The 279,340-nt window shown below is 47.8% G+C and overlaps 10 protein-coding genes, 2 long non-coding RNA genes and 5 other non-coding genes across 26 annotated transcripts; 6 read left to right on the top strand and 11 right to left on the bottom strand.

Moving 5' to 3' along the window:
- Positions 1 to 3,234: 3,234 nt before the first annotated feature.
- Positions 3,235 to 31,196, top strand: Mllt6 (MLLT6, PHD finger containing). 3 transcript variants are annotated; one of them, XM_070028185.1, is made up of 20 exons: positions 3,235 to 3,669; positions 4,977 to 5,056; positions 5,473 to 5,527; positions 5,743 to 5,852; positions 7,067 to 7,170; positions 7,358 to 7,451; positions 11,106 to 11,351; positions 11,904 to 12,002; positions 15,168 to 15,390; positions 15,944 to 16,558; positions 16,950 to 17,131; positions 17,348 to 17,456; positions 19,644 to 19,710; positions 19,865 to 20,010; positions 20,432 to 20,629; positions 20,708 to 20,796; positions 21,846 to 22,195; positions 22,619 to 22,709; positions 26,070 to 26,426; positions 27,428 to 31,196. In XM_070028185.1, the coding sequence occupies exons 1-20, from the start codon at positions 3,561 to 3,563 to the stop codon at positions 27,467 to 27,469; spliced, it is 3,366 nt and encodes a 1,121-aa protein (XP_069884286.1). In that variant the 5' UTR covers positions 3,235 to 3,560; the 3' UTR covers positions 27,470 to 31,196. The 3 variants fall into 3 exon arrangements, with proteins under 3 accessions (XP_069884286.1, XP_069884285.1, XP_069884287.1); XM_070028184.1 differs by having other exon boundaries at positions 3,237 to 3,669; positions 11,103 to 11,351; XM_070028186.1 differs by having other exon boundaries at positions 3,245 to 3,669; positions 11,103 to 11,351; positions 15,168 to 15,306.
- A 384-nt stretch (positions 31,197 to 31,580) lies between these two features.
- Cisd3 (CDGSH iron sulfur domain 3) lies at positions 31,581 to 36,392 on the top strand. Its single transcript, XM_070028183.1, has 4 exons — positions 31,581 to 31,658; positions 32,228 to 32,263; positions 32,715 to 32,834; positions 36,021 to 36,392. Exons 1-4 carry the CDS (start codon positions 31,638 to 31,640, stop codon positions 36,198 to 36,200), a joined length of 357 nt encoding a protein of 118 aa, XP_069884284.1. The 5' UTR covers positions 31,581 to 31,637; the 3' UTR covers positions 36,201 to 36,392.
- Positions 36,393 to 36,608: 216 nt separating this feature from the next.
- Positions 36,609 to 49,219, bottom strand: Pcgf2 (polycomb group ring finger 2). Of its 4 annotated transcripts, none has more exons than XM_070028181.1 (10): positions 49,037 to 49,219; positions 41,433 to 41,581; positions 40,735 to 40,831; positions 40,414 to 40,469; positions 40,284 to 40,334; positions 39,995 to 40,103; positions 39,834 to 39,888; positions 39,637 to 39,732; positions 38,865 to 38,945; positions 36,609 to 38,213 (listed from the first exon to the last, which is right to left on the bottom strand). In XM_070028181.1, the coding sequence occupies exons 2-10, from the start codon at positions 41,542 to 41,544 to the stop codon at positions 37,836 to 37,838; spliced, it is 1,035 nt and encodes a 344-aa protein (XP_069884282.1). In that variant the 5' UTR covers positions 41,545 to 41,581; positions 49,037 to 49,219; the 3' UTR covers positions 36,609 to 37,835. The 4 variants fall into 4 exon arrangements, with proteins under 4 accessions (XP_069884282.1, XP_069884281.1, XP_069884283.1 ...); XM_070028180.1 differs by lacking the exon at positions 49,037 to 49,219 and adding an exon at positions 48,717 to 48,793; XM_070028182.1 differs by lacking the exon at positions 49,037 to 49,219 and adding an exon at positions 48,699 to 48,785.
- A 3,297-nt stretch (positions 49,220 to 52,516) lies between these two features.
- Trnan-guu (transfer RNA asparagine (anticodon GUU)) lies at positions 52,517 to 52,590 on the bottom strand. Its single transcript has one exon. It is a non-coding gene; the product is annotated as a tRNA-Asn (tRNA).
- Positions 52,591 to 53,376: 786 nt separating this feature from the next.
- Positions 53,377 to 62,546, top strand: Psmb3 (proteasome 20S subunit beta 3). Its single transcript, XM_070028177.1, has 6 exons — positions 53,377 to 53,516; positions 53,754 to 53,938; positions 58,035 to 58,142; positions 58,835 to 59,012; positions 61,429 to 61,523; positions 62,427 to 62,546. Exons 1-6 carry the CDS (start codon positions 53,514 to 53,516, stop codon positions 62,473 to 62,475), a joined length of 618 nt encoding a protein of 205 aa, XP_069884278.1. The 5' UTR covers positions 53,377 to 53,513; the 3' UTR covers positions 62,476 to 62,546.
- Positions 62,547 to 69,220: 6,674 nt separating this feature from the next.
- On the bottom strand, positions 69,221 to 101,991 carry Pip4k2b (phosphatidylinositol-5-phosphate 4-kinase type 2 beta). Of its 3 annotated transcripts, none has more exons than XM_070028174.1 (10): positions 101,730 to 101,991; positions 86,899 to 86,996; positions 84,765 to 84,861; positions 81,108 to 81,260; positions 78,929 to 79,075; positions 77,978 to 78,016; positions 77,420 to 77,533; positions 71,230 to 71,488; positions 70,314 to 70,417; positions 69,221 to 69,377 (listed from the first exon to the last, which is right to left on the bottom strand). In XM_070028174.1, the coding sequence occupies exons 1-10, from the start codon at positions 101,886 to 101,888 to the stop codon at positions 69,297 to 69,299; spliced, it is 1,251 nt and encodes a 416-aa protein (XP_069884275.1). In that variant the 5' UTR covers positions 101,889 to 101,991; the 3' UTR covers positions 69,221 to 69,296. The 3 variants fall into 3 exon arrangements, with proteins under 3 accessions (XP_069884275.1, XP_069884277.1, XP_069884276.1); XM_070028176.1 differs by lacking the exon at positions 101,730 to 101,991 and adding an exon at positions 98,108 to 98,162; XM_070028175.1 differs by lacking the exon at positions 77,420 to 77,533.
- Positions 101,992 to 103,013: 1,022 nt separating this feature from the next.
- On the bottom strand, positions 103,014 to 119,556 carry Cwc25 (CWC25 spliceosome associated protein homolog). Its single transcript, XM_070028173.1, has 10 exons — positions 119,401 to 119,556; positions 115,809 to 115,981; positions 113,549 to 113,785; positions 113,033 to 113,102; positions 110,479 to 110,606; positions 109,730 to 109,793; positions 108,366 to 108,568; positions 107,721 to 107,819; positions 105,061 to 105,222; positions 103,014 to 104,587 (listed from the first exon to the last, which is right to left on the bottom strand). The coding sequence occupies exons 1-10, from the start codon at positions 119,416 to 119,418 to the stop codon at positions 104,473 to 104,475; spliced, it is 1,269 nt and encodes a 422-aa protein (XP_069884274.1). The 5' UTR covers positions 119,419 to 119,556; the 3' UTR covers positions 103,014 to 104,472.
- A 6,618-nt stretch (positions 119,557 to 126,174) lies between these two features.
- Trnac-gca (transfer RNA cysteine (anticodon GCA)) lies at positions 126,175 to 126,246 on the bottom strand. Its single transcript has one exon. It is a non-coding gene; the product is annotated as a tRNA-Cys (tRNA).
- Positions 126,247 to 127,304: 1,058 nt separating this feature from the next.
- Positions 127,305 to 131,071, bottom strand: Spmap1 (sperm microtubule associated protein 1). Its single transcript, XM_070026863.1, has 3 exons — positions 130,793 to 131,071; positions 128,410 to 128,509; positions 127,305 to 127,555 (listed from the first exon to the last, which is right to left on the bottom strand). Exons 1-3 carry the CDS (start codon positions 130,997 to 130,999, stop codon positions 127,395 to 127,397), a joined length of 468 nt encoding a protein of 155 aa, XP_069882964.1. The 5' UTR covers positions 131,000 to 131,071; the 3' UTR covers positions 127,305 to 127,394.
- Positions 131,072 to 133,855: 2,784 nt separating this feature from the next.
- On the bottom strand, positions 133,856 to 138,958 carry Rpl23 (ribosomal protein L23). The gene is made up of 5 exons (XM_070028172.1): positions 138,863 to 138,958; positions 138,230 to 138,313; positions 137,800 to 137,928; positions 134,097 to 134,210; positions 133,856 to 133,993 (listed from the first exon to the last, which is right to left on the bottom strand). Exons 1-5 carry the CDS (start codon positions 138,873 to 138,875, stop codon positions 133,911 to 133,913), a joined length of 423 nt encoding a protein of 140 aa, XP_069884273.1. The 5' UTR covers positions 138,876 to 138,958; the 3' UTR covers positions 133,856 to 133,910.
- Positions 138,062 to 138,197, bottom strand: LOC138831188 (small nucleolar RNA SNORA21). The gene has a single exon (XR_011373139.1). It is a non-coding gene; the product is annotated as a small nucleolar RNA SNORA21 (small nucleolar RNA).
- Positions 138,959 to 144,701: 5,743 nt separating the features above from the next.
- LOC138831077 (uncharacterized) lies at positions 144,702 to 157,201 on the bottom strand. 2 transcript variants are annotated; one of them, XR_011373107.1, is made up of 3 exons: positions 157,070 to 157,201; positions 149,715 to 149,778; positions 144,702 to 144,843 (listed from the first exon to the last, which is right to left on the bottom strand). It is a non-coding gene; the product is annotated as an uncharacterized lncRNA (long non-coding RNA). The 2 variants fall into 2 exon arrangements; XR_011373106.1 differs by lacking the exon at positions 157,070 to 157,201 and adding an exon at positions 156,152 to 156,256.
- Trnac-gca (transfer RNA cysteine (anticodon GCA)) lies at positions 148,114 to 148,185 on the top strand. The gene has a single exon. It is a non-coding gene; the product is annotated as a tRNA-Cys (tRNA).
- Positions 150,008 to 150,079, bottom strand: Trnac-gca (transfer RNA cysteine (anticodon GCA)). Its single transcript has one exon. It is a non-coding gene; the product is annotated as a tRNA-Cys (tRNA).
- On the top strand, positions 150,736 to 190,785 carry Lasp1 (LIM and SH3 protein 1). The gene is made up of 7 exons (XM_070028171.1): positions 150,736 to 151,035; positions 157,613 to 157,707; positions 169,370 to 169,454; positions 176,764 to 176,871; positions 185,308 to 185,461; positions 185,861 to 185,964; positions 188,117 to 190,785. Exons 1-7 carry the CDS (start codon positions 150,967 to 150,969, stop codon positions 188,288 to 188,290), a joined length of 789 nt encoding a protein of 262 aa, XP_069884272.1. The 5' UTR covers positions 150,736 to 150,966; the 3' UTR covers positions 188,291 to 190,785.
- Positions 190,786 to 194,626: 3,841 nt separating this feature from the next.
- LOC138831075 (uncharacterized) lies at positions 194,627 to 197,213 on the top strand. Its single transcript, XR_011373105.1, has 3 exons — positions 194,627 to 194,913; positions 195,012 to 195,090; positions 195,510 to 197,213. It is a non-coding gene; the product is annotated as an uncharacterized lncRNA (long non-coding RNA).
- Positions 197,214 to 206,289: 9,076 nt separating this feature from the next.
- On the bottom strand, positions 206,290 to 238,778 carry Fbxo47 (F-box protein 47). Of its 2 annotated transcripts, XM_070026860.1 has the most exons (10): positions 238,598 to 238,778; positions 236,614 to 236,784; positions 231,871 to 231,947; positions 227,617 to 227,694; positions 221,169 to 221,277; positions 214,207 to 214,383; positions 212,501 to 212,647; positions 210,946 to 211,088; positions 207,257 to 207,416; positions 206,290 to 206,402 (listed from the first exon to the last, which is right to left on the bottom strand). In XM_070026860.1, the coding sequence occupies exons 1-10, from the start codon at positions 238,776 to 238,778 to the stop codon at positions 206,290 to 206,292; spliced, it is 1,356 nt and encodes a 451-aa protein (XP_069882961.1). The 2 variants fall into 2 exon arrangements, with proteins under 2 accessions (XP_069882961.1, XP_069882963.1); XM_070026862.1 differs by lacking the exon at positions 236,614 to 236,784.
- Positions 238,779 to 279,340: the final 40,562 nt, after the last annotated feature.

Here is a 279,340-nt window from a genome sequence, read left to right as displayed (position 1 = left end):
GCCTACGGGCACTACCAACCGGGTCCCCTGGGGCACAGCACTGCACCTCTCCCAGCGCCCCCCAAGGTCAGACGCTTGGCTCTGGGGGAAGGAGGCGCGCAGGTTCGCGCCTCCCGCGGGCGCAGCGTTCTCTTCCAGCCCCCGGTGGTGTGCACCGCCGAGGCGGGGAGGAGAGAGGTGGCACCCCCGAGACCCGCGGCGCCCAACGCGGGGACGGGGAGCAGAAACGGAACCGCAGCTGCTTCCAGCGCCCCCCGCGGCTCGCTTCCCGGAATCTGCGAGCCAGACTTCGCGGAAACCTGCCCGGCCGCGGGCGGGCGCCTGCATCGGAGGCTGGGCCCGGCCCGATCGCAGCCCCGCAGCCCGGCCCGGAGGTGCGGGGACGGAGCACCGCGCCACGCGCGCTTCCGCCCCGCTCGACTCCGGCGGCGGCCGCGGCGGCCCCACAATCCCCTTCTGGCTCCGGGGACGGGCGGGGCGGGGCGGAGCGGGGCGGGCCGAGCGGGCGGAAATAATTTTCTGTTTGGTCGTCGCTGCCCCAGTCCCTTTGGATGCGCGGGGCGGGAAGCGGGCGCGCGGGAGGAGCGAGGAGAGGGGCTGTGCAGGGCCGGAGCGCCTGCTGCACGCGTCCCTGGAGCGTGCCAGCGAGGGGACCCTCGCCGCGGGGTAAACGTCCCGCGTACGGAGGGGCCTGGCTGGGCGTGGGAGACCCGGAGTCGTTCGTGGAAAGTCGCCCGGCCAGGAACTGCGTGCGCAGCGCCTCAAATCAGACTGCTTGGGGAACTTGGACCACTTGTTGCTCAGGACCTGATCTTGCACCTTTTTTTTTTTTTTTAATGTATGTTTTGGATCGGTTCGCGCTGGGCGCTCCGAAAAACAAATTTTAGCAAGCTGGGGAATGGGCTTGACAGCTCGGCCTCGGGGTCCCACCGCGAAATCAGAGCCGCCCTCTCGGAGCCCGGTTCTTTGGACGCCTGCGGAGTAAAAAGGAGAGGTGGACGTCCCAACTCCGCCCCGACACCACACAGGGTGGGGAGCTCCAAGCCCTCCCTACCGAGAGACACAACGGGTTCAAATCCTGGTTCTTCCATTTCCGGGCTGGGTGCTTTTGGAGCGCGTCATTGAATCCGGGTGTGTGTGTGCGGGGGGGGGGGGGGGTGGGAATCTCAGTTGTTCCATCCACAAGATGTGGTGTGTCAACATCCATCCTAAACGGTGGTGGGAAGTGTTACTCAAAATGATGCTCATCCGACAGCAAATACACGCGTGTCACCCGTCCAGGCCACGAGCGTCGGGGGGGGCACGCTGGGCACCGGCCTGACCGAGACAAAGGTTTCCCGGCCCGTCTCCAGGTCGCCCCACACGTGCACAGGGGACCCCCCCGCTTCAAGTGCGCCTCCCCCTTCCCTCGGGCGAAACCCGACACGGCAGGACTTTCGCAGTGGCGGGTTCCAGAAGCAAATACTCAGACAATTCTGAAGCTGGCGCTTGGTCAGGACTGACATTGTTGAGCTTGTCCAGCGGTTGTATTCCTTCCTGGTAGTAAAGGGAATTCGTTAGCAACTCCAAGGGAGGGGTGTTTTGGTTTTTTTTATCTGGTAAAACCATGAAAAGAGCGGGCCTTGCCAGGACCTGGGATCTCGGACCCGAGCTCGACCCCTTCCTCCAACACGAAAAGCCACCTCCGCTCACACTGTCCAGCCCTCAGACGGAGCCTCTGCATCCCGGCCGCCCTCCTGGATTGCTGTAGTGTTCAAGCTTGGCAGTTGTGGGCTGCGGCCAAGAACACAGCTTACCCAACCTCCCCAAACCCCCGCCACGCCAGGATTAAGGAGTAAATCCCCGACGCCACAGCCCAGGTCAAGGACAAGTTCTCCCCCGCCCTACTCCCCCCCTACTTGGGCGGAGATTTACTCCCCCCCCCTTTCCGGGATGAAAGGTACTAAAGAGACGCAGAGGGGGGGCGGCGGGCCCGGCCCCTTGATGTTCCGGTTGAACAGGTGCTGGTGAAAAGGAGGCGGACCGGGCGGAAGAGTCTGCGGGAGGAGGGGGGGTGCGCTGGAGGGGGAGCAGCCCCCCCTTTACCCCTGCCCCTCCCCCCCGGAAGCGCTCCCGGCGCGTGAGGTCTTTGAAGTGTGGCTGAAGCCCCCCTAGTCGGCCTTCTCCCCCACCGCCACCGCACCTCCCCGCCGAGGGGGGGTTGACCTTTGGTCTCCCCCCCACCCCCGTTAGTGTGTGAAGGTCAGATCTAGTCCCTCCTGGCCCACACGGCAGCCCCGGGGCTGCCACTCACGGCCACGTCCCGCTTCTAACCCCAGGCTCAATTTCGGGGGACTTTCTTTGGTTGTGCGCTCCATTGTGTTCCCGTGCGGGCGGGCCTGCGGGTCAAGTGTGGCCCCGCGGTGGGCCTCCGCGGAGGCCGTCCCCACCCCACGCCCTGGGGCGGCGGGAGTTAGTCCCCCGCAGCGAGGGAGGGAGGGCGGGCGGATCGGGTGGCCGGGCCGTGGGTGTGTCGGATTCCTACGGGAGTTCCACGGGCCCGGTGCTCACGCCTTCGACGGCGTGCTCCCCGCGGGCTGGAGTACGTCTCCCGGCCGCTGGCACCGGCTACGCGCTCAATAAACAGCTGTTGAATGAATAAACGTCCGCGTGTGAGACAGAGTCTGCCCCCGAGTGGGCGCGCGAGCTGCCATCCCGGGGGACCCCACGCGCCCCGCACCCCCCGGTGACACGCAGGGGCAGGGGTGAGCGGCTGCCGTCGCTCCGCTTCGTCCCGGCGCCCCCGGCAGCACTCCCACATCTCCCCCAGGTTGGAGAAGCACCCCTGGAGACCGGAGACCCGGACGGGGGCGGGGAAGGGGGGGTGTCGGTGGACATCGGGGTCCCAGAGCGCGAGAGCGAAGGCAGGTGGAGGGAGGGCTGGGCAGCGACCCTCCCGAGTCCCAAAGCGCGAAAGGACCAAAGACGGAAAAGCTCCGAGCGGCGGAGCGAAAAGCTCCCTACCAAGCCGGGCTTTGTTCCCTGAACCTAAGACTTTACCCGGCGGCGGGCGGGCGGGCGGCGGGCGGGCCGGGAGCGAGCGAGCGAGCGGAGGCGCGCGGCCATGGCTGCCGCGGCCGGGCAGGGGGGCCGGGGGGGCGGCGCGTGAGCGGGCGGCGCGGGGAGGGAGGGAGGCGGGGAGGGCGGGCGTCCGCGATGTGCCATTCGGCGCCTCCCCCGCCGGGCCCGGGCTGCTCGGCGACCGGGCGGCCCTGGTAAGCGGGCGAGCGAGCGGCGCGGAAGGGGGGAGCCCGGCGCGCGAGTCTCATTGTTTGGGGGGGGGCCGTCGGGGCATGAGGGCGAGAGCACGGCGGGGGGGGCGGCCAGACAGAGCGAGCGAGGAGGAGGAGGAGGACGCCGAGGAGGAGGAAGGAGGAGGCAAAGAAAAGAAGCGGCGGCGGCCGCGGCGGCGGAGGAGGGGGCGAGGAGGCTCGCGGCCCCCCGCTCCCTCCCTCCCCCCCTGACCCCCGACCCCCGCCGGCCGGCCCCCCGCCCCAGCCCCGGAGGGAGCTCATGGGAGTATGAAGGAGATGGTAGGAGGCTGCTGCGTATGTTCGGACGAGAGGGGCTGGGCCGAGAACCCGCTGGTCTACTGCGATGGGCACGCGTGCAGCGTAGCCGTCCATCAAGGTACGGGGGTGGGAGGGGGAGAGGGGGAGGGGGAGGCGGCGGGGGGGCGCGCGCGCCGGGGACCCCGGGGGCGGTGCGCGCGCGGGGCGCCCCCGACCGCGCCCTCCCGAGCCCTTTGGGGTTCGCGCGCCCTTCCCCCACCCACCTGAAGGGAAGGGAGGCGTGGGGCTCCCCCGCGCCCGGGTCCGGGAGGACCGGGTCAAGCATTGTTTTCTTGCCTATTGTTCCAGTCCCGCGTCGTGCCCCCCCCCTCCGCCACCCCAAGTTGAGGGGAGTTTTTGGGGAGAGTCCAAGGAGCTTTGGAGCGAACTCCCCGCGCCCCGCACTGCCAAGTGTCGGGGCTCGCCGGGGAGAATGTTTACCTGCGCGGTGTCCCCTCCCGCCCGGTTATTTTGGTCCCGGCTCTCTGGGAGGAAGAGGTCAAGGCGAGGGAGGGGGGGGCGGGAGTTCATCTCCCCCCCACCTCCTGGCTTCCGGATACTGGGAGGAGCGGGGTTGGGAAGGGAAGGAGAAGGGTCCCAGGGGAGAGGGGCCTCCTAAAAATCTCCTCCGAGCTCCCCCCCTCCTCCTCCCCCGGGGAAGAGCTGAGGGTTTGGGGAGCGGTTGTGCACGCAGGCGGCCGGAATGGAGGGGAGGTTTTGGAGTTTCCCCCAGCAGCACATGGCTCGGGAGTTTAACTCCTTGAGGAATCTTGCTGAGGGCACAGGCTGGCATCTCCCCGCCTGTGTGGCACAGCTAGTTTTCCCTCCAACCCCCACCCTCTCCCGGGACAACCCTTCAGGCTGAGGATTCTTCCCGCCACCTCTTCTCGCGGTTACCTACACTGGCACCTGCCCTCCTCGGCTTTAACTTTTGACCTGTGATAGTCAGAGGCAGAAGATGAGATCCTTGGAGGCTCCCCCCCCCCCCGTCGTCCCTTACTGCCCCTTTAAGAAGCCCCCCCCCATAACAACAAAACTGTATTTGACTATCATGACTCCTGTTTCTGGTTCCTGATGTCTTGGGACTGGTTGGGGACCGGAGCTGGGAAGCAGGTCCAGAAAGGGTGTGGAGATTGAGGATCTTCTCGAAGTTTAAGGTCAAGGACTCAGAGTTCCCGCCCTTGTTTGGAGTGCTCATCTGGGTGGCTTAAAAGCTGTCCTTGTGTTGTTGGGCATTCCTCGTCTCTTTAGAGAGTGACCCCTCCAGACCCAAGAGCAGCCCTCCCTCCCCCTGCTGGAATTGGCTCCAGTCCTTCCCCCACTTACTCTGGGAAAAAGCCAGTGGCTGACAGCTTTGCTTAATGACTCTCCTTCCCCTCCCCTTAGCTTGCTATGGCATCGTCCAGGTGCCAACAGGACCCTGGTTCTGCCGGAAATGTGAATCTCAGGAACGTGCAGCCAGGGTGGTGAGTCCCAGAACCCTCCCCTCCACTACTCCCTCCTACACACCTACACTCCATCAACGCGAAACTCTGAGGCTGAGGCTGGGTGGGACTTAGTTCTGTCACATAGCACTTCCTGCTTCCTGCATACCTATCACCAGCCCTGTCTCCCCCTCTGCTTAATCCTCACTCTGGTACAGAGTGGAAGAGTACCACTTTTTTGTTTGAACTTTTTAATCATGGGACCTTTACCAGGGTACAAAAATACAGTGATTTTATTAACGAATCTCCATGGACACTCCATCTTCAACAATCATCTTTCCATTACACAGTTACATTCCCTCCCCCTTATCATCATCTCATCTGGGGCCCTTTTGAGTGTATTCAGACAGGGCCCAGCTCAGCAGATCCCCTAAACTATTTGCCCCTTGCATTGGCAGAGGTGTGAGCTGTGCCCACACAAAGACGGGGCATTGAAGAGGACTGACAATGGAGGTGAGGGGAGTCCCCTGAGCCCTTAGTGAGTTCAACAAGGCCCCCTAAGCAGATCTGCGAGGTCAGGCTTGGTGTGGGGTAGAGGCTGGATTCCTTAGACAGACTGGCACTGGAATCTGATGGGAAGGTTGAAGGAGGGGACAGTGTAACTTGAAATGGGCAGGGGTGGGAACTTGGGCTTGTCTTTCCTGAGTCCGACCCCCACACTGCCCTAGGCTGGGCCCACGTGGTGTGTGCCCTCTACATCCCGGAGGTGCAGTTTGCCAACGTGCTTACTATGGAGCCCATTGTGCTGCAATACGTGCCTCATGATCGCTTCAACAAGGTCAGTGTCCCTGACTGTGTCCATGTAGTCCAGTCCCTGGATGACCAGCCTTGAGTCCCTCCAATACTTTCTTATTCCAGTGTCGTTTGATTCTGTCGAGCCAGTACTTTCAGGAATCTTGGGATACAGGCAGGTGCCTGCCCTCAAACAACTTACTCTAGATACAGTGACACATACTCAGGCTCTGGAGCCCAAGTGAAATGAACCGCCTTAGCTAGTGTTAATTCTTTTACACATAGGGCACATTGCATTGAATGGCAGACCTGGTGCCAGTACCAGACACATAGTACAGAAATATCAGTCAAGGTAGAAATTCTGCCTGTCCAGAGGAACTCATGTTCTTGTGTGGAAGAATTCAAAGCAGCACAAGCAAATAAACTCAGTGCAATTTTGTAATAAGTACTGTGAAAAAAATAAACAAGTCCCTGTTAGAAAGAACACCAGCTAGCAGTTTACTATAGACAAGATGGTCAAGGAAGGAAACATTTTGGCTGAGACTTGGGGCATGAAAAGGAAGTAGCTTTAAGGACAGAAGGATCCCTGGTTTCAGGCAGAAGATATGGCATAGGCAGGGGCCCAGAGGGAAAATAGCCTCATCAGGGAACATGGTGAACACAATCATTGGCCTTTCAAACCTCACCAAAGACTACACTGCCTAACATAGTAACTGTGGGCCACACATGGATATGGAAATGAATTATAGTTACCACGTAAATTTTAGTTTCTCAGCCACCCTAGCCACATTTTGAGAGCTTAGCCCAAGGAAGTATTGCTTTTGACAGTGCAGGTTAGAAAACATTTCCTTCCCTGGAGGAAGTATGTTGGGGGGTGTGTGTTGATACTGGGCTTGAACTCAGGATCCTCCTCACCTTCTTGCTTGTCCAATTTACTCACAGCTAGAACTCTACCATTTGATCCATTCCTCCAGTTCCAGCTTTTTTGGTGGTTAATTGGAGATAAGCATCTCTAGGATTTATGTGCCCAGGCTAGCTCCAAACTGAGATCCTCACAATCTCAGCCTCCTGAGTAGCTAGGATTACAGGTGTGAGCCACTAGCCCTTGGCTCTGCTGGGAGTTTTATTGGATAGCACTGATCTGGGGTGATGGGGCAAGGCTAGAATTGAAGGGAGGCCATAGGACTGATCCACTATCAGGAGGAGCTCCCTGGAAGAATGAGCTCCCTGAAGGAGAGCCGATTGCACTATGTCCTGCAGACTTGTTACATCTGTGAGGAGCAGGGTCGGGAGAGCAAGGCAGCCTCAGGAGCCTGTATGACCTGTAACCGGCATGGATGTCGACAAGCTTTCCATGTCACCTGGTAAGAGTCCTTTTGGGCCCTCTAAGGGAGGTTTGTCACAGATGGCTGCTTTGAGCTCATCCTAGCTGCAATCTCTTGGGTAGTGATGACAGTATCTTTGCTCTACTCTAGCCTGGTCCAGGAGGGAGGAAAGGGTGGCTGCTCCAGTCTGTGACCACCACCTTTTCACCTGACATCTCTTGGTTAGTGCCCAGATGGCTGGCCTGCTGTGTGAGGAAGAAGTGCTGGAGGTAGACAACGTCAAATACTGCGGCTACTGCAAATACCACTTCAGCAAGATGGTGAGTCCCATCTGTCAGCACACGCGTGGGTCAGTCATCCAGGGTTTAGAGCAGGGCCTCCAGACCACATCTGTGGCCCATTCGGGAGGTGGCAGACACCTGTCTCTGCCCTTGAAGAGCACCCCATTTGTGAAGAACAACTTAAAATTTGGAGAGAGTGATCAGAGTTGAACTAAGCAGTGTAACCCAGAAGAGAGCTCAGACCCTGTTTATCTGGGTGGTTTCAGGAGGACAAACAGTGCTTTACACTCCACTAAATGGAATTGGAAATAAAAAGAGCCAATATTGCCTTGCATACATGAGGCCCTGGGTTCGATTCCTTAGCACCACATAAGCAGAACAAGCTGGAAGTGGCGCTGTGGCTCAAGTGGTAGAGCACTAACCTTGAGCTGAAGAGCTGAGGGACAGCGCCTAGGCCTAGAGTTCAGACTTCACAACCAACAACAACAACAACAAAAAAGAGCCAATAACTGTGTGGGAAGTGATGTCTTCTCTACTTCAACCTCTGTACTAAGTTCTCAAAATGTTATTTTTTGGCAGTACTCAGGTTTGAACTCAGAGCCTTGTGCTTCCTAGGTAAGCACTGCTACTGCTGAGCCATGCCTCTAGTCCTTGTTTTTGTTGTTTACTTTTTTTGTTTTTGGTCGGCCACGGGGCTTGAACTCTGGGCCTGGATATTGTCCATAAGCTCTTCAGCTCAAGGCTAACGCTCTACCACTTGAGCCACAGCTCCACTTCCAGTTTTCTGGTGGTTTTTATTGGAGATAAGAGTTTCATGGACTTTATTGCCTCGTCTGGCTTTGAACCAGGATCCTCAGATCTCAGCTTCCTGAGTAGCTAGGATTACAGGTGTGAGCCACCAGCGCCCACCTTTGTTGGTTACTTTTGAGATAGTGTCTTTCTTCCTGCCAGGGCTCATCTGGGCACTATGCCCCTGTTAAGACTTCCTGACATAGCTGGGACACATGAAGCTAGGATAACAGACATTGGTGTGTGCGGCTCTTTGGTTTTTTTTTTGTTGTTGTTTTGTTTTTTGTTTTTTGTTTTTTTTTGTTGGTCGTGGGGCTTGAACTCTGGGCCTGGGCGCTGTCCCTCAGCTCTTCAGCTCAAGGCGAGCACTCTACCACTTGAGCTACAGCGCCACTTCCGGTTTTCTGGTGGTTTATTGGAGATAGGAGTCTCACGGTCTCTCCTGCCCGGGCTGGCTTTGAACCTCGATCCTCAGATCTCAGCCTCCTGAGTAGCTAGGATTACAGGCGTGAGCCACCAGCGCCCGGCCAGCTCTTTGTTGAGAAGGAGTCTCATGAACTTTTCTGCCCAGCTGGCATGGAGTGAGTGATGAATGTTATCTCATGTGGTCCTCCCACCAAGCCTGAGAAGGAGTTATACGATATTTTCCCTATTACATAGATGCATGACCTAAGACTCCCCAAGGTCATCAGCATATCTTACAGCTTGTAGATACGATTCAGAATAGGCAGTTTGAGCCGGGCGCTGGTGGCTCACGCCTGTAATCCTAGCTACTCAGGAGGCTGAGATCTGAGGATCGCGGTTCAAAGCCAGCCCGGGCAGGAGAAACCGTGAGACTCCTATCTCCAATAAACCACCAGAAAACCGGAAGTGGCGCTGTAGCTCAAGTGGTAGAGTGCTCGCCTTGAGCTGAAGAGCTGAGGGATAGCGCCCAGGCCCAGAGTTCAAGCCCCATGACCGACAAAGAAAAAAAAAACCAGAATAGGCAGTTTGATGGGTAAGGTCCTCAGGAGTCTGTGAGAGAGAAAAGAGGCCTCAAGTGAAGGGTGGGCTTATATAAGGTCCTGAAATGACAGTACAATGAAAGGCAGGGTGTTTGGTGTGGCCAAGCAGGAAGTCAGAGCTGAGCCTGCAGACTGGAAGGGTCCTGTCCCACATCCAGAGAGACCTTGCATGTCCCAAAAGTTGTGAGGTGTCTGCAGAGCTAGACTTGGCTTGGACACCTCCCCTCCCTTCTCCCATCAGGGCCATAGGCTTGGAAAGCTGGTGGGGAGAGTAACATGATGAGATTTGTTTTAGGAAGATTATGCTGGCAGCCACCATGAGACAGGATCGGAAGGGCCGAGGCTGGCAGCAGGGAGACAGCTGTGAGAAGGGGGATGGAAGGATGATGGGGATTCTAGGTAGACTTAACCTAAAAGTGGGGGCAGGAAGTTGTGCTGTGGTTCAAAATGGTAGAGCACTAGCCTTGAGAGGAAGAGCTCAGGGACAGCACCTAAGCCCTGAGTTCAAGCACCATGACTGACAAAAAATAAATAAATAAAGATTTATGGAAGTAGCACTGTGGCTAAGTGGGAGAGCACTCGCCTTGAGCTGAAGAGCTCAGGGACAGCATCCAGGCCCAGAGTTCAAGCCCCATGACTAATAAACAAACAAAAATCTAAAATTCGGGGCAGCTGAGAGGCAAGATCTAGGATCTAGACACAGGGTAGAATTTAGACCATTGAGGGTACCATGAGGAGGAGTGCAGCCAGCTTCAGGAGGATGAGCATGTGTCCTGGTCTGCTGCCTCAGATGATCATGCTTTTGTGCCTGTTGTGCAAGGGTTAGTATTTCCCTCTCTCATTTTCAGAAGCAACCTGGTTTCAGTTATAAATTACGTGGTCACCTTGGTTTCAGGGTTCTGTGATGACCTAGGACAAAGTAGGGAGTTTGGTTGGGTTTGCAGGAGGTTTCAAGTGGACTTTGTCGGATTTGGTGTATGTCAGACACCCAGGTAGGGTAGTAGAGGCTACCCTAGTCTTGTAAGGCTGAGGCTGGCTGCAAACCCCTCGGTCTACAGAATAGCATGGGCCAAGGTGTAAAGGAGCCATAGAAGAGAGGGGCTGGAGTTTGGCAGGGTAAGAATTGTGCCTAATGCCAGGGGTGGCTGGGCCTGAAATTAGCTCTAGGCTTTGGCAGTTGGGAGGTAGTTGGTGACCTTAGAGGGAGCAGCTGCCAGCCTGGAATGGGGGAGGCAGCCTCCACTGGAAGGAGGTAGCATAAACTTGCTTGGGGTTTTAGTGGTTATGGCATTCATACACACACACACATACACACACGCACACACACATGAATACATGGCCTGCGCCCAGGTGCAGGGCAGTCGATCCCACACACAGACGCAGCCCTGAGTTTGGTGGAGAACCAGGGCTGGGACCAAAGGAAGGGAGAGTGATGTGATGGCTGGAGAGAAAAGGAGACTGATGTGGTAGGGGCTGGGGAGTACAAGGGAGCAGAGGCTCTCCATGAGACTCCCTGCACTCCCTCTGCCCAGGGGAAGGAGGGTTGTGGCTTAGTCTATGTGATGTGGCCCAAGAAGGCACTGTTAATGGAGAGAATAATAAATGAATAAAGAGACCCAAGCCCCGGGCCTACTCCCCCTTTACTGTACCTTGCTGGGGGCCAGGATATATCCCTGCCTGTCCTGTGTCTCCATTGTGCATTGTGGATTTATGCTGCATAAGCTGGGGAGGGAGGTCCTAGGATTTCCAGGCTGAGCATCCTGGAGGATGTGAGGCCCTTCTTAGTGACGGACAGGGTAAATAGGACAGCCCCACGATCATGCAATTCTCAGGAACCTTTCTCTAATAAGCTTAGTGAGAGGAGGGTTTAGCAACTCTTCCCAATTCTTTCCCCCAGAAGACATCCCGGCACAGCAGCGGGGGAGGTGGAGGAGGAGGAGGAGGAGGAACAGGCACGGGAGCTGGAGGAGGAGGTGGAGGCGGTGGCAGCGGCACCAGCGGTGGCAGTGGTGGTGGTGGCACAGGGGGAGGCGGTGGCAGCAGCAGCAGCAGCAGCAGCTTCCTTACTGGCAGGAGAAGCCGGTCAGCCTCGCCAACCACTCAGCAGGACAAGCACCCTACCCACCATGAGAGGGGCCAGAAGAAGGTGAAGGCACCCCTCCACCCTTACCCTCACAAGCCTCTTTCTAGACCCCACCTCCAGGTGCCCCAGCTTTTGGATCCTACTCCGTTTCTTCCTGTGAGGCCACCAAGGGCTCTGGGGATCAGGGAGCGTGGGGTGGGATATGGCTTCCTTAAGCTCTGTGACCCCACCCCCCCAACCTTCACAGCACGTGTGTGCACACACTGTAACATCTGCTGAGTACCAGCCAGTGAAGAGGTATACACGTCTGTGTCCCTTTGTGCCACAGCACAGCATGTGTCCCAGATGGGCACCCTTGGAGGTGTGCGTTCCTGTGTGTGGTACTCTGGGTCACTGGTGGGATAATGGAACAGGCTATTTTTAGCAGGCAGGGAGGGAGGAGGAGGACTCTAGGCTTTCCTAGGATCTCGTCTGAGCCATGAGTCCCTCATGCTCTGTAGGAGAGTGACTCTCACTAAACCTCATTCTTGAGAGGGGTTCAGCTCCCCACATGTCCTATTTATCTTGTCCAAAACAGCTCCCAGCATTACTGTGTGGTCATCTTTCCCTCCCCAGAGTCGAAAGGACAAAGAACGCCTTAAACAGAAGCACAAGAAGCGGCCTGAGTCTCCCCCCAGCATCCTCACCCCGCCTGTGGTCCCCACTGCTGACAAGGTACTACTGGCTACATTCAGGAGGAGTGGTGTGCTGGTCCAGGGATGGTAGTGGAGGGGCACGAGGGCTGAGGGTGAGCCCGGGTCCTCCCACAGTTCCAGGGTCGTATCCCTACATATGCATTCCTAGCCTACGCAGAGCTGTGCTCCTCAGCCCCACGGAGAACTGATCAGCCCTGGGGATGGGATGGGGGTACCACCCTGCTTGCTGGGCTCATATCTGCTCTGTCCAGACAGAGGGCCTCAGCACTGGGCTCCTGTCTGCAGAGAAGTGGTGCAGCACTCAGGCCGGCTTTTGAAGTTCCTGGGGTTCACCCTCCCAGAAATAAGCAGAGGAGCCTCCTTTGCCACTAGGAGGATACCCAAAGCCTGTTTCTTTTCTTTTCTTTTTTTTTGTGTATGTGCTGACCCTGGGGCTTTAACTCAGGGCCTGGGTGCTGTCCTTAAGCTTTTTTGCTCAAGGCTAATAGTTCTACCACTTGAGCCATGGCTTTTTTGGTGTTTAATTGGAAATAAGAGTCTCACAGACTTTCCCGTCCCTGGCTGGCTTGAAACCATGATCCTCAGATCTCAGCTTCCTGAGTAGTTAGGAATACAAGTGTGAGCCACCAGTGCCAGGCTCAAAGCCTGCTTCTCAACTCATCTCCCTTTAGATTTGAAGGACTGAAAATGTGGGCTACAGTACAAGGGGGGCAAGGCCCCTGGACAATACCCCAAACCCTAGTCATCCCACCCTGCAGGATGTGCTATGTCTCCAGAAATGGGCAACATCTGGATGAGCAACAGGCAGCCCCTACTCACTAGACCAGGGAGTCACTAATCCAAGCCAGAACAGCCCTATCCAGTTCCTTCAATCTGCCCTCACCATGGAAGGAGACCCCTGGGGGCCTGCAGAAACTGCTTACTCCTGTCCCTCTCATCATTGCCAGCCACCTCCACCCACCTCAGATGGTTGGCAGAGCTCTGGGCATCTTAGCAGGAGGTTCAGGCATCAGGTTTCCAAAATGATGTTGCTGTGGCAACTGCCCCAGTAACCCTCTCCCCTCCACGTTTCCCAGGGCTCACCTGAGAAAGCTAGTCTCTCATGCCTTCTGGCCTTGCCACAGGGTAGGGACCTACCGGTAGGTAGAAAGACCTGCGAGTCACCCAGTTGTCCAGAGCAAGTGTTCTCCCCTCCCCCTTCACTGTCCCAGCATCTCAGCCACCCTCCCCACCCCCAGCCCCTCTCTTCCCTTGCTCTGAGAACCACATCTGGCTCCCTTCAGAACTCCAGCTGCTGTAAAGAACAAAGAGGAAGACAGAGACCAGGACTCCGCCTAGGGAGGGACAATGCAGGGTGGCTCTCATTTTCCCCCATCCATCCTCCCTCTCACATAATGTGTTCATTCAGCACAATTTGCTGAATACCTGGTCTCCACCAAGAGGAAAAATGCCTTCCAAGCAGTAATTGGAGGCACAAATGTAGACAAGGCCAGGCAATCTTGTAGAACCAGGGAATGGAAATGGAACACAGAGAAGACTTCATTTTAATCCTCAAAATAATCACAGGATCTAGGTACTGTGGCTAGTGCCTGTAATCGTACTTTATTCCGGAAGCTGACATCTAGAAGATCATGGTTTGAGGTCAGCCCAAGCAGAGTTTGCTAGACTCCATCTGCAAAATAATCACCAAAAGGCAGGGAGGAAGATATAGCTCACATGGTAGGGTGGCATCCTAGCAGTTGCTGAGTTCAAACCCCAAATACTACCCCCCCCCAAAAAATAAAAAGAAATGGGTATTAATCAAAGCACAGGAAAGTTAAGTCATTTGCCTAACTGGCACATAGCTAGTTAGTGGCTTCTGGCTTGAAGTTCTGTGTACTTAACCAGTGTCTAGCTGCCCCCATTAGTCTATTTATTTACTTATTCATTTATTTATTTATTTTTTGTTGGTTGTGGGGCCTGAACTCAGGGCCTGGGCACCGTCCCTGAGCTCCTCAGCTCAAGGCTAGCACTCTCCCACTTGAGCCACAGCGCCACTTCCAGCCTTTTCTGCTTAAGAGCCTCATGCATGCAAGGCAAGCACTCTACCACTGAGCCACCTTCCCAGCCCTAGTCTTGTCATCTTTTAATTCCTACCAAATCACTAGCATGAAGTTCCTTGTAACTCTCAGGGCATAGTTAGCCTCAGAAGGACACGAGCTAAATGAGCTTGAGAGACTCCACTACTTAACATGGTAGAAAGGACAGAGCTCACCATGCTTCCCTCTTCCTTCCCCCCACCCCCACCTGCCTGATTCCTGCCCCTGCTCCCTCAGCCACTGTTTTACCACTCTCCAAGGACACTTGGCCTCAGACCTGGGACAGAACATTTCAGGACATCAGGGTAACTGCTCACCTGTGGGTGTGTATATATACTGCCCTATAAATAAGAAGGCAGAAGCCAGGTTCTGGTAGCTCATACCTGTAATCCTAGATACTCAGTAGGCTGAGTTCTAGGATTGTGATTCAAAGCTAGCCCTGGCAGGAAAGTCTGTGAGACCCTTCAATTAACTACTAGTAAACTGGAAGTGGTGCTGTGGCTCAAAGTGGCTCAGGGTACTAGTCTTGAACACAAGAGCTTAGGGACAGTGCCCAGACCCTACCCTGTGACGGACCAAAAGAAAAAAAAAAAGCCAGCAAGGCTTTCTAAAAGAAGGCACTGAGCTGGATCTTGAGGGAAGCCCAGTTTCCCAGGAAGAGCAAGGATAGGCTGTCCTGGTATGTTCAGGTTATCCAGCAAGAGCATGGATGGTCAGGAGAAGTAAGGGTCATGGCTTTAGGAGAGCAAGGAGGGAGTGGTAGCAACTGTAGGGGCCTAAGGCCATGCCCATGGTAGCTCATTCTCCTTGAGTAACTCTCTGTATGGGCTTAGACCTCAAAATATGGATAGGAGAGCATCACCAGGTTCATCAGTCCATGTAGTCTCCCTGGGTCCAGGGGCTATGTCCTGCTGTCTCATAGCTGCATCCCCATTTCTTGGGTCTAGGGGCTCCTGTGGGCTTCTTAGCTGGAAGAGGTTCCTGAAGCTTACCCTGAGCTCTCCTAGTGAAATCCAGGTCCTGTGTCCTCCTGTCCCACTCCCAAGTCAGTGTGAGCCAGGCCAGGCAGCCTGGCTAAAAGCCTCCTCTGTGCTCCCCTCCCTCAGGTCTCCTCCTCAGCTTCCTCTTCCTCCCACCATGAAGCCAGCACTCAGGAGACCTCTGAGAGCAGCAGGGATTCGAAGGGGAAAAAGTCTTCCAGCCATAGCCTGAGTCATAAAGGGAAGAAACTGAGCAGTGGGAAAGGTGTGAGCAGTTTTACCTCCGCCTCCTCCTCTTCTTCCTCCTCCTCCTCTTCCTCCTCCTCTGGGGGGCCCTTCCAACCTGCAGGTGAGTGTGGGCATTCTGGTGGAGGCTGGGAGTGGGGACAGCCTCTTGCCTTGCTTTTTTTTTTTTTTTTTTTTTTAAAGCAAGGTGTTTTGCCTGTTGATTTGCATCTCATGTACTGTAACCAAATTGGTGCCGGGTAAAGATGAGTGATCCTGTGCAGTGGCTCCTCTCCCTTTACCCTCCTTTTTGGAACTAAACGTCTCCTCTCCCTGATGGGGCCCACTCCTGCAACCCCACAATAATTTTTGTCCTCACACTTGGGCTGCAAGGGTCATTTTCAACAGCCTTAATGTTAGGACCTACAATCTAGTCACCCAGTGTGCTCTCTAGGGGTGAGAGTTCCTTTGATCCCATTTTGTTACCAGTGGGAAAGCTGGAGGATGAAGATGTTTATCTCAGGATATAGACAGGCAGAGCTAGGTCAGGCTTCTCCATTCCCCAGCTAGCATCTGCTCCCCCCTTCCCCCCATTTTCCCTCTCCCCTGCAGTGCATGTGAGAGTTGGGGGAAGGAAAGGGGTTGAGGCCCTGATTCCCTTTTTGTTCTCTGAACAGGCTCATCCCTGCAGAGCTCCCCTGACTTCTCTGCATTTCCCAAACTGGAGCAGCCAGAGGATGACAAGTACTCCAAGCCCATAGCCCCCACCCCGTCAGCCCCTCCCTCACCCTCAGCCCCAGAGCCTCCCAAGGCCGACCTCTTTGAGCAGAAAGTGGTCTTCTCTGGGTTTGGGCCCATCATGCGCTTCTCTACCACCACCTCCAGCTCTGGCCGGGCCCGGGCCCCCTCCCCTGGGGATTATAAGTCTCCCCATGTCTCTGGGCCTGGGGCCTCAGCTAGTAGCCACAAGCGGATGCCTTCCCTGAGTGCCACCTCTGCACCCACTGAGGTGACCCCTGAGACAGTCCTGAAGGAGAAGAAGCACAAAGCCAGCAAGAGGAGCCGACATGGGCCCGGCCGTCCCAAGGGCAGCCGGAACAAGGAGGGCGCTGTGATCTCAGCTGCCCCCTCCCTGCCCGGGGCCCAGCTGGCTGGCTTCACCGCCACTGCTGCCTCACCTTTCTCTGGAGGTTCCCTAGTCAGCTCTGGCCTAGGAGGTCTGGCCTCCCGCACGTTTGGGCCTTCTGGGAGCTTGCCTAGCCTGAGCCTGGAATCCCCTCTACTGGGTACAGGTGAGTGACCTCTGGAGAGCATCTCAGGGGCCAGCCAGTCTGCGAGATGACAGAGGCATACACATACAATTGGAAGGAATTGCTCCAAAGGATAGAAATAAAGGATAGAGATGAGAGTCACTTCTGAAACATTCCCTTACATGTCTTCTGCAGGATTGTGGGAAAGGTTGGCATAGATGTTGCCAGCAGGGTTTTTCAAGCTCTGGGAAGAGAATGGGAAAAGCTAAGAGTTTCCCAGGCCAGGCCAGTCATATGGCAGATGTCAGGATGGTTAGATTGGTATGTGGCCAGACTCTGCATGGTTTGTCAGGAGAGTAGCTGTCCCAGCCACCTGACTGAGGAAGAGTCAGTTGGAGGGTGACTGCATACCTCTTTGTCCTTTTGCCTATAGGCATCTACACCAGTAATAAGGACCCCATCTCTCATGGTGGTGGGATGCTTCGGGCTGTCTGCAGCACGCCCCTCTCCTCCAGCTTGCTGGGACCCCCCGGGACCTCGGCCCTGCCTCGCCTCAGCCGCTCCCCGTTCACCAGCACCCTCCCCTCCTCCTCTGCTTCCATCTCCACCACTCAGGTGAGTCTTTCTCCTGGTTCCTTGTTCCCTGGGGAGATGGGGAAGCTGCACAGCCCTCCATAGGGCATCAGAGGTTCGGCTGGATTGCCACCAGAACTTCTCCCTCTCACCGGTCCTCTCTCCTCCCAGCACACCTTGTTCCTCACCATCCCAGTACAGTTGTGCCCTAGATCTGAGAATAATCACCAGGCTGGATTCTGCCTCCTTCTCTCTCAGGTGTTTTCTCTGGCTGGCTCTACCTTCAGCCTCCCTTCCACCCACATCTTTGGAACCCCCATGGGCACTGTTAACCCTCTCCTCACCCAAGCCGAGAGCAGCCATACAGGTATGTGTGTCTGGCCCCGTCCCCATTTCTTCCCCAAAGGCCCTAGGAGTTTGACCCTAGAAAGGATGGGAGGGCTTGCTGGCTTTCTTCTCCCTTTGGCCATTGCCCACTAGGCTGAAAATAAGATCTAACACAACAGACCTGAGATACTCATTAAAGTCCAGTGAAGGGCCAGGGCAAGCTGGAATTATTGCCCTGTCTCACAGAAGAAAAAGGCATTGTCAGAGACAAATTCCCCCCCCCCCTTTCTTTTTTTTCTTTCTTGCCAGTCTTGGGGCTTGAACTCAGGGCCTGGGTACTATCCCTGAGCTTCCTTTGCTCAAGGCTAGTACTTTACCACTTGAGCCACAGTGCCACTTCCTGCTTTTTCTGTTTATGTGGTTCTGAGGAATTAAACCCAGGGCTTCATGCATCCTAGGGCAGGCACTCTACCACTAGGCCACATTCCCAGTTCCAAATTCCCATCTTTTGACTCTTAAGCCCAATACTCCTAACTGCTTCCATATTGTTCTCTCTGGTATCTTGGGATCAGCCATTATAAGTTCCACTAGCTGGGCTTGTAGCTCTGGACTATTTAGTAATTGAAGGGGTGGGCAGCAAGCTCCTTGCCCTCTTCCTGAAAAGCCAACCCAACACCTGGGAGCTGATTGGTGGAGAAAACCATCTGTCAATCTAGGGGGTGGAGCTCTTCAGGCAACTAGTTCAGGTGTTCTGTTCTGGAGACAAATCCAAAACCAGGTTTTTGTTTATTTATTTTGATGCCATCCTGGGGCTTGAACTCAGGGCCTGGGTTCTGTCCTTGAGCTCTTTTAGCTAAGGACTAGCATTTGAGACACAGCTTTATTTCTGGCTTTCTGATGGTTAATTGGAGGTAAGTCTCATGGACTTGCCCCTAGTCTGGCTTCAAATCTCGATCCTCAGATCTCAGCCTCTTAAGTAGCTAGGATTACAGGAATGAGCCAACAGCACCCAGCCCAATACCATTTTTAAGATCCACAGTGTAGAGTAATTGTATTTTCTGTAACCTAAAGCTGGACTCTGTGGCACAACAAAAAGTATAGCCTGCCAGGTGCTGATGGCTCAGATTTGTAATCCTAGCTACTCAGGAGGCTGAGCTCTGAAGGGTTGCTGCTCCACATTAGCCTGGGCCCAGGCAGAAAAGTGTAAGACTTCATCTTCAATTAACCGTAAAATGCCAGACTGGAGGTGTGGCTCAAGTGGTAGAGCACCAGGCAAGAGAAGGAAAGCTGAGCCCCACACACAGTATTGCTTTGTTTTTTCTGTTTTGTTTTGTTTTCATGAATTTTAAAATTATCCTGTAGTAGTTGTACGGAGGAGTTGCCATTTACCAAAGCAGTTTATGAATACAGTATGTCTGCCTTACTGTCACCCCTTTCAACATTTCCACCCATCCCTCCCCTACCACCCCTTCCTTAACTCTTCTAAAGTATTTACTGCCTTCTAACTTTGGATTTTAAGAACATGAAAAGTCATACAGCCAGGTTCCGGTGGCTCATGCCTATAATCCTAGTTAGCAAGCTTATATCTGAGGATCGAGGTTTGAAGCCAGCCTGGGCAGGAAAGTCCTTGAGACTCTTGTCTCCAACTAACCACCAAAAAGCTGAAGTGGAGCTGTGACTCAAGTGCTAAAGTGCTGTTCTTGAGCAAAATAGCCCAGGGACAGTGCCCAGGCCTAGTCCAAGATCCAGAACTGGCATACAAAAATAAAGCCATACAAAGCTAATTATGATAATAACACAATTACAAAGGTTTTACTGCATGCCAACTATGCCCTCCAGCTAAACACTTAATGTTTATTGCCTCAGTTTAATCCTAGTTATTATCACTGCATGAAGGTTAGTTTACCAGCCCAAGGTCACAAAGCAAGTCAATGTCAGGTTCAAATTCAATTCACATTGTTGACCTGAAGCTTTCAGGAAAGAAAGTGGACTGTGGATCTGGAAGGAGGCAGGCAGCAAGAGCTCTAGGAAAACAGCAAGAGCCTTAAAAAGGATGGGGTTTCCGGGTCAGGGCTCTCAGCGCTTACCAGCCTTCCTGCCAGTCTGGAGTTGGGAATCTGGGGAAAGGCATCTGTTCTAAGACCCCAGATCCTGCACCACCTCCAGGGTGGGGACCCTGAGGCCGTGGTCCTCCACCCTCGCTGACCCCTGCCCTTCTCCATCCAAGAGCCAGACCTGGAGGACTGCAGCTTCCGTTGTCGGGGGACCTCCCCTCAGGAGAGTCTGTCTTCCATGTGAGGGAGGGGCTGGGGGGAGGGGCTGGGGGCCGGGTGCAAGGAGGGGGGGTGGAAGGGCAAGGGAGAGGGTGAGGACCCCTGGGGCGGGGGTAGGAAAGTTAGTGATGGCCCAGTGAGGTGAGCCTGAGCCAGATTTCCTTTCTGATCCTAGGTCCCCCATCAGCAGCCTTCCAGCCCTCTTCGATCAGACAGCATCCGCACCCTGTGGGGGCGTCCAGCTAGACCCAGCGGCCCCAGGAACTACTAATATGGAACAGCTGCTGGAGAAGCAGGGCGATGGGGAGGCTGGAGTCAACAGTGAGGAGGAGGGTGGTGCCAGACTGGGAAATCTACCCTAGCAACTTTCCCCTCAGTCGCTTAACCTCTTTGAAGGCCTCTAGCCCCTCCCTCTCCTCCCCCCATCCTTGACTATGGCCATCCCCAGGGCTTACCTTTGGGCTATGCTCCTTGGGCATCCTGCCTTAGGTCTCTCCCACCGTCCCCCTCCAACTAGTGTGTTCCTTCCTCCCAGTCCCAGTAGAGCATCTGGGACTATCTGACCCTCATACTTTGGTCTGGTCCTGCCTCCCCACCTTCCAAGCTCACCTATGTTGCTTGCTAGGCTGGCTGGCACAGCCTCACAGGGCTGAGTCTTCTTTCCTCTCCAGGCCCTGCCCCATCCCTCTGGCCCCGCCCCACCTCCCCCAAACTCCAGCATCAGTCTTGCTCTTTTCTGCAGTTGTAGAGATGCTGAAGGCTTTGCACGCGCTGCAGAAAGAAAACCAGCGACTGCAGGAACAGATCCTGAGCCTGACGGCCAAGAAGGAACGCCTGCAGATTCTCAACGTGCAGCTCTCCGTGCCCTTCCCTGCCCTGCCTGCCGCCCTGCCTGCCACCAATGGCCCAGTCCCTGGGCCCTATGGCTTGCCACCCCAAGGTGAGGAGATTTTGCCTAGCCTAGGAATAGGAGGGGGACTTCCTGGCCACTCTCCAGCCCCTGATCTCCCTCTCTCAGCCGGCAGCAGTGACTCCTTGAGTACCAGCAAGAGCCCTCCAGGGAAGAATAGCCTTGGCCTGGACAACTCGCTGTCCACATCCTCTGAGGTGAGCTCTGAGAGGAGGGAAGGCAGTAGGTCCTCTTGGTCCCCTTTCCCCTGTAGTTATTAGAGGCTGGGCAGTAAAGTGATTGATTGGGCAGTTGATTGAACCATTCATTTATTCCTTTTAGCAAGTAATATTTGTGAGATGCCAACTTATCCCCACTGGCTAAAACAGCCAGTGAGCCAAAATCCTACTGTCCTCCTGAAGATAGGCTGCATGCAAGAACAAAAAAGAATTGCAAAGTAGAAGTGCTAAGTTGAACTAAATTGAGGACTGTGTGAGGAGGAGGAGGGATTCCTCTTTGGGGAGGCCTGTCTGAGAAGTGTTGGTGAAGGGCTTATTATAGTGCCTCACACAAAATAATTCCCATGTAATTGGTGGTGGTTGGGATAGCAGTTGCTATTGTTATATTGTGGTTATTATTGGAATGAGACGAATTGGTTTCTTGGTTTTGCCATTTATTAACTGTGTGACTTGGAAAGTCATAGTCATAAAAATAACAACATTAATTGCAAACTTACCCTGGAACTTTTTAAAGCCATAGTTGATTTATTCTTCACAGTAGCCTTGTGGAGTGTCTACTACTGTGACCCCCAGGTTATGAATGACTGAACTAAGACCAAGAGTTTGAACCCACGGCCACTCAAACCATTCAGTTGTGGAATTGGGGGTTTGAATCTGAGTGTCTCACTCCAGCTGTATTGTTCTTGCCTACAGTTACTTTAACCTGAGTCAGTGGCTTCACTCATAAACAAAATGGGAACAAGGAAGCACAGTCTGGTTCCCCGAAAGTCATGGCTATGACCATTGGTTGTTATTAAGCAAGGACGACAGGGGTGTTGAGTCCCAGAAAGTGGTCAGTAATCCTGATTTGGGAAAAATAGATTCTTAGCTTTCATCCCTGGTCCTTGCTGCTTCCCTCAGGATGCCTGGGTATGAGAGGAGGGGAGGGCGGATCTCCGTTAAGAGTGTCAATGTGTGCGGGGCTGGGGGCCAGAAAGGTCACACTGGCCCTCCGCCCTCTGACCCCTCCCTTCCCCCTCCCTCCCCAGGACCCACACTCAGGCTGCCCAAGCCGCAGCAGCTCGTCGCTGTCCTTCCACAGCACGCCCCCACCGCTGCCCCTGCTCCAGCAGAGCCCTGCTACTCTGCCCTTGGCCCTGCCTGGGGCCCCAGCCCCGCACCCACCCCAGCCTCAGAATGGATTGGGCAGGGCACCTGGGGCAGCAGGGCTGGGGGCCATGCCCATGGCTGAGGGGCTGTTGGGGGGACTGGCGGGCAGTGGGGGCCTGCCCCTCAATGGGCTCCTGGGGGGGTTGAATGGGGCTGCTGCCCCCAACCCTGCAGGCTTGACCCAGGCTGGTGGGGCCCCCACGCTGCAGCTGCCAGGTTGTCTTAACAGGTGAGGGAAAGCTCAGCCCTGGGGAAGGGAATGGGGAGGCTGGCTTGGGGGGGGGGAGGTGGCGGGCATTCCCCAAAATGTCCCTAATCCCCCAAAAGGAAAAAATGTCCTTTGGCCCTATAGGGTACATAATCCTAGTCATGTATTGGCTGCTAGGGACTCTCTAGACTGCTAGCCTTGAATGTGTCTAGGATAGGAGCAATCAGGGACAGTCTGTTTGTACCATCCCGACCTTAGGTCTTCCTACTAGGCAGTCCGCTCCATCTCACTTGTTCCTCCCACCTGCCCTTGGAGCTCGGTCCTCTAATACTTCATTCACCTCCCTATCTCTCCTGGCTGGGTCTGAGGGAGTCTGGAAGCTCATGGAAATGGGGTACACGTCCTCGTTCCTCCCTTATGGTCCATGTCTGTCCCCTGCTGCAGCCTGACAGAGCAGCAGAGACACCTCTTCCAGCAGCAAGAGCAGCAACTCCAGCAGCTCCAGCAGCTCCTGGCCTCTCCGCAGCTGACCCCGGTAAAGTTCTTTCCCTGCCAACTTGGGCCAGTGTTTCTGTTCTGTCATTCTGCAGAAAAGGGCCCATCATTGAGGATCTGGGCCAGCCAGGGAGGGTAGTAGGGTGTGGAGGTGGGAGGGGAGTTCCAGACTAGGTGGATATTGGGCCTGTAGAGACTGGTCAGAGGCAAAGAGGGAACAGTGATGGTGCAGCAGAGTGGTCCTGGTCCTGTGTTTCGGTCCTTGCCCCAAGGATTTTCAGGGGAAACTCTAGGGATATAGTAGAGAGATACCTGACAGCCCTTCAACCATACCAACTTCTGGGTGTGTCTCCTATTTGGCCTCTTCTGAGATTCCCTTTGGATAAAAGGGATTTCAAGGCTGGGAATGTGGCTTACTGGTAGAGTGCTTGCCTAGTATGCATGAAGCCCTGGGTTCGATTCCTCAGTACCACTAAACAGAAAAAAAGCCAGAAGTTATGCTGTGGCGCTAGCCTTGAGCACAAAGAGGCTCAGGGGCAGAGCCCAGGCTCTGAGTTCAAGCCACAGGACTGGCAAAAAAAAAAAAAAGGATTTCATCTTTACATCTTTTTTGGTGGCTCATGCCTGTAAACCTAGCTACTTAAGAGGCTGAGATCTGAGGATCACAATTTGAAGCCAGCCCAGACAGGACTAATCTCCAATATACTACTTAGAAAAAGCTAGAAGTGGCCCTGTGAATCAAGTGATAGAACCTTGAACATAAAGAGGCTCAGGGACAGTGCCCAGTACCGAGTTCAAGCCCCAGGACCAGGAAAAAAAAAAAAATGAGGGCGCTAAGTAGGGCAGTCATAGCTAGTGCCTATAATCCTAGCTATTCAAGAGGCTGAGATCTGGATGATTGGCAGGGTCAACCTGTGCAGAAAATCTGTGACACTCCATGTCCAAAATAACCATTAAAATGCAGGCCTGGACACATGGCTCAAGTTGTAGAGAGCAAGCAAAAGACTCTTAAGTTCAAACTCCAATACTGCCAAAAAAAAGGAGGAGTTGCATTAGGAACCTGGCATTATATACAAGGCCCTGAGATTCTCTCCAGCATGGGGGTGGGGGTGTAAGGAGAGGAAGGAGGAGAGGGAAAGCCAGGCACCGGTGGCTTACACCTATAATCCTAGCTACCCAGGAGGCTGAGATCTGAGGATCGTGGTTCAAAGCCAGCCTGGGCAGGAAAGTCCATGAAACTCTTATCTCCAATTAACCACCACAAAGCCAGAAGTGGCGCTGTGGCTCAAGTGGTACAGCTCTAGTCTTAAGCTGAAGAGCGCAGGGGCAGTGCCCAAGCCCAGAGTTCAAGCCCCACAACCAACAAAAAAAAAAAAAAAAGGAAAGGGAGAAAGGGAATTAACACAATAAGACAAAGAGCCAACTCATGTAGTGATTTCCTATTTTTTGGTGCCAATCTTGGGGCTCAACTCAGGCCTGGGCACTGTCTGAGCTTTTTTTTTTTTGGTTGGTTGGTTGTAAGGCTTGAACTCTGAGCCTGGACCCTGACCCTCAGCTCTTCAGCTCAAGACTAGTGCGCTACTACTTGAGCCATAGCGCCACTTCTGGTTTTCTGGTAGTTTATTGGAGATAAGAGTCTCATGGATTTTTCTTCCCGGGCTGGCTTTGAACCACGATCGTCAGATTTCAGCCTCCTGAGTAGCTAGGTTTAGAGGTGTGAGCCACCGGGGCCTCGCCTACTTTCCATTTTCTAATGGTTAATTGGAGATAAGAGTCTCTTGGACTTTCTTGCTCAGGCTGGCTTTGAACTGCAATCCTCAGATCTCAGCTTCCTGACTATAGGATTACAAGTGTGAGCCATCAGCACCTGGCCAGGAACAAAGTTTCTTTCTTTTTCTTTTTTCTTTTTTTGCTAGTCCTGGGGCTTGAACTCAGGGCCTGGGTGGGTACTGTCTCTGAGCTTCTTTTGCTCAAGGCTAGCACTCTACCACTTGAGCACCATTTCTTCCAGTTTTTTCTGTATATGTGGTACTGAGTAATCAAACCCAGGGCCTCTTGCATTCGAGGCAAGTACTCTACCACATTCTAAGCCACATTCCCAGCCTGGAACAAAGATTCTTAAGATAAATTTGTGGCGTAGTTTGGCTTTTTTTTTTTTTTTTTTTTGTCAGTTGTGGGGCTTGAACTCTGGGCCTGGGCACTGTCCCTGTGCTCTTCAGCTGAAGGCGAGCGCTCTACCGCTTGAGCCACAGTGCCATTTCCAGTTTTCTAGTGGTTTATTGGAGATAAGATTCTCACAGATGTTCCTGGCCAGGCTGGTTTTGAACCGCAATCCTCAGATCTCAGCCTCCTGAGTAGCTAGGATTACAGGCGTGAGCCACTGGCACCTGGCTGTTTTTTGGCTTTTGAAACATTGAACTGAGAATGCTCTTGCCTATTCAAAGCAAAAATAAATTACTTTACTTAACAAACCTGCTGCTGATGGCTCACATCTGTAATCCTGGCTACTTAGGAGCCTGTGATCTAAGGATCATACTTTGAAGCCAGGCTGGGCAGGAAAGTCCATGAGACTTTTTTTTTTTTTTTTTGCCAGTCATGGGGCCTGAACTCTGGGCCTGAGCACTATCCCTCAGCTCTTCAGCTCAAGGCTAGCGCTCTACCACTTGAGCCACAGTGCCAATTCTGGCTTTTTCTGCGTATGTGGTGCTGAGGAATCGAACCGGGGCCTCATGCATGCAAGGCAAGCGCTCTACCACTGAGCCACCTTCCCAGCCCAGACTTTTTTTTAAATATGTTTTTTATTGTAAAAATACTCTACAGAGGGGTTATAGTTACATGAGCAAGGTAATGAATACATTTCCAATCAAGTATTGTTACCTTCTCCTTTGTTTTTCTCCTACTTCCCCCAGGAGAGTTTTATCTCCATTTAACCACCAGAAAGCCATTGGAGCTATTGCTCAGACGTAGAGTGTTACACTGAACAAAAAAACTCAGAGACAGTGCCCAGGCCCTGAGTTTAAGCCCTAGTACAGGCACCAAAGGAAAAAAAAAATAGCAAAAAAGGGAGTGAGGTTGGAAACTACCAAGGTAGTGTAGCATTTTCCATCTTGGGTACACTTGTGATTTTCATAACCTAGTGAGCAAGGCCAGAGGTGTAAATAATCTGCACTTGGCCTTCCCTGCCCATTTGACAGACACTGGTGATGGGCAACCATTTTCTTGTCCTGAGAGGGAGTCTGAGATCCAGATTGAGAAGCAAGGGACAGAACCATGACCATCTTCCCCTGTCTCTTGCCTCCTGACTCTAGTGTGATAAGATGGGGCCCCTGGTCTGGAAGGGCAGGCAGACATTGGGGAAAGACAGCAGGAAATCTCAACAAGCAGTCTGGCCTCCTTGCAGGAGCACCAGACCGTTGTCTACCAGATGATCCAACAGATCCAGCAGAAGCGGGAGCTACAGCGGCTGCAGATGGCCGGGAGTTCCCAGCTGCCCATGGCCAGCCTGCTGGCAGGAAGCTCTACCCCACTGCTGTCCACAGGAACCCCTGGCCTGCTGCCCACAGCATCCGCTCCACCCCTGCTGCCCACCGGAGCCCTGGTGGCCCCTTCACTGGGCAACAACACAAGTCTCATGGCCGCAGCGGCAGCGGCTGCAGCAGTAGCAGCAGCAGGCGGACCTCCAGTCCTCACTGCGCAGACCAACCCCTTCCTCAGCCTGTCAGGGGTGGACGGCAGTGGCAGTGGCCCCAAAGCTGGGGTGAGTAAGGAGGGGAGGATGAGCTTCCTATCTTCCTTGTAAGGGTGGGTGACCAGAGGTAGATGACCAGAAGGTACACTGTCAGACACATTGGCAGCGGATAGCAGTAACACCTGATCAGCCAGGTTCCCTCCTCCAGCCCCCAGTCTCTGCTCACACTGTACCCTCTGCTGCTCTAAGAAAGTACTAGAAGGACCAATCAGGAAACAAACTTCCTCGGAGAAGACTGATTAGAAAAGGCCAATTCCAGGCCTGAGGCTTGTGGCTTACACCTGTAATTCAAACTACTCAGGAGGCTGAGATCTGAGATTTGAAGCCAGCCTGGACAGGAAAGTTTGAGATTCTTTTTTTTGTTTTTTTGTTTTTGTCGGTCGTGGGGCTTGAACTCTGGGCCTGGGCGCTGTTCCTCAGCTCTTCAGCTCAAGGCGAGCGCTCTACCACTTGAGCTACAGCGCCACTTCCGGTTTTCTGGTGGTTTATTGGAGATAGGAGTCTCACAGTCTCTCCTGCCCAGCTGGCTTTGAACCGCGATCCTCAGATCTCAGCCTCCTGAGTAGCTAGGATTACAGGCATGAGCCACCAGCGCCCGGCTAAAGTCTGAGATTCTTATCTCCCAATTAACCATCAAAAAGTTGGAATTGGAGGTGAAGCTCAAGTGGTAAAAAAGCTAAGGGACACATCCAACCTGCGTTCAAGCCCTAGACACACACATGCGCAGGCAGGCACGCACACGCCAATTCCTTTCAGAGCAGACCAGTTAGACAAAGATGACACTTGAGAGAAAAGCCGTCCCTCAGCTGAGGACACAGTCTGGCCCAAGCAGCTGATCTTAACTGAAACATGCTCACAGCTGACTTTGGTGTGTACCTGTCTGTCAGCCAGGGGTTTCAGCTACCTTCTCTTCTGCATCTACAGCAGTTTCCTTATCCCAGAATGCTGTTTTTAACTGGTGTTGGGGTCAAATACCTTCAGAACCCTAGCCTCCTGTCCTCTCTTTCCAGACCGCTGACAAAGGAGCCTCAGCCAACCAGGAAAAAGGCTAAATCCACTCCTGTTCCTACGTGGAGGGGGCAGATCCTGGCTTGAGGGGTCCTAGCCTGAAGCAGGCAGGTACCTGGGCCCAGAGCACAGAAGAGCCTGGCCCAGAGCCTGTGCTGAGACCCAGGGAGTGCAGGAGCTCCTGGTGCAGAGGATGGAGCTCTTCTACCTGGCCTTTCCCTCTGTACACTGGTTGCTTCAGAGAGGTGCAGAGGGAGACCAGGCTCTAAGCCTGGCTAGGAGCCCATAGGCTCAGCAAATCAGGGGGGGGCTCCCTCCCCAAGAGTAAAGTGGGCCATGGCATGAGTGGGGAGGGGTTGGTTGGACCCACATAAAATGGATCAGCACTTGAATGGAGAGAAATGGAGGGGGCCCATGGGCCTGTCCCTGTGTGGAAATCCCTATGGAAGAAGGGCTGGCCCATCTGACCTTCAGTTTCTTCCCAAGCTGGGCAGAGGACAGGAGGAGTCTTTTTGACTATTTCTCTCTGTCCCTTCTGGCACCAAGAGTCCTAAGCTGAGCTTGTAAAAACCTACAGACAGGAGGACTGAGGAAGGGCAGGATAGCTTAAGACTCAGCCCAGGCTAGCCCTCTTGGGGCCCCCAGTGATGGGGACATGAGGGAGGCCCTTGATGTCCTGCCCCTTGTTTGCACTATTGGCTGGAGGAGTGCGGAGGGTGGGGAGATGGAGCTGCCTGACTCCACAGTGAGAGAGAGAGAGAGAGTGTATGAGAAAGAGAGAGAGAGAGAGAGAGAGAGTGTATGAGAAAGAGAGAGAGAGAGAGAGAGAGAGAGAGAGAGAGAGTGTGTGTGTGTGTGTGTGTGTGTGTCCATCTGTCTGTCTCTTTCCCTGGACCTAGAGCCACGTAGGGCAGGGATAAGGAGTGATGGTCCAGAGGGGGTAGTTCCCAACTTTTGTTCATACCCTCCCCATCTCACCAACTCTGGTCCCTTTTCAGGGCATGAATGGTTAACAGAAACCAGAATAGTACTCCAGTATTGGAGAGTAACTGGGGGCTGGGGGTTTTGAATCAGGGTAATATCCTGCCTTCCTTCCCTCAGGCCCCATTGGGTCTTAGGGCCCCCTCAGGGCCCCCTTCCCCCATGAATAGTTTGGTCCTTTTTTGGCATAAGGGATTGGGGGAGGGGACAAGGGGAGTAAAGGGCCACCTTTAGCAAAAGTCTCTCCCACAATGAATGAATGGCCTGCCTCCCAACCAACCCAACCCCCATCAATGAAGGGAGATACATACGTTGATTTAACAACTGTCCTTTCACCCACCAGCTATTTCCCTGGGTGTAGTGGGTGGTTCTCTCCAGAGCAGTGTCCCCATCTGCCCAGGGCCTTTAGTGAGAAGGCTGAGTGGGACACTGAGAGAGGCGGCAGAGGCCTGTGTCCCTTTCAGATGCACTGGGTGGAGCTGAGGGTCAGCTTCCAGCTTTCCCTGATGCTCATGTCTGTCAGTCTGTGCATGTGTGCAGTTTTGTGTGTATCTGTTCGGGTTTTTGTTGTCATTGGGTTTTTTTTGGTTTTTTTTTTTTTGTTTCGTTTTTAATAAAGAAAAGAAGATGTGTATATTTTTGGCAACGACAAAAACGTAGTGCAGATATATTTTTGCCTGTGCTGCTCAACTTTTTTTTTCTGATAATGGAAAATAATATTAATATTCCTGGTGATAAGACTTTGTAAGATATTAGAGAGCTAATAATGGGCAGGGAGGGTGGGAACCTTCAGAGGCGATTTCTTAGGCATTTGTAAGGGCTTTTGGGTGGGGGGGGACAATTGTGATGACCTCAAAAATACTTTTTATTAATGCTAAGTATCAGAAAGACAGGATAGAAGTCAGCCTTGTATCCATCTTAATCTATTAAGCTCTTTAACTCCCTGCCCCCAAGCCACTGAAAAAAATAACCTTGAGAAACTCTTAGAAGAGTTGCACATTCACACCCACGCCCTTGCCCAAGGCTGGCCCTGCTGGGAGCTGCAGTCTGAAATCTGTTCTGATGTCAAGAGGGACATCCGCGCCAAGGCTAGGGGCTGTGTGGAATGAGTGGGAATACTTTGGTGCACTGGAACCAAGCCACCACCACCCCCCTTCCCTCCCTACCCTAATCACCTTGACCTCCAACTTCACTGAACCCTCTGAGTTACTCAGGCTGGGAGGAGGCCCTGGCAAATAGTCAAGTTTGATTTGATTAGGGCCTGCAGCTAGGCTTGGGTTGGTGTTGCTTCTGGTAGTGACTCTTCCTTCTGGCAGAGCTCAATCAGGAAAGCTGTGAAGAGCCTCAGGAGGAAGCGGAATACTAAGGATGGCCATGATGACCTCATCCCTTCTCAGCCTCAGTCCATCTTTTGAGAATGAACCTGGCTGGGGGTGGGAAGGATGCAGATTTGTGGAGCTCTGTCTGGGGTGGGGGTGGGGGCGTGGGGGAAGGATGTGGTTTGTAGAGCGGAAATGGGGTTTGAAAATGCGTGTGTGGTGTATGGTGTGCCACCACACCCTCAGCAAGGGGATGGGAGTGGTGTGCTTGCTGATTGCTGAGCAGGTGCCAGCCAGGGGGTCACAGCTGGTGGGTGAGTGTCAGAGCTGGAAGGGACTGTTCTACGGGTTGGAGCTGGCTCCTGCCTTCACAGATGACAGCTCCAAGCCTGGGAGGCAAATGCCCTGTGCAGAGCTGGGACCAGCCTCAGTAGCCAGTCTCCTGGTCTACAGCTTCCCCTTCCCAGTGCATGGCTTCTGGGCTTCTTCATGGCTGGCTGTCCATGTGCATCCCTGTGTGAGTGACTGCGTGGTATGAGTGGGGGGCTGTGCCCAGGGTGGGAGGGTGCCTGTGTCGCTGACTGTTGTAGCTCAGAGCTGATGGATCCTCTCCATAGACATGACACTTTAAGGGTTGCCTTTTTAAAGTTTTCTTTTTCTCTCTCTCCCCCCCCCCCCCCAGCCTTTGTGAGGTTTCACCTCCTGCTCCTGAGTTTATTGCCGCCTCTAGGTGCCCTGACCTTGAGGCTGCTGTAGACTCTTTTTGTATGCCCACCCCAGCTAGGAGGTCCCAGGCAGCTCTAAAGAAAGGAGTAATCTTCCCACTTCCCTTTCCAAAGCTGGAAATGCTGTCAGGTTTTCAAAGATAGGCTTCCCCCCTTTCCAGCTTCCAGTGTCTTCCTTGGTGTGCAGTGGGCCAGAATGAGGGGTAGGCAGCTTGCTCAGTTCTTTATCCCAGCTTACTTCCAGGGGAGACGTGCCTAGTAGGGTGGAGGTAACTCCAACAGGGAATCTGGAGAGAAGAGGGTGCCTTCCCACCATGTTAATCTGGGTTAAAGGTGTGTCTAGCTCCCACTAGGACACTGTGATCTACTGACTAATGGGGCACTTCGAGTGCCCTCAGTTCTCCTTGGTTCCCTTACCCCAGCCTAATTTAGAATTTAGGGTGGTGGGACTGGAGACCCAAACCCAGGGCCCTCTTCCATCCCAGCCTCTCTCTTAATGTGGTCAACCTTCCCTTGGGGAGATGAGAGGGGACTCCGCAGATTGCAAACCCTGGGGGCTCTTTTTCATTCTTTCTAAATCCTTTATATCCTCAGCCCAAAAGGCAATGCCCCTGCCACCTCCAAGCCTGGAATTGTGCATAATCCGGATCTTGTATCTTTGTATAACGGATGTTATTTGTACGAAGGGCGGTTCCTACATAGCACTTGTTCTTTTAATAAAAGAATGTTTTACAAAAAAGAAAAATTCCAGCGACCTGGCTTTGTCTGGCTTTATTGAAGGGAAGGAGGTGGTGTGCCCACTGCGGTGGCCTGAGATACCTCATTCTTCACATAGAAGGTGAGGGTGCTTGTGCCTGCAACGGGGGAGGGGGGCTCGGGAACAAGGGGGGGAGAGATCTCAAGACGTCCCCACATGGCGCAGGGGTCGGAGTGGGGGGGGGGCAGCGGGTAGACCACGCGCTGCCTTAGACTGCGGGGAGGCACGGGCACACACCAGGCCAGCCCGGGGCTGCGGGCGGCACCTGCCCCGCCGGCCTTCTGGGCCCCCCTTGCGGCCCCCCCTGCCCCGCCCCGCCCTGCCCTGCTCCCCCCTCCTCGCGCGGAGCTGGGCGGAGTCTTCCGGGCGGGGCGGGGCGAGCGGAGAGACCCGGAGGGCGGACGCGGGGAGCCGCAGCGGCCTGCGGAGGATGGACTTGCGCGGCGCCGGGGTGAGCGCCGCTCCTCCGCGGGGACTCCCAGACCCCTCTCCATTCACTGTCCTCCCTCCCATCCAGGCCCGGCCCAGACCCCGTCCCCTGGCTGGCGTTCCCGGGCCCCGCCGCCGGGTGCCGGGCAGCCCGCTCTCGGCGTGCGGCTGCGGCGTGTCCCTCCGCAGCCCTCCGCGAGCAGGCGCCCGCTGGTGCCCGGAGCTGGCTCCCGGTTCCCCGAGCTGGCTCCTGGTGCCTCGAGCCCCTTTTTCTAACCCTCTCGTCTCCCTCCATTTCCTTTTCTTGTCGGTTAGCACTTGAACTCAGGGCCTGGGCGCTGCTATCTCAGCTTTATCCGCTCCAGGGCTAGCCCTGCGCCACTTCCGGCCTTCCCAGGAGTTCATTGGATAGAAGAGTCTCACGGACTTTCCTTTCCCGGGTTGGATTCGAACTGCGATCCTCAGAGCTCAGCCTCCTGAGTAGCCATGAGCTGTCCTCGCCTCACCCAGCTTCCCTTTTAACCTATTTAATCTTTCCTCACTGATTTCCTTTTTCTGTTTCCAAATCATGCTTCCTATGTACCCTTGCAGATGCTGTTCCAGAGGCGGCACATCTCCTCCTGGCTGGTAAGAACTCCAGGCATCCTCTTCCTTCCGGCACAAGTTCCTTGCTTCCACAGACCTGGCAGTGAAACCTGCCCGGGAGGGACCCCCAGCCCCTGCATCCAGCCTCCAGCACCGGGTTCTGCTACCCCACTGGCTGAAGGGGAGGTGGAGTGGGCCAAGGGCCAGTTGGGGCTGAGGACAGCTCTGCCCCTTAGCACCCAGGTGGGGTGAAGGGATTGAAGGAAAACAGCTGGATTCTGAAAGCTGGGTGCCTATCAGTCCTTGCAGTGTCTCTGTCTGGAGGTCAAGGTCCTTAGAATGTCCTTTGGGGTGATGGGGAAGGGGTCTTGGCTAGGTCGCCTCTGATCAGCATCCCATAAGTCTATCGATTGTACTAGGCAAGCAAGAAACTGGAGCAGGTCACAGGCAGGGTTTGGGCTGACCCTGAGCCCCTCATCTCCCCTTGCCACAGGCCCGATGGTTTCCTAAAACTCCAGCAAAACCTGTGGTGGCCCAGAAAATCCCCATCAAGGTGGAGTTGGTGGCTGGGAAAACCTACAGGTGGTGTGTGTGTGGCCGCAGCAAGAAGCAGGTGAGAGAGCCCTGCTATTCCTCCCATAGACACTGCTGGTTGGGGACAGCGTGGTGGCGTTTTCTGAGAACTCTCCCAATGTTCCTCTTCTTTCCACACATACCTGAGGGACAGCAGAGGCGGCATGGGGTCAAAAGGAGAGCTTGCAGGTCAGTGCCACTAAGCACTGGCCTTGAGCTAAAGTATATGGGAGCACCTTGAAATGAAGTAGGAGGCAGAGAGAATATCACTGTTGTAGTTTCAGCCACAGTGAGCTTCTTTTGTGCTGTCCTCAGCTGCCTTCCTCCTTCCAGGAAGCACCTGGTGGGGATTCCTAAGACTTGGACCCCATTCTGGGAAGATCCTACCCAGCTTTCCCATGCCCCTTTGCAGGACTCTTCTCCGGTGGATGTGACTTTCCTGTCTTCTCACCCCTGTGCAATGTGATGCTGGCTCTCCCTTCTCCCTGCTGTCCCAGAGCCCTTCATTCCAGCAGGAACCTGGCCCAGGTTCTGGGCCTCACCCTTTCCTTTCAGAGCAGAGTTCAGCACTGTTCTTTCAAGCCACATGGGTGTGGTTAGCAGCCCAGGTTCCCAGTCCCACTTGGACACCAATCTGCTGTGGGCTCTGAGCAGATCTTCCCAAGGTTGGCACAATGCCAGAGGCACACCAGCCAGAGGAATGTGGCCTGAAGGAGTGGGTAGCTGATTGTGCCTCTGCTTCATACTCTCTGGGTCAGGTTGCTGACTTTTACTCCTGACTCCTCTCCCTATCTTCTCTTGCCCCCCTAAGGTCAAGAGACCTTGGCTCCAGCTCTGATCCTTAGTTACAGGCCTCTCTCCTCCTTTGGCCTCAATTTCCTTCCGCTAGTCCACTTGAACCACTGGGATGGATGGGGCATACACTGCCAGTCAACTGGGTTATCTTAGGACATCCCCTCCTGCCTGTAATGGGCCCAGTTTGTGTGTGCATGTGCATATGCTAGGACTTAAACCCAGAGCCTTGTACTTTTCTATTTTTTCCAGTCCTGGGGCTTGAACTCAGGACCTGAGTACTGTCCCTGAGCTTCTTTGGCTCAAGCCTAGCACTCTACCATGTGAGCCATAGCTCCACTTCCAGCTTTTTTTTGCTTATGTAGTACTGAGGAATCAAACCCAGGGCTTCATGCATGCTAGGCAAGCATTCTACCACTAAGCCACATTCCCAGCCCACCTTGCATTCTTGCTTGGGCTTTTTCATTCAAGACTAACACTCTAGTAATTAAACCATTCCTCTGTTTCTGGTGTTTTGCTGGTTACTTGGAGATAAGGGTCTCACAGACTTTTCTGCCTGAGCTAGTTTTGAACCAGGATCCTCAGATCTCTTTCTCCTGAGTAACTAGTACGGGGCATGAGTCTCCAGAGCCTGACAATAAGCTTTGTTTCCCCAAGCTGGAAAGGACAGCCCCATGAGTGTGTAAGGTGATACCCACAGATGCCTTCCCTCTTGGAGAACTTTTTTGAGGGGAACACAGGGAAGGAAATTATTTTCATGAACCAATGGAGATTTGGCCAATTACAAAATAAAACCTGGCCCAGTGCTGTGGTTCACACCTGTAATCCCAGCTACAAGGGAGGTGGAGATTGAGAAAATCAAGGTTTTTATTCCATTCTAAACAAAAAAATTCCCAAGAGCCTATCTCAACAATAAACTGCCTTTGATCCAGCTGGGTGGGAGGCAAGTTTAAGATTATGGTCCAGGGCCAGCCTGGGAAAAAGTTAAGACTATATCTGAAAATACTAAAAACAAAACAAAAGGCTAGAGATGTGGCTCCAGTCATGGAAGCCTTGCCTAGATAAAAAATAAAAATTATACCTGGACCTGGATATGTAGTGCATGCTTATAATCTCAGCCCCAGAGGAAGCTAAGGCAGGTGGACTATCTAGCCTAGGCTATACAGTCTGAGTAGCGTAGTGAATGAGTCCTATCTCAAAAACTGCTAAACCAGGCTGGGCACTGGTGGCTCATGCCTGTAATCCTAGCTACTCAGGAGACTGAGATCTGAGGATCCTGGTTCAAAGCCAGCCCTGGGAAGGAAAGTCCATGAGACTCTTACCTCCAATTAGCTACCAGCAAACTGGAAGTGGTGGTGTGGCTCAAAAGTGGTAGAGCACTAACTTTGGGCAGAAGAGCTCAGGGACAGTGCCCAGGCCCTGAGTTCAAGCCCCACAACTGACCAAAAAAAAAAAAAAGGCAAAACCAAATGAGCACTGGTAGCAAACCCAGCTACTCAGGAGGCTGAGATCTGAGGATTAGATAGTTCGAAGCTAGTCTGGGCAGTAAAGTCTATGAGACTCTTATTTCCAATTAAGCCCTAATACAGGCAGAAGTGGAGTTATGGCCTTGAGCAAAAACGCTTAGGGAGCTAGGTACCAGTGACTTGCACCTATAATCCTAGCTACTCAGGAGGCTGAGATCTGAGAATTGTAGTTCAAAGCCAGCTGGGGGGTGGGGGGAAGGAGGGGAGAGAATCCCTAAGACCTTTTTTTTTTTTTTGCTGGTCATGGGGCCTGAACTCTAGGCCTGGGCACTGTCCCTCAGCTCTTCGCCTCAAGGCTAACACTCTACCACTTGAGTCACAGCACCACTTCCAGCCTTTTTTGCTTATGTGGTGCTGAAGAATCGAACCCAGGTACTCATGCATACAAGGCAAGCACTCTACCATTGAGCCACCTTCCCAGCCACCCATAAAACTCTTGTTTGTTTGTTTTTGGGGGGTCTTGCCACAGTGCCATTTCTGGCTTTTTTTCTTTTTGCTTATGTGATGCTGAGGAATCGAACCCAGGGCCTCATGCATGCAAGGCAAGCGCTCTACCACTGAGCCACCTTCCCAGCCCTCATAAATCTCTTTATCTCCAGTTAATCACCAAAAAAGCCTGAAGTGGAACTGTGGCTCAAATAGTGGAGCACTAGCTAGCTTTGAGCAAAAAAGCCTAGGCCCTGAGTTCAAGCCCCGACTGGAAAGCAAAGCCCAATACACACTATAGGGAAAATGCACAATGACCACTGTTTACCTCGTTCTCTCAGGTTCACTACCCTACTTTGCAGAGGCAGAGCAGTATGCCCAGGCCTTTTACCAGAGCCTGAGCCCAGACCACTTAGTGCCCAGACCTATCCCGCTTCAGCAAGTGGGGGCAGGTCTTTGACTCCTTTCCCTTCCTCCACCAGCCCTTCTGTGATGGCTCCCACTTCTTCCAGCGCACTGGCCTGTTCCCACTCAAGTTCAAGGCCCAGGAGACCCGCACAGTGGCCCTCTGTACCTGCAAAGCCACCAAGAAGCCGCCATACTGTGATGGCACCCACAGAAGTGAGCCGATACAGAAAGCAGAAGTGGGCTCCCCAGTCTGAGGGGGATTGTCCCCCAGGAGTCACACGCCCACCTCTGACAAGCAGGCCCTTGGTGGGGAAGCACATTAGAGTACAAGACCAAGGGATCCTCTGGGGTCCTCAGCTGGCTTGTCCAGACCTGTAGTCTCCAGTCAGGGGAGCCAAGAGTGGGCCCTTGGTGGAAAGATGGCAATAAAGGCCTGTCACATCAGAGCCATGTTCCTGTGGTTGCTGACAAAGTACACAAGCTGTCTCCTGCTCAAAACTGTGACCTGGGCTGAGAATCTGGAGGGCTACAGGGGTGACAGTTCAGATCCATTCTGTGGGGTACCCAAGACAGGCTGTGCCCAGAGACCATGGGCTTGGTGAGGTCAGGGGACCACCCACCCTATCCCCTTCCCTCTACCCCCAAAGAACTCGAGGCACCAGTGAGTATGCAGCATTTATTACAAAGCCAAGAGATACAAATGTCCTGGGGTAGGGTACAGTCACAGCACCTCAGACACAGAACGAGGTACAAGCACAGACCACGGGGGCTCCAGCCCCTGACACAGGTGGAGTCTGGCCTCCTCTGGTCCATGTACATTTGAGGAGAACCACGGCAGCAGGGATCTGACCTTAAGGGGTGGTCTGCTGACCCTTTGGGGGTAGTGAGGATCAGAGCTTGCACTTTGTTTTTTTGTGCTTCTAGATATCTCTGTCCTGGGCTCAGCTAGAGATGGGGAAGACTGGAGGGCTGTTGTCTTTTGGAAAACCTGGGGTCTGTGCTTGTCTGGAGGGAACCCCACCCTTCTACTTTAGGCCCCAAATGAGACTTCACCTCCATCCTGGACCAAAATGGGCAGGAAGGGTAAAGCACCCACAATGCCAAAGCCACATAGGGACTTTCAGGGGCTGGGGTCCCCGTGGCCTGAAACTTCTCTCCTACAAGATAAATGAGCAAAGGCCACACAGGAAAAGAAAAGAAAGAAAGAAAAGTACAGAACTATCTATTCTTTGCACAAAGCTTCCACTGCATGAAGAAGCAAGGGAGTTGTCTTTTCCCTTGCCACTTGCTCCTTAGAACCAGGGGACAAACTGCACTTGTAAAAGGCACTGTCTTAGCAATTCTCTGGACATTCAACAATGGGAGGGACTAAGCAGGACAGCAGCCAAGATGGGTAGATAAACAGAAGGGGTCCTAGACCCAGCTGACGAGAGCTATGCTAAAGCTTTGGGGGCTGTGGAGCCCCAGCACCCCATCTGCCTTGAGAAGCAGAGGGAGAACAGGGCAGGGATTTACTGAGCCTCTAGTGGCTCCTGGAGACCACTCTAGGCACCCCCAAAAAGAGCAGAGCAAAGTATACAAGACCTCCTAAAAAATGAACACCCCTCCCCAATGCGCGCACATGCGCACACACACATACATACATACACACACATACACGCACAGTTTGATTCCTGTGGCATTTAAATTAATCTGGTTTGTCCATAGAAAATAAGTATGTATATTTTGTTTTTCCTATGTACATATATATATAGATTTATTTATAAAACCCGCCTCCCATCCCTAAGATGGAAGGAGCTGGGGAAAGTAGAAGAGGTGGAAAAAAAGGGCCCAGAAAAAGTGGAGGAAGTGGAAGAGGAGGTGGCTGCAAAAAGAAGGGGTCCCTTTCCTCAAGTTAAGGGGGCCACCGGAGCTCCATTGACAGTCATCTTGCGCCCCCTGCTGGTGGATGATGGTGTCTGCAGGCAGTTTGAGGTGCCCCCATTGGCAGCTGTGGTGCCCCCACTGGCTGCTGAAGCGGGAGTAGGGGAGGTAGGGTGGGTGGCTGGGGGGCAGTGGGAGCTGGGAGATCCGTGGGAGGGGGTGGCAGGGCTGGGCAGGGAAGAGGAAGTGGCCGGCAGGGTGGCAGGGCTGGGAGCCTTGTCGCTGGCTGACTCACACTCTGATGCCCCACTGGTGTTGGTACCCTCAGAAGGAGTGGGCACAGTGGGCAGGGTGAGCCGCTTGCAGGCTGGTTGCACACGGTACTTGAGAGGGAGAGGACCATTCTGAGAGGAGAGAGGCAAGACGAGGGAGCTTGTCAGGAGAAAGGCAAAGGCACCCAACCCTTCCCCACAGCACTGAGAGCTGGTGGAGCCAGGAGACAAAAACGAAGCCAGAAGCCTGGCGCCGGTGGCTCAAGCATGTAATTCTAGCTACTCAGGAGGCTGAGATCTGAGGATCACAGTTCATAGCCAGCCCGGGCAGCAAAGTCTATAAGACTCTTATCTCTAGTTAACCACCAAAATATCGGAAGTGGTGCTGTGGCTCAAGTGGTAGAGCACTCGCCTTGAGCTGAAGAGCTCAAGGACAGCGCTCAGACTGAGTTCAAGCCCCATAACCAACAAAAAGTAAAAATAAAAAGTCAGACACCTGGACACAGTCTCAGAGAAGGAAGGAGACAAAATGAGGAGAGCAGCCACCCCTATCTGATCCCACATCTGGGCAAGTGACAGGCCAGGGGAGCCCTTTCTCCTCAAAGTCAGCGAGACATGGCTCAGAAGCTGACCTGCTGTCAGGCTACCCTGGGCATGCCCAGGGGCGGACTGGGAGGGCACAAGGTGCCACGTGATCGCATGGCCACAGACCAATACGAGGCCCTGTGGGGGTCTCCTTCCTGCCTGTCCTCACCCTTACAGCGCCCCACCCCGCCAGCTCACCCGCCGCCAGGGGTAGATGTAAGCGATGTCCATGAGTGTGTAGTATTCCTTCAGGGGCTCATCCTCATACAGGACTTCCACCTAGAGGAAGGGGGAGGACACTGTGAACCTGGTCAGGTGCAGAGGCCACCAGGCTGGCAACTCAGATGAGGCAATATAAACAGTGGACTACAGGAGGCCCCTCATTACTCTGGGCTTACACAATGGAAGGCTAGTGTTGTCCTGATCTCTACCAAGTAGGAAGGGGTGCCAGCCCTCTTCTCTCTGCAGATTGCCTAGAGGAAGATGAGAGGACCCCCTAGACCCTAGCTGTCACCTCTGCTGCATGAAGGGCCTCCCCACCAAAGTCCAGAGACCCTGACTTCATGTATAACAGACTTTCCAATGGACCTTCAGCCTCAGCAGCTCCGGGAGCCGGGTAGAAATGCAGAATGGACTGCAGTAGAATCTGTTCTGACAAGCTCTGCAGGGACTATATCACAGTCGTCCTCCAGCTCCTCTGGCCTTCCCACAGCCAGGTGGCCTGTATTTCTGCACACACATGCCTCTTTCACAGTTCTTGGTGAACAAGTACAAGTATCAACACACATCCCCTTGTCCCAAGCTCTGACTTCAACGAATGGTCCTGCCCTGGTGTGGGTTCAGCCATGCTCAGTTATGCAACCATGCCAGCCCTTGGGGACACCCAGCCAGCCCACACAGTGGTTGGGGTGCTGATCACCACACACCTCCCACAGCACATCCACACCACTGAGAAGGCCCCAGCACCCACCTTGTACTTGCTGGGCACATCCATCTTGTTGCGGAGGAACTTGGCGAGATGCATGACGGTCATGGCTGCGGGGCATCGCAGGAAGCGCACCCCTGTCTGGGGGGTGGGGTGGAAGGCGTTTGTGAGGGGTCCTGCCCCAAGCCACTCTCTCCCAGCCCACAGCCACAGCCCATTCCCAGGCAGGTCCCAGCACTCACTTTTTCCTTGTCGCCATCTCCATTCTCCAGCAGACCCTTCTTCTCCTCCCGGTCCCTGAAGGAGAGAAGGAAGCTTAAGATACCTTGGACCAGGCAGGATCCCCAAATACACAGGTTCTGAGGGCTCCCAGGGGATGGAGGCATGTCTGGGCCAGACTTGCCTGACTCCTTCATAGAACTCGATGGAGAGGCTGACAATCTCATCATCACTCAGAGCCCCCTTCTCCTGCTCTAGGACCTCCCCGCGATCCTCATTGGAGCCATTGGGGACTGCAAAAGGACACAGCTCAGATGCGTTGGCCGAAGATGAGGAGCCCCACCAAAGACCTAGGGTGTCATGTGACCATCAGGGTGAGCCCAGCCACCCTGTGAGCTGCAGTTTCCAGCGGGGGAGTGGCCGGGTAGGGGGTGGGAGGGGGAGAGGAGCGCTCCTGGCTAGAGAACACTCACCCTCTGTCAGGGGGTATGCTGCGTAGAAATCCCGCCGCCGTTTCATCTCATCTGGAAGGAGGAAGTGGTGAGACGGGAACAGGCTGGAAATGAGGGCAGTGGGGGGGGGGGAGGTGGGGTATACAGATACCTTTAAAAAGCCCAGGGACCAATTTGTACACAATATCTTGAAGGGTTTTGTCAGACCTAGGAAAGAATGCACAAGGGTGTGTCAGCAACCCTATCCCATTCAGGAACCCTCTTCCCACTCCTTCCACACACCCAGCGCCCAGGCATAGGTCCAGTCAACGCTCCTCTAGTGTTGCTCTGTGAGATGCTATTGAGCTGTGAGATGCTAGATGTCACCAGAAGGAGAGGAAGGGTCTGGTTCCCACCCTGCTGTTCTGGCTGAGAAGGCGAGGGGGGGAGGGGAAGGAGGAGAGGCAGAGGCAGGGGCTGGTGAGGGACCCACCTGATACTCAGCAGAGGCCGGGTTTTATGGACCTGCACGTCACACATGGGGCAGTATTTGTTGGTCTCCAGGTAGCGCACGATGCAAGTTTTGCAGACTTGGGGTGTGGAGAGAGGAGAGTTAGACCCCCTTCCTAGCTCAGGCCCAGTCCCCATATCTCTACTCAAGAGTCAGGGATTCCTCTGCCAGGTCCTGGCAGCTCAGGCCTATTCAAAGGACCAATAGGGTAATGTGCTTTTTGCATACTGCGCACAGCCATCTGTGGGGGAGGATGGGCCCTGTTAGGATACCTCCTTGGGTCATTGACCTCTTGCAACCAGACCCCAAAAAAGAGTGGTCACAAGTGAACCCCAAATCTTGAGAGGGTGGAATCTCAGACACAGACATTCAAGAGAGAACAGATTTCAGATGCAGCCCCAGGGACAAATTTCTAAGCACGCACACATACACACACACACACACACACACACACGTGCTCGTGCACATGCGCACGCATGCGCGCGCGCACACACACACGCATGTGCTCGTGCACACACACACCTTACTGTTCTTCCGAGGCTGCCTCTTTGTGACCAACCATGTAGACATAGCAATGTCTGCGCTCTAGGACTGGGGCTATGTGTTGGACCTTCCTGGGGCAGTGCCTGGCCACAGAAGCTGTCCACCTGAGTACCTGCCCACCCCTGTACCCAGCTCACAGGAATGCAGGCACTCCACGATGGTGGTGGCATCAATGAAGTACCCTCCACACAGGGCACACATGAGGTGAGGGTTCAGCTCCGTAATTTTGATCCGTGTGGTCCGATGCATGATGCCGGGGCTGGGGGTGGGAACTGGAAAGCTCCCCCTGGGAAATGGGAAGTGGAATCAGAAACCTAGCAATCCCATGACTCCTTTTTTTTTGGTCGGTAGTGGGGCCTGAACTCTGGGCCTGGGCGCTATCCCTCAGCTCTTCAGCTCAAAGCTAGTGCCCTACCATTTGAGCTACAGTGCCACTTCTGGTTTTTTAGTGGTTAATTGGAGATAAGAGTCTCACAGGGAATTTCCTGCTCAGGCTGGCTTTGAACCACAATCCTCAGATCTCAGCCTCCTGAGTAGCTAGGATTACAGACGTGAGCCCCCGGTGCCCAGCTAACTTTCTTTTTTAAAAAACCAGTATGGGGGGGGGGGGAGGATGGGAAGGGATGGGAAGGGGAAACAAAGGAGGAGGCTACAATGCTTGATAAGAAATGTACTCATTGGGGCTGAGAAGGTGGCTCAGTGGGAGAGCGCTTGCCTTGCATGCATGAGGCCCTGGGTTCGATTCCTCAGCACTAGATAAGCAGAAAAAAAAAAAGCTGGAAGTGGTGCTATAGCTCAAGTGGTAGCGTGCTAGCCTTGAGCTGAAGAGCTAAGGGACAGCGCCCAAGCCCAGAGTTCAGGCCCCACGACCGGACCCCCCAAGAAATGTACTCATTATCTTGCCCATGTAATTGTAACCCCTCTGTACAGTATTTTCACAATTAAAAAAAAAAAAAAAACAGTATCAGTCTGGGAATGTGGCTTAGTGGTAGAGTGCTTGTTAGACAAGCATGCATGAAGCCCTGGGTTCGATTCCTTAGCACCACATAAGCAGAAAAGACCAGAAATGGTGCTGTGCTTAAGTGTCAGTGCTAGTCTTAGTGCTAGTCTTGAGCAAAAGAAGCTCAGGGACAGTGCCCAGACCCTGAAGTCAAGCCTCAAAACTGGCAAAAATAAAATAAATAAAAAAACCATTATCAAGGCTTAAATTAAAAAACCAATACCAAGGCTTGAATTCCATGTAACCTTTGAGAAACAAGGTCAGGAAAGACAGAAGTCAGACCAGAAGAAGGATTAGTATGTGTGTGCCTGTACTATGGCATGAAATCAGGGTCTTGTGTCTTGCTCAGCTTTTTCTTCTCACAGCTGATTCTCTATCATTTGAGCTATACGTCCAGTTCTGGATTTTTGTTGGTTAACTAGAGCTAATAGTCTCATGGGTTTTTCTGCCTGGCTGACTTTGAACCATGATCCTCAAATCTCAGCCTCCTAAGTGGCTAAAATCAGAGGAGTGAACCACCTACCCTGGGCTTGAAAATCCTTCTGTTCCCACCCTAGATCCACTCATATGGTCAAACATTCATAAAGTACTAGGAATTATAGAAAACTCAGAGAAGCCACTGCCCTGAACTTCAAAGTAAAAAAAGGGAAGAACAAATCACACCTGCTCCCTCAACCTTCTACCCAGTGGCAAAGGCCTTTCATTTCTCAAGCAGCCTTCCCCAGAAACCTTAGGGTACAGGCTTCCTGCCCTAAGTTTGGAAGGGGTGTGTCCTCTGGCTGTGTGTCCTGGCAGTTCCTTGAAGTCCATCAGAAGCTGCCATTTGGCTTTTGGGCCTAGTACTTGGGCAGGGAATATTAAAGATGGTCTTAATGTGCTTCCAACTGGGGACACAAAGTTCCTTCCTGTTCCCAGGCCCAACCCTGGACTCTGTAGGTAACTGCAGTAAGTGGCCTGGGCAAAAAGACTGCTCTTGCCTGGTCTCAGGAATTGCACACACACTGTGCTGACACACAGCCCGGCGTGCAGTGCCTACAAGCACATATTCCAGAACCTCCCCTTCCATGCCTAACACTGGGCTTTTCTTCATGTGGGCACTGCCAAATTCCCACCATCTCCTGCCCTACTGACATCTCTGTTACCTGGCCACAGGCTGTCTAGCACCAAACCACAAGCTCTCTTACATGCCTGCCAAAGTTGGGCAGAAAGTATTCTGTTTCTAGTTCCTCAGGCACCTGCTAGATGCTGGCAAGGCCCAGAAGTCAGTCCCAGGCTTGCGCTGGGCCTAGCAGGGCCTCCCTTATCCCATTCCCAGAGTAGAAGCCCAGAGGAGGGGCTAGGGAAGATGGCCAAGCCCCAATAGCTCCTTTACAGCACACTCATACTATGCTCTCTTCCAGAAAGATTTCTAAAGCCGCTACACTGGGTTTTCTAGGATAAGAAATTCACAGCCGGGATCAGCAGTTTCTATAGAGACCCTAAGATGAGGCTGGCCAGGACCCAAGCAACAATGGAGGCCCAGGGCACCTGGCCAGAGACACACACACATACACACATAAAGGCCAGACAAGGGACAGACACCAACTCTCAGGACAGACAGAGGAAAACAAGCCTGCCACAGAGCCAGCCCAAAGGGGCAGCTGTCCTCAAAGCTTGCAGCCCCACTGGAGGAAAGAAAGGGGTTCCACCCGACAAACGTGGCCTCATCCAGTCTCCCTGCGTGGGTTCCCCTTCACAATTACGCAGAAGGCTGCTGGCTACTCCACTGTTTGGTTGTTTCCATAGCAACACTGTCCCTGGCAAGATTCCCAAATATTATTACAACCATCCAAAGGAGAGAACAAACTCCAAGTGGCTGTCTCTTTTGAGTATGTGGGATATCCACTGTATGCGTTCGTGAGGTGTGTCACATGATTGCTTGTCCTGTGCGTGGTCTATGTCTAGATGTACCCACATATGTGTGCATGCGCATGCAGACCCAGGAATAAAACATGTTATGTTCAGATCCCCTATGGGGTCCAGGCTGTTAGTGGTCCATCCCGTACATGTACACGTGCACCACACACACACAAAACAGTTCATCATTCCTCAACACACACCTGTGCATGCATACATGTGCACACACAATGCCTCAATCTCTTTTCCACACACGTGTGCACACATTCACACTGCTCATCTCTCCTATATGTGTGCACAATATCCTATTTCTTTCACACATATACATGTACAATATCCCACTTCTCTTCTATGCACACACATGCCCACACAACACTTATCTCCCTACCGTACACAGGCATAGGTGCATGTGCGCACGCACGCACGCGCAAACACACACACAAACACAAACTGCAGGCGCTTCACACCGCCTTAGCCACTTCATTCACACCCTCTGTGTTTGAAAAACAGACACTAGCTTTTTAAGAAACACAGGATCTCACTGGCCCCACCCTCGCTTTTCTCCTTCCCTGCATTGATGAGAATTCAGACCAAGATCAGCCCCCAAGCCCCTTTCTGGGTGCAGGGCAAAGGAAGGCAAAGGGCTGCTTACTGAATGAAATGCTCCTGTGTCCTCTTTGAGGAAGGAACCTCTCTGCTCCCCCTCCCAATCCCCAAGGGCCTCAGAGAGCCACCTCTGGGGTTGAGGGTGGAGAGGAGCACTGATTGGCTCCTTACCTGATTGCCATGGTTACCTGCAGGCCTTGCCAGCAGGTTCCAAGAGCAACTATAAACAGGAGCTGGATTCTGCCAGAGCATCCCCTCCCCAGGCTCAGGCCTGGGGCCCCACATCAGATACCCAGCTCTCCCTCAGATGAAATGGCTGTGATGTCCAGCTGCCACTGCTGAAGGGGAGAGCTGAGGAAGAAAAGAGTGGGAAACACAGGGCTCAAAAAGCAGAAATAGCTCCATGCTGATGGCTCATGCCTGGAATCCTAACCACTCAGGAGGCTGAGATCTGAGGATTGTGGTTCGAAGCCAGCTCTGGCAAGAAAATCTGTGAGACTCTTTATCTCTAGTTAACCACTAGAAAATGGGAAGTGGTGCTGTGGCTCAAAGTAGTAGAGTGCTAGACTTGAGCAAAAGAGCTCAGGGACAGTGCCAGGCTGTGAGTTCAAGCCCTATCTCTCTCTCTCTCTCTCTCACACACACACACATACATACACACACACACACACACACACACACACACACACACACACACGCAGAAATGGGGGAATTGACAAGTGGCTTGAATGGAGATAGGGAGGGAGCCTGAAAGACCAATCTCAACTATGACCTCCCAGTGGAGTACAAAGTCTCCCCTAGCCAAGGCCAGGTCTTTTCCATCTTCTGTCCCAGCCCCCAGCCCCCAGCCCCCAGGTAGGAAAAGAGATTGTTGATCAGTATCTAGCACCAAGTCCTGGCAAGCTGACTCACTATGTAGGCCTCTCACTCTTCATTTTCCCCTATGGAGGAGCTGGCCTTTGGTAACCTAGAAGTCCCTGGGCCACTCCCTGGGCTGCCAGCTACAGTACTCTGCCCTGCCTTTCTTCCAAATGAAACCAGGGAGGCCTGCTCACTAGGTAATATCCAGGACTCAGGGAGAGCCACTTAAGGTCACATCTCGATGCTTAGACTAGCAGAGGTAGATAGAATAGGATAGGATAGGGTATTAAAAGCATCTTAAGCCAGCTACCGGTGGCTCACATCTGTAATCTCCACAAAATTCTTATCTCTAACCACCAAAAAGCTGGAAGTAGAGCTGTGGCTCAAGTGGTAGAGCTCTAGCCTTGAGCACAGAGAGGCTCAGGGTCAGTGCCCAGCCCCAGGACTGGCAAAAAAAAAAAAAAAAAAAGCAAACAAGCATGTGTCCTACCTTCTAATTTTACAAATGAAGACCTTCAAGTGAAGCTGTGGCTCAAGCAGTAGAGCGCTAGCCTTGAGCTGAAGAGCGCAGAGACAGTGCCCAGGCCCAGAGTTCAAGCCCCATGACTGACCAAAAAAAAAAAAAAGATATTGCTGGGGCTGGGAAGGTGGCTCAGTGGTAGAGCACTTGTCTTGCATGGCTGGGGCCCTGGGTTCGATTCCTCAGCACCACATAAGCAAAAAGAAAAAAGCCGGAAGTGGCGCTGTGGCTCAAGTGGTAGAGTGCTAGCTTTGAGCTGAAGAGCTGAGGGACAGCGCCCAGGCCCAGAGTTTAAGCCCCATGACCAGACCCCCCCCCCAAAAAAAAAGAAATTCAGAAGTAAACTAAAGGTCACAATAGCAAAGCAGTGGCCGTCCTAGGACAAGAATCTGCCTGCATCCTGTTCCTTGGGCATCCAGGGCATGAGGCAGGACTCTCATTCACCTAAGGAACTAAGAAGCCTAGAGGAAATGACTTCATGGAGACCTACTGGGAGAAAGGTAGAAGGGCAGCTGCCTGGACTGGCAATAACCACTTTGTGGGCTTTCTTAAGGAAGTCACAGTCTGGCTGAAACATGACTATGGTGAAGAAGGAAGAATAGCCAGAGCTTAATCACCTATTACCATTTCCATGGTACAGAATGGGGAATGGAGGCTGCATGGAAGCAAAGCCAGCCGGAGAGCACAGTGGTAAAACTTAGCTCTGGGGTCTGCAGACTGCTTCAGGGACCCAACTTCATGCAAGCCTGTGTATTGCACATTTGTGTTTAGGACCATGGGGTTCTGCTCTGGGATACTGTGAACCTCTCAGCTTTCCCTGTTCCTTGGTGTTGGCACAGGTCCCCAGCATGGAAAAAGCCTTCAGCCTCCTATAGCTCGGCTTCCCCCATCTCTCAGCTTCCTAAGGTCAAAACAAAGACAAAAACCCCAAGTATACACACTGAACAACGCACTGCACAGAGCCAGACACGCCCCCTTCATCTTTCACACAACACACCAGGCCAGATAAATGTGATAACAAGCACGCCAGACAGACACTTGGCCAGACACACCCTACCACATACTCAGCCAGATTCAAGCCAGGCCCACACTTGACAGATGCACAAACCATTTCCACCCACCCCATCACTTCCCCGCCTGAAACCAGAGCTGCCAACACACTAGCCTTTTGTGCACCCCTGGTTGCTCCCAGAGTAAATTATAACTCTTCCAGCAACAAAGCAGTTCAGCTCCCAACCCCACTGTAGAGCCAGAGGCTGGAGGACCTGTGGTGGGCATCTGACCTGCACAAAGATATAACCTCTTCCTGTTCGGGCTCTCTCCATTCCCATGGCAACAGCTCTACCAACCAAGATCTTAGGGAGGCCAGGGGCAGCAGAGAGGCCCCTTCCTGCTTACCTCCCAAGACTTCAACTTGAGCCCTACTTGGCTAAGCATGGTCTGGACCCTGGAGTCTGTTTCCTGCCTCATTCCAAACACATTTCAGAGTCGTCAAACCAGGGGAACCCCTGGGAACCTCTCCACCAAAAAGCTACAAGAGAAGTGGCTTTCTGTTCCTCCAGATCATACCACCTCGCAGCAGACAGAAGAAGGGGAAAAATGAGCTTCAGGAATACCACAAACTGCAAGAGGCCCAGAGCAGGAAGCTCGGGACAGTGAAAGACAACCTAGAGACGCCCTCCCCCAGAGGGAGGGTCCCCCGGAGAGACTGAGGCAGCCTGAAGGGTGGCGCTGATGTTTGGGGGGGGGGAACTTGGAGAGACAAAGACCCCGAGAAAACTCCGGGTAACACCTCTACATTTTTAAACTTCAAACCCTACCTCCTCCTCCCTCACGACATCGGGAGCAATTCCTGGCAGATGGAAGGGGGGTGTTGGGGGAAGGAAAGGAAGGGTTTAGGGGGCGTCCCGCGGAGAGAGGCGGGGCAGGGGATGTCTGCAAGCCTCCAAACCCAGCCTCCCCCCGGCTAGCAGCAGGAGGGCCTAGCTGTGGGGAAGGAAAGGGAGGCTGGGGTCCCCAGGGGTAAAGACCTCCCCCCCTCCCCACCCCGGCCTGGCTGGTGGAGGGAAAATAGCGGATAAATGCACCTCCTCAGCCTCGGCTGAACCCGGGTCAAACGATCAGGCACCCGAGTGACCCGGTGGCCACTCCCTCCTTCCCGAGAGCCAAACTTTCGGCGGGGCCCCAAGAGGGGTGTCGGGAAAGAGCTGCGCCGAGGTGGCTCGGGGAGGGGGCGGGGCGCCCCGCGGGGGGGACCTGAGCCGGGGGCCGCTGGGGGAGGTGCCGGGAGGACCGGGACCCCCGGGCCGGGGGGGCGTCCCCTGCCCGGACCCCCGCGCGCCCGCGTCGCCCTTACCCCCACGGGAGAGGTGACCCCTGCCCAGCCCGAAAGGGGCAGAACGGCTGGAGCCAGGGGGCAGCCCCGGCACGGGGGGAAGGGGGGAGACGCGGGCCGAGACCCCCCACCCCGCGCGAGCCTCCAAAGCCCTCATGGCCACCGGGACCCTCCTCCCTCGCTACCTCGGGAGCAAGGTCTACCAGGGGGGTTGCTGCACAAAGAGGCGGTGGTCGCGGGAGACGCCAAATCGTTCAGAGGGGGAATCCACTTCGGCCATCTTGGAAGGGAGGAAAGAGAAAAAGGGACAGAAAAAAAAGGAGGGGGGAGAAAGGCGGACCGCGCGAGCCTGGACAGGGGCCGGCGGGGCGGGCCGGGGGCGGACGGCAGGCCCCGCTCGGGCGCCCCCCTCCCACAGGGGATTGCGGGGAGAAGGATGGAGAGGACCCCCCCTTACCGAACCCATCCTCAGATGGTTCCAGGGTAGGGGAAGGGAAGGACGCGCGAGTCCGCGGCCGCTTACCTGGGTCCGGGGTCCGGCGGGTCTCGGGGAGGGGGGGTGGGAGGGAGGGAGGGAAGGAAGGGAGGGGGGGGCCGCAGCCGCGTCGCTCGCTCGGGCGGCGGGAGGGGAGCACCCTACGGTAAGAAAGGAGTTTGTGAGAGCGGCTTGGGGTGGGAGGGAGAAGAGGGGAGGGGAGGGGACGCGGGGGGCGGGGAGGGACCGGAGGGGGGGGGACAAAATGGCTTTTTTTCCTCCAGACGAGAGTAGGTCCCGCCCACTACTCACCCACGTGACCTCATTCCTTCAGGGTGTTTGCAGAGAGGGGAAGGGGAGGGGAAGAGACTGGCGCGGCAGCTCCCCCCCCCGCAGACACCGGTGTCCGGGGGCTCCCCCAAACCAAGACGAGACTCCCCTTCCTCTCCCCACCAATCAGCACCCCTCGACCTGCAGGATAAATCCACTTCTGTTACCTTCTGCCATTATCCCCTTTTCCCCCTAATATGTGTGCACCCCACCACCACCCACCCCCTCAATGACCCTGCGATCCCCACCCTAGCTGGGGCGCCCGGAAAAGGGTGAAATGAGGAGTGGGCGGAAACAGGGCTCGCGGCCTCTCCACACCTGGGCCTGCCCCGAGGCGCGCCCGGGCGGGGGGACAGGGCGCCGCCAGCCACGCGCCCCGGTGACTCTCATTCACTCCGACTGACACTCCCTGAAAATCACTAACTGCAGCGGGGACACCGCGCGAGTCCTGCCCACTCCCTGCCCGCAAGCCGGGCCGAGGCGCGGAGACCCAGAGCCCCAGGACCCAGGCGCCGCGGCGTCCGGCCCCTGGGGTCGAGGGGCAGGCGGTGGGGAGGGGGGGTGACCTGGGTGGAGGAGGAGGAGGTCTACCCCGGGGTGGGGGGAGCCCGGTTTGCTGGGGCGCAGGCCCGTGCACCCCGCAAGCTCGGGCGGGGAAGAATGGAACACAAGCCGAGGTGGGAGGTGGAGGGGGATGAGCTAAAGACCAGAATACCGGCGCCGGGCCAGGGACACAATAACCGGCTGAATGGGGAGAGGCCGGAGCGGAGTAGGAAATTCAGCACCGGGACTCGAAAGCGGCCCGCGCTCCGGGCCCAGCCGTGCGCCGGTTCCCGCACTTTTCGCTCGGACTCTGGAGCCGTTCGTGCGTCCTGGTCGGCCCCGCGGCGAGAGGCGCCAGGGGAGCGCCAAGGTGGCCGGTGCCAGCCGAGTCCTCCGATCATCGCCCTCGGCTCCACCTAGCGCTGGCGCTCAGGTCCCCCAGGCGGCTCCGGCCGGGGAGAGAGAACTAAGAAATGGGGGGTTGGGGGGCGGGGAGCTTGGAAACGCAGGCGCCGAAGAAGCTAATGGTTCTGCTTTACGGAGACCACCGTGGGGCCTCATTAGGACGGTCGATGCGCTTATTCGTTATTCACGATTGATTAGGGATGGCCCCCATGATTGTCTCTCCCGAGGATCTGACCAGAAGCGCCATTAAGCGCCCAGACGGTGGGTTAGGAAACCAATCTTCGCTGAGCCCCGGCCTCCCTATTCACCTCTCGCTCCCAGCTGGGGCAGGGAGGTGGGAAATGGAGGGACGGGGGGGGGGGCGACTGAGGGTTTTCACCCTCCTGCCACAGATCGTGGGGGCCCTGAGGGCACTGGCCGCCAACTGACCCCAGCTTCAGCTCACGCTGGGGCCGGGGAGGAAGGGCGGGAGAGATTTCCGCCCAGAGGGGTTGGTACGAGGACGGGCGGGAGAGGCCTGGCAGGGTCCGGTCACCTGCTTGCTCGGTCCCTGCATGGTGAGTCCTTGCACGAGTTCGCCGGGTCTCCAGGGCATCCTGGGCTCTGCCAGCGAAGATTTGTGCATCCACCGTGCTCTGCCTCATGAAGGAGCGGACAGCAGGGACTCCCACTTGGCCATTTCTCTCGCTAGAACACCCAGAACAAGAGAAACCCCTAAGGGTTTCGCGGAGATCTAAGTCCCACCGGCGATCCACATAGGACCCAGTTGCTGCCCTTCTGGGGAGCAGCAGCTAACACTAAGTGTGTGTGTGTGTGGGGGGGTTATCCCCTCCGTGGCCCCAATCCGAAGGGCGACCCCAGGGGGCCACTGTGCTAAGCAGGGAGTGGATATCCATTTACTTCTTTCTCAGTCCTTAAGCGCCACTCATGGGGAGAGCTTGCTAAAGACCATGCTACCTATAAAACTTTAACTTAATCTTTTCCAACCCAGATGACCAGCCTCACATTTCTGCCCTTTCTGGCTTTTCACAAAAAGTCTGAGCCAGCCTATACTACAGCTGAAATTCTCTGGTCTCCCTGTCTTTATGAAGCCACTTAGAGTCATGTGCCAATGTCAAATGCTTCACTGGACATGGGTGGGTCAGTAGGACACTCACAGGCCAAAGAGGACAAACTTGGAGAGACACACAACCCATCCCCTTGGCTTCCACAGGACCAGATGTCCCTCCATGTTCATCCCCATGGGCATGTGAGCACTTACACGGTGGGTGAACATGGGTGTCCAGAAGAGGCCTCCTTAGAATCAGTTACCTCAGAGGACTGTTTTGAATCCAGGCTTCCACCCAGCATTCTAGAATGCAATCTCTGGACAGATCAGAACCTTTTCCCCTAGATTTTGAATTTTACCCGGGGTCTCCCAGTGACAATTTTGGAATCATAAAGTCAATGTATGGGTCACAGATTAGAGACTTTGAGAGGGCAGGGAGCTGGGAAATCTAGGTGGTGATTCCCAGCACCTACCAAGAGCTAGTGTGAGATGAGACCCTTTTAAAAATGGTGTCAAAGGCAGGAGAGGGAGCCTCTACCAGTGCTTTCCAGAGTAGCTTTACCTCTGTGTCTCTTAAGATCAAAGCCAGTCCTTTGTTAGTATCAGTTCCTACCTTCCTATCCTCTTCCCCACTGCTTGCATGTATTTCTATTTTGTTGTTGTTTTTCTTTTTGGGGGTGAACCTGTTAACTACTTCTCTTTTCTTTCCTTTTCGTCATTTTGTTGGGGTTTGCCAATTTATGTCTTCACTTTCTGTCTCTTTAAATTACATCTGTGGTCTCCCTCTCCCCCTCCTTTCTTTTTATCCCTCACTTTGTCCCTGCCATTCTCTCTCTTTGCTTTCCCTCCTTTCCAGAAGTAATATTTCTAGTTTGTAAAATCCATTGAGGTAGACAATGGAAAAAGTCCAACCTACACTGCAAATTAATTGTTAATGATTTAAAAAAAAAAAAAAAAAGCAAAATATATTGCCTGGTGAGACAAAAACTTGGCATTCTTGTAATCTGACTTGGGGACAGAGGAGTGGTAGGCAGGCAGTGGAGAATCGGGGAGAATTCATGCTATCACGAATAACACATTTTCAACCACAGTGATTCTGTGTTGTAGAAAAAGCATCGCCTCTGCCATTTCATTACAAAATCTGGCTTTTCGACAACTGATCAAACCCAGGGGGAAAATGAAAATAACAAAACGTAACCACGCGTCCCTGGGTGGGCTCGAACCACCAACCTTTCGGTTAACAGCCGAACGCGCTAACCGATTGCGCCACAGAGACGGTGATGGCTACTGGTGCTGCAGAAAGCCGAGTCAATGGGAGCGAGGCTGACGTGGCGCCGAAGCTGAAACCACAGCTCCGAATAAGCGGAGCAGAGACATGGAACCTGGATAGGATGCAGGATCCAGACCCGAGGGGGGCAGCCGGGCACGGGGGCGGAAGGTGAGCAACCTAAGGATTATTAAGCTATGTACAAGGAGCTTCTCGCCGGCTCTCTGAGCGGCTCCTCCGCTCGAAATGTTCATTTTCGGGAGCTGACCTGAAGTCAACCTGCAGGGGATCCCAAAGACCAGAACAATCTCCAGCCTCCAAGGCTGCCCGCGGCAGCTAAAGCCTTGCAGGCGCGGAATACCCGCGGCGCCCTCTCCCCCTCGCCCCATTTCCCGTCATTCAACCCGCACTGCATGGGGGTCTCCCACACACCCGGCCCGGGCCGGAGCTAGTGCTTATCCCCAGCCTCGCGAAGTGCCCCGTGAGTAGGTAATAGCGGTCAGGGTTTGTAGGATGAATAAACGAAATCGGCTAGCCTGAAGCCACAGCAGGTAGCACCGCGGCTCCCCAAGCTGGAGGCGCGACCCACACGCAACCCGCCGCCCCAGCCCACGTGCGCGCAGACCCCGCCCCCAGCCGGGACAGCCAAGATTAGGTCCGCCGAGATCCCGGCATGCACCGCAACGCGACGCTCTTCCGCACTCACAGTGACTTTTCACTTTCCGCTTTCCCCGCCTCCGTTTTGGCTTTCTCAACCAAACTACCCGGAATGGTGATTGACGGGAAATAGAACCAATAGAAAGCTCAATTGGTCAGGCCGACTCGGCCTGTCGGCCAATAGGAATAATAGCAGCGAGAGCGTTGGTACAGGGGAACCAGAACCGGTTCACTGTAATTGCAGCGGCGAACCCGATTCCTATTACACCGCAATCATGGTGAGACGGGGGGCAAGGGAAAGAATACGGGGTGTGGGTTGAGAAACGGGGATGAGGCGAGGCCAGAATTGGAGGCAGAAAGGGCTTGGTGGTCGGTGGAAAGGAGCTCTTGGCTCCCCGACCGGCCTCTAAAGTGAAGACAAGGGGTACGGGCGGAGCGGGGTTCCTGGGCTAGGCTGGGGGCTATGGCAGCATTGGGCTCCTCGCGCTAAATCCCCCCCGCTTTTCTACCCTCAGTCTATTATGTCCTATAACGGAGGGGCCGTCATGGCCATGAAGGGGAAAAACTGTGTGGCCATCGCAGCAGACAGGCGCTTCGGGATCCAGGCCCAGATGGTGACTACAGACTTCCAGAAGATCTTTCCCATGGGTGACCGGCTGTACATCGGCCTGGCCGGGCTGGCCACCGACGTTCAGACAGTGTAAGTGTCAGGAGTCCCTGCCCACATCCAGGCCTCTTCTTGGACCAGCCTTTGACAGGTGTCTTGAGTGGCTTGGATACCAACCATCTACCAAATATCACCAGTGAGTCTGGGACAGCTGAATATCAGAGTGACCCAGAGATGTGCCCTAACCAACGTTTACCAGCTCTGTGGAAACATCTATGCGAATAGATTCCCTCTTTCTTGTATTGCCAGACTGCTGTCTTATTTCACAGTTGAAGAAAGTTCATGAATACCAGGACCCCCAGCGCTCATCTCTTTAAACCAAAGGCTGGAGAGAACTTAAGGTCAGCTGGAAGAGAAAGCAGTTATAGCCCATGATGCACACATTAACTTGATGCACATATTAACTGCCAGGTTGTTTACCTAGTTGACAGTGGTTCTGTGACTTGAGAGAAAGGAGAGTCTGAGAGGCTAAGGAGTGTGACTGGTAGCAGTAAGGCAAAGGATGTGGCTTCTGTTAGTTTTGCTGATTGAGCTCAGTGGCCACTTGGATATTGTAGAAGAGGTGGGATTTGAAGTTTCACTGAGATCATGACCTATGTCGTTTTTTGTGGTGGAGGGATAGGGCTGGGTTTTTTTTTTTTGGGGGGGGGGTCGTGGGGCCTGAACTCGGCCTTGGTACTGTCCCTCAGCTCTTCAGCTCAAGGCTAGCACTCTACCACTTGAGCCACAGCTCCACTTCCAGCTTTTTTTCTTTTTGTTTATATGGTGCTGGGGAATCGAACCCAGGGCCTCATGCATGCAAGGCAAGCGCTCTACCACTGAGCCACCTTCCCAGCCCCTAGGGCTGGGTTTTGAAGCCAGGATGAGCGCCTGTTCCTACACTAAGCCTTGATACCTTTTTGAATTTTTTTTTAGTTACTAAGGATTAAACTCAGCCTGGCACATCTTAGCATACTTTACCACTTGAGCCACACTTCCCATCTCTTTTGTTTTCAGTTATTTTTCATGTACGGTCTTGTATTTTCTCTTTTTTCTTTTCCTTCCTTCCTTTTTTTTTTTTGGTGCCACTATTGGAGCTTGAACTCAGAGCCTTGTGTTCTTGCTTAGCTTTTTTTTTTTGTCAGTGGTGGGGCTTGAACTCTGGGCCTAGGCACTGTCCCTCAGCTCTTCAGCTCAAGGCTAGCACTCTACCACTTGAGCCACAGCACCACTTTCAGTTTTCTGGTGGTTAATTGGAGATAAGAGTCTCATGGACTTTTGTGCCTAGCCTGGCTTTGAACTATGATCCTCAGATCTCAGCCTCCTGAGTAGCTAGGATTACAGGCGTGAGCCACCAATGCTCGGCTTCTTGCTTAGCTTTTTTGCTCAAGGCTGGTCCTCTACAACTGGAGCCATGCTTCCACTTCTGGCTTTTTGCTGGCGAATTGAAGATAGGGGTCTCTTGGATTTGTCTGCACAGGCTGGTTTCTAAGTGGGATCTCAGCCTCCTGAGTAGCTAGGTTGAGGACCCTGTGTTTTTTTGCCCATGCAAGCCTTAGATCAAACTAGTCTACCTATATCTCATTCCTTTGAAGCTGAAATTACAGTTGTGCACTACCATACCCAGCTTTACTTGTCGAGATAACTTTTGCTAAACTTTTCCCAGACTGGCCTGGAACTCTTGATCCCCCTGCATCTACTGAGTAATTAGGAAGTTATGGTTTATCATATCTGGCTTCCTGTATCTTTTTTTTTTGTCAGTCATGGGGCTTGAACTCTAGGCCTGGGCATTGTCCCTGAGCTCTTCAGCTCAAGGCTAGTGCTCTATCACTTGAGCCACAGAGTCACTTCTGGCCACTTCTGTTTATGTGGTGCTGAGGAATTGAACCCAGGGCCTCAAGCATGCGAGGCAAGCACTGTACAACTGAGCCACCTTCCCAGTCCCCTCCCCGCTTTTTTAATGTTGGTCCTAGGATTTGAACTCAGGGCCCGGGTGCTGTTCCTGAGCCCCTTTGTACTCAAGGTTAGTGCTCTACCACTTGAGCCATAGTGCCACTTCTGGCTTTTTTTTTTTTAGTAGTTTATTGGAGATAAGAGTCTCATGGAGGGGCTGGGAAGGTGGCTCAGTGGTAGAGCGCTTGCCTTGCATGCATGAGGCCTGGGTTCAATTCCTTAGCACCACATAAGCAAAAAGAAAAAAAGCCAGAAGTGGCACTGTGGCTCAAGTGGTAGATCACTAGCCTTGAGCTGAAGAGCTGAGGGACAGCACCCAGGCCCACAGTTAAGGCCCCAAGACTAGACCCAAAAAAAAAAAAAAAAAGAGTCTCATGGGGATTTTTCTGTCCAGGCTGGCTTCGAACCACAATCTTTAATCTCAGCCTCCTGCGTAGTTAGAATAGGTGTGAGCCATCTGTACCCATCCCTATTTCTTTTTCTTTTTTTTTTTTTTTGGTCGGCCATGGGGCTTGAACTCTAGGCCTGGGCACTGTCCCTCAGCTCTTCAGCTCAAGGCGAGTGCTCTACCACTTGAGCCACAGCGCCACTTCCGGTTTTCTGGTGGTTTATTGGAGATAGGAGTCTCACGGTCTCTCCTGCCCAGGCTGGCTTTGAACTGTGATCCTCAGATCTCAGCCTCCTGAGTAGCTAGGATTACAGGCGTGAGCCACCAGCGCCTGGCTCCCTATATCTTTTTTATCTAGTAAAGTCCTCTGTTCAAAAAATCTAGCATCCTCAGATTGAATCATCCTTGCATGGAATATTCAGATGGACTTTGTGGCTCAGTGGTAAAATGTGTGCTTGGCAGGTATGGAATTGATCAGTTCTATGTTAGCCCATCCAGGGGCACTGAGGTGGCTACAGGGAAGGCGTAGCCTTCTTTCTTAGGTACCTTCTAATCTGGGAGCATAGCATTGGAAGACTTCAATCCCTAGCAACAAAAAGAGGGAACATATTTCAGAAAAAAATTGTCTGTATGGATAATTTTCTTGCCATTACTTCCTAAACAGTATAGAATGACAATTTACCTGGCGTTTACATTGCTTTAGATATTATAAGTAATCTAGAAATGATTAAATCTCAGGAGAGGAATATGTACAAATCATATGTGAATACAACCTTTAAATACAGCTTTGGATTTTTATATCCTTTGGTGGTCCTGGAACCAATCCCCTAGAAATACTAAGACACAATGGTATGTTTAGACATGTACCTGGCTTGTAGGCAGTCCAGTGATGTTAACCAGATGATTCCTGCTTTTGAGTATGTACACTGAAGTACAGGACTTGAGAGGCCTATTTAAGAGGGGAAAATGATGACTTTGATTTGGACAACAACTCGGAGGGGACAGGGTATGCCAATTAGAAGCATCTTGCAAGCAGATGGGGGCGGGGGTTGTTTGCTTGTGATTTCTTGCTCTTGCTGGTAGGGTTTGAAGTTTCCTCTCAGGGAGATGCTGGAGAGCCACTGAGGAACAGATTCTGGAGAGATGATGTATGAGGGGGGTTTTAATACTAAGCTGTGTAGTTGGAGAGCTGAAGCTTATTTTTAGCTAAGTAGGAGGAAGAGAACTCAGAGAAGAAGAAAGCTGAAAAGAATCAGGATGGGATTTCAAGAGGGATCATGTGGACTACAGGCAGCTGGTGGCCTAAGGAGAAGTAGCTTCTGCACTTTGTAAAAGGTTGAGAGGCGCTCACTAAGGGGAGGAAGCTTGTCAGACATTTCCTTTAAGGCTGGTTAAGGGCCAAGAACATAGAACTTCTTGGGGTCAAATCCAGTCTGCTCTTCTCCTGTGCTGCTGGAGAGCCAACTGTGTAGACTGACCCTGTCAGGAGGCCCCACCAGCCTTCCCCTCCTTCCCGTCAAGAGCTTCTTCTCAATGAGTTTACTAGGTTTCAATGTCCTCACCTAGAAGGTGAAGCTAAAGTCATCCTGGGAGTCACTGCTGTGGCCCCAGCAGGTGTGTGGCACTGGCCTCTATGCCAGGGCCCAATCTGGGGCTCTGAGGTGGCCCTGGGGGAAGGTACCTTTCAGCTGTGTGCAAGCAGCTCTTGGTTTTTAGAGATTGGATGTTTCCTGTGTTCCTTCTGACCCACATGGGTGAACACTAGAGGATATTCAGCATCACTTACCTGCTTTTCTCTTCCAATCACAGTGCCCAGCGCCTAAAGTTCCGGCTAAACCTATATGAGTTAAAGGAAGGTCGGCAGATCAAGCCTTACACCCTTATGAGCATGGTGGCCAACCTTTTGTATGAGAAGCGGTAAGTGGGTTCAGGGAGCTCAGCCTAGGATGGCACAGCAGGCCTGTAACATGCAGGGTTGCCAGCAGGGGGCTCTTTGTCCTCACTTCTTAGACAGTATCCTTATTTTGTGGCTCTGTTTTTTTCTCTCTCTCTTTTTTTTTTTTTTTTGCTTTCTTTCCTTCCCTTCCTTCCTTCCTTCTTTCTTTCCTTTTTGTGCCAGTCCTGGGGCTTGAACTCAAGGCCTGAGCACTGTTACGCTATACCACTTTGAGCCCCAGTGCCATTTCTGAAATTCTGGTCATTAATTGGAGATGAGAGTCTCATGAACTTTCCTGCCTGGGCTGGCTTTGAACTGCAATCCTCAGATCTCAGCCTCCTGAGTTGCTAGGATTCCAGGCGTAAGCCCAGCTCAAATCCTTTTTCTAAAGGAGTACAGATATAAATGTACAAATAGAGAATTCAGTAGTGGTAGGAGATTGGATTAAGTAGAGAAGATTAGGAAGAGGCAGGATTCCCAAAGAAAGGAAGAGGAAAGGAGGCTAGGAATAAGAGGCATATGAAGGTAAATGTCAGAGGAAAGAGGAGGAACAAGACTTAAGACCTGCCAGATGCTAGGAGAGGGGAAAGAGTTGAGCGAGGTGGCCTCCCTTGTTTCTACAGGCCTGGGTGTAAAAATGAGCATTTTTGAGCTCTACTTTCTCTGCTCACAGGTTTGGCCCCTACTACACGGAACCTGTCATTGCTGGGTTGGATCCGAAGACCTTCAAGCCCTTCATTTGCTCTCTGGACCTCATTGGCTGCCCCATGGTGACTGACGACTTTGTAGTCAGTGGTACCTGTTCCGAGCAAATGTATGGGATGTGTGAGTCCCTCTGGGAACCCAACATGGTAAGTTGGCAGCATGGAGCAGGGCTGGCCTCAGGGGCAGCCCTGGCCTCCATGCTGTCCTGGACCTTCCGGAACAAAATGTGTTTGGGGTGAGGGATGGTAAGTTCCTTGAAGGGTTTCTAGAAGTTTCATCTGCCTGGAGGACCTTCTCTTTGGAGATGCTGGTCAGATGTTGATTTTAGCTTCCCATTGGGTCTCCAGAGACACTGAGCACACGCACACATCTAACAACATTAGAGGCATCAGACAGAATGGCCTGGAGCGAGGGGTTTCTGAGCTATAAGCCTCAATCTACCTGCCACTTCGGGTTTTTTTTTTGTTTGTTTGTTTTTGGTTTTTTTTTTGGTCCGGTTGTGGGCCTGAATTCTGGGTCTGGGCGCTGTCCCTCAGCTCTTAAGCTCAAGGCTAGCGCTCTACCATTTGAGCCACAGCACCACTCCCGGCTTTTTTTTCCTGCTTATGTGGTGCTGAGGAATCGAACCCAGGGCCTCATGCATGCAAGGCAAGTACTCTACCACTGAGCCACCTTCCCAGCCCGCCACTTCGGTTTTTTTGTTTTGTTTTGTTTTGTTTGGCTGGTCATGGGGCTTGTACTCAGGGCCTGGATGCTGTCCTTGAGCTCTTTTGCTCAATGCTAATGTGTAGTGCCACTTCTAGGAGATAAGAGTCTCATGGACTTTCCTTTCCTGCATGGACTGGCCTTGAACCATGATCTCAGCCTCCTGAGTAGGATTACAGGTGTGAGCCGCCAGTGCCTGGTTTTTGTTCGTGGGTAAATCACTACCCAGCCCTGCCTCCCTTACCTGTGAAAGAGGACACTAACAGCTACTTCAGACAGTGTTGAAGCATGAGAAGAGACTGGCATAATGCCTCACCAGGAGAGCCTTGCTTTCCTCTGCCACCTCTGCCCGGCTTGGGGGAAGGTCAGGATCTTGCACCCACACTAAATAAGTACTGGCTAAAGTGGAATATGCCGGGAAGAGGAACTGTGAGGGCTGAGGTGCGAGCTGGGCTCAGATGCTCCGAAGAGAGCTGGGAGTAGCTAGGGTGGGCAGGGTGCAGGGAGGTGAGGCTGGGATGAGACTTCAGAGGGCCTTGAACACATGCCAATAAGTTGCCAAGCTTTTCTTTGCTGAAAGAACCCGAAGAACTGGGCTGGGAAGGGGACTCAGTGGTAGAGTGCTTGTCTTGCATACATGAGGCCCTGGGTTCCATTCCTCAGTACCAGATAAGCAGAAAAACCTAGAAGTGGTGCTGTGGCTCAAGTGGTAGAGCCGCTAGCCTTGAGCTGAAGAGCTGAGGGACAGCGCCCAGGCCCAGAGTTCAGGCCTGACGACCTACCCAGAAAAACCAAGAGGCCAACAGCTGGATGTAACAAGTTGTTACCTGCAGGAGGCGCTGAAGTCCTGAGCAAAGAGAATGTTGGGCCAGGAAGGCAGCCAAAGCCAAGAGGCCTCAAAGCCAAGAGGACTTGGCCTTAAAGACATGAAGAGTGGCGGTGCTAACTAAGCAGCTTGGGGGCCAGCAGGCTCACAGTTGGACAGGTTGAGTTTTCAGGTGTTGGGAAGTCTGTAGAGCAGCTGAAAAGCATGTCAGAGCCAAATGGAAATTCTCTCTAGGTGTTGGTGGCTCAAGCCTGTAATCCTAGGTACTCAGGAAACTGAGATCTGAGGATCATGTTTCAAAGCCAACGTGGGCAGGAAAGTCTGTGAGTGAGACTCTTATCTCCAATTAACCACCTGAAAACTTGAAGTAGAGCTGTGGCTCAAAGTGGTAGAGTGCTAGCCTTGAGTGCAAAAGCTCAGAGACAGTGCCTAGGCCTTGAGTTCAAGCACAGGACCAGGAGAAAAAGTAAAATTCTTCTCATTTTACAGAAGAGGAATTGAGGCTCAATGAAGAGATTTATTGTTTATCCAGGGTTAATGGAAAAGATTCCCGATTTGAAAAGCCAGGTGCCAGTGGCTCATGCCTGTAATCCTAGCTACTTGGGAGACTGAGATTTGAGGATTGTGGTTCAAAGCCAGCTGGGCAGAAACCAATTAACAACCAAAAAGGTAGAAAGTGGTGCTATGACTCAGATAGCACCAGCCTTGAGAGAAAAAGCTAAGGGATAGTACCCAGACCCTGAGTATAAGCCCCAGCACACAAACAGACAGACAGACAGACACACACACACACACACACACACACACACACACACACACACACACACACACACACACACACACACACACACGATTCAGGATGTGGCATGTTTCTGTAGTCAGTTTCCTTCAAGAAAAGAGCTCAGAGGTCTTCCCACCTGGAGCAAACCCTCCCTCCCCTGCACTGCAGGGCCTGGAGCTGGGGAGCAGAAAAAAAGCCTTAAGCAGCTCAGAACAAGTCTTGAAACTAAACTGGTCCTCTCTGTTGGCAGGACCCAGAACATCTGTTTGAAACCATCTCCCAAGCCATGCTCAATGCTGTGGACCGGGATGCAGTATCTGGCATGGGTGTCATAGTCCACATCATGTGAGTATGAGTTGGGCAAACCGGCTGCTTCGCAGACACCTGCCTTTCTTCCCCCCCCCCCCCCCCGCGTCCCCCCCTCCCACCCTGAGCAAGTATATGGCAAGCAAGGGGCTTCTGCAGACTTCCTACAGATGGCAGTCTCAGGCTCTACAGACTCTCTAAGTCTCCTGTCAGATGAAGCCTCCTTCCCTTGCTCACAGTGGACATTTCCTTCTTTCTCTAACAGTGTCCCCAAAGTCCCAGGGGACCTGTGTGGGGCTAACCACAGGGAAGCTCCTCACTGCAGATGGAATGCTCCCCCCAACTGTTAGATGTTGGGCTCTAGCAATCATCTTCCAGCCCCTAGCCAGCTCCCTAGCTGCCATTCCCTGGCGCCCCTACCTCCCCCCCAGTTTGTTTGGAGCTATCACCAGAAACTTGAATAGATGGAGCGAAGAGCATCCCCCAGCTGCTTAGCGACACTGAGGAATAAGCTTGTAGACACGCGCCTTCATAGCATAGCCTCCCTGCTTACCACAGAAAACCGCACTCCACATCCTCAGGCTCTTTTGTGTCACTGAGGTGAGGCCACCCCGCTTTGCAAAGCCACTTGTTCTGTAAGCCTGAGGGGGAGGCCACGGGGGCGGGGCCTCCGCTTCCTCTTGGGAGGGCCCTTCAGTCCAACCCAAAGCATTTTCTGGAAAAGGCTACCCTAGGTGGGTCTCCCTGTGAAAATTTTCCTGGTCTAGTTGTCTATCCCTGTCCTTCCCTTCCTTGTGGACTTGGTGACTAGAGCAGAACCATCCCAGGGAGAGCAGCGGTGGCGGCGGCAGCCTCCCTTCTCCCCTCTCCTCTGGAGGCTGGGTCCTAGGGCTAGAGAGGCAGAAGTGTACATGGGCCGACATCTTTTCTTTCTCTCTGCAGTGAGAAGGACAAGATCACCACCAGGACACTGAAGGCCCGAATGGATTAGCCCCATCGCAGAACCCACGCTTGTTTGTTGACTTTTGGTTTTGTTTTTTAAATAAAATTGCCTTTCTTTCATTCCTTCTGTTTTGTTGTTCTCCTACAGCTTTCTGTCCCCAATGAAGCTGCCACAAAGAGCTACTCAGGCTTTATCTCAGCTCTCTGGTTTTATTTACTTATTTTTGTTGGTCGTGGGAGGCTTGAACTCAGGGCCTGGGTTCGGTCCCTGAGCTCTTTTGCTCAGGGAGCACTCTACCACTTTGAGCCACAGCATCACTTCCAGTTTTGGGGTGGTTTATTGGAGATAAGAGTCTCATGGATTTTCCTTCCTGGGATGGCTTGGAACCATGGTCCTCAGATCTCAGCCTTCTGATTACAGGTGTGAGCCACCGGTGCCCGGTGGTTTTTACTTTCCAGTGTTGGGGACGGAACCCAGGGCCTTGTGCTTGCTGAGTCATGTTGTATCATCCAGCTACACCTCCAGCCCTGGGTTTGCTTTTTGACTTGGGCTCTGCTCCACTGGCACACCCAAGGGATAATCTCCCTGTCACAGTTGGATGCCTGCTCTGTGCTGGACCCTGAACAAAGTGCCTTGTGCATTCTTCAATCTAATCATCACAGTCAACCAGTGCAAAGATTAACCTTTGTTTCGGGAAGGACTAAGTGGTACAGGCACTGTATTAAGTGGTGGAGTCTGTATTCTACATAAGGAAATGTGGAAGCAGGAGAATGTGTTTGAAGCCAGCCTGCTCTACAAATTGGATCTTTATAAAAAAGAAAGAAACGGTGGCGGTAATCCTAGCTACTTCAGAGGCTGAGAGTAGGATCCAGGTTCGAGGCCAGTCATACATGCAAGACCCCATCTCAACCCATAGCTGGATGTAGTGGCATGTACCTGCCATGCACTATGTGGAAGGCTAAATCAGGGACATTTACGGTTCTAGGCTAACCTTTGCAAAGTCTTACAAGATTGCATTCTGTGGAAGAAGCTGAGCTGGGTGGTACATACCTGACAGCCCAGCTATGAGGGAAAGTGTAAGGCGGACACATCCAGGCAGGGGACAGGGCAAAAAGCAAGGCCCTATAAAAATATGCCAATAAGCTGGGTGCTGGTGGCTCATGCCTATAATCCTAATTACTCAGGAGGCTGAGCTCTGAGGATCATGGTTTGAAGCCAGCCCAGGCAAGAAATTGTGAGACTCTTACCTCTAGTAAATACTCAGAAAAAGCTGGAAGTAGAGCTGTGGCTCAAACTTGTAGAGTGTAGAGACTTGAGCAAAAAGAGGCTCGGGGACAACACCCAGGCATTGAGTTCAAGCCCCAGGATTGGCAAAATATGCAAATAAGGTCTGAAGGTATGGCCTAGTGGTAGAGTAGTAGAGTACACACTAAGCAAGCATGAAGCCTCCTATTCATTACTACCTCCTTCCCCCCACCCCCAAAAAGCCTATATTCCAAAATCTAGATTTCAAATTGTTAAACTGTCCTGGAAATCCCTCAGTGTTTTTGTTGTTTTCTAGTCCTAGTGCCTGGGCATTGTCCTTGAGCTTCTTTTGCTCAAGGCTAGCACTCTACCACTTAAGCCACAGTGCCACTTCCGGCTTTGTCTATTTATATGGTACTGAGGAATTGAACCCAGGGCTTCATATATGCTAGGCAAGCACTCTACCACTAAGCTCTATTTCCAGCCCCTTGATCGTATCTTTAAAGGTGTGTGTGTGTGTGTGTGTGTGTGTTTGTGTGTGTGTGTGTGTGTGTGTGTGTGTGTCAATTCTGGGGCTTGAACTTACTTTTGGTTTTGTTTTTTTGCCACACTTTTTTTGTCAGTTGTGGGGCTTGAACTCTGGGCCTGAGGGCTGTCCCTTAGCTCTTTAGCTCAAGGCTAGTGTTCTACCACTTGAGCTATAGTGCCACTTCCGGTTCTCTGATGGTTTATTTGGAGATAAGAGTCTCACGGAGGGCTGGGAAGGTGGCTCAGTGGTAGAGTGCTTGCCTTGCTAGGATGAGGCCCTGGGTTCAATTCCTCAGCACCACATAAGCAGAAAAAGCTGGAAGTGGTGCTGTGGCTTAAGTGGTAGAGCGCTCACCTTGAGCTGAAGAGCTGAGGGACAGCGCCCAGGCCCAGAGTTCAAGCCACACAACCAACAAAAAAAAAAAAGATTTTATTTTTGAAGTTTTTCACTCAGAAGATCTTGAGACCTGAGGGTTTACATTTCTGAATCCCAGGTGTTACTCTATTACTGGTCCAGGACCACACTTTGAGAATTACTTGATTTTATTACACAAAGGTACTATGTTCCAAGCCACTCACCTACCCAGTTGAGGTATGTAGGTCCTAGCCTGTCCATTCTCTATAGCGAGAGGAGAGAGGAAGGGGTGGTGGTACATGGTAGTGCCAGCTGGCAGGCAGCCCACTGTGTTTTGTTCCTAACATTGTTTATTAACTGCATCTGAAAGTGGGAGGTCGTTGACCACATTCCTTCTCCAAACTCAAGCTCTACGTTGACTTTGCCTAAACAGCCTCTAAAACAAAATACACAAAAACCAAAAAAATTTAAAAACTTAAAAACCAAAAAACCTGGAATCAAAACTTTGATTAGGGGGCTGGGAAGGTGGCTCAGTGGTAGAGCGCTTGCCTTGCATGTCTGAGGCCCTGGGTTCGATTCCTCAGCACCACATAAGCAAAAAGAAAAAAGCCGGAAGTGGCTCTGTGGCTTAAGCGGTAGCCTTGAGCTGAAGAGCTGAGGGACAGCGCCCAGGCCCAGAGTTCAGGCCCCACGACCACACCCCCCCAAAAAAATTTGATTAGCCAGGTGCTGGTGGCTCACACCTGTTATCCTAGCTACTCAGGAGGCTGAGATCTGAGGATGGAGGTTCAAAGCCAGCCCAGGCAGCAAAGTCTGTGAGACTCTTATCTCCAGCTAATCACCAGAAAACTAGCAGTGGTGCTGTGACTCAAAGTAGCCTTGAGCAGAAGAGTTCAGGGACCGAACCCAGGCCCTAAGCCTCAGGACTGCCAAAAACAATGAAAACCCTTTTGATTCTGAGAAAAGGGGGGGGGGGGCATTTCCAAAGGATTTACACATAACCAGATGTAACAAAGCTTTTTGAGTTTTATTTTTTCCTCAGGTTGGAGATTCATCTTAACATGCATGCATTTTAAAACAGTAACAGGGTCTTGAACTGTTTAGAGCAGACATTAGACAAGCACAGGGGTGGAAAATTCCTATTTTAAAAAATGGAACCTGCAGTGGGAAACTGAGAAGTCACACATGTGGTGGGGTGGTAGTTTATTCTGCTTCCCCCAAAAGGGGACTCCAAACTTGATTCACATTATTGTGTGTATAATGCTCTGCTCTGCTGTTGTGTACTGAGAAGACTGGCTTTCCCACTAAAGATGCTGGCCCCTGCCTCCTTGCAAAAATAGCTGTGAGCAATTCAAGGGCTTTTCTAGAAGTTTCCTCTCCAGCCTAACTTCCTGTCCACGTAAGTTGCTCAGGGAACAGCTGATTTCCTTTCCCCTTGGGGACACATCCTAAGTAGCACATTTGAGAGGAGGGCTAAGGCCATGTCACTGCCTCCCCACCTCAGATGGATGGCAGATTTGGGGTAGCTGTCCAAAAGCATTTCCCTTTGAGGACCTGCCCCCACTATACCTGCCATAAAAAGGTAAGGTCTCTAGACTTGAGGGAAGCCGTGATCTTAAAGGCTAGAACACTGAGGATTAATTAAGTACACGGTCCATTCTGGCCCTAACACTCAGTAGCACAAATGCTGAGGAAAGAGCACTAACCTTCTCATTTTCAATCTGAAATGACAAATGGATTAACTGGGGGGGGGGGAGGGGAACTGGCTTCTCAAAGTCCTGGGTCTTTGGTCCACCTCCCCAGGGGAGACTGTGAAGAGGGAACAGTATCCAGGGCAGGAGTCCAGTCTCCCACACTGCTGAGCACGACCAGGAGACCTGGTCAGGCCTGAAGCACAGGGCAGAGAGACAAGTGGAGGAAGAAGAGTAAAAGGGAGGAGCTGCCTGTAGTGGGAACTGGAGAACAGCCACAGACCAGTAACCCCTGAGCTAGATAAAGAGGCTGAGCCCTGCTTCTGGAACTGCTGGCTTCCTGCCTGTCCTGTAACCCCTGAGCCACAGAGACTCAGTGGTTAAATGATAAGGATATGGCCCAAGACCAACAATTAGTGATTGGCTGGCGGAGTTTTCAGAGCTCCCTCATTTCAGCCAGCTTGGTGTTTCTCAGCTACAGACTTCCCAGGAGAGAGAGGGACGAGAAATTGTGACCAGGTGCCACTCAGGAAGTGGCATTATGAGGGAATGGGGGTGGAACACTGCCCTTGTTCCCACCCACGGCAGCCAATCACCCACATCCTTATTCTTATACCTTGTTCCTGGAAGCCCCAAAAGAGGGGAAATGAGGATCCCCTTAGAGCCTACTCAGCCCAGAGAGGGAATGGTATGGGAGAAAAGGGAGCAGATAAACAGGATCAGTTCACTGTCAGACTGCAAGCCAAACAGCACATCTTTATCATTACAAAAAGAAAAAAATTCCTTAGAGACCAAGATAAATAGCTTTTAAACAGAATGAATGCCAAAGGAATTAGAGGGCCTAATCCAAGGTTTTAAAGAGAGCACACAGAATGACCTTTTAAAAAATTCCTAAAATCCATCAAGCCACAGCTCAACTGTTTTGACCCAATCAACAATACTGTCAGAAAAACAAAAAGAGCAGTTTAAACAGAATGCTACCTCTCAAAATGTAAACAATATTAAAAAAAAAACAACAACCACATAATTCAATGTTAAACAAGTTAGATACCTGGTACTCAGTAACTGGTAAGATTGTGTTACACTTTCATACACATGGCAACATGATTGTAGATCAAATGCAGAGGTGCCTGCCAGCCCCCAGGCTGGGGCTGCAGAGCCTTCAAAGCTCTACAGATGTCGGGGCCTGACTTGGGAGCACATCCAAATTCTCACTCTTGATTATGAGGTGGGGAAGTCAAGTCCAGACATTATTCCTACATAATCTCTTTCCTAAATCAAAACTGTCCAGGAGCCATGTAATTCCGAGTGGTCCTTAGTGGTCCTGCTACAGGTGTTCAGGGCTAACTCAGGCCCCTCTTGGTAAGGATAGGTACCTCCCCTGTGTCCTCCAGGATGACTCCCACTCAATCTAGAAGTCCAGGGAAGTCCAAGAAATCTGTCTCCACTCCTTCTTGATCTAAGTGTTCTGTTGGGAAGACAGAGGGTCTGTTGCTGTTCCCTAAGCTGAGCTTGGCCAGTTTTGGAGGGAGCCACAGAAAACCATCTGTTCATCCAAAATGATTCCACATACCAACTTCACAGCTTTGGGATGATCTATGATTTTTCTCCTCTCTCATCCCAATTTCCTGGTTCCTTTGGAGGAGGTGGGAAGATGGAGGGCTGTACCTCCCCCAGGGCACAGCTGGAGGGGCCCTTTTCTTTCCTAGCAGGCCAGCTGTGGCATCAGAACAACTCATGTGGCTCCCTTCAGAGGCTACCAACAGAAAGCTTGGATTTCATTCCTTCCGAGGAGGCCTGTGGGCCACAGATCTGCCACAAGTTTAGAGCAGAGCAAAGATGAATAGCCCTGAGGCTGGGATGGTTTGAACCACTCCTCAAGGCCTCCAAGTTCAATTTTCTGGGCTTCATCCTCAAATGACTCAGAAGCAACCGCAGGCTTGAATGCCACACTCCAAGGCAGGGCGCATGGTGGCTGTAGCTGTCTAGGCGAGAAACCATGGGCACAGAAAGCCAGGCACCTACATGGTAGGCTGGGACTTGGAGTAGTGTCTCAACAAAGTGCACACAGATCCCTGGAGGGCTCTGTGCCTGGCCATGCGCCAGTGCCAGATGACTGGGCCCAGAAGGAAGGAAAATGGATGGTGCACACAGTTCATTTGACATGTTCACTTCTGGGATTTTCCCAAAGGAAATAACCGCAGAAACACAAGGGTCCTGTTATAGCCAAAGGTGTTTTCTAGTTCATCTTGAGCCAGGGAGAGGCAGGTTTGACAGAACTGGAACTCCAGGGACCAGGAGCACCTGGGGCTCGGGTGATGACCACTGGGCTCTCAGAACCAGCTGTATCTCCTACGCACGTGGACCTGCTCCCTCTGAGGTCTCTTGACTCCCTTCCAAGGCGTCGGGGCCACCCTGCAGTGTTCCTCTGGGAGGAACAGCACTGGAGGATAAGGAGGAACATTTCCCTTGGATCCCAGATGGAAAAGTCGAGGCTAGTATGCACAACACGCCATAAAATTAACAAGTGACTCCAGATAAGATGAAAGGTGGCAGGGCTGAGGTGTCTGACCTCTGCTCCTTGCTGGTGTCAGAGCATTTGCTGTCTGAGGCCCCTGGTGCTGGGACCCAAAGGTGCCTCTTGAACTGAAAGGGAACTGAGTGCCGGGCAGGGATGCGAGGTGATGGCCTACTTCGTTACACACAGCAAACCAGGTGCAATGAAATTGCAGAAACAAAACCCAAGTCATTTCCCAAAGTCGCCGCTAGCCCCAAGGTATCTTAAAATGTTATCAAGATACCAAAAAGGGAACCCCTTTTTAACCTGGGTCAAATGGTGGGGGGAAGAAATCAAGGGTACGCAGACGGTAAGGTCACATCCTGTGAGCGTGGCGCACAGCACACCCCCCTCCCTGTTAGAGTTACTCAGTGTCACAGGCCCGCCCGACCCCCCACGCTGCTTCCCACCCTCCCATCTAGCCCAAATCCACCCTCTCCTGAACCCCAACCCCATTCCCAGCAATCTGGCTCTGGCTGAAGGTCGAAGAGAACTACGTCAGGATGTTGGACATGAACTCGTTGAAGCGTTTGGAGTACTGCTCAGGGTTCACAGTCGAAATCTCCGCTCCAGCCTGAGAGACAAGAGACATGGGTAGGTCAGCGCCTCAGCCCGAGGGAGGGAGGGGCCTGGGGCTTTGAAAGCCTTTTTTTGTCTTTCCTTTCTTTCTCTCTCTTTCAGGTTTTGTGTATGTGTGTGTGTGTGCGCGCGCGCGTGTGTGTGTGTGTGTGTGTGTGTGTATGCGTGCATGCACACAGAGGCGCTGTTCCTGGGGCTTTAACTCAGGGCATGGGCATGGTCCTTGAGCTCTTGTACTCAAGGCTAGTACTCTACCACTTGGAGCCACAGGGCCATTTCCAGCTTTTTGATGATCAATTGGAGATAAGAGTCTCACAGACTTTCCTGCCCAGGTTGGCTTTGAACCATAATCCTCAGGTCTCAACCTTCTGAGTAGCTAGGATTACAAATGTGAGCCACTGGCCCCTGACCCCTTTCTTTCTTTGAGACAGTGTCTTACTAGTAGCCCAGGTTGGCTTTGAAATCTTAATCCTGCCTTACCTCCCAAGGGCGTCTGGGAGCATCAGAGCCCCAGGTCCTTGGATGTGATTCATGCACTAAGTTGGAGGGAAGGTGGTGGGGAGGTGGCAAAGAGGCCCTAGCACTCTGTGGGGAATCTGTGTGGAGAACAGTAGCCTCAAGCCCTGAGGAGCCTGGTCTGTGGGGAGCAGTGAGCATGTAAACAAAGCTATTCCTGGCGGAACAACAAGAGGCACAGCTTGCCCAGCAGCCCCAGGGGGAATGTGCAGGGCTGAGCTCACCCAGAGAGGAAGGAGGAAGGGGAAAACAAGTTGCGCTTGTCACCTGTGGGGGGCGGGGGGGGGGGGGCGCGGCAGACAGCCAGGTAGGTTGCTCTTCCGGCTTTCTGTGGGAGAGAGGCAGGAGGCAAGGGTCCCCTTCCTGGGCTGTGAGGAAGAGCAGGTGCACCCCGTACCCCCAAGCCAGCACTCACCCCGTGTTTCACTGTTTTGGCAGCATGCGCGGCTTTCTTCTTAGCATCATATGGCGTGAGGATATCGATGATAGCCATGAAATAGACCTCCTTCTTGGGGGCACCTGTGGTGGGTGGCAAAACAGGAAAGGAATCCTTCAACATGAGGTACAGACTGCCCTCATTCTGGAGTGGAGATTAATTTCTTTTCTTTTTTTTTTTTTTTTGGGTCCCGTCATGGGGCCTGAACTCTGGGCCTGGGCGCTGTCCCTCAGCTCTTCAGCTCAAGGCTAGCGCTCTACCACTTGAGCCACAGCGCCACTTCCAGCTTTTTTCTTTTTGCTTATGTGGTGCTGAGGAATCGAACCCAGGGCTTCAGGCATGCAAGGCAAGCACTCTACCACTGAGCCACCTTCCCAGCCCATGAGATTAATTTCTTTTGTCAGTCGTGGGGCATGAACTCTGGGCCTGGGAGCTGTCCCTCAGCTCTTCAGCTCAAGGCTAGCGCTCTACCACTTGATCCACAGCGCCACTTCCAGCTTTTTCTGCTTATGTGGTGCTGAGGAATCAAAACCAGGGCCTCATGCATGCAAGGCAAGCACTCAACCACTGAGCCACCTTCCCAGCCCCTAAAGGATCATTCTCAGGAGCTCTTCTGTTCCTATCTCATGTGACTTCACAGATACCCGCGCGCGCGTGCGTGCGTGCGTGCGTGCGTGTGTGTGTGTTGTGGTGATACTGGCAATACACATGAAGTTTGTCCTTCCCCGAACCAGAGCAGAACCATGTTCCAGGCAGTGACCACAGGCTTTAGGAGCCTGGAGGCAGATGGTAGCCAGAGTCGGTAATGAATGAGGCAGAGGACTGAAGGCCCCAGGTATCCCAACAGCAAGGCTGCTGGGGGTCAGCGGGGCAGAGCAGCACAGGCCTTACTTACTTTCATGGCTTTTCATGGCATAGACATCAACAGAGGGGTCGAACTCGCCAGGACCAAAGAACCGGGGGAAGCTGAGGAGGTTGCCAGGACTGTCGGGTGGTGTGCCATAGGAGCAAAGCAGGCTGCCGCCCACCCCATCGTTCTCACACTCCTCATCCTCTGCCCGCTCCTCCACCTCCATCTCCTCCTGCTCAGCTCGGTCCACATCATGGATGCCCACCAGCAGGCTGTAGTCCATGATCTTCAGCTGGGCCAGGAACTGGGGAGAGAGACAGAAAGACGGGAATAAGAGTTACACAGGACAGTATCTAGAAAAGGGGTAAAACTTTCTTTTCTTTCTTTCATTATAAAAATTTTTATTTTATTATTTTTTGTGTGTGTGAGTCATGGGGCGTGACCTCTGGGCCTGGGCCCTGTCCCTCAGCTCTTCAGCTCAAGGCGAGTGCTCTACCACTGGAGCCACAGCGCCATTTCCGGCTTTTTTTTTCTTTTTGCTTATGTGGTGCTGAGGAATTGAACCCAGGGCCTCAGGCATGCAAGGCAAGCGCTCTACCACTGAGCCACCTTCCCAGCCCTAGGCTTTTCTTTTAACTCAACTCTATACAGTTTTGAAATGCAGCCAGACGCTGTGATACTACAATTTGCCCCCAGTGAGCTCAGTGTCTAAGAGGTCAATAGTCACTCAACAGGGACAGGAGTTGTGGATCCACAGGAGGGCTGTGTGAAGGCCTCAGGGAAAGGTGCTCAAACTGTGGCTTCAGTGTGAAGAGAAAGAGTCAGGACACAGATAAGGTGGAAAGGTATAGCAAGCAATGGAGAAGGAGCAGCCTAGACTAGTTTGAGACGAGCGGAAGCTGTGGCAAGTGTGAGGAGGGAGAAAGGACAGGCTGCACTATAGAGGCCAGAGGATGAGTATAACCCAGCGATGTCTCTCAAAGCCAACTTTTTTTTTTTTTTGGCCAATCCTGGGACTTGAACTCAGGGCCTGGGCACTGTCCCTGAGCTTCTTTTTGTTCAAGGCTAGTACCCTACCATTTGAGCTATAGAGCCAGTTCTGGCTTTTTCTGTTGATGTGGTAGGGAGGAATTGAACCCAGGGCTTCATGCATGTGAGGCAAGCACTCTACCACTGAGCCACTTTCCCAGCTCCCCATTATCATCATCATCATCATCATCATCATCATCATCATCATTATTATTTTTGGTGCCAGTCCTAGGGCTTGAACTCAGAGACTGGGCGTTGTCCCTGAGCTTCTTTTGCTCAAGGGTAGCACTCTACCACTTGAACCATAGTTCCATTTTTGGCTTTTTCAGTAATTTGGTGGAGATAAGAGTCTCACAGACTTTCCTGCCCAGGCTGGCTTTGAATCACAACCATCAGATCCCCTGAGTATTTAAGATTACATGCATGAGCCAACCAGTGGCCCAAACCCAACTTTTGTTGTTGTTGTTGGTGGTGGTCATGGGGCTTGAACTCAGGGCCTGAGCACTGTCCCTGAGCTCTTTTACTCAAGGCTAGTGCCCTATCACTTTGAGCCACAGCACTGCTTCAGGTTTTCTTTTTTCTTTTTTTTTCAGACTGCATAACCAGTTATATGGTCGTGGGGCCTGAACTCTGGGCCTGGGCGCTGTCCCTCAGCTCTTCAGCTCAAGGCTAGCACTCTACCACTTGAGCCACAGAGCCACTTCTGGCTTTTTTTCTTTTTGCTTATGTGGTGCTGAGGAATCGAACCCAGGGCCTCATGCATGCAAGGCAAGCGCTCTACCACTGAGCCACCTTCCCAGCCCCTGCTTCAGGTTTTCTAGTGGATAATTGGAGAAAAGAGTTTCATGGACTTTCCTGCCCAGGCTGGCTCTGAACCATGATCCTCAGATTTCAACCTCCTGAGTAGCTAGAATTATAGGCGTAAGCCACTAGTGGCTGGCTAAACCCAACTTTTTGATATCTAGCACTATACAAGAAAAGTCTTAATGCTGGCTGCCAAGGCTGTGGGGGACGGAGAAGTGGAATGAGTGCTAAAGGAAAATAGTTGTAGTCAGGGAAGATACAAAAGTTTGAAGATGGAAGATGATGATGATTACATAATAATGTGAATATAGTTTATGCCATTAAAATATGCTCTTTTTTTTTTGTCGGTCATGGGGCTTGAACTCTGGGCCTGGGCGCTGTCCCTCAACTCTTCAGCTCAAGGCGAGCGCTCTACCACTTGAGCTACAGCGCCACTTCCGGTTTTCTGGTGGTTTATTGGAGATAGGAGTCTCACGGTCTCTCCTGCCCGGGCTGGCTTTGAACTGCGATCCTCAGATCTCACTCAGCCTCCTGAGTAGCTAGGATTACAGGTGTGAGCCACCAGCGCCCGGCTTAAAATATACTCTTAAAAGTAATTAAGAGGCCGGGCACCAGTTGTGGGGCTTGGACTCTAGGCCTGGGAGCTGTCCCTCAACTCTTCAGCTCAAGGCGAGCGTTCTACCACTTGAGCCATAGTGCCACTTTCGGTTTTCTGGAGGGTTACTGGAGATAAGAGTCTCACAGACTTTCCTGCCCAGGCTAGCTTTGAACCTCGATCTTCAGATCTCAGCCTCCTGAGTAGCGAGGATTACAGGTGTGAGCCACCAGTGCGCCTGCTCCATGAGACTATTATTTCCAATTAACTACCAGAAAAGTTGCTGGGCGCCGGTGGCTCACGCCTGTAATCCTAACTACTCAGGAGGCTGAGATCTGAGGATTCCGGTTCAAAGCCAGCTCCAGCAGAAAAGTCCATGAAACTTTTATCTCCAATAAACCACCAGAAAACCGGAAGTGGCACCATAGCTCAAGTGGTAGAGCACTTTCCTTGAGCTGAAGAGCTGAGGGACAGTGCTCAGGCTGAGAGGTCAAGCCCCAGACCGACAAAAAAAAAAAAAAAAAAAAAAACTACCAGAAAACCAGAAGTGGCGCTGTGGCTCAAGTGGTAGAGTGCTAGCCTTGAGCTGAAGAGCTCAGGGACAAAGCTCAGGCCCAGAGTTCAAGCCCTATGACTGACAAAAAAAAAAAAAAAAGTAAGAGGGACTGAAAATGTGGCTTAGTGGTAGAATGCTTACCTAGCATTCATGAAGCCCTGGGTTCAATTCCTTAGTACCACATAAACAGAAAAAGCTGGAAGTAAAAGCCGGGCGCTGGTGGCTCACGCCTGTAATCCTAGCTACTCAGGAGGCTGAGATCTGAGGATCTCAGTTCAAAGCCAGCCCGGGCAGGAGAGACCATGAGACTCCTATCTCCAATAAACCACCAGAAAACCGGAAGTGGCGTTGTAGCTCAAGTGGTAGAGCGCTAGCCTTGAGCTGAAGAGCTGAGGAACAGAGCCCAGGCCCAGAGTTCAAGCCCCAGCCCCATGACTGACCAAAAAAAAAAAAAAAAGAAAGAAAAAGCTGGAAGTGGCACTGTGGCTCAAGTGGTAGAGTGCTAGCCTTGAGCAAAAGAAGCTCAGGGACAGTGCCCAGGCCCTGAGTTCAAGCCACAGGACTGACACCAAGAAAAAAAAAAGTGATGCTAGGCACTGGTGGCTCAAGACTATAATCCCAGATACTCAGGAGGATCACAGTTCAGAGCCAGCCGGGGCAGGAAAGTCCATGAGACTCTTATCTCCAATTAATCACCAGAAAACCAGAGTGGCACTATGGCTCCAAGTAGTAGAGTGGTAGCCTTGAGTTGAAGAGTTCAGAGACAGTACCCAGACCCATAGTTCAAGGCCCATGACCGACAAAAAAAAAAAAAAAAAAAGTGATTTAGATTACAAATACATGTTTAGTTAACTCATAGAACCTTGGGAAGTGTTGGGGCTGGGAAGGTGGCTCAGTGGTAGAGCACTTGCCTTGCATGCATGAGGCCCTGGACTCGATTCCTCAGCACCACATAAGCAAAAAGAAAAAAGCCGGAAGTGGTGCTGTGGCTCAAGTGGTAGAGCGCTAGCCTTGAGCTGAAGAGCTGAGGGACAGCGCCCAGGCCCAGCGTTCAGGCCCCACGACCGGACCCCCCCAAAAAAAAAGAAACTTGGGAAGTATTGATAAAGAGGACTGCAGTTCAAGGACAGCCTGAGCACAAAATTAGACTGATTCATTTCAACTAGCAAGTTGAGCGCGGTGGTTCATGGTTCATGCCTGTCAGCTACGTAGAAGGCATAGGTAGGAGGATCACAGTCCAGGTTGGCCCAGGCAAAATGTATAAGAGCTTATCTGAAAAGTAACTAAAGCAAACAAGAAGTGAGGTTCACACAGTAGAGAATGTGCCCGGCAAAGTATAAGGTCCTGAAATCAAATCCCAATCCAATCAAAAAGAAAAAGAAAAGAAGACGATAGATATTATGCAAACACCTCTTGACTTACAATGGGGTCATGTCCAATAAACCTATTGTAGGTTGAATACATCCTAAGACAAAAATGTACCTAAAGCTGGCGATGGTGCCGGGCGCTGGTGGCTCACGCCTGTAATCCTAGCTACTCAGGAGGCTGAGATCTGAGGATCGCGGTTCAAAGCCAGCCCGGGCAGGAGAGACCATGAGACTCCTATCTCCAATAAACCACCAGAAAACCGGAAGTGGCACTGTAGCTCAAGTGGTAGAGTGCTCGCTTTGAGCTGAAGAGCTGAGGGACAGCGCCCAGGCCCAGAGTTCAAGCCCCACGACCGACAAAAAAAAAAAAAAAAAAAAGCTGGGGATGGTGACACACACCTGTAATCCCAGCACTCAGCAACAGGAGGATTTGAAAGCTCAAGGCTAGCCTGGCCTACATAGTAAGACTCTGCCTCAAAACAAAAACAAAACCACAATAAAAACAAAAAAAAATTCATTTACTGTGCTACTCAACAGGTGAGCCTACATTAAACATGCTCAGAACACTTATACTAACCCACATCTATACAAAATTAGTTAATAACACTATTAGCTATTCCCTGGGGAATATGAGCTGGTTCTGCTCATAGATCACATGACTGATGAGGTGCTTGGCTCACTATGAGAGTTTCTTGCTGTTAGGCACTAGCTAAGTAAAGACCAAAATTCAAAATATGTTTTTTTCCTGGTATGTTTCACTTCTATACCACTATAAAGTTTAAATTACCATACAGAAATAATCTGTATTTTACCAAAATAAAACAAAACCAAAAAATAAAACAACCCCTACCAAAACAAAACAAAACCTTTGTTTTTCAGGATATGGGGCTCAAAATCAGGCCTCAAATGGTCATTTGGCATTTTTACTCACAACTGGCGCTGTACCCCTGGAGTCATGCCTCTAGATCTGGATTTTTGCTGGTTAACTGGAGATAGGAATACTGATGATTTGTCTGTGCAGGCTGGCCTTGAAGATCTGAAGTCCTCAGATCCTCAGATCTCAACATCCCAAGTGCTAGGTTCCGTTGTAAACCACCATGCCCAGCTCTGTGTTTACTAAAAGCACTGACTTAGGGGCTGGGAAGGTGGCTCAGTGGTAGAGCGCTTGCCTTGTATGCCTGAGGCCCTGCGTTTGATTCCTTAGCACCATATAAGCAGAAAAAAAAGCCGGAAGTGGCGCTGTGGCTCAAGTGGTAGAGCTCTAGCCTTGAGCTGAAGAGCTGAGGGACAGCGCCCAGGCCCAGAGTTCAGGCCCAAGACCGGACCCAAAAAAAAAAAAAAAAAAAGGAAAAGCACTGACTTAGCATGCACGAAGCCCTGGGCTGGTGAGCAAAAGAAAGTTGGTAGCTAAGCTATCAGGAGTCCAGAAGACAGCACCTGTCTCCTGCAGATGAACTGCTCCACAGGAAGTTCCATCATGACTGGAAATTTGCTGGGGGAGTGGAGATTCAGAGGCAGACTGAGCCTGCAGGACAATCTCAATGGCTGGTTGCCTACTACTCTGATGCTGGATGTCCTTCCACTCCCTTAGGGACACTGCCAGAAGGGGAGAGTGAAGAAGGTGTGGCACTGAACCAGCGTAGAGACTGAGCAAAGTGTTCCAAATAGGGTTACCAATGTTCCACTGACATAGCAGAAAGTCCACTTGCACAAGCTTTAGGGGCAGGTACTAACCTGTGTCCACCTGGCTCACACTACCACCCTTCTTTTGGCTGAGCTCTCAGAAAGGGGTCAGCTCCACTTGTCTGCAGGTTACAGAGGCACCTGCGGTGGGTTCAGGAGCAATCCCTTTGGGTCAGGGTCAAGACAGGGGTGAGTAAGTACCTCAACATCCCGCTTTAGTTTCTCCAGGAAGTTCTTTTTACTCTCCTCCCCCACGTGCAGCTTCTGCCCTTCATTGAGGAAGTCATTGTCTTTGAACGTTGGCAAATCCTTAGCCTGAGAGAGTGACAGCAGAGCTAGGTTAGGCCAGCCGATTCACTTGCGCCATGGGGAACAGCGCAGAAGGAAAGGGAAAGTCTTTGGCATCAGGTGCTCCTCCTGCTCAGTCCACAGCACAGGTGACCACAGGCCTGGGCTTGGGACAGGCAGGGACAGCAATGTGTGGCATATGCTAGACAAGGAGAACTAGCCAAAGGATCTTTTCCTGCTGGGCCTAGACTAGCTGCTTCAGTCTGAACGGTGCCATAGAAACCCTCACCATAAGAGTCCAGGGAATGGGGGCAGAAGTGAAGGGCAGAAGTGAAGGCTAGAGAGCTAGCCCATGCTGAGGATACAGTGCATGTCTAGGTGCTAGGCTCAGTAGGGGTGATGAAGCAGACAGGATGACTGACAGCAGGTGTTTGTGATTTCCAGTGACCCTTCCATACTTCCACAGCGTACCTTTTCCTTGTCACTCGCTTCTCTGGCAACAGTTGAACCCTGAAAAGATAAAAGCCATCAGAAGGCCCGCTGGGCAAACTCCTTGAATAAGCAAAGGTGTGCCAGTCTTTGGAGAAAGCTGGCAAGCAAGGAAGGAAGGGGCCAAGAGGCAGAACTGGTCCACTCTGGCATAGTGACTTCCAGAGCCCTCATTATGGACAAGATACATGGCAGGCACTCAGCAACAGGACTGTGCTGGAGACAGTCCTTGCCCTCTCAGAACTTTCCTGTTAGCAGTGGCTACACAATTCACTACAGTGGGGTAACTGTGCAGGCATAAATGGTGTTACCTATTCATCCAGTCAAGTGACATGAGACCCGTGTAGCGTGAGAAGGGGCAGAGGCCAGGCCTATTTCCTGAGCTCAGAAGGAAGCAGGAAGTGAGCAAGGGGAGGGAAAGAGAAGGGGGACAGACCTGTTAGGAGAGAATCTATGCAGGCCATGTCTATACAGTCCTGGGAGGGGAGGAGCACAGGCCCTGTAGGGACGCTAAGGAAGCCAGTGTGCTATAAGCAGTATGAGGTAACAGCAGTCCAGAAGCTGGGTTCACGAACAACACAGCCCCCTGGCTAAAGGCACCAGGGTGGCCTTCTCTGTGTCTAGAAATGCACTAGTACTGTCATTCCAAGCAGCCTGGACACATGCCAGAGTGTGTGTCAGCACAGCCTGTCCCCATCCTGCTGCCCTGGGTGTGCGCATCCCACAGACAGAAGCTAAGGAGCATCAACTGTTACATGCATATGGTGCCCCGTTAGCTGAACTTCAAACAGACTCTGGTTGACAAGAAGTAGGGAGAGCGACTCTAAAGTTGCCATGCACCCAGCTTTCCCAGTTCTGCAGAGGTGAAGTGGCAGCCCCCCCCCCTTCCGCCCCCTGCCCTGCAAGCCTCACACAGAGCACAAAGCTCTTTACCTTAAGGTCATACTTGCGGTGAACAGTGAGCCGATGGCTGAACACATTCCTGGTGACCACCATGTAAGTTTCCACGCCGTCCACAGTCAGGCGGTACATGCCCAGGAACTGTGGCAAAAGGGTGTTGCCATGACACTCCACGATGAACTAGAATGGAAAGCAGGGAGACAGGAAAGGCTAAGGGGTCTCCCTGGCTCCCCAGGATTCCACCTCGAGACGAATGGTTTTCCAAATTGGTGTGTGAAATAATAGGGGTTCCTCACACTGAACAACTGACAGCCACCCCCCAACTCCAGCTGCATGGCACAGTGAGAGGGGAGCTAAGTTGGCGGCGTAGAGCCCCTATGGGATTCCATCTAAGATGGTGTTCCAACAGCTTTCCACAGAAGGACAATCATGGAGCCAGACCTTGTTTCTCCTCTGCCAGCCTAATACCAAAAAAGTCAAAGGCGGGACTGAAGGTGTGACTCAAGTGGTAGAACACCAGCCTTTGACTGAAAAAGCTTCAAATAACAAGCAAGAGACAGGGAGGGCAGGAAGGAGGGAAGGAGAGAGGGGAAAGAGGAAGAGAGAGGGAGAGAGAGAGAGAGAGAGAGGGAGAGAGAGGGAGACGCAGAGGGAAAGGGGGGGAGAGAGAGAGAGAGAGAGAGAGAGAGAGAGAGAGTGTGTGTGTGTGTGTGTGTGTGTGTGTGTGTGTGTGTGTGTGCGCGCGCGCGTGCAGAGAGGGGATGCAGAGGCAGGATCTCACAGACAGATAAGAGGATAGTTCTACCACTAAGCACCAGTGGCTCACACCTGAAGTCTTAGCTTACTTAAGAGGCTGAGATCTGAGGACTGTTATTCAAAGCCAACTTTGACAGACAAACCTGTAAGATTCTTATCACCAATTAATAACAAGTGTGGCTCAAGTGGCAGAGTGCCAGCTGTGAGCAAAACAGCCAAGCAAGAGGGTTGGGGATGTAGCTCAGTGGTAGAGTGCTAGCTAGCCTAGCCCATAGGAGGCCCTGAGTTTGCACAGCCAAAAAAAAAAAAAAAAAAAGAGAGCCAAGTCAGAGCTTGAGGTCTTGAGTTCAAGCCCCAGTACTACAGTATTGGCACCCCCCAAAAAAACAAAAAACAAAAAACAAAGTTCCATGCTGGAAGTTCTTACTGGTAGTGTCCCCACAGTGGAAGGGCATCCAGTATCAGAGTGTCAGGGAAGCAGTCCCTGGAGCCAGTGCAATCTTCCAGATAGGCTGTCTGCCTCTGATTCTCCACTTGCTCCTGCTTCTGGGTTTGTGCTGTAATTCCCCAAGGAACAGAGGGTTCCCTTCATCACTTCTAGGTACCCCAAAGAGAGGACTCGGACAGCCTCTGTATGAACCTGGTATTCCTGCTCTTCCTCCTAGGCACGTTCCAGATGAGTAGAGACAGAACAGGAAAGGAAACAGCCATGCTGCTCACTAGGATCTCTCTCAGAAGAATGGCAGATGCCAGAGTGTTAAAAACTTGCCAACTAGCCGGGCGCTGGTGGCTCACGCCTGTAATCCTAGCTACTCAGGAGGCTGAGATCTGAGGATCGTGGTTCAAAGCCAGCCCGGGCAGGAGAGACCGTGAGACTCCTATCTCCAATAAACCACCAGAAAACCGGAAGTGGCGCTGTAGCTCAAGTGGTAGAGCGCTCGCCTTGAGCTGAAGAGCTGAGGGACAGCGCCCAAGCCCAGAGTTCAAGCCCCACGACCGACAAAAAAAAAAAAAAACTTGCCAACTGCCAGGCGCCGGAGGCTCACACCTGTAATCCTAGCTACTCAGGAGGCTGAGATCTGAGGATCACGGTTCAAAGCCAGCCCAGGCAGAAAAGTCCCCATGAGACTCTTATCTCCAATTAACCACTCAAAAACCAGAAGTGGAGCTGTGGCTCAGAGACAGCACCCAGGCCTTGAGTTCAAGCCCCATAACTGACAAATATAAAATAAGAATAAAATAAAATAACACCAACTTGCCAACTCAGACCACAAACAGCTGTGCAGCTAGGCCTGAGTGAGCAACCAGCCTCCTCTCCGGCACTGACTCACCATTTGGTTATCAGGAAGCATCTGCTATTTCCAGAGAAGACCTGGCTCTCCCTGAGAAGCCTCACTGGTGCCCATTTATCTCCTCCCGCCCATCCTCCATCACCCAGGCTTGGGACTCACCATACCTGGTGGTATTTCTTTAGGATGTTGTGCATCTCCGCCACATCCTCACTTGACACCGTCTTGATGACGAAACGCCTGTCGTAGGTAGTGAGGAAACGCGTGCCGCACCGGCCCTGGCTGTCACTGTTGATGGGAGCGCTGCGTGTCACTGAGTTCTGAGGAGCCAAGGCAGAAACAGCTGGTTTGGGTGGGGTGGGGGTCCCAGTATTTTTCTATTTAGTTTTGTTCCTTTTTGCAGTGCTGAGGATAGAACCCAGGGCCTCACACAGGGTAGGCAAGCACTGCACCACTGTACTGCCCCTTCAGTCCAAGGACTCTGGACTTTGATATTGTTTTTTCTTATGAATGGACTGCTCAAAACAACACACACACACCCACACACCACACACACACACGCACGCGCACACACACACGCACGCGCACACACACACACACACACACACACACACACACACACACACACACACACACACACACACACACACACACACACACACACACACACACACACACACACACACACACACACTGACAGAGGGTTCCCAGAGGGGTATTCACATTCCTCCCTAAAATCTCACTCTAGGATCATGAAAGTTGCTCTTTATCCATCTGCTTCTCATCTCCAACTAGGATGGCAAGGGGACTCCCTTCCATCCTGATCACATAAAGCTAATCTACCAACTAAAACCACCCCAGTGTGAAGGACTGGAACTTAATCGCTGAACCTCACAGCAGTATGACCTTCAGTGAATGGTTTACCTCCTCACCTGAAACACAAGGAAGCAAATTGTCCAGATTCTTGGATAACAAAAAACAAACTAAAGAAAAATGTAAAAGCTCTTGCACAAGGAGAGAATGGGCAGTCTTTTGTATGTGTATGTATGTTGGTATTGTTGCTTGAACTCAGGACCTGTGTTGTCCCTTAGTTTTTTCACTCAAAGCTGGTGCTCTAGCACTTAAGCCACACCTCTATTTCTGGTTTTTTGGTGTTTAACTGGAATAAGAGTCACACAGACTTCTCTGCCCAGGTTAGCTTCTATTATGATCCTCAGACCTCAGTCTCCTGAGTAGCTGGGATTACAGGCATGAGCTACTGATCCCTGATTGACAGTCACTTCTCCCTGTGTTGGCTCTGGTGCTAGAATCCCTTCCCAAAGTTAGAGGTCGGTCTCATCTCTGCCTGACACTTCCCTTCCCTTGGCCTTGCTCATGTGTGAGGGACTGACAGTTCTGGGATCCTTCTATCTTGGCCCCTGCATCTCCTGAAGATGCCCTCCCACTAGGGTCTGAGAGAGATGCTTCAGGAAGGGTGAAGGAAGGTATGAGTAGATCAAGGACAAACTGGATTCTCAGAGCAGACCATTAAGACGCACAGCTGAGAGGAGCTCCCAGCTGTCCCCCTGCCAGGACCATATTGATGGAGATCTGCTCACAGAAATGCCTCCTCTCCAAGCTCTTTTAGAGTTTCTTCCTGAGGACCCTACTCTTTCCTGTCACCTAAAACCTCCTCACAAAGCCTTGTGGGGGGATGGTACCATCTTCATGGGGAAACTAAGCCTGGAAGGGTGAGGGGCTCTAGATATTCCCCGGCAAAGGTACTAAATTAAAGGAGCATCCAAACTTAGAAATGCTGAGTAGGTACCCTCTCCCACTTGGCCCTCTACCAGTTAAAACTTGAAGGCTGCAGGCTGGTGGGGGGCGGGGCTGTGCCGTGCCTCACACCCAGCAGCATCTCCCGACTAAATTCACTAGCAGGAGCCGGGCACTGGTGGCTCACGCCTGTAATCCTAGCTACTCAGGAGGCTGAGATCTGAGGATCGCGGTTCAAAGCCAGCCCGGGCAAGAGAGACCGTGAGACTCCTATCTCCAATAAACCACCAGAAAACCGGAAGTGGCGCTGTAGCTCAAGTGGTAGAGCGCTCGCCTTGAGCTGAAGAGCTGAGGGACAGCGCCCAAGCCCAGAGTTCAAGCCCCGCGACCGATAAAAAATAAATAAATAAATAAATAAATTCACTAGCAGCCCACAAGTTAAGAGCCCAGTCCCTGAACACCAGCCTCACTGCCCTCATTTCAGCCTGGAGCACAGTCATGTGCCCACAAGACTATTAGAGGCAAAATGCAGATGCCGAGAGGATGTGGTGAGGCAGCCAAGAGGCGGCGAAGGAACCAAAGGGGAGGGAGGGCAGCCAAACAATGTGGGGTTGCAGAAGTGGCAAGAGGTTTTCAGAAAACCTCAGGCCCTTGTCAAGTTATAAGTTAACACAGAGCTGAAGGTGTGTGTGTGTGTGTGTGTGTGTGTGTGTGTGTGTGTGTGTGTGTGTGTGTGTGTGTGTGTGTGTGTGTGTGTGTGTGTGTGTGTGTGTGTGTGTGTGTGTGTGTGTGTGTGTGTGTGTGTGTGTGTGTGTGTGTGTCCTTGTCAAGTTATAAGTTAACACAGAGCTGAAGGGGTGTGTGTGTGTGTGTGTGTGTGTGTGTGTGTGTGTGTGTGTGTGTGTGTGTGTGTGTGTGTGTGTGTGTGTGTGTGTTTTGCTAGAACTACAACTCATTATCCCTTAGCTTTTTCACTCCAAAGCTAGCCCTCTACCACCTGAGTTACAGCACCCCTTCTGGCTTTTTGGTAGTTAAGTGGAGATTAGAATCACTCGGATTTGTCTGCTAGACTAGCTTCCAACCTCAATCCTTCGATCTCAACCTCCTGAATAGCTAGGATTACAGGCATGAGCCACAGGCATCTGGCTCCCTGAGTACTTCACAGACATGCTCAAGCCTCTTGCTTTTCCTTACCCTCCTCATCAGGACCCTCATCTCTACATGCAGGCTCACTAGAGTGGAGAGGGGAGAGGAGAGAGGGGGAGAAAGGCCCATTTACCAGGCTCATTCTACTCCTGTGAACTCTGAAAGGCATCCCAGGGAACTAGGCAGGAACTAGTGTTTTAAGGGATTTGGGCATCTGTTTTAGGTTGCATTGTGCTGTTCACAATCTTTTTCCCCAGATCACCGAAAGATTGTTTATATTCCCCACTTTCATTGGAGGGGGGGAGGGGGCGGGAACGGTGAATGGTGCCAGGGAAGCTGGTCTAAAGAAAACAAGCTGGGGAAGGGACAGAAACTTTGGACTTTGAGTCAAGACTCTAACATCCTCATGCTGGAACTGATTCCCCCAGAGGTCAGTGGCTTCTACCATGCCACCCCCTGAAAGGGCAGCTGCCCTACGGTGCCCACCCACCTCCCACCACCAGGAACGGGGACAAGCTTAGGTGGTGACACTCATACCTGGCAGGGGGTTACACTACACCAGAAGTATTCCTTTTCTAACCTATTTTATCTGCTTTAAGAGGCCTCATCTCTCCCTGGCAGCCATTCTCTCTCTTTGAAGTCAAACTATGAAGGAGAGGGTTCTTCAGCCTAGACTGAGAATGCCTAACTGAAAGAAGCCATTTCTGCACATCGCTCTCCTTCCCAGAGACAAAAGCACAGGAGATACCTCCAAAGATCCTCCAAGCCCATGCCCCTCCAAGAGTCCACCAGTCCTGGGGAGACTGCTGGGGCTGAGGAAGGCCGACAGGAAAGTGACACTTCTTCCCTTCTACTTGTCCTGTGGCTGGCTGATCCCCACCTTCACCCCTGAGCCCTCAGGTTTTGCCAAGACAAGCCTGTACCTGGTAATCCTGATCATCAATCCCAAACCTCTCCCGGAGGTTCCGGAACACCATGGGGCAGTACTCCTTGAACTTGAAGCGGCTGGGGAGGTTCTCCCTAGGGGAAAGCAGAGACATAACTTTGCCAGCTACTCCTTGCTCAGTTTAATTTTGACATCAGAATTCTTCAAGTGTTGATCTCGGATCACCAGGATCTGAAGAAACTGACAAGTTTAAAAAAATGTCAGTGCCAGGTACCCATGGCTCACAGATGTAATCCTAGCTTCTCAAGAGCCTGAGACAGCCCGGCACTAGTAGCTCACACCTGTAATCCTAGTTACTCAGGAGGCTGAGATCTGAGAATCACCATTCAAAGCCAGCCCTGGCAGGAAAGTCCATGAGACTCTTATCAATAAACCACCAGAAAACTGGAAGTGGCGCTGTGGCTCAAGTGGTAGAGCACTAGCCTTGAGCTGAAAAGCTGAGGAATAGTGCCCAGGACCAGCACCAATAAATAAATAAATATATATATAAATAAACAAAAAAAAACCCAAACCCAAACTTTATCCCTCTATTCTATTTGTAAAAATAAATCTAGCTGTATATGTAAGATTTGTTCATTTTTAAGTGCTTGCTGTCCTTTTTAATAAAACTTTTAAGGAAAAAGAACAACAAAAAACAACCCTTACCCACTAGGAAATGAGATCTAGTGCTGGCTCAACTTACAACTGCTACAATTGCTCCTGCCAGGGTGGGGGTGGGGCATTTTGTGGCAAGTAAAGACCAGCTGTGAGGGAGGACCAGTCGCTTAAGTATCTTTCTCATTAAAGAGCCTCTCTCCTCCTCCTAGGTGTTCCTATAGAAACATCCTTAAGATGGTTACATCCAGGACAGGAAGCCCTGCCCAGCTTTCACTGGGATGTAGCTATAGTGATTTATATTGAGAGGTGTGCAGTCAGCTGACTAGGATCCATCTTTTTTTTTTTTTTTTTTCCTCATTATTTTTTTGGGTCCGGTCATGGGGCCTGAACTCTGGGCCTGGGCACTGTCCCTCAGCTCTTCAGCTCAAGCTAGTGCTCTACCACTTGAGCCACAGCACCACTTCTGGCTTTTTGCTTATGTGGTGCTGAGGAATTGAACCCAGGACCTCATGCATGCAAGGCAAGCACTATACCACTGAGCCACCTTCCTAGCCCTAGGATCCATCTTTATAAAACCTTGTTTGCTAGCTGCTGGCACACATCCTCATCCATTCCACTACTTAGCTGATCTCCAGTCTCCCAAAATGGGAAAGAACCACTTGAAATAATGGCTCCTCCCATTAGTTTTTTTTTTTAAGTTTTTGTTTTGCTTTGTTTTTTGGCCAGTACTAGGGCTTGAACTCAGGGCCTGGGTGCTGTCCCTGAGCTTCTTTTTTTTTTTTTTTTTTTGTCGGTCGTGGGACTTGAACTCTGGGCCTGGGCACTGTCCCTCAGCTCTTCAGCTCAAGGAGAGCGCTCTACCACTTGAGCTACAGCGCCACTTCCGGTTTTCTGGTGGTTTATTGGAGATAGGAGTCTCACAGTCTCTCCTGCCCGGGCTGGCTTTGAACCGCGATCCTCAGATCTCAGCCTCCTGAGTAGCTAGGATTACAGGCGTGAGCCACCAGCGCCCGGCTATCCCTGAGCTTCTTTTGCTCAAGGCTAGCACTCTACCACTTGAGCCACAGCACCACTTCTGGCTTTTTCTGTTTATGTGGTACTGAGGAATCGAACCCAGGGCTTCATGGATGCTAGGCAAGCATTCTACCACTAAGCCACATTCCCAGCCCTATGTTAGTTTTTTTGACAATAGAACCTCCCACCTACTAGGCAAACACTCTACCACATAAACCAATCCACCAGTCTTTTTTATGATTTCACACATCCGGTGGGAGAGGAAGGACAGCGGGGAAAGGAGGCCAGCCACATGTGAGCCATAAGCCTCACGGGACACAAGAGGTAGAATGATAAAGCATTGGAGACGATTGGAAGGGAAAAGGCACACCATAAATGCATTTTCCCTGCCAGTCTGTTAGCATTGTTTCACTCTGCCAAGTACTAGTCTGGGCCCTCATGAGGCTTTAGAAGCTTGAAGGAAAGGGTTGCCCACCAAAACTCAACCCATGAGCACTTACTTATTGAAGAGATGATTGTCCACCTTGATCTTGCTATAGGCTTTGAAGTCATCTGGCATCAGCATGACAGGGACAGGGACATTGCTTAGTTCATTGATCTGCAAAGTAAAGGGAAAGAAGTTCTCACACAAGAAGCCACTTGATCATCATTCTCCAGTGTAGAATGCTATATCCATTCAGATTCCTTCCCTGTCTTTATTACTGGTCTTATTTTAACTTTTTTTGGTGCTGAACCAAAAAGCTGGGGCTTCAACTCGGTACCTAGGCACTGTTCCTTAGCGTTTTCACTTAAAGCTGGTACTCTAGGGTCTGGGAAGGTGGCTCAGTGGTAGAGTGCTTGCCTTGCATGCATGAGGCCCTGGGTTTAATTCCACCGCACCACATAAGCAGAAAAAGCCGGAAGTGGCGCTGTGGCTCAAGTGGTAGAGCGCTAGCCTTGAGCTAAAGAGCTGAGGGACAGCACCGGGGCCCAGAGTTCAGGCCCCATGACCCACAAAGAAAAAAAGAAAAAAGCGGTGCTCTACTGCTTGAGCCACAACTCTACTTCCAGCTTTTTGGTGGTTAATTGGAGATAAGTCTCATGGACTTATCTACCCAGGCTGGCTTTTAACAGGGACCCTCAGACACAGCCCCCTGAGTAGCTAGGACTACAGGCACAAGCCACCAGTGCCTGGCTCACATTACTGATTGTTCTATGCAAACATTAACAAAGCTGGGTGTCAGTGGTATTTGCCTATTAATTCCAGCACTTAGAAGACTGAAGCAGGAACACACGTTCAAGATCAGCCTGGGCTTTTTGTTTTTTAATTTAAATCATCTGGCTGGGAATGTGGCTTAATGGTAGAGTGTTTGCCTAGCATGCATGAAGCCCAGGGTTTGATTCCTCAATACATTTCACATAAAGAGAAAAAGCCAGAACTGGCACTGTGGCTCAAGTGGTAGAGTGCTAGCCTTGAGCAAAAGACCTCAGGGACAGCACCCAGGCCCTGAGTTCAAGCCCTAAGATGGGCAATAAATAAATAAATAGTCCAACTGATCTTTGGGGAACCCTGAGTGCCTGGCAACAACATAACAGATAATCAATAAGTATTTTTCCAGTGTAATAACAAATGGATCAGTGAATAAATGTTCTCTGAACAAGGTGCTTATTAATTAAAGCCTTTGAACATTTTCATATAAATTGTGAGTCATTCAAGTAATTGTCTTAAGGCCAAAAAATAAGCCTGGGTGGGTTTGTGTGGTGTAATTCAGCTCTTCAAAGTAAAAGATTAAATTTAGAATGAGTAGAAGGGATAGACCTCTGAGCCCTGGCTCACTCTAACCTGGCTGAAAGCAAGATCAGTTCCCTATGTGTGGCCTTCTGACGCTGGGGGGAAGGGAGATGTCTCACCCCCTACTTCAAACAAACCTTTTCAGTGTCTTTCATCCCCCTTCAGGGAGCTGCCTCCTGGATACGAAGCTGCCTTCTCATTGGTAGGGAGCTGAGGGTAGATCCTGCCTTTCCTATCCCGCTTAGCCAATTAGTGGTCTAATTAGCCACAGATGTCCTCTCCCATCACCGCAGCATATTTGACATTTGACCCTCAGCCCAGTTGCCTCTAATGCATTTGGGATTTACTGAGGAAACCTTAGTCCTGACTTAATGGATTGGGGGTGGGGGAGCACAGCCTTGTGTCTCCTACATACTTTCCTTCCAAATCCTATTATCTCAATGAGGTCCCATGTGGTAGGGAGGGAATACCCTACTGGTCATTAGGACTCATCCAGGGTCATAAATGGGGGAAATGGCATTTAATTTGCTGCCCCTTTTATGCTGCAAACCTTTTTTTTTTTTTTGAAATGTCAGAGGATGGAAGAAGTTCAAATTAATGTGGTAACTGGGCTGGGGAACCACGCCTTCCCAGAGGTGGTAAAAAAACCCAGTCTGCACACTTGGGGAAAGTGGAGGAAGGTGGTGTGGATGAGTATAGAAAAGGGGCAAAGGGATGGAAACCAAACACACTGCTTGTAAAAAAAAAAAAAAAAAAAAAACTGGCAAGAATGAAGGCGTACCCCCACATCAATCCATACATAGGAAACTCTAGAAGTGGGATCTATAGAGAAATCACAGGCTGCCAGTGTAAAGGGACATGAGAAGGGTGATGCCAAGATGAAAAAAAAATGATCTGAACGTTGTTTGGATGAAAGTTACACTTACACATTTGTCCAAACTCAGGAAAGTGCACACTCAAAATGTGTTTGTGGAAATGGCCCTGTGGCTCAGTGGTAGAGTGCTCGCCTTGAGCTGAAGAGCGGAGGGATAGTACCCAGGCCCAGAGTTCGGGCCCCATGACCACCAACAAAAAAATTCTAGCATAAACCAGGTGCCTAGCTACTGAAGAGTATTCAAAGAATCAAAAAGCCAGCCTGAGGAGGAAAGTTCCATGAAGCTCTTATCTCCAATTAAGCAACCAAAAAAGCCAGAAATGGCTCAATAAGTAGAGTGCTAGCCTTGAGCAAAAAAGCTCAGGACCAGCACGCACATGTGCACATGCACATGCACACATGCACACACACACACACACACACACACACACACACACACACACACAATATTTCCCAGCATCAGTTTGTGATGTCCTTCATTGGCTAAACTCTCCCAACAGTTAAAAAAAAAAAAGGCACCTCATTTAGGGGTGCTCACAAGAGAACTCAAATTGTCAAATCTGTGCCTGCACAGGAAAACATTCCACTTCCTTGCTTTTCTGCCAACAAAAACAATTCGTGATGGGTATCCCACTTCCTTTTTCCTGGCAATACTGAGCCTGGGAGTTAAAGCTCTGAGAGTTAAAGGGGAAGCAGACACTTGGGAGGCTGAGACAAGAGGATTGAAAGTTTGAGGCTAGCCTGGGTTACATCACAAAAACAGATAAAATGGAGATACAGAGCTTCAAAGCTCTTAGGAAATTTGGCCCTTTTCTTTTCTTTTCTTTTCTTTTTTTTAGTATTGTGGTTGCACTCCACCAGTTCTTTTTGCATCTTTTTTCCTTTTTTCTTTTTTTTTTTTTGGGGGGGGGATAAGATCTTTCTGCTCAGGCTAGTCTAGACTATAATACTGTGATGATGATGACAGGCGCGTGCCACCATACCTTAACATTGGTAAAGATGAAGTCTCATGCATTTTCTTTTTTTTTTTTTTGGTCGGCCGTGGGGCTTGAACTCTGGGCCTGGGCACTGTCCCTCAGCTCTTCAGCTCAAGGCGAGCGCTCTACCACTTGAGCTACAGCGCCACTTCCGGTTTTCTGGTGGTTTTATTGGAGATAGGAGTCTCACGGTCTCTCCTGCCCGGGCTGGCTTTGAACTGCGATCCTCAGATCTCAGCCTCCTGAGTAGCTAGGATTACAGGCGTGAGCCACCAGCGCCCGGCCTTCATGCATTTTCTTTTGTTTGGGCTGGCCTCAAACTGTGATCCCCTATCTCAACGCTAGGATTACAGGCTTGAGCCACTGCACCTGGCTCAACCCTGGTTTTTCTGTCTCATCCCTCCATGATAGAAAGAACCAACCATTGGCTCAAAGGGCATATGGCTTCACCCCAAAATGTTATGACACCTACTACAAATTGATTCTGGGTTAAAGACTGAAACATGGGGCCAAGCTCAGGTGGTATAATCCTAGCTATTCAGGAAGCTGAGATCTGAGAATGGAGGTTCAGAGCCCGGGTAAATGAATCCTAGAGACTCTTCTCTCCAAATAACCAGCAGGGGGAAAAAAAAAAAAGGAAGAAAAAAAAGTGGAGACTCAAGTGGTACATTGCCAATTGGGAATGAAAAAATTGAGCAAAAGCATGAGGCCCTGACACAGTATATGTGTGCACGCATGCACATGCACGTACACACACACACACACACACACACACACACACACACACACACACACACACACACACACACACACACACACACACACACACACACACACACACACATTCAAACTTGATGGCAAGGCCAGGACTTGATACTGGAGAAACTAGAAAAGGCTAAAATACTTTCCTGAGAGGGATGAACTGTCTCTTTGCCAGAAAGAATTATTCTAATACAAACATGGAGGAATGCTCTATGCGTCAGTTCTTGGTGTAATTTAATGTAGCATTGTTAAAATTGCTATATAATTATTACTACTGGTCAGCTCTTAGCTCCCAATTCATCTTTATTACTGATTATACAGCCCAATAACAGGACATTTTCAACTCCATAATATGTTGCTGAACATGATCTGTGTCTGAACTTGGTCCTGTTCCCCTTTCCAGCTGAGCCACAGTATACAATTCACTCTAGGGATTAGCTGTACTTGGTTTTTGTTGTTGTTGTTCAAAATTTTATATCCTAGAGAATTTTATTCCATTTTAATCAAACAGTACCTATTGGAATAGCTACTATATTTTTCATCCAATACTCAATATGTGTGAGAGGAGGGAGTTTGGGCTGGGGGTGTTTTGTTTTGTTTTGTCGATCGTGGGGCTTGAACTCTGTCTGGGCTTGGGCGCTGTCCCTGCGCTCTTCAGCTCAAGGCGAACGCTCTACTGCTTGAGCCACATTGCCACTTCCGTTTTTGAGTGTTTTTTTTTTTTGTTTTGTTTTTAAATTGGAGATAAGAGTCTCACGGACTTTCCTGCCCGGGCTGACTTTGAACCACAATCCTCAGATCTCAGCCTCCTGAGTAGCTAGGATTACAGGCGTGAGCCACTGGTGCCCGGCTGGGCTGGGGGTGTTGTTAATACAAAGAAGTCTTATCTTCTCAGGGAGATGAAAACAGGGAGAGTGACAGTATCACTTGAAATCAAAGCAATATATATTTAAAACTTGAGAGAACAGACACAGATATCAGGACTAGCAAGATTCAGAGGAAGATGAGTTTTGCAGGGTCAGAGAGGCAGACCCTAAGTAGCCCTCACCCACCAGGCTAGAAACAGGGCACTTAAGCCACGCCTGGTAATGCCAAGAGCACTTGACACTGGAGGAATCTACAAGATCGTGTTGCATAGAAATCTTCCATGGCTCCTCACCAATTGTGGGATAAAACTTTAAGCTCCCCAGCCTGGCATTCAGCGCCTTTCCTGATGTGGCTTAAGTCTCTGTCATATTTCTTTTCAATTTACTCCATGGCAGGGCTGTCAGAAGCTGGGGATACAAAAACCCAGTGATGTGGTCTCCATTCGGTTGGGAAGACAGATGAGCGACATATACAAGGGGGAGCAAGCTATAACTGCTGTGTACAAAAGAAGATGGAAAAACAAATTAACATATGGTTGATTCTGCCCAGGAATAGGAATGAGAGGGCTGACTGCCATAGGAAGTAGCAGAGAAAGACATTGGAAACATATGTGAAGCCAAGTGCTGGTGGCTCATGTCTATAATCCTAGCTACTCAGGAGGCTAAGATCTGAATATCATGGTTCAAACCAACTCAGGCTGGTGAACCACCACTATGGCTGAAGCTAGCTAGCCTTGAGAAGAAAAGTTCAGGGACAGCACCCAGGCCCTGAGTTCAAGCTCCAGGATTGGCAAAAAAAAAAAAAAAGGAAAAGAAAAGAAATATATTGCACCAGGCACTAGTGGCTCATGCCTGTAATCTTAGCTACTCAGGAGGCTGAAGTCTGAAGATCCCAGTTCAAAGCCAGCCTGGGCATGAAAGTGGGCAGAAAAGTCCATGAAACTCTTATCTCCAATTAACCACCAGAAAATCAGAAATGGCACTGTGGCTCAAGTGTTAGAGCACTAGCCTTGAGCTGAAGAGCTAAGGGACAGCACTCAGGCCCAGAATTCAAGCCCCCTGACCGGGGGAAAAAAAAAAAAGAAATATATTGCTCACTTTAGGAACAGTGAATGTGTGCACAGGGGCACAGGGGTAAACTGAGGGGAACAGCACAGGTCAAAGGTAGTAAAAAGCAAGTGGGAATGATACAGGGAAGGAAGCTAGGTATACATATTATAACTATAAATAAATAACAGTCACCTCTATTAATCAGCTAACAGTATGAGGCTAGTACTTTTGACCACTTTATATCAAGGAAGAAACGCTGTCTTAATATTATATCCTGGCTGGGAATGTAGATTAGTGGTAGAGTGCTTGCCTAGCATGCATGAAACCCTGGGTTTAATTCCTCCCTACCACATGAACAGAGAAGGCCCAAAATGGCACTGTGGCTCACTCAAGTGGTAGAGCAAAAGAAGCTTAGTGACAGTGTCCAGGCCTTGAGTTCAAGCCCCAGGGCTGGCAAAAAGAAAGGAAGAAAGGAAAGAAAGAAAGAAAGAAAGGAAAGAAAGAAAGAAAGAAAGAAAGAAAGAAAGAAAGAAAGAAAGAAAGAAAGAAAGAAAGAAAGAAAAGGAAAGGAAAGAAAAGAAGGCCTATAATCCCAGCACTGAGGAGGACAAGGTAAAAGAATATGAGTTCTAGACCAGCCAAATTACATAGGAATGTGCAAAGACAGAAAAGCAAAGAAAACAAACTGGTTGAAATTGGTTCCCTCACACCTATAATCCCAGCTACTTGGGAGGTTGAGGATCTAAGGATCACAGTTTGAAGCCAGCCTGGGCAGGAAAGACTGTGAGACTCTTATCTCCAATTAACCACAAAAAAAGCTGGAAGTAGAGGTGTGGCTCAAGTGATCAAAAAAGCTAAGGGACAGTAGTATACAGGCCTTGAGTTCAAACCCTATTACTGGCTAAAAAAGAAAAGAAGGAAAGAGGCTGGGAATGTAGCTTAGTGGCAGAGTGATTACCTAGCATCCAGGAAGCCCCTGGTTTGATTCCTCAGTACCACATAAACAGAAATAGCAGGAAGAATCACTGTGGCTCAAGTGGTAGAGTACTAGCCTTGACTATAGAGAGGCTCAGTGTTAGAACCCTTGTTCTGAGTTCAAGCCCTAGGATCGACAGAAAAAGAAAGAAAGAAAGAAAGAAAGAAAGAAAGACAGAAAGAAAGAAAGACAGAAAGACAGAAAGAAAGAAAGACAGAAAGAAAGAAAGACAGAAAGACAGAAAGAAAGAAAGAAAGACAGAAAGAAAGAAAGACAGAAAGAAAGAAAGAAAGAAAGAAAGAAAGAAAGAAAGAAAGAAAGAAAGAGAAAGAGAGAGAGAGAGGAAGGAAGGAAGGAAGGAAGGAAGGAAGGAAGGAAGGAAGGAAGGAAGGAAGGAGAACGTTGGAAACTGAAGGATGGCACTGAGACAAACAGCAGAGACAGGAAGGCTGGTATAACCATGCCAAAGTCCCATGGTCAGGAAGAAGGGTAAGGTTAAAGTTAGCTGTTGAGGCTATAAGCCAGACTGTGACTTTTCAAACTGGAGAAACAGAGTTTTGAAGCATGAACAGTCACACCTGATGCATGAAAGAAATGCCCTTTGTTTTTCTATCTCCACAAATTCCTGGCCAGTCTCTTTAACCTCACTACTAAAGAAGTACACTGCGCAATGTGAAGTCACTAGAATATCAAGCTTAGGACAACACACTGTAAAGGTAAGGGTGTGTGTGTGTGTGTGTGTGTGTGTGTGTGTGTGCGCGCGCACACGCAGGTTCTGGGGCTTGAATTTGGGGCCTGGGTGCTGTCCCTGAGTTTCTTTTGTTCAAGGCTAGCACTCTACCACTTGAGCCACAGTGCCACTTCCAGCTTTTTCTATTTATGTGGTACTGAGGAATTGAACAGGGCTTCATGCATGTTAGTTAGGCAAGCACTCTACCGAGTTTCTTTTGTTCAAGGCTAGCACTCTACCACTTGAGCCACAGTGCCACTTCCAGCTTTTTCTATTTATGTGGTACTGAGGAATTGAACCCAGGGCTTCATGCATGTTAGGCAAGCACTCTACCACCAAGCCACATTCCTAGCTCATCTCCAGTATTTTTTTTTTAAGGGGGGCAGGCATTCCTGGGGCTTGAACTCAAGGCCTGGGCACTGTACTTGAGCTTCTTTTGCTCAAGGCTAGCACTCTACTATTGAGCCACAGTGCCACTTCTGACTTCTGTTTATGTGGTACTGAGGAATTGAACCCAGGGCTTAATGCATGCTAGGCAAGTACTTTACCACTAAGCCATATTCCCAGCCTTCTGTATTTTCTTCTAACAGTTTTTAAAAAGTTTTACTGCCGGAGGCTAGGAAGGTGGCTCAGTGGTAGAGTGTTTGCCTTGCATGCATAAGGCCCTGGGTTCAATTCCTCAGTACCACATAAGCAGAAAAAGCCAGAAGTAGTGCTGTGGCTCAAGTGGTAGAGTGCTAGCCTTGAGCTGAAGAGCTCAGGGACAGTGCCCAGGCTGTGAGTTCAGACCCCATGACAGACAAAAGAAAAAAAGAAAAGTTTTACTGCTAGGTGCTGGTGGCTCATGACTCTAATCCTAGCTACTCAGGAGGCTGAGATCTGAGGATCCCAATTGGAAGACAGCCCAGAGAAGAAAAGTCCCTGTGAGACTCTTATCTCCAATTAACCACTAAAAAACCAGAAGTGGCCCTGTGGCTCAAGTGGTAGAGTGCTAGTCTTCTTTTTTTCTTTTTTTTTGGTTCCGGTCATGGGGCCTGAATTCTGGGTCTGGGTGCTGTCCCTCAGCTCTTCAGCTCAAGGCTAGCACTCTACCACTTGAGCTATAGCGCCACTTCCGGCTTTTTTTCTTATGTGGTGCTGGGGAATCGAACCCAGGGCCTCATACATGCAAGGCAAGCGCTCTACCACTGAGCCATCTTCCCAGCCCCCTAGAGTGCTAGTCTTGAGCACAAAGAGGCTCAAAGACAGCACCCAGGCCCTGAATTCAAGCCCCATAACTGACCAAAAAAAAAGTTTTACTTTTTTTGGTCAGAGCTCTTAACCTGAGAACTTATCCTTTTAGCAATTTTGTGTGTGTATGCCAGTCCTGGGACTTGAATTCAGGGCCTGGGTACTGTTCCTAAAGTTTTTTGTGCTCAAGGCTGGTACTCTACCATGGAGATAAGAGACTCATGGACTTTGTTTGCTCAGACTGTCTTTGAACTGTGATGCTCAGATCTCAGCCTCCTGAATAGCTAGGATTACAGGCATCAGCCACTGGTGCCCTGCAAAGTGAGCCTTTCCTATCTTACCTCACACAAGTGATTAACTCCATGAGCCATCAGCATAAATAATGAGGAGACTGAAAAGCTAAGAGACAATTTGGGCCAAGTGTGAGGACACATGCCTGTTAATCCTAGCACTAGGGGGGCGAGGCAGAAAGATGTCAAGTTTGAAGTTAGTCTGGGCTACATAGTCTGGATGACCACCACTGCCTCATTTGTTACCTGCCACCACAGAGAAAATCACGTGCTGGGAAACATGTCCCTAGGATTTAGGAATTGCTAAAAGGTTCAGGCACCAGTGGCTCCTGCCTGTAATCCTAACTATTCAGGAAGCTGAGATTTGAGGATTACAGTTCAAAGTCAGTCCAAGCCAAAAAAAAAAAAAAAAAGTCCAAGAGTCTCTTAGCTCTGTGGTAGAGTGCCAGCCTTGAGCACTGAATTCAAGCCCCAGGACTGGCATGACACACAAAATTGCTAAAAGGATAAGTCCTCAGCTTAAGAGCCCTGACCAAAAACCAGTAAAACCTTTTATCTTTTTTTCTTTTTGGTTGGTTGTGGGGCTTGAATTCAGGGTCTGGGCGCTGTCCCTGAGCCTCTCTGTGCTCAAGGCTAGCACTCTTGAGCCACAGGGCCACTCTGGTTTTTGAGTGGTTAATTGGAGTTAAGAGTCTCATTGTGGGGGTGGGGAGGGGGGAAGGCTGGGAAGGTGGCTCAGTTGTAAGAGTGCTTGTCTAGCATGCATAAAGCCCTGGGTTCAATTCCTCAGTACATATACACAGAAAAAAATGGAAGTGGTGCTATGGCTCAAGTGGTAGAGTGCTAGCCGTGAGCAAAGAAAAAAAAAAAAAAACTCAGAGACAGTGCTTAGGCCTGAGTTCAAGCCCAAGGACTGGCATCAAAAAAAAAAAAAAAGAGCCGGGCGCTGGTGGCTCACGCCTGTAATCCTAGCTACTCAGGAGGCTGAGATCTGAGGATCATGGTTCGAAGCCAGCCCGGGCAGGAGAGACCGTGAGACTCCTATCTCCAATAAACCACCAGAAAACCGGAAGTGGCGCTGTAGCTCAAGTGGTAGAGCACTCGCCTTGAGCTGAAGAGCTGAAGGACAGCGCCCAGGCCCAGAGTTCAAGCCCCACGACCAACAAAAAAAAAAAAAGAGTCTCATGGGGACTTTCCTGCCCTGAGCTGGCTTTGAACAGTGATGCTCAGATGGTTAGTATTACAGGCATGAGCCACCAGCACCTGGCAGTAAAACTTAAAAAAAAAAATAGAGAGAAAATAGAAAGAAAATAGAAGAGGCGGGCTACGGGCTGGGTAGGTGGCTCAGTGGTAGAGTGCTTGCCTTGCATGCATGAGGCCCTGGGTTCGATTCCTCAGCACCACATAAGCAAAAAGAAAAAAAAGCCAGAAGTGGCGCTGTGGCTCAAGTGGTAGAGCGCTAGCCTTGAGTTGAAGAGCTGAGGGACAGCGCCCAGGCCCAGAGTTCAGGCCCCATGACCAGACCCCCCCCCCAAAAAAAAAAAAAAAAAAAAAAAAAAGAAAATAGAGGAGGCCAGGTGCTGGTGGCTCACACCAGTAATCCTAGCCACTCAGGAAGCTGAGATCTGAGGATCACAGTTCAAAGCCAGCCCAGGCAGGAAAGTCTGTGAGACTCTTGTCTCCAGTTAGCCACCAGAAAACCAGAAGTAGCACTGTAGCTTAAGTGGTAGAGTACTTGCCTTAAGCTGAAGAGCTGAGGCTGCCCAGGCCCAGAGTTCAAGCCCTAGGATGGACAAAAAGAAAGAGAGGGAGAGGGAGAGGGAGAGAGAGAGGGAGAGGGAGAGGGAGAGGGAGAGGGAGGGAGAGGGAGGGAGGGAGGAAGGAAGGAGGGAAGGAAAATACAGGAGGCAGCTGGGCACCGATGGCTCACACCTATAATCCTAACTACTCAGGAGGCTGAGATTGGAGGATTGTGGTTCAAAGACAGCTTGGGCAGGAAAGTCAGTGAGACTCTTATTTCCAATTAGCCATCAGAAAACGGAAGTGGCCCTGTGGCTCAAGAGGTACAGTACTAGCCTGAGCTGAAAAGCTCAGGGAAAGTGCCCAGGCCGAGTTCAAGCCCCACCACTGACAAAAAAAAAAAAAAAAGATTATATAAATAGCCAGGCACTAGTAACTCATACCTGCAATCTTAGCTACTCAGGAGGCTGAGATCCAAGGATCGTGTTCAAATCCAGCCTGGGCAGAAAATTCTGTGAGTTTTTTTTGTTTTGTTTTGTTTTTGGTGACAGTCCTGGGGTTTTATGTGGTGGTGTACACACACACACATACACACACACACAAAATGGCCAATAAGCACATGAAGAGATGTTTAGTATAATTAGTAATCAGAGAAATGCAAGTCAAAGAAACAATGAGATACTGTTTCACACCAAAATACTTATACTCAAAGATAGTAGCAAATGTTGACAAGTACTTTGAGAAATTAGAACCCTCATGTACTGCTGATAGAAATGAATGGTGATGGGGTAAGTACAGTTACCATCCACTGCCCCATTTCTCTGACTACACTGGTAAGGTGGCAATCATACCTGGTTCCTAAAATGGCCAACAAGTATCAGCCCAGGTCAGCCTCTTTGGCCTTGGTGCTCCTTCCAAAAGATTCTATTCCTTAAATTCAGACCCTTTGAACTACATTTCACTCACTAAAATCACTTTTGTCACTTTTCTGACAAGTCCAAAGCCTTCTGATTGTTCTCCTTGTTTCTGACATGCTCTTCTTCCACCAAGAGCAGGGGCCACATGCCTCCTCCAGGAGAGGAGTTCCTGTGACAACACTGAGTTCAAGGCCTCTCTTGTCTACCCAGAAGCAAACCAACCGACTCAGGAGTGGATAACCAGCTCTTGCTATCAATAAAGACAGCCATCCTTCACATCTGATAAATTCTACCACAGACCAGTAAGTGAGTAGTGAGTGAGATTCCCAAATGAGTGAGAAACTAAAGAATCAAAGAAAAAGTGAATAACTGCAACCGCAGATGGTAAAAAAACGGTGATAACAGGCTTCTAAAGGAAGGGGGCTTTTCCAAGCAAGGCTAGCAATTCAAAAGCAATGTGGTCCCAATGCCCTGGGAAACCACAAGATTTTACACTCTACTTGTGGGCACATCTCCATTTCCCAGAGGATGACTGAACATTAGACCTTCCTGCAGGCTGGAATAAACCCATAAAACATGAGACTAGGTGGGCACCCGTGGCCCATGCCTGTAATCCTAACTATTCAGAAGGCTGAGATCTGATGACCAAGACTAGAAGCCAGCCTGGGCAGGAAATTCCATGAGACTCTTATCTCCAATTAACCACCAAAAAGCTGGAAGTGAAGCTATGGCTCAAGTAGTAGAACACTAGCCTTAAGCAGGAAAGCTCAGGAACAGCACCCAGGCCTTGAGTTCAAGCCCCATGACTGGCATAAAAAAATGAGAGAGAGGAGAGAGAGAGAGGGAGAGAGAGAGAGAGAGAAGGGGGAGACCAAATGACTCCAAAGCTTACCTGTCCAAAGCAATGGTGCTTTGGCACACCACCACTGCCACTGCCAGCTGCTTGGTCAGCATGCCCAAAGTCAATGCTTTTCCAGCTAGCCCCTCAAACTTTCTCAAAGTTAGCAAAGAAAGCAGGTGACCACCATCTGCCAGTCAGAGGATTCCATTTCATGTCTACATCTAGGCAGACTCACTGCCTACCCAGTAGAAAACCAAACATCATGCATACTCCCATAAAGTAGCAAGCACAGGTGTACATCTCAAAACACACTTAGGTTCTCCAGCAAGACCACAGTTCTCACGTCTGTTGATCCACAACTGACAAAGAAAGGAACAGGAGAGCTGCCACTGGTGCTCCTATGGTGCTCACCAGTGAGCTGCATCTCTGAATATGATCACTGGCAAGCTACTCCTCTACCCAAGGCCTCCGTGTGAAATTAAAGGACCCAAAGTTCCTTTCAACTAGCTGTCATTTCCTAACCTGCAGGCTTCTACTAGCTCTCTACACAGGATGCTTTCTAGTGAGAAGCGGGATGTGGAACAAATAAAGGATTGACTTCCAGAAAGGGACACGGGGTTCACATTTTGATGACCCAGTTTCCCTAGAAATGTCAGATACCCCTGGAGGCAGCAAGAAGCAGAAGGAACAACTTCTGCTGGACAATTGGCCCAAATCAGCCCCTAGAGGTCTGAGCATTACACCAGTGTATGTTCTACCTCCTGAGGACATACTAACCCCAGGGATGGTACTGAAAATGGTAACCTGCCCCAAACCAAAAAACCAACAAGGAACTTGTGCATTTCTAGATTGGAAAGAGAGATCTAGGGGCTGGGAAGGTGGCTCAGTGGTAGAGTGCTTGCCTTGCATGCATGAGGCCCTGGGTTCGATTCCTCAGCACCCCATAAGCAAAATGAAAAGCCAAAAGTGCCACTGTGGCTCAAGTGGTAGAGTGCTAGCCTTGAGCTGAAGAGCTGAGGGACAGCGCCCAGGCCCAGAGTTCAGGCCCCACGACCAGACCCCCCCCCAAAAAAAAAAAAAAGAGATCTAAAGCAATAGCTCAGACTGTGGCTACTCAGTCTCTAAATGGCTTAGCTCCTCTACCAAAGCAAAGCAAAGTCTTGCTGATCTTGGACCCCTTGATCTTTGTTCTTATGGGCAATTTCAAGAGCTCAGAAAAGCCAGGAGACTAAAGATTGTTGAGGTCCACAGGAAACCTAAAGCTTCATTTGTCCTCATTCCAAACTTAATTGGCAAAGCACTTAAGTGTTTCAGGTCCTTTTCCTTCCTCTGCTCATTCTCAATACACAGACTCAAACAATAAGAAAAGAAAAATGGTCTGAAGGCAAGGAACTAGTGGGTAGGAGACAGATCCTAAACAAACAGCGCCTAAGCAAAGATCTGTTCAAACACTGTCCAGATCCAACTTCCTGGCAGAAGCTACTGGACAATCTCACAGCACTTGGGGACCCAAGGGACCTCTCATTTAGGACCATAATCACCCTTATCACCTCCTAGAAATCGGTATAGTGTACAAAAAGTCAGCAGTCAATGCCTCTGAAACCAACACCACAGAAAAGGAAGACACATTACTTTGACTATGAATAATCCTTGTGATCATCAGGCCTTTCACTTGTCTCAGCTGGTTATATTCACTCTTCTCCCTCACTCAAGGGGACCATGGCAAAGTGTCTGTGGCTCAAGGAAGCCTGTGCTTCTCCAATTCATGCACGCCGTTTAAGCAGCAGCAAAAAAGAAACCCAGCAAGGATTTCCACAGTCAGGGGTGAAGAGGCCTGGAGGATGGGAAACTTTGAGCAGCCACACCAAGCAAACGACCACAAACAGGACTATTCTGGCAAGCCAGTGCCACTTGTCCTGTCAACGGGATAATGATATGGCCAGCCTGCTGTAAGGGACAAGGGGGAATCTACATGCAACCAACAGGATGGACTGAGAAAAGGCAGAGGGGACGACCAAGGCGATCTCACTGCACCCAGGCCTTCCCTCGGAGGTCCAGGAGCTGCCCGAAGCTAGCCCGCGACGCAGAGAACCAGAGGGGCTGTAGGGCAGGGGAGAAGGCGCCCACATACCACCGAGACACCAGGCCTCGCGTGGCGTGCGCGGAGTGCACGCCCGGCCCGACGGCATGCAAGGGTGGGCGGGCGGGCATGCAAGTGGTTCGGGGAGGGGTGGCAGGCGTCACCCACAGGACTCCGTGGGGCGAGGGCTGGGGGCGGGGGAGGGGCGCGCGTGGGGTGCTGGTTACCGTGTGGTTCACCCCCCACATCAGGACGCTGAGGATCGGCTCGCTGGCCCGGAATAGCTTCACTTTCTGGCACACGAAATGCTTCTTCTTGGTCTTGGTTTTGCTGGCGCTGAGCGGCGCCACCGCCACCGCCGTGGTGCTGGTGCAGTTGGACGACATGCCCGGGGCGGCGGCGGCGGCGGCGGCGGCGAAACGGGGGGCGGCGGAGACGGCACACAAGCCAGCGGCCCCAGGCCTCCCCCGGACCGATCCCCACCCCCGCTGCCTCACCGAGCCATGGTCGCGCCCGTCCCGTTACCTCCCCACCCCGCCCCGGTGGTTCCGTCCGCCCCACGCCCCGCCCTCCCCGCTCCGCACCCCGCCCCCGGGCGGTGCCGCGGCCCGCCGTCACCGCACGCTCCCCTCCCCGCCGGGGTGGTACCGCCCGTCCCGCGGAGGCCGCGGCCGCCCCACCCACCCGGCCTCCTCCCCGGGCCTCCGCACGCCCGAGCGGGGGCGGGAGCGAGGGGCTGGGAGGGCAGGGGGGCCGGGCGGACCTTACAGTAACCCTGCGGGAAGCACTCCCTGCCCGGGCCCCCAAGGTCCCGATTTGGCACTTTCCCTCAACCTGAGGTGCCAAGATGGCGGCGGCGCCACAGCACCGGGAGGGAAAAGGGGACGGGAATGCGGGGAGGGTGGGACGTACCATCCCCACCCCGGGGGAGAGAGGAGGAGCACAGCTAGGGGAAAGGGAAGTCCACCCTGGAAAACCAGGGAACGCCCCCTCGCTCCACCCCAGCGTGGATCTTCCCACTCCCCTGGGCCGAGGGGCGTGCCCCACCCGCGAGGCACGCCCCTCTCCCTCAGGGCCAATGAGAGGGGCAGGCCCGGAACCCTTAGGATTTATGAATGGGCCCCGCGCCCACCCACCTGCCGCTTAGCCAGGCCTCAGCTGGCCTAAGGGTCCAGAAATGAATAGTACCTGGCACACACCTATCCTAATAATCGTCTCGTTCTCTGGCTTGCTTCATAAAATCTAAACTGACCACGCTTTGTTACATAATTCCTCGGGGAATCTATACATTCGACACAAATCACGGGTCAATATATTGTGTAGGAGAATATGAACTCAGTACCATGCACATGGTTTGTTCTTTACACAGTTGCAAAAATAAATATAGCCTTTATTACCAAGTAATTAAGAAAATAAAAGCAGCCAGGTGCCGGTGGTGGCTCACACCTAGCTACTCAGGAGGCTAAGATCTGAACATCGAGGTTCAAATCCAGCCCAGGCAGTAAAGTCTGTGAGACTCTTATCTCCAATGAACCACTCAGAAAATAGGAAGTGGCACTGTGGCTCAAGTGGTAGAGCGCTAGCCTTGAGCTGAAGAGCTGAGGGATAGCACTCAAGCCGAGTTCAAGACCCACAATGGACAAAAAAAAAAAAAAATAACAATGGCATAGGGCAGCAGGATGAGATGATTAAATGAATGTTACATTCATTTTAAGCAGAACTAAGAATTAGTAGAACAAGAAAATAGCCCATGTATTGTGTGGACCAAGAGTGTTTAGGTGCTGGGCTAGATTTGAAGATCAAAGTTTATAGATTCCCAGGGCAGAGAAACCCAAAAGACTCTTCTTAGCTCCAGCAAATGCTGTGATTAGAGGTGTGGCTCAAGTGGGAGAATGCCAGTTGAGAGTAAAAAAAAGGGTGAGGGCTCAAGGCCCTTATTTCAAGTCTGGTACAAACGAGGGTCTCTGATGGAAAAGAAGTAGACACGAGTGGCCCCTTGAGTCTTCTTTATGTAACATTTGACAAATGTTAGCAAACAATGGCTAAAAATCTAGAGTTGTAGCAAAGTTATTACATGATTTGAAAAAGCCATGAAACATTTTGTTTTCTTTCAGAATACTTGCAATGTGGTTGTGACTCCTAAAACCATTTGGCTACCCCCACTGCACTAATCTCCTTGGAGACAAAGCACTAGAATACACAGATACATACTCTAGATACTATCAAAAAACCCAGGCTCTTCAAAAACCTGCCTGATTCAGAAAGAAAAATAAAGCTGATTTGCTTTACTGTTAATCATTCACTTTTCCATACTAGGTAAAATCACTAACAAGACTGTCTCACAAAACTTTTTTTAAAAAAAGCATGTAAAAAATTATACATTTGTACATATATACATTGTATTTTTACAGTTAAAAAGTCAACAATTCATTATTCGTTTAGGGTTTTTGTATTGTTTTTCTCTTCCAGGTTCTTTATCTCTCTCTTGGATCTGACTTAACCTTAATGCTCCAGCCACATTTACTAAATTAAGTAAATGTTCATTTATCCTCGTAGGCACAATCTGTCTGGGTAGCTCTGGAGAGAGTTCTATGGTCTACATGTAGTAAGGCAGTGGAATGGGACTATTGACACAGGTGGGAGTTAAGATGGGGTACAAACATCACACATCCAGGAAGTACTTCCAGAGCAGGATGAGTATTCACCCCAGGACTAACTATACAATGTCCACCCATAAAACATAGTCAAAACCCACGAAGCACCCAATCAAAGTTACCAAAGTTCCCCTAATCAAGTCACACTGGTTCTCAAAAGATGAAAGGTATTTCAGGAATCAATGGACAGAGGTCACTTTGAACAGTGGTGGGTTAACATCTATAGAAGTCATTCAAACTCTTATAAAGAGAATTTTTAAGGGGTCAGCAGCCTCCCTGGAAACATCAGGAAAGCCAGTAAGAGAGGAGATGATGTTCATCTTTTCATAAAGTTCTTCTCCAGAGCTACTGAGGTTCTCTGTAGTGAATGGATGTTCCTCTTCACCCGGTCCTCCAAGGAGGAAGTACTTGCACTCTCTAGCTTCAGGCGGCTAGAAGAGAAGACAGGCAAAAGACATTTTCAACATGGTCAACTCTCTAGCAGAATTAGGAGAGAAACAGGTTGGTAGCCATAAAGCAGCTGCGGAAACACAAGCTCTTTTCAGCCCACACAGATAATTTTCAAGTGACTCCATCTGGAACCAAATCTTTTTAATACCCATAAGGGAAAATTCATCTGTTTTGGAAGTCAAGAATCTCATTGGAAAAAGGTTTTCTGAGCCATAAATTCTTTATAAGAAAAAAGGCCAAGGAATTTCAGTAACTTAGGAAAAAAAAAAATTCACTTCTCCTTTAAACAAAAAACTTCCTATCATATGACCAGAAGCTAGGAGCAATAACAAAGATAGCCTGGAGGCTGAGCTCTGGGGTTTCCAGAGAAGATACTCAAACACATTGGGACACCAAGAATCCTACTAGAATGTCTTTGAGACAATGCCTCTGGGCAGAAAGAAGATGCACTTACTGGATGAACTTCCCTTCCCGGGAGTCCAGCTTCTCCAGCCTCTGTTCCCGTTCCTCTTCCTTCGCGTGCCTCTTGAGGATGTTCTGCCTCTCTTCCTCCCTCCACTTAGCATTTTCCATCATCTCCTGCCGTTTCCGCTCTAGTTCCTCTGCTGAGAGTTTTCTGTTGAGCACAAAAACCATCAGTTCTACTTCTCTTCCAGCAAGAAATCAAAAGCAGTATACACAGAAAGAGGTCAGGAAGGAACCCAGGCCCTTCAATTCATGGCTGGCTCCAAGGAAATGCCCTGCCCATTACTACACCAGCATGAGTTTTCTTCCTTTTAACCTCCCAGTCAGGGAGTTTCAATTTTTAGTGAAGGATTTCATAATCCCATTCAATAATCTCTTTGTTCTGAAACAAAAAAATATGAAATAAGATGAGAACTAGTCAGGTGCCTAAACTTAGGGTATTACTCAACAATTATTATTTTGTTGTTTTTATTGTTGCTGTTGTGGGTCTTGAACTCTGGGCCTGGGCGCTTTCCCTGAACTCTTCAGCTCACGGTGAGTGCTCTACCACTTGAGCCACAGCACCACTTCCAGTTTCCTGGTGGTTAATTGGAGATAAAGAATCTCAAGGACTTTTCTGCTCAGGCTGGCTTTGTCAATCCTCATATCTAAGCCTCCTGAGTAGCTAGGATTACAGGTGTGAGACATCGGGTCCAGCTTACTCCACAATTTATAGAAAAGATTGGGTTATTCCCATCTCCCCACAAGACATGGCTAAAATTCATGGATGTAGCCCTGGCATTCACTGTAAATGAAGTGAGAGCAAGAAAGGGAGATGATGAAAAAAAAAAAAAGGAAGGAACAAAGGGAAGGAGATGATGAACTGGCTTGTTCACTATTTAATAATCAGACATCCAACCCATTCCTTCTGAAATGGGCATGTGTTATAGTTTATATTTATCATCTAGTATGACAAACAGATTCCTCTTCAAAAGGAAAAAATAACTGAGTACCAGTGGCTCAGTTATTTTTAAGAGTCTCAGTCCATGAGACTCTCCAAATTAACCACCAAAATGCCAGAAGTGGAGTTGTGGCTCAAATGATAGAGCACTATCCTTGAGCACAGAAGCTCAGGGATAGTGCCCAGGCTCCAAGTTCAAGCCCTAGGACTAGCACAAAAACAAAAAACAAAAACAAAAAATAAAGCTGGGCACCAGTGTGGCTCATGCCTGTAATCCAAGCTACACAGGAAGCGGAGACCTGAGGATTGCAATTCAAAGCCAGCTAGGGCAAGCAAGTCAGTAAAACAAAAAAAATTTTTTTTGTCGGTTGTGGGATTGGAACTCGGGACCTGGGCACTGTCCCTGAGCTCTTTTGCTCAAGGCTAGCATTCTACCACTTTGAGCTACAGCTCTACTTCTGATTTTCTGATGGCTAATTGGGGGTAAGAATCTCATTGCCAGCGGGGCATTGGTGGCTCACGCCTGTAATCCTAGCTATTCAGGAGGCTGAGATCTGAGAATCACGGTTCAAAGCCAGCCCGGGCAGAAAAGTCCATGAGACTCTCATCTCCAATAAACCACTAGAAAACTGGAAGTGGTGCTGTGGCTCAAGCAGATAGCATCCAAGCCCAGAGTTCAAGCCCCATGACTGTAAAAAAAAAAAAAAAAAAAAAAAAGAATCTCATTGTCTTTCTCATCCAGACTAGCTTTAAACCTCCTCTCTCAGCCTCCTGAGTAGCTCTGATTACAGGCTTGAGCCATCAGCACCTGGCTCTTGCTTGGCTTTTCATTCAATATAGTGCTCTACCACTTGAGCCATACCTCTACTTCCAGCTTCTTCTGGCTGGTTAATTGGAGATAAGAGTCTTTTGGATATGTCTGCCTAGGCTGACTTCAAACCTTGATCCTAGCTTCTACTATCTTTAAAAGTACTTGGTAGGGCTGGGAATGTGGCTTAGTGCCTAGGCAAGCCCTGGGTTCCATTCCTCAGTACCACATAACAGAAAAAGCTGGAAGTGACACTGTGGCTCAAGTGACAGAGTGCTAGCCTTGAGCAAAAGAAGCTTAGGGGTAGTGCCCAGGCCCTGATGAGTTCAAGCCCCAGAATTGGCAAAAGAAAAAAAGTATTTGGTGCCTGCAGTCCTCAAGTCTTCCCTGAATCTGCTAGCTTTTCATCAGTATCAGGTACTTCACATTTACTTTTTTCTTTTTTTTTTTTCTTCCGGTTGTGGGGCCTGAACTCTGGGCCTGGGCGCTGTCCCTCAGCTCTTCAGCTCAAGGTTAGTGCCCTACCACTTGAGCCACAGAGCCACTTCCGGCTTTTTTCTTTTTGCTTATGTGGTGCTGAGGAATCGAACCCAGGGCCTCAGGCATGCAAGGCAAGCACTCTACCACTGAACCAACTTCCCAGCCCCACATTTACTTTTTTCTAATCTCCATCCTTTGCTTTCATTTTCCAAGGAATGATTTGTTAATATATCTTTTCTAGTGTTACCTCCTTTTCCATTGTTTTTATGGTTGTATGCATGTCCTGTTTGTTTGTTGATCCATTTATATAAAAGTTGGTTTGACAAAGGGTCAGATAAATTACCTACTTGCCCAGATGTGAGCTGCCTCTAGATTCAGTTCTATATAATCGATAGTTAAATCTACTGTACTCTTGGCTTACCTGGTGTATCCAGAAGCATGCCGCCTCTGGTAGACCTCCTTTTTAGGTGATGGGCTCTTACTCTGGGCTCTTTCTCTCCTCTTTCCCTTAGAGCTGTGCCTGTAATGGATAAGGAAGGGAAGAGTCTCTTCAATACAAAAGCATTTTACCCTTATAGTCTTTTTTTCTTTTTTTCTTTTTTTTGGCCGGGCCTGGACACTGTCCCTGAGCTCTTTTACTCAAGGCTAGCACTCTTACCACTTGAGCCACAGCCCCACTTCTGGCTTTTTTTTGTTTATGTGGTACTGAGGAATCAAACCCAGGGCTTCATGCATGCTAGGCAAGCACTCTACCACTAAGCCACATTCCCAACTACCCTTATAGTCTGAAAACTATAATCCAAATGTAAGAGAAAAAGGGGGAAAATCCACCAGCACAATATATTCCTACAAATATGTGGTGCTGGAGGCCTCAAGTTTACACTGAGATTGAGAAAGGAAATAACACAGCAATGATATTTAGGAAATACAATGATGTGTGTGGCTCAAGTAGTAAAAGATGTACCCAACATGCCCTGGGACTCAGGCAGAAAACAAAAACAAAAATAACTGCTATGACCAGTTTCCTGTGATCACAAGCTATTTCCTAATGAATCCCCTTACTCACAGTTTGCTGGGCCTTGGGGACCGTGATCTTCTGCCCAGTGATCGAGACCTCCTATCCCGGGACCCTGGTTCCCTGGTATTCTTCTTGCTGGCATGTCTGGGGGGCGAGTGGGAGGAGCTTCTGGACCTGGAATGGTTCTTCATCCCCTTTTGTTCAGCTATCAGAGAGCTATGCAATCCTTGGGTATGGTCACTGTCCCTGACCTGTATCATTAGGAAAGGAAGGGAAGAAAAATTTTCATAGAACAAGTTAGAGATTCAAGAGAAATTATAGTGAAACAAGGAAAGAATGAGCAATGAGGTTCTCAATGGGGCCAACAGTGATGACAGATAAGCATCCAAAAGCAGGAAGTTATCTTCAGAATCCCTTAAAAGAATGTGACAAGCTTCAGCTTGTCACTAAAGCCAAAGGAAGGCAAGAGCAAAAGCATAAGGGACAGGACAAACATACTGATGGAAGTGCTTGGCTGAGGCAGACGATAGAAAATTCAAGGCCAGTCCAAGCTACATGACAAGTCTTGAGGCTAGCCTGGGGTATTAAGCTAAACCCCATCTTAAAGGAAAGAAACAAAAAAATTCCAGCCATGGTAGTACACCATCTGTAATTTCAGGACTAGGGAGACAAGGCAGGAAGATTGTAAGTTCATTCACAGCCAGCCTGAACTACCCAGAAAGTTCCAAGACAGCATGCTCTATAGACCAAAATTCTACCCCATAAAAGTGAAGGGCTGGCCAGACAGTAAGGCTACTAAGGAAGCTGAGATCTGAGGATAATGGTTCAAAGCCAGTCTGGGCAGGAAAAGCCGTGAGACTCTTATCTCCAATTAACCACCAGAAAACAGAAGTGGTGCTGTTGCTCAAAGTGTTACAGCACTAGTGTTGAGTGAAAGAACTCAGGGTTGGCACCCAGGCCCTGAGTTCTCAAACCCCATGACCAACAAAAAACAAAAACAATGTGGCTCAAGTGTACCCTTGAGGACAGAGAGGCTCAGGGACAGTGCCCAGGCTAGTGACAGCTCAGAGGTAGAGTACTTTCCCCATATATTCAAAGTTCTGTCTTTGATTCTAGCAATAGAAAAAAAAGAAAAAAGAAAAAGAAAGAAAGAAAGAATGCTGCCAGATGTCCATTGGTCAAAAGTCATCAAACGGTTTATTTCATGTAAATTATCTGCAGAGGGATGGACAGAGTACCTAAATGCTTCTCTGCAGAAGAGCCCTGGTCATAGTAACAGACTCAGGGATAACGCTTGGGTCTGTTCCCCAATAGCCCAACCTTCGATGTCCAAACTCTACTATGTACAAGTTGTCAATGTGGCATACTGCACAGCTCTACAGCCACTCACTCTGAAGAGCCCAAATCCCTACCTGCAGTCCATATCCAGGGACTTTGGAAAAAACAGGAAAAGAATTTGCCATCTTCTTTTGAGACCTAAGAGATCAAAACACAGGTACTCATTAAAAAACAAAATTCAGACAGGTCCATTTTAAATCTCTCATGCTGAAACACATACCCTGCTTCCAACGTGACCTTTCCTACCTCCCAGCTATTACTTGGCAATGTGTTTCTCTATTTGGACTGTCTTTGCTGGAAGATATATCAGCACAGTCAAGTTTTTCCTGTGAAAAGCCGTGGGCCGAACTTCTCAGCCCCATTGCCTGAACACATTCTCCTCTCACCTCATGTTGCTATTCCAGGGACTAATGGTGAGTCAGCAGCAGCAGAGCTGACTGTTCCCATGGGGAAGACACAGAATGGGCCCACACGGCCCCATTAATCCATTAAAAAAAAAAAACAAATCCTACATGAAACCCAGTTCCATCTTGAGGACTCAAGTTGAGTTCAAAATAGTCACCTCAGGTTTGACCTAAGATCCACTGGGCTAATGCCAGTTCACTGAGGAGGTCTCTCTGCAGTAGCACACCAAGAGACCCAGCCACATTTAGCATCCCAGGGAATTCTAGTACTAGCCGACCAGCTCTGTGGCATGGGACTAAGTATTCAGCATTGAACTCCCTTCTGCCTGGCACTTGCTGGCACAGGGCAGGTGCTTAGTCCGCTCATGGAGTGAAAGAGTGAATGAATAAGAGAGGTATGCTGGCCTCTGCGTGCTTACCTTCCTCGACTATGTTCATCCTCACTGCTGGACCGACTACTGCTTGAACTTCTGTGCTTGTGTTTCTTGTGTTTCTTCTTCTTCTCCTTCTTTTTCTTCTTCTCCTTTTTCTCCAGACTCATTTGCAACTAGAAAATACCGAGAACATACCATACAATATTACTACAACTCCTGTGAGTCGCCCCCTGTGCAGGCATTGGGGGACTGATGTACAAATGTGACTTCCTGCTGTACACAGGTCCAGAACATTACCACAGGGTCCTTGACAACAAACCTGATTATGCAAAAATGTACCCTAGACTCACCAACAGAAGCTCTGATAGGTAAGCAAAGAACTCCATTGCCTAGGAGTTGCCATTCTTCCCATTCAAAAGACCTCCAACTCTACTAAAAGCAATCAGGGACTGTAAAGTCAACCTTTAATTTTCTTTTTTTTTTTTTTTTTTTTGTCGGCCGTGGGGCTTGAACTCTGGGCCTGGGCGCTGTCCCTCAGCTCTTCAGCTCAAGGTGAGTGCTCTACCACTTGAGCTACAGCGCCACTTCCGGTTTTCTGGTGGTTTATTGGAGATAGGAGTCTCACGGTCTCTCCTGCCCGGGTTGGCTTTGAACCGCGATCCTCAGATCTCAGCCTCCTGAGTAGCTAGGATTACAGGCGTGAGCCACCAGCGCCCGGCAACCTTTAATTTTCTTTAGCAACTGATTAAAAAAATCTAAAGCCAGGGGTAGTGGCTCATGCCTGTAAACATAGCTACTTAGGAGGCTGAGATCTGAGGATCGTGGTTCAAAAAGCCAGCCCGGGCAGAAAAGGCTGTGAGACTCTTATCTCCAATAAACTGCTCCAAAAACCAAAAATGGCACTGTGGCTCAAGATAGAGCACTAGCCTTGAGCTGAAGAGCTAAGGGACAGCACCCAGGCCCAGAGTTCAAACTCCACAACCAACCAAAAAAAGAAAAAAAAAAATCTATAACATGTGACTAATAAATGGTCCTTGGAGCTTTATAACAGAACCAAGGACATACTCTGGTCTCTTGAACAAGCCATGATCATACTTTCTACAGACCTATCATATACCTTCCTTTTCTCTCTCTCTCTGTCTCTCTCTCTCTCTGTCTCTGTCTGTCTGTCTGTCTCTGTCTCTCTCTGTCTCTCTCTCTCTCTCTCTCTCTCGCTGGTCCTAGGGCTTGAATTCAGGGCCTGGGCACTGCTCTAACCTTTTGTGCTCAAGGCTAGTGCTCTACTACTTGAGCCACAGCTCCACTTCTGGCTTTTTGATGGTTAATTGGAAATTAACCATTTTCCTGCCCAGGCTAACTTCAAAATGTGATTCTCAGATTTCAGCCTTCTGAGTAGCGAAGATTACAGGCATGAGCCACTAGTGCCTGGCCCATACCTTCTTCTCCTGGAAAAGGGTAACCATGGTGCTTTTTCCAACCAAAAGACAAAAGAGAGCTGGGTGACAGTGGTTTAATCCTAATTACTCAAGAGGCTGAGATCCATAGGATCAAAGTTTGAAGCCAGCCCAGGAAAAATGTCTAAAATAACCGGGAAAAAAACAGACTGGAAGTGTGACTCAAGTGGTAGAACAGTATACCAGTTGTAGCTGAATAAAAACAAGGCTTGAGTTTAACAATACTGGCACACACAAAGTTTTTAAGACTGACTGTATAAATTATAAGATAGGGAACCTGGGCTGGGAAGGTGGCTCAGTGGTAGAGGGCTTGCCTTGCATGCCTGAGGCCCTGAGTTCGATTCCTCAGCACCACATAAGCAAAAAGAAAAAAGCCAGAAGTGGGGCTGTGGCTCAAGTGGTAGAGCACTAGCCTTGAGCTGAAGAGCTGAGGGACAGTGCCCAGGCCCAGAGTTCAGGTCCCACGACCAGACCCCAAAAAAAAAAAAAAAAAGAAAAAGAAAAAGAAAGGGAACCTACTTAACAAGCACACAGACCTGAAATCAAATCTTAGTATCATCCCAATTTTCTTTTTTTGGGGAGGGGGTCAATTGTAGGGCTTAAACTCTAGGCCTAGGCACTATCCCTGAGCTCTTCAGTTCAAGGTAAGCACTCTATCACTTGAGCCACAGCGTCACTTCTGGTGTTCTGGTGGTTAAATGGAGATCAGAGTCTCACAGACATTCCTGCCCAGGCTGGCTTTGAACCTCGAGCCTCAGATCTCAGCCTCCTGAATAATGGGGATTACAGTCGTGAGCCACTAGCACCCGGCAGAAAGAAAATTTTGAAGGCCCTTGTTTACTTCCCTATGGTAAGAAGCAGAGAAAAGTTCTCATTCTTACATCAAATAGCTAAAAGACAGGCTGAGAGTATGGCTTAGTGGTAGAGTGCTTACCTGTCATGCATGAAGCCCTAGGTTCAATTCTTTAGTACCACATAAACAGAAAAAGCTGGAAGTGCCATAGTAGTGTGGTAGCCTTGAGCAAACGAAGCTCAGAGACAGTGCCTAGCTCTTGAGTTCAAGCCCCAGTACTAACAAAAATAAAAATAAAAATAAAATAATAGCTAAAAGGCACACTTTGTTACCGACTGGATACGCAACTTACCAATTCTTTGATTTTCTTCATTTTCACAGGATTGTTCAATACTTCTCTTTTTTTCTCCTCTTCTTTTTTCCTAAATGGAGAAAAATATAAAACTCATGACCTTTGTTTTTTTGAGTGTGTGCCAATAGTGGGCCTCCCATTTGCTTTGCTTTTTTGCTCAAGGCTGGCCCTCTACCTCTTAAGCCACACCTCTACTTTGAGTTTTTTGGTTGTTAACCAGAATTTAGAATTTGTCTGCCGGGACTGGCTTTCTAGCATGGGCAAGAAAGTTCTTGAGACTCTAATCTCTAATTAACCATTGAAAAGCCAGAAATGAAGCTGTGGCTTAAGCAGTATAACACCAGCCTTGATCAAAAGAAGAGCAGAGCCTCCCTGAGTTCAAGCCCAGGACAAGCACCAAAAACATAAACAAAAAACATCAAACATGGAGCCTATAATCCCACCCATGTGGAGGTAGAGATGGGGGAGTCTCTTAGCATCTCTGTAACAAGCCCTTTCCCAGTTCCTGAGGAGTACCTGATGATGAAGAGCGGGTCCTCCCGGATTTTGCTGGCCATGTCAAGAAGAGAATTGGCTCCAGACGGGGCAAAGATAGAGCCAGGGAGGAGTCCTGTCTCAGAAGAGCAGCCAGCCTCTTTTTCCTCCATCTTCTCAAAAACGTATTTGTCAATGGGACGTCCCAGCAGGTACTCATCACGGTTCACCATCCCACCAGGACCCTGATACATCCAGTCTAACTTTTCTTCTTTTTTCCTGGGTGAAGAAAACAAGTAAAAAAATACACATTCCCACAAAGGTGCAATACCTAAACACTTCTTCACACACACACACTGAAATGAACTCCAAAGATATGGAAACAAAGAACTTCCTTAATTTTTCTTTCTTTCTTTTTTTTTTCTGCCAGTCTTGGGGCTTGAACTCAGGGCCTGGGCACTGTCCCTGAGCTACTTTTGCTCCAGATTAGCACTCTACTGCTTGAGCCACAGTACCACTTCTGGCTTTTTCTGTTTGTGTGGTACTAAGGAACGGAACCCAGGGGCTATATGCATGCTAAGCAAGCACGCTACCATTAAGCCATATTCCCAGCCATTGTGTGTGTGTGTGTTGTGTGTGTGTTGTGTGTGTGTGTGTGTGTGTGTGTGTGTGTGTGTCTGTGTGTGTGTGTCTGTGTGTGTGTCCTGAACTCTGGGCCTGGGCACTGTCCCTCAGCTCAGCTCTTCAGCTCAAGGCTACCACTCTACCACTTGAGCCACAGCACCACTTCTGGCTTTTTCTGCTTATGCGGTGCTGAGGAATCGAACCCAGAGCCTCATGCAGGCAAGGCAAGCACTCCACCACTGAGCCACCTTCCCAGGCCCCCCCCCTTTTTTTTTTTTAAAAAAATACTGGTCCTTGGGCTGGGAAGGTGGCTCAGTGGTAGAGCGCTTGCCTTGCATGCCTGAGGCCCTGGGTTCGATTCCTCAGCACCACATAAGCAAAAAGAAAAATACCGGAAGTGGCGCTGTGGCTCAAGTGGTAGAGCACTAGCCTTGAGCTAAAGAGCTGAGGGATAGCGCCCAGGCCCAGAGTTCAGGTCCCACTACCGGACCAAAAAAAAAAAAAAAAAAATACTGGTCCGGGGGCTTGAACTCAGGGACTGAGCCCTGTTCCTAAGATGTTTTGCTCAAGGCTAGTGCTCTACCACTTGAGCTCCAGCTCCACTTCTGGCTTTTTTATGGTAATTGGAGATGAGAGTCTCCAGGCTGTCTCAAATTTGTAATCCTCCTGCCACTGCCACTGACTCCCACGTGCTTTACCAAGTCTTAAAAGGACTCAACATCTGGGTGCTGGTGGCTCACACCTGTAATCCCAGCTACTCAGGAGGCTGAGATCTGAGGATTGCAGTTCAAAGCCAACCTGAGCAGGAAAGTCTCTCATGATATTCATCTCCAACTAATCACCAGAAACAGGAAGTGGAGCTGTGGCTCAAAGTGGTACAGTGCTAGCCTTGAGTGAAAAAGCTCAGGGACAGCACCCAGGCCCCAAGCTCAAGCCCCACAACTGACAACAACAACAACCTTACACACATCAGCTTATTGTATCTTCTAGTAAGAGAATACGTTGCAAAGCTGGGATCTAGGGCCATAGTATTTAACTGCTGGTTCTACCAGATGTAACTGGGTCACTGAGCAACTTAGTTCTGTCACCTCTATCCTCATCCCTAAAATGCAACCTTAATTAATGTCTGTCACTGATACTCTCATTACTTTGTGGGGTTTTTTTTGCTGCTGTTGTGGGGCTTGAACTCAAGCCTGGGAGCTGTCCCTGAGCCTCTCTGTGCTCAAGGCTAGCACTCTACTACTTGAGCCATAGCACCATTTCTGGTTTGGGAGTGGCTAATTGGAGATAAGAGTCTTACAGGGGGCTGGGAAGGTTGCTTAGTGGTAAGAGTGCTTGCCTTCCATGCATGAGAATTCTTGGCCTAAAGGTATCCACCTGCCTCAGCTTATAAGTAGCTAGGACTATAGTTACACACCACTGTGCCTGGTAGCCAAGAGGGAGTAGGTACCCATGGCTCCTAGCTACTCAGGAGGTTGAGATCTGAGGACTGAGGTTGGAAGCCAGCCTGGGCAGACAAATCTGTGAGACTCATTTCCAATTAACCAGCAAAAAGACAGAACTGGAGGTGTTGATCAAGTGACAGAACACTGCTCAGCTAATACATGTCACATGGATGAGACACCCACAGTCAGTCCGACAATTCCCTGTAGGCCAGGCCACACAGCTCCTCACTTACTTGACAGCCCCGACATCCTCTGCATATCGCTGCATCTCTTCCCGAGCCCGCTCCTCCCGCAGCTCCCGCTGTAGCTCTTCAATCTTCTTCCGCTCAGCCTCATGCTTCTGCTCAGCCTTCCAGACTTTCTCCACATTTCGGAGGGTTTGTGGATGCCAGCTCTTCTTCAGGTTCTGTGGTGAACATTAGGAGGGAGAATTCAGCAAGTGGTGGTGATAAATATGACTAGTACTGCCTCATTCACTTCTTCTCTAACCCAGGCATGATAAGACACGCATGTAAGAAAAAGACTTCAAGCTTGGTGATATAGTAGTTACTTAGCATGCATAAGATCCTGGTCCAAGTGCCAGAACAGGAAAAAAAAAAAAAAGGGAAAGCAAGAGTTCTTGAACCATGACAAAGTTTGCATTTACTAATCATTCATCCAGGGGTTGGGAAGGTGGCTCAGTGGTAGAGTGCTTGCCTCGCATGCATGAGGCCCTGCATTCCATTCCTCAGCACCACATAAACAGAAAAAGCAGGAAGTGGCTCTATGGCTCAAATGGTAGAGCACTAACCTGGAGCTGAAGAACTCAGGGACAGCACCCAGGCCCAGAGTTCAGGCCCTATGACTGACCAAAAAATACATAAATAAACAAATTAATAATAATAATCATCATTCATCTAGGGCTGGGAATGTAGCTTAGTGGTAGAGTGCTTGCCTAGCATGCATGAGGCCCTGGGTTCGATTCCTCAGTACCACATAAACAGAAAAAGCTAGGAGGTGGCACTGTGGTTCAAGTGGTAGAGTACTAGCCTTGAGTATAGAGAGGCTCAGGGATAGAGCCTAGGCCCTGAGTTTAAGCCCTAGGACCTGCAAAAAAAAAAAAAAAAAAATCATTCATCCAGATGCCAGTAACTCCTAGCTACTCAGGAGGCTGATATCTGAGTTCTGCAGTTTGGAGCCAGCCCATGAAGGAAAGTCCATAAGACTCTTATCCAGAGTGAACCACCAAAAAGCCCAAAAGTGGAACTGTGACTCAAGTAGTAGTGTGTTAGACTCAAGCATAAAAGCTCAGAAACTGTGCCCAGGCCCTGAGTACAAACTCCAGGACTGGTACACACAAAACCTTTCATATGTGTCAGGGGTGGGGTAGTTGTTCAAGTACATAACAAGGCCTTTCCTAAGTTCCCTTCAGTTTTTACCTACTCCTACTGGTCATCATAAAATGGGAGTTGGTGGTGATAAGGCATAAGGTAGGGGACAAGGAGAGAGAATGGTATTTATTTTGAAAGGCAAAAGAACTCATTGACATTGGATATTCATTTTTTTTTCCTTTCTAGTTTTTCTTTCATTTTTGTTTTTTGTTTTTTTTTGTGCTGGTCCTGAGCTTGAACTCAGGACCTGGGTGCCGTCCCTGAGCTTAAGTGTTCTACTTGAGCCACAGCTGTACTTCTGGCTTTTTGGGTGGTAACTGGACATAAAAGTCTCATGGACTTTCCTGCCTGGGTGGCTCAAACCAAGATTCTCAGATCTTAGCCTCCTGAATAGGTAAGATTAAAAGCAGGAACCACTGGCAGTCAGCCACTTTTTCTTTCAATTCTTATTTTGTTATTATTTTTGGCAGTACTAGGGCTTTAGCTTAGTGTCTCTCACTCTTGCTTGGCTTTTTTGTTCATGGCAGATCCTCTACCATTTGAGCCACACCTCTGGTATGGCTTTTGGCTGGTTAACTGGAGATGGAGTCTCCTGGATTTTTCTGCTCAAACTGGCTGGCTTCAAAACTCAACTCTCTATATCTTGGCCTTCTGAGTGGTTAATTGTAGATAAGAGTTTTATGGACTTGCCCTCCTGGGCTGGTTTGAAACTATGATCCTCAGATCTCAGCTGCTGAGATCTCAGATCTCAGCTGCTGAGATCTCAGATCTCAGCAGTACCCGGCTGGAACCTACACTTTTTTTTGTTTGTTTGTTTCCCAGAGAAGAGGACCAAACTCAGGGTCTGACACTTGCCAAGCAAGTGGTCTTCTACTAATCTAAATTCCCAACTCTTGGACATCCACTCTTATGAATACAATCTTCTGGCTGGGAATGTGGCTTAGTGGTAGATTGCTTGCCTAGCATGCATAAAGCCCTGGGTTCGATTCCTCAGTACCACAAAAACAGAAAAAGCTGGAAATGGCGTTGTGACTCAAATGGTAAGAGTGTTAGCCTTGAGGAAAAAAAAGCTCAAGGACAGTGCCCAGGCCCTGAGTTCAAGCCCCAGGACTGGCCAAAAAAAAAATAATAATCCCTTTCCCAATGTCCACTTGGCTCTCAATTCCTAAGCTTACTTAATTCCTATTAGGACTATTTTCTCTCTCTCTCTCTCTCTCTCTCTCTCTCTCTCTCTCTCTCTCTCTCTCTCTCTCTCTCTCTCTCTCTCTCTCTCTCTCTCTCTCTGTTATGGGGCTTAAACTCTGGGCCTGGGCGCTTTCCCTCAGCTCTTCAGCTCAAGGCTAGCGCTCTACCACTTGAGCCACAGCACCACTTCTGGTTTTCTGAGTGGTTTATTGGAGATAAGAGTCTCACAGCCTTTACTGTCTGGCTGGCTTTGAACTGTGATCCTCACATCTCCACCTCCTGAATAGCTAGGACTACAGGCTTGAGCCATCAGTGCCAGGCTAGGACTTCTTTCAACTTTACTTTCCCTTGGTTCTGATCATCCCCTTCACCCTCAAAGATTATTTCTCTGTTCTCTTGTCTTTCTTTCCTTTCCCTTCCCTTCCTCTCTCCATCAACCACTACTTTGGTTCAGCAAGTTCCCCTGAGGCAGTAACATCTAAAGACAGTTAAAAATTAGCCTGGTGAAGTGGGAAAGGGGAGTAGAACGTAGATTTCCAGAGGAAACATTCTTACTGCAGTCCCAGCAGTGAGAAAGAACACAGCATGAATAATTTTGTGTGTCTAGAGGTGGAATGCAAGGTGGTAGAGAAGAGGCACAAGATGAAAACAACTACAAAAGGAACTATTAAGGGCCTTTCAAGCCATGTAAAGAGACTAGACATCTCCAATTAACTACCAACAAGCCGAAATGGAGCTGTGGCACAAAATAGTAGAGCACAATAGCTCAGGGACAGCACCCAGGCCCTGAATTCAAGCCCCAGGACTGTACACGTACACGTACACACGTACACACACCCCATACTAAAGGCAGCGTGTTATGGCCTCAATATCTCCTTCCTCTCCTAGCCATGGTTTCAACTCTCTATCTTCTCAGAATTTCCAACCCACCGGGGTTGAAGAACACAAATACCACCACCACCACACCGGCCAACCTCCCGGTTCCTCGGTCCAAACGATCTCCCCCTCCAAGACACCGCCCTCTCCTAGAAATTCAAGACTTCGTTCCCATGGTTACCCACCTCCCTACCTATCTCTCTGTCTCTCTCTCTGTCTGACTCTCTCTGTCTCTGTCTCTGTCTCTCTGTCTCTCTCTGTCTCTCTCTCTCTCTCTCACACACACACACACACACACACACACACACACTTCCACCCCACCCCCTTCCGATTCTCATCCTCAGAGACAATTCCCGACTTCATTTTCCCCTTACTCAGGCCTGCTCCCACTTACCAGGTCTCCACCCCCCATGGTGGTGGAGATGTTTCCTCACTCTTCGGCTAGAGACGAATTCAGGGAAGATCCAGGGCAAACGCAGGGAGACGGTTCCGAGACCACCTCACAGGTTGCGTTCCCAGAAGGAACTAGCAGTCACTTTCCGAGCCCGGTCTAGAGAGCACTTCCGGGAGTGACGTCATATTTCCGCGACGCGGTCGCGGAGAGATTACGTAAATCACTCAGTGGCCAGGCGAGCAGTTTCCGGACCCCTCCCTGTCGGGGCCCAGACAGTCCTCTTGTGCTCACAGCCTCGCTGGAGTTTCCCAGCTGTGAACTACAGCTCAGCTGGACGCCGGTGACTCACACCTGTCATTTTAGCTTCTCGGGAGACTGAGTTCTGAGGGTCTTGAGTGGAAGCCAGGGAAAGTCCAAGGGACTCGGCCTATTAACCAAAACAGCCAGAAGTGGTGCTGTGGCTCAAGTGACAGAGCTCTAGCCTTGAGCAAAAAAACTCAGGGACAGCGCCCAGGCCCTGAGTTCAAGCCCCAAGATCGAAGAAAAAACAAAAACAAGCAAAAAAAAAAAAAAATCTTGTGCTCTGGCCATTGCATTCGTAGTCCCGTTGCTATGGCAGCACACCAAGATTCTTCCCTCCCCACTACCGTGCCTCAGGCGGGTTTCCCTGGACACCCAAACTGATCATCTTACTCCACGCCTGTTTAAACTAGGTGGTCTAGAATCTGCCATTTTGCTCTGAACTCTTGTTTTGTTTGCCGGTCCCTGGGCTTGAACTTGGGGCCCAGGGGCTTTCCCTGAGCTCTTCTGTTCCAAACTAGCTCTCTACCACTTGAGCTACAGTGCCACTTCCGATTTTCTGGTTGTTAATTGGAGATAGTCTCACGGATTTTCCTGCTTTGGCTGGTTACAAATCCTCAGATCTCAACCTCCTAAGAAATTAGAATTATAGGAGTGAACCACCAGCACCCGACTCCAATTAGACTCTTTTTCTTTTCTTTTTTTTTTTTTTTGGTCCGGTTGTGGGGCCTGAGCTCTGGGCCTGGGTGCTGTCCCTCAGCTCTACAGCTCAAGACTAGCATTCTACCACTTGAGCCACAGGGCCACTTCTGGCTTTTTTTCTTTTTGCTTATGTGGTGCTGAGGAATCGAACCCAGGGCCTCATGCATGCAAGGCAAGCGCTCTACCACTGAGCCACCTTCCCAGCCCCATCCAATGAGACTCTTATCCTGGTACTAGCCTTGAATTTTGAAGCCTAATGGCTTGCTTAGCTTTTTGCTCTAGGCTGATTGCTATAGCACTTGACCTATAACTTCCACTTCCAACTTTTTGCTGGTTAACTGGGAATAAGAGTCTCATGGACTTCCCTGTCTGGGCTGGCTTTGACCGTAATCCTCAGATCTCACCCTCCTGAATAGGATTATAGGCATGAGTCACCAACATTGGGCATTGAATTCAAATACTGTATTTGTAAGTCAGGTGTTAGTGGCTCAGACCTGTAATTCTAGCTTCTCAGGATGCTGAATGGATGGAAGGTCGAAGTCAGCTTCACCAGACAATCCACAAGGCTCCATCCCCAAAATAAACAGAAAACGCAGGGTTGGAAGAGTGGCTCAAGTGGTAGAGCACCAGTCAACCAAGCGGACCAAGCATAAGGCCCTAAGTTTAATTACTGGTACTGATAATGGAGTTCTGTTTTGGAATGATAAAAATGTTCTGAAATTGTGTTAGTGGTTGCATGACTAAATATACTCAAGATCATTGAAGCCAGGAGCCAGTAGCTCATGCCTGTAACCGCAGGTACTCAGGAGGCTGAGATCTGAGATCTAAGTTCAAAGCCAGCCTGGATAGGATAGTCCATGAGACTCATCCCTAATGAATCACCAAAAAGGATGGAAGTAGAGCTGTGGCTCAAGTGATAGAGCACTAGCTTTGAGCATAAAAGCTCAGGCACAGTGCCCAGGCCTTGAGTTCAAGCCCCAGAATGGATACAAAAACAAAGAATAAAAAACACAGGTGTGGTACCAGTGGCTCAGGCCTATAATTCTACCTACTGAGGAGGCTGAGATCTGAGGGATCTCCATTCTAAGCCAGCACAGGCAGAAAAGTCTGTGAGACTCTTTATCTCCAATTAACCCCCAGAAAACCTAAGTGGATCTGTGACTCAATGTGATAGAGCACTAGCCTTGAGCAGAAAAGCTCAGGGACAGTGCCCAGGCCTTGAATTCAAGCCCCATGACAAAAAAAAAAAAAAAAGGAAAGAAAGGTTTTCTATGCTTTTTTTTTTTTTTTTTTTGGTGCTGAAGGTCAAACCCAGGGTCTTGCAGATGGCTAGGCAAGTGTTCTACACTGAATTGAATCTCCATCCCTGAATTTTACAATTTTTTTGTTGGGGGGACAGTTGTAGGGCTCAAACTCAAAGCCTAGACACTGTTACTAAGCTTTTTCACTCAAGGCTAGTGATCTACCACTTCAAGCCACAGCTCTACTTCCAGTTTCCTAGTAGTTTTTTTTTGTTTGTTTTTGTTTTTTTTTTTTTTTGGGTCCGGTTGTGGGGCCTGAACTCTGGGCCTGAGCGCTGTCCCTCAGCTCTTCAGCTCAAGGCTAGCGCTCTACCACTTGAGCCACAGCGCCACTTCCGGCTTTTTTGTTTTTGCTTATGTGGTGCTGAGGAATCGAACCCAGGGCCTTGAGCATGCAAGGCAAGCGCTCTACCACTGAGCCACCTTCCCAGCCCCTCCTAGTAGTTTTTTTTTGTTTTGTTTTGTTTTTTTGGTCGGTCGTGGGGCTTGAACTCTGGGCCTGGGCGCTGTCCTTCAGCTCTTCAGCTCAAGGCGAGCGCTCTACCACTTGAGCTACAGCGCCACTTCCGGTTTTCTGGTGGTTTATTGGAGATAGGAGTCTCACGGTCTCTCCTGCCCGGGCTGGCTTTGAACCGCGATCCTCAGATCTCAGCCTCCTGAGTAGCTAGGATTACAGGCGTGAGCCACCAGCGCCCGGCTCCTCCTAGTAGTTTTTAATTAGAGATAGGAGTCTCATTGATGGCTGGGCACTGATGGCTCACACTTGTAATCCTAGCTATTGAGGAGGCTGAGATCTGAGGATCTCAGTTCAAAGCCAGCTTGGACAGGAAAGTCCGTGAGACTTACTTCTGATAAGCCACTAGAAAACCAGAAGTGATGCTGTGGCTCAAGCGGTAGAGCACTTGCCTTGAGCTGAAGAGCTCAGGGACAGTGCCCAAGCCCAGAGTTCAAGCCCCATGACCCACAAAAAAAAAAAAAAAGGCTTATGGACTCTTATGGAATAGCTAGGATTACATGTGAGAGTCACCAGTAGCTGGCTGAATTATGCATTTTGGGGTAAAATGTCAAAGTATGCAAATAATATCAATAGTTATTAATGAAATCAGTATCATATTCCATAAATAAATACAATATTAAATGTTAAATTTAATATTAATGGCTAGGAATGTGGGCTAGTGGTAGAATGCTTGCCTAGCATGGATGAAGCCCTGGGTTCCATTCCTCAGTACCTCATAAACAGAAAAAGTCAGAAGTGGCGCTGTGGCTCAAATGGTAGAGCAAAAGCAGCTCAGAGAAAGCAGGGTACCAGTGGCTCGTGCCTCTAATCCTAGCTACTCTGGAGGTTGAGATATGAGGATCGTGCTTCAAAGCCAGCCCAGGCCGACTTATCACCAATAAACCACTAGAAAACCAGAAGTGATGCTGTGGCTCAATCGGTAGAGCGCTGGCCTTGTGCTAAAGAGCTGAAGACTGACAAAAAAAAAAAAAAAGAAGCAGCTCAGAGACAGTGCCTAGACCCAGGCCCAGTTCAAGCCCCAGGACTGTTAAATATTAAACCTACACATGTTCCCTTTGATTAAAAAGTGGAGATTCAGCCTTGGCCTGGTATGTTAACTAGTGGAAGGATGCCAGAGGTAGGGGGATCATGGTCTGAGGCCTGCCCAATGCAAAAATGAGAGGCCCTACTTTAAAAAAGAAAACAAGGGATTGGGAAGGTGGCTCAGTGGTAGAGCATTTGCCTTGCATGCATGAGGCCCTGGGTTTGATTCCTCAGCACCACATAAGCAAAAAAGAAAAAACCTGGAAGTGGCGCTGTGGCTCAAGTGGTAGAGCACTAGCCTTGGGCTGAAGAGCTGAGGGACAGCGCCCAGGCCGAGAGTTCAGGCCCCACAACTGGACCCAAAAAGAAAAAGAAAACAATACTTTTTTGAAGGCATGGAGGTGTGACTGAAGTAGTAGAGTGCCTAGCAAGTTGAAGGCCCTAAGTTTAAACCTCCAGTAGTACCAAGAAAGTAAAAAAAGACATTTAGGGCTGGGAAGGTGGCTCTGTGGTAGAGCGCTTGCCTTGTACGCATGAGGCCCTGGGTTTGATTCTTCAGCACCACATAAGCAGAAAAAACTGGAAGTGGCACTGTGGCTCAAGTGGTAGAGTGCTAGCCTTGAGCTGAAGAGCTGAGGGACAGCACCTAGGCCGAGTTCAGGCCCACGACCAGCAAAAAAAAAACAAAGACATTCAGACATGTTAGAAAGCTAGCACCAAATAAGACCTTTCCTAAAGTTCCTCAAGAAGAAAAAGGTTTGAAAAAGGGAATTTTTTTTAAGGGCGGGGGGAGTTGGTCATGGGGCTTGAACTCTGGGCCTGGGCACTGTCCCTCAGCTCTTCAGCTCAAAGTGAGCGCTCTACCGCTTGAGCCACAGCGCCACTTCTGGTTTTCTGAGTGGTTTATTAGAGATGAGAGTCTCACAGACTTTCCTGCCTGGGCTGGCTTTGAACAGTGATCCTCAGATCTCAGCCTCCAGAGTAGCTAGGATTACAGGTGTGAGCCACCAGAGACTGGCTTAAAAAAAAAAAGAATTTTTTTTCACTCTGCAAATACTTGCAGTGCCCATCATCCCACACTTGGGGCAAACTGATATGTGAGATGTAAAGCTACAGTGTGCTCCCAGTGTTCCATCCATGGAAGCAAGGCTTATTAAATGGCAAACAAGGGACATATATAGTGGTTATGAGTTTTTAATCAAGCTACTCATTAGTGCAAGACTTCTCTATAATTCCTGGCTGTTATTTCCTGTGCCTCATTTTTCCTGATATATCCTGCCTCAGAGCCAACATAATACCCATACCACAGTCCAGCAGTGGACTCTTCCTGGGACAAGACATTCAACTGTTCTTCATCCCCTTTAAAGGAAACGATCCAATTTTTGTGTTCTTCCACACAAATAGACCTTCTTTCTGGTGTGCTGTGATCAAACAAGGGCCACATACAGAAGACAAGGACTGACCATTGAGCTACATCCCCATTCTTTTTTCAGTACTGACACTTGGTAAGCAGGCATTCTGTGAATTCACCTCCAGCTCCTTTGTTGTTGTTTTGGTTTGGTTTGGTTAGTTGTGGGGCTTGAACTCTGGGCCTGGGCTCTGCCCCTGAGCTCTTCAGCTCAAAGCTAGTGCTCTTGGGGCTGGGAAGGTGGCTCAGTGGTACAGTGCTGTGGCTGAAGTGGTAGAGTGATAGCCTTGAGCATGCGTGTGTGTGTGTGTGTGTGTGTGTGTATTTTGTGTGTGTGCTAGTTCTAAGGTTTGAACTTGGGGCCTTTGCACTCTACTCTTCCTCAGTTTTTTTCTGCTCACAGCTGGCACTCTCACTTGCAACACACCTCCTAGCTGGCATTTTGCTGATTCCCTGGAGAGAGAGATTAGGATATTTATTTGCCCAGGCTGGCTTTGAACCATAATCTTCAGATTTCAGACTCCTAAGTGTCTAGGATTATAGGTATGAGCCACTGGTGCCTGGCTTAAAACCTGTCTTTCCATAGACACAAGCAAAAAAATGTCTTTATTCTGACAGCTAGACTTTGTATGTCTACACTATTCAAAAATAGGTACTGAAAGAAGTTTCACCTTGGCCGGGCGCCGGTGGCTCACACCTGTAATCCTAGCTACTCAGAATGCTGAGATCTGAGGATCGCGGTTCAAAGCCAGCCTGGGCAGGAGAGACCGTGAGACTCCTATCTCCAATAAGCCACTAGAAAACTGGAAGTGGTGCTGTAGCTCAAGTGGTAGAGCGCTCGCCTTGAGCTGAAGAGCTGAGGGACAGCACCCAGGCCCAGAGTTCAAGCCCCACAACCACCAAAAAAAAAAAATTAAAAAAAAAAAAAAAAAAGAGGTTTCACCTTTTCTTCCACATATCAGATTGTTTTACTCTTGTGTTTATAGGTCTCAGCTGTAACTGTAAACTTAGCATTTTCTCAGGGAATTTTTTTTTTTTTTTGTGGCAGTATTAGTGTTTGAATTCAGGGCTTTGTTATTTTGTTATTGGTACGTAGGCTCTCTACCACTTACGTCACACCTCCAGCCCAAGTTTATCCTAAGCACAGCAGGGGCTTTCTTGGAAGGGAGTCCCTTGGAACATAGGAGGAACAAGTACTTCAGCACAAGAATGAATTTAAAGTTGTATTTTCTAGTACCTGGCAGCATTTATTCCTACTCCCATTTATAAAAGTTAAGAAAGGGAGCCGGGCGCTGGTGGCTCACGCCTGTAATCCTAGCTACTCAGGAGGCTGAGATCTGAGGATCGCGGTTCAAAGCCAGCCCGGGCAGGAGAGACCGTGAGACTCCTATCACCAGAAAACCGGAAGTGGCGCTGTAGCTCAAGTGGTAGAGTGCTCGCCTTGAGCTGAAGAGCTGAGGGACAGCGCCCAGGCCCAGAGTTCAAGCCCCACGGCTGACAAAAAAAAAAAAAAAAGTTAGGGAAGGGGGCACCTGGATTTGAACCAGGGACCTCTTGATCTGCAGTCAAATGCTCTACCCCTGAGCTATACCCCCACACCTTGCTATGTTTCTCTTCCTTGTCCACTTATGGTGACTCAATGTGACACAGTTCCGCCCACACTAATGCTCTGGCAAGCTTTGTGTTCTGAAGCCTCACCTTTGGCTAATCTCCTGGCCACTGATAAACTGGGTGGAGATACTTAAAATGATATCCTGGAAACAGCTAATAAGCAGAGAATACTGTTAAATCTGTGTCACAATCCTTGGACTAAGAAACTCCTCTGTTATCATCTTGTTTATTCCCTTCCTTCGTGATGGAGGATAAAAAGAGAACATTCATTTTTTTTGGATGGGGTTTAATGTATGAGGAAAATCAGAAAATTCTTCTCAGGGCAAGGGAGGTCCAATATGTTGGCCTACTGCCTGTTCCTGCCCTGTTTTTTAGTTTTGCTACAGTTTCAATATGTAGCCTAGGCTTTCCTGGAACTTGCTAGGTAGCTAGACTGGCCTCAAATTTATGACCCTCTTGTCTTGGACTCCCAAGTGCTAGGATTACAGGCATGAACCAGCACACCATCCTTCCTGTATTTACTGTGTTTGTGTTCTAGGGCTTGAATTCAGATCACAGCCTCTAGTTCTCCCTCTACCATTTGAGTTGTGCCTCTAGTCCAGCTTCTTTGCCAGCTAGTTGGAAACTGTCTCTTAGAATTGTCTGCCCAAGCTGGCTTTAAGATCCTCAGATCTCATCCTCCTAGTGGCTAGGATTACAGGCATTAGCCACCAGTGCCCCACTTCCTTCTCTGTTCCTGATGGAAACAGTAGCCAGGCCCTTCTGATTCCTGCAGAAGTGCTTTACTGAGAGTAAAAGTGTGGTGCATTAGTGTTAAGGATAGAATGTTGGCCTAGAATGTGCAAGGCCCTGGATTTGATCTGTGATATTGCAAGGGAAAAGTGTGATTCCTTCTTATCACACCAGCCTAGGGGAAAAGAAAGGGCCCTTGTTGGCAAGGAATAGGCCACAGAACCTTTTGTCCCTCTCCCCTCCTTTTCAGAGGTAAAGAAACCAGCCTGCCCCCTCCACCTACCTTAGGAAAGAAATAGCACACTTTAAGCACAAATAAACGCTTTTTTTTAATATAAAATAACTGACTTCATCTAAACATGTTTTAGAAATTCAGGTCAAGGGCTGTGAAGTGATGCAATCAGAAGAGAGGAAACTGAGTGACCTCTCCAAACACCGATGTGCGCTGCCGGAGGGCTGGTGTGTTCCGGCGGTAGCCAAACCTACCATTCATCCCTGTAGTAATCACCTTCAGATCAGTATTGTAGTGATCATGGCCGGTCACTTGCTGGAGGGAATGCCCTTGGGGAGAAAAGACAGAGACTGAGCCTGTAGGCAGCCTTCTCTCCTATGATAGGCTGGTGTGGAATGCCACATACAACCCGCCATTGCAGCCCAAATCTATAGTTAAATACTCACTCCTCAAGTTCCCCAGCTTCTTAATCAAAACCAAGGGCTGGTAGGCTCAGGAGACACAAGTTTCCTAGATGTTAACCCCGCCACAGGAATAGTTGCAAGATTGTGAATGATAATGTGCGGAGGCAGGAGAGGCCAGAAGCTTCTAGGCTTGGCTGAATTTGCCTGGTACCCAGGAGAGGTGAGACATTTTTACCTTCACCTCTAACCCATTTGGAGAAAATGGATGGCCGCATGCTGCAAGGGATCATGTGACTATCATGTGGCCAGAGGGTGGTGGAGGTGAGCTAACAGGAGGGTTCACTCTGCCAGAAAATTCCTCACAACCTCCCCTTGCCTGTCAAACTGAGCTTGAAAAATGAGCAAGACACAGTGTGTTCAGGGTTGCAGTGACAGAATGGAATGTGGGATTTACAGAGAACAGATAGGAATTCCAATCTCAGTTCAACCCTCCCTAACAAATCACTATCATGCAACACAGCTGGTACCCCAGCTGCAACCTGGGAAGAGGGTGAAGGCAGGAAATTCTGGACACACATTCTTCAGGTGCTCAGGAATTGAGAGTTAGAAGCAGTGTGGCACACTTGTTCATATACAAGAAGAAAAGCTAGAAGGATGTATCCCTGGCCTCTTTCTCCTGCCAAACCAGACCTTTCTGGAGCCCAGTTTCTCTAAGCTGTGGGTAAACACTATTCTTCCTCAGAGTGCGACTGTGTGAGGCTGTAAGAGGTGGCACTTGCCTGCCCCTGCCCAATTTCTCCTGTTGAGGTATCTCTGTCCTTGCCCAAAAATGTGGAAATAATCTACTATCCAGCCGTCCCTTCCAGTGCCACCATGATCCTAAGAGAAAGAAAATATAAAAGACTATCAGTCACCTTGCTCAGAGGGGCAGGGTACAAAGTATAACCAGCTATAGTAAAAACAATACACGTTATATGATTGTTATTATTGTATTAGTAATGGGGCTTAGAATTTAGCACTTATCTCTGCTGCTTAAGGCTAGTACATTACTTTATGAGCCACAGCTCCACTTCTGGCTTTTGAATGGTTAATTGGAGATTTCTCATGGAATTTCCTACCCAGGCTGGCTTCAAAATGGGATCCTCATGGGCTGTGCAAGGTGGCTTAGTGGTAGAGTGCTTGCCTTGCATGCATGAGACCCTGGGTTCGATTCCTCAGCACCACATAAGCAGAAAAAGCTGGAATTGGCACTGGGGCTCTAGTGGTAGAGTGTTAACCTTGAGCTGAAGAGCTGAGGGACAGCACCCAGGCCCAGAGTTCAGGCCCCATGACAGAAGAAGGAGAAGAAGAAGAAATGGGATCCTTAGATCTTAGTCTCCTCCTAAGGAGCTAGGATTACAGGTGCAAGCCACCAGTGCCCAGTATTATTTTCCAACTTTTTTTTTTGTCAGTCCTGAGGCTTGAACTCAGGGCCTGGGCAAGCCACTGAGCTTCTTTTGTGTAAGGCTAGCATTCTACCACTTGAGCCACAGCACCACTTCTGGCTTTTTCAGTTTATGTGGTACTGAGGAATCAAACCCAGGACTTCATGCATGCTAGGCAAGCACCCTACCACTGAGCCACACTCCCAGCCCTATTTTCAAACTTTTAAATACAGCACAACAGGGGCTCGCACCTGTAATCTTAATTCCTTAAGAGGCTGAGATCTGAGGATCACTGTTCTAAGCCAGCCAGGGCAGAAAAGTCCGGGAGACTCATTTCCAACGAGCAAAATTCTGGAAGTGGAAGTGTGGCTCAAACACTAATGTGCCAGATGTGTGTGTGTGTGTGTGTGTGTGTTGAGACGGAGTCCTACACCTAGGGCCTAGGTGCTGTTAGGCTTTTAAAAAGAGGTAGCCGAGTAAGAACAGCACCTCGCACGTGGTATTCAGGTAAGGGGTAGGTTTATTCAGTAGACCTGCTGGGACCAGGCCAGGTTGGAACTCCATGCGGCTGGCAAAAGACCTGGGAAAAAGAGCTGGGAAAGAGAGCTGGGTAAGAGAGAGAGCTGGGAAAAAGAGTTAAGAGAACTGGGAAAGAGCTGAGAAGGAAAGAGCTGAGAAAGAGTGCTTGGGGGAGAGAGAAGAGAGAGCTGGGAGAGAGAAGAGAGAGCTGGGAAAGAGAGAGAGCTGGGAAAGAGAGCTAGGAGAGAGAAGAGAGAGCTGGGAAAGAGAGAAAAGAGCTAGAAAAGAGAGCATCTGGGCCTTATCTAGGATATGGGCAGAGAAAGGTGTGGCCACATCAAATTCAGATGTGACCTCTTTCAGGTGGGCCAGTTTTCTAGGTTATGCAGGTACTATGAGGAGGGTGGTGTCTGCTCGCCATCCAGGATCGGACCTTACAGGTGCTATTTACCCTTTCTCTACATTGCCAATAAAAACACAATTACTGCAAGTAAAAATGTGGGAAAGCTTGACTAGGTGACTGGTGACTGTAGTTATAGTTACTCAGGAGGCTGCGCCAGGCTACTTGAGCCCAGGAATTTTAGGCTAGCCTGGACAAAACATGGCAATCTCCAACTCTAAGTAAATAACAAATACTTGAAAATAGTCTTGGAGGAAAAATTGGGACTATCAGCCACATTAGCCAACAGCCTCAGAATCTCTGATTGGGGCATGCTCTACAGGGGAGGAGGAGCTTCAGGAGGAACTCGCAGAGCTGGGGCTAATGAGGAAAGTGGCTGTCCCTTGAGCAAAACCCACCCCTGCCCTGCAACTCCGATGTTACAGGCCAAGAGGTGCCTACAACTGTCACTAAGACAATTCCTTTTGTCTGGCTGGCTGTGGGTTTTTTTTTAGGATTTGTAGCGGAGAGGTCACTCCCCCGGGCGAGCCTGTGACATCACAGAGTCATGAAACCCGGGCCTGGCACGAAGCTGCTTTGAGCTCTACTCCTGGCCTGGCCCAAACCTGAGATGAAACAATCCTCAGGTCGGGCCTGAAGGGGTTTCTGTATTCAGCCCCTGCCAGAGCCCTCCTCCACTTTGTGGATTTCACCCACACAGCTGCGGAGAGGGTGGGAGTCGGGGGGAGCCCTTGGTGCTGAGGGTGCTGGACACTCAGATTTGGGGAGGGTTGATAGGGAAGGCTGGAAACCCGGGGATCCGGGGAGATGCTCGCCTACCTGCTCAGTTTTCCGCAGGACAGGCGGGACCACGTGGCTCTGGAAGTAGCGGCGGGCGTGATAGTCTTGCTGCGCGTTGTAGGGCGGAATGGCAGACCACAGCTTGGGCCTGGTGAGACTGTAGCCCCGGGCGACTGTGCTCACAGCCACCCCATCCAAAATAAAGCCCTTCTCCAGTCGCAGAGGGCACTCGTACAAATTCGCCATCGCAGCCCCTGCAGCGTCGGGAAGACCTTTCCAGTGGGAAGGAGATGAAGCTCTTTTGCTCTGCGCAAAGGTTACATGGCATCAAGGAACCCTACGACACAAACCCTATTGTTCTTCACCGTTCTTCGGCTGGGTGGGGTCCGGGGGGAGGGCAGTGGGGGCAGTTGCCCGCACACGCCCATACACTTTGCTTGGACCTGGAGGCTCCAATGTGGAGACTTGAATGTGGGCAGGTTGAGCATCCTCGGCCTGGCTTCCACTTTATCCTTGAAGAGCAGGGTGGGTGTCCATTGCTCTCATGGCTTCATTAGGATCTCTCCAGTGCTAGTATCCATAATTAAACAGAAGAGTTCAGAGGACATCTACTTACACTTCCTACCTTGAGTGAATAGTTTAAATGGGGCGCAGGGGGCTCCCACTTGTATTGTGACTCAGACTGAAATCTGGAGGATGCGGGTTCCAACCCAGGTCCAGTAAAAAAGTCAGGGGGCAATTTCCAAAATAATTGGCAAAAAGCTGGGCTCAAATGGCAGGATGCCACCAGACCAGCAAGCTAATCCACTCAAGTAGGGGAGTAATCAAACCGGCACCGGTGGCCCACACCTGTAATTTTAGATACTCAGAGGCTGAGCTCTGAGGATCAAGGTTTGAAGCCAGTCTGGGCTTTATTGATGACAAAAAACAAAACAAAACAATTTCACTTAAGCTAGATCCAGGACCAAACTTCAGGACTCCTAACCACTAGTCTGTACCCTTGCTCTCTCCACTCAAACTTCTGCTCATCCTTTATCATAATTTTGTCCTTAAGGTGTTATACAGAGGAGTTACCACAGGTAATCAGTATGTGTGTCTGTATATATTTCTTCCACCCAGGCTGGCTTTAAACAGTTATCCTCAGATTTCAGCATCCTGAGTAGCTAGGATTACAGGTGTAAGCCATTGTTGCCAAGCATGAACATACTTTTTTAGATGTCACCCCTTCCTTTGCTTTTCCTGATTTCCCTCATCCTTTTTTTTTTTGTGTGTGTCAGTTTTGAGGCTTGAACTCTGGGCCTGGGCGCTACCACTTGAGCCACAGTGCCACTTCCAGCTTTTTGTTTATGTTGTGCTGAGGAATTGAAGCCAGGGCCTCCAGTGAGCACTCTTACCACAGAGCCACCTTCCCAGTCCCCCTCATTCTTTTAAAAAGGAAGCAGCTCAGTGGCAAAGCACTTGCTTGGACGTGCAATGCCTTGGGTTCAACCACTAGTACCAAAAGAGACAAGAAAAACAAAACAGCTATACTGCTAAGCGCTGAGAATGTGACTGGCTTAGTGGTAGAGTGCTTGCCTAACATGCAAAGCTGTGGGTTCAATTCCTCAGTACCACATAAACAGAAAAGCCAAAAGTGGCACTGTGGCCCAAGTGGCAGAGTACTAGCCTTGAGCTTAAAAAGAAGCATTAGGGACAGTGCTCTGGCCCTGAACCTGAATCCATGCCCCAGGACTAGCAAACAAAACAAAAACAGCTTAAAAAAAAAAAAAAGTGGGGTGGGTGGCTCAGTGGTAGAGTGCTTTCCTTGAATGCATGAGGCCTTGGGTTCAATTCCTCAGCACCACATAAGCAAAAAGAAAAAAAAAGCTGGAAGTGGCGCTGTGGCTCAAGTGGTAGAGCGCTAGCCTTGAGCTGAAGAGCTGAGGGACAGTTCCCAGGCTGAGTTCAGTCCCCATGACCGGACCCAAAAAAAAGATACCTAATCTACAATTGAGGCATAAAACATTTTTTGTCACTTTTGGGGCCTGGGCATTGTCCCTCAGCTCTTCAGCTCAAGGTTAGCATTCTGCCACTTGAGCCACAGCGCCACTTCCAGCTTTTTCTGCTCATGTGGTACTGAGGAATGGAACCCAGGGCCTCATGCATGGAAGGAAAGCACTCTACCAGAGCTACCTTCCCAGCCCCCATAAAACCAATTTTTACAGCAGAAACTAGAAATATATAAAATGAAAGTATGTAAGTTCTGTAAGCTAAAGGACCTTTTTTACTTTTACCAAAAAAAAAAAAAAGGGCTCAGAAGGTGGCTCAGTGGTAAGAGTGCTTGTCTTGCATGCATGAGGCCCTGGGTTCCATTCCTCAGCACCACATAAGCAGAAGAAAAAAGCTGGGCCGGGTGCCGGTGGCTCTCGCCTATAATCCTAGCTACTCAGGAGGCTGAGATCTGAGGATTGAGGTTCAAAGCCAGCCCGGGCAGAAGACTGTGAGACTCCTATCTCCAATAAACCCCTAGAAAACCAGAAGTGGTGCTGTAGCTCAAGTGGTAGAGCGCTCACCTTGAGCTGAAGAGCTGAGGGACAGCGCCCAGGCCCACGACCGGATCCCCCCCCCCAAAAAAAATTACTAGTCGTAGGGCTTGAACTCTGGGCCTGGGTGCTGTCAGTGAGCTCAAGGTGAGTGTTCTAGCACTTGGAGCCACAGTGCCACTTCTGGTTTTCTGGTGGTTAATTGGAGATAAGTATCGTGAACTTTCCTGCTTGGGCTCACTTTGAACCCTTATCCTTAAATCTCAGGCTCCTGAGTAGCTAGGATTACAGGGGCGAGCCACCAGCGCCCAGCATTTTTACAATTTTTTTTTTGTTTGGTTGTGGGGCCTGAACTCTGGGCCTAGGTGCTGTCCATGAGCTCTTCAGCTCAAGATGAGCACTCTGCCATTTGAGCCACAGTGCCACTTCTGGCTTTTTTTGCTTATGTGATGCTGATGAATATAACCCAGGGCCTCCTGAAGGCAAGGGGAGCACTCTACCAGCCACCTTCCCAGCTCTTTTCACAAATTTTTTACAGAAGGCAATGATTATAAGGTATGCCAAGAAAGGAGGGCAAGCATTGAGAACAAATAATTTTTAATGGGTTATTAGATTTTTACAAATGCACTGAAGGATCATGCGATGCTGCCTGCATTAGACGCAATCCTGGGCCACAAGTCTGCACATTCCTTTGCAACAGGTCCTGTGATGGCAGAACCTGCATTAACAACAGGGGGGAAAAGACAGGTTAGACTGCAGGTTCTTTGCTAAGCATCTCCCAAGCCCAGACAACCCTGCAGACAACTAAGCAATGATTTTACCTTTCATCTCCCCTTTATTGTTCACTATGACACCTGCATTATCTTCAAAATAAAGGAACACACCATCTTTTCTCCTGTATGATTTTCGTTGTCGAATTACCACTGCCGGATGTACTAATGGGGCAAAAAAACAGCAGTCATTAAACCCAATTCCCAGCGTTCCACAAAAGGAAGCAATTTTTTTTTCTTTTGGGTCTGGTTGTGGGGCCTGAACTTGGGGCCTGGGCGCTGTCCCTCAGCTCTTCAGCTCAAGGCTAGTGCTCTACCACTTGAGACACAGCACCACTTCCGGATTTTTTTCTTTTTGCTCATGTGGTGCTGAGGAATTGAACCCATGGCCTCATGCATGCAAGGCAAGCGCTCTACCACTGAGCCACCTTCCCAGCCACACCATTCACTTTTATTTCCTAATAACGGAGGAGAGAAATAGCACAAACCCTGACAACCTTTAAAGTGCCACCTTTGGGGCTGGGAAGGTGGCTCAGTGGCAGAGTGCTTGCCTCACATGCATGAGGCCTGGGTTCAACTCCTTAGCACTGCATAAACAGAAAAAGCTGCAAGTGGCACTGTGGCTCAAGTGGTAGAGTGCTTGCTTTGAGCTAAAAAGCTGAGGAACAGCCCCCAAGCCCAGAGTTAAAGCCCCACGACTGATCCCCGCCCCAAAAAACACAAATAAAGCATCACCTTTTGGCTTGCATGGCCTTTTTTTTTCTCTTTTTGGTCAATTATGAAACTCTGGGCCTGGGCACTGTCCTATGCTCCTCAGCTCAAGACTAGCATTCTTCATCTTAAGCCATAGTGCCACTTCTGGTTTTCTGGTGGTTAACTGGAATCTTAGACTTTCCTGCTGGGGCTGGCTTTGAACTTTTGGGAAGACTACTCATTTGTTAAATACTTTTTACATTTCCCTCACTTCATCTAGTAAGAGATTGCTACTGAGTAAGGAGATGTCAAGTCATGTATAGGCCTTCAACTTCCCTTATCCAGGATCATTCATCCTCCATACCTTGGCATGCTTTTTTATTCAGTCTAAATCTTGTGTGTGGGTTTTTTTTTTTTGCCAGTCCTGGGGCTTGTAGGGCCTGGTCACTGTCCCTGAACTGCCGTTGCTCAAGGCTAGAATTCTACCACTTGAGTCGCAGCACCACTTGCTGCCTTCTCTGTTTATGTGGCGCTGAGGTTGAAACCAGGGACTCACACATGCTAAGCAAGCACTCTACCACCATGCCACATTCCCAGCCCCCTTTTTTTGGGGGTCCGGTCATGGGGCCTGAACTCTGTCCCTCAGCTCTTCAGTTCAAGGCTAGCGCTCTACCACTTGAACCATAGCACCACTTCCAGCTTTTTTTTGCTTATGGGGTGCTGAGGAATCGAACCCAGGGCCTCATGCATGCAAGGCAAGCACTCTACCACTGTGCCACCTTCCCAGCCCCTTGTGTTTACCTAGAACTGCAATCCTATTTATGTCTCCTGCAGAGTTTAGATGACAGAAACATGCCACCAATCCCAGTTACTGGCTGAGGCTGGGGTCTCTTTTGAGTGGGTTGGTCGTGAACCTCAATCTTGGTAATGTTTGCCTCCCGAAGTAACTGGGGTTACCAAAGTAAGACTGAGCATGGTCATGTTTTAGTAAAGGCAAAGCTTAGTACCCACAAGGAAATACCTTAACTGTAGGGACAAGGATTTTGGTTACTTCACCTTTGAGGCCAAGTATCAGACAAATGTAATACTGAACCTCTTTTTACAAATCCTGGTATAAGGCCATCAGCCTAGAGTTTCAGTATTCCCCCCTTCATGCATGAGTAAATTTAGCAAAAACAAGGATCAGCCTGGCGCCGGTGGCTCACACCTGTAATCCTAGCTACTCAGGAGGCTGAGATCTGAGGATCGTGGTTCACAGCCAGCTCAGACAGGAAAGTCTGTGAAACTCTTATCTCCAATAAATCACTGGAAAATGGTAAGTGGCACTGTGGCTCAAGTGGTAGAGCACTCGCCTTGAGCTGAAGAGCACAGGGACAGCGCCCAAGCCCAGAGTTCAAGCCCCATGACCTACCAGAAAAAGGAAAAAAAAATCAAAGACACAAGCAAAATTGGAAATTCACAGCTAAGATGAATACTTTGGTCTGTCCCATCACGGACAGAGATCAACAGTACATCCTACTGCCATCTCATCCAAATTAAGGGCCACATGTTCTGCTCTTCCCTGACAGCTCCCCAGGCTACTGACCAGATCCAAGGAGTGTTCTGAGAAGAGGAAAAAGCCCATACAGATTCATCCTTGACCCAACATATTGATAAATAACTAATCACAATTAGAGCTACTAAGTCCGAGGGTGACATTAAATGGGAAACAAAAGATGTATTTCTAACCAAAAGGTTGAGTCCACTAGTTGTGAAGAGATCAAGCTCACACACAAGGAGCAATCCATCACATCTATAATATCTATGACAACAAAGATGTCTAGGGCTTCTCTGGAAGAGCAAGGTATCCTAAAACAGACCTAAGGTAGCACAGTGACAATGTTGAGAAACTGAATGTCTTAAGTGCCTGTCAGGCAGCAGAGGAATTGCTGAGAACTGCCTAGTGGGAAAGAAATCCTTTGGGTCATATAGTCCATGATTAAGCCATGTGCAGTTAGTTCCCTCTTCTTTTTTTTTTTTTTTTTTTTGTCGGTCGTGGGGCTTGAACTCTGGGCTTGGGAACTGTCCCTCAGCTCTTCAGCTCAAGGCGAGCACTCTACCACTTGAGCCACAGCTCCACTTCCGGTTTTCTGGTGGTTTATTGGAGATAAAAGCCAGCCCTGCCCGGGCTGGCTTTGAACCGCGATCCTCAGATCTCAGCCTCCTGAGTAGCTAGGATTACAGGCGTGAGCCACCAGCGCCTGGCTCCCTCTTAACTTCTACTACCAAGACCTTGAACCAAACTTCTGACATCTAGTCTCATCTATAATATAGTGCTGGCTTCCAAGTGTATCTCTGAAGAACATTACTTGATTCTCACTGCTCACTCTCTCTCTTTCCAGACAGTCCTGGGGCTTGAACACAGGTTCTAGGCACCATCCTTTTGCCCAAAGCTAGCCCTCTATCACTTGAGCTACAGCCCACTTCTAGCCTTTTCTGTTTATGTGGTACTGAGAAATGGAACCCAGGGCTTCATGCATGCTAGGCAAGCACCCTACCACTAAGCCACATTTCCAGCCCACCTGATGTGCTTTCTGTGCTCACTGGTGGTGTCAGCACAGTTTATCACAGCTCCTACAGGAAGACCCAGCCAGAGGCTCCATAAACTCATCCTTATATCACTTGACAATGTAACACAGTTAATTCCAGAACAGGAAACTTGGCCAATAGTGGCAAACTAACTCTGATTTCACCTGTTTTTTATTGTGTCACCTATTAAAAGCATATATTCACTTAGTGCTACCTTATGTATTTAGACAGGCAATTAGTAATTAAGTAGAGAACTTCACACGGTGTGGTCCACAAGTGTCTCATGAACTGAGCTGTAAAGTGTCAGGTTAAATACTCAGCTTGCAGGAAAAAATGGAGGAAAGGGGCGATGAGCACTCAGAAATGATAGCAATATAAATTCAGGTCTAGTTTCTTAAAAGAAAAGCAAGCACTTGTAAACTGCAAAAAGAATATTTCCCATTTTCCAGTAAGTGGAGAACCTGAGACCCAAGAATTTCTCATGTCTACTCACCCTTCTTCCTTAGCTCTGGTTTGCCTTTCTTGACTGTAGCCATCACCATGTCACCCACACCAGCAGCAGGAAGTCTGTTCAGTCGTCCCTTGATCCCCTTCACAGAGATGATATACAGGTTTTTGGCTCCTATAAGATGTGAAAAAGCACCAGTTTTGCTGTATTGGATTCCAAGTCCTAGACCAACTTCAGCTTTGTTTTGCACGCATAAAGCTAAAACAAAAACCTTTTGTTTCCCAAGCAGCTAAGTCTCCACGGGGAAGTTTGTCACACCACCGATTGAAGCAAAACAACACAACACGCTGCCACTTCACCCAAAAGCGGTGTTTTTACTCTGCCCCTTCTTGACGGCTCAATAGGTCACTAGCAGAAGGCCCATTGAGTGCTTTTAAAAGGGGGAGGGAGGGTGGCAGGGATCTGCCAGACTCACCGGTGTTGTCGGCACAGTTTATCACAGCTCCTACGGGAAGACCCAGCGAAATCCGAAACTTCGCACCAGAAGAACCACCACGTCCTGCGGGTAGGAAAACGGGATGTGATCATTTGCCTACACTTATCTTGGTTCTCCCCCCACACTTTTAGGATACAAATCCATCGGACATGCTCAAAAAGACTAACACCCTCCTCGCGTATCATCCGGTTCTTTCAGAAGATAGTCGTTCCTGAACTACCGTCCCCATGTCGGGATTAAAGGGGGACTGGATAACCTCATCCCTCTTGCCAACAAGCAGTTAGCTTCTTGGCAAGGCGAAAGACCACACAGACTCCACAAACTGGATCCAAACCAGCCCAGCTGCCACCCCACTATTATAGTACTAAGAAAGAAGACAGCTCACCCGGTTCAGCTTAAAATCAGGCCCCGATCCTACCATCTTAACGTTCCTGCTCCACCCCTCCCCCCGCCACTTTCGGGACCCTTCCAGTGTTCTTGCTGTGCTCATGTCCTCCCTCTCAGGCCCAGAAGAGAGAAAGAAGCCCCTGGCGCCCAGAGCCGCAGCTCCCTAAGAGGCCCGAAGCCACAGCGCTTCAGATGGCGGAGGATTCTCTCGTGCAACAGTCTCACCTCGCTTGGACATCTTGGACGCCGGAAAAGGGGAGAAAGGAAGTAGGTACAAAGGATACTGGGATATGAAGGTAATGTCCCGCCCCCATTCGTCACGTGACCCAGAGCTAGTTAAACCCGCGTCTTTCCTCTAGCGCAGCCTTATTACGCAGTCAGTCCTGGACGTCGTCTAGAGCTGTCGCTGCTACGAGTATCGCGAGAGGTTGAGGTTTGCGGAAGCACACGAGGCTCTCGGCGTCTCCTTACGGACGTGGCGGGGCGTCCGGCTGTGGTAGTGCAACGTTTTCATTCCAGCTACTCTAGAGATAGAGGTTGGCATTCCGCGGCCAGCGGGGGCAGACAGCCAGACCTCCCGCCTCACCTAACAAGCCGTGTGTGCTACCGTGCAGAGGTAGGAAGGTCGCGTTCGCAGGCCGGCCTAGGCTAAATTTAACGCCAGACCTTCCCTGAAAAATAGCTAAAGCTGAGCCGGGCGCCGGTGGGTAAGATTACCCCTGTAATCCTGCCTGCTCGGAAATGGAGAGCTGAGGATGGCAGTTCGAAGCCAGCCCGGCAAAAAAAAAAAAAAAAACCGTGAGACTCTTTACCTCCAATTAAGCACCAAAAAACTCAGAAGTGGTTCAAGTGGTAGTCAGGCCTGCCCTGAGTTCAAGCCCAGAAACAGCGGCGAGAAACAACAACAAAAAGTTTTGTTAGCGAAATGAGTCCCTTTCCATAGCTTCGTCCACAGTTTAGCATGCTCCCTTCCTAGGCAGCATTAAGCCCATGGAGTAAAGGCAGTAAACAGTCAGCCTCCAACCCCCTTTACCTTGAGATGGCACTTCTCTGGGGCAGCTACCATGACATAAGGCAACAAGAGACCTTTAGAGTGACCTTCAGGTCTGGGCAGTTGCAGGACCCTTATCTACTATTTGAAGAGCAGCCATAAATCCTAGTCTGACATGGAGCCAGGGTTTCCACCTCCTAGCCCCTCCTAGCCCCTCCTAAACCTCCTGGATTATATAGGTCAACCTATATAGACAATAGCCGGTGCTTCTCACTTCTTTGTGAGAAGGGGTCTTGCCGGCCCCTTTTCCCTGCAATAAACCTTTCTTTGTTTTCTGAACCTAGATGTCTGTGTGGTTCTCTGGCAAAGTGTATTAATCTTAATTTGCTATCAAGTTTTATGTAGGGATTTCCTATAGAAAATAGGGTATAGGGTGGAGTTTTAAGTGGGTTCTAAATGGTCTCATTAGAATGAAGTACAATTGAGAAAGCACTACATTCAATGTGTGATTGGTACACACACACACACACCCACTTCCAACACACACACCCAATTTCATTCTTCCACTGAAGCCTGCATTCATGTACATATTCAACACTTCATATCAGAGTCTGTCCAGGGCACATATTAGATTGTGTTTGGGAGCAGAGTAAAATAGATAAACATTGTGCCCCTGGAGTTTATTTTCTGTCTAGAGGGAGGTATTCAAGGCAAGGGAGGTATTCAAGGCAAACAATAGGCACATTTTAAAACATTGTTAAGGAATGAGGAGACATTGCAGCTCAAAATCAAATAGGGGAGTCATGCTTCTCCATCAAGCATGGCAAGGGCAGCAGTTCCGTAAATAAACTTCTTTCTGAATAGCGCATGGTGGTCTCTTCATCGGCTACCTAATGAAACCTATTTAATATACCTTACATATGGTGCCGTGACTCAGATGGGGTTTTTGAGTCGGAAATGTTAGAATTTCCTAACCACCCCTTTTCTGTGAACTGAACTGCCTTGACACACCATGCGAGACTTTTCACCAATACCATTGCTGGCCTTCACATCCAAGTCTACACCACTTATCTACTCTGGTGAGTGGAACTACTCTCTATGGTTCTCTGTTGCTCAGTCTCTGTCCAGATGTGGCACCATGCCAGAAAGCTCCTACGGCCTTTAGCCAAAAGGCTAGTCACCTCCAAAGATGAGGATGCTTGGTTTTGGGGGCTTGACCATTTTTCTCTGGGGGAAGTCGGGACGCCGCTTCTCCCTGGTCATCTCTCCTTCACTCACCAGACTGACTCTCCTACACATTTAATGGGGTGCTGCGAGTCACGCCCAACCAAGGGGTTTCACCCTTTGAGATGGCTCCTGCGCTCCCTGGAAAGCCAGAACGCCTAATTTTTATGCCAGTCTCAGATGTAGATAGTTTTTGCCACTGCAATGGTAAATGGTCAGAAGTCTGTTTACTTTCAGGCTCTCTTTGCTCTCTCTCTGCCAATCATGTCTAACTTTCCCTATCTCTTCCTTTCTCTTTTCTACAACAGTTTGGCTTGTACCCTGAAGAGTGCAACGCAGGCTGGGTCCCAGGGACCCCCCTCTAGGTTCCCTCTCAAAGGCTAGCCATTCTAGGTTTGAAAATTGTGAGTTTCCATTTGTTTAGGTTTTCTTTGTGTTTTTTCAGAAATTCGCCATCTTGAGTTCGCCATCTGGCCACATGGTAGGTTAAGGATTAGGTCTCATCTGACTCTTAACCTTCTACCAAGCTTACTACTCCACCTATTTCTGCAGCCTCCCTCGTGAGGAAGTACCACTTGCAGCCTCCCTAGTGAGGTACACCCAGTCCTTTGTGGCCTCCCTGCGAGGGCCCCCCTCTAGGGCCTTTCCTGCACGGCCCCCCCCTCCTGCAGGACCCCTACTCTGCCTTTGTAGTGGGGGTGGAACCTGAAGCTTCATGTGTGATAGAACCCTCACTGTCAAAATCTTTACTCTTGGGGCTGGGAAGGTGGCTCAGTGGTAGAGTGCTTGCCTTGCATGCATGAGGCCCTGGGTTCGATTCCTCAGCACCACATAAGCAGAAAAAGCTGGAAGTGGTGCTTTGGCTCAAGTGGTAGGGTGCTAGCCTTGAGCTGAAGAGCTGAGGGACAGTGCCCAGGCCCAGAGTTCAGGCCCCATGACCAACAACAACAACAAAAAAAACTTTAATCTTTCTGGCATTGACCACGTGGCTAAAGCGCCATCTTGGCATCGTGGGAGTTCAGCTGCTATTTCGTGCCAACTCAATTTCATACGGACCTCAACTTGATTCTGTGTGTGCACGCCTATACATGTATGTCTGTATCTGTGTAAACTTGTTAGCTGGCATTGTAATCAAGTTATTTGGCTTAAATTATTTGATATTCCTGAAGTTTGTTCAGTTTGGGTATATAGTTCAGTGCTAGCCAGTCTACATGCAGTCCAGATCCAGTCCATCTCTTCCAACCTGGAAGACAGGCCTCACTCCTACCTAGACCATCCTGACTAACTCCACCATGGTAAAATAAACTGGAGTGTTGCTTGGCTCCATCACATGCAGCTGATTTCCTAGTGAAAAATTGCTTTGGATTTGTAAAAGCTAAGGCTCTTTCTGTAGCTTTGGTTAACTTAAGCACTATTAGGTTTACCAGAAAGAAATCAATACTATATCTGCTAAAATTCTCATCATATCTAACAAGTTTTGTCATTTCAGAATATTTGTTGGTCAAGTCTTTTTTTTTGGGGGGGGGAGGGACCAGTCGTGGGGCCTGAACTCTGGGCCTGGGCGCTGTCCCTCAGCTCTTCAGCTCAAGGCTAGCGCTCTACCACTTGAGCCACAGCGCCTCTTCCAGCTTTTTTCTTTTTGCTTATGTGGTACTGAGGAATCGAACCCAGGGCCTCATTCATGCATGCAAGGCAAGCGCTGTACCACTGAGCCACCTTCCCAGCCCCTCAATTTTTTTTTTTTTTTTTTTGGTTGGTCATGGGGTTGAACTCAGAGCCTGTGTGCTGTCTCTGAGCTCTTTAGCTCAAGGTGAGCACTCTACCACTTGAGCCATAGCGCCACTTGCAGCTTTCTGGTGGTTAATTGTAGATAAGAGTCTCAGGGACTTTATTTCTTGGGCTGGCTTTAACCTGTTATCCTCAGATCTCAGGCTCCAAGTAGGCAGGATTATAGGCATCAGGCTCAGCTAGTATGAGACTCTTATCTCCAATTAATGAGGAAACCAGAAGGGGCTGGGAATGTGGCTCAGTGGTAGTGTACTTGCCTAGCATGTGTGAAGCCCTGAGTTAGATTCCTCAGTACCACATAAACAGAAAAAGCCAGAAGTGGTGCTGTGCTCAGCCTTGAGTGAAAGAAGCTCAGGTATAGTACCCAGGCTCTGAGTTCAAGCCCAAGGACTGGCAAAAAACAAAACAAAACAAAAAAACCCCCAGCAATCTAGTGGTAAAGCACTTACCTCTCTGGCTTCAGTCCCCAGCCCTGGAAGAAAAAGAAGTTATGGCATGGGGCAGGCGGAGGAGATATGTAGTCATTGTAAAAAGACTTTCTGTGAGGGCTCCATACCATACTTGGCCAGATACAGACACAAAAGATGCTGCTGGGCTGGGAAAGTGGCTTAGTGGTACAGTGCTTCCTTCCCTTCTTCCTTCCCTCCCTCCCTCCTTCCTTCCTCCCTCCTTCTCTCAGTCTCTGTCTCCCTCCCTCCCTCCCTCCCTCCCTTCTTCCTTCCTTCCTGCCTTCCTGCCTTCCTTCTCTTTCTTTTCAATTATGGGACTTTTGAACTCAGGGTCTGGACACTGTCCCTTAGCACTTTCACTCAAGGCTAGCACTATACCACTTTGAGCCACAGCATCACTTTGGATTTTTGTTTTGGGTCCGGTTGTGGGGCCTGAACTCTGGGCCTGGGCACTGCCCTCAGCTCTTCACCTCAAGGCGAGTGCTCTACCACTTGAGCCACAGAGCCACTTCCGGCCTTTTTTTTTTTTCTGCTTATGTGGTGCTGAGGAATCGAACTCAGGGCCTCATGTAGGCAAGGCAAGCGCTCTACCACTGAGCCACCTTCCCAGCCCCACTTTGGATTTTTGAATGGTTAATTGGAGATAAGAGTCTCGCTGGCTAGCTACTCAGGAGGCTGAGCTCTGAGGATCACAGTTCAAAGCCAGCCCAGGCAGGAAGGACCGTGAGACTCTGATCTCCAATAAACCACTAGAAAACCAGAAATGGCGCACGCTGTGGCTGAAGAGTGCAGGGACAGCAGCACCCAAGCCCAGAGTTCAAGCCCCACAACCGACCAAAAAAAAAAAAAAAAAAAAGTCGCATGGGTATTTTTCTGCCCTGACTGGCTTTGAAGTGTGATCCTCAGATCTCAGCCCCCTGAGTAGCTAGAATTACAGGTATGAGCCACTGGAGCCTGGCAAGAATATCTCTTTTTGCTATGATTGCCTATACATTTCTTCTTCTTTTTTTTTTTCTTCTTTTTGCTTATGTGGTGCTTTTTGCTTATGTGGTGCTGAGGAATCGAACCCAAGGCCTCATGCATGCAAGGCAAGTGCTCTACCACTGAGCCACCTTCCCAGCCCCTACATTTCTTCTTTCTCGCAACTAAATTTTTTTTTACTGTTTTTAATTTTTTTAATTGAGATTAGTTGATTACACAAATTTTGCATATTTCACAGTATTATGGAATAGTGATACTTAGTTAAAGTCACAAACACATTTTAACCTTCACAAGGCAAATTGTCATTATCATGGTCTATAAAGTTTTTGAATTCTATGAGTTTTGACAATACGATTTCTTCTACATCAGATGATATTTACATTTCTTTCCTTTTGCTTAGTGTACACTGTTCCCTTTTTCCCTCTCATTCCCTCCCTCCCATCACTGCCTTTGAGTTGCTTAGTTCATTTTCACCTATGTCCAGTGCAGCTGATAGACCCCTCTGTTGTATGTTTTCCCATTTCCCTCTGATTCCATGTCCTCCTTCTAGCTTCCCTCAGATGCACTCATACATATACCACATATGTGGTCAAGAACACGGATTCATTTAGCAATGATAGGACAAAATGAGTGGAAGTCCTTTGTTTCTCGAGTCCTTTTTACTTTCCTGTTTACATATCTCCTCTTGTTATAATCATCATTATTATTTTGAAACAGAGTCTTCCAGGATGGCCTCAAAGTCTCTCTCCTCTTGCCTCAGCCTTTTTCACTACCTAGGGAAGAGAGACAAGGAGAGAGGGAGAAAAGAAGAAAGGAAGCCCATGACTTTAATTTCTCTCATTATCAGCCACCTGTCTCAGAAGTTCTGCTGTTCTCCTCATGTCCACTGTTTGTGGATTTTGGGGGGGAGGGGCTTGAAATATGTATCTTCAAGCACACCAAGTTACTTGAGGGCAGGGATCATGCTGCTTTTTTAAGAAAATTCTCCAAAGTACTGGTTGTAGTAAATTTAATTATGGGATTATACCTGCACCCAAGCACTGGAATGCTATTGAAGAAAAGCGCAACCAAATTCTGCCTTGTGTGTCTCTACACCATTGCCTACATAGATTTACTTTCTTATTCTCCAAAATGACCATCACAGGATTTCTCCTGCCTTAAACCTGTGTTCTCCCCTCTTCCCTCCCCCATTCAGCGAGCTAGAGAGCTTACCACTTACTTTTTGGAGAAAACAGAGTTAATCAGTTACATAGTTAGTACCTGACTCTGGGGGATCTGATTTGTAGCATCCAGGTGTTGCCTCCAGTGGTTGATAGTAACTTGGTATTATATGACAAACTGTGTCAGATTTCCTGGAATGACACTGAGTAACTAAGAGAATATTGCAGAAGGAGTAGGAGAAAGAAGTCAATTCTGACCTACACTTGAAGGTCCTGTTAGACTTGCCACTTTCCATGGCACAAATACTGTACTCCCACCTGCCAATTTCAAGCTAGAAACATGAAATTGACTGACTTTAAAAAATCCTAACATTCAGTTGGATGCTGGTGGCTCACCCCTGTAATCCTAGCTACTCAGGAGGCTGAGATCTGAGGATCATAGTTTGAAGCCAGCCCAGGCAGAAAAGTCCCCATGAGATTCTTATCTCCAATAAACTACTTAGAAAAAGCTGGAAGTGGCACTGTAGCTCAAGTGGTAAGGTGCTGGCCTTGAACACAGAGACTCAGTGACAGCACTCAGACCTTGAGTTCAAGTCCCAGGATCAACAAAAAATATAAAAAACATTCAGATTGGAGACCTGGCTCAGATAGTAGAGTGCCAGCCAATGGATGAAAGTGTCAGATACTGAGTTTGAGTCTAGGTCATGGACAAAAAAGAAAAATCATAATATTCATACAATAGTTCTCAAAACCACAAATGTAGTAAGCTTTTGAGATAACTAACCTCTTCCATCAGAATTCTTTCTAACCTAGATCTCTATCAAATGTGTCTGTCTGAGTAGAAGGTCTCTTGACTCTAATGAAGTTCAGGGGCTAAGTATCAGCTTTGCCAGTAGATAGGCTAGCATATAATTTAAATCTATGAGATCGAAGACATAAAGTTTACTCTTATGAAGTCTGCACAGTGTTTGTTTTGGTTGTACTAGGGCTTTGAACTCAGGGCCTACTACTTGAGCTATGTCCCCATCCCTTTTCTTTTTCAATTATCACCTCTTTGAATCCACCTACCTATCTACCTATGGTCTCCCTCCCCTCTGAATTACAGGTATGCACTGCTACACTCTGCTAAGAATCTTTTTTTTTTTTTTTTTTTTTTGGTGCCAGTCCTGGGGCTTGAACTCAGGGCCTGGGTTCTGTTCCTGAGTTCCTTTTGTTCAAGGCTAGTGCTCTACCACTATACAGCTCCACTTCTTCTTCTTTTTTTTTTTTTTTTTTTTTTGGTAGTTAGTAGAGATAACTCTCACAGTCTTTCCTGCTCAGGCTGGCTTTGAACTGGTATCCTCAGATTTCAGCCTCCTGAATAGCTAAGATTACAGGTGAGAGCCACTGGTGCTTGGCTCTAAGAATCTTTTTTTTTTTTTTTTTTGCTGGTTGTGGGGCTGGAACTCTAACTCTGGGCCTGGACACTGTCCCTCAGTCCTTTATCTCAAGGCTAGCATTTTACCACTTGAGCCACAGTGTCACTAACATTCTACCACTTGAGCCACAGTGCCACTTCTGGGTTTTTCTGCTTACGTGGTGCTAGGGAATGGAACCCAGAGCCTCATGCATGCAAGGCAAGCACTCTACCATTGAGCCATCTTCTCAGTGCTAAGTATCTTTTTTGATTCATCCTTTTTTTCTTATCATGTCAAGCCATCCAATCCACAGCAGGCTTTGTGGCTCCCTTGCCACAGGTGACCTGAGTGCCTGAAGTCCTCTCCAGCTTGGCTCTTATGGTAGGGCTTATGAACCCTCTTGTGAATGTTATTTTCCATAAAAGCAACTTTGCAGGTGTGATTAAGTTAGAGATCTTGAGAAGGGGTAATTATCTTTGATTACAGCTCACAGTAATTATACCAGTCCTTGTAAAAGGAAGACAGAAGGTTAGAGGAGAGGTTTAAGGGATGGCAGCAGAAGGAAAAAGGACGCTGTGAAAGGAAACTTCTCATGGACTTTGCTGCCTGGGCTGGCTTTGAACTTCGATCCTCAAATCTCAGCCTCCTGAGTAGCTAGGATTACAGGCATGAGCCACCAACACCTGGCTAGATTTTAGTATTTATGTTATTTATTGTGAGGCTTGGACTAGGGGCCTGGGTGTTGTCCATGAGCTCTTTTGCTCAAGGCTAGCCCTCTACCACTTCAAACCACAGTGCCACTTCCCTTAACAGATTTTTTAAAATGTACAATACAGTATTATTAACTACAAGCACAAAGTTATGTAGCAGGAATTTCCTTACCTTTGTGTAACAGATATCTCAGCATGCATCAGCAAGTCTCTGTTTCTAACTCCTCCCAGTTATTGGCATTCTATATTGTATTCTGTGAGTTTGAGTATTTTAGATACCTCATAGAATTGGAATCATGCTGTATTTGGCTTGCGTGGCTTATTTCAATTAGCATAATACTATCCTCAAGGTCCACTCATGATTGCAGATTGCAGGATTTCTTTCTTGAGGTAGTCTGAGTCCACACTTGACTCCCTGTAAATCTCCCCTATATAATTCTAGGTGATGATTTAGGCTTTCTACTTGCATATTCTGGAGGAAAGCTTCTTAGTGGGTGTATCTTTTCTCCAATATTTGTATCCAGAAGAGACTAGGGGTTAAGTTTTACAAGAGATTATTTGGGGACTTGGAGTAAAACGTATGGGGTTGTAGATAATGAAATGAGCCTAGAAAATACTGGGATTTACATGTTTTCAGTTTTTTTTAAACATGTGCGATTGTATTGAAAAATTTAGTATAATCTAGCAAAAAGGTAGTCATTTTGAACAAATTACCAAGGTTCAGTACAAAAATATGCAATCCATGTGTAAGAATTTATCAAGCCTTTGCCAGCAGAGGGGGTATAGCTCAGTGGTAGAGCATTTGACTGCAGATCAAGAGGTCCCCGGTTCAAATCCGGGTGCCCCCTCTCATGCTGTTACATTTTTCACAGGCCCTCAGATCTCAAGGTAATTTATCAGTGGTTTGTAAATACTTTGAAGATGTACTCCCTTCTTGAGTATTCCCACAACTCTGTGACCCGAAGCTCACTTGCTCTCCCAATTTGTACAGTGATTGTACTAAGTTCTTCTCACTGCTTTAATGTCAATTACAATTTTGTTTTGAGTGAAAAAAGAAGCCAGATGCTGGCGGTTCACTCCTGTAATCCTAGCTACTCAGGAGGCTGAGATTTGAGGATCTCAGTTCAAAGTCAATTGGGGCAGGAGAGTCCTTGAGACTCTTATGTCCAACAAACCATTCAGAATATGCTGGAAGTGGCACTGTGGCTCAAGTGGTAGAGTGGTAGCCTTGAGCAAAAAGAAGCTTAGGAGCAGTAAGGGTCCCAGTTTATTGTCTGACACAAAAGATTAAGAGGATGAATCCGGGTTCAGAAAACCTACATACTGCTGGGGATAGGAGGGTGGGGAGTAGGAGATGGGAAGGGATGGGAAGGAGAAACAAAGGAAGAGGCAACAAAGCTTGATAAGAAATGTCCTCATTATCTTGCCCCTGTAATTATAACCCCTCTGTACGGTATTTTCACAATAAAAAAAAAAAAGAAAAAACCTACAGACTTTCCAGGTTTAAGAGGACATGGGCAGACATAAAAGAGTTTAAAAGTGAATAATTTCCCTTCTTATATCAGCCCAAAGGTAGGGCTGTGGCCTGATAGCCTAGACCAAGATGGCAAAGTGAGGCTGGGCATCCAAGGAAGTGTATAAACATGGGATGGCATTTAGTCTGGGCTTTGCATTGCAGTTCCCTTCGCTCTCCTTGGACAGCCCAGTAACTCACAGTAATGGGAACTAGGGGAAAAAAATGCAGGCAAGTATTCCCCTGGGGTCCCCAGGGATGACACAATTAAATTCCAAGTTTAAAATATCTATCACAGCTGACCCCTGACACAGGCAGCATGCTTCTCTCCGTCTTTTATTTTTCCTTTTTTTGGGCAAAACTGAGTTGAAGGGGATGCCCTTGCTTCTCCCTTCACACATATCATTTTCCTCCAGTCTGACAGTGATACTTGTAAGTCCCCTGGCCAGCAGATATCTGTCCCCCATCTTAAGGATTTGAAACTCGATGGCTCTGTAGCACACCCCAAGGGTGGCACCTGGTCCCCAGCATCACTTGGAAAATTATTCAAAAAACAAAATTGCAGGGCCCCTCCCCTCCAGCCCTATAGGATCTGAAGCTGGAGGCAATTCTGGAGGTGGGGTTGTTATTCTGGTGTGTTTTCATTTGAAAGTCACTGCAGTAATTTAAATTACTTTGCATAGGGACATGATTTCATGTACATTCAAAGGATGGATGGATGTGCATTAGGTGGTGAAACGTTCTTGTACGTTCATTCAGCGGGTATCAGAAGCAACACACATTCATACCACAAAAAGGAAAATGAAAGTTGAAGTTGGTGAAGGGCTGTGTCTGTAAGTTTCCTTCTTTTGACCTGTGCCATACCTCCATGGGAAATGAGGGCAGACTTGGAGGGTCATCTTGTCCCGCGAACACACCTGAGTAGCACCTGTAAGAGGACAAGGCGTCTTTTGTACCTGGTTATGCATTGTACCCACACCCTCTTCCTCTGGGAACAAAGGAAAGTCGGAAGCTTTCTTCTAAACACTTTCTGAGCTTTCCTTATTTTTTATGAGGAATTTTCTCGTTTTCATTGTTTTAAACCTAGAATCGAATGTTGAAATATAAGAATTGAGCATAATCGCAGAAAGAAAGAAAAATAAAGCAAAACGCTACCGAGGGGGCACCCGGATTTGAACCAGGGACCTCTTGATCTGCAGTCAAATGCTCTACCACTGAGCTATACCCCCGCGCCGCTGCAGTGAGAGGAGGAAGCTCTTTTGGATAATAGGACTGTTCCAGCTCCTACTTGGAGTACGGATCAGGGGAAAGGAATGAAGGAGGAATAGGAGACCAAGCGCTAAGCAGACGGTGGCGGATACCCGGAGCCTGCGGAAAGCTTGTGCCGCTGAGGCGCTGGAGTGTGCTGGGAGAAGGGGGAGTAGTCTGGTCCCCAAGGGGCTGTGTCCCGCGGGGAGGCATCCTGCCCTACAAAAGTGGGAAAGGATGTGGGCGGGAAGGGAGCTAACGAGGGGTGTGTGTGTGAGAGAGGGGACGGGACCGAGGGGGCTCCCGTTCCGTCCCCAGATCCACGGCAGGCACCGACTGGAAGCAGGAAAAGTCCCCGAGTGCGGTGACTCTAACTCGGGCATTCCATAGGATTTCAACCACACCCTCGATGGGGTGCGAGAGGTCTGCCGGCCCCCGGAGCCCTCGGTGTCCCAGTTGTCCGGATAGGAGGGGGTAGGGGAGGGGGATCGCTGCCGCCCACCGCTCAACGACGGAACCGTACAGGACAAAGGGCACCAGGGGGCTGGGCGAGCCGCGGCACAAGCACTGGGGCCCTGCGGTCCTCCCCGGAACGCGCCTCGGCGCAGCCCCGCGTGGCCCGGGGAGCGCGCCGCGCCGCGCGCGCCCCTTGCCCGCGCCCGCGGCGCGTCTCCGCCCCGGTGCAGCCCCTCCTCCCCGCCGTGTTTATTAGGGGAAGGCGGGCGGAGGCCGAGGCCAGTTCCTCTGATCCAGTCGCGGTCGCCGCCGTCTGCACAGTCGCAGCCGCGGCCGCCTCCCGCCAGCTCGCCCCGGCAAAGCGGAACGCACGCGAGCTCGGGCGTCCCCGCCCCAGCCTCTACCTGGAACCATGAACCCCAACTGCGCCCGGTGCGGCAAGATCGTGTACCCCACGGAGAAGGTGAACTGTCTGGATAAGGTGAGCCCCGGGACCGGGAGACGCGTCTAGGCAGTCCCCGAGCCACACTCTCATTGGGGCGGGGGGGGGGGAGATAAAGAGAGGGGCTGCCTGGCCCCCGCGATCCCTTGACGAAAAGATGGAGAGCGGGTCGAGGGGATGTCCTGGATTGTGGGGACAGGACCCCCCCTCGTCCCCCATCTGGAAGCCTGGACATCCAGGGCGCGGCGGGGTGGGCAGCCTCTGCTGGAAGATGGGTGGGCTTCGTGCTCCCAAGGACTGGGAGGATCGGAGAGGACTGGCAAGCCTGGCGGGTGGCGTGTGTGTGGCGGGGGGAGTTTGGAGGTGCCTTCCCGCCTCCCCCAGCCCAGGACCCGGAGTGTGAGTGGAGACGGCCGCTCCCTCTCCCCGCGGCGGCGAGCGCCAAGTAGGCGGAAGCGCGGGGCGCTGGGGGAGGGGGCGGCGGGGGCGGGGCGGAGGCCGGGGGCCAGCGAAACCCGCCGGTCCGGCTGCGGGTGGCCGGGCTTCCGGGCCCGGAGGCTGGGGTGGGGGCCTGTCGGTCGCGGGGGGTCGAGTCTGGAAAAGGGAGGTTCAGGGCTCCACTGCATAACCCCCTCCTCATTTTTTCCCTCCCTGAACGACCTGCGGCCTCCTCAGTGGATCAGTGGTTTGGGGGGGACCCGTGGGCCCTCCTCCAGAGTCCCAACCCCCACCTCAAATAGCCAAGTCCTGGTGCTGGGCAGCCCAACCCAAGCCGGGTGGGGTCGGGGTGCTAGGGCCGAGCGGAGGGGGGGGAGGCTGGTGGGGGGGGTTCCTGCTTCATTGAGATCTGAAATTGTGCTCAGCCTATAAACCGTCTTATAGAACAAAGAGCTAACTTTTCAAAGCAGGTTTCTCCAATGGAGGGTGGGGTTGGCGGAGTTGTGGGGGAGCCGAGGAAAAGGGGAGTTGTTTGGGGGGTCAGGGGAGTGTAGCCTTCTGGAAATTCACTGTCCCCTGGAGGCCCTTATGCGTCCCCCACCCCCACCCCCCCAGCCCATGATAGACTTCTTCATCTGGTTGCCATTATACCGTTGGTGGGATGGGGGGAGTGTAGAGAGCTGGGTGTTTCCTGGGGGGGGGGAGGATCCTGTCCCGGTGGCTTCCCTTTAAGGCCCTAAGGCAATGTGCCCCTCCCCTAGGTCCCCTCTTCTTCCAGCAGGAGCCTAAGTCTTCCAGGGAGGCCTCGGTTTTATTTACCCCTCTCCTCATTTTGCTTTCTACCTATAACCCCAGATTGGCTCCAGGTCTAAATATTCCTTTCTTTCTGATGGAACTGCAGAGGGGGGAGGAGGGGTGTGTGTGGTGGTGTGAAGAGGCTTGGGGGCTCGGCTGGGCATGCATGAAAGAAGAGTGGGGGTTTTGTTTGAGCAAAGGTAGTTCATTGGATATTTTCTCTCTCCCTTCCTTCTAGTGTTTGGTGCTTCCTCAGTGATCTTTGGCCCTTGAATCCCAGTGAGGAGATGGGATTGAGGTTTTGAATCACTTTTGAACTTGCTCTTGTAGGACCATGCTGTTTCTCTGGGCTAGACTGGGTAGAAGGAGAGGACATCTTGTGGGCACACAAGAGGGTACTGACCCACCAGATTACTGTGCTTGCTCTGGGGGACAGTACTTAAAGCTTGGAGAAACAACATTTTGATGGAGAAACAACCTTTTGAATTTACTCATTCTTGCCCAGAGGGTCTTAGTCTATAAGGAGTGGCCCTGGAGAGACTTTATTCCCCTCATCCTTGTGCACTAAGTTAGGGGCCTGGAATATCCAAGTATCCTCCCTATTCTTCCCTAACTCCTCCAGGAAGTAAAAGCTGGCACCCAGATTCCTAAGCTTGTGCCTGGAAGGTGCCCAGGGGTTTCTCTTGGAGTGGGGAAGGTTCAGCCCCACAGGCACAGTTGCTAACCAGGCTCCAAAGGCTTCCCAGAGAGTCAGCTTAGACTGGCCTGATTCACTACAGTCCCTTGATGGTTTATAGCCTGTAATGTGACCACAGCACAAGCTGTGTCCTTGGAGTGAAATCTTTTCTCCTCTCTGACTCTTATCTCCTGAAGGTGTAGGTAGGGTGAGTAAAACCTTGCCACCACCGAAGGCCACCCAGCTCTTAACCCAACCCACAGGACCTGTGTGCTCTGCATGCTGGATAAATATGTATTATTGATGACAGTGTTTGAGGAATGAGGTTGAAATTGGAGCTGGGGGAGAAACAAGGTGACCTTAATCATTCAGCAAATATTTACTGAGCACCTACTCTGTGCACCCACTTTGTGTCTAGGGACCTGCATTGTCAATCTTGCCACATCCCTGTCTTTTGCTGACTTGTTTCTTCCAACTTGTGTGTGTTGTGTGTGTGTGTGTGTGTGTGTGCGCGCATGCATGCTGGTACTGGGGTTTGAACTCAGGACTGGAGCACTGTGTGTCAGCTTTTTGCCCACAAGGTTGATGTTCTTCCACCTGAATCATTTGGGTAGTTAAATGGAGATTAGAGTCTCAGAGCTGGCACTCACTTGCTAGTGGGTGGCTCATGCCAGTAATCCTAGCTACTCAGGAGGCTGTGATTTGAGGATTGCAGCTTGAGGCCAGCCCAAGCAGGAAAATCTGAGACTCTTATCTCTAATAACTACTCAGAAAAAGCAAGAAGAGGTAGAGTGCTAGCCTTGAGCAAAAAGAACCTTGGGGACAGAGCTCAGGTCCTGGGTTCAAGCCTCAGGACCAGCACCAAAAAAAAAAAAAAAAAAGTCTCTTAGACTTTCCTGCTTTGACTATCCTCAGAGCTCAACTTCCTCAGTAGCTAGGATTGTAGGCATAAGCCACTGACAACTGGCTTCTCCCAACTTCTGAAAACAGGAGACAATCTCTTCAGAGATTGGTCTGCAACTAGTCCCTCTGGAAATCTCCCGTTAGTGAAGCCTCTCTACTTCAGCTTCTTGGAGTACCCCCTCTTCTTTGGAAGGGACAAATCCTTGTAGTGTGGTACTGTTTTCCTAGTGGAGTTTGGAACACCCTATGATCCCCTTGTGACCCTACCCATTCATACATCATTACCCACAGCAGCCAGGGCTGCCCCTGGGAGTTATAAACACCATGAACAGGCGCATCCCCACTTGTAGCCAGAGCTGGAATCCACAGTTCTTTCATCTGGTGTGTTTGCAGTTACTCTTTATCAGGGCTGGAACTAGCTTCCACCCCTGCCTGATCCCATCTGACTTAGTGCTCTGGGTCTGGGGTCCTGAGTGTTGGAATTACAGGAGTTGGAACATTAGAAATAATAATGATCTCCTGTGTCTGCCAGCAGCTCAGGTGGCCAGCTGAACTAACTGGTGACCAGTCAGGTGACCTGGTCGGGGTGGGGCTGGTGTTGCCCTAGAGGAGGGAAAAACCATAACCCTGGGCAACAGGAAGAGAGGAGAAAGTCTCATACTTTACGCCTGAGTCACAGCCACCCCCAGAGAACCTTGGTACAGAGGGTAAGGTGCCAGGCTATAGGTATAGTGTCCCTCCCTTTGGAGCCCTGGCCCATGCCCAGCCCACACAAGAAGGATGCTTGCAGGACTTCTGCCTGAACCAGCCTGCTTACCTTTCCACAGAGTTGGCTTTTGAGGGGGTTTTCCAGAATGGTTGGTAAGGGATCTGGAATCTGGCTGAGTGCTCTCTCACTGGCACTATCGGCCAGGTCAGAGCTGTCTGATGTCTTTGAATAGTGACGCTTTGGACTTGGCAAGTGTTTTGTAGTATTAGAGCCTTGTGTCTCAAAGTGTACTTTGTTCCCTGTATCCCGAGTCCCAAGAATGCTTTCATGAATTCTTTCTTGGGATCTTTCAACCAGGGCTTTGGAACAAGGTTCCTGGGCCAGAGGAAGGAGGCAGTCAGGACCACTCTGGGACTGTACCATCTCCCCCCCTCCCTCCATCATGTCCTTCCCTCAGACAGGACAGTTTGTTTCTTCCCAGGATCCTAGTGCTCAGCCACTGAACCTGGGAACATTTTTCCTGACATGCAGCAGTTAGAGGCATCAAGCTGCAAAATTACTGCTTTCCACAGTGCTCTGGGAGACAGCAGTTCTAACTGCTTTGCAGGTGGAGATGAACTTCACTAGTTATCCTGCAGGTCCTTAGTCCATTCTTTGTTTTTTTGAAGTTGTTATTATAAAGGCAATGTACAGAGGGGTTACATACATAAGTCTCGTAGAGAGTGCATTTCGATTTGGACAATGCCACCCCTTCTCTCGCTCTCTCCCCTAGTGTAAGGGGACAGGTGACTAACCCTCCCTACCCCTAGCCTCTGCTTTATCTAGCTGAAGGCCAAGGATCTCTGGGAGGGAGTGTGGGGAGCTTCTTCTAGAAATAAACTCTAGTATAATGGCTCTCCTTCCTCTCATGGCAGCCTGGAGAGGCCTTGTGGAACCCGTGAATTGGGTATTGGCCTTGAACGCCCTGTTCAAGTGTATACTCTTCCCAACTTCTCCATGGGACTTGGCTCCAGGGTGGTGGTGGAGGGAGGCCTGTCCATCTGTGAGAGTGAGTAGGGGTGTGTCTCTGTCTCTTGTCCTTGTCTCCTCCGAAATCAATCAGGAGGTAGCCTTGGAGGTCCCCAGCCCGAGGACAGTGTGTTATCCCTGCCTATGTGTGTGTGAAAGTGGGTCATGGTCTGGATTCCGGAGAATGTTTTTGCTGGCAGGCCCCTGCGGGGGCAGGGGAGGCGGGGCCCAGCCAGGGGCATGTGCCGCTGAGCAGGCAGAGGCCAACAGTCTGGGTGGGTGGTGACAGTGCTGGGGCAGCCTGCCAATGCCTCCCAGTCGTTGAGGAGGGAGTGGACATGTCACTTGGGGGGCCTGTGAGGGGAGAGACCACCTTGTTTTGGTTTTATGCACTAGTGTTGGGATTAAACACCTCGTGGGGGTGAAGTGGGACTGTGGTTCTGGGGTAGGCCCAGGTTTGGGGTGGGCCGGCAAACAGCAGCTAGTATGCCCTTTACTTCCAGACTTCCAATTGGCCTTCTTCCCAAAGAATGGTTTAATATTTATACATTTGATTCTCCTTTGTGTCTCCTTGATAGGAAGGGAAAGTGCCCCGTTAGAGAGTGATTACCCCTGCTGTTACTTACCCTCATGGTCTCTTGTTGAATGGGGCTGGAATTGGAGAGGTTGAGTCTCAGCTTGTCACCTTCCTTTTGTTGGTTTTCTCCTGCAAATGTCTCAGTAGCACCTGTGGCTTGGGGAATACAAGCTGCTTTGGGGGGATTCCTAGGTTGATGGCCAGGGACCAGCTCTTTGAGAGAACACCTTTGAGTCTCTTTGGCTACTTTTCTGACTTCTGGCCACCTTCTTTTGGAGCCTGGAGTGTCTCTGACTGCTGGGATGTGGGACAGGGGCAGACTGCTCTGTCAGGCTGGTTTCTGGAATCCTGGCAGCTGAGCCTTGGTGGGTACTGATCTTAGAGTTTCATCCTCCTCCACCAGGGGTGGATGACATCTCCTCATGGACATTTCTCAGGGGTAGAGTCACCTGTATGATTCTATTTTTTGTTCCCTCGTTGCCTTCTCTGTCCTCTTCAGTCTCACCCTCGATTGGTCCTGGTGGTTCCATTCCAGCCAGACCTCTATGGGTTTACTGGCATCTTACCTGTTCCTCAGTGTCACACACATAGGCAGTGGAGATTAGAGCTGTGATTGGACACAGTGAAGGACTGGCTGCATCTCCACCCCCACCCCTGCCTGCCTCTAGTCTGAAGTTCACAGCACCTAACATTGGTGCTATGCCAGGTGCTATGTTGAATAAAGGCTTTGCAGGTGATTTCCCATGACTCCTCCACAGTACCAGGAAGGATAAGTATTATTGTATATAGTTCACAAAGAGCAGGTGCTCAAGGTCATGGAGCTAGCTGAGTAGAACTTTGATGTCCATGGGTGGAGTGAAGCTCTTCAGTATCTCTCCCCTGTCAACCAGCAGGATGGGGGAGGGGGGGAAGGGGAGAGCTAGGAGGGAGGGGTTATGGGTGTGGTGTGCAGAGCTGAGACACTCACCTTGCTCTTCTGGATGGGGAGGAGGGGGGTCCCATAGGATGTGGCAGGCATCAGGGCTGGAGCCTCAGAAGAAGGGATGCAGACTGTGTGGGAGCTTGGAGGACCTGGATCTGGGCCTGGGGGCCTGGTCTCCTCTCCTTCTCCAGGCCTTTGAGGTGGGTGGAGCTGCCCCTTCTGTTCCTTGCTGCTACTTAGCAACCAGAGTGCCTCTATGCATAAGCAATGAGGGCTCGGAGCTCTGAGCCAGCCAGTGGTTTGGGGAGGCAGAACTGACCTCTTGGGGGCTTCTGTCACCATTGTAACTGAGTTCCTTTCCACTCACCTTCAGGCCTGTCTTTCTCTCCCCCCTACCCCCCCATCAAGAGCTCAAGGGACTGCCTGGTGGGGAGTGGAGAAGGGAGTGTCATTGGCCATCACAGTCTGTGACCCGCGATGCCCCCTGCTCCCCAGGAGCGATTCTATGTTGGGGGTGTAGGAGGGTGTGCAGAGCCCCTGCCTGAAGTCCTGGTGTCTGATGGGTGTCCTCTTTCTGTCTCCACCCAGTTCTGGCATAAAGCATGCTTTCATTGCGAGACCTGCAAGATGACACTGAACATGAAGAACTACAAGGGCTATGAGAAGAAGCCCTACTGCAATGCGTGAGTCTAGCAGGGGCAGGTGCTTGGGTGGGCTCCCCCAGTCTTTACCTTGTAATAACCACAAGGTGAAATTGCTAGCTCAGCCCACCCCTCGATACATTGTAATCACATTGTACCCTCCCTAGGCAGCATAAGAGAGAAACAAAGGCTCTTATTATCCCCATTTTGTTATACTTTATTTTAATTTCACTGCCAGTACTTGGGGCTTGAATTCAGGGTCTGGGCACTGTCCTCAGCTTTCTTGCTCCAAGGGTAGCATTTGACTAGTTAAGCTACAACTCCACTTCTGTCTTTTTTTGCTAGTTAATTGGAGATAAGAGTCTGAGCTGGCTTTGAGCTACAATCCTCAGATCTCAACCTTCCGAGTAGCTAGGATTACAGGCATGAGTCACCAGTGCCCTTCTAGGCTCTGTTCTTTGTAGCCCAGTCGGCTAGAGGCATGGATTGGGGTAAAGAACCATTGTTTCCTGCTTCAGAGGGACACTGCCCTCCCACCTTCTGCAGTTTCAGTGTGACAGCCTTTCATCTTCAAGGTCACTTCATGAGGAACTAGTACAAAGACAATGTCAGGTATGTGGTCACAGGCCAGACCTCACAGCCACCTGCTGGACGGAGCTTCAGAGGGTCAAGTGACTTTTTGCAAGTAGATGGCAAGATCAGTATTCCAATATAAATTTAGGATCTGATTTGAGTCTATAGTATTTTTTTTCTTCAGGAAAAAGAATACATAATTTATTACATGCCTCAGGTATGGGAGTATTAGATACTAGTTTTTAATTTTCAGTCAGGAGCCTTTTAGATGAAGTTCACCCAGGAAGGGAAACTGAGGACTTGTCTAAAAGGGTTTTGTAGCCAGCTGTCCGTATCTGTATAGCCTATTGCCAGTCCCCTCCTAATACCACAGCCCCATCTCCTTGAGAGCTTGAATTTCATTAGACACTTATTGTCTGACTGCTACTCTGTGCCAACCTGTGCCAGGTGCTGGAAAACTGATGCCTGATAAAATCTCCAGCCCAAGAGGCAATGTGAAGCTTGTCCCTACTGAAGGACTGGACCACTGGGCAGGTTGCCTATGGGAGAGGAAGAACCACAGCTCTGCTGTCCCCCACCCTGCAGCTGGCCCTTTCTACCCCCCCCCCTCCCAGTCCCAAGGGAAATGGGACATTCTTGAAATTCTTCAGGGCTCACACAAGCCCTGATTCTTTGCTACTTCCTCCCTCTTTGGGGATGGGGGGTAAGTAGGGTGGGGTTCATAGAAGCTAGAGAATTTAACCCCTTGGCTGCTGGATCACTTCAGGCTAGACCCTCAGCTTCCTGTGTGGACAGCTTCTGGACATCCACTCCCCAGACTGAAGTTTAGCTGAGGTAGGAGCCAAGACTTTTTCTGAGTCTCTAACACAGCTCAGGCATGCCTCTCTCTCTCTCTCTCTCTCTCTCTCTCTCTCTCGCTCTCTTTCTTTTTTTCTTTCTTTCTTGTGAGCCCTCTACCATTTGAGCCACAGTGCCACTTCCGGTTTTCTGGTGGTGGTTTATTGGAGATAACAGTCTCATGGACTTTCCTGCCTGGGCTGGCTTTGAACCACGATCCTCAGATCTCAGCCTCCTGAGCCACTAGTGCCCGGCTCCTCTGTTTTCTGTGTATTTTCCCAGCCTAGTGCCAGCTTACTTTTTTTTTTTTTTTTGCCAGTCCTGGGGCTTGAACTCAGGGCCTTGGCACTGCCCCTGAGCTTCTTTTGCTTAAGCCTAGCACTCTATCACTTGAGCCACAGCACCACTTCTGCCTTTTTCTATTTATGTGGTACTAAGGAATTGAACCCAGGGCTTTATGCATGCTAGGCAAGTACTCTACCACTAAGCCACATTCTCAGTCCCAGCTTACTTTCCTCCCTGTCTTCTGGGAGACATCATGGTAGGAGCAGGGGGTAGGAGTTGGGGAGAGGCAGAAGATAAAGCTTCTTTCCTACATGCCACTTCTATCCAGCCTGTGAGGCAAGGCTTCCCAGGTTATGTAGGCAGAGAAGAAGAGGTTGGCTTTTTCCCTTTCCTCACACACCTGTGACCCAGCATGTTTGTTGAGAAAGGACTGTGGGCAAGGGGGAAGACTGGGAGACTGAAGCAGCTCAGGCAACACCTTATCCAAGGTCCATTTGCTACCTGCTAGTTCCCAATGCCCACAGCAGGTCTGTGCTGTCTGTTGGGCTAGCTGTCCATAGTGGCAAGCTGGGATATGGGCTGTCTGCTATTGTCTATCTGTTCCCCGAACCAGGACCCTAGACCAGAGCTCCTGCTGTATGCCAGGCACATACCCATTGTTTGCTGTCATTCCCTCCTGGTGTCATTTTTTTTTTTTTTTTTAGCAGTATTCAGGTTTCCAAATCCTGGGGTTTCTGGGGTATAGATTTTCCCCATTCCTGTCCTAGCCATGCTTTATGTCCAGCCACTGGCCTGGCTTCCTTTTTACCCAGCATCCCCTTCTTCCTTCCCCCACTAGGCTAAACCTGCGGCAGGGTTCTCAGGAGCTAGTGGTATCTGCCCTGCATTTTGCCAGGATTTGGCCCTCTGTGTCGTTCCCCCCTCCCCCGGCCCCTTGGGTGAGGGTTATGAGGTTGGTATGTTAGGTGCTCCATGCTCTGCCCGTTCCTGAGCCCAAGGGCAGCTAGGGAGAAGAGGATAAGAGAGAAGAAAGCTGTCTTTCCCTAGCATCTAACCACTGAGATGAAAGTTCTGGAAAGCAACTGTAAGCAGCAAAAAGGCGGCTTCTGTTTCCCTCCTTGCGTCAGACTTGTTTGGGAGTGAGGTAGGGGTGTGAACACAGTACAGAGCTCTCAGCCAGCCGCCTGCGTGATGGGCCCTGTACGTGCAGTTACACACTTGGCTGGTGCCTCCTAAAGATACACACTCACTTGGGTGCCAGCTCAATGTGCTGCTGTTGTTTCTCAGTCAGGCAGAAGCTATTTTGGCATGACTGGTGGCCAGGTAGAGGCTATACTACTGCTTAAGGCACATTAGCCCAAAAACTGATGATCAGTTCTTTCTGGAAGGATTTAGGTGGAGGGAGCCAGCCTGCTCTGGGGGCTAGAGAAATATTTATGTCCCCATTTATTTGTTTTGCAAACTAGATTTTCCCAGCCCTGGCCTGACTCTTACAAACCTATTTCTTTTTCTCCATGCAAATAGTCCCAGGGCCCTGGGAATTGGGGTGAGGTTGGAGGTGGGGATGGGGGCTTTTAAACAGGATCCTGGTGGAGAGGCCAGAGAAAAGGCAAGGCATGGGAAAGCAAAGGGAGAATTGACATTGCATCTCCCTATCATTGACTGTAGATATTGGGGTTCTTCAATTTGCTTGAGCTATATGTCCCTGCCCCTTCACTAGGTGTTAGGTGGAAGGGTGGTGGGGTCATTGCCACTGGATTCCAGCAAGGTACTTCAGCTTAAGTTCAGAGCCTTATTTTATTTTATTTTTTTTTTTGGCCAGTCGTGGGGCTGAACTCTGGGCCTGGGTGCTATCCCTCAGCTCTTCAGCTCAAGGCTGGTGCTCTACCACTTGAGCCACAGCACTACTTCCAGCTTTTTCTGCTTATGTGGTGCTGAGGAATCGAACCCAGGGCCTCATGCATGCAAGGCAAGCACTCTACCACTGAGCCACCTTCCCAGCCCCCAAGTTCAGAGCCTTTTACACAGTCTTTTTGTTTGTAACTGACATTCTACCACTTTTTTTTTTTGCCAGTCCTGGGGCTTGAACTCAGGGCTTAGGCACAGTCTCTGAGTTTCTTTTGCTCTACCACTTGAGCCACAGTGCCTCTTCCCATCTTTTTTGTTTATGTGGTGCTGAGGAATCCAACCCAAGGCTTCATGCATGCTAGGCAAGCACTCTACCGCTAGGACACATTGCCAGCCCACACTCTACCACTTGAGCCACACATCCAGTCGTATTTTTCTGGCTAATTGGAGATAAGAGTTCTGTGGATTTGGCTGGCTGAGCTGGCTTCCAACAGCGATCCTGAGATCTCAGCCTCTTGAGTAGCAAGTATTACAGGCATGAGCCACTGGTGCCTAGTGCAAATGAACACTTGTAAGGGTTGGGTCAGGCTGGGGCCTGGGGCTTTCCTGCCTCCCTGGAATTCTCTGCATCTTTCTGCATAGAAGTAGGGATGCGTGAGTGCATATGTGCAATATTTGGAGAGGAAGATACAAAATCTGGTAGCCAGTGGCCAATATAGCCTTCGGGTAGCTCCCATCACCTCTTTGTCCCTAAATCGCTATACTTAGATGTCAAGGCTGCAAGAAACCTTGGGGATCACTTTGCCTTCCTATCACACCCATTTTTCTTTTTCTTTTTCTTTTTTCTTTATTGTCGGTTGTGGGGCTTGAACTCTGGACCTGGGCCTTGTTCTTCAGCTCTTCAGCTCAAGGCTAGCACTCTTCCAGTTGAGCCACTGTGCCACTTCTGGTTTTCTGGTGGCTTATTGGAGATAAGAGTCTTACGGACTTTCCTGCTGGGGCTGGCTTTAACCCAGGATCCTCAGATCTCAGCCTCCTGAGTAGCTAGGATTACAGGTGTGAGCCACTGGCACCCAGCTTCACACCCATTTTTTTAAGGTGAAGAAAGCAAGGCCTAGACATTTTATATCCAACTCAGCTTATTTATCCTTAAAAAGCATTGTCAAGCTGGCGACCAGTGGCTCACATGTATAATTCTAGCTCCTCCAGAGGCTGAGATCTGAGGACTGGTTTGAAGCCAACCCTGGCAGTGAAGTCTGTGAGACTCTTCAATAAATTACCAAAAGCCAGGTGCTGGTGGCTCACACCTGTAATCCTAGCTACTCGGGAGGCTGAGATCTAAGGAGTGTGGTTCAAAGCCAGCCTAGGCAGGAAAGTCCATGAAACTCTTGTAAGGCAAGTGCTCTACCACTGAGCCACCTTCCCAGCCCCAGTCCATGAAACTCTTATCTCCAATAAACCACCAGAAAAACTGGAAGTGGCCCTGTGGCTTAAGTGGTAGAGCACTCACTTGAGCTGAAGAGCTGAGGGACAGCGCCCAGGCCCAGAGTTCAAGCCCCACAGCCAACCAAAAAAAAAAAATCACCAAAAATGTCAGAAGTGGAGCTGTAGCTCAAGTAGTGTAAGTGCTAGCCTTGGAGCAAAAAAAAAAAAAAAAAAATCTCAGACACAGGGCTGGGAATGTGGCTTAGTGGTAGAGTGCTTGTCTGGCATGAATGAGGCCCTGGGTTTAATTCCTCAGCACCACATACACAGAAAAAGCTGGAAATGGCTCCAGTGGTAGAGCACTAGGAGCAAAAGAAGCTCAGGGACAGCACCTAGGCCTGGCCTGGCCCTGAGTTCAAGCTCCACGACTGGCAAAAAGTAAAATAAAAAGCATCATGAACTCTTTTTTTCCTGCTTTTTCATTTTGTCTTCAGTCCTTGAAGACTAAGTTATTCCTCCAGTCTACCCTTGATCTTTTTGGCTGCCCTTTTTTTTCCAGAACTACTTAGACAATGCCTCCTTGTACCTTCTTATTCCCACTACTTCAGACCCTTAGGCGTGTATGTGTGTGTATGTGTGTGTGTGTGAGAGAGAGAGAGAGACACTGAGAGAGAGAGACAGACACTGAGAGAGAGAGACAGACACTGAGAGAGAGAGACACTGAGAGAGAGAGACACTGAGAGAGAGAGACACTGAGAGAGAGAGACACTGAGAGAGAGAGACTAAGAGAGAGAAAGAAACTGGGTTAGCAGAGCCCTCCCCGTGGGCTGTGTTGCAGCCCAGGCTTTGGGAGCCAGCAGTTCTGACCAGAAGCAGGATGTCAGGGCTGGGTGTTTTTGTTTTTTTTTTCCCCTTTTGGTCAAACCAAAAGCTCCTTGTTGCTCTTGTGGATGTATTTTTGTTCCTCCTTGAACACAAAGCTGCAGTTTTTGAGGAGGTCCCAGTCTAGAAGGGGTGAGGTCCCTTCTAGAAACGGGAGGCAGGGCTTTCAGGACCTCAATTCTATCTTTATTCGGCCTCTAGGTTGTAGTTAGTGGCAGGGCAGGGGTGTGAGGCTTTTGCCATGGAGGGGCTGGCCCTGTCACCCAGGACCCTGAACTCATAGCAGCTTCCCCCATCCTCCCCGCCCTCAAGTCTTCTTCCCAGCAGGAAGTGACTCAGAGGTCTTCAGGGATAGACTCTTTTCTGAGATAGAGACCACCTCTTCTGTCATCCCCCCCAGGTCATGGCTAGACCATGACCTCTTTGAGACCCCAGAGGGCTTTGGAAGGTATATTGCCTAGATATACCTTCCAATGGGCAATGGGCTGGGTTCCAAGGATGCCCCCGCCCTGTCAACAGCATATGTATGTCAGCCTGCCCTTAGCTGGCAAGGCAGCGATGGAGCAGGAGAGAGTACAAAGTCTATCCTTGACCTTGAGCCTCAGTTTCTCTATTTATAAGACAGGCACAATGATAATGCCTGTCCTTTCTAGAACAAAGCCTTGTGGTAGGCTTCAGAAGAGGTGATACATGTGCCTGTGGAGTCTTCCAAAAGCCAGGCTGCTACCCATAGCTGCCCAGCGCCATTCCTTCCTCTCTTCCTGGCTGACACAAGTCTTTTTCCTGGGTTTCCCCTCCAGGATGCCAGGTCTCTTGTGACCCCTCCTCCCCTCCCTTTCCCCAGGCTTCCTGTTCAAGCAGGCTGTCTCCATGCCTGCTTACCTGAGCTAGTGAAGGCAGGGACAGGAGAGTAGATGGGCACCTACAGGGCCTCCCTTCCGGTGGGCAGAGGAAGAGACATTCAGCTCTACGTCTCATTCTTTCCTACCACTCAGGCTGTTGTGGAGTTGGGGTTCTAGCAGGGATGGGTGGGCTCTTCATCTCAAGTCATATTGGTATGCACACATGCACACACATACACGCACCTTCTGTACCACCTAGGATCTGAAGGTAATGGAGGCTCAACCTGAGGAGAGAGAGGCAGGGAAAAAAAGATAGAATTCCCAGCAACTGGCTTTGGAAGGAGGTCAAGTCTATTGGAGCCCTCTTTAAAGACAGTCATATGGGGGTGGGGGAGAGAACGGCGTTGGCTATCTTCTGTTCTCCTTTCTAGAAACAGAGCCAGGGCTCCTGCCTTCACTTCCTTTGGATCCTGCACAGGCCCCATGGGCTTCTCCTTGGTTAAGGGCACCTTTGCGTTCTGAGTCTTCCCCTGCCCCCATACCCTGTGGGGAGATCTCTCTCTCTCTCTTTCTCTCTCTCTCTCTCTCTCCCTCTCTCCCTCCCTGTTCAGTCCAGAGCTGAGGTTGCCATGGGAACCAGAAGCGCAGTAAGCAGGGGAAGGGAAAGGCAGGGTTGTCTCGCCAGGGCTGGGGGCTGTGGGGAGGGGAAAGGGCTGACCCAGCAGGAGGAAAGTAGCCTGTGCCTGCCACCTGCCTCTGTGCAGGGCTGGACTTAGCGGGCAGGGGTAGGAAGTTGGAACCTCTGGAGCTCCTCTTTATCTAGTTAAATCTATGCAGGATTCAAATCCTTCCCCACCCCTGCTGATCCACATCTTGTCTGGCTTTCCCCCCTTTCCATTTCCTTTCTGATGGGATTAGTATTCCAGTTTTGGAAGTGCTTGCTGCAGGTCAGAGGGGTTCCTGGAGCCTTCTGGGTGGGGTGTAGGGTGCAAGCAGAGGGCCACAGTGTGTAGGAAGAATTTGAATATGGCCTGTCACACTGCAGCTGGTGTGGACTTGCGGCTGTCCTGCAGCTCGGAATAGGCACTGCTCACAGCTGCAGAGGATGCATACGTGTGTGTTCACTACGCATGAGGTGTGTGTAAGGTGGATACCGTGTGTGTGAGCTGCAGCATAGGGAGAGGCTTCCATGAGACTCTTGTCTCCAATAAACCACCAGAATACCAGAAGTGGCTCAAGTGGTAGGGAACTAGCCTTGAGCTAAAGAGCTCAGGGACAGTGCCCAGGCCCAGAGTTCAGGCCCCACAACCAACCCCTCCCCCCCAAAAAAGTCTCAGACTTTCCTGCCCAGGCTGGCTTTGAATTTCGATCCTCAGATATCAGCCTCTTGAGTAGTAGTATTACAGGTGTGAGCCACCAGTGCCTGGCTTCTTTAACCTGGTCATTCAGTTTTGCAGATTGACTCCTTGGACTTGCTAAGCTTCTGGGTCCCTGCCCCATTTCTCCCCCATCCCCACCCTACTTATAATTGCTTTAGTGCTACAGAATTCTCAGAATTGACTCTTCATGCCTGGCCATAGTTGCCTGCACATCTCAGCATCTTTCCACTTCTGCCTCATGTGGATTGATGGATCCTCATCCCAGGCCCTAAATGCTTTCAGCGTGGTGGGGTGGGGATCTGAAGGATTTTTTTCTCTGTGTCATGTGATTTTATCTTGTCTTCCTAGTTTTACTACTAGGCACCATAAAGGTAACTAATATTTAATCTCTATATTTCCAAAACTACTTTGCTTGAGCATAGTTCTTGGTGTGTGTGTGTGTGTGTGTGTGTGTGTGTGTGTGTAGTTCTTGGTGTGTGTGTGTGTGTGTGTCTATACTAAGGCTTGAACTCAGGGCCTGGGTGTTGTCCCTGAGCTTTTTTGCTCAAGGCTAGTTCCCTACCACTTGAGCCACAACTCTACTTCCAGTTATTGGGTGGTTAATTAGAAGTAAATATCTCATGAACTTCCCTGCCCAGCTGGCTTTGAACTGTAATCCTCAGATCTCAGCCTCCTGGGTAGGTAGGATTACAGGCATGAACCACCAGCACCTGGCTTCAACCAACTCTTAGAGGTTTTTCTTCTAGTCCTTCTGTTTTTCTCCCTTGCTTGTCTCTAGGAACAGACTACTACTTGATCCTCCCCTATCCTGGACCAGCTCAGGAATTTTGGATGGTCTCCTGAGCTGTGGGTGGCCTTGGCTTCATGGAGCTAGGCCAAGCCTAGGGGTTGGACCCCTGCCTTAACCCCCTATTCATCCACAGACCATTTCAGTTGCCAGCTGCAGGCACCTGTGTTTGCTTTTTTTTCCTGCTTCCTCCTCCCCCACTGCTGGGGAAGCTGCTGACCTGGCAGTCAGTACCTAGGCCGGGCATAGCGAGGATCACCTACCTAGGTCCAGGACAGTGAGACTAGCCAGAAGGAGAAAGGACTTGCCAAGATTACCCAGCATATCCATCCTAGGGCCAGGGCTTCGCCCTTTCTAGTCATGCTCTTCTTGGTTGAGTTCTCTATACCCCAAGTTCTGCCCTTTGCCAAGTGATCCATCCACAGGGAAATGTTGCCAGGTAGCTCAGGATGGCGCAGGGCCACTGGTGAACAAGCCAAGTTTGGTGAACGCACAGGCATGTGGCAACTCATGTCTGGCTTTTGAGCATGCCAGCCAGCCGGCCCAGGTGGGACATGTCTAGAAGGAGGTCCCAGGAGCCCACCATCCACCTCTTTCTGACATGGGGGCTGCCTGTGAGTCAGGGATCTGCAGTGGTCACAGCTGTGGTGGGTGCGGTCACCCAAAGCTAAAAATGGCCAGATTTTCCTGCTTGGAGAAGCCACCCACCAGTCCCTGAAATAGTTTGGGCCCATGCAGACTCCCTCAGCTGTCTCTCATAGCAGCACAGGCACAAAAAGCTCTCCTGTGGCTCTCTCCTGTTTGCTAGGGGACTTCATTGTGACCCAGTCCAGTGCAGGAGTTCTGGTCCTGGTCCAGTTTCAGGTCCTGATGTGACATTTGTTTAGGCAACAAGTACTCTTGAGCTTCAGCTAATGTTCTGGGAGATGGGGAAAAATCAGTGAAGCAGAGAAGTAGTAGGGAAAGGAGAACAGTGTTGTGACAAACGCATTAACTCGAGAAACTATTGAGTGACAAGTGCCAGGTGCCGACACGATGTCCCCTCTATGTAGTGGGTGGGTGGGGGAATCTTTCCTGTAGGTCCTGCAGGCTAAAGTCCAGACTTCCCTGCCTCCTGCCAGCTCTTTCTGGGGTCCAGGGCCCTGTGCTTATCATGGCGGGGCTCTGAAGAGATTGAATGCAAATCTGGATTGTGTCATTTAGTGTCCATGTGCCTCAGTTCTCCTGTCTGTCAGAGGAGGCAATGTTCACTGAATAGAATAGCAGAGAATTTGATGATGTAAGACATGAAGTCCTTGGCTCATTGTAACATTAACTGTTGTTACTTTTACCTGTCACTTGAATGTGACCTCTTTTCTGGCCTCAATTGGTCTGCCCACTGCTCTCTAAATTACGCCTTGTTAGCCCTTAGATTTTTTTTTTTTTTTTTTTTTTTGGTCCGGTCGTGGGGCCTGAACTCTGGGCCTGGGCGCTGTCCCTCAGCTCTTCAGCTCAAGGCTAGCGCTCTACCACTTGAGCCACAGCACCACTTCCGGCTTTTGTTTTTTCTGCTTATGTGGTGCTGAGGAATCGAACCCAGGGCCTCATGCATGCAAGGCAAGCGCTCTACCACTGAGCCACCTTCCCAGCCCCAGCCCTTAGATTTTTTTAAATTTAAATTTTATTGTTATTATAAAGATAACGTACAGAGGGGATGCAGTTTCATAAGTCAGGTAATGGGTATATTTCTTTTTGGATAATGTCACCCCTTCCTTTGTGTTCTCCCCTGTCCTTTCTGGTTTTTTTGTTTTTTGTTTTTTTCCTGTGTTTTGAAACAGACCTTTTAAAATTTTAGGCCAGGGCTGGGAAGTTGGCTCAGTGGTAGAGTGCTTGCCTTGCATGCCTGAGGCCCTGGGTTCGATTCCTTAGCACCACATAAGCAAAAAGAAAAAAGCTGGAAGTGGCGCTGTGGCTCAAGTGGTAGAGTGCTAGCCTTGAGCTGAAGAGCTGAGGGTCAGCGCCCAGGCCCAGAGTTCAGGCCCCACAACCGGTAAAAAAAAAAAATAAATAAATAAAATAAAATAAAATTTTAGGCCAGAATTGGGCTTGAACTCAGGGCCTCGTGCTGTCCCTTAGCTTTTTCACTCAAGGCTGGTGTTCTACCATTTGAGCCACAGCTGCACTTCTGGCTTTTCTCAGGTTGATTGTAGATAAGGGTCTCACGAACTTTTCTGCCCAGGCTAACTGGCTTTAATCTGTGAACCTCAGATCTTAGCCTCCTGAGAAGCTAGGATTACAGACATGTGTGCCTGGCTTTCAGACAGACTTGCTAGGTAGCCCGGGCCAATCTTGAACTTAAAATCCTCTTGTTGTAGCCTCCCACGTGCTGGGAATACAGGCGTGAGCCACCATGTCTTTGAAATACTCATGGACACCTGAATTGCCTCTCACCATTTCCTGTAGCAAGCCCCCCAGGAAATGCCTGTCTCTTTCCCTTTCTCTCTTGCTCTTCCACTGCTAGGCTCCACATCTGTTCTCAGTCGGGACCCTGTGCCCATCTTCTCTCCAATCTCACCAGGCCTTCCTGGGTGGTCCCAGGAAAACTCTAGGGCTTAGGACGATTTTCTCCAAGCAAGGGTAATCTGAAGGAACGGCATTGAATGGCTTCTATAAGGCTCAGGACAGTTCTCTGGCCAGGGGCCACTCAGGCCTGCTGCGTGTTGGGGTGACTACCCTGCTGCCGTTGTGGTCCTGGTGGGGCTGTGGCAGTGACTACCCTGTGAGAAGAGGAAGTTGCTACTCTGTTTTCTTCTTGCCCCTTCCCCAGAGTGACGCCCAGTGTTTCGTTTTGTTCTTCTGTCCTGCAGACACTACCCCAAGCAATCCTTCACCATGGTGGCTGACACTCCGGAAAACCTCCGCCTGAAGCAACAAAGCGAGCTCCAGAGTCAGGTGAGGGACTGAGCTGAGGGAGGGAGGGCTGTCGTAACCCGGATTTGGCAAGATCTCCTTCCCCTGCGGTTGAGCTCAGCAAGGTCCTGCTGAAATCCTAGTGCCCGCCAGCCTCCCTGCCCCCACCCTGCCTCAGTTACTTCATACTTCCTGTCTTTGGCCAGGGAGTGGGAGTGAGCCTGGCCCCTTCCTACTTGAAGTGGATTGGAGGCTGCCTCTTCCAGGAAGCCACACCCCTGGCCCTGCCTCCTCTCATTACTGAGGAGGAGGAGTTATGAGCAACTGTCCCTGCCTAGGGTGAGCGTGGCCTGCAGTGGGGGTAGGCTTCATGAGGATTATGGGATTAAATGACAGAATGCACTAGGGGAATTTGCTAGGTGAGCAAGGTGTCCAGGAATGTTCCATCTGGGTCATGGAAGATCACTGAGCCCCTTAGATGTGGGGCTCCTGCAGCCAGATCTTGTCATAATTGCCCTGGGTGCCACTGGGGAGAATCAGCCACACCCCCTTCCCAGGGTCTCCTGTGTGCTTTCTCAGATGCTGCTCCTTGCAGCCCTGTGACAAGACAGTGTGCCGCTTTCCCATTGTACAGATGAGGCAACTGAGGCTCAGACATGTAGGGACTTGCTAATAAGCTCATGCAGGCAGTACAATATGAACACTACTAAGTGTCATGCTCAGTGCCAAACCAACTAGCTCATGGATCCTCAATGAGGATGTTCAGTGAGGCCTGGAGTTCAGGTTGGTCCAACCTTGAGACCATTGTTCCTGGGTTTCCATCTAGTCCTCGAGAACAGTCTCTGGATAAGCACCATTGTCCCTTCTGCTGCTAAGAACTTGTATAACTTGATGAGTGCTTTGAGATACTTCTCATCCTTGAACTCAACTCCAGGGGGTAAATGGGAGACTTGTTTCCTTCATGTCACAGGTTGGGGCCTGAAGCTGAGGGAGAAGCACAGGATTTTGACACACACGGAGTTCAGTTGGGTCCTGATCTGTCAGCACCCACGTGTGGCCCCTTGGCCATATACCACCCTGATGTGGCCTGAGGCTCAGGCCTCCGTGTGTTTCATGGCTGGTTTGTCCCTGCCAGTTGAGGACAGCATGTGGTTGAGCTGGCAGAGAGGGGATGGGCGACAACTAGCTGCTTGGCCCTAACCACTCTCCCCATGGTGGAACTCCCCCTTCCTGTTCTTGAGGAAGGCCCCTGGGACCAGAGGTGGAGGGGATCAGAAGGGCCCATACTGAGCACTGCTGGGAAGAGAGGCAGACCTGGGAAAGGCACAGGTCCTGAGGCGTGCACACCAATAGAGGCTGGAGAGACCACACGCATTCTCTCTGTGTCTCTTTATATCTGTCTCTCTGCCTCTCTTTATCTCTGCCTCTCTGTTGCTCTCTCCCTCTATCTCTCCCTCTCTCTCTCCCCTCCTCTCTCAATTCAGGCCCCTTGCCTTCCTGCTCCAAGGCCATCTGCTGTTCCTTTTTGCCCTTGGAAGCTGATCCCTGTAGGGCGGGGTCTGTGGGAGGAGGCACCTTGCCCTACCTTGTACCCAGCCCAGGTGAGAGGAGCAGAAAGACTAGCTGTTGGCAGGGTAGCCGGCTCCCAGCATGCTAGTCTTCAGAGGCTCCTCTGCGCGCTCCCTCCCCTCCCCCTCAGCTTCAGGAGCCTGACCTTTGCCTCTCCTGAGCTGCTGACACATTGGGGAACTTTGAAATTGACCTACTATCATTGTTAGGTTTTTACTGAGGAACAAGCTGTGTGTGTGTGAGAGGCCCTGTGTTCTCACATATACCTGATCTTTTTTCTCTTCATAACAACATGATAAAGGGTGCCTTATCCCCAATGTGCAGATAGTGATACAGAGGCTTGGAGAGGCCATATCACTTGCCCAGAACTTAGTGGGAGACAGATTTCTAGCTTAGCGGATGTGGTTCTGCTCTGCTCATAACAGTTCTAGCACGACCCAAGTCACCAGTCTGTAGAATGTGTAATCACCCAGCATTCTTTTTTTTTTTTTTTTTTTTGGTCGGTTGTGGGGCCTGAACTCAGGGCCTGGGCGCTGTCCCTCAAGGCTCAAGCCTAGCACTCTGCCACTTGAGCCACAGCACCACTTCTGGCTTTTTCTGCTTATGTGGTGCTAAGGAATCAAACCCAGGGCCTCATGCATGCAAGGCAAGCGCTCTACCACTGGGCCACCTTCCCAGGCCTCCCCCGCCCCCCCATACTTGTCAGGGGCTTGGGTGTAATCTTGTCCTCTCTCACCAGCTATGTGGTTGAGGCTGTTTTTGCTTCTCATAGCTTTTCTCCTTCCTGATCAGTGAAATGGGAACAGAGACCCATTTGTGGGGATGCTAGTGGCGGATCCTGATTCTTTGAGCCTGCCCAGCTGGAGGTGGTGACAGGTCTTGTTCCTGTGGCTGCCCTTTCCCCTGCAGGAGCAGTGCTGTCTAGAGCTGCCTGTGGCTGTCGGAAAGGGAAGGGAAGTGAGAGTGTGCTTTGTTGGGCCAGCCCCACCCCACCAGGGTGTTGGCAGGGTATCTTTCCAGGGCCTGTCCTGGGCCTCCTGCAAATGTCTTAGCCCTTCTGTGTCTTTGCAAAGCTGCCTGTGCTATTTTGGCTTTGTTTTCCTGTCTATATTGGTCCCAAAGTGGCACTTTGGGTGTCTGGGGCACCTGCAGCAGCCTCCCCCAGGAAAACGGTGTTAACCACAGAACTGTCCAGAAATGACCCTCTGGTCACTCAGAACTGATCAGGCTGAGTAGAGACAGCAGCTTAGGCCGGCCCAGGCTCTGACACTCTACTCCCTCATGCAGAAGAGTGGCTCATTTAGCTTGGTGCCCATGGTTCATGCCTGTAATCCTAGCTATTCAGGAGGCTGAGATCTGAGGATCATGGTTCAAAGCCAGCCCTAGCAGGAAAGTCCGTGAGATTCTTATCTCCAATAAACCACCAGAAAACCAAAAGTGGCACTGTGGCTCAAAGTGGTAGAGCACTAGCCTTGAGCCCAAAAGCTCAGGGACAGTGCCTAGGCCCTGAGTTCAGGCCGCAGGACTGATACCTTTTGTAGTGTTGTGGAAAACGCCACCAAGGGGAGCGCAAGGGGGGATTGTGTAGTGAAAAACCTCCGGGGACAGAATTGTCTCAGCTGTCTTGGGTCTCTCACAAGCACAGCAAGCATTAGCACACCAGGAAGAATGACATTCTACTCACCTGCACAAGTGACTACCCTCCCAGATCTGTCACTGCTACCTGTGTGACCCTGGACAAGTTGTTTAACTACTCTGTGCCAAAGGTCTTCATGTATGAAGTGGGGCTCACCTCTCTTCAAAGGTATATGTTATTCCAGTGACTGTTCTGGGCATGGAGCCAGCACTCCGTAAATTGTTGCTTTTTTACTGTTTTCCTGGAAGGGAGAGGATTGGACCTTTGACCCTTGCTTCCAGCCTTGGCCTTTCCGGTTAATGCTCTTCCTCACTTTTGCCTATTAAATTTAAGCACTGCTTGCTTTTACATACATATATATATATGTATATATATATACATACATACATATATATGTATATATATATAAGATTACATAATATAGGCAAGTACTAGGCCTATAATAGTAGAAATGGTTAGTAGTATATTTTTCTCAGTCTATTTTAAGTCATATTCTTTCTTTTCTAACTCCTCTTTCTTCCTCCTCATTCCTCCTCCTCTTCCTCTTTCTTTTTTTGCTGTCCTCTTCCTTGTCCTCCTCCTCCTCTTTCTTTCTGAGATAGGGTCTTCCTGTGTAGACTAGGCTAACCTTGAACTTGTCATCTTCCTGTGTCAGTTTCCTGATTGCTGGGGAAATAGGCTTGCCTTGCCAGGCTGGCTTATCTCTTTCTTACACTGATCATCAGAGCAAGTGTTTGTCAAATTATGTTGCCTTATTTGTTTGGAGATGATGTGTCTACATTCAGGTCATTTATATTCAGCCAACACACATTGATTTGGACTTACTGTTTGCTGGAATAGTGGTGAACGAGACGAGACAGAGATCCAGGGAGAAGGACTAAGAACCCACATCCAAAAAGTAGTTTTATGGCCAGTGGTTTACTGAACATTTGATTTGGTGCCTTAGGGGTTAGTCCTAGCCCAGCTGTGGGGAGTTGCCAGGGTGGGAGGTCCTGGTTCTCATAAGGGACACATTCCCCGCCAAAGTATTAAGATGTACTCCAGCCCAGCTGATACCCAGGCTCAGTGGCTTCAGGCGGGTCCCTTCCCTCCTAACGCTGCAGTGGGCCACCCCTCATATTTCTGGTCCTGTTCTTGAGTGCTGACATACCTTCCAGACCTCTGACCACCCTCCTGCCCTCAGTGAGTCTTTCTCACCTCGGTTCTCCAATTAGGTCCTACAGATGTCATACGTAGGGTCCCCGATTCCAGTGCAGAGATCAGCTGATCTGCTAGGGACACAGGAAAACAGGCAGAACTCCTCTGCTCCTCCCCAAGACCCAAGCACAAGGCTCTCAGGCTTGCCAGGGTGAAATGAATTATCCTTTCCCAGCAGGGACAGGGAGGCTCATTCCCAAGCCTGGGAACCTGCTGATGTCATTGCAGTGTCACCATGGTGATTGTTCCCTTGGATTAGGGGCCTGACCCTTGCAAAGCCAGGAAACAGGAGGGAGTGGGGTTGGCTGTGGTTCAGCAAATGAACATTGACAAAGCATTTTCAGTCACTCTCACCCACGTGTACCCATCACAGTGCTCCTCACAGAGCCACTGTCTGCTTCATTGGTCCCCACTTTACAAATACGGGAACGGAGGCCCAAGACCAGCCTGTCATTCTCGGCTCCCTCTAGCCCTTTTCTCTCCTCTTATTTTTTTGGAGGATGTGTGTGGCACTAAGTCTGTAGTACCCCTTAGATTTTTCACTCGAGGCTGGTGTTCTGCCATTTGAGCCACACTTCTACTTCCTTCTTTTTGGTGATTGATTATAGAGATGAGAATCTCAAGTACTTTCCTGCCCAGACTGCCATGATACTCAGATCTCAGCCTCCTGAATAGCTAGGATTCCAGGTGTGAGCCACCAGTGCCTGGCTAGCCCTTGGTCAGAACAAAAAGGTCAGGGAATGCCCTGATCTGTGTGGCCTTGTGCTGTGGGTCCTCAGGGCACCATCAGCTCAGTACTGTGGACGACTCCAGACCTGGGAGCTTGCCTGGGCTTATTGTCCTGGAAACTGCTAAAGCCCTGGTCCGACTGTCCTGGGCTGACCCCTGGGATCCCCCATGGAGGAAATCCAGGCAGCTGGTGAAGCTAGAAACAGATGGCTGCAGAGGGAGACGGTACATTTCTGAAGCCAAGGGATCATTCCCTGTCCCAGGAGTATTTCCTGAAATACTGTTCTATTCTTCAGAATCCCCAGGGGAGGACAAGCTGTTCCTCATTTATCTATTCTTGCAGTGTCAGGGAAGTCCTTTCTGATATCTGACTTGAATTCTTTAGAAGAGGAGTGGGTGGTAGGCGGAGCCTGGAGCTAGGACCCTCTCTTCTGAAATGTTTTTTTTTTTTTTTTTTCCCCACATGAGTTATCTCCTCTCCAGTGTCATCGGCCTCAGAAGCTAGCCTGGCGGGCTCCAGGAAGCTGCCAGAGCCTGTCAGAGGCTCATTGATGGAACCTTCCCGGTGGCTGGCTTACCACCCTTCTTTCTGGGCACCAGTTTTATCCTTTTGGCACAGCCCTCCCTCAACTAGTCAGTTAAAAACTCTCCCAGGCTTTTGGTGGGTAGGGCCACATCCTGGCTGGGTGAGGGCTGAGGAGTTCTTGGAGCATTGGCAAGAAGTTGCTTTTTTAAAATGCATTTATGTATTTAGTAGTTGTACAAAGAGGTTTCAATTTCGTAAGTCAGGCTAGGAGTACAACACGTCTTGATCTGTGTCACGTCCTCCATCCTCCCTCATTTTCCCCCCTCCCCCCATCCCTACCCTCAAGTTAAAAGCTCAACTAGAATCTTCTTATAGGTATAGGCAGGATGGGGGGTCTGAAGGTAAAAGGTCAGGAGACAGGAGGGTGAGGACTTGCATTTTTGGGTGTGTGCGTGCATATAGGAGCTAGTACTGGGGCTTGAACTCAGAGCCCGTGCGGTATCCCTTAGCTTTTTCACTCAAGGCTGGCACTCTTATCACATGAGCCATAGCTCCACTTCCAGCTTTTTTGTTGTTGTTGGTTGTGAGGCTTGAACTCTGGGCCTGGGCACTGTTCCTGAGCTTTTCAGCTCAAGGCGAGGGCTCTACCACTTGAGCTCTACCACTTCCAGTTTCCTGGTGGCTAATTGGTGATAAGAGTCTCACAGACTTGGGGCTGGGAAGGCGGCTCAGTGGTAGAGCCCTTGCCTTGCATGCTCAAGGTCCTGGGTTCGATTCCTCAGCACCACATAAGAAAAAAGCCGGAAGTGGCTCTGTGGCTCAAGTGGTAGAGTGCTAGCCTTGAGCTGAAGAGCTGAGGGACAGCGCCCAGGCCCAGAGTTCAGGCCACACGACCGGACCCCAAAAAAAAAAGTCTCACAGACTTTCATGCCCCAGTTGGCTTGATCCTCTCCTCTCTGCCTCCCGAGTAGCTAGGATTAGATTACAGGCGTGAACCACCAGCGCTCAGCAACTTCCAGCTTTTTGATGGTTAATTGGTGATAAAAGTCAGAGACTTTCCTACTCAGCCTGGCTTTGAACCACAATCCTCAGATCTCAGTCTTTTGAGTAGGTAGGATTATGGGTGTGAGCCACCCAGTGCCCTACAAGGACTTACATCATGGTGGCTGTGAACATTTGCTAGTATGTTATATGGTTTTGATTTTGGCTGGAGACTTTAATTCTTTTTTTTTTTTCCTTTTTTTTTTTTTTTTTTTCTTGCCAATCCTGGGGCTTGAACTCAACCTGGGCACTGTCCCTGAGACTTTCTGTGCTTAAGGCTAGCACTCTACCACTTGAGCCACAGCACCACTTCCAGCTTTTTCTGTTGATGTGGTACTGAGGAATCGAACCCAGGGTTTCATGCGTGCTAGGCAAGCACTCGCACTTTACCACTAAGCCACATTCCCAGCCTGAGACGTTAATTGTTGATGACTCAGTTTCCTTATCAATAAAATAGGACAGAGTGTGTGCCTGTATAGATTTAAGCAATATGATTCATGAAGGCACTTGGCCCTGAGCCTGCCACTCAGAGTACACTGATAAATATCCTGGGTCAAGCCTTCTGCTTTGTGTTGGGGATTTCTCATCAAGATGTTTCTCCTAGCCCCTGTCTCCACCTCCTGAATCCAATCCCTCTTTCTCTTGGCCCCCAGGTGCGCTACAAGGAAGAATTTGAGAAGAGCAAGGGTAAAGGCTTCAGCGTGGTGGCAGACACACCTGAACTGCAGAGAATCAAGAAGACCCAGGACCAGATCAGCAACGTGAGTTCCAGACCCCTGCTATGGTGACCACACTGTCCCCTCCCTCCTGCTGGCCTGACAGAGCAGGAGGCCAGCTTCCTCACTGCCCTTACAGGAGGGTTTGGCTGACTCGGCTAAGCAGAGGAAAGGGGAGAGCTGGGGTCCCCAGGTGCCTTTCTGTCTGCATTTCTGCCTTGAAGGGGCCACCCTTTTAGGGGGTGAGGGTGGGACAGGGACTCTGTACTAAATCACCCCCACTCCCTGAGGCTGGTTTTTCTTCTCTGGGTATGGTGGGTGTCAAGGTACACACTATATACTTCATCTTAGCACAGAAAACTGGGGTTTGGGGAGGGAGGGAGGCCTCCTGTCTGCCACTAGGTGCTGGCACTGTAGTCACTTCCGCCCGCCCTCACCAGCCTCCCACCCCCGCTTGCTCTTCCTTCCTGTGTGAAAACCCTAGCTGGCTTGCCTGCTGACCCTGGCCTTGAGCTGGTCGGCATTGCCTGGCTGTGCCTGGGGGGGGGGGGAGTGGGTGGAGGAGGGCTCAGCTCACTGCCATCCATAGCAGCTGGGGCCAGGGAGCAGGTAGCAGTTTCCTTTCTGGCAGAGCTACAGACCAGCAGGCGGTGTGGTTCTGGGGCTCGTGGGGGTCCGATGTGGGGTATGTGGAAGTAAGGTGCCTCTCTGAGCCACAACCACAGTAGGTGCTCAGGAGCCCATGCACAGAGCAGCAGGATGTACTTGGCCAGCCCGGACACCGAGGTCCTGTAGATGGAGGAGGCATGCTATTTTGTGTTTGATGGCTGGTGGCTGTGGGGTTAGAGGCTGGAGAGGGCTCTTCTAGTACTCACACTGTGTTCTCCTCCCTTCCCCCTCCCCCCATCCTTATACCCTTCCCCTTCATCCCTTAACCCTTCCCCTTGCCATTCCTCCACTGGGCTTCCTTGGCGAGGAGTTTCTACAAGTTGGCTGGGCCAGGCCTCCCGGGGGCTGTAACCATGGGTCAGGTAGATCTCAGAAGGGCAGGACAGCCAGCAGAATCAGCCATGCCAGTATGGTGGCTTTTAGGCTGATGTCTGCTTATATAAAGAAACAGTTGGGGCTGGGAAGGTGGCCCAGTGGTAGAGTGCTTGCCTTGCATGCATGAGGCCCTGGGTTTGATTCCTCAGTACCACATAAGCAAAAAGCCGGAAGTGGCGCTGTGGCTCAAGTGGTAGAGCGCTAGCCTTGAGCTGAAGAGCTGAGGGACAGCGCCCAGGCCCAGAGTTCAGGCCCCACAACCGGACCCAAAAAAAAAAAAAAAAAAGAAACAGTTGTGGTGCAATACCTGTAATCTCAGCACTGGGGAACATGGAGCAAGAGGACCTTGAGTTTAAAGCCAGCTTAGGTTACATTGGGAGACAATGTGTGTGTCTGCGTGTGCATGTACTGGGGGGAGTTGAACCTGAGTGGATATCCCTGAGCATTTTTTGCTCAAGGTTAGCACTCTACCACTGAAGCCACAGCCTTGCTTCTGGGCTTTTTGGTGGTCTATTGGAGATAAGAGTCCCATGGCATTTTCTGCCCTGGCTGGCTTTGAACTGTGATCCTCAGATCTCAGCCTTCTGAATAGCTAGGATGACAGGCATGAGACACTTGGTGTCTTGCTGACTTGAGACAAGAAGGAAGGAAGGGAGGGAGGGAGGGGAAAAGAAAGAAGGAATGAGAAGAAGGAAGGAAGCTAGCAACCAAGCTATGGACATACAGTTTGATATTACAGATGTGAAGAATGAAGTCCTTCCCTTGAGCCTGGAGGGTCAGGCTCATGCCTGAGGGCTTCCCCTCTGGGTGAGAACCTTCAGGGGTAGCTGGGTCTGTCTTCAGAGCTCCCAATGGGGAAGTGGGGGGGGGGCAGGGCATGACCTTGGACACTGGGGAAAACCTGGAATGGCTCATGAAGCTGGAATTTGTGGCTTTTTATTGTGAAAGCGCTTCCTTGTCTTTCTTCTTTGTTTGCTCCCTGTTGGTACTGCCAGCCCAGCAGCACATTCATTCACTGCTTCATCCTATGAGTTTTAGAGAAAGAAGGAGACAAGCAAGCCCAGTGATCCCTGTCTTCCTATTTGGAAGGCTTCCAGAATACTCCATACCCAGCCTATTTCACCTGCTCCCCTGCCACCCCACTGCCCCCCTTTGTCAGAGGTGTTAATGTCTGAGGAATCCTAGTTAACAAAAAACTCCCTATGGCCAGACTGCCACCCCAAGGAGATAACCATCTTATCGACAGCCACAGAGCTGCAATTAGCGGATGGTCCTCAGCCCAGAGCTGAGGGAGGCACCTTGAACCTGACCTGGCGTCCGCCTCAGCTGCTTCTGCAGCTGTAGCCGGGGCCTGTGAAGTGTGACCACAAGCTGGAAGAGTCTTTCTTGCTTTTAATGAATGCAATTAAAGTCTGTCTGGCAACATATGAAACAAGTCAGAATAAATACCCTGTAGTCAGGGCTTTTAGCACAAAGGCAACCTCCCCTCCCCCATGCCACCTGAGATAGCCCTCTGTGTGTGTGTGTGTGTGTGTGTGTGTGTGTGTGTGTGTGTGTAAAATCCATACTTCCCTGGGCTCCTGAGTGCACTGACCCTTAAGTCAGGACTTTAGACCTTGGCTCTGCCCCAGAACCCCCCAGGGAAACTTTAAATCACTTTCGGGTGCTACACTATGCCAGCCTCCAGAAGAATTTTGGGAAAGATAGAGTCAGGAGCCACACCTGTGTTTTGTTTCCTGTATGTGGCTTGTCCCTTCGCAGATTAGCACCAAATGAAGGGTGGTTGTTTCTAAAGGTCAGACTGTCCTGTAGAGATGAAAATTTGCCTTCCCTGCAAGAGTAGGCTGCAGATGGGATTTTACCAGCCAGAGCTCTTGAAAAACAAGTGTCTAATGGCAGTGTGTGTAGCGGGACGGTCGCTTTGGCTGCACACAACCTGTCCTCTGTTGTGTGAATAACAATGATATTATTATTCAAAGATTAACCTATCTACTTTCTATGTTGTGACTGAAGAGTCAGAGAGACTCCTGGTAAGCAGCTCAGAGGTAGAACGAATGCATGCTTAGCTTGTGCAAGCCCATATGTTTGACTGAAGCCAGGTACCAGTGGCTCACACCTGTAATCCTAGCTACTCAGGAGGATGAGATCTGAGGATCACAGTTCGAAGCCAGCCTGGGCAGAAAAGTCCATGAGACTCTTATCTCAAAGCCAGAAGTGTCACTGTGGCTCAAGGTGGTAGAGCACTACTAGCCTTGAGTGAAAAAAGCTCAGGGACAGCACCCAGGCCCTGAATTCAAGCCCTACAACTGACTAAATAAATAAATAAATAAAAGTTTGAGTGAAATTGTCCCTTGTGGAATAGTAAGAATGCACAGGACATCTTGAGAGGTATAATAAAGTCTTGTAAAGTATATGTTTGTGGCAGTGCTATCCACACTAAAGGATGGGAGGATGGATGCTGACGGTGGGTTCAGGCTGTGTGTTTGCTGTGCTGGCCTTTGATCATGAGCTCTGGGCTAATCCCAGCTGGGTATTCTCCTACCTCTGCTTCCTAACCAAGTAGCTGGCGTGTGTGTGTGTGTGTGTGTGTGTGTGTGTGTGTGTGTGTGTGTGTGTGTGTGTGTGTGTGTGTGTGTGTGTGTGTCCATCCTGGGTCTTGAATTCAGTGTTTTGTGCAAAGCTAGCAGTCTACAACATTGAGCCACAGCTCTACTTCTGGTTTTCTGGTGCTTGGAGAGAACAGCCCCCGGATGGCTTTGAAACACAATTATCAGATCTCAGCCTCCTAAGTAGCTAGGATTATAGGTGTGAGCCACCAGCACTGGGCTTCTTGAGGTCTTTAACATATGAGAAAGTTCAGATATTGGAGTTCCACCTGTCTTTAGGTATTTACTCTCCCTCCACCTCACTCCCTGGTTGTGGGGTTTGAACTCTGGGCCTGGGCACTGTCCCTCAGCTCTTCAGCTCATGGAGAACACTCTACCACTTATGCCACAGCACTACTTCCGGTTTTCTGGTGGTTAATTGGAGATAAAAGTCTCAGACTTTCCTGCCCAGGCTGGCTTTGAACTGCAATCCTCAGATCTCAGCCTCCTGAGTAGCTAGGATTATAGGTGTGAGCCACCAGCACCCAGCTACATATTTGCTTATGTATTGCTTCTCTTGTACATAGCTTGGTATTTTTGTTGGGGATCAAACCCAGGGTCTTTCCCTTGCTAAGTATGTGCTCTGCCAATGAGATATTTCCCTAGGCCCAATTTTAACCATTTTTTTTTCCTCTGTGAATTAGAACACATAGTATCATATGTAAATCAAGAAATAGAACAAGCAATCCTAGCTACTCAGGAGGCTGAGATCTGAGGATAATGGTTTCCAGGCAGGGAAGTCCATGAGACTATCTCTAATTAACTATCAGAAAGGCCAGAAGTGGTGCTGTGGCTTAAGTAGTAGAGTGCAAGTAAAAAATAAAACATTGTGACTTGTACCACAAGCAGTATTGCAATGGAAATTGAGAACTAGGGCCTGATGTTAGAACTGGATTCTGATTTAGGCACTCACCTCCTCAGCCTTGGCTTCCTCTCCGATAAGATGGGGGTGATAATGGTAATGTAATTCTTGGACTGGCTAAGGAAAGGAGTAATGCATATAAGACCACAGAAACTAGGATTTCAGCAAATCCTAGAGATTTGGGAGGTGTTATTGTCTGAGAAAGAGAGGGGGGAGAAAGAGTTGGCACGTGAGTAGTTTATTCCATTCAAAGACTGATGTTCCCTCCTTGGCCCTGATGCAGAATCACGCGGGGAGGGATGTGTGGACAGTCAGGCTTTTATTTTCCACCACAATCAGGAAGCAGGTGCTTCAGAAAGCAGAAGTTCCGCCAGCAGAGCTTTGGAAGAGACACTACCTAGTCATATGGAGGTCTGGCCAGTAGATCAACGCCAAGGTGTCTAGGCCTTGACTGCCTGTGCACTGAAGGCCTCATGGGACAGCTGGGGTGTGATCTTACATGATCTTCCACTGGGCCTCTGCTGAAGCCTTGACTCAGCCTCATGGAAAGCTCTGAGACCATCAGAAATTTGATCAGCAAGGCCCTCAGAGGCCAGACAATATTTCCTTGCCTATTTGTTTAAACCTATAGGAGGCAGGCACAGTACTAACAGATTCTTCCTCTGCTGGGGAGGAAGTGGAGGTGCAGACCAGCAGGCTTCAACTAGGACTTTGGGCACATGGACATGTGGGTAGTCTGCTCTCAGGAAGAAGGGGCTTGTGTTACCGGCACTGTGTCCTTGTGTAACCAACTTGCTGTTTCAGAGCAGTGAAAGTTCTTTTGTGGAACTTACTGTCCCTCTGAGCCCCATTTTCCTTCTCTGCAAAATGGGAATGTAAAGTGTCTATGATTGATTTAGGGGTGATTGTCATCAGAGTCTAGGTAATGTGTGAGAAGCGTTAGTGGCTTTAGGGTGCAGGGCTGTGCAAATGTGGAGGTTGTTAATATTGAGGAAGAGGATGCCTTGTGTTCAGGCTGCCACTATTGGCTGTCTGGGTTTTCACTCCCTAAGTTCTTTACACATTTATCCACAGGTAGCAATTTACATTTATGTGTGATACTGGGGTTTTGAACTCAGGACCTCTTGCTTGCTAGATTTGGGAACTACTCCTTGAGCAGTTTCATTTTATGGTTTTATTTGCTGGCTAATTGGAGATAAGTGTCTCATGGCTTTATCTGCTCTGACTGGCTTGGATCCTCAGATCTCAGTCTTTTGAGTAGCTAGAATTATAGGCGTGAGCCACTGGTGCCTGGCAAGGAACAGCATTTAAAGAGTGAGATGGATTCCACCAGCTGCTTGTGGAAATACACACGTGACCACACCTGCTTTCAGAGCAGGTCTTCAGGACTACCCAAGCAGCTGGCATCATGACCATCAGGACTGGGGCCTAGAGGGGAACAGGACACTCCCAAGGTTAAAAAAAAAAATGGAGGGGATGGGAAGGTGGCTCAGTGGTAGAGCTCTTGCCTTGCATGCATGAGGCCCTGGGTTCGATTCCTCAGCACCACATAAGAAAAAAGCCAGAAGTGGCGCTGTGACTCAAGTGGTAGAGCGCTAGCCTTGAGCTGAAGAGCTGAGGGACAGCGCCCAGGCCCAGAGTTCAGGCCCCACAACCGGACCCAAAAAAAAAAAAAAAAAATGGAATGGGCCATGAGTGTTGGCTAGCAGCCACGGTGAAGGGCTGACTTACAGAACAGTGATGAGGGACAGAACCTGGCCTTGGGGCAGAAGAGGAGTTGCAGCCCCAACCTGTCCCTTCCCCAGAGCCTCCATCTCACCAGCTCCAGTGCACACAGCCACACCCGAGAGGCTGTCACCCAGGATCGCTGGGCCCTGTGCCAGGAATACCTGCCCTGCAGGCCTGTCCGGCACCCCCAGGCCCCAGCACAGACATCTGTTTCCCCACCTCTACACTCTGCCCCGCACACACTGGTTCCTGGGATCAAGCCTCATTTCACTAACAGAAAGTAAACAAGGGATAAAAGTCTGAAGGGCAGATGCGAGTGAACTTGGAGGTTCAGGAACAGAGAAGGGGTCCTCTCCTGTGTCCCTCCAGGGGCCAAGGTCACCAGGGGAAGTAGGGCTTGGGAAATTCACCTTTTGCCCTATATGGACACTTGACCCTCGGGGACCTTTCTCAGTAGGACTGGAGGGTTTCACTCTCACCAGAGTGAGCCCCCTCCCCAGGCATATTTTGCCATGTTGGGTGTGGGTCATAAAGGGAAATAACAGGATGGGGAAAAGAGGGACCCATCCCAACTCAAACCAGGTGAGCCATCCTCTGCCTCTAGCCCAGACCTTAGTAAATAACTATTATTTAGCCTTGCATGCCACACAGGTATTCCCAATTAGCCACAGCGCTTTTGTCGTGCCTGGCAAAGGGCTCACTGGCTCACTGTGGGCAGCGAATGTCAAGGATGAGATGGCAACGACTCCCTGTGGAGAGTGGATGGCTAAGGAGGCTGTGCTGGGCCATCACAGCCGAGTCCCACCCTGCTGGCCTGGATACAGGGTCAGGCGCTCTTCCCACTGGCTACAGGAAACAGTCATCTTTGCCCTGCTCCTTTCCCTCTTCCCTGCCCTCAGTGTTTCTAGGATCAGGAAAGGGCAGGGCAGGATCCTTGTGAACAGGAAGTAAGAGCTACCTCCTGGCAGGTGCCCGAGGCCTGCCTGAACCCTTGGGACGGAACTGGTTTCTGGGACTGTCCCCGCTTTCCTCATTTTCCCTGGGGGTAAGGATGGGTTGCTCACTCTATCACCCTGCCACTTCCTCTCCAGTCTTAGACCAGCCCTGCAGCCACAGAACACTCAAACCCTGAGCCTCAGCACCTCCTCTTGGCTGATCTCATCATCCGTTTCCTCTGTGAAATGGGGGTAGGAAGTCCCCTTGAGGCTACGTGAAAAGCTTAGAACTTCTGTGTTTCCTTAAAAAAAAAAATAATATCATGTGTTACATTATATGTTCCCTATTTGTAAAATGTGTTTATAAAATAGATGCGATTTGAGGGTTTATGCTCAAATGTGTGTCAGCAACAGGAATATGCAAGCCAGTCTTTAGGCAAGCAAGCCCCTTCTGCCAGGCGAAGTCTCCCATAGATGTGGTACTTTTAAATACCAAGCACAGTGCTTGGCACCTAGGGTTCAGTCAGCAGGAGTTGGCAGTGTTCCTGATGATTCCTGAGGAGGCAGGGAAGGCCCAATCTGTGCCATAGATACACACAAATGACAGCTCACGTTCGTCTGATGCTTTCATTCACATGGTCCTGTGACAGTGATCATCTCAGCACAGCCTCCAGCGCAGCTCAGGTGACACCCATATCCTATTTTGTGTTATTTTATTTATGTTGGTGCTAATACTAGGACTTGAACTTGGGGCCTTGAGCCCTCATTTGGCTTTTTTTCCCTCGAGGCTGGCACTTTACCACATGAGCCACAGCTCCACTTCCAGCTTTCCACTGGTTAATTGGACACAAGAGCCTCACTTTTTCTGCTTGAGCTGGCTTCTAACTGATCCTCACATCTCAGCCTCTTGAGTATCGGGGACCACAGGCAATGAGCTGCCAGCACCTGGCTTCAGATATCCCATTTTAGAGGTAGAAACTAAGACTTGTCAAGGCTAAGTCTCTTGTCCAAAAATGTATGTGGGTGCTTTGTCTTCGTGGAGCCCTGCAGGAGACTGTCCCAGCTTAGGATTTTCCCTCCCTCTTCTCAGTGCTTCCCCAGTCAGGCATCTCACTATGTTGCCTGGACTGGCCTTGAACTCCTGGCTTCAGCTTTCCCCCAGTAAGTGGAACTATAAGTGTTCACCACTATGCCTGTCTTAAGTGACCTCAGGAAGGGAGTGGTTGGTTTGCTGTGGGATCCTTCACCTGGCACGTCTGCCCTGCAGATCAAATACCATGAGGAGTTTGAGAAGAGCCGCATGGGCCCCAGTGGGGGTGAGGGGATGGAACCGGAGCGCCGAGAATCCCAGGACAGCAGCAGCTACCGGCGGCCCCCAGATCAGCAGCAGCAGCCACACCACATCCCAACCAGTACCACAGGTGAGTGTCCACCTGTGGAGACACAGGCTGTGAGGCCAGGTTGCTGTAACCCTAGGAAAGAGGTTGAAGAGAAAGCCCAAGGCATACATGCATACTTTCAGAGAGCTGGTTCTACACCCTCTTTCCCCCTCCCCGCCAGGCCATATCAGTGGCAAGGGTATGAACCTTGGGCTCAAGCCCTGCGCTGGGCTGAGGGCAGGACCCTCCCTCCTAACCCACCCATACACATGACAAGATGCAGAGCCCTAGCTGTGGAGCCCAGGGCACTACGTGCTTGCCTGTACACACACGCACGCGCATACACGTAGGCAACAAGCCTTTGACCGTGGAGATTGTTTTTCAGGGGATGGTTAGATTTGGCCAGACATTTTCTGATGCTTTTATTTACCTACCTTCCAGCTTACCAGCAGCCCCAGCAGCAGCAAGTGACCCCGTCCTACGGTGGTTACAAGGAGCCTGCAGCCCCTGTCTCCATACAGCGCAGCGCTCCTGGAGGGGGTGGGGTGAGTAACCGGCTGGAGGGGAGAGATCTCAGAGGTCGGAGGCCAATGGACCCCCTGGCCTTTGACTCATCTCCTGGTCTGTGGCGGGAGGTTGGGGGTAGCCTCACAGAAGAAGTATGGTGAAGTAAATGAGTCTGACTGGGCTTGGGGTCCTGTGTTCTAGCCCTGGGTATACCTTGAGTTAGTCATGCCTCTACCTGCTCTCCCTGCCTGGCACAGATGAAGTACCTTTCTGCTTGGGGTCTTCTAGACATGAGCCTTGTTCTCCCTTTTTTCATGAGGGTGACCTACTTTTTCCTTCACGTCTTGACATGTCCTTTCCTCTGAAGGCCCTTCCCAAACCAACCCATAGCAAATGGATCTCCCCTGATGTTTTCTGTCATTTGGCCCCCAACTGGTTCCCTTCAGAGCACTTTCTCCAATCTGAAGAGTTATTTGACCACTTATATAATCCTGGTGGTACACTCATATAATCCCGGTAGTTGGAAGTCTGAGGCAGAGATGGTATGTTTGAGGTCAGCCTGGGAAACAGAGTCAGGGATACATAATGAAACCCTGTTTCCAAAACAAAACAAATGAGACTCGAGTCTATAGTCCTTACTGTTTGGGGGGAAAAGATCATCAGAAGCCAGGCCCAGTCAGTGGCTGGACAGGGGGAGCATACCTGTCCTCCTCAGCAACTCAAGGAAGCACAAATAGGATTTCAGTCCAGGCTGGTCCAGGAGATCCTATTTTGAAAATAACTTCAGTGTTGAGGGCATGGCTCATTGGTAGAGTGCCTGCCTAGTAAGCACTTGAAGCCTTGAGTTCAAACCCCAGTACCACTACCCACTCCCCCAAAGAAAAAAAATCCACATCATAGTGAACAGGGCTTGTCACTTTGGTGTTAGGTTTATGGGGATCTAGGTCTATTCCTTTTTACCTTTTTTTTTTTTTTTTGTCAGTCATGGAGCTTGAACTGTGGGCTTGGACGCTGTCCCTTAGTTCTTCAGTTCAAAGTGAGCGCTCTACCACTTGAGCCACAGTGCCACTTCCAGTTTTCTAGTGGTTTATTGTAGATAAGAGTCTCATGGGGCTGGGAAGGTGGCTCAGTGGTAGAGTGCTTGCCTCACATGCATGAAGCCCTGGGTTCCATTCCTCAGTACCACATAAACAGAAAAAGCTGGAAGTAGCACTGTGGGTCAAGGGGTAGAGCACTAGCCTTGAGCTGAAGAGCTGAGGGACAGCGTTCAGGCCCCATGACCCACCAAAAAAAAAAAAAAAGTCTCACAGACTTTCCTATCGGGGCTGGCTTTGAACCATGATCCTCAGATCTCAGCCTCCTGAGTAGCTAGTATTATAGGCATGAACCACTGGCACTGGGCTCCTTTTTACCCCCACCCCTGCCAAAAATAATAATAATAATAATAAGGTTGCCAGTTGCTGGAGGCTCATGCCTATAATCCTAACTACTCAAGAGACTGAGTCTGAAGAAAGCCAGCCCAGGCAGGATAAGTCTGAGAGACCCTTATCTCCAATACCACCCCCCTTATCCCCACCCCACCCCCTAGAAAAAAAAAAAAAAGCACGAAGTGGAGAGCTGTGGCTCAAGTGGCAAAATACTAGCTTCCAAGCCTTGAGTTCAATCTATAGGACTAGTGCTCATGTACACACACACACACACACACACACACACACACACACACACACACACACACACACACACACACACACACACACACACACACACACACACACACACACACACACACACACACACACACACACACACACACACACACACACACACATGGGGGAAGGGGGGAGAGAATCTTGCTAATATTAGCCCAGATTAGCTTGAAATTGTCAATCCTGCTTTAGTCACCACTCCCAGCTTTTAAAGTCTCCCAGCCTGGGACAAGAGGCAGAGAGAGTGTACCCTTACCCTATGTCTGTCTCTTGATCTGTAACCAAATACTTTATGAACAAGGATGTGTGTTCTCAGAGACTAAGAAACAAGAACTTTCAGAACACAGCTCGGCACTCTTCCCTTCCCATTCCCCATGTCTTGGTTCATTGTTCCCCTGAACCCTGCTTCAGGATCCCCCAGAGTTAGAAATAAATGGAGGTCTGGGAGTGTAGCTCAGCGCTGCCTTGTCGCCCCTGCCCGCAGAAGCGGTACCGTGCGGTGTATGACTACAGCGCTGCGGATGAGGACGAGGTCTCCTTCCAGGATGGGGACACCATTGTCAACGTGCAGCAGATCGACGATGGCTGGATGTACGGGACCGTGGAGCGCACGGGCGACACGGGGATGCTGCCAGCCAATTACGTGGAGGCCATCTGAGCCCCGTGGCCCCTCCCTCCCTCCATCTTCAGTGCATTCCACAGCATCGCATCCATCCTGGGGCCTCACCGTCCACAGACACCCGTTCAGTGTCTCTCTCTTTTTTTTTAAGATCGGCGACAGCTTGTCTATTCTTACCCCTTCTCCAGCTTCTTTTGCCAACCGAAGCCTCATTCTGCCACTTTTCTTGGGTTCTTTCATCTAGAAGGTGTTCCCCTCCACTGACTTCGTCATTTCTCTCTGGATAGATTAGGCAGGGTACCCTGGCAGGGCCGGGGCCTGGGCAGGAAGCGCGTTGGCAGATAGCCTCACCGCCCCTCTCTCTCACTGTCCTGCCCAGTTCCTCAACCCAGACATTCCAGAGTTGGGGCTCACCCCAGCCCCACGGGGCTCCCAGTCAGCACTCTGCACGTTCCCCTGAGATGGGGGTGGGAGGCTCTGTGGTTATGTGGCGACTTGTGGGATCGACTCACCTCTCTCCCTCTAAGAGGGGGCTCCCTGCCCTGCCTCGAGGGCCGCAGAAGGAGAATAGAATTCCCACTTTTGAGATGTGAATTCCTGCCCCCACGTGTGTTCTTTCTTGTACTTCGGCCCACACAGACCTAGAGAGCTCCCGGGCAAGCAGAGCTGGGGTTAGGTTCTTGCCTTTCTATGTTAGGCCAGGCACAGAAAGCAGAGAAATGGTGTTCACCCCCGGAGCTCTGCTCACTGCCCCCCATCTCCAGGGACTGACCCTCAGTTGCTTCCCAGGCTGAAAGCCATAGCCCAAAGGGTTAGAGACTGGGCTGCCTGTGGTGGGGATCCATGTTAAGCTGGGCCTCTTCTCGTGGGGAGCGATGCCAGAAAGTCTTGGAATGATGCCTAGCCAGGAGGGCCCTATGTCTCCTGTGGGGGTCTGTTGGGACAGAAGCGAGACTGCAAGTGTCTGTGGTCAGGGCAAATAGGTGAGAAGGAGAAGAAAGTGTGTCTGGGCTTGTAACAGACAGACAGATAGACAGCTATTTCACCCTGCGATTTTTCTAGACCTGAAGAAAGCCACCTCCCCCTTTATCCTTTGCAGGGTGCTGTGCAGAAGTTAAGGCTGGTTCTGGCCTGGGCGGGGCCTGTTGCTGAGCTGCAGGCATTTTCTCTTCCCTATCTTCATATCTAGAGTTGCAGAGTTAGAGTACCAGAAGGACCTGGGTCCCTCATACCATGGTGCCTCACATAGGGCTTTTCCCTCTCACTTCCATAAAGCCCCCTTGTAGCCAGGAAGAGGGTCCTGGAGTTACAAAACTGGAAGCACTGACTCTGGGCGGAGAGAGGGACAGATGGTGCTATGTCCATCCGGGGACGAGGCCAGCCCGTGCTTGGCTTTCCTCGTCTCTAGGTTTTCTTGTCACCCCTAGGATCTCCCTCTCCCAACTTAACCCAGAGTCCAAGTCTAGTACCCTCTTGGTGAGGCCTAAGCCGGTGGCTGAGGAAATGGCCTTGGGAGAATCCTGCCTGAAACATTCCTTTTCCTTTCAGGCCCCAGTCTAGGTCAGGACAGGTAGAATATTCTATTGGGGAATCTCGGGGTAGAGGGTGGGAAGTGAGGGCAGTTGATGTCTTGGGTGATGCACTAGTCCCTGAGGCACTGATCCATTCCATTTTCTCTTGATCTCAAAGCACAATGCGGGTCTTGGGGACAGGGCAGGGAAAAGGTCCTGAACATGTGGGAGGAGCCAGAGGCCGCCTGTTTCCACTCAGCTGACTCCCTACCAAAACAGGGCAAGCCAGCTGTTCCCTCTGTTCCTTCTCCCTCTCCCCCTTATCCCGAGAGGAGGGGCTGTCTCACTGGTGCTGAGGGACCCAGGGCTGCTGGAGTCCGTGTTCCTTTCCAGAACCAATCCACCCTTAGAAGACCACAGTACCCCGAGGGCTGGGCTGAACCCCTGGTCTTTGCCTCTCCTCACAGAGGTCTTTTAGTCAGTCTAATCCCAGAAGAGAAGACGCCCCAGCTAGAATGTGAACTTAATTTTTGTCGACCAATCCTCCAGTGCAAGAAGTCCAATGGTGAGAAGCATGGATTCTCCCAACACTGCTTCCTGCCTGCCCCGCCCCTCCCTCCAGGGAAAACTTTTATGCTTAGTTTCTGCCTTTTTCCCTTCACATATGCACTTTTGGGCCTTTTTTTTTTTTAAATATATATATAGCTGGAAAACAAAACAAAAACAATGTACCATCCCCAGAAGCCTGTATTTAAAAAGAAACACAAGTGACCCTGTGAAAATGGCCTCTGTCCAAACATTTTGTCCGTGAGTGTGTGTGTGTTTGTACATGTGTGCGTGTGTGAGAAACTACCCACTCATCTTTTATATGGGGTTGTCTTTCCTCGGTCTGTTTGATCCCTTCCCTTGTGAGCTTGTGCTTGGGATCAGATCTTTCTGGCCTGTTATGACTCTGAACATTGACTTGAACCACAACTGAATCTTTTTCCTGGTGACTCAAATAAAAGTATAATTTTTACCTGCGTTCTTGGCTTCTTCTTTGGCTCTGAGGCGCTCCTGGGCATGCGAATCCTGTCTGCTTGGGGACATTGGCCTGTTACCCTCTGAGAGCCAGGCAGAGAACTAAGAGTCAAAGGGCAGCTTGCTGCCCTCTAGGTCCTGACATCTTCCTCCTGGCTGAGAACTTTCCCCTAGCCTGCTGCTGGCTTCTCCATCACTCATCTGTACCCAGCCCGGTGACACTCCCAGATCCATACTTCCAAGGGGAAATGTCCTCCACTGCCTGGCGCAGTGGGGCAGAGGATGGCTCTCCATGTTGAATTCTCTGGAATCTGGCTAGGGTTTGGCCTAGAGCTACTAATTAAACCCTTGAGCCAGCCCTTGCCTATGCCCAGTGCAGGGCAGGTAATAGTAGCTCAGTGCCTGCTTAATCGGTGAAATAATAGGACTGGGCCAGCCCTCACTATACCTTAAGAGTGTGACTTCCTGTTTCTCTTCCTATCTTGCTAGCAGCTCTGGGAGTGAAGTAACTGATTGAGATCGTGTTCCTGAAATCACAAATGCTAAATGGTTTAGTGTAAGGCCTTTGGATCCCAGCATGAGGATCAGCTACCTGCACACCCGTACCAGGTATTATCCTGTCCTAGGCTGCCCTCTATGTATCTCCAGGCTTAACTGCATGCACCCAGGGTCTGATAGGGAGTGGGACTCCCCTCTTGCTCAGAGAGGCAGTAGTAAAGAGGCGTCCCTTCCCCTGGTCCCCACCCCGGGGCCCCTACTCTTCACCAGTAGTTGCCTGTGCAGCTGCCTTGTGCTGAGGAGCATTTCTTCAATTGGGGCTCTGGCCTCAAGTACAATCGAAGGGAGGCAAAAGGGCTTCTTCCAGCTTAGCGTTTGTAACCAGGAGAATGACACAGAACTGAACCTGAGTGGGGAGTACAGAGGCGGCACCCGGGTAACACAAAGCAACAGTGACACCATGCACCCGCCCCCCACATTTACACCGATAGCTGGCTGCTTACTACGTTCCCAGCCGGAGGGGGAGGAGCCAGAGCCGGTTCACGATTGGCTTGTCTTTCACCCTCTCACTGCCCCTCCCTTGTAGGTTTCTGTCACCTGTCTCTTTGTCACCTTCCCAGCCACTGAAAGGGACAGTAAGGCTTCCTGTTCCCAGGAGCTCTGTGCTCCAACCAAGGGGAGGAATTTCGAGATTCCCATTTGGAAATGGCCTGAGTTCCTGAGGCTCAGTGTTGTAAAGGGGATCACTGGGGATCACCGGTGTCTATTCTGGAACCCTTCAAAAACTGTTTGGGCTCAAGCCAAGGAGACTAGACCTTAGAAATGCTCCAGGGTTTTTCTTTCTTTCTTTCTTCCTTCCTTCCTTCCTTCCTTCCTTCCTCCTTCCTTCCTTCCTTCCTTCCTTCCTTCTTTCTTTCTTTCTTTCTTTCTTTCTTTCTTTCTTTCTTTCTTTCTTTCTTTCTTTCTTTCTTTTTTCTTTCTTTTCTTCTAATTTAGCAGGAAACAGCCAAGTGTGGTGGTTCACTCCAGTAATACCAGCATTTGGGAGGTGGAGGCCGGAGAATTCAGTCCATGGTCAGTCTGGGCTACATAGCAAAACTGCCGGAGAAAATGTTTTTTAAAGGAGCCCAGTGCTGGTGGCTCATGCCTGCAATCCTAAACTACTCAAGAGGCTGAGAGGTGGAGATCGTGGTTCAAACTTAGTCTGGGCAGGAAAGTCTATGAAACTTTTTTTTTTTTTTGGTCCGGTTGTGGGGCCTGAACTCTGGGCCTGGGCGCTGTCCCTCAGCTCTTCAGCTCAAGGCTAGCTCTTTACCACTTGAGCCACAGCGCCACTTCCGGCTTTTTTGTTTTTGCTTATGTGGTGCTGAGGAATTGAAACCAGGGCCTCAGGCATGTAAGGCAAGCGCTCTATCGCTGAGCCACCTTCCCAGCCCCTGAAACTCAACTCTAATTAACCACCAGAAAACCAGAAGTGGTGCTGTGGCTCAAAGTAGTAGAGCACTAGCCTTAAGCTAAAAACTCAGGGACACCATTCAGGCCCTGAGTTCAAGCCCCACAACCAAAAAAAAAAATTTTTTTTTAAACTTTTGAGACACAGAATGGTAGAAAGTACTGGGCACTGGTTGCTCATACCTATAATCTTAGCTACTTAGGAGGCTGAGATATGGGGATTGTGGTTCAAAGCCATACTGGGTAGGAAAGTCTGTGAGAATATTGTCTCCAATTAGCCACCAAAAATCCAGAAATAGAGATGTGGCTCAAGTGGTAGAATGCTGACCTTGAGCAAAAAAGCTCAGGGATCCTGGCGCTGGTGGTTCACGCCTGTAATCCTAGCTACTCAGGAGCCTGAGATCTGAGGGTTGTGGTTCAAAGCCAGCCCAGGCAGGAGAGACCGTGAGACTCTTATCTCCAGTAAACCACTAGAAAACTGGAAGTGGTGCTGTGGCTCAAGTGGTAGAGTGCTCACCTTGAGCTGAAGAGCTAAGGGACAGCGCCCAGCCCAGGCCCAGAATTCAAGCCCCACGACCGACAAAAAAAAAAAAAAAAAAAAGCTCAGGGACAGTGTTCAAGCTCTGAGTTCAAGCGCCAGGAGTAGCAGGTACACACACACATACACAAATGTAGAAATTAAGATAGGAGTCTTGTCTTTTTTTTTTTTTTAGACATCAAGACTTCAGATTTCCATCTTTCTTCCCTCAGAAGCCATTTGGATTTATGTTTCTACTCACTCTTTTTTTGTTTTTTGTTTTTTGTTTTTGGGTCTGGTTGTGGGGCCTGAACTCTGGGCCTGGGTGCTGTCCCTCAGCTCTTCAGCTCAAGGCTAGCACTCTACCACTTGAGCCACAACGCCACTTCCGGCTTTTTTCTTTTTGCTTATGTGGTGCTGAGGAATCAAACCCAGGGCCTCAGGCATGCAAGGCAAGTTCTCTACCACTGAGCCACCTTCCCAGCCCCTTACTCACTCTTATGAGTGACTAGTCATGAGGATATTTTCGTGGATATAATCATGTGGATAATGCCGTGCTGAATTCAGTGAAGGACACGAAGAAAAGGGTAGATGATACTGGCACAGACATGAAGGGCCCAGAGGAGGAAAGGTCTCAAAGTCAATCCTGTAAATGGAATCACGTGACACAAAGCCTTGAACCCGTGCAGTCAGGGTCAGAGGGCTCCCAGACCAACAGGGTGAGCCAATCTTGGGCAGGAGAAAGACTGTGGACTTTAGAGAGTGGGAGCTGGGTTGTCAGTCTCAGATCCGGAAAGCTCCTGACCACCTCTGAGCCCCAGGCGTACAGACCTGAAGACCCACTGGCAGACTGAAATTCCACCACATGTGAAATCCCTGGCACAGGGACAGAATCGTGTAAATGGCCATCCATCACCAAGGAGGCCTCACGTTCCCCAGAATATGACCTCTGAACTCGCCAATGGCCCATTCATCCAACCACCAGCCATAATTCTGCTGAGACAATTTGCAACAAATGTGTGAAAGAAAAAAGGAAGAACAAAAGCAGTCTGGAGAATCTATTCTGTGTGTGTGTGTGTGTGTGTGTGTGTGTGTGTGTGTGTGTGTGTGTGTGTGTGTGTGTGTGTTCCCCTCCCCTCCTTTCTCCCCTAGCACCAGGCTGGGAATAGACACTGAGTATCTAAAAGCAGATAGCATTTCCATACAAAGGGGCAAAACTGGATTCCTTGGGAGAAAATTGAGCCTCTTTGCCTTGGTGGGATCTAAATGTAGCAGTTCCCTGGTTAGCCACCCTGGGCTTTGTGATTGGTTGACTGTGGTGGTGGGGGAGGGGCTCAATAAGCTGCTAAAGGCTGGAGTCACTGCATCTCCCCGTCTCGGTCCTGAGAAAGGGAGAGGATAACAAGAGAGTAAAGGAGCCATTTCTCTGCACTGACTGCCACCTTGGCGTTCACAGCTCCCATCTCCCCAGAATCCAGTGCCTCCTCGGCCTAAGACTGCGCAATGCTGGATATTTTCATCTTGATGTTCTTTGCCATCATAGGCTTAGTCGTTCTGTCCTACATTATCTATCTACTTTAGTAGCTGCGGCAGGGAGCCTGCAGAACAGCTCCGAGGCAAAGGATGGAGCTGAAAGGCCCAGCATTTTTCTTGTTGATGCACAGGTGGATTTTTTTTTCTCTTCTTCTTTTGATCATTACTTCAGGTATTGATTCAAAAAAATCAAAAGAGAACTTATTTTGCTTTTTTTTTTTTTTTTCAGATGCACTGACGAAGCATTTCTCAGGCCACTTTGAAAAGAACAAGAAATGCAGGCTACGTTCTTTGAGACCTAACTTAAGGTACGATCTTTCACAATTAAAAAGCAACCTCACAATCTATCGGATTTTCCAAGTAAGATGGCTGGGAGTGATGTGTATGGCAGGGAGAAACTGCCATTTCCTAAATTCTTCCTCCAGTTAGGTGTACAGCTAACTTGTCCATTTTCCCTGACAATTAGAGGTAAAAATGCATATTTATATGTCCGCCTGGTGCTCTACTATGTTGGTATAATTGCATTAATTCATTAGTAGCTCAGTCTCATCTAAGGATGAGGTAGCAAATGAAATTTATTGGGGGCGGGGAAGTGTTTGTTTTTCCCAGCTGTGAAATTTGGCAGGGAGGAAGGAGAAAGTCTGAATTCCCTTCCTGATCTCTGGCTACTACGTAATACCTTTGCAATGTTCCTATCTGAGTGTTTTTGTTTCTGAATTTCTCATAGCTCCTATCAGCAGTCCAGCAAGAAGTCTCTTATCATCATCATCAGTCTTGCTGCCTGACAGACTTCTAGTGCATCGGGGCTTGGTTAATCGCTGGCAAGCAAGGGACTTGGTGAAGTAGAGACAGAGGTACTCCCGGACTATCAGGAGTTCATGCATTCACCTGGCAGGTGCTGAGTGCATTTGAGCTGTTAGAGCCTGTTGAGAATACCAACACTTGGAAATGTAGACTCATTAGTCACCATGGAGAGCTGTTCAAAAGTTCACATGGGGAATCTTTCCTTAAGTCTAGATGCAATGGCACAAGATGCTAAAATGAGTCCACCCCTTTCTGTCTCACAGGCAGAAGATCCCTTGTAAGTTCAAGGTGCCTCTTATCAGTGTTTCTGCAGGTTGTATAATCTGAGGTTGTGTGGTCTTAGCTCACTCTCCAGTCAAAAGAAACTTGGGCTGGGAAGATGGCTTAGTGGTAGAGTGCTTGCCTTGCATGCATGAGGCACTGGGTTCCATTCCTTAGCACCACATAAACAGAAAAAACTGGAAGTGGTGCTGTGGCTCAAGTGGTAGGGTGCTGGCCTTGAGCTGAAGAGCTGAGGGACAGCACCCAGGCCCAGAGTTCAGGTCCCACGACCAACAAAAAAAAAAGAAAAAAGAAACTTCTCATTGGACTTACCATTTCTTCCACAACTAGACCACTTGTGTACAGCTTTTCATGCAAAGAATGAAATGTTATTTAGTTCTCATTCTTTGTGTCTAATTACAAATTATTAAAGCAAAAACGGCTAATCTCAGCTTGGGCACCGGTGGCTCACACCTATAATCCTTGCTTCCCAGGAGGCTGAGATCTAAGGATCATAGCTCAAAGCCAGCCTGGGAAGGAAAATCTGTGAGACTCTTATCTCCAATTAACCACCAGAAAACAGAAGTGAGGCTGTGGCTCAAGTGGTAGAACACTTGCCCTGATCTGAAGAGCTCAGGGACAGTTCAAGCCCATGACCAGAAAAAAAAAAAAAAAAGAAAAAAGGCTAATCTTACCTGATTTAGGAAAAATCTCTTACCCCAAAGACTAATTTGTTTTGCTTATTTTGTCAAATGATCCTTTTCTAGGAAAAAACAACCAAAACCAAAAACCTGTCAATGCAGTTCTTCACCCAATTAGGTTGAAGAAACTATATACCTTGCTGGGCACCCATGGCTCACGCCTGTAATCCTAGCTACTCAGGAGGCTGAGATCTGAGGAAGAATTTAAAGCCAGCCTGGGCAGCAAAGTCTGTGAGACTCTTTTATCTCCAATTAACCACCAGAAATCTGGAAGTGGCACTCTGGCTCAAGTGTTAGAGTGCTCACCTTGAGCTGAAGAGCTCAGGGACAGCACCCATGCCCAGAGTTCAAGCTCTACAACCGACAACAACAAAAAGGAACTATATATCTTGAGATTCAGATTAGAACTGGCCCCCTGATTTGTAGTAAGTATTCCTTTGAAAAATTCATCATAATTCATATGGTTTCCCTTTCAAGCTTAAAAATAAAGTTGGGTGGAGGGTGCTGGGGAAGTGGTAGAGTGCCTGCCTAAGTAAGTGTGAGGCCCCGAGTTCAAACCCTAGCACCCCTAAAATTTATAAAATAATGCAAATCAAATAAAAATGAGACAGATGAGATTAATGGTTTCTTGTAATGATTGTATAATATTGTGTTCCATTGCTATTTTAAAAGAAATAAAATTAAGCCAGGTGCTGGTGGCTCACTCCTAGCTATTGAAGAGGCTGAGATTATGAGGATCAGAGTTCAAAGCCAGCCTGGGAAGGAAAGTCTGTGAGACTCTCATCTCCAATAGACTACTCAGAAAAGGCTGGAAGTGGCACTGTGGCTCAAGTGGTAGAGTACTAACCCTAAGCAGAAGCAGCTCAGAGACAGCACCATGGCCCTGAGTTCAAGCCCCAGGACTGGCAAAAAATAAAATAAAACAGTATAATAGATGTCATGATTAAAATAGAAAACTTGAATTTTAAAATCCTGGACAAAAGTAGACATGTGGAACATACCTATAGTCCTAGCTACTGGAGCAGGAGGATTGTTTCAGCCCAGAATTTCAGGGACAGTTTGAGGAACAAAATAAGACCCATCCTCTTTTTCTTTTTCTCTTTCAGTAAGGATTGAATCCAGGGCCTTGAACATACTAAGCAAAGCACTTTACCACTAAGTCACAATGCAGCCCAAGATCCTCATCTTTTAAAAAATAAGTAGAGGGCTGGGAAGGTGGTTCAGTGGTAGAGTGCTTGCCTTGCATACATGAGGCCCTGGGTTTGATTCCTCAGTACCACATAAGCAGAAAAAGCTGGAAGTGGTGCTGTGGCTCAAGTGGTAGAGGGACAGTGCCCAGGCCCAGAGTTCAGGCCCTATGACTGGCAAAAAAAAAAAAAAAAAAGTAGAATTGATGTGGTGGTTTACGCCAGTAATCTCAGTTAATCAGGAGGCAGAGATCAAGAGGATTGAGGTTTGAAGCAAGCAAAAAGTTAGCAACCAAAAAGCTGAGTTCAGTGATATATACCTGTTATCACAGCTATCAAGAGAAATGTAAGTAGGATACTCTAGTTTTAGAACTTCTGTCTAGCAAGATTGAGGTCATGAGTTCAAATCTAGTACTGCCAAAGTAGTAATAATAATATGCACAAGAAAAAACACTGTTGTCTTCTAACAAATTATGTGACTTTCAATGTGTCATTTAAATTTTAGGGCTTTCATTTATTGTTAGATGAAAGGTGATAAAATATTAATATTCATAGTCTCTCTCATTTAAAAAAATATAGAATTCTAGGATGCATTATTTTGAGAAACTACACCGAAAGCAGAATTCACACAGAACAAATTCATTTTTTTTCCTGTGTCCCCTTATATTCAGAACAAATTCTTAGTTTACCAGCCTTTCTTTGCTCCCCCAACATGATATTTTATAATTTTATAATTTTAAGCAATATGGGTATATTTTGAGAATGGCAATATTTATTTACTCCAAATGTATATCAGGAATAATTTGCATAGAGTCTTCCATGAAAACATTCCTTTGACTCTTTCACTTAGGGTCTCAATGGATGTGTAGTCCAGGCTGACCTTAAACTCAAAATCTTCCTGCCTCAGCCTCCTAAGTACTAGGATTATAGATATGAGCCATCACATCCAGCTTCAAGCTATAATTTTCTACTTCAAGTCAAGACATCCTTTCTGAGGCAAATATAAGTGATATATTGGAGAAATCGAAAGCACAGTTAATTATGGTCTTTACCTTGTGAACTCACTCTTCCTGTTTTAGCTTCCTAAGGGGCTGGGGATAATTTTTTAAAGTTAAAACATGATAAAACTTTGAAAATATGATCTCTGTAATAAACTTTTATGTAAATTTTACAAGTCTGTATTATGTAACATTATATCTAATTCTGTTTGTCTAACAATGTAGTTAAAAGCCCGAATAATTGTAAATTATTTAGAAAAACACTAAAAGACATAATGCTAGTAAGAATCATCCCACTAATACCTACGTGGATAAAAAATGGTTTGATGGAAAAGATATAGCTTGTTTCAGGCTAAAGGATTATCATGAAATAGATTTGAGAAAGCTAAATAAAAACAAATGTTACAAAATTAGAATAACCTACATTTCATTTTTCTTTTTTTTTTTTTTGGGTCCAGTTGTGGGGCCTGAACTCTGGGCCTGGGCGCTGTCCCTTAGCTCTTCAGCTCAAGGTCTATCACTTGAGCCACAGCGCCACTTCTGGCTTTTTTCTTTTTGCTTATGTGGTGCTGAGGAATTGAACCCAGGGCCTCATGCATGCAAGGCAAGCGCTCTACCACTGAGCCACATTCCCAGCCCCCATTTCATTTTTCTTGAGCTTGATAATGGAATGCCATAATTAATAAATTTCAGAAAATGTACTTCTATTTTTATTTTGTTTTGTTTGCCAGTCCTGGGGCTTGAACTCAGGGCCTGGGTGCTGTCCCTGATCTTTTGCTCAAGGCTAGCACTCTACCACTTGAGCTATAGTTCTACTTCTGGCTTTTTCTGCATATGTGGTACTGAGGAATTGAACCTGGGGCTTCGTGCAGGCTAGGCGAGCATTCTACCACTGAGCCACCTTCCCAGCCCTGTTTTGTTTTGTTACCCTGCCCCCCACTTCGTTGTTTTGTTTTTTTAAGGCTTAGATTTAGCATTATTCTAGCTTCAAAAGCCCTGGGAGGGGCTGGGAAGGTGGCTCAGTGGTAGAGCGCTTGCCTTGTATACCTGAGGCCCTGGGTTCGATTCCTCAGCACCACATAAGCAAATGCCTTGAGCTGAAGAGCTGAGGGACAGCGCCCAGGTCCAGAGTTCAGGCCCCACGACCGGACCAAAAACAAAAAAAACGCCCTGGAAATATCATTTTATTTTTAAATTACTCAAAAACAATGAGGATTTCCCTTAGTAATTAAGGTACTTAAGCCTAGTTGAGATTGAAAATTGTTTATTGTAAATTACAGATTTGGCTTCATCAAACTCTAAATATTTGCTAAATCCAGAATAGCCTCTTCTAAGTCAGTTTTGTCAGTTTTGTTCCTAGCTATTTTAAACAAAAATAAAACCAAAGCCATATGTAAACAAGGAAACAGCAACAACAAAAAAACCTTGACATTATCTTCTATTATAAATGCCAGGCTGAGTGCTGGTGGCTCACACTTGTAATCCTAGCTACTCAGAAGGCTGAGATCTGAGGATCATGATTCAAAGCCAGCCTGGGCAGGAAAGTCTGAGACTCATCTTCACCTAACCACCAGAAAACCAGAAGTGGTGCTGTGGCTCAAAGTGGTAGAGTGCTAGCCTTGAGTACAAAAGCTCAGGGACAGTATCCAGGCCCTTGAGTTCAAGTCCCACAACCAACAAAACAAACAATAAATCAGGGCTAGGAAGTGGCTCAGTGGTAGAGTGCTTGCCTTGCTGAGGGACAGTGTCCAGGCCCCACGACCAACAACAACAATAAAATAATAATCAGATAAATCAAATATTTAAGGACTCCTTTGCTACTATAAGACACTATAAGAGTGATCTAGTAATCATTGGAAATTGCAGGTAATCCATAATACCTGATTACATATTTTGGGTTTTGGAACAGGTGTTAAACTGTAATAATTGTAACAATTCTAGTCTAGAAGCAATTGCAATATGAATTGCTCAGGGGTTTGATTTCTGAACTAAATAGATTGCTGTTCTACTTACAGATGGTTGTTGAATTCATAAGTTGCTAGCAAATAAAAAACAGTTAAATTTTATATGTTATCCTATTAAGGATGTGCCTATATTAATAAATATAAATAACTGATGCCAATTTTTTTTTTTTTTTTTGCTGGTCCTGAGACTTGAACTGTGCACTTGGGCACTGTCCCTGAGCTATTTTTGCTCAAGGCTAGTACCACTTCCAGCTTTTTCTGAGTAGTTTATTAGAAGAGTCTCACTGACTTTCCTGCCAGGGCTGGCTTAGAACCATGGTCTCAGATCTCAGTATCCTGAGCAACATTTTATATTAAGACAATTCATCAAGCTGGAGTGTAACTCAATAACAGAGTGTATATCTAGCTTGGGTTAGGGGCTGGGTTCAATATCATCACCATAAAAAAAAAGACAATGCATTTTTCATGGTAGATCTATAATTAACAGCTTAAAAAAAGCTAAGTTCCTCCTCTACATGCAACTCAATAACTTGCATAATGACAAACTCTGTACCAATTGGAAATGTATCTAAGTTTAATTAATTTTTATTAATATAAGAAATTAATAAGATTCCACAAATATTAAGTATTTAGATATCAAAGACAATAAATTCTGGTGAGATAAAAATGCACAATTTGAAGTTTTTTTTGTGTGTTTTTTTTTTTTTTTTTTTGGTTGGTCATGGGCTTGAACTCTGGGTTTGGGCACTGTCCCTGCGCTCTTCAGCTCAAGGAGAGTGCTCTACCGCTTGAGTCACAGCTCCACTTCCGGATTTCTAGTGGTTTATTGAAGAGAACAGTCTCACAGACTTTTCTGCCAGGGCTGGCTTTGAACCATTATCGTCAGATCTAAGCCTCCTGAATAGCTAGGATTACAGGCGTGAGCTACCGGCGCCCGGCTGCACAATTTGAAGCTTTATGCAACTTTAAGAAAGCAATGATAATAGAATGTTACCAAGTTTTTTCTAATTTTTTTTTTTTGGGGGGGGTCCGGTCGTGGGGTCTGAACTCTGGGCCTAGGCGCTGTCCCTCAGCTCTTCAGCTCAAGGCTAGCACTCTACCACTTGAGCCACAGCGCCACTTCCGGCTTTTTTCTTTTTGCTTATGTGGTGCTGAGGAATCGAACCCAGGGCCTCATGCATGCAAGGCAAGCGTTCTACCACTGAGCCACCTTCCCAGCCCCTGATTTTTTTTTTTTTGTGCCGGTCCTGTGCCTTGAACTCAGGGACTGGTCCTGTCCTGAGTCTTTTTTGCTCAAGGCTAGTGTTCTACCAGTTGAGTCACAGGTCCACTTTTTGGTGCTTCACTGGAAATAATAATCTCACAGTCTCTGGCTTAAAACCAGGATCCTCAGATCTCAGCCTCCTGAGTAGCTAGGATTACAGGCGTGAGCCTCAGGGACCTGGAAACGAGGTTGTTTTTTTGTTTTTGTTTTTAATGTAAGATATTTTCAAATCTAGTTGGCGTTTTGTTTTTTAAAGTCTTTGTAATCTGAGTGCTCCAAATCAGGGGAAAAAGTCATTGTTAGTTAGACAAATTTTCCGGAATCAACAAAAATTCTTTTCAGGTGCTATGGCTCTGGCCTGTAATCCTAGCTATTTAGGAGGCTGAGATCTGAGGATTCTGGAGGGAAGCCAGCAGGAGTCGGAAAATTCTAGAGACTCTCATCTCCAATTAACTACGGAAAACAGGAAGTGGAACTGTGGCTCAAAGTGGTAGAGGGCTAGCCTTAAGCAGAAAAATCTCAGGGAGCTCCTGGCTCAGGCATGGCCTTGTTTCTCCAGTACTCCCTGAAGGAGGAGGGTGACCCAGGTCTATACCCTGAGGAAGTTTGACCCTACAGGACAGCAGACCTGCTCAGTGGATCCTGCCAGCTTCTCCTCAATGACAAATACTCGAGACACCACCACAGTACCATCCAGGATCACTTCAAGGTGCTCATGATCCAGCAGCTCGGCCCGACCTTTGAGGGTTACTCTGTTTCCCTTCTCCCTCTCCATCTGCTCCCATGGGAGATTCCATGACCAAATGCCTCCATTGGAAGCATATGGGCAGCCAACCACCACTGAGATAATTCCATCCTCACCTTTAATCCTGTTTTTTTAAGGCAAGTTGTGTTCACTTGTTTATATAGAACAAGTTTAAAGTTTTCTGTGTTTTGAATTACTGCCAGCTTATTAAAACACAAACACAAACACACACACACACACACACACATGCACCACACACACCACACACACACACACACACACACAAACCACATACACCACACACACACACACACACACACACACACAAACCACACATAACACACACACACACACACACACACACACACACACACACACTCACACTGGAGCTCAGGGATAACACCCAGGCTCTGGGTGTTTCCCAGACAGATGCCTGGGGAAAAAAAAAAATCTTAATCCTTTGACACTTTTCACCTGGATAACACTGTTTTACTTGCCTGAGTTTCATACAAATCATAATCTTTTTTTTTTTTTAAATCTTGATAACCAAAAAGTGTATGTCCATATCCTGATTTCTTACAGGTTTTCTAGCTACCAGTGGTAGAATTACTATAAGAAGCACATTTGCAGCCGGGTGCCAGTGGCTCATGCCTGTAATCCTAGCTACTCAGGAGGCTGAGATCTGAGGATCACTATTGAAAGTCAGCCCAGGCAGGAAAGTTTGTGGGACTCTTATCTCCAATAAATCAGCAGAAAACCAGAAGTGGCACTATGGCTCAAGTCATAGAATGCTTGCCGTGAGCTGAAGAGCTGAGGGACAGTGCTCAGACCCAGAGTTCAAGCCCCATGACCGACAAAAAAAAACAACAACACATTGCTGGCTGGAAATGTGGCTTAGTGGTAGAGTGCTTGCCTAGTATGCATGAAGCCCTTGGTTCAATTCCTCAGTACCACACAAACAAAAAAGCCAGAAATGATGCTCTTGTAGTGCTCAAGCGCTAGCCTTGAGCACAGAGAGGCTCAAGGGATAGAGCCCAGGCCCCGAGTTCAAGCTCCAGGCCTGACAAAAAAAGAATGTTGGGAACCTGGGTCTTCTATATAGGCTAATCTTCTAATTTAGAAAAGGGCACAGACTAAATTATCTGACTGATTATTAGCTTTCATAGCTATTATGACTTCTAGAGTTAAGAGATTAATAGCCTTGTCAAGCTTTGAGTAAATGATCCTTTTTTATGGCAGTATGGCTGCTTATACTATCACTTCAACATTTGAATGAAGGATAAAAAATGTTTTTGCAAGTTAACCTCCCATGTTAAAATTTAATATCACACTTTAATCCTGACGACAAAGGTATTCAGCAAAGCATGGTAGCACAGAATTGTGAAAATCACAAAATTTCAAGACTGCAAATTCGGGCTCAGTCTTATCAAGTCTCTCACTAAATCGTTCCTGCCAAAATTTGAGAATTTCCCATAATTTACACTCCTCCCTACCTCCAAACTTTCTTCTTTCATTAGCTCTGAGTGAAATCAAGGACTTGGGAAAAGAGTCAGCCTTAGAGAAGTGCAGTGGGAAGTAGGTAGTGGATGGGGATACCCCTCAGGGGTAGAGTGCTTGCCTAACATGTGCAAGGCTTTGGGTTTGATGGGGCAGGGGAAGCACACAAAGAGGAAATCCAGGTGGGGGTTGGAGGTATGGCTCAGTTGGTAGAGCACTAGCCAATGAGCAAAAGCATCAGGTACAGAATTCAAATTCCAGTCTTGGCCCCCATAAAAAGAAAAATTTATGAGGCTGGGAAGGTGGCTCAGTGGTAGAACGCTTGCCTTGCATGCATGAGGCCCTGGGTTCGATTCCTCAGCACCACATAAGCAAAAAGAAAAAAGCCGGAAGTGGTGCTGGGGCTCAAGTGGTAGAGTGCTAGCCTTGAGCTGAAGAGCTGAGGGACAGCACCCAGGTCGAGAGTTCAGGCCCCATGTCCGGACCCCCCCCCCCAAAAAAAAAGAAAAAAAAAGAAAAGTCCAGGAAGCATTGGGCATTATGTAAGTCCAGTGATAATCATGACTATTGAAGCAATAACAACCATCAGTTATTATTAACTATTATAATTAAAATTATTGTGACAATTATAACAATATTTATGATAACTAATAATAACCTTAATAGCAAAAGAGGTGGTGGCACATAGTAGGCCTACTAAAATAGCCCTAGACTTTCTTGGAATTCATTGGCTTGCTCATCACTGGAGCTCTACCATTAGAGCTATGCTTATGGATCCATTGATTTGAGTGACCAGAAACCCTACCCTCTTATAGGCTGCTCTAACCACCCACATTTCTAGTTTACTTCATCAAATCCCACTTTAAAAAATAATAATTTTAATGTTTTTTTTCCTTTTATTAGTTGTATTTATTACTTAGTGGTACTGAAGAATTGAACCCAGGGCTTTATACATGCTAAACAAGCACTCCACCACTAAACTATATTCCCTGTCTCTCAAGCCCCACTTGTTAAGGTAAGGAGAAAATCATTAGAAAAACGTGAAAATTGTGGAAACTGATCTGGCAACAGATTAGCTACTTTCTACTATCTATATACGTATGTATGTACATATATATGTACATATGTATGTATGTATGTATGTGTGTATGTATGTATGTATGTATGTATCTATCTATCTATCTATCTATCCATCTATCTATCTTTATCTTGTCCCACCTAGGCCTATTCCAGGAGGTTTTTTTTTTGCTCCAGGTTAGTACACTACCCCTTGAACTACAGCTCCATTTCCAGCTTTTTGGTGGTTAAGGAGATAACAGTCTTATGGATTTTTCCTGCCCAAGCTAGCTCGAATAGCAATGCTCAGATCTCAGCCTCCTAAGTAGCGAGGATTATAGATGTGAGCCACCAGCACCTGGCTATATTTCTTTTGTAATGTTTTTACTGTAATTTCCAGGAGAGTATGAAAGATTATTTAATTGTACCAGACAGTTTATGCTTTCCTCTATTTATAGACCTTTTGTATGATGTATAGACCTTTGGTATGATTCAACACAGACACATACTCTTTTGGATCTTTTTTTATCTGCTAGTTTATATAAAACATCAGTGAAATATAATGTTCTTCATCATCATATGCCAAGAAGATGGTAAAAAAATGTGTTTTATTTCAAACACATTCTATAATACCACTTTGCAAATCTTCACAAAACATTCAGCATAAGAGAATGGACACCACTATTTAGTGAATTTGGATCTGCTCAAACTATAAAACAGAACCAGCTCTTGCTTCAAAAATTTACAAAACAGGTGGGACTGACCTTAGATTATTGGACAGTTAACATTCCATTCCAGTGTGGTCTATCAAACCCCAAAGAGGCAGAGTTGTTTTCGAGAGAAACTAAAACATATTCCTGGGTTTATTTGTTATTTTTACATTAACAGTGGTGAAAGTCATTGCTGCTAAAATCCTAAGCAACTTAGAATTTTTAGGTTCCTTAGATGATGAAAAGCCTTGTAGATGCTATCTTCAGATGTGAAAAAGTAGTTCAGCAATGTTTTTTCTAAATGCAAAGCTTTGGAGAATTTAGGAAGAGACAGTATTCATGGTCATGTATAAGACCTCCTTATGGAAGTTAGCCTGAGCATGTATAAGATGGAACAAGTTCAAAAAGTCTCTGTTATCCTCATCATGATCTCCTATATGCCATACACAGGAATAGACAGTAGAGAAAAGAAAAAGATAAAATTTTTAAATATAAGATTTAGAAACAAAAGATGGACTAATTGTTTCTAATAATATTTAAACAGAAGGTTCTGTTAGTGATCTTTACTAAGTCATATATTACTATTGAAATCATGAAATTATATCAGAACACTGGATTAGAAATCAAGAAAAATATCCTATTCCATGATTTATTGCTTCTGATTATGATCTGGGACAAGTCAGGTAATTTCTCTAAGCCTTTGTTTTCTCATCTATAAAGCAGAGTTAAATATGTTGGATGCCTAATAAAACTGGAAAATATTTCTTGAAACCTACATAAATACATTATTGTGAGGATTGTGATAGCTGGTAAGTGAGCAAATTAAAATTTCTTGTTGTGAGCCGGGTGCTGGTGGCTCACGCCTGTAATCCTAGCTCTGAGGATCGCGGTTCAAAGCCAGCCCGGGCAGGAGAGACTGTGAAACTCCTATCTCCAATAAACCACCAGAAAACCGGAAGTGGCTCTGTAGCTCAAGTGGTAGAGCGCTCAGAGTTCAAGCCCACGACCGACCAAAAAAAAAAAAAAAATTTCTTGTTGTGCATAATTGAAACTGGATTCTTTTAGAGCAGATTTTTCAACCTTATATTCTCAATTGAAACTAATATTGAATTTTGAAAGTAACTAAGCCAAAACTAAAAAGAAAAAAAAGAGCTCAAAGAAAAAGTGTCTGCCCCTTCCTTTGTTAGTTTTGAAATATCAATCTACACAGAGTCTAGAGAGAAGTCTTCAGTGAAGACTAGAAAGCACTTTTGTTCACATCTGTACATTGTATACATTCTTACTCACCAGATATAACTGACTGTAGCATTTCCATTATAACACAGGCAAAGGCACTTGCTACATTCTGCAGGAAGTTATTTCTTTCCATCTGGCTGTTAAAGACTTTGCAGACATTTTGCATCATTTTAACGGCCCAATCCATGCGATACAGTTCTTTCTCACACACCTGATTTAGACATACAAATCATTATTCTAGGTCTACATGTGAAGAAAAGCTGTAGAACTTGAAAATGGTGTTGAGATGATGGCTTATGATATAGTATTTTTTATATAGGACACGCTACTGAGTTTGTAGATGGGAAATGCTCTTATATCTACTAATCTTTTGCATCCAAGTCATGCACTTTTAGTAGAAAAACATTATTAAAAAGATTAAAGCCAGGTTCAAAATTATCAGGGAATTATTTATTAATGTAAAAACTGATACTGAAAATAAAATTAGGCTGGGAATGTGGCTTAGTGGTAGAGCGCTCGCCTAGCATGCGTGAAGCCATGGGCTCAATTCCTTAGCACCACATAAACAGAAAAAGCTAGAAGTGGCACTGTGGCTCAAGTGGTAGAGTGCTAGCCTTGAGCAAAAGCAGCTCAGGACAGTGCCCAGGTCCTGAGTTGAAGCCCCATGTCTGACAAAAATAAAATAAAATAAAATAAAATAAATGAAAATAATATTAGCCAGGCACCAGTGGCTCATTTCTGTAATCCTAGCTACTCAGAGATCTGAGGATTAGGTTAAAGCCAGCCTGGGCAGGAAATTCCATGAAACTCCAATTAACCACCAGGAAACCAGAAGCGGCGCTGTGGCTCAAAGTGGTAGAGCAGTAGAGTGAAAAGCTCAGAGACAGCACTCAAGTCCTGAGTTCAAGCCCCATGACCAACGGTCCCCCCACAAAAAAAAAAAGAAAGAAAAAAAAAAAGATTACATATTCCTACCCAAAATTGACTGAAAGGTAAAATGTTTATTTACTAATATTCTAAATGGTCAGTTTAACCCACACAGCCAAACAGATAATGTACAGCATAAAATAAATTGTATGGTTGGGCACCAGTGGCTCACACCTGTAATCCTAGCTACTCAGGAGGCTGAGATCTGAGGATCATGGTTCAAAGCCAGCCCAGACAGGAAAGTCCACGTGAGACTCTTATCTCCAATAAACCACTAGAAAACTGGAAGTAGCGCTGTGGCTCAAGTGGCAGAGCACTCACCTTGAGCTGTAGAGTGCAGGGACAGAGCCCAAGCCCAGAGTTCAAACCCCATGAATGACAAATATAAATAAATAAATAAATAAATTGTGTGTTAGTAGAAATAAGTAATCTTAATGTTAGTAGAAATAAATAATCTTTTTGTTGTTGTTGGTCATGAGCTTGAACTCTAGGCCTGGGTGCTATCTCTGAACTCTTCAGCTCAAGGCAAGTGCTCTACCACTTGAGCTATATAGTTTCACTTCTGATTTTCTGGTGATTAATTGGAAATAAGAGTCTCACAGACTTTCCTGCTTGGGCTGTCTTTGAACCACGATCCTCAGATCTCAGCCTTCTGAGTCGCTAGAATTACAGGTGTGAGCCACAGGCGCCCAGCTAAATAAATAATTTTTTTTTTTTTGTGGGGCCTGAACTCTGGGCCTTGGCGCTGTCCCTCAGCTCTTCAGCTCAAGGCTAGCACTCTACCACTTGAGCCACAGCACCACTTCCGGCTTTTTTTCTTTTTGCTTATGTGGTGCTAAGAAATGGAACCCAGGGCCTCATGCATTCAAGGCAAGCACTCTACCACTGAGCCACCTTCCCAGCCCCTAAATAAATAATCTTAATTAGACAAAAAAAATTTATGTGCAAATTACTGTACTAGGCACTATAAAAGAAATGTGCTGGGTGCATGTAGAAAAGGCTTTCTTTCTTTCTTTCTTTCTTTCTTTCTTTTTTCTTTTCTTTTCTAGTCTTAGGGGCCTGAATTCTGGGCCTGGGCACTGTCCCTGAGCTTCTTTTTGTTCAAGGCTAGCACTTTACCACTTGAGCCACAATGCCACTTCCAGCTCTTTCTGAAGATAAAAGTCTCAGGGATTTTCCTGCCTGGGCTGGCTTCAAAATGTGATCCTCAGATCTTGGCCTCCTGAGTAGCTAGGATTACAGGCATGAGTTACCAGTATCTGGTTTAGAAAAGGCTTTCTAGAAAAGCTTCTCTATCCTTAGTGATGTTCTTCCTACTCACTACAGTACTACCAAAGTGACCTTCCCGAAACACAATTGGTCATCTATCTCCCTTCCTTAAAACTCTGCAGCAACTCCTTATCTGAAACTGTGTTCAGGCTCATAAAATGGCTTAAAGCCCTTTCTTTAGCGTCTTCTTTCCTATCTAAATATTGTATTTTACTTTCAAAAATAATACTGAGAAGAAAGAATACAATATGAACAATAGTACTGGGGACTGGGACTATAGCTCAGTGAAGGAAGCTTAACCTATGCTTGATACTTTAGGGTTATAATGATGGGGTCAGGGAGAATCCTGAACTGCTTACAAAGCTCTGAATATATAATCATGTAATTTAACTTCTCTGCTTCCCTGGATAGTTTCTTGTTACTCTCCTGCCTTCTTGCCTGGTAACTTCTTACTACTCTATGTGTGTGTGTGTGTGTGTGTGTGTGTGTGGCTTCTTCTGCTCAAAGCTACCACTTTAGTCACAGCTCCACTTCCAGTTTCTGGTGATTAATTGGAGATAAGAGGCTCGTGGCCTTTCTTGCCTGAGCTGGCTTTGAACTTCAATCCTTAGATCTTAGCCACTTGAGAAGCTTTACAGATGTGAGCCACCAGGGCTTGGCTGTCTGTGAGACTCTTATCTATAATTAACCACCAAAAAGGCAGAAGTAGAGCTGTGGCTCAAATAGTAGAGCACCAGTTTTGTGAAGAAAACGTGCAGGGACAATGCCTAGACCCTGAGTTCAAGCCTCAGTGCCTGTCTAGCAAGTATAAGGCTCTGAGTTAAAAACCCCAGTACTGCCCCAAATAAGACAAAACAATCCCTCTACCCCGCAAAAAAAAAAACAAAAAACAAAAAACAAGAAAACAAAAAAGAAAACTACCAAATGGGTTGGGAAGTTGGCTCAGTGGTAGAGTGCTTGCCTTGCATGCATGAGGCCCTGGATTTGATTCCTCAGCACTACATATGCAGAAAAAGCCGGAAGTAGGGCTGTGGCTCAAGTGATAGGGCACTAGCCTTGAGCTGAAGAGCTGAGGGACAGCGCCCAGGCTTAGAGTTCAGCCCCCACAACTGACAAAAAAAAAAAAAAAAAAAGCTACCAAAAACTAAGAATATAAATATATTTCAATACTTAAACTCTTCATTAATACTTTATACACATTTCAGTTCCTTACAGGCAGCTACCTGGTCAGTCAGTTCTTTTTTTTTTTTTTTTCCTGCCAGTCCTGGGGCTTGGGCACTGTCCCTTTTGCTCAAGGCTAGCATTTTACCACTTAAGCCACAGCACCACTTCTAGCCTTTTCTGTTTATGTGGTACTGAAGAATCAAATCCAGGGTTTCATGCATGCCAGGCATGAAACCACTAAGCCACTTTCCCAGTCTTCAAGTCAGTTCTTAATTTGTATGTTGGTGCTGAGAATGGAAACTAGGGCCAACTAGGCTAGAGTCTCTGTCATTGAGGGACAAACCCAGAAACTTGTTTTTTGTTTTTGTTTTTTTACTTACCAAAGCTAAAAAGACTGTGAGTTTTGCCAGCTCAAAGGCATGTCCATTCACAGCTTTACTAGCCATGAAAGAGAAGCAGATGCTGTTCCCACTTAAGATGAGGAGATGAGCATTATTCTCTAGAAGCCACTCCCGGGGAATCACTTTTATTAGGGAAAGAAAAGTTACTTGATGAGAAATTATACAATAAGTATAGTAAGCATCTTTAAATGCACGCAATAGTGTATTGTGTTATTAAATATCAGTGCCAAGGAAAACACTCAAATGTTTTAGTTTTTCAACTACAGCCTTCAACCGGAGACTGAAGTTATTGCCACGTCACAGGAGCTTTCACAATTGTGTTAATAATATTAAATAGTAAAAACAATTCTCCTACACATGTCAGTTGGAAAAGTGAGAGCATGTCATATGGAAAAAACAAAAACAAAAAATAAAGAAGGAAAAAAGAATAGCTTTGTAAACTTTAAAATTGAAAGCAAATTGGTTCACCTTTCTTGTATTAGAAGAAGGCTTTCTTTTTATATAACTTAGAAGGGTGCTTCTGAGAACTTGCAAAATAGGAATTAAGCTTTCAAATAATTAATAATAATATATTTATAAAACTAATAATTGAAAGGAAGTTGATTAAATACATTTTCTTCAAACATAATGTCAAACTTTTAAAATATGTTAAGGTAATTAATGATTTCTAATAGATCCTTCATTTGTTTTTCTTTTGTTGTTATTTTTTTGTCAGTCACGGGGCTTGAACTCTGGGCCTTGGAACTATCCCTGAGTTTCTCAGCAAACAACGTGTGCTCTACCACTGGAGCCACAATGCCACTTTGTGTTTTCTGGTGGCTAATTGGAGATAAGAGTCTCACGGACTTTCCTGCCTGGGCTGGCTTTGAACCACGATCCTCAGATCTCAGCTTCCTGAGTAACTAGGATTACAGGCATGAGCCACTGGTGCTCAGCAATCCTTCATTTGTTATACCTTACAATTTTTTGTGTGTGCTGGTCCTGGGACTTGAACTCAGGACCTGAGTGCTGACCTTGAGCTGCTTTTTTGGTTCAAGGCTAATGCTCTACCACTGAGCCACAGTTTTATTTCAGACTTTTTTATGAGAAGTTAGAGATAAGAGTCTTATGGACTTTTCTGCCTGGGCTGGCTCTTAACTGAGATCCTCAGATCTCAGCCTCCTGAGTAGTTAGGATTATAGACATGAGCCACTGGCACCCAGCTTGTCCTTACTTTTTTTTTTTTTTTTTTTTTTTTTTGTCTGCCGTGGGTATTAAATTCTGGGTCTGGGCGCTGTCTCTTAGCTCTTCAGCTCAAGGCAAGTGGTCTACCACTTGAGCCACAGAGCCACTTCCGGTTTTCTGGTGGTTAATTGGAGGTAAGAGTTTCATGGACTTTCTTGCCCAGGATGGCTTTGAACCACGATCCTCAGATCTCAGCCTCCTGAGTAGCTAGGATTAGAGGCATGAGCTACGGGCACCAGGCCTTACAATTTTCTAACAATATTCCAATAACCAACTCTATTGCACTACATTAGTAAATATATATTTTTACCTGATAGTTCATCTAAAAGACTGATAACATCATCTGTTGACCATTCTTTGCTGTTTATGTCATACAGCAATTTAATGGCATCAGCCAAACATTTCAGACTGGATTCATCTGTAGGTCCTTCTATCATCTTCTTCCAAACCACCTTTCCTGAATTGAAACAAATGCTAGGCTATGACAGAATAGTTGGTTTTGTGGTAAAGGCTTTAAGGATTCTTTATTTATTTTTTATTTTCTGCTTATGTGGTGCTGAGGAATTGAACCCAGGGCCTCATGCACGCAAGGCAAGCACTGTACCACTGAGCCACCTTCCCAGCCCGGCTTTAAGGATTCTTTAAAGTGGATATTGGATTGCATAATGGAATTTTGCTATAAATTTCAATGTTTCTAACTAATGTGATGAAACAAAGCAAACAGTTGGACTGTGAAAAATAGTACTTGCAGTTCAAACATGACATTATCCCACAGCAGAAATTGTTATAACTTTGCTAAAATAAAATAAAACCTATTGATATCCTTCCAAAATTGAAATACTATCCTTGAGAGTCTTTCAAATCTTTCACATTGAAATAAGTCATTGAGTCAATTTTTTGGTTACTTATCTATAACCAGTTCTCTTTGTAGGTTATACACATTTGTGTAAGTGTGTATGTGGGTGATTGGGGGGAAGGGGAGGGGAGTTCCTAGGGCTTGAACTAAGGGCTTGAGCACTGTCTCTGAGCTTTTTGTGCTGAAGGCTAGTGCTTTACCACTTGGAGCCACAGCACCATTTCTGGCTTCTTTGGTAATAAATTGGAGATAAGAGTCTCACAGACTTTCTTGCCTGGGCTGGCTCTGAATCACAATCCTCATATCTCAGCCTTGTGAGTAGCTGTAAGCCACTGATACCTGACTCATACAACATTTTAATCTTACTGCTACAACTCAACATGCTTTACACTGATTACCTCCTGATATGAATGAACGTGGACTAAGAAAACACATGATAATTTTAGCTGGTATGGTGGGTCATACCTAATTACTTGGGAGGCAGAGCTCAAGAGAATTGCAGTCTGAAGCCAACCCTGGGCAAAATGTTAGTGAGACCTTAACTCAACCAATAAAAGGCTGTTAATGGTAGCACAAGCCTGTTATCCCACCTACACAGGAAGAATAAATAGGAAGATCATTATACAGGCTGCATAAACATAAGACTTGTTTAAAAAATAATGAAAATAAGCTGGATTTTTAACTCAAGTGGTAGGGTGTCTGCCTAGCAATCAAGAAGCCCTGTAGTTCCAAACAGGAGTTTACACTTAGTACCATTACCACATAAAAAATGAAGTAAAATAAAAGCATAATTTTAACTTTAAGCAAAATTTAGGCAAAAAATTATAAAAATCAGATTATACACTAAAATGTAGTAAAGCATCAATTCTGACCACTATTTTATTTCTTAATAATATTAGTCCCCTCCAATGACAAACATAAATCTTGATTTAAGATAATATTTAAAATTAAAAAGCAGCTATTTCAGGTAAACAGGGATAGAAATATATTTGGTAATTGGCTACAACAAAACAAGTTTTGTCTTGAAGCTTAAGTTATATACAAGTTATGTAGAATAACATCTATGAAGTTATGGAACAGAATTTAGTCATTAAGAAACTGAGCAGATTAAAAAAGATAGTTTTCATAAAACAAACAACTACAAAAAGTTAGGTGCTCACCATTCTGAGGTGATATTGGCCCAAAGATGATATATAGTAATCTTGCTTGATTCACCATTGGCCATGGTTTTAATATTCTAGTCAGCCAAAAAGCAGAATCGCTTCGATGTGTCCAGTGATCAAGCAGTACATTTCTACAGAACAGTCTGATTCTTAACTCCAACTTATGGATACTTCCTATGAAGGCAAAGAATCACAAACCATTTTTTTCCCTTAAAAACATGGATTGCATATTTGATAGTGATTAGAGCAAGCTATTAACACTGTGGTTAATATAGTGATCATAAACTGTGTGTCTAAACAGGAAGGCACCAAGAGATTATTGGTTCTTTTTTTTTTTTTTTTTTTGGCCAGTTGTGGACACTGTCCCTCAGCTCTTCAGCTCAAGGCTAGCGCTCTACCACTTCAGCCACAGTGCCACTTCCGGCTTTTTCTGCTTATGTGGTGCTGAGGAATTGAACCCAGGGCCTCATGCATGCAAGGCAAGCACTCTACCACTGAGCCACCTTCCCAGCCCCAGATTATTGGTTCTTAAGATGCCTTGATGCCGGGCGCTGGTGGCTCACGCCTGTAATCCTAGCTACTCAGGAGGCTGAGATCTGAGGATCGTGGTTCAAAGCCAGCCCGGGCAGGAGAGACCGTGAGACTCCTATCTCCAATAAAACCACCAGAAAACCGGAAGTGGCGCTGTAGCTCAAGTGGTAGAGTGCTCGCTTTGAGCTGAAGAGCTGAGGGACAGCGCCCAGGCCCAGAGTTCAAGCCCCACCACCGACAAAAAAAAAAAAAAGATGCCTTGATTATGTAGTTTGACTCTCTTTTTGTCTTACCTTTCTGATTTATACTCAATACTCTGAATAATAGGTAGAGAACATGTATTTTAATATATGTTCAGGGCTAGGAATGTGGCTTAGTGGTAGAGTGCTTGCCTAGCATGCATGAAGCCCTGGGTTCAATTCTTCCATACTACATAAACAGGACAAGCCCAGAAATGGTGCTGTGGCTCAAATAGTACATGCTAGTCTTGTACACAGAGAGTTTCAAGAACTGTGCACAGGGGGCTGGGGGTTTAGCCCAGTGGAAGGGCGCCCGCCCGGCGCACGCAAGGCCCTGGGTTCGGTCCTCAGCCCTGGAAAAAAAAAAAAAAAAAAACTGTGCACAGGCCCTGAGTTCAAGCCCCTGAACTGGCAAAAACAAAAACAAAAACAAAAAATAAGTTCACATATATCAGAATCTTACACAGTTTCAGTTTTAAAAAGGAATGAGATAACAGGAGCTGGTGGCTCATACTTGTAATACTAGCTATTCAGGAGGCTGAGATCTGAGGATCACAGCTCAAAGCCAGCACAGACAGGAGAGTCTGTGAAGCTCTTACCTGCAATTAACTACCAGAAAATTGGAAGTGGAACTGTGGCTTAAAGTGGTAGACATTCGTCTTGAGCAATAAAAGTTCAGGGACAGTGCTCAGGCCCTGAGTTCAAGCCCTGTGACTGACAAAAATAAATAAGTAGGTAAATAAGTGCAGAGAAAGGTCAAAAGAATTAACAATTTAGATTGATCTTGAACATATGAGGAAACTAATAAAAGTTTTTAATCAGAGCTAGGCACTGGTGGCTCATGCCTGTAATTCTTGCTACTCAGGAGGCCAAGATATGAGAATTGCAGCAAAGTCCTCAAGACTCTTATCTTCAATAAACCACCAAAAAAGTTGGAAGTGGAGCTGTGGCTCAAGTAGTAGAGTGCTAGCCCTGAGCAAAAACGTTTAAGGACAGCACCCAGGCCCTAAGTTCAAGATCCAGACTCAGCTTTCTGATCTTTTTTTTTTCCGGTTAAGGGGCTTGAATTCTGGGCCTGGGCGCTTTCCCTGTGCTCTTCAGGCTCTACTGCTTGAGCCACAGCTCAAGCCACAGCGCTACTTCCCGTTTTCTAGTGGTTTATTGGAGATAAGAGTCTCTCTCTCTCTGTCTGTCTCTCTCTGTCTCTGTCTCTGTCTCTCTTTCACATACACACACTCACACACACACACACAAAGAGTCTCACAGAGTTTCTTGCTGGGGCTGGCTTTGAACCGTGATTCTCAGATCTCAGCTTCCTGAGTAGCTAGGGTTACAGGCGTGCCATTGGCACCTTGCTCTGATCAGTTTTTGATCAAAGGAGAGCATAATAAATTGTGTTATTGATTCATCGGGCCTCTGAATCTGCCTTTTTCTGGAGGCTGAGGCAGGAGGTTCACAAGTTTGAGGCTAGCTTGGGTTACATACTGTCTTAAGTAAATGAAACCATGAATTAACAAATAAGTAAATCTGTCCTTTTAATCCACAATGTTTTACAATGAAATACTTTAAGCTTATTATTATTAATTTAAAATTTTTTTGCCAGCCCTGAGCCTTAAATTCTGGGTCTGGGTGCTGTCTCTAAACTCCTTTTGTTTAAGGTTAGCACTCTACTACTTGAGCTACAAAACCACTTCCAGCTTTTTCTGTGATTAACTGGAGATAAGTCTGACAGACTTTCCTGCTCTGGCTGGTTTCAAACTGCCATCCTCAAATCTCAGCCTCTTGAGTAGCTAGGATTAGAGGCATGCATCATGCCTGGCTTTAAAGTTTCTTTTCTTTTCTTTTCTTTCTTTCTTTTTTGGTTGGTCGTGGGGCTTGAACTCTAGGCCTGGGCACTGTCCCTGAAGTCTTCAGCTCAAGGCGAGCACTCTACTACTTGAGCCACAATGCCACTTCTGACCTTTTCAGTTTATGTGGTGCTGAGAATCGGGCCCAGGACCTCATACATGCGAGGCAAACACTCTACTGCTGAGCCACCTTCCCAACCCCTAAAGTTTCTTGTACATCACTTCCAATACCTGCTCCCTCTCTCCCCAGAAGTAATTATAATCTTGAATTTTGATTTTGTCCCTCCTATGTTAGTCATATTAGTCAGGGTTCTCCAGAGAAACCACCAAGAGGATAGACATTATCTTTGTATATATGATTGTGTGTGTTTGTGTTCATGTATATTGTATATGTGTGTGTGTGTGAATGGTAGAGAGAGGGAAAAAGAGGGGAAAGAAGAGAGAAGAAAAAAGAAAGAGGAAGAGAGTTTCATATAGATTCAAAGGCTGTCTGCTAGGTGAATTCCTTGTTATTTTGAGAGTTAGTCTTTTTATTTTTTGGTCGTGGGGCCTGAACTCTGGGCCTGGGCACTGTCCCTGAGCTCTTCAGCTCAAGGCTCGTACTCTACCACTAGAGCTACAGTGCCACTGCCAGCTTTTTCTGCTTGTGTGGTATTGCCAGCCCTGAGAGTTAGTCTTGGTCTATTAGGGTTTTCAAGTGAATGGATGAAGTCCCCTACATTATGGAGGATAATATGCTTGATTAAAAGTCTACTGATGGGCTGGGAAGGTGGCTCAGAGGTAGAGTGCTTGCCTCGCATGCATGAGGCCCTGGGTTCGATTCCTCAGCACCACATAAAGAAAAAAAATAATAAAATAAAAATCTACTGACTTGGGGCTGGGAAGGTGGCTCAGTGGTAGAGCACTTGCCTTGCATGCATGAAGCCCTGGGTTCAATTCCTCAGCACCACATAAGCAAAAAGAAAAAAAGCCACAAGTGGCGCTGTGGCTCAAGTGGTAGAGTGCTAGCCTTGAGCTGAAGAGCTGAGGGATAGTGCCCAGGCCCAGAGTTCAGGCCCCAGGATGGACCAAAAAAAAGAAAAAGAAAAAAAAAGTCTCATGGACTTTTCTGCCTAGATTTGAACCAGGATCCTCATATCTCAATCTCCTGAGTAGCTAGGATTACAGGCATGAGCTATCTGTTTTGGCTCTTGTGTATGTGTGTGTGTGTGTGTGGTGTGTGTGTGTGTGTGTGTGTATGTATGTGTGTGAGTGTGTTTGTGTGTGTGTGTGGAGGGGGGCTCCTGGGGCTTGAACTCAGAACCTAGACACTGTCTCAAAGCTTTTGTGCTCAAGGCTAGCATTCCACCACTTTGAGTCACAGCACCACTTCCAGTTTTCTGGTGGATAATTGGAAATATGAGTCTCACGGACTTTCCTGCCTGGGCTGTTTTTGAACTGGGATCCTCAGATTTTAGTCTCCTGAGTAGCTAGGATTACAGGTGTGAGCCACCAGCATCAGGCCCAATTATGTTGTTTTTTTGTTGCTGTTGTTGGTTATGGGGCTTGAACTCAGGGCCTGGCCACTGTCCCTGAGCTCTTCAGCTCAAGGCTAGTGCTCTACCACTTTCAGCAACAGCTCCACTTCCATGTTTGTTTGTTTGTTTGTTGCCAGTCCTGGGGCTTGAACTCAGGGCCTGGGTACTGCCCTTGAGCTTCTTATTTATTTATTCATGTATTCATTTATTTTCTGGTTGTGAGGCTTGAACTCTGGCCTGGGCGCTGTCCCTAGCTCTTCAGCTCAAGGCTAGCGCTCTACCATTGAGCCACAGTGCCATTTCCAGTTTTCAAGTGGTTTATTGGAGATGAATCTCACAGACTTTCCTGCTGGGACAAGCTTTGAACTGTGATCCTAAGATCTCAGCCTCTTGAGTAGCTAGCATTACATGTGTGAGTCACCAGTACCCAGCCTTGAGCTTCTTTTGGTAGGCTAACACTCTACCACTTGAACCACAGTGACACTTCCAGCTTTTTCTGTGTATGTGGTACTGAAAATGGAACCCAGGTCTTCATGTATTCTAGATAAGCACTTTACCACTAAGCCACATTCCCAGTCCCACTTTCAGTTTCTTTTTTTCCTCCCCCCCCCCCCCACTTCCAGTTTCTGAGAGGTTAATTGGGTAAGAGTCTCATGGGGACCTTCCTCCCTGGGCTAGCTTTGAACTGCCATCCTCAGCCATCAGCCTCCTGAGTAGCTAGGATTGCAGGCATGAGCAACAGGCATCAGGCCCAAGTGTTTTTTTCTGTTTGTTTGTTTGTTTTTTTTTTTTTTAAATCTTTTTGTATCTGTGTGTAACTGTAAAGTTTAAATATATAGGCTGGGCATGTAGCCAGCATGCTCAAGGCCCTCGATTTGATCCCCAGCAATTGCAGGGAAAAAGACTAAATGTAATTGTTTCATATGTACATTAATAGTACTATATATACTATAAAAATACCTTTTTTGTTTAAAATTGTTTTTTTTTTTTTGGGTCCGGTTGTGGGGCCTGAACTCTGGGCCTGGGCACTGTCCCTCAGCTCTTCAGCTCAAGGCTAGCACTCTACCACTTGAGCCACAGTGCCACTTCCGGCTTTTTCCTTTTTGCTTATGTGGTGCTGAGGAATCGAACCCAGGGCCTCATGCATGCAAGGCAAGCGCTCTACCACTGAGCCACCTTCCCAGCCCCTGAAAACTGGGGACTGTCCCTCAGCTCTTCAGCTCAAGGCTAGCACTCTATCACTTGAGCCACAGCGCCACTTCCGGCTTTTTCCTTTTTGCTTATGTGGTGCTGAGGAATCGAACCCAGGGCCTCATGCATGCAAGGCAAGCACTCTACCACTGAGCCACCTTCCCAGCCCCTGAAAACACCTTTTTTATAGCCTTCTTTTCCTAAATTATGTTTTAAAAAGTATCCATATTATACATGGCTCCAGTTATTTATTTTAGCTATTAATAGTTTTAATTGCATAAATTGCCACAATTCATTTACCCATTCTTCTGACAATAGGCTTGTTTATAGTATTTTATTTATTTATTTATTTCCAGTCCTGAGACTTGAACTCAGGGCTTGGGCTCTGTCCCTGAGCCTCTCTGTACTCAAGGCTAGTACTCTGCCACTTGAGCCACAGTGCCACTTCTAGCTTTTTCTGTTTATGTGGTACAGAGGAATTGAACCCAGGGCTTCATGCATACTAGGCAAGCACTCTACCACTAAACCATATTCCTAGTCCTGCAGTATTTTATAACAACAAATAATGCTGCAATTTCTATGCTTACACAGTTTGCCTATACATATTGTTGGAATTTGTCAGTAAAAAAGCTGGATGCAAGATTCTATAACTTTAAAAATATGAAATAGCTCAGATATATAGAAATTTAAATGCTAGAATAAACTTATTAGTTAATACCACATAGCTTAAGGAATGACATTATTCATACAGTTCATTAGTCCATGCCTTCTAAGGACTTGCTTGCTTCTTCTTTTTATTTTATTTATTTATTTTATTGAGGTGAAACCTAGGGCCTTAAACACGTTAGGCAAGTATTCACCCATTGATCTATATCTTCAGCCTGCATAGAGGGTTTTTTTTTTTTTTTTTTTGTCATTGGGCTGGAACTCTGGGCCTGGGCACTGTCCCTTAGCTCTTCAGCTCAAGGCTAGCACTCTACCACTTGAGCCACAGCACCACTTCTGGTTTTCTGGTGGTTAATTGGAGAGATGAGTCTCACAGATTTTCCTACCCGGGCTGGCTTTGAATCATTCCTCAGATCTTAGTCTCCTGAGTAGCTAGGATTACAGGTGTGAGCCACTGGCACCCAGCTGCATATAGTTGTTTTTTGTTTTTTAATTGTAGTGGGGATTGAACTTAAGGGCCTGGAGTTTGTTAGGCTTTGTACCTCCCATCCTCTGCACACTACTTTTTTGCACTAGTAACAAACTGAGTGTTTACTGTTTCCTTAAATTTCCTTTATTATATATGTCATAATTTGGATTTTTCTTTTCTTTTAAAATTTGGTTTTTAAATATGCTTTTGAATTCCTTCTTTTTAAAAAAGTTAGCCTCTGGGGACTGGGAAGATGGCTCAGTGATAGAGTGCTTGCCTTGCATGCATGAGGCCCTGGGTTCGATTCCTCAGCACCACATAAGCAGAAAAAGCCAGAAGTGACACTGTGGCTCAAGTGGTAGAGCACTAACCTTGAGCTGAAGAGCTGAGGGACAGCACTCAGGCCCAGAGTTCAGGCCCCATGACTGGCAAAAATAAATAAATAAATAAATAAAAATTAGCCTCTGTATAATATTATTAGTGAATTGAAGTTCTTTACCTGGTTTGCTACAGACAGCAGTCTGCATCTTGCGGGAGAGATTAGTCAAGTCACATAAGAAGTTATAAACACGATGGCATTCAATTTCATCCCAACCTGCTATTAAAGTCTGAGGAAAATAAGATAAAGAAAACATTTATAATCCTCAAAAAAAGAAAGAAAACATTATAGACATTAAAAAATCAAAATGTTAAGTTACTATTCCCTTATGACTGTAGTTTTTTTGTTTTTATTTTTGGTAGGTCCTGGAGCTTGAACTCAGGGTCTAGGTGGTGGCCCTGAGCTTTTGTGCACAAGGACAGAATCTACCACTTTCAGCCACAGCTCTATTTCTGTTTGTTTGTTTTTTTAATTGGAGATAAGAGTCTCAAGGACTTTCCTTCTTGGGCTGGCTTCAAACTACAACCCTCAAACCTCAGCCTCCTGAGATTATAGGTATGAGCCATTGGTGCTTGGCTGTGTATAACTGTTTTTAACATATGATCAAGGTAATTATAGCATCACTAGGGAGGTATTCAAATACCAACAATTTACATAATCATAATAGAAATGCTCTCAAATTCAGATTGTTTTTAGTTGAAAAGTAAGTATCTTTTTTTTTTTGGTTGGTCGTGGAGCCTGAACTCTGAGCCTGGGTGCTGTCCCTCAGCTCTTCAGCTCAAGGCGAGCGTTCTACCACTTGAGCTACAGCGCCACTTCCAGTTTTCTGGTGGTTTATTGGAGATAGGAGTCTCACAGTCTTTCCTGCCTGGGCTGGCTTTGAACTCTTCCTCAGATCTCAGCCTCCTGAGTAGCTGGGATTACAGGCATGAGCCACCAGTGCCCGGCTGAAAAGTATCATTTTAGAAAACTTTTTTTCTTTTGCTTGGAGCTTTAACTCAGGTCCTTGAACTTTTTTGCTCAAAGCTAGTGCTCTACCACGTGAACCACAGTTCTACTTTCAGTTTTTTGATGGTTAAATGGAGACAAGAGTCTCAATAACTTTCATGCCTGGGCTTGGCTTTGAACTGTGATCCTCAGATGTCAGCCTCCTGAGTAGCTAGGATTATAGGCATGAGCCACTGGTACTGGCCTTAGCTGAGTTTTTGATCCATCCTCTCCCAGTCTCCTTCCTTTTTTTCCTTTTTGGGCAGGCTTATAGCCCAGGCTTGGCTTGATCTGCCTGGGATTGTAGGATCACACCACTATGCTTTGTGGCTTCTGCTGTTTTATTTTTGTAGAACTCCTTTACACTCCTCCTCCATGCTTTCATTTATGATTTGCTTACAAATAATAACTATTTTTTTTTCTTTTGTTGGTCATGGGGCTTGAACTCTAGGGCTGGGTGCTGTCCTTGAGCTCTTCAGCTCAAGGTGAGTGCTCTACCACTTGAGTTACAGCGCCACTTTCAGTTTTTCAGTGGTTAGTTGGAGATAAAGAGTCCCATGGGGACTTTTTGCTCACGTTCGCTTTGAACCACCATCCTCCTGAGTAGCTAGGGTTTTGGTGTAAGCCACTAATGCTGGGCTTAATTGCATAAGTTCTTTTTTTTGGGCGGGGGAGGGGGTCCGGTCGTGGGGCCTGAACTCTGTGGGCCCGGATGATGTCCCTCAGCTCTTCAGCTCAAGGCTAGCGCTCTACCACTTGAGCCATAGCGCCACTTCTGGTTTTTATCTTTTTGCTCATGTGGTGCTGAGGAACCAAACCCAGTGCCTCAAGCATGCAAGGCAAGCGCTCTACCACTGAGCCACCTTCCCAGCCCCTGCATAAGTTCTTAAAACAACTAACTGAGTCGGGTCCTGGTGGCTCATGCCTGTAATCCTAGCTACTCAGTGAGGCTGAGATCTGAGGATCATGGTTCAAAGCAGACCGGGGAAGAAAGTCTGTGAGACTCTTTTTTTTTTTTTTTTTTTTTTATTGTGAACATACTGTACAGAGGGGTTACAATTACATGGGCAAGATAATGAGTACATTTCTTATCAAGTATTGTAGCCTCCTCCTTTGTTTACTCTTCACATCCCTTCCCAGCCTCCCTGCCCCCAAGTCTGTGAGACTCTTGTGCTTGAATTTTTTTTATTTTTTGGCCAGTCATGGGGGCCTGAGCTCTGGGCCTGGGCGCTGTCCCTCAGCTCTTCAGGTCAAGGCTAGCACTCTACCACTTGAGCTACAGCACCACTTCTGGCTTTTTCTGCCTATGTGGTGCTGAGAAATCGAACCCAGGGCCGCATGCATGCAAGGCAAGCACTCTACCACTAAGCCACCTTCCCAGCCCTGTGAGACTCTTATCTCTAATAAATCACTAGAAAGTCGAAAGTGGTGCTGTAGCTCAAGCGGTAGAGCGCTCGCCTTGAGCTGAAGAGCACAGGGAAAGCGCCCAGGCCCAGAGTTCAAGCCCTACCACCGACAGAAAAACAAAACAAAAGGAAAACCCCACAACTAACTGTATATCAGTGGTTTAAAAATTAAGCTGCAGGGCTGGGAATGTGGCTTAGTGGTATAGTGCTTGCCTAGCATGCATGAAGCCCTGGGTTTGAATCCTCAGTACCACATAAACAGAAAAAGCCAGAAGTAGTGCTGTGGCTCAAGTGGTAGAGTGCTAGCCTTAAGCTAAAGAAGCTCTGGGACAGTGTCCAGGCCCTGAGTTCAAGTCCCAAGACTGGCAAAAAAAAAAAAAGAGTAAGCTGCAAAAAAAAACCCCCATTACACTGGGTTGGGAAGGTGGCTTAGAGATAGAGTGCTTGCCTAGCATGCATAAAACTTGGGTTCAATTCCTCAGTACCACAAAAACAGAAAAAACTGGAAGTGGCACTGTTGGCTCAAGTGGTAGAGCCTTGAACAAATGAAGCTCAGGGACAAATGCCTAGGCCCTGAGTTCAAGCCCCAGACTGGTAAACAAACAAACAAACAAAAACCCACCACACGGAAGCTGGGTATGGTGGTGCACATTTGTAATGCCAGTACTCAGGGAGGCTGAGGCAGAAGGATTCTGAATTGGAAGCCAATCTGAGTTATCTAGTGAGACCCTGTCTCAACAACAAAAAAAGTTAAGCTGTAATCTCCAGCACCAAAAAGCTAATTTTATTCTTTCTGGAAGGAGAGAAACTGGTAATGGTTATTATTTCTGGTGAAGAGACGTGAATGAGGGACAGACCTAGTAGGTAGGCTTTTAACTTTATTTTGTACTTTGAAATTTTGAACTATAAATATGTTAAGTAATATCTATTACTTATTCCAAAGACAGAAAGACAAAAACAAATTGAAAAAAAAAAAAGTTCTGCATGGGTTGGGAAGGTGGCTCAGTGGTAGAGCGCTTGCTTTGCATGCATGAGGTTTGATTCCTCAGCACCACATAAGCAAAAAGAAAAAAGCTGGAAGTGGCTCTGTGGCTCAAGTGGTAGAGCGCTAGCTTTGTGCTGAAGAGCTGAGGGACAGCGCCCAAGCCCAGAGTTCAGGCCCCACAACCGGACCCAAAAAAAAAAAAAAAAAGCTCTACCTTGGAAGAGGGTTAGAAGGAGCTCTTGGAATCTGTGTAGTTGTTTTCTGACAAGGTGGGGCACAATGCAAGATCCTCTCAGATGTAGTACCGACTCCTCAGATTGCTATAATTTTTTTTTTTTTTTTTTGGTTGGTCGTGGGCTTGAACTCTGGGCCTGGGCGCTGTCCCTGGGCTCTTCTTCTGCTCAAGGCGAGTGCTCTACTACTTGAGCCACAGTGCCACTTCCATAAGTTTTAAGTTAGATAATACATGCACACTGTTTAAAACAGTGTCTGACATATAGTAAAGGCTTAGTAAATTTGTACCTCCTTTGTTTACAATAAAAAAAAAAAAACTAAGGGCTGGGAAGGTGGCTCAGTGGTAAAGCGCTTGCCTTGCATGCATGAGGTCCTGGGTTCGATTCCCTAGCACCACATAAGCAAAAAGAAAAAAAGCCGGAAGTGGCGCTGTGGCTCAAGTGGTAGAGCGCTAGCTTTGAGCTGAAGAGCTGAGGGACAGCGCCCAGGCCCAGAGTTCAAGCCCATGACTGGACCCAAAAACAAACAAACAAACAAACAAAAACTAAGGGGCTGGGAAGATGGCTCAGTGGTAGAGCACTTGCCTTGCATGCCAGAAAAAAGCTGGAAGTGGTGCTGTGGCTCAAGTGGTAGAGCACTAGCCTTGAGCTGAAGAGCTGAGGGACAGCACCCAGGCCCAGAGTTCAGGCCCTGTGACTGAAAAAAAAGCAAACAAACAACAAAAAAACCCAAAACAAACCAAAAAGCTGGGAGCTGGTGGCTCATGCCTGTAATCCTGTAATCTTAGCTACTCAGGAGGCTGAGATTTGAGAATCATGGTTCAAAGCCAGCCCAGGCAAGGAAAGTCCATAAGACTCCGGTCGTGGGGCCTGAACTCTGGGCCTGGGTGCTGTCCCTCAGCTTTCAGCTCAAGGCTAGCACTCTACCACTTGAGCCACAGCACCACTTCTGGCTTTTTTTTCCTGCTTATGTGGTGCTGAGGAATTGAAGCCAGGGTTTCAAGCATGCAAGGCAAGCGCTCTACCACTGAGCCACCTTCCTAGCCCCCATAAGACTCTTTTTTTTTCCATAAGACTCTTACCTCCAATTAACCACCAGAAAACTGGAAGTGGTGCTGTGGTTCAAGTGGTAGAGTGCTCACCTTGAGCTGAAGACCTTAGGGACAGTGCTGCCCAGGCCCAGAGTTTAAGCCCCATGATTGACCAAAAAAAAAAAAAAGAATAAATAAAAATAAAAATAGCCGGGCGCTGGTGGCTCACGCCTGTAATCCTAGCTACTCAGGAGGCTAAGATCTGAGGATCTCGGTTCAAAGCCAGCCCGGGCAGGAGAGACCGTGAGACTCCTATCTCCAATAAACCACCAGAAAACCGGAAGTGGCGCTGTAGCTCAAGTGGTAGAGTGCTCGCTTTGAGCTGAAGAGCTGAGGGACAGCGCCCAGGCCCAGAGTTCAAGCCCCACGACTGACAAAAATAAATAAATAAATAAAAATAAAAATAAAAATAAAAAAATGAAAAGCAATCTAAAGGAAAAAGGACTGGAGTTGTGGCTCAAGTGACATAGCTCTGGCCTATCAAGTTCAGGGCTGTAAGCTCAAACCTCAGTACTGAAAATAAATAAACAAACAAATAGGCTGGGCACTCATGGCTCACACCTGTAATCCTAGCTACTAAGGAGGCTAAAATCTGAAGTTCACTGTTCAAAAGCCTGCTCAGGAAGGAAAGTCTGTGACATTCTTTTTCTTTTTCTTTCTTTTTGTTGGTCGTGGGGCTTGAACTCTGGGCCTGGGCACTGTCCCTCAGCTCTTCAGCTCAAGGCCAGTACTTTACCACTTGAGCCACAGTGCCACTTCCAGCTTTTTCTGCTTATGTGGTGCTGAGGTATCAAACCCAGAGCCTCATGCATGCAAGGCAAGCACTCTACCACTGAGCCACCTTCTCACCCCTTGTCTGTGACATTCTTATCTCCAGTTAACTACCAAGTGGTAGAATTCTAGCCATGGGCAAAAAAGTCCCTAAAGGACAAAGCCTATGTCTTGAGTTCAAGCCCCAGTATTGTCACACACATACATATAAAATGTTCTTGAAATAATTCAGCTGATTTCAGAACTTAATAACTAGTCCAAGAGTTTAAACAATGTGCACACACATCCATACCCTCATAATGTTTTCAGTCTTTACAACTGGCTAGGGGCTGTTGATATAGTTTATTGGTATAGTGTTTACTTAGCAGTCATGAGGTCCTAGGTCAATTCTTTGTGTGCATGCATGAGCACATGTGTGTACGCGTGCATGCACACACACAACTGGTATGGTGGTGCATCTACAATTCTAGCTACTCAGGAAGATGGAGGTATGAGGGTTGTGGCTCAAGTCTGGCCTGGGCAAAAATTAGTGCAAGACTCTGCTTGAAAAACAAAGTAAAAGCAAAAAAAATCAGGAGGGTTCTGAGTTCAGTCTCTAGTTTAAAAAAAAAAAAGGAGGTATGGTGAAGAGAGCTGGAAATTTCAAGGACATTGACATGGAGTAAATAAATGTTAAACATTATATATATATATATATATATATATATATATATTTATCATTTACAAACAGAAAATCTCAGATTATAGAAACACTATTAGGTCATATTCTCAGGGTAGCAGTCTACTACTACTACTTGAGCCACAGTTCCACTTTAATCTTTTTGGTAATTTATTGGAGATCAGTCTCACGGGCTTTCTTCTCTGGGCTGGCTAAGAACTGTGATCGTCATATCTCAGCCTCTTGAGTAACTAGGATTATAGATATGAGCTACCAGTGGCTGGCAAATACACACACGCACACATACATAAATAAATATATATACATATATTTCTAAGATTATTATAACTTCTATTAGTCTACAAAAGGATAGATTCCATACTCTAATGTTAATAGCTCTAAAAACATTCCTTTCTCCTTTCACTAAAAAAATGTACCTGTAAAAATATGCCATAACATGGTAATCCTAAACATTGCATGGGAGCTGCACAGCCATTAAATTTGAAACAGGAAATCTGTAAAGAGAACAAGTGAAAATTCTTCATTTTCAGTGGATTTGTAAAATGATTTAACATTTAAATTTAATGGAATATGTAATGTTATTTTTTTCAGTATATATTCTGGCTTACAAAGTGTTATGGAGATTACAAAAGAAGAATGAAACATAGTCTCTGTCCTTAAGGGGCTTACAATTTATTTAGGAGAATAAGATATACACATATGAAATTACTACAATAACTCAGGATAGAATATATAGGATGTTAAAATGAATAAATACCATACTGGACAATATGAAAACAGGGAAATAATATATTCAGAAATGATAAAAAAAAACTTATCTAGCCAGGGATGAAGTATCTATCTATAAGCCCCATACTCTGGAAGAGAATGAGATAGGGGAATGGAGACTTCGAGGACAGTCTGGACTACATAGTGAGGACACGGTCCCCCATCCTCAAAAAAAAGCCTGGGGCTGGGAAGGTGGCTCAGTGGTAGAGTGCCTGCCTCACATGCATGAGGCCCTGGGTTCGATTCCTCAGTACCACATAAGCAAAAAAAGCCGGAAGTAGCGCTAGGCTCAAATGGTAGAATGCTGGCCTTGAGCTTAAGAGCTCAGGGACAAGCCGGGCGCTGGTGGCTCATGCCTGTAATCCTAGCTACTCAGGAGGCTGAGATCTGAGGATCGTGGTTCAAAGCCAGCCCGGGCAGGAGAGACCATGAGACTCCTATCTCCAATAAACCACCAGAAAACCGGAAGTGGCGCTGTAGCTCAAGTGGTAGAGCGCTCGCCTTGAGCTGAAGAGCTGAGGGACAGTGCCCAGGCCCAGAGTTCAAGCCCCACAGCCGACAAAAAAAAAAAAAAGAGAAAAAAAGAGCTCAGGGACAGCGCCCAGGCCCAGAGTTCAATCCCCACAACCGACCAAAAAAAAAAAAATAATAAAGCTTATGATGAATGCAAGCAAAATAAACCAACATCTTAAAGTAGAGCTCAGATATAACAAATAGAAAGTATTGATGAGAGAAACAATAAGGGCAAAATTTATGGAGGTAAAGTTAATAATGTTTATTTAGTAATAAAGATAGGACCATGGTACCCAGTGCTGGCGGCTCAGGCCTGTAATCCTACTCAGAAGGCTGAGATTTGAGGATAAAAGTTCAAAGGCAGCCTGGGCAGGAAAGTCTGTGAGACTCATCTCCAATTAACCACTAGAAAACTGGAAGTGGCACTGTGACTCAAAGTGGTAGGGCACTAACATTGAACAAAAGAGAGCCCAGGGACAGTGCTCAGGTGTTGAGTTCATGAATGACAAAAAAAAAAAAAAAGAAAGAAAAAAGAAAGAAAAGAAAAGAAAAAGAAAAAGATAGGACCACTTAATTAGGTGTATAGCAGTAAAAAGTAGCCAGTGAAAGATTTTGCTGTGAGATTTATTATTTTCAAATACTGTGGTTTGAACTCAAGGCCTCATGCTTGCTAAGCAGGCTTTATGCCGCTTGAACCATGCCCTCATCCTGATCAACTTATCTTGATGAATGAAAGTGATGCTTTAAGTGGGGTGAGGGAAAAACTTTGAATCAAACTAGTATACAGAACTGTTTGGTGAGTGGCCAGATGATGGAAGGATTATCTGATAAAATGCTACATGAATGGGTAGACCAAACCAAATAGTACATAGAAAATTGTCAGTGCATGAGAATGATTTGCATACTGTTGAGTATCGGCCTGAACATGAGACTAGATATATATTGGTTTTGTATAGTAAACTCAGTCATATCAAGATTATGCCTAAATACATTGATATGCATTCCCAAGTGAATTATGAGAAAAAAATTTGCCATATTATATATTAAAAATACTTTCCCTGCAGAAGACTAGATCTAAAATACACAGGGACATGAAAATGTATACAGGACTCTAGGTATTCACACACAGTGAGACTAAAGGAAAATACTCAGTGGAGGAATACACAGGAGCACTGCCTCTGTACCTCTGATCATATAGAATAATATTTGCCTAAATGAATTCCAGGAAATGGAAACAAGTATTTTTTGTGTGTCTTGCTTGTTTGTTTATCTGTCTTTGGGGAAAAGGTAAAAGGGTCACAGAAGTGGAGGGACAAAGGGTGAACAAATGCAGCAGTGGTATTTACTTGACACTATGCTGAAAATGAATGCTGAAAATGTGGGTGGGGATGGGAGGGAATAACTGAGAGAGAGCACGAATAAAGGGGTGACATTGTCCAAAAAGAAATGCATTCATTACCTGGCTTTGAAATGGTAATCCCCTCTGTACCTCACCTTTATAAAAACAATAAAAAATTGCTCTTCAGGCCTGAGGGAATAGTTTTGTGGAAGAGCACTTTCAGTAGTATGGGAGAAACTCTGGGTTCAGTCCCTAGCACCACACAAAAAATAAACAAATGCAGCTTTCCTAATGTTTTTGTATATTCAAAATTAAAGATTTTAATATTCAGAAATTATTTCATTTTAATAAAGTATACAAGTCATTGCTTTGTTACTTTTTTCTTGGTGGTGCTAGGAATTGAGTTTAGGGCCTCATGCTTACTCTTCCATTTGAATCACATTCCCAATGTGTAGGTTTTCCAGTGAGGAGATTTTCAGGTTTTTACCCAGGCAAGGCTAGGCTACAATCTTCTTTCTTGTGCTTCCACATGTCATTGTAGATGACAGGTTTGTGCCACTGCCCCAGCCATTGTGCTTCCCCTGTAGTTGGGATAACAGAAGTGCACACTTTGCCCAGCCATTCGTTGAGATGGAATCTTACTTTTTTTTTTTTTTTGTCCATTGTAGGGCTTGAACTCTGGACCTGAGCGCTCTCCCTGAGCTCTTCAGCTCACAGTGAACGCTCTACCACTTGAACCACAGTGTCACTTTTGGTTTTCTGGTGATTAATTGGAGATAAGAGTCTCACAGACATTCCTGCCTGGGCTGGCTTTGAACTGCTATCCTCAGATCTCAGCCTCCTGAGTAGCTAGGATTACAGGCTTGAGCCACCGGCACTTGGCCTCACTAACTTTTATACCTGGGATGGCCTCTAAGCAAAATCTCCTGATTTCTACCTCTCAAGTAGCTAAGATTACAGGCTTGAGTTACCAGGGCCTCTCTTAAATCATAATTTTAAAATAACTTTCTCAGGGGCTGGGAAGGTGACTCAGTGGTAGAGTGCTTGCCTCACATGCATGAGGCCCTGGGTTCGATTCCTCAGCACCACATAAGCAGAAAAAGCTGGAAGTGGCACTGTGGCTCAAGTGGTAGAGTGCTAGCCTTGAGCTGAAGAGCTGAGGGACAGTGCCCAGGCCCAGAGTTCAAGCCCCACAACTGACAAAAAATAAAATAAACTAACTTTCTCAGGGTTCCTATCTGGGATAAAAATACTTTTGAGTAAACCATGTTTTTTTCTCTATATGCATACTAGTGATAAATTTATAAATTGAATATAGTAAGAGGATAACAATAATAACTAGTAATACACAGAAAAATGATAAAATACAGTATACTAAAGTTACCAACATCATTATTGTTTCACTTTGGGACTATTATTAAGCAGAATGAAGTTTGCTTAAACTCAAGCACTGTGATACTACAATAGTGGGTCTGATAATCAGCTAGCTATAGGGTGACTAATGAGAACAGGATATGCTGCATGGATACAATGAACAAAGAGACGAGTCACATCGCAGGTGGGTTGGAGCAGGATGACAAGAGATATCACACTACCTAGAATGATGCACAATCTAAACCTCACATAATGGCATTTTTCATTTAATACTTTCAGACTATTGTTGACTATATGTAACTGGACTTGTGCAAATGGGAACATGACTATACTATACTACATCTCATGTTATATAATCTCTGAGTACCCAGGAGAGTATTAGATTACCAATGATCAATTTTTTAGTACTAATTCATGAAATTCTATTAATTAATAATAGATTTAAAATGAGTATAAGATTTTAGTTATAAGATATCATGGTCTATATAGCTTAATAATAAGATATCTTAATAATATTAATAATAGTATGCTAATAATAAGATATCTTGATCTATAGTTCAAGAGGCAGAGTGCTTTTTAGCATGTTTAAGGCCCTGGATTCAATCCCCAGTATCACATATACATGCAAAATTACTGGAGATAGAGATTGTGAGCTAATTCAAAAATATCATCTTACTTCTGAGAGCTTCTTGTGAATGTACCTCAGTCTTTCCTTGGTGGGTAACAGCAATGTACATCTTTTAAATAGTAGACCTGAGAAAGTAAAGAGACACAAGAAGAAAATAACAATGTGATCAATTTTAACATATCTAATAATACCATAATTTTCTGAAGTCCAGTGTGGTATACTATTATGGCATTCATAAAGTGATTCTGGTGTTCATCTAAGAGGCTAAGAGGCCTAAAGTCTTGGGGGAAAAAAATGGTGACATTGAGCTGAGGACTGGTGGCTTGCACCTGTACTCCTAGCTAGTCAGGAAGCTGAAATCTGAGGATCACCTTTGGAAGCCAGCCTGCGCAGGAAAGTTCATGTTACTCTTATCTCTAGTTAACCACCAAAAAATGGGATGTAGAGCTGTGGCTCAAGTGGTAGAGTGCTAGCCTTGAGCAAAAATGCTTAGGGATAGTGCTCAGACCCTGAGTTCAAGCCCTAGGACTGGCATGCATGCATACACACACACAAATATATAAATTGTGAAATGGATTCTACAGGACATAGATGGAAAGCATTTAATTTAAAGACATACAATAAGGGGCTGGGAAGGTGGCTCAGTGGTAGAGCACTTGCCTTGCATGCATGAGGCCCTGGGTTCGATTCCCCAGCACCACATAAGAAAAAAGGAGCCAGGCGCTGGTGGCTCACGCCTGTAATCCTAGCTACTCAGGAGGCTAAGATCTGAGGATCTTGGTTCAAAGCCAGCCCGGGCAGGAGAGACCGTGAGACTCCTATCTCCAATAAACCACCAGAAAACCGGAAGTGGCGCTGTAGCTCAAGTGGTAGAGTGCTCGCCTTAAGCTGAAGAGCTGAGGGACAGCGCCCAGGCCCAGAGTTCAAGCCCCACGACCGACAAAATAATAATAATAATAATAATAAAGAAAGAAAAAAGGAAAAAAGCCGGAAGTGGCGCTGTGGCTCAAGTGGTAGAGCGCTAGCCTTGAGCTGAAGAGCTGAGGGACAGCGCCCAGGACCAGAGTTCAGGCCCCACGACCAGACCAAAAAAACACAATAAAATATAAAGATACTCTAGGAAAAATTAAATAAATAACCAACCCTTAGGGGTTGGAGGCACAGCTCAATTGGAAGAGCAGTATTGGATCTAAAAAAAGATACACTAGGGAAATTTTCTTTATTCCATAGAAAACAGATTTCAGGGCTGGGAAGGTGGCTCAATGGTAAAGCGCTTGCCTTGCATGCATGAGGCCCTGGGTTCAATCCTCAGCACCACATAAGCAAAAAGAAAAAAGCCGGAAGTGGCACTGTGGCTCCAGTGGTAGAGCGCTAGCCTTGAGCTGTAATTAACTTTGTTTTGAAAAAGGAAAATATTTTAAGAGTTGTAAAACATGGAAAGAATGGGAAACATGGAAAGAATGGGAAAAGAGATTTTGTGTTCATGAGTATTTAAAGTTTCTGAAGTCAGAAGTCATTTTTTGCTCACAGTAGTTCAGCTTAAATATCTATCTATTCCTTTTATGGGGATTACATGATAGGAATGTGTAGGATTTTGTGATCAGACATTTTTCAAAAGGAAAAAAGGCCCTTCAACTTCTCAGTAAGATGTGACAGCAACTATAGTGACAAGTGTATGATTTGTTTCCTTTAAGTATTCTGATTTTCCTAAAATGGCAGTACATTGTTAAAACATTCTTATAAAAACAAATGTCTTCGAACTAAAAATAATACACATGGAAAAAAACTAGCTACTTAAATATCATGACTTTCTTTAGTTTTTTATATTCTGCATATTTACCTTTTTACATAATAATTATATAATTCTAAAAAAATCTATAGGAATCTAATGTATTTTTTTTTTTTTTTTTTTTTGTCGGTCGTGGGGCTTGAACTCTGGGCCTGGGCGCTGTCCCTCAGCTCTTCCGCTCAAGGCGAGCGCTCTACCACTTGAGCTACAGCACCACTTCCAGTTTTCTGGTGGTTTATTGGAGATAGGAGTCTCACAGTCTCTCCTGCCCGGGATGGCTTTGAACCGAGATCCTCAGATCTCAGCCTCCTGAGTAGCTAGGATTACAGGCGTGAGCCACCGGCGCCCGGCTAATGTACTTTTTTTTAAGGGGGGAATGTGCTGGTACTTGGGTTTAAACTCAGGGTCTAGTTTTATTAATTTATTTATTATTATTTTTTTTTTTTGGTCAGTTGTGGGGGCTGAACTCTGGGCCTGGGCGCTGTCCCTCAGCTCTTCAGCACAAGGCTAGCACCCTACCACTTGAGCCACAGCGCCACTTCCGGCTTTTTTCTGCTTATGTGGTGCTGAGGAATCCAACCCAGGGCCTCATGCATGCAAGGCAAACACTCTACCATTGAGCCACCTTCCCAGCCCCCGTAAAAACTTCTTTTAGATTAAGTTCTTTTCCTCTCATTTTGGCATCCAGTCTCATGGCATATTATAACTGGAGGTTTTAAACTATAATTGTATTTTGATCACTTTTTCTACTGTAAAACTCATATTTTTAATTCAAGTTGCAATATATCATAAAACCCAATATTAGCTGACTTTTAAATTTTCTTTTAAAACAAAGGTACTCTGCTTTTAGAGACCAACTTCTTTAAATTGTTCCTATTAAAATAGAGTCAGACGTAATGTTCTTTCCACACTGGCCATCTGCTTGGTTCTATATGAAAAAGCAAATTAAAATTTATAATCTTCTGAAAGTGTTATTTTAATGTCTGGAAAAAAGAACAGATCAGACAGGAGTTACAACACACAAAAAAGGGAAAGTACATCAAACATTTACCAAAAGAACCAGTCATACACCAGGTGTGTGTCAAAAATTAAATGGAAGGTTGAAGGCTGAATAATACCGTTTTTTAAAAAACCAACCAGTAGGGGCTGGGAAGGTGGCTCAGTGGTAGAGCACTCGTCTTGCATGCTCAAGGCCCTGGGTTCAATTCCTCAGCACCACATAAGCAAAAAGAAAAAAAGCCGGAAGTGGCGCTGTGGCTCAAGTGGTAGAGTGCTAGCCTTGAGCTGAAGAGCTGAGGGACAGTGCCCAGGCCCAGAGTTCAGGCCCCATGACTGGACCCAAAAACAAAAAAACAAAACAAAAAAAAACAACCAGTAGGATCAATACATATTTGTATGTTAACAGAATTATCTATATAATTGGTGTGTGTGTGTGTGTGTGTGTGTGTGTGTGTGTGTGTGTGTGTGTGTGTGTGTGTACATGAGATTAGGGTTTAAATTCAGGGCTTTATGCTTGCTAGAACCAGTTAAGCCAACCCTCTTCCTTTTGTCCCAGATTTTTTTGTTTAAACAGTTTAGGAAAATAAGAAATTCATTCTGTCAGACCAAAACCACTTGAGAGAGAGAGAGAGAGAGAGAGAGAGAGAGAGAGAGAGAGAGAAAGGGGTCATATGTGGTCATAGGCTTACCAAATCTAGTCATTAACACTAAAATCAATAACACTCTATTCAGATCACACATCTTGCATTTGTTCTAATTAAATATATTTGTCGAATGTATTTGCATACCAATACAGTATTTTTCTTCTGTGATTGTTCTGGGGCTTAAACCCAGGGCCTGTCCCTCAGCTGTCCCTTAGCTTCCATTCCCCATCCACCACCAAAGCTAGTGCGCTACCACTGAGCCATATCTCTACTTCTGACCTTTTGGTAGTTAATTGGAGATAAGAATCTCATGGATCATCTCCCTCCCCCTCCCCCCTACAACCCAAAAGTGAGAAAGTGATGATATGACACTCAGATTTCAGCCTCCTGAGTATCTAGGATTATAGGTTTGAGCCCCTGGTACCCAATATAATCTTTTTTTATTATCGTAGAGGGAGGCATTCTTGGGCTACTAAAAGGCAATATGTGCTCAATTTACTATTATATCTTTATTTAAATCTCAACATTTTATTGCAATGCTTTGGTTAATTATAAATTAGTTTCATAGTTAAATTGCTGTCATTAGTCAAAGTTAAATTAAGAATTTTATTACTCTAGGGTGAATAAAAACAATGAATGGGATAAAAGATATACATGATTATATATCAAGGGAAGAAAGATTATACAGAATGTCCCTTGATAAGTTCAATTTAATTATAATGATTCATTAATAAATGCATACATTGCTTATAAAGGAAAACCATAGGTTCTGATAGGAAAATAAATGACCCTCCACAATAATATATTTAAATTTCTTTTCTTTTTCTCCTTTTCTTTTCTCTCTTCTCTTTTCTTTTCCCTTTCCTTCTCTCCCTCCCTCCCTCCCTCCTTTCCTTCCTTCCTTCCTTTCTTGGGCAGTACTGGGGCTTGAACCCAGAACACTGAAAGCATTGTACCACTTGAGCCACAACTCCAACCCTTTTTTTCTATTTTTAAGGGCTAGATTATGGTTGAAAGGGAAAAGACATAGAAATAACACTCATTTGAAACACAGGAAATAAAGCATAGAAAATACATCAATTCTCTAAGTTAGTAAGCCACCTATACAATAAGTCTAGGCGACAATGAATCCACATGAAATTCACCAGGGCTGGCACTTTCCATTAAAGTGCATTCTCTGACCTTTAAAGATAAGTGTAAGCAACTTTGTGAAGGAAAAGTTCTTTCACTAAAGAGTAAAAGCATCATACAGATAGGCACAGTTTAGGAAGTCCTTTGCATTGCACTAGCCTACAGAAAGAAAATCCTTTTAAATAAGTTTAGTTCATTACTTATTGCAATTCTTATTTCATAAATTACCTAGAGATTTGTAGTGCTCCATTATGTAGGAATCCTGATTCTTGTCAGGTAGCTCAGAGTTATGAAAATCCTGTAGTAAAAGTCTTTTACTTCCTGATGAGGTTGAGATATAATTAATAATGTGCTGGTTGACTGTTTTGGACACCATACTTAGCATACTGACATCCTTCACTACAAAAAGAAACATATTTGACAAGAATATCATTATCAGTACAGTCTATGAATAAAAACAAACCTAGAGAAATGTATAATCAAAGGCTGGGAAGGTGGATCAGTGGTAGAGTGCTTGCCTCTCATGCATGAGGCCATGGGTTCGATTTCTCAGCACCACATAAACAGAAAAAGCTGGAAATGCTGGAAGTGGCACTGTGGCTCAAGTGGTAGAGTGCTAGCCTTGAGCTTGAAGAGGTGAAGGACAGCACCCAAGCACTGTTAACATGACATTATAATTACAGGTATGCTTCTTTCCTATATCCTTCCTTCCTTCCTTCCTTCCCTCTTTCTTTTTTGTGGTCATGAGGCCTGAACTCTGGGCCTGGACAATGTCCCTCAGCTCTTCAGCTCAAGCCTAGCGCTCTACCACTTGAGCCACAGTACCACTTCCTGCTTTTTCTGCTTATGTGGTGCTGAGGAATCAAACCCAGGGCCTCATGTATGCAAGAAAAGCACTCTACCACTTAGCCATCTTCCTAGCTCCCCTTCCTTCTTGTGCTTGCCCTGGGACTTGAACTGGGCTTTGAGCTTTCATGCGGAAGGCTAGTGCTCTACCACTTGAGCTACCACTTATTTTTCTTGGGGGAGGGGGCGTGTTTAGTTGTCAATAAGAGAACTCAAGGGACAATGAGAAGTACAAGTTGTCATGTCCAAAACGAGCTTTACAACGTCGGTGCGGGGGCGGGGGGAAGGGGGGGGAAGGGGGGGAGGAGAAGGATTGGGATTGGGGGGGAGGGGGGAGGCTGGGAAGGGATGTGAAGGGTAAACAAAGGAGGAGGCTGCAATGCTTGGTAAGAAATGTATGCATTATCCTGCCCATGTAATTGTAACTCCTCTGTACAGTATGTTCACAAATAAAATTAAATTAAATTAAAAAAAAAAAAAGAGAACTCAAGGGCTTTCCTACCCAGGCTGGCTTTGAACTGTGATCTTCAGATCTCAGCCTCCCGAGTAGCTAGGATTATAGGTTTGAACCACCAGTGCCCAGCTCTCTTTTTCTTTCCTTTTTGAGATACAATCTTGTTATATAAGGCCATCCTGGTCTAGATCTTATGATTCTTCTTCCTCAGCTTCACAAGTACTGTGATTAGAGATGTAGCACCACACTTGACTTATAGACTTTTTTTTCTGTTGGTACTGGGGTTTGAACTCAGGGCCTTTGCATTGTCCCTCTGCCTCTTTGTGCTCAAGTCTAGTACTCTACCACTTGAGCTACAGTGCCACCTCTGTCTTTTTTTTTTTTTTTTTGAGTAGTTTATTGGAGATAAGACTCTCATGGACTTTTCCTGCCAGGGCTGGCTTTGAACCCTGATCCTCAGATCTCAGCCTCCTGATTAGCTAGAATTACAGGTGTGAGCCACAAATGCCCAGCTTAGTTTATAGATTTTTTTTAAAAAAGAGTTGAACATTGTTCTTTCTCATTGTATTCCTTTTCTATCAACAATAGAACTCTAAGGGAGAGGAAAAAGCTTAGTTAAACTGCTCCTAGCATTTTAACAGAGCCTAAGATGACAAACTAGTTCTTAGGAAAAATTATAATATTGTTTTGTGTGTGTGTGTGTGTGTGTGTGTGTGTGTGTGTGTGTGTGTGTGTGTGTGTGTGTGTGTGTGTGTGTGTGTGTGTGTGTGTGTGTGCCAGTCCTAGGGCTTGAACTCAGGGCTTGGTAGCTGTCCCTTAGTTATTTTGCTTAAGTGTGATCCACAGGCACTCGGCTAAAAATTATAATATTTTAGCATCTTATGAAACCTATTCATAGTTCCTAAAACTCACCTGACAAATACTTTAAAATTATTTGGAATATTTCCAATGGCAAAACTTTAAAATGTCCAAATGTTGACATGGTTGGAGAACCTGAATCAAGGATGTTGGAAAAAGAGGCAGATCCACGATTGCAACGTTTATATTTCTCCTTGGGAATCAAAGTGAAACTGTTATTTATTCTTGATGTCATCTTTTCCTTATACCATTAATTTATCCTGTAAAAGAAACAAAGGAGAAAGGAAATTAAAGCAAGGAAGAACTTGTCTTTTTTTAATTTTCACTGCTGGAGCTCAAATCTAGGTTTTGTACATGCTAGGTAAGCCTCCTATTACATTTTCAGTTTACTGGTTTTTATTTTTGTTCTTTTTTTTTTTTTGCCAGTCTGGGGCCTGAACTCCATCTCTCAGCTCTTCAGCTCAAGGCTAGTGCTCTACCACTTGAGCCACAGTGCCACTTCAGGCTTTTTCTGTTTATGTGGTGCTGAGGAGTCGAACTCAGGGCCTCATACATGCAAGGCAAGCACTCTACCACTGAGCCACCTTCCCAGCCCATTGTTTTTGTTCTTAAACAAAGAGATCCTCACTTTGATGGGCAATAGCTCTTTTTCCACATTTACGAAAGTTTTACCATGATGTTAATTTATCTCAAAATCATTTGAAGACATATAAAATCTTTTACTTTTGATAAAGTATGAGCCCTATAAAAAGAAATATGTGGGGCTGGGAAGGTGGCTCAGTGGTAGAGTGCTTGCCTTGCATGCCTGAGGCCCTGGGTTCGATTCCTCAGCACCACATGAGCAAAAAAGAAAAAAGCCAGAAGTGGCGCTGTGGCTCAAGTGGTAGAGTGCTAGCCTTGAGCTGAAGAGCTGAGGGACAGTGCCCAGGCCCAGAGTTCAGGCCCCACAACTGGACCCAAAAAACAAAAAACAAAAAAAACAAACAAAAATACATTGAAACATGTATTTGGATGAAACATATTCTAAGAAAAGAAAAATGAAAAACAGGGCCCGGTGCCAGTGTTTCATGCCTATAATCCTAGCTACTCAGAAGGCTAAGATCTGAGGATAATGGTTAGAAGCCATCAGGGACAGAAAAGTCCTTGAGACTTTTTTTTTTTGCCAGTCCGAGGGCTGGAACTCAGGGCCTGGGCACTGTCCCTGAGCTTCATTTGCTCAAGGTTAACACTCTACCACTTGAGCCACAGTGCCACTTCCAGCTTTTTCTGTATATGTGGACTGAGGAATTAAAACCCAGGGATTCATGCATGCTAGGCAAGCACTCTACCACTAGGCCACGTTCCCATCTTTTTTTTTTGGTGGTCCTGAGGCTTGAACTCTGGGCTTGGGCACTGTTCCTTCAGCTAAAGGCTAGCATTCTACCACTTGAGCCACAGCGCCACATTAGAGGTAAGTCTCACTACTTTCCTGCCGGGGCTAACTACTCAGCCTCCTGATAGCTAGGATTAGAGGCGTGAGCCACCAGCGCCAGGCTTTCTTGAGATTCTTATCTTCAATGAATCACTTAGGAAAAGCCAGAAGTGGTGCTGTGGCTCAAGTGGTAGAGTGCTAGCCTTGAACACAAAGAGGCTCAGGGACAGTGCACAGGCCCTGAGTTCAATCCCCAGTACCAGAAAAAAAAGAAAAAAGAAAAGAAAGAAAAAGAACAGAAAAATAGGAAAAGTAGGCATGGGCTGGTGGCTCAAGCCTGTAATCCTAGCTACTCAGGAGGCTGAGATCTAAGGATAGCAGTTCAGAGCCCGGGATGTCAGTGAGACACTTATTTCCAATAAACTACAAACAAAACAAAACAAAAAACCAAAACAGAACTAGAGCTATGGCTCAAATGGTAGGGACAGCACTGAGGCCCTGAGTTCAAGCCTAGGGATTTGTGTGCTTGTTCACATGCGCATACTCGCATACTAACAAGTTAATAAGATTTTACCAAATTGGCTGGGAAGGTGGCTCAGTGGTAGAGCGCTTGCCTTGCATGTGTGAGGCCCTGGGTTTGATTCCTCAGCACCACATAAGCAAAAAGAAAAAAGCCGGAAGTGGCGCTGTGGCTCAAGTGGTAGAGCTCTAGCCTTGAGCTGAAGAGCTGAGGGACAGCGCCGACCCAGAGTTCAGGCCCCATGACCGGGCCCCCCCAAAAAAAAGAAAAAAAAAGGAAGGGAGAGAGAGGGGGAGAGAGAGAGAGAGAGAGAGAGAGAGAGAGAGAGAGAGAGAGAGAGAGAGAGAGAGAGAGAGAGAGAGAAGGAAAGGAAAGGAAAGGAAAGAAAGAGAGGACTGGGTTCGATTCTTCAGCACCACATAAGCAGAAAAAAAAAAGCAGGAAGTGGCGCTGTGGCTCAAGTGGTAGAGTGCTAGCCTTGCGCTGAAGAGCTGAGGGACAGTGCCCAGGCCCAGAGTTCAGGCCCCACGACTAGACCCCCCCCAAAAAAAAAGAGAGAGAGAAAAAAAAAGAGAAAGGAAGGAAGGAAAGAAGGAAGGAAAGAAGGAAGGGGTAGGGTGGGGGTCAAGGGGAAAGCAGTAAAGAAAAGGACAAAAAGGAGAGAATGCAGTCAATCCAATGTAGGGCTGGGAATGTGGGTGGCTTAGTGGTAGAGTGCTTGTCTAGTATACATGAAACCCTGGGTTCCATTCCTCAGTACTACATAAACAGAAAAAGCGGGAAGCACTGTGGATCAAGTGGTAGAGTGCTAGCCTTGAGCAAAAGAAGCTCAGGGACAGTGCCTAGGCCCTGAGTTCAAGCCCTAGGACTGGCAAAAAAGAACAAGAAAGATTCCAATGTATATCCTGCAAAATTAAGAGGGAAAGGGTAAAGTAGTATAGGGATGGGTGAGAAGTTTGAAGAGGATGACACTGATCAAGATATATATACATATATATGTATATATATAAACTGCTTTGTTAAATGACTCCTTTGTAAAACTACTTCAAGATAATTAAAAATAATAAAAAGCATAGAGAAGGTGCACAGGCCCTGAGTTCAAGCTCCAGAATTGTCACCCCTTTCCCTCCCCTGAAAAGAAATACATTTTGATGGCTGAATTTGATTCTATCAAGTGGAATAATCCTAATTTATTTAATCCACAAGGCTGATTTTCACTTTTTACATAGGCATCTGAAAGCATTTTCTTTTTTTTTTCTTTTTTCTTTTTTTTTTTTTTTTGGGTCCGGTCGTGGGGCCTGAACTCTGGGCCTGGGTGCTGTCCCTTAGCTCTTCAGTTCAAGGCTAGTGCTCTACCACTTGAGCCACAGCACCACTTCCGGCTTTTTTCTTTTTGCTTATGTGGTGCTGAGGAATCAAACCCAGGGCCTCAGGCATGCAAGGCAAGCGCTCTACCACTGAGCCACATTCCCAGCCCCCTGAAAGCATTTTCATAATAATAAAATATAGATGTAGTTTAGAATTTGATTTGTCCTGTTTCTCTGAGGAACAGGCTCACTTGTGACTTGGGTTCCTAGACCATCTGGCCCAGCCCCCTCTCACCTCTGAGGGACGGGTATGGTGTTAAACCTCTGAGCAGACTGAAAAATAATAGGCCCAAATTATTATTATTATTATTTTTTTTTTTTTTGGTCCGGTTGTGGGGCCTGAACTCTGGGCCTGAGCACTGTCCCTCAGCTCTTCAGCTCAAGGCCAGTGCTCTACCACTTGAGCCACAGTGCCACTTCCGGCTTTTTTCTTTTTGCTTATGTGGTGCTGAGGAATCGAACCCAGGGCCTCAGGCATGCAAGGCAAGCGCTCTACCACTGAGCCAACTTCCCAGCCCCAGGCCCAAATTATTGAAACTTAAGGCTTTCCTTACAATATTTATTTTCCTCCCTCTAGACCTTGATGTTTTCAGAGGAAAAGTTTTTTTCTTCCCCACCCTGAAAATCCTAATGGTGCCTCAAGTTATTTCTCTCACTCCTCTAAAGGACATTCACAACCCCAAATGGTAATAAAATGATCTTTCAACCCGTGTGTGTGTGTGTGTGTGTGTGTTTGTGTGTGTGTGTGTGTCTGTCTGTCTGTCTGTTATGAGGCTTTAACTCAGGGCACTGTCCCTGAGCCTCTTTGTGCTCAAGGCTAGTGCTCTACTAACTGAGCCACAGCACCACTGCTAGTTTTTGAGTGATTAATTGGAGAGAAGAGTCTCTCAGGAACTTTTTGAAATGCCCAGGCTGGCTTCGAACCAGGATCCTCAGATTTCAAACTCCTGAGTAGCTAGGATTACAGGTGTGAGCCACTAGTGCCCGGCTATTGTTATTATTACTTATTTTTGTGTGTGTGTGTGTGTGTGTGTGTGTGTAGGTCGTGAACTCTGGGCCTGGGCGCTGTCCCTCAGCTCTTCAGCTCAAGGCTAGTGCTCTACCACTTGAGCCACAGCGCCACTTCTGGCGTTTTCTGCTTATGTAGTGGTGAGGAATCGAACCCACGGCGCCTCATGCATGCGAGGCAAGCGCTCTACCACGGAGCCACCTTCCCAGCACTTTTCTTTTTTAGCACTACACGATAGTGTGAACACTACTGGGTGGACTTTCCCCTACTTTCTGGAGAAAAACCTTCGAAGAGCCGGGCACTGGTAGCTCAGGCCTATAATGCCAACGCAGAAAAAACCGGAAGTGGAGCTGCGGCTCGTATGGTAGAGCGCTAGCCTCGAGCAAAGAGCATCAGCGCCCAGGCCGTGAGTTCAAGCCCCAGCTCCGGCACAAAAAACAAAACGAAAAAAACCCCTTCGAAGAACACCTCCCTCCACCCCGAGACCCACCCCAGCTGGCTAATGGAAAGGCAATTCACCTGGCGAAGACATTTTTTAACCCCTTAAAAACACGAACTTTTTTCCACAAGGAAGGGCTGGGGATGGGAACGTTTTTGTTTTGTTTTGTTTTGTTTTTTTTACCACAGATTTCGATCGTTTTCCGGCTAAAGAATCACTGGAGAGAAGAACTTAGTCCGGTTACCAGAGAATCCTCAATTTTTGTAATGTTTCAGGAAAAAAAAACAAGAACGAAAATCTCCTCAGGGTTTTCTCGCCCGGCAGAAGGAGGAAGGCGCTCCCAGCAGCTCCAGAGCCGGTTTCCCGCCACCCAGGCGCTCCTCGAGACTAGTTTAGAACTCTCCCAGGAGCCCCAGCGGGAGAAGGTCCCGCCCCCTCATGAATATTCAAATGAGCCTTTTTGTCTGCCCGCTCCCTTCATAAATAACTTAAATACTTCCCAGGAGCCACCACGGAAGAAGCCCCGCCGCCTCATGAGTAGTAAGAGGAGGTCCCATAATGCCTTTGTAAATATCTGGGAGCCAGGCGCTGGTGGCTCAGGCTTGTATTCCAGGGCATTCAGGAGGCTGAGATCTGAGGATCACGGTTCAAAGTCAGCCAGGGCAGGATTATCTCCAATAAACCACCAAAAAGCTGGAAGTGGCGCTCAGGGACAGCGCCCAGACCCAGAGTTCAAGCCCTACCACCGACCCTCCCCCCAAAAAAATTTTATTTTAATCTGGGGTGAGGCTCTGGGAACTAGAACTCAAGCGGCAGCCACTGAATATACTGGTGATGATGCTGCTTAGCTAATCTACTTACTTTCCTTTCCCTTAGTTTTGAGACAATTTACGTATTTGTTTGTTTATTGTGTTAGACCTAGGGCTTGACCTCTGGGCCCTGGCAGTTCTTTAGTTTTTTTTTTTTTTTTTTTTGGTCAGTCATGGTGACTGAACTCTGGGCCTGGACAATGTCCCTCAGCTCTTCAGCTCAAGGCTAGCACTTTACAATTTGAGTGCCTCTTCTGGCTTTATCTGCTTATGTGGTGCTGAGGAGGAATCGAACCCAGGGCCTCATGCATGCAAGGCAAGCATTCTACCATTGAGCCACTTTCCCAGCCCCTCCTGAGCTTTTTTTTTTTTTTTTTTTTTTTTTGCTGAAGGCTCTACCACTTGAGCCATAGATCCACTCTCACATTTTAGTAATTAAATCGAGATAATTGTCTCACAGAGATGGTTTTGAACTGCCATCCTCAGTTCTCAGCTTCCTGACTAGCTAGGATTACAGGACTTGAGACACCAATGCCTGGCTCTTGAACCAATTTTTATTCCTTCTGCTCTCACCCCAATAGGATCAGTTATAAGAGCTTTCATCAAAACTTTCAATGGGGGAAAAAACCTCCAAGCACCCCCTCCCTTTATTTTTTATAACTCTTATGAGCCTTTCAAGATGGGGTCTCCAGACAATGCTTTCTAGTTGGCCCTTCTCCCTTGAAATTAGGTTCTTCCTCATGTATTCAGTGACTGTTGAAGTATACCCTGGACCAGGCAGTGAAGTAGGCCCCAAGGATGTCACAGAGAAGACACTTTTTTGTGTGTGGGTCCGGTCGTGGGGCCTGAACTCTGGGCCTGGGCGCTGCCCCTCAGTTCTTCAGCTCAAGGCTAGCACTCTACCACTTGAGCCACAGTGCCACTTCTGGCTTTTTTTTTTCCTGCTTATGTGGTGCGGAGGAATCAAACCCAGGGCCTCATGCATGCAAGGCAAGCACTCTACCACTGAGCCACCTTCCCAGTCCCAAGAAGACACATTTTATGCCCTAGTGGAGTTTATTATTGGTCTAAAGGCAAAGGTAGAATAAATAAAAGTATTTCCAGATGGTAATTGCAGCTTGATAGAGGAAAGATGGCACCAGAATACTATGTGGGTGCGGAGGGGAGGGAGAGTTCCTTTAGACAGGTTGTGAAGGTCCCTTTAAGAAGGTGACAATTTGAGCCAGGCGCTGGTGGCTCACGCCTGTAATCCTAGCTACTCAGGAGGCTGAGATCTGAGGATCTCAGTTCAAAGCCAGCCCGGGCAGGAGAGACAGTGAGACTCCTATCTCCAATAAACCACCAGAAAACCAGAAGTGGCGCTGTAGCTCAAGTGGTAGAGCGCTTGCTTTGAGCTGAAGAGCTGAGGGACAGTGCCCAGGCCCAGAGTTCAAGCCCCACGACTGACAAAAAAAAAAAAAAAAAAAGGTGACAATTTGAGAACTTCTTTGCTTTTTGGCTATTTATTTATTTTATATTTGAACTCAGGGCCTCATGTTCTTGCTTAGAACTTCTGCTCAAGGCTCATGCTCTACCACTTGAACCATACCTCTACTTCTGGCTTTTTGCTAGTTAATTACAGATAAGAGGCTCAGATTTGTCTCTTTTAAGCTGGCTTCAAAGGTTAATCCTCTGATCTCAGCCTCCTGAACAGCTAAAATTATAGGCATGAGCCACTGGTGTGCCCAGCTCTAATTTGGGAATTAATGAAAAGGAGTCAGGAGAAAGGCAGAGACAAGAGGGAATAGCAGAAGAGATTCTTTTGTTTTGGAGGATCAAGTCCACATTATAACAAGCAAAATGAAAGCTATACAAATAAGGTAAAATAAATGAAATAGAAACTACATGGAAGATGTGTTAAAATTTAGCACTAATTTGACAATTCTATTATGTAGTTACAAACATCAATTTTGACTTTCTATCATTTTGAAATCAGTTTTTTTTTTCTCTTGTCTCAGACATTTTTTTACTCTTTCATATGGTCTCAGGCCCTAGTCATTAGGTCAGGTGTACAGAATGGATTTAAAGATCCTGAGAAATAAGTATTTAGATTTTATCCAAGGAAGTCATTGAAGAGTTTTTTTTTTTTTTTTTTTTTTTTTTTTTTTTTTTTTTTTTTTTTTTTTGTCGGTTGTGGGGCTTGAACTCTGGGCCTGGGCGCTGTCCCTCAGCTCTTCAGCTCAAGGCGAGCACTCTACCACTTGAGCTACAGCGCCACTTCCGGTTTTCTGGTGGTTTATTGGAGATAGGAGTCTCACGGTCTTTCCTGCCCGGGCTGGCTTTGAACTGAGATCCTCAGATCTCAGCCTCCTGAGTAGCTAGGATTACAGGCATGAGCCACCAGCGCCCGGCTTCATTGAAGAGTTTTAAAGAGAGTGAAATGCTATGATTTACATAATTAAAAAATGGTCTTACCCAACAAAGATGGCATGCCTCTGTAATCCTTTCTACTCAGGAGGCTGAGATCTACGGATCATGGTTCAAAGCCAGCCTGGGCAAGAAAGTCTATGAGATTCTTATCTCCAATTAACCACCAAAAAGCCAGAACTAGAGCTGTGGCTCAAGTGGTAGAGTGTTAGCTTTGAGCAAAAAAGCTCAAGGATGGTACCCAGGCCCCAAGTTTAAGACCCAGGACTGGCAAGAAGAAAAAAAGAAAAAGTTTAAAAAAGTAGATTTTGTTGTTGTTATTGTTGTTGTTGTTATTATTTTAAATGTGGAGAATATAGGAATGGAAAAGTACAATTTGTTAGGGTACTGTTGCAAGACCAGGGCTAGAAGAAACTGAATTTGTTGATGGATTAGGATATGTGAACGGGGAAACAGAGATGATTCCCATGTAAGTGAGTGGAAATTAAACCCATTTATTGAGCTATGCAAGAAAGGAGTTTTTCTAGTGGAGAATTGAGACGCTTCTTAAAAATTTTAATGTATGGGGCTGGGAAGGTGGCTCAGTGGTAAGAGTGCTTGTCTTGCATTCATGAGGCCCTGGGTTCAATTCCTCAGCACCACATAAGTAGAAAAAGCTGGAAGTGGCACTGTGGCTCAAGTGGTAGAGCGCTAGCCTTGTGCTGAAGAGCTGAGGGACAGTGCCCAGGCCCAGAGTCCAAGCCCCAAGACCAAAAAAAAAAAAGTTAATGTATGTACTACTCAGTGCCTAGGCACCATACCTCAGCTTTTATGCTCAAGGCTGGTGCTCTCCTACTTGAGCCACAGCTTTACTTTTAGCTTTTTTGCTGGTTAGTTGGAGATAAGAATCTCACAGACTATTCTACCCTAGTTGGCAGATCTCAGGAGGCTAGGATTACAGATGTGAGCTACTGGCACCTGGCCTAAATACATTATTGAATTAAGATACGTTCAGTTTATGACGGCTTCATTGGGACATAGTATCGTCATAAGTGGAAGAGCATCTGAACTAACAAAATAAAAAATATGTATAGACTAAGGCTATACTGAACTAGGGACTGTTAAATATAATGCTTATGATATAACATGGTGACAAGATGATTTCATCCAAAAATAGTCTTTGGCCTGAAAATGGCTTTTAAAGTTGGAAAGATATTCTTTAGTTTTAGACAAGAACATCAGGTCCAAGGAGGTAAATGTCTTCCCCAAAGTTTTCAGCCTCGTAATTCTATATGCAGCCATTTTGAGTAATTAGAGTTGACTCCTGTCAGATTTGTATGGAAAGTCAACTGTTTAAAGTCAACTTTTAGCCAGGTGCTGGTGGCTCCTGCCTGTATCCTTGCTACTCAGGAGGCTGAGATCTGAGAATCTCAGTTCAAAGCCAGCCCAGGCAGGAAAGTCTGTGAGACCCTTGTCTTAGTTAACCAGAAAACCAGAAGTGGCACTGTGGCTCAATGGTACAATTCTCACCTTGAGCTGAAGAGATCAGGGATGTACCCAGGCCCAGAATTCAAGCATCACGACTGACAAAATAAATAAATAAAGTCAAAATTTTAAAACTTGTTTTAAAAGTCAACTATGAAACAGCATGCACAGTATTACGCTATTTCAAGGAAAAATCTATATATAAGTATATAACACAACATACTGGAAGGAATGAAACTATTAACATGTTAACAGTAGTTATTTTTATATGGCAAGATTAAGGGAGACTTATGTTCTTTTTTCCTTTGGTACATTTCTGAGTTTTCCAGGATATCTCTATTGAGCCTGTATTATTTATATTATTAGGAAAAATATTTAAAATATGCACTGTTGTGTATTGCCATACCACAAATGGAAGACATGGAGAAGAGTTGGAAAGTAGTTTTGAATATTTTTTCAATGAAGTCATCACATACTGAAAGATGGTAGTGTATTCAAATATGCAAGCCAGTGTTAGCTCTGTCTGGGAAATTATAAGTCAGAAGGGACAAATAGCACAGCAGAGAGTGGTCATTACCTCCTTTTCCCAAGATCTTTTCTCAAACTCCTTCCAAAAGAATCTCCTTTTCTGATTCATTTTTAGAAAAAATATAAGGTTCTAATCATATTAGTACTTAAATTTCATTAAACTGTCCAGTGAACTATGCAGTAAAGCCTGACATCATGTGAATTTAGATATGAAAGATTATCTCTTGGCAATCATTCAAACCCATATCTTAGATGATTTGCATGGAAATTTAACATTATGGTGGAAATTCTGCAAAGTAGGTTTTCCTCCCCTCCCCACCCCTTTTCATGTGAATATTGGGGTTTGAATTCAGGGCCTTGTGCTTTCTCACTTGGGTTTTTTTTGCTCATGGCTGATACTTTACCATTTAAACCACACTTCCAATCTGAGTTTTGTTTTGTTTTGCTAGTTCATTGAACATAAAGTCTTGAAGCCAGGGCTAGCTTTGAATTGTAATCCTCAGACCTCAGCCTCCTGAGTAGGCAGGATTACAAACATGAGCCATGCTGGTCTGGAAAGTAGCTTTAAAACATAGCCCCAATGGGATAAGAGTTTGGCTCAAATGTTAGAAGGCTTGTCTAGCAAGCCCTGAGGCCCTGAGTTCAAGCCAGTTTTCTGGTGAGTACTGCCAAAACAAAACAAAAACAAAAGTTACAAGTCAGGCACCAGTGGCTCATGACTGTAATCCTAACTACTCCGGAGGCTGAGATCTGAGGATCACAGTTCAAAGCCTGCCTGGGCAGGAAAGGCCGTGAGACTCTTATCTGCAATAAACCACTAGAAAACCGGAAGTGGTGCTGTGGCTCAAGTGGTAGAGCACTAGCCTTGAGCTGAGGGACAGTGCCCAAGCCCAGAGTTCAAGCCACACAACCAACAAAAAGAAAAAAAAGAAGAAGAAAAGTTAGAGTTAATAAGCCATAGACCAAGGATGAATATTTGTAAAAGACATATTTGAGCTGGGCACCAGTGGCTCACACCTGTAATCCTAGCTACTCAGGAGGCTGAGATCTGAAGATCGCAATTTGAAGCTAGCCTGGGTAGGAAACTCCATGAGACTCTTATCTCCAATAAACTATTCAAAAAAGTTGGAAGTTGTGCTGTGTCTGAAGTGGTAGAGTGCTTGCCTTGAGCAAAAGAAGCTCAGGGAAGGGATAACGCCCAGGCTTAGTGTTCAAGCCCCACTGGAGCTCCAGTGGCGCAATCAGGTTAGCAAGCGGTACTTATAAGAGTTCAAGCCCGAGGTCTGGCCACTGTAGCTGTAGCTCAGTGGTAGAGCACTTGCCTAGCATGAATGAAACCCTATGTTCCATCTCAACTTTACAAGACAAACAAAAGACATATTTGATAAAGGACTGTTACCCAAAATACAGGGAAAAAAAAAAAAACAGTTAAAACTCAACAATAAGAAAGTGATTTAAAATTTGGTTTAAAAGTAAGTAAAAGTGGGTTTAGAGGTGTGGCTCTTGGTAAGATGCCAGCCAATGAGCATAAAAACATCAGATTCTGAATTCAAGTCCCTACCTCCCACCAAAAACAAAACAAAACAAAAAGTAGGTGTGGTAGCGTGAGCCTGTAATCCTAGTTGCTTGGGATGCAGATTTCTGGAAATTGTAATTTGAGGCCAGCCTAGGCAAAAAAAAGTTCTTGACTCCATTTCAGTCGCCTGTGGTTGTTATTGCATAGATGCAGGAACTGCAATGAATGGCTGGGCACAGTGGTGAACGCCTATCATCCCCAGCCACGTGGGGAAGCAAATGAGCAAATGAGGATTGCAGCCCAGGTGGGCATCGGTATAAAGCAAAAACTTACCTTGTCATAACCAACGTAGAAAAGGATTGAAGTCATGGCTCACATGCGAGAGTGCCTATCTAGCAAGTATAAGGCCCTGAGTTCAATCCCCAGCACAAAATTAATAATAATAAGGGCAAATGAGTTGAACAGTCATCTTAGCACAGAAAATAGGCAGATGGCAAATAAACATGAAAAAATGACCAACATCCAAAATAAAAAAAAAAAACAAAACACTGACAATACCGAATGCTTGTGAAGATGTGAAGTAACAGGAAATCCAAGGTTTCTGTGGGAATACAAAACAGCACAGCCACTGTGGCAGACAGGTTAGCAGTTGCAATTTCTCACTCAGCTAAATATGCTCTTACCATATGATCCAGATCACGCTCCTTGGTACTTATCCAAATCAGTGGAAAACTTAAGTCTACTCTGAAGAAACCTGCACATAGATATTTATAGGAACTTAGTCCATAACTGGCAAAGCTTGAAGCAAGCCAGATATCCTTCAGTAGGTGACTGGATAAATTCACTGTGGGACATCCTGGCAATGAAATGTGATTCAGGGCTAAAAACAAATGACCTAATACAGATTTAAGGAAACTTAAACTTTTACTACAGTAAAAGGAGCCAACCCCAAAAGATAATATGATTTTCTACATACAGTATAACGTTCTGGATAGTGTATGATCCCAAATGTACACATAAGACATTCTGGAAAATACAAAACTATAGAGATAGCAAAAAAAAATATCAGTGTTTACAGAGATTGTTGTGCGAGAGATGAATAGGTAGAATATAGAGGATTTTGGGAGCATTGAAAATATGACATGATGCTTGAATACATGTCAGAGTGAATTCTGCTAACTATGATACTCAGTGCAGGTTCATTGTAACAAAGCTATCACGCTAGTCTGGGGGCTGCAGACTGGGCAAGACTGCATGTGTTGGGGCAAGGATATATGAAAAAGATAAGTGTGGTCAGGTGCTGGTGGCTCATGCTTGTAATTTAACATCTCAGGAGGCTGGTATCTGAGGGTCACAGTTCAAAGCCAGCCCAGGCAGGAAAGGCTGTTAGACTCTTATCTCCAATAAACCATTCAGAAAACTGGAAGTAGTGCTATGGCTCAAGTGGTAGAGCACTAGCCTTGAGCTGAAGAGCTGAGGGACAGCGCCCAGGCCTAGAGTTCAAGCCCCACAACCGACAACACACACACACACACACACACACACACACACACACACACACACGAAAAAGATAAGTGTTATTTCTTGTGCTATTGAAGTACAATATTAGTGTTTAAAAGATTATTTATATATTGATTGATTGATTGATTGATTGATTGATGGTGGTCCTGAGGCTTGAACTCAGGGCCTGGATACTATTAGTTTTTGTGATCAAGGCTAGCTCTTTGCCACTTGAGTCACAGCTCCACTTCCAGCTTTATGCTCATAAATTGGAGATAAGAATATCACAGCTGGGCGCCGGTGGCTCATGGCTGTAATCCTAGCTACTCAGGAGGCTGAGATCTGAGGATCATGGTTCAAAACCAGCCCAGGCAGGAAAGTCTGTGAGACTCTTTGTTTTTTTGGGGGTCTGTTCGTGGGCCTGAACTCTGGGGCTGGGCGCTGTCCCTCAGCTCTTCAGGTCAAGGCTAGCGCTCTACCACAATGCCACTTCCGGCTTTTTTTTTCTGCTTATGTGGTGCTGAGGAATCAAACGCAGGGCCTCATGCATGTAAGGCAAGCACTCTACCACTGAGCCACCTTCCCAGCCCCGAGACTCTTAACTTCAATAAACCACTAGAAAACTGGAAGTGGCACCACTTGAGCTGAAGAATGCAAGGACAGCGCCCAAGCCCAGAGTTCAAGTCCCATGACCAACAAAAAGAAAAAAGGAAAAAATAAAAAAAAATCACAGACTTTTCTGCCCAGGCTAGATATGAACTGTGATCCTCAGATATTAGCTTACTGAGTAGCTAGGATTATGACCAAAAGATGATTTAAATATTTTTTTCTGTCCTATTCAGTACTTCTTTTCAGACTTTGTGAATGCAACACTAAAGGCGACTATTAAAGCAAAATCTGTGAAAGGATTTGGCAAAAAAAAAGGATTGGAAAGTGCACCAACACTGGGCAAGCATGAAAAATATTCCCATGTGGGAAAAACTGCTAAAATACTAATTTCCAGATGGTCAAAGTTCAGGCTTGACTCATTTGGAATGTGTTGTAAATTGAAAACACTAGAACTTGGAAAACCCAGGAAACTATAATTCTTGTTAATTGGCTGCAATCACTAAGCAAACAAGCTACAGTATCAGAGGACTGACTGGTTGGTTATTCAACAGCTCATTTTCCAAAAGAAATATGTACTGCAATCTTTCCAGCAGGTGGCAGAAGTGAGCTATGTATAAGACTTAAAGATGATTACTATTTTTTAAATGAGGTGGGGGAAAACCTAAAGGTAGAAAACTGTAAGCCATTTAGCTGACACACAGCACCCTCAGTCTGCAGAGGAAATGCAGGCTTTCATCTGAAAGCTTTCCAATGAAAAGTACTCAGCAGAAGAATATATATGTGGGAAGCAAATCTGCATTTGATTCCTTACCCATATGATGCTTGCTACCTTGAATACATTATTCAAGCATTGTGTTCTTTGGTAAAATGAAGAATAGGCACCTACTAGGGTTGGTGCAGGGCTAAGTGGAATTACCTTTGGAATGTACTCAACTCATGAGTAACAGATTCAGTGGACATGGACATCATCTCCCTTTTTTTTTTTTTTTTTTTTTGCCAGTCCTGGGGCTTGAACTCAGGGCCTGGGTTCTGTCCCTGAGCCTCTCTGTGCTCAAGGCTAGCACTCTACCACTTGAGCCACAGCACCACTTCCACCTTTTTCTGTGTATGTGGTACTGAGGAATCGAACCCAGGGCTTCATGCATGTTAGGCAAGCACTCTACCACTAAGCCACATTCCCAGTCTTTTTTTTCTTTTTTCTTTCTTTCTTTCTTTCTTTCTTTCTTTCTTTCTTTCTTTCTTTCTTTCTTTCTTTCTTTCTTTCTTTCTTTCTTTCTTTCTTTCTTTCTTTCAATTGTGAAAATACTGTACAGAGGGGTTACAATTACATGGGCAAGATAATGAGTACATTTCTTATCAAGCATTGTAGCCTCCTCCTCATTGTTTCCCCTTCCCATCCCTTTGTATCCTCCCCCCCCATCCCCCCCACCAAAGTTGTAAAGTTCGTTTTTCGACATAACGACTTGTACATCTCATTGTTGCAATGGGTCCTCCTGTATTGCTGTTTTAATGATTTGTTTTTTCCCTTCCCCTTCACATATACCAACATCACATATAGTGAAAGCAGGGGTTATACCATGGGGGAGGGACATACAAGGCAACAAAGACATAATCTTATAAATATGTTAGAAACAATCGCATGAAAGATCTCTCTCTCTCTCTTGTCAATTGTGGGGCTTGAGCTCTAGGCCTGGGAGTTGTCCCTGAGGAATTCAGCTCAAGGCTCCATCATCTCCCTTTCAGCGTTCCAGAGTGTACAGATGTGTAGAGGCTGGGCACTTCTACTTTTATTTTTTGTGTGTGCTAGTTCTGGGGCTTGAGCTCAGGACCTGGTACTGTCCTTGAGATTTTTTTTTTCTTAAGGCTAGTACTCTACTACTTGAACCACAATTCTACTGCTGGCTGTTTGGTGGTTAATTAGAGATAAGAGTCTCACAGACTTTTCTTCCGGTTGGTTTTGAACTGTGATCTTCAAATCTCAGCCTCTTGAGTAGTTAGGATTACAGGTGTGAGCCACCAGTGCCTTTCAGGCATACGTCTACCTTTAATAGGATTGCCAGATAATATACAGGTCACCTAGTTAAAGGAACTTTTTGAAAAAAAAATTATTCTTTTGAGACAGGGTCTTGTTATGTAACCTTGCTAGCTTTAAACTCTCAATCTTCCTTCGTCAACCTCCCAAGTGCTAGAATTACAGGCATGCACCATCACACCCTGCTTCAGTCAAATTTAATTTCATGAGGATTGCCAAAAAGTTTAATTATATATAGATCCTGAGTATTCTTTTCATTAGTGTAAGTATCTCTTAAATTTTGCATGGGACATTCTCATCCTAAAAATTGGCTTGTTAGGGCTGGTAATGTGGCTTAATGGTAGAGTGCTTGCCTAGCATGCATGAATCCCTAGGTTCGATTCCTCGGTACCACATGAATAGAAAAAAGCCAGAAGTGATGCTGTGTCTTAAGTGGTACAGTGCTAGCCTTGAGTAAAAGAAGCTCAGGGATAGTGCCCAGGCCCTTAGTTCAAGCCCCAGGACTGGAAATAAAAAAGTGGGCTTGTTATTTACCTGAAATTTATTCACTTTTTTTTTTTAAATTGGTTATGGGGCTTGTACTCTGGGCCTGGGCACTATCCCTGAGCTCTTCAGCCTAAGGGTAGTGCTCTACCACTTGAGCCACAGTGCTACTTCCTAGAAATGTTTTTCTTTCTTTTTTTGGGGGGGGGGTCTGGTTGTGGAGCCTGAACTCTGGGCCTGGGCGCTGTCCCTCAGCTCTTCAGCTCAAGGCTAGCACTCTACCACTTGAGCCACAGCGCCACTTCCAGCTTTTTTCTTTTTGCTTATGTGGTGCTGAGGAATCGAACCCAGAGCCAGTGCATGCAAGGCAAGGGCTTTACCACTGAGCCACCTTCCCAGCCCCCTAGAAATGTTTTTCTTGTCAAATATGACAAGCTACTTAATGTGGCTGTATTTTATGTATGGATTGCTTCATTAATGTAGGAAGAAAAGTGAAGAAGCAAATGAACAAATGCAGCCAGAGGACAGCGTGGCCTAGAGTGCCCCTCCAGGTATTGGGGAGCCTCTGCGAAACTGAAGTAAATTGCTAAAGGAGGCATGTTCTCATTTTAACCACTTACATAAAGAATTATAGCTTATTACATACCAAAGGTATCTGTTCATCATATTGCAAGTATTTTTCAGGCTTTTATGGCCATCATGTGGTACCACAAAGGTATTAGGAAAGATAAGTCTGACTAAGCCAAAGCCTTCAGTGTTGGAGGCTGCACTAGATGTATTAATAAATCGGAAACTTAAAACCTATATTGATAGGATTTTCTTTCAAACTTATATTATGAACTATCAAATAGATCAAAAGACTATTTGCAGCATATACCTAAGAAATAAAACACCACAGGCTGGAGTGTAGCTTAGTGATAGAATGATGCCCTAGCATATAGAAGGCCTGGGTTCTACTCCTAGCAACACTTTACACACCCACACTCCACATTCCCCCCCCCCCCATCACATATGCAGTTGACCATTGTATCATCTTATCTCTCAACTTAACAAGCCAAAGTCCCCTAGGATTTCTTCATAGATCTCCTCTTCCTTCTTCCCTCTATCTTTCCCTCCCTCCCTCCCTCCTTCCCCTCCCCCCTCCTCTTTGTGCCAGTCCTAGGGCCTGAGCACTGTCCCTGGGCATTTTTTGCTTAAGGCTAGCACTCTACCACTTCAGCCACAGCATCACTTCTGGCTATTTCTGTGTATGTGGTACTGAGGAATCAAACCCAGTGCTTCATGCATGCAAGGCAAGAACTCTACCACTGAGCTACATTCCCAGCCCCATCCTCTTCCTTTTTCTGTTGGAGTAACCATTACCCTGAATTTGTGCTTCTTTTTTTTTGGGCTTGGGCGCTGTCCCTCAGCTCTTCAGCTCAAGGTAAGTGCTCTACCACCTGAGCACAGTGCCACTTCTGATTTTCTTGTGGTTTATTGGAGAAAAGAGTTTCACGGACTTTCCTGCCCGAGCTGGCTTTGAACCTCGATCCTCAGATCTCAGCCTCCTGAGTAGCTGAGGATTACAGGTGTGAGCCACCAGCGCCCGGCATAAGTCCGTGAGACTCTTTTTTTTTTTTTTTTTTTATGTCGGTCATGGGGCTTGAACTCAGGGCCTGGGCACTGTCCCTCAGCGTTTCAGCTCAAGGCGAGCCCTCTACCACTTGAGACACAGCGCCACTTGAATTTGTGCTTCTTAAACTCTCTGTATTGCCATAACAGCAGTTGTACAAAAGAATACTTGAGAAGCCTAGTGCTGGTGGCACATGCCTTTAATCCTAGCTACTCAGGAGGTTGAGATCTGAGGGTGTGGCTCAAAGCCAGCCTGGGCAAGAAAGTCTGTGAGTCTCTTATCTCTAATAAACTACTCAAGAAAAGTTGGAAGTGGTGCTGTGGCTCAAGTGTTAAAGGGCTAGCCTTGAGCAAAAAGAAGCTCAGGAGTCCGGCTCTGTTGGCTCTCGCCTATAATCATAGCTACTTAGGAGGCTCCAATTAACCACCAGAAAACCAGAAGCGGTGCTGTGGCTCATGTGGTAGAGCGTTCTCCTTGACCTGAAGAGCTCAGGGACAGTGCCCGGGCCCAGAGTTCAAGTCCCATGACTGTCAAAAAAAAAAATTGGAAGTGGAGTGTGACCCAACTGGCAGAGCCTTGAATAGAAAAAGCTAAGGGCTAATGCCCAGGCCCTGAATTCAAGCCCTAGTACATACAATACATAAAAAACGGGCTGGGATGGGCTGGGAAGGTGGCTCAGTGGTAGAGCGCTTGCCTTGCATGCATGAGGCCCTGGGTTTGATTCCTCAGCACCACATAAGCGAAAAGAAAAAAGCCGGAAGTGGCACTGTGGCTCAAGTGGTAGAGCGCTAGCCTTGAGCTGAAGAGCTGAGGGACAGCAGCCAGGCCCAGAGTTTAGGCCCCACAACTGGACCAAAAAAAAACAAAAACAAAAACAATAAACGGGCTGGGAAGGTGGCTCAGTGGTAGAGTGCTTACCTTACATGCTTGAGGCCCTGGGTTTGATTCCTCAGCACCACATAAGTAAAAAAAAAAAAAAGCCAGAAGTGGCTCTGTGACTCAAGTGGTAGAGTGCTAGCCTTGAGCTGAAGAGCTGAGGGACAGCACCCAGGCCCAGAGTTCAGGCCCATGACTGGACCCCCCCCCCCCCAAAAAAAAAACAACATAAGAAACATGCAAAGCCGGGCACTGGTGGCCCACGCCTGTAATTCTAGCTACTCAGGAGGCTAGGATCTGAGGATTGAGGTTCAAAGCCAGCCCCGGCAGGAAAGTCCGTGAAACTCTTATCTCCAATAAACCACTAGAAAATCGGAAGTGGCACTGTGGCTCAGGCGGTAGAGCGCTTGCCTTGAGCTGAATTGCTGAGGGACAGCACCCAAGCCCAGATTTGAGCCCTACGATTGACCATAAAAAAAAAAAGAAAAAATAAAATAAAAGAAAAAAGAAACATACAAGCCAGGTATGCTGACATGTGCTATAATTCCACGACTCAGGAGGTAACACAGGAGGTTTGAGTTTGAGGCTAGCCTGGACTACATAGAGCCCCCTATGTCAAAAAATAAAGTATAGCTGGGCACTGGTAACTCATGCCTATAACCCTATCTACTTAGGAGGCTAACATCTGGGGATTGAATTTCAAAGCCAGCCCTGGCAGGAAAGCATGAGACTCTTATCACCAGAAGTGGCACTGTGGCTCAAGTGGCAGAGTGCTAGTCTTGAGCTGAAGAGCTCAGGGTCAACGCCCAGGCCCATATTGAAAGAAAGAAAGAAAGAAAGAAAGAAAGAAAGAAAGAAAGAAAGAAAGAAAGACAGGAAGGAAGGAAGGAAGGGAAAGAAAGAAAGAAAGACAGGAAGGAAGGAAGGGAAAGAAAGAAAGAAAGAAAGAAAGAAAGAAAGAAAGAAAGAAAGAAAGAAAGAAAGAAAGAAAGAAAGAGAAAGAAAGAAAGAAAGAAAGAAAGAAAGAAAGAAAGAAAGGAAGGAAGGAAGGAAGGAAGGAAGGAAGGAAGGAAAGAATAACTTAACAATAACAATAACAGCCAGGTGTTGGTGGCTCATGCCTATAATCCTAGCAACTCAGGAGGCTAAGATCTGAGGATTTCAGTTCAAAGCCAGCTTGGACAGGGAAGTCCATGAGACTCTTATTTCCAATCAAGCACCAAAAAAGTAGGAAGTAGAGCTGTGGCTCAAGTGATAGAATGCTTGCCTTGAGCAAGAAAGCTCAGGGACTGAATGCTGGCCCTGAGTTCAAGCCCCAACTAGCACACACATATACAAAAAAAAAAAAAGTAACATGAACATGAACACATGTGGATTTCTTATTAGCCCAGAAAGAAAGTATACCAAATGTGAGAGGTGTGAGAAGTCTTGTGTGCCCTACTCCAACTGCATTTATTTTCTTCATCCCAAAGATGCTATTAACCTGGGATTTAAAACTTTTTTATTTGTGCTGGTACCAGGACTTGAATTCAGGGCCTTGAGCTCTCATTAGGCTTGTTTGTTTGTTTGTTTTTCCTATTCCTGGGGTATGAACTCAAGGTCTAGGCCCTGAGCTCCTTTTTTGCTCAAGGATAGTACTCTAACACTTGAGCCCAACTCTACTTCCAGCTATTTGGTGGTTAATTAGAGATAAATGTTCTATAGATTATTTTTGCCCAACTGGCCTCAAACTATGATCCTCTGATATCAGCCTCCTGAGTAGCTATGATTACAGATGTAAACCACCAATGCCTGACTTAAATAAGACATTTTTTAGTCTCTTAATGGTACCTCTTTTGTGTGTAATGTGTGTGTGTGTGTGTGCTGGTACCAGTGCTTAAACTATGGGTCTTGTGCTTTCTTTTGGCCTTTCCACTAATACCTGGTACTCTACCACTTGAGAAACACCTCCAGTCCAACATTTTACTGGTTAATAGGGGATAAGAATCTTTCAGACTTTTTGTCTAGGCTGGCTTTAAATTGTGATCTTCAGATCTCCATCTCCTGAACAGGTGTGAGCCACTGATGCCCAGCTTAACTTTGACTGAAAAGATGTTCTTTAATATTGTTAATGTACTGGAACATTGCAGTCTTGGCCTCATTGATATTTTGCTGGATAATTCTTTGATGTGTGTATGTGAACGTGCATGTCCTGTGCATTATAGGATGTTTAGCATTATCCCTGGCCTCTATCCACTAGATACCAATAGCATACCTCTGACCAAGTTGTGCTTCTTACCATTGTCAAATAGCCTCTAAGAAAGGGCAAATTAGATTGCCCCTGGTCATGAAATCCTGGGTTAGTGTGTTTGACTTCTAGTACAAGAAAGATTTCCCTACTCTGTGAAGTCATGAACATATTCTATTATCCTCTAAAAGCTTTATAGTTTCTCCTTTCATATGTGGGTCTCTGATTCACCTGGAATAGGACAGCAAAAAGTAGAGTTCTAATTCTGTTTTTCTGTGTAGATATTCAATGTCCTAGTGCTATTTATTGCCCCATCCCATCTCTCCCCCACTCATCTGCAAGATTCCTTCTGCTATATATCAAGTGGCCATGTGGGCAGGTGTGTTTCTGAGCTCTCTATTCTTTTCATTGCTCTATTTTTCTGTCCTTGCTTCAATGTCACATTGCCTTAATCAGTTGCCTCTTAGAAAAGCTAGATCTGGATCTGGAAGGGAAGTCAAGATATTATTTTGTCTTGGCTATTCCTGGCCTTTTGTACTTGGCATTACATTGTAGAATATGCTTGTCAAGTTCTTTACAAAATCTATTAAGATTTTGACTGGAATTGCGTTGGTTCAATTTTGGGACAACTGCCATTTTTATAAATGTGTCTTGAAATCATAGTCTCTATATGCATTAGTATTTTTAGGTATATTTCAGCAAAGAAGGCTGACATCTTTTGCTTAAAACAATAACCACTTAAAAAATAATACCAAGAGTCAAGGCAGATGTCTAGTCGAAGGGTTAGATTTATTGATTTTTGCCAGTTTTAGGGCTTGAACTCAGAGCCTGAACTTTTTTGCTCAAGGCTAGCTAGCACTCTACCACTTGAACCACAGCTCTACTTCTGGCTTTATTTGGTGGTTAATTGGAGGTAAGAGTCTCATGGACTTTCCTGCCTGCACTGGCTTCGAATTGTGATCCTCAGTTCTCAGCCTCCTGAGCAGCTATGATTATAGGCATGAGCTACCAGCACCTGGTAGGTTAGATTTATTTCTATTTTATCCTAGCAGCAAGACTATATCTTTAGAGTCTCATCTGTATAGAAGCGTATCCAATCAGAATCTCCATCTTGGACAGACTGTGGTTCTGTGTTCTGTCCTTGAATCTCCTTAAAGTTCTTGAAAATTGAAGGCCATCTGATTTGCCAGTTGCTTAATTTATCTCTCTGTATGGTGTGTATGCGCATTTGAGATAGCATTTAACTGTGTAGCCCAGGCTGGCTTTGAACTTGAGATCCTTTTGCTCAGCCTCTTATGCTAGGGTTACAGGCATGTATCACATTATCCAGCATTATTTCTTACATTTATTCATACATTTTGAATATTTTACTCAGATTTTTTAGTTACTAAGGGTTAGATAGGGTTTCTGGATCAATTATACCATCTGAAGTCTGATCACTTATTTTCCTTAAAGTTTCATTTTTCTCTCTTTCCCTCCCTCCTTCTCTCCCTCCCCTTCTCTTTCTTTTTTCCTTCCTTCCCTCCCTTCCTCCCACCCTCCTTTCCTTCCTTTCTTCCTTCCTTTCTTTCTCTCTCTCTCCCTTTCTTTCTTTCTTTCTTGTCCTGGGCTTCACCCTGAGCTTTTTTTCCTCAAGACTGATACCCAACCACTTGAGCCACAGTTCCACTTCTGACTTTTTGGTGGTTAACTGGAGATCATAGTCTCAATAGACATTCCTGCCTGGGCTGATTGAATTGTGATCCTCAGATTTCAGCATCCTGAGTAGCTAGCATTATAGGCATGAGCAACTGGCACTCCACTCCTTAGAGTTTCTGTAGAAAATTATCATGCCTATATTCTGCATTGCTTTCCACACCTTTTTATATCTCTTCATAGTTTTTCTTTCACTATCCAGTCCCTTAAGTATGACACATACTCAGTGAAAGTTAGCATGTGAAACAGATATCTTTGGCTGATGAAGTATTATGTAATGTCAGGCAGAGAGGAAGATGTCAAGGGCAGCTGAGGTCTGCAGTGTTCATGCAGCTTTGGATCTTTTCCCTCTTGTTTTCTCTTATGGTTTAAACTTCAATTTTGAAATACTCCTAAATAGTCCTGTTGTTTATTTTCCTTGTTAACATTTCTGGTAAACAGAACAGTTTAATGTTTATCAAAGGAACATTTTTAAGGACAGCATGATCACATTGGATGATCTCCATTTTCAGCTTGTCTAGCTTTAAAGCACATAATAGAAGCATTTGGAACATCTGACTCTTCACATTTTGTCAAATACCATGTTTTATTTTCTGTGAATGCACTGATTTTTATATCAAGAGTCCAGAAAACACGGCAAAGAGGAAAGGAGTGGGACTCAACCTTTCTCCTTCCATTTCTCATCTTGAAAGGGTCTTTCTTTTCTTTACTTCTGTTTCATAAAGGCCTGGGAAAGCCATCTTATTCCCTGGGCCCCAAGCAAAGAAACATGGAACTCTCCCTTGTCTCTCTCTCTCTCTCTTTGAAAGAGAGGGTCTTATATGTATCCCAGGCTGGACTTGAACTTTAAATCTTCCTGCCTCCAAGTGCCTTGATTACTGACATATGCCACTATGTATACTCAGATCTTCTTCTTCTTCTTCTTCTTCTTCCTCCTCCTCCTGCTCCTCCTCGTCCTCCTCCATCTTCTTCTTTTCCTTTTTTCTTCACTCCTACCTCTTAGGCATCTCCTCATCTCTTTCTTCCTTTTTTTTTTGTCGGTTGTGGGGCTTGCACTCTGGGCTTGGGCGCTGTCCCTGTGCTCTTCAGCTCAAGGCGAGTGTTCTACCACTTGAGCCACAACACCACTTCCAGTTTTCTAGTGGTTTATTGGAGATGAGAATCTCATGGACTTTCCTGCCCGGGCTGGCTGTGAACTGAGATCCTCAGATCTCAGCCTCCTGAGAAGCTAGGATTACAGGTGTGAGCCACAGTCGCCCGGCCTCATCTGGTTATTAGATCTCTTTTATCTACTCTTTAAATGCCAGTGATCTTCAAGACTATATGCGAGACCCTTTGCTTTTCTCTTTCTAGACACTCACCTTCACCAGTGGCTACAATCACTACCCTATGGGAGTGGCTCACAAAGATACATCGCTAGCTCATGCTCCCCCATGAGCTCTAGACACCCATAGTCCAGTGTCTGTGGACACCTCCATCTGAATGCCCACTCACTTTTCAACTCAATATGTCCTGAACTCCAGCTTACCAATAGCTACTTCTTTTCCCACTTCTGATCAAGCCAGACTTGAAAATTATGCTAGATTCTTCCATTTCCTTATGTCCTTCTTCATCTAAGGTTGGGCAGCTCTCTGTCCATCTGTCTAGGGCCATTTCTTCATATCTTCTCTACAAATGTTCCTACCCCAGTCCAGGACCTTGTCCTTCTTGCTCAGGCTGCCATGTTTGCACCTTCACCTCCCTCTGCTTCCCATAGTATCTTCCTCTAACCTGTCTTCTCTACTCCCTCCAGAGGACCTTCAGAGATTGTCTTAGAATGCACAGCTGAAGCCCGTGCCACTGGGTTTAGATGTGGGAGGCCCAGATCAGGAAGATCATGGTTCTGGGCTGACCTGGGCAGAAAGATCTATAAGGAGCTGGGCGCTGGTGGCTCACGCCTGTAATCCTAGCTACTCAGGAGGCTGAGATCTGAGGATCGCGGTTCAAAGCCAGCCCGGGCAGGAGAGATCGTGAGACTCCTATTGTCGCTACCGCCTCGACCAGCAAGGAAGACGCGACACCGGACTCTTCTCTCTGCAGTTTAATCCAGGACCTTTGAGTAATCTTCTGACCCCAACCCCGGGGAGAATTCCCCACAGTCTTAAGTACCCGCTGGGTAGCCAACCCTGATACGCCACATGGGAACCACCAATAGGTTCAGGTGCGCGGAAGCAAGCCAGATTCTTTGCCTTAGCCATATAAGGAGTTGTTTACCACGAGAGCACTCGCCATCGGGAAGGCGGAGGGCAGAAGCTGGCGCCATCTTCCAGGTGCGGCCTCTCGCAGCTCTCTACAGTTCCCCCTTTTTTGTTTAAAGAACACAGATGAGAACAGAGGTCTGATCCCTGTTGTGCAATGCAAGGACTGCATACAAGCCTTCTCCCAGAGGGTACCTTCTCTAGGGATGACTCAGCCTGTCCATTGATTCGGTTTTCACAAGGACGGGAAAAGGCGAATCGAACCCGTGTGCAATCAAACATGCTCTCCTCGAGGGCAAAACTCATGCCTCTCAACTGCAGTACTTTGGCTTTGCAATCTGTGTTCATTGTTTTAGGGTGGCAAGCCACGCTTGGGGGGACTGACCTGCTCCAATGACTGTAAAGGCTTGGATAATCATGGCTGCACTGCGACGCTGAGAACCTCTAATTTGGCAAATGCACCACAGACATACCAAGGAGGCTAACACCAGAAGGCCTGTCAGGGCTCCTAAACCCGCCCATTCCTTAAGATGATTCATAGCAGCAGAGATCCATGAAGATAACCCCTCCGCCAATCCGGCATCCACTCGGGTCGAGTTCACCATGACGATGGCAACCCTGAGCTGTTCCATCAGGCTGTCGAACTCCCCAGTTCAATTACCTAAAAGATAACTAGACAACTGTTTAGACAAATTTGCAGCGTTTTTTAAATAGGTTTTTACCTGGGCCTGAACTCTGGGCCTGGGCGCTGTCCCTCAGCTCTTCAGCTCAAGACTAGCGCTCTACCACTTGAGCTACAGCACCACTTCTGGCTTTTTTTCTCTTCTTTTTGCTTATATGGTACTGGGGAATTGAACCCAGGGCTTCAGGCATGCAAAGCAAGCGCTCTACCACTGAGCCACCTTTCCAGCCCCTCTCCTTAAGATGATTGGGTCATAGCATTAGGAGCATCCTCAGGCACAGGCACCCAACGAGGCATGCGGGTAACTAAAGCATATTTAAACTTTGAGGCATTCCAGCATTGGGTTACTGCACGAGGTAAGTTCTTCCATACTCACAATGAACAAAAATGGGGGATACACGCACACAGAGGTAGGCCTGTGAGTAATAGAAGATTTAGGTTTAACACTTTGGCCGCCGCAACCCGTAGCAGTTGCCACAACACCTGTCACGGTACCAGAACCCGAAGAGGCTGTAATCAAGGAAACAGTTATGCATCATGTCGTACGGGCATCGGTCTTGGGAACACAGACAGGGTTCCCCATCTTGGTACTGGTCTTCCCGGTTGCACCATCGCAAGGATGAGCAGGAGGACCATCACTCCCCGCATCTCGTGCCTCTTCACACTGGGCTTTTCTAGTGAGGCGTTCAGGCACCCACACCGGATCTTGTTGGTCCTGAGGAAAAACACAAACAGAGCCTCGTGCCCATGTCAGTACGGGATCGGGCCCACGCCAGAGCCCTGTCAAGACATCCTTCCATTTTACCATCCCTTTTGCTGGGCCATAAGGTTCATTATGTCTATCTGCTGCGGATTGACTCTGAGCATCCAAATTTAAAAAATTAATAGTAAATAAAGCAAGAGAAAGTCTTTCCTTTGGGGTACGGCCATGGCCAATTCCCCCCTTTTGTTTTTGTAGGCACTCTTTTATCGTGCGGTGAGCACGTTCCACAATGCCTTGGCCTTGGGGATTGTAGGGCAAACCATGTATAAGTTGCACCTCCATTTGATGACAAAAGGAGGCAAACTGTTGTCCTGTGTACGCAGGTCCATTGTCAGTCTTAAGTTGATAAGGTTTTTTCCAGGCTGCCCAGGCCTCCAAACAATGGGCAATAACATTGCGTGCCTTTTTTCCAGCCGAGGGCGTGGCATGTATAACACCTGAACAGGTGTCCACAGACACATGTACATATTTTTGGTGTCCAAACTCAGAGATGTGAGTCACATCCATCTGCCAAACTTTTAGCGGGAGCAAACCCCGGGGATTAACCCCAACACTAGGCGGATGCTGATAAATTACACATCTAATATCACCTGTCTCGCATCGGCTCGAGAAATTTGAAATTTTTGTTGTAGTGCTTTTGCATTAACATGAAATGTTTTTTTTTTTTTTAAAGGGGGGGGTTGCAGAAAGGGAGGGAGGAAGGATGAACAAATGGTGTCTTTATTTTGAGAAGGAATATTGACTTTCTTTTTGGGGGGGGGAGTACAGTCCTGGGGCCTGAACTCTGGGCCTGGGCGCTGTCCCTCAGCTCTTCAGCTCAAGGCTAGCACTCTACCACTTGAGCCACAGCGCCACTTCCAGCTTTTTTCTTTTTGCTTATGTGGTGCTGAGGAATTGAACCCAGGGTCTCATGCATGCAAAGCAAGCTCTCTACCACTGAGCCACCTTCCCAGCCCAACATGAAATGTTTTATGAAAGATTTTGGCTCTAAGACAGAGCTAATAAATACCCATTCTTGTCTGGTCCATTGATCCACTACATCATTTCCTTTGCCCAGGGGTCCTGGCAGGCCCGTATGAGCCCGAATATGCAAGGGATAAAAGCATGATTTTCTCTGCCAAATCAACTGTTGTAATTGTTGAAACAATGGACCAACCGGACTAGAACTCTTAATAGGTCCGGCAACCTCTAAAACTTTGAGAGCATTAACAACATAAGCAGAATCAGATATTAAATTAAAAGAAAACGGGCATGCTTCAAAAACTTTTATAACAATTTTTAACTCTACCATCTGAGGAGCACCGGGCTGAAACTGGTGTTGTACCGGTCGTTGTGCCTCAACCATGTATACACCACATCCCGTTTTTGAGCCATCAGTAAATACATTAGGGGCACTTACAATAGGTTGAGAAGTCGTTACCTTAGGAAAGATAATTGGGTGTTCCTTGAAAAACCCCAAAAGGGGATGTTTTGGAAAGTGGTTGTCTATTTGTCCAGTAAAGCTACATTGTAAAATAGCCCAATCATCTATAGTAGCACACAAAGTTTGAACTTGATGGCTGGTGTAAGGAACTATAATGGTAGACGGGGCAATTCCAAAATACTGTAAGCATTGTTGAATTCCAGAGAGTGCAACACCAGCCACAGCAGTAGGGTAATATTCAATGGACTTGGCCGGTGATATTTTCGGGTGAATCCAAAACAACGGGCCTTCTTGCCACAACAACCCAGTAGGTTGAGACAAGGTAGGGAGTATCCACAGGGTAATACTCTTGTCTTCCTGTATTCTCTGTAAGCAGGCATTTTGTAATCTCTCTTCTATCTTATGTAAAGTCTCTCTTGCCTCTTTGGTTAACTGTCTAGGAGAATCCAAAGCAGAGTCTCCTTGTAATATAGCATAAAGGGGTCTCAACTCATAATTTGGTAGCTTTAAATAGCTTCTAACCCAATTAATATCTCCTAACAATTTTTGAAAATCATTTAAGGTTTTTAGATTATCTTTTCTCAACTCTACCTTTTGTGGAGTAACGCAATTTTTACATATTTTCGCTCCTAAGTAATCTATAACCTGGTCCTGCTGTACCTTTTCAGGAGCTATAAACAGTCCTCTGTACTTTAGCATCTCAATCAAATCCACATACGCCTTTTCCAGCATATGTTTACTCTTTGCTGTTAGTAAAATATCATCCATATAATGAATGCATCTTAATTTGGGATATTTTTGTCTAAGAGGGGCAAGAGTTTCATCCACATAAAGTTGGCACATAGTAGGACTATTGGCCATCCCCTGAGGCAAAACTACCCACTCATATCTTTTATCTGGCTCCTCATGATTGCAGGAGGGAATAGTAAAAGCAAACCTCACACTGTCTTGATCATGTAGGGGAATGGAAAAAAAACAATCCTTTATATCAATCACAATAATGGGCCAAAAGGCCGGCAGGGAAGAAAGCAAAGGTAGGCCTCGTTGTACGGGGCCCATAATTTGCATCTGGTTATTGATGGCTCGTAAATCGTGTAACAAACGCCATTTTCCAGACTTCTTTTTAATAACAAAAATGGGTGTATTCCACGGAGATACTGATGGTTTAATGTGTCCTTGGGTTAACTGTTCCTGTACTAATGTCCTGGCGGCAGTTAATTTTTCAGAGGAAAGTGGCCACTGAGGCACCCACACCGGCTCCTCCGTTTTCCAGGATATGGGGATCCCTCCCCCAGTGGCCCCTAGAAAAAACCCAAGCCCTGCCTGTGGTTTCTCTGGTACACTTTATTAGGCTCCTTGTTCCCTCGTAGAAATTTACCTAGTCCAAAACTGGGGTGATAACCCATGCGCACCATCATGTCCTGTGATGCAGGGGAATAGTCATTACTTAATTTAAATCCCATTTCTTTCATAAGGTCTCTGCCCCATAAGGAAACCGGGAGCTCTAACACATAAGGCTGTATTATACCGGAATGTCCTTCTTCATCACTCCAGTGCAGCTGTCTCGCACTTATGTCAGGGGCCTTAGCATATCCCAGACCTTGTAAGGTTTGGGAGGACGCTTGTACAGGCCATCCTGATGGCCAATCTTTTCTGGCAATAATGCTCCTGTCTGCCCCAGTATCCAAAAGGCCCAAAATTTTCTTATTATCAACATTGAGTTCAAGAACTGGTCTTTGGTCCAAATCAAGAGACAGGAATGTTAAGTCTGTTCCCGTGGATCCAAAACCCCCTTTTCCTCTTAGCTTGGGCTGAGCCGCAAAATGGTCATGTAAACTGGGTAAAATCAAAAGCTGAGCAATTCTATCTCCTGGGGAGATGGCTAAAATTCCTTTAGGAGATTCAACCATAATCTTTACAATTCCAGTATAGTCTGGGTCAATCACACCAGGATGCACCTTAAGGCCCCGCAGAATTGTGGATGACCTCCCTATCAACAATCCCACCGTGCCAGGCTCAAGGGGTCCTTGGAAGTCTGTGTCAACTAACTGGACCCCCATTCGGGGAGTTAATACGAGTCTGGTGGTGGCACAGAGGTCCAGTCCTGCTGAGCCCGCAGTGGCTCTCCGCGGTCCTTGGGGTGCCGGAGGGTCGGCCACTGTTCTGGGTAGTAGCTCCTGTCCTGGTTCTCGACTGCCCCATATATTTGCGGGCCCTGAGGGCAGGGGCCCTGCTGCCGGTTTTTTGAATGGGCCTGCGTTAAGGTTCGACCGTTGATGTCTTTCACAGATCGGCATTCAACTGCCCAGTGCTTCCCCCTTTTACATCTAGGGCACAGCCCAGGCTGCTTAGGCTGTTATCCCTTTCCTGTTTCTATCACACTTCCTCTTTCAGGGCAATTACGCTTTATGTGTCCCATCTTGCCGCATCTAAAGCACGCACCTGAGCCTCCCCCTTTCTTCTGGGTTAATTGCACCACAGCAGCAGCTAATCCAGCATTAGTTAGTGGTCCGCCCAGCTCTCTGCATACTTTCATCCATGCTTCTAGTCCCCTATTCTTATATGGGGTTATGGCGGCTCTGCATTCCTTAATGCACTGCTCGTAAACAAGCTGTTTAATTAATGGCATGGCTGCGTCTGGGTCACCAAAAATTCTGCCAGCGGCCTCGACCATACGAGCAACAAAGTCCGAAAACGGCTCCATAGAGCCCTGCAGGATTTTGGTGAGATTGCCACTCACCTCGCCTTTATTTGGTAAGGCCTTCCATGCCTTTATGCCAATTTTATTGATTTGTTCATAAACTTGAACCGGGTAGCCTATCTGCTGATTGGCGAATCTCCCCTGTCCAAGCAGCATATTTCTGTCCCAAGCTGGGTTTCCCCCAGCCTGATTGGCCGCAGCCTCTTCACTAGCAAATTCAATCAAAAAGGCCTTCCAATCTAAATACTGACCTGGGCTCAAACAAGCTCATGCGAGCCCACTCCAATCACCGGGTGTCATGCAATGTCTGTTTAGGGCCTCCACCTGGGCTACAGTAAAGGAGGCTGTGATTCTGTATGTCCGCACAGACTCAGCTAAAGATTTTATAACCTTAAAATCTAAGGGTTCATGATACCGCTGTCCCTGTGGATCCTGAAATATTGGACAGGCTAGATGTAACTCGGTTCTGACCGCTTTCCACACACCTGGGCTGAAAGAACAGCCGGGGCTGCCACTTCCGGGGTCCTCCGCATAGAGTGGAGGGGCCGAAGGTGTGGCGCGGTGCACGGAGGGCGTGCATTCGTCTTTATCTGGGTCCTCTCTCTCCTTCCCTTTCCTCCTCTTTCTTATCTTTGTTTTTTCTATTTGTTCTATGAGTGATTGTAGTTCCTCTGAGTCTGTAGACTCAGAGGTCTCTAGTTCGGCAAAATCGGGGTATAACCCTCCCCTGCTCTCCTCCTTTTCGCTGTCTGCCCTTTCCGATCTTTCTTCCTGCAGCATTTCTAGGGCGGCCTGACCATTCTCTACCGCCTCACTGCAACGCTGGTCCTCGAGACAGCCTCTTATCAGTTTCCATATTGGTCTCACTCTGCTCTTAAGCGTTCCTTGTTCAGAGGCAAAATCTAGGTCCCTCCCTAGTTTCTCCCAAGAGGCCACCGTGAGGCTTCCGGAGACAGCGAACCACAGGGCAACGATGTCACATTCATTCAAAAATCTCTCTAAAGTACTCTTTTTTATTTTTAACTTTTTTTTTTTTTTTTTTTTTTTGTCGGTCGTGGGGCTTGAACTCTGGGCCTGGGCGCTGTCCCTCAGCTCTTCAGCTCAAGGCGAGCGCTCTACCACTTGAGCTACAGCGCCACTTCCAGTTTTCTGGTGGTTTATTGGAGATAGGAGTCTCACGGTCTCTCCTGCCCGGGCTGGCTTTGAACCGCGATCCTCAGATCTCAGCCTCCTGAGTAGCTAGGATTACAGGCGTGAGCCACCAGTGCCCGGCTTATTTTTAACTTTTTTGAGTGCAGTAGCTCATTGAGAGCCAAAAAAATTGGGTGCGAAGAAGAAGCGCCCATGTTTTAAACATTTAAAGCTGATAAACAAACTTTTACTTTCACTTTTGGCTACTCTATTGACTAGCCCCGGGTTCTCACTCTCTCTTTATCTACCGAGAAGAGCAAAAATCCCCCCCCCCTCTTGTCGCGGATTCCCCTTTTACCTGGGAACTTACCCCCGCTTTTGTCGCGGATTCCCCTTTTACCTGGGGACTTACCCCCGCTTTTGTCGCGGATTCCCCTTTTACCTGGGGACTTACCCCCGCTTTTGTCGCGGATTCCCCTTTTACCTGGGAACTTACCAGTGCACCACCCTGACCGCAGAGAGTTCTGAGTCCTCGTTGGGGTTATGGCTGAGTTCCCAGTACGGGCCACCACGTGTCGCTACCGCCTCGACCAGCAAGGAAGATGCGACACCGAACTCTTCTCTCTGCAGTTTATCCAGGACCTTTGAGTAATCTTCTGACCCCAACCCCGGGGAGAATTCCCCACAGTCTTTTTTTTTTTTTTTTTTTTTTTTTTGTCGGTCGTGGGGCTTGAACTCTGGGCCTGGGCACTATCCCTCAGCTCTTCAGCTCAAGGTGAGCGCTCTACCACTTGAGCTACAGCGCCACTTCCGGTTTTCTGGTGGTTTATTGGAGATAGGAGTCTCACGGTCTCTCCTGCCCGGGCTGGCTTTGAACCGCGATCCTCAGATCTCAGCCTCCTGAGTAGCTAGGATTACAGGCGTGAGCCACCAGCGCCCGGCTCCCCACAGTCTTAAGTACCCGCTGGGTAGCCAACCCTGATACGCCACGTGGGAACCACCAATAGGTTCAGGTGCGCGGAAGCAAGCCAGATTCTTTGCCTTAGCCATATCAGGAGTTGTTTACCACGAGAGCACTCGCCATCGGGAAGGCGGAGGGCGGAAGCCGGCGCCATCTTCCAGGTGCGGCCTCTCGCAGCTCTCTACATCCTATCTCCAATAAAACCACCAGAAAACCGGAAGTGGCGCTGTAGCTCAAGTAGTAGAGCGCTCGCCTTGAGCTGAAGAGCTGAGGGACAGCGCCCAAGCCCAGAGTTCAAGCCCCACAGCCGACCAAAAAAAAAAAAAAAAGATCTATAAGGCTCCATCTTGACAAAAGAAGCTGGGCATGGTGGCACATACCTGTCATACACCCAGCAGGATGCTTCAAATAGCTATATTTCACTTCCTGGGCAAGAAGTGATCCTATTTAAGAAATAACCAGCCTTAAAAAGGAATATAGGCATGGTACAGTAATAGAGCCCCTTTGTAAAGTGTGAAGCCCTGAGTTTAAGCTCTAGTACTGCAAAAAAAAAAAAGAAAGAAAAGAAAAGAAAAAGCAAATCTGATGGAATCTTTCCCTTCAGTTTAAACTTTTCACTAGTTTAATCAAGGGCAAGTAGTGATCGTTTTTTTGGGGGGGGGTATGCCCCCATTACGATCTTGGCATACTTCTCTTCTGTGCCCACACTTGCCTTGTGTTTCAGCACAGCAAGTTGCTGACAGTTCCAATGGCCCTGGCCCTGGCACACTAATTTCATTTGTTGTGAGTGTCTTTCTCTTCCACCTGCTTCTCAGCCCAACTCATTCCTGTTTGTCTTAGCAGACACAGGTCAATCACCCTCTCTCTTTTTTGTGTTTTGGTCAGTCATGGGGCTTGAACTCTGGGCCTGGGTGCTGTCCCTCAGGTCTTCAGCTCAAGGCTAGAGCTCTACCTCTTGAGTTACAAGGCCACTTCCCATTTTCTAGTGATTTATTGGAGATAAGAGTCTCACTGACATTTTTGCCCAGACTGGGTTTGAACCATGATCCTCAGATCTCAGCCTTCTGAGTAGCTAGGCGTGAGCCACCCTCTCTTTTGAAAACCTCCCTTACATCAGCTTCCTTCCCCAGTCTGGATTTGCACACGTTGTTTACATGTCTTCCAAGTGTATTATGTCTTGGAGTATATCTGTCAATAGAGTGGAGCTCCATCATGGGGTAGGGGTGGGGGCATGAACTACTTCCTGTTCTCTTTGGGATATTTGGTACCTTATATAGTGCCAGCACAGAAAGCATTTGATCTACGAGCATCTTTGTGATTCTAAGTTTTTATCCTGGTGCTCTGTGTGATCTTGGGTAAGTCACTTAACTATCTTGTGTTTTAGTAGAAATAGCATGTCCTTCATAAGGATTAACTGAGATAAATTGTGTAAAAATGCTATATAAATTACACTTCACTACTTTTCAAATGTAAGGACTTACTATTACAATTTTGCTTTTTTTTTTGTATTTGTTTTTCTGCTTATGTGGTGCTGAGGAATTGAATCCAGTGCCTCATGCATGCAAGGCAAGCACCCTACCACTGAGCCACCTTCCTAGCCCTACTATTACAATTTTTTTTCCCATTTAGATTTTCCTTTGGTTTGTATGCTTTGCTCTTTTTTTTTTTTTTTTGTGGTGCCGAGGATCAAACCCAGAGCCTTGCATGTGTGTGCTCTACCATTGAGCTACATCCCCAACCATTTTATTAGTTTGTTTTTGTTTTTTTTTTTTGCTGGTCATGGGGCCTGAATTCTGGGCCTGGGGCTGTCCCTGAGCTCTTCAGCTCAAGGCTAGAGCTCTACCACTTGAGCCACAGCACCACTTCCGTCTTTTTCTCTTTATGTGGTGCTGAGGAATCGAACCCAGGACCTCATGCATGCAAGGCAAGCACTCTACCACTGAGCCACCTTCCCAGCCCCCACTTTTTTTTTTTTTAAATAATGCTTGATTTCCTTCTCTGGGATTTTCTCTGTTCCATCAAATACCTCTGTCTCCCTCCCATTCCACCCCACTGTCTCATCTCTTGCCCTTAAATCCTTTCTCATATCCATTCAAAAGTCTATCTTCTGGGCTGGGAAGGTGGCTCAGTGGTAGAGTTCTTGCCTTGCATGTATGAGGCTCTGGATTCCATTCCTCTGCATCACATAAGCAGAAAAAGTTGAAAGTGATGCTGTATCTCAAATGGTAGAGCACTAGCCTTGAGCTGAAGAACTGAGAGGCAGCGCCTAGGCCCACAGTTCAGGCCCCGCGACTGACAAAAAAACAAAACAAAACTATCTTCCTCCAGTTCCACTTTCCCTCAGGAAGGCCTTCCTTTCTTCTAGCCTTCAAAGAGTGCTTTAGTTGGCTGCCTCAGCTCTTACCACCCACTTCTTTGTTAACTTGCCCAATCTGGATCCCACCCTCTCCATGACACAGCTGAGTCCTCTGAGGACTTTTCCTTTGAGGATGGACTACAGGCACACCCCCAAGTTTGCTTCCTGGACCTCTGGGGCATCTGGCTGGTGATCACCTCCCGATCTGAACCTCTCCTCATTGGCTGCCCTGCCCCTGCACTTGCCTGATTTTCCTTTTCTCTCTCCAACAGTTGCTTGTTCTCTTTCCATAAGTACTGGCCTTCTTCAGGGTTCTGCCTTTGGGTGGCTTGTTTATTCTCTTTCCTGCTCTCTGAGCTCACCCACCCACTTGCAGAGTTACCACCAGAACTTCTTTGTGGGTGTCTTGCATGCTATTCTGCCAGGGCCCAGCTCCCCCAGGAGCTCTAGTTCCATGTGTGCAGCTGCTGGCTGCTATGTTTGGTAGCCTGTCCAAAGCGAGAAGTATCCTCTCACTGCCTCGTCCCATACACCCACTTTTACTCCTGTTTGTCTTACTTCTATGAACAACTCCATCACTCTCCAGTCATGGAATGTCTTCCTTGCCCTCTTTAGATATCCAGTCACTTGCCAAGTCCTGTAGATCTTCGCATTGAAATGTCGGTGGATGTCCTCCTCAACTTCCCACTGCCCTGCAGAAAGGCTTCATTACCTCTTCCCAAACCACCACCGTGGTGACTGTAGACTTGGAGCTTGCTTTATTCTCTTTCTCTCTTTCTCCCTCTCTCTCTCCCCACTCCCCCTCTCCAAATATTTATTGAGTGCCTTTGTGCCAAGCACTAGGGAATTAAGAAATGAATGTACTACAAAATCCTTCCTAAAATCTTCAGAGCCAAGAGAGTGCTTTCTTCCAAAGGTCTGTATTTCAGCAGTTGCTGTAAGTAAGCATCAATTACAATAGAGTACACTCAAGGCCTTCTAGCCAGTCTCCTGGCTTCCATGTTTCCCCCCTTCATTCCAGTTCCTTTTATCTGCTGTGCCAGATGAACATTCTGTAGGTCTGCTGACAACTCTACCAAGGCCCCTTCCTTAGCCCTCCATTTTTGTGTAAGTGCTCAGACTGTTTGCATCAGTCTGTAAAGCTACTTCTAGGGTTCTCTCTTCTCCTCCACCATAGCTTGTCTTCCACTTGGAGGACAGAGAGCACTTTGCTCCTATACCTTTCCTATGGTGTCCTTTCCACCACTCTGCCTGTCTAAAGCCCAACCATAGTTAATTCTTCTCTCTAACAGGGCTTTCTCTTGCCTTTTTCACTGTACAGGAAAACCCATGATTCAATGAGTAAACTCTCTGCCAGAGACACAGAAAGCTTCACTATCTCATCCCCAGACAGCCCAGGGTTAATGAACAAACTTCAGGAACCATCTTCCCCAGCAACAAGAGTCTCATGGAAAGGGGAAGACAGCCCAGAACAGTCAAAGACACCTTAGACTCTTTGAAGAAAAACAGAAGGGACAAAATCTAGCCAACCTCACTAAGGGCCATCACCAATATGACTATGAACAGCAACTGGAATGTAACATCCAATGTGTGACTCTTGGTCTACTGTGCATGGCCATATGGGTGACCTGTACAGAATCCAGGATAGCATTATGTGTCCCCTGCCACGTCCTCATTCCTCTGTCTGCACTGGCACTGTTGACCCACTATGCCTACATATACTGTGCAGAGCAACATGGGTATGCTGTGCCTTATACATCTACTCTTTGGTGAGTAAATGGCCTCTATATCCATGGGTTCTACATCTATAATGAAGCCAACTGAAAAGGGAAAATATTAGGACATGTATCAAACACAGACAAACTTTCATGTGTGGTCATTATTCCCTAAACAATATGGTATAGCAACAATTCACATAGCATTTCCATTGTATTAGAAACTTAAATAATCTAGAAATGGTTTAATGTATATGGAAGGATATGCCCAGGCTATATGCCATGCCATATTCATTAAAAAAAAATTAAGCTAGCCACCAATGGCTCACATCTGTAATTCTAGATACTCAGGAGGCTGAGATAGGAGTATAGCAGTTAAAAGCCAGCTCAGGCAGGAAAGTCTATGAGACTCTTATCTCCAATTAATCACAGAAAAAGCTGGAAGTGGCACTATGGCTCAAGTGGTAGACTGCTAGCCTTGAGCTGAAGAGCTCAGGGACAGCATCCAGGCCCAGAGTTCAAGCCCCAGGACAAGCAAATAAATAATTAAAAAAAAGAATATATATGGATATATAGATGTATTTATTCATTAAAGTGATGTACAGAAAGGTTACTATTTCATAAGTCAAATAATGAGTATATTTTGTTTTGGGCAATGTCACCCCTTCCCTCACTCTCTTCCAGTTTTTCCCTCCTGTCCCCACCCACAAGTTATATAGTTGAGTAAATTGTGTCTAGTGAGTACTACTGCTGTATTTGTTCACTTTGTCCCTTCATTTCCATTCCCTCTTACCCTCCCAAAGCCAGATGAACAAACAAACAAGACAAAAGAGTGAAGAAACAACAACAAAAAATTCAAAAAGCAGGGGCTGGGAAGCTGGCTCAGTGGTAGAGTGCTTGCCTTGCATGCCTGAGACCCTGGGTTCGATTCCTCAGCACCACATAAGCAAAAAGAAAAAAGCCGGAAGTGGCGCTGTGGCTCAAGTGGTAGAGCACTAGCCTTGAGCTGAAGAGCTGAGGGACAGTGCCCAGGCCCAGAGTGCAGGCCCCACGACCGGACCCTCCCCCCCCAAAAAAATTCAAAAAGCAAAAACAATGGGACAGTGCCCAGGCCCAGAGTGCAGGCCCCACGACCGGACCCCCCCCCAAAAAATTCAAAAAGCAAAAACAATGTCATCTCCACCAACAATAGCAATAAAAAAAGCAAAAACAAACAAAAAAACCAAAAACCCAAACCCAAACCAAACCCTTGTTTTCATTTCCCAGAACATTTTGATAAATATTATTTATTTATTTATTTATTTATTTGTTGTCAGTCATGGGGCTTGAACTCAGGGCCTGGGCACTGTCCCTGAGTTTACTTGCTCTACCACGTTGAGCCATAGTGCCACTTCTGGTTTTCTTATGGTTAATTGAAGATAAGGGTCTCATAGATCTTCCTGCATGGCCTGGCTTTGAACCATGATCTTCAGATATCAGCCTCCTGAGTAGCTAGGATTACAGGTGTGAGCTACTATGCCCAACTTAAATATTATTTTAAATGTTCACCTTGGATATCTTTAAGATTCACTTCCAGATGTTAAGTTAATCATGTGTATATGTTTATGATTGCTAGCAATCCTGACATTCATTTTAATAAAGCAATGAAAAAAATGTTCAGAGGCGTTATGCCTTTGAGTTTCTCCCCTAAGAGCATCCTCCCTTTAGTCTCACCGTGTGTGTGAATGTCTAGAGTTCTGTATAATTTATCATGCCCCAGTGTATTTTAGATCTAGCTTCCACATCGGAGAGAAAACATGTGCCATTTGTCTCTCTGAACTTGGCTTACCTCACTTAACATGATTTGTTTTATCATGGTTCCATCCATTTCCCTGCATAAGACATAATATTATTCTTTCTAATGGCTATGTAAAGTCAAACTATCTTCTATAAGAGACTTGAATATTCTCAGGTGTTCATATTTTCTGGGGTCCTAGAACCAATTTCTTGTGGATGCCAAATGATAATTGTCATTTCCTTGTCACTTGGTGATGACAATTACCATTTCTCCCATCTGAGTCCCAAGCACCTTAGGGTGGGACTGCAGACCCTGAAACATGGGAGAAGGAGATTACTATGTATTTTTTGGAATTGAATATAGAGAGATTTCTTCCAGGGCATGATGGGGCAATACAGGACAAGAAACATAAATTAAATACTCAGAGATGACTCTTAAAGTGGCTGGTGTAGGGGCTGGGAAGGTGGCTCAGTGGTAGAGCGCTTGCCTTGCATGCCTGAAGCCCTGGCCCAAGTGGTAGAGCACTAGCCTTGAGCTGAACAGCGCCCAGACCTAGAGTTCAGGCCCCACGACCGACAAAAAAAAAAAAAGGAAGAAAGAAAGAAAGAGATGAGGAGATGCCTAAGAGGTAGGAGTGAAGAAAAAAGGACCAAAAAAAAAAAAAAAAAGTGGCTGGTGTATGCACACACACATGCAGACACACACATTCCCAAGAAATGCTAGTCTGATGGATTCAGCCTCTGAGGGAATGATTGTCTTTTCCACAGTATTTCTGCGCAGGGTAGAATTCCTAGCAAATGGAAAATTGAACCACAAAAATTGAATCAAAATGTAAAACTCAAGTGTTTTGTTGTTGACACATATGGAAATGCCTTGCTTAGTGTCTGACACATAGTGGGCTGCTCAGTTGTTGTTAATGTTCCATGAACATCTGACAGATTCTCTGAGCTTGCAAAGAAGAACTGGTTAGGTAACATTTGCTAGTAGGTTTCCATTGTGAATGTGTCCATATTATTGGGTAATGTGCAGAAAAGTTTTGTTCCACCTGGCTAGGTGGGCAGGACCTGGTGATGTGGGGCTGTAGGAAGACAGTCCCGGATAGAGAGCATTTTGCTAAAATGCCATAGGGCCAAGGAACTGCTTTCTTCTCTGTGGGTGTGATATAAGTTGGCAATTTTCTTTGCTTCAGAAAGTAACAGTATAGTTTCTTGTTATCTTCTACCTAGAATCATTATTTTGAGGAATTTAAAAGTACCTTTATTCATGTATTTATTTATTCATTGCCTGTTCTGGAGCCTAAACTCAGGGCTTGGGCACTGTCCCTGAGCTTTTTGTGCTCAAGGGTAATACACTGCTACTTTGTGCCATTGCTCTATTTCTGGCCTTTTTAGGAGATAAGAGTCTCACAGACTTTGCTGCCCATGCTGGCTTTGAACCTTGATTCTTAGACCTCAGCCTCCTGAGTTGCTAGATTACAGCCATGAACTACCAGCACCTGGCTTCCCTAAGCTTTTTTTGCTCAAGGCTAGTACTCCACACCTGAGTCACAGCTCTACTTCTGCTTTTTGGTGGTTAATTGGAGATGAGAGTCTCAAGGACTTTCCTGTGTTGGCTTTTAATGAACCTTGATGTTCAGACCTCAGCCTCCTGAGCCACCAGCAAGAATAGCTTTATCTTCTGGAGGTACATGCTATTTACAAATGCATAATGTTTGGGTCAAAATGACCCACTGAAGGAGGGTGCATGGGAGTAGAGGTGAAGGCCATCCTATGTTGATGATTATTGTAACTTGACAACTAGTATATGTGATATTTTTGTGTATGTTAGAAATTTCCTGTAATAATATTTTTGCTAGACATGTGCCAGTGGCTTAACGACTATAATCTAGCTATTCAGGAGGCTGAGATTTGAGGATCATGGTTCAAAACCAGCCTGGGCAGGAAAGTCCATAGGACTCTTATCTCCAATTAATGGCACTGTAACTCAAAGTGGTAGATTACTAGCCTTGAATAAAAAAGCTCAGGGACAGTGCCCAGGCTCTGGGTTCAAGCACCACAACTGACATAAAATAAGGTTTTTTTTTTTTTTTTTTTTCAATCACAGATTTTACAGCAGGATGGAGCTGGGCTTAAATTCCCTCTGCATTTTTTTTTTTTTTGTCTAAGTGACCTAGTTATATAAGTCTTCTGATCTCAGTGTAAATGTTAATAAGAATAAACCCTGGCCCTCAACTTTAATGTAAGTCTATAAAGCACTTAGGGCAAGGCTTAGCATGTGGTTGGCTCTAATGCCAATGTGGCAGATTGTACTGGTTTTTAGGTTTACCCTGCTGTTCTGGCTCCAAGTAGCTGGCTGGTGCATGGTAGGGCTTGCCATGTCTTTGGTAGATAAAATGAATAGGAGAGTCAAATGGTAGATATCAGAACCTTTACTGAAACTCCTGGAGGGCTGCTGACACCGGTGACTCATACCTGTAATCCTAGCTACTCAGGAGGCTGAGATCTGAGGATCACGGTTCAGAGCCAGTCCAGGCAGACAAACCCAAGAG

The sequence above is a fragment of the Dipodomys merriami genome, unplaced genomic scaffold (genome assembly GCF_024711535.1).
Source record: "Dipodomys merriami isolate MVZ:Mamm:240054 unplaced genomic scaffold, mDipMer1.0.p SCAF_19, whole genome shotgun sequence".
NCBI classification, from domain to species: Eukaryota; Metazoa; Chordata; class Mammalia; order Rodentia; family Heteromyidae; genus Dipodomys; species Dipodomys merriami.
Note: the sequence above shows the minus strand (reverse complement) of the source record. Positions and strands in the feature narration are given on the sequence as shown.

Bases quoted from the DNA above. Each gene is read 5' to 3' on its own strand.
- Fbxo47 (XM_070026860.1), bottom strand. From the start codon at position 238,778: ATGACATCAAGAATAAATAACAGTTTCACTTTGATTCCCAAGGAGAAA. The intron at 212,648-214,206 runs GTGAGCACCTAA...GTTTCAATTCAG, and splicing joins GCCAATATCACCTCAGAATG to GAAAGGTGGTTTGGAAGAAG. The intron at 207,417-210,945 runs GTAAGTAAAAAA...TGTCTAAATCAG, and splicing joins TCACAGTCTTTTTAGCTTTG to GTGTGTGAGAAAGAACTGTA.
- Lasp1 (XM_070028171.1), top strand. From the start codon at position 150,967: ATGAACCCCAACTGCGCCCGGTGCGGCAAGATCGTGTACCCCACGGAG. The intron at 176,872-185,307 runs GTGAGTTCCAGA...TCTGCCCTGCAG, and splicing joins CCCAGGACCAGATCAGCAAC to ATCAAATACCATGAGGAGTT. The intron at 185,965-188,116 runs GTGAGTAACCGG...CCCTGCCCGCAG, and splicing joins GCGCTCCTGGAGGGGGTGGG to AAGCGGTACCGTGCGGTGTA.
- Cisd3 (XM_070028183.1), top strand. From the start codon at position 31,638: ATGGACTTGCGCGGCGCCGGG. The intron at 31,659-32,227 runs GTGAGCGCCGCT...GTACCCTTGCAG, and splicing joins TGGACTTGCGCGGCGCCGGG to ATGCTGTTCCAGAGGCGGCA. The intron at 32,264-32,714 runs GTAAGAACTCCA...CCCTTGCCACAG, and splicing joins GGCACATCTCCTCCTGGCTG to GCCCGATGGTTTCCTAAAAC.
- Psmb3 (XM_070028177.1), top strand. The intron at 53,939-58,034 runs GTAAGTGTCAGG...TTCCAATCACAG, and splicing joins GCCACCGACGTTCAGACAGT to TGCCCAGCGCCTAAAGTTCC. The intron at 59,013-61,428 runs GTAAGTTGGCAG...CTCTGTTGGCAG, and splicing joins CCCTCTGGGAACCCAACATG to GACCCAGAACATCTGTTTGA.
- Mllt6 (XM_070028184.1), top strand. From the start codon at position 3,561: ATGAAGGAGATGGTAGGAGGCTGCTGCGTATGTTCGGACGAGAGGGGC. The intron at 5,057-5,472 runs GTGAGTCCCAGA...TTGCATTGGCAG, and splicing joins AGGAACGTGCAGCCAGGGTG to AGGTGTGAGCTGTGCCCACA. The intron at 7,171-7,357 runs GTAAGAGTCCTT...TCTCTTGGTTAG, and splicing joins CAAGCTTTCCATGTCACCTG to TGCCCAGATGGCTGGCCTGC.
- Rpl23 (XM_070028172.1), bottom strand. The intron at 134,211-137,799 runs GTGAGTAGACAT...TTGCCCCATTAG, and splicing joins ACCAGAGCTAAGGAAGAAGG to TACATCCGGCAGTGGTAATT. The intron at 133,994-134,096 runs GTAAAATCATTG...TTGTTAATGCAG, and splicing joins CAATAAAGGGGAGATGAAAG to GTTCTGCCATCACAGGACCT.
- Pip4k2b (XM_070028174.1), bottom strand. From the start codon at position 101,888: ATGTCGTCCAACTGCACCAGCACCACGGCGGTGGCGGTGGCGCCGCTC. The intron at 78,017-78,928 runs GTAAAGAGCTTT...TTATCTTTTCAG, and splicing joins ACCGCAAGTATGACCTTAAG to GGTTCAACTGTTGCCAGAGA. The intron at 69,378-70,313 runs GTGAGTGCTGGC...CTTGTCTCTCAG, and splicing joins CCAAAACAGTGAAACACGGG to GCTGGAGCGGAGATTTCGAC.
- Cwc25 (XM_070028173.1), bottom strand. The intron at 109,794-110,478 runs GTAAGCACGCAG...TTGATCTCTTAG, and splicing joins GATGAACATAGTCGAGGAAG to GTCTCAAAAGAAGATGGCAA. The intron at 107,820-108,365 runs GTGAGTAAGGGG...TATCCATTACAG, and splicing joins TCCCCAAGGCCCAGCAAACT to GCACAGCTCTAAGGGAAAGA.
- Spmap1 (XM_070026863.1), bottom strand. From the start codon at position 130,999: ATGGCGAATTTGTACGAGTGCCCTCTGCGACTGGAGAAGGGCTTTATT. The intron at 128,510-130,792 runs GTAGGCGAGCAT...TCTTTCTCTTAG, and splicing joins TCCTGCGGAAAACTGAGCAG to GATCATGGTGGCACTGGAAG. The intron at 127,556-128,409 runs GCAAGTGCCACC...TTTCTCCCCAAG, and splicing joins GAGAAATTGGGCAGGGGCAG to GGCATTCCCTCCAGCAAGTG.
- Pcgf2 (XM_070028180.1), bottom strand. From the start codon at position 48,793: ATGGCCGAAGTGGATTCCCCCTCTGAACGATTTGGCGTCTCCCGCGAC. The intron at 40,832-41,432 runs GTGAGCTGGGTA...CCACACCCCAAG, and splicing joins CGTGGAGTGCCTGCATTCCT to TCTGCAAAACTTGCATCGTG. The intron at 39,889-39,994 runs GCAAGTCTGGCC...TCTCTCCTTCAG, and splicing joins GAGTTCTATGAAGGAGTCAG to GGACCGGGAGGAGAAGAAGG.